The 288,358-nt window shown below is 43.4% G+C and overlaps 1 protein-coding gene and 2 long non-coding RNA genes across 4 annotated transcripts; 2 read left to right on the plus strand and 1 right to left on the minus strand.

The window, feature by feature from the left end:
- Positions 1–3,656: 3,656 nt before the first annotated feature.
- EGFR (epidermal growth factor receptor) lies at positions 3,657–212,026 on the minus strand. Its single transcript, XM_069561141.1, has 28 exons — positions 211,742–212,026; positions 70,588–70,739; positions 69,137–69,320; positions 66,021–66,155; positions 61,813–61,881; positions 60,857–60,975; positions 59,499–59,640; positions 58,143–58,259; positions 54,472–54,598; positions 54,304–54,377; positions 54,010–54,100; positions 51,552–51,751; positions 50,595–50,727; positions 47,921–48,011; positions 46,354–46,511; positions 37,537–37,575; positions 35,398–35,539; positions 34,481–34,603; positions 33,756–33,854; positions 28,018–28,203; positions 14,329–14,484; positions 13,443–13,518; positions 10,308–10,454; positions 8,813–8,910; positions 7,076–7,243; positions 6,689–6,736; positions 5,858–5,960; positions 3,657–4,769 (listed from the first exon to the last, which is right to left on the minus strand). The coding sequence occupies exons 1-28, from the start codon at positions 211,827–211,829 to the stop codon at positions 4,408–4,410; spliced, it is 3,627 nt and encodes a 1,208-aa protein (XP_069417242.1). The 5' UTR covers positions 211,830–212,026; the 3' UTR covers positions 3,657–4,407.
- LOC138424723 (uncharacterized) lies at positions 79,662–81,018 on the plus strand. Its single transcript, XR_011250951.1, has 2 exons — positions 79,662–79,801; positions 80,232–81,018. It is a non-coding gene; the product is annotated as an uncharacterized lncRNA (long non-coding RNA).
- Positions 133,871–142,041, plus strand: LOC138424193 (uncharacterized). Of its 2 annotated transcripts, XR_011250677.1 has the most exons (5): positions 133,887–133,966; positions 135,609–135,893; positions 136,739–137,280; positions 140,709–140,811; positions 141,304–142,041. It is a non-coding gene; the product is annotated as an uncharacterized lncRNA (long non-coding RNA). The 2 variants fall into 2 exon arrangements; XR_011250676.1 differs by lacking the exon at positions 136,739–137,280 and having other exon boundaries at positions 133,871–133,966.
- Positions 212,027–288,358: the final 76,332 nt, after the last annotated feature.

Here is a 288,358-nt window from a genome sequence, read left to right on the forward strand (position 1 = left end):
ATTCTTCTCTTCATCAGGACAACAACCTAGCCCAGTTCTGAAATGACATTGTGCTTTTTTACGAGAGAGACATTTCTCTTGTTTCAGTTAAATCCCTTTAAACAACAATGAAAACTGTTAAATGTTACAACTGTTTAAACAACAATCTCGGTTTCAAATTTTGATTTTCTTGCAGTCTTTCTAAAGTAAACTATTTCCTTTAGCAGAAAAATGAGTTTTCCTAAAAATATACCTTACAAAGCTCAGTGCTCTAAAAAGTTACAAAAATAGACTTACATTTAAAAATCATGTTGGAATGTGTGTTTTATAGCACAAAAATGTGTGCCTCTGATATGGCTGATATGACTAGAGGCAAGAGATTCTATTCAGTAAGGTTTTATAGCCCCAGCAAGGAAAACAAAGGAAAAAAAAAATAATGTGCCTGTCACCAAGTAATAAATGCGGAGCAGACACTAAGGGCAACTTCAAGAACTGTCACTGAGGTGAGCAGCTCATTCCCTGTAGCAGGAGATGGGTGTTTTAAACCAACTTCTTAGAAAAGAAACTGTCTAGGGCTTTCTCAAGGCTCAGATTTGGGGTATCTGCCACTTTTGGCACGAGTTAGCTGCTGGGGGCAAGGAATTAGAGGCTTTGGAACGGCCAGCAGCAGCCGAGGCTCCAGGCACACCAGGGATGGCAGTCATTCTGGCACTGCCGTGGGAACCTCTTCCACACACATAGTCTGATTCTGCCCTAATCGGGGGCACAGTGTTGATGCATAGGCTAGTCCAAGGGAAGGTGAGCTGAGAGATGAGGGTTCCCACTCTGGTTGTCCATTAGAGCCACACAGGGAGCCCCTGCAATTATGATTAAACTGCTCCTTTTGAGCTTACAGTCAGTCCTGATGGGCAGTGCAGGTGAGCACGGTGAGTCACCACGGCCCGACAGCCTGTCCTGCACGAGTGCAGCCCCAGGCCTCGCCTAGCGTGCCACGAGTGGGAGGCTGTCAGCCCAGGCCTGAGTCTCCCTGAAGGACATTTTCTTTACATAGCTGTTGCCCAAATTTGGTGCCCATCAGAATCACCAGGGGAGCTCTGAGAAGCACCTGGCCCAGGCTGCAGCTGAGACAAATTCAGAGTCTTTTTGGTTGGGACCCAGGAGACACCCAAGGGCAGTCAGCCTGAGAACTGCTGCCTGTCTGCCTCTGCACTTCATGGTTCATGCATGTCTGCAGTTTTGACAGGGGAAGTCTGAAGCTCAAAATTAAGAACTTTCAACAAACCTCTAAGCCTTGCCATCAACTGGAATGTAATCTGCACCCTCCACTGTGCTCCTAGTTGTAAATCAGTGACAACCTGAACTCTGGGCAAATTTAGAGTTTGGAAGATTCATCTCTATCTTGAGGTAACAGAACTATTTTTCATAGTGTGAGACAACAGGGCCTCCTTAAAGATTCTGTGATAAGATGTATGTATGGCGCACTGGACAGCTGACTCTAGAACAGCCCAGGTTGGGGCCCTGACCCTCTGAGCAGTGGACTCGCCTGTAACTGTACACAGTTGGCTCTCCAGAGCTTTTGGTTCTTTAATCATGAATTCGGCTGACTGGTGCTCACGTGGCCTGTTGTGTCCTCTATTGAAGAAATCCATGTCTAAGTGGACCCACACCGTTCAAACTCATGAGGTTCAAGGGTCAGCTATAAACAGCCTCTCACTCTTACTTTCCCTGAGCTGTTTCTGAAGGACTGGCTTGACTGGGCTGTGGGGAAATGCTCCAGGGACTGGCTGGGGAGAAAAACAGCAGACAGGCTCTCTGTGGGGCCTCAGGGCTTTGTGTCAATGAGCAGAAACCAAAGGGGTGAGGGTTAAGCTTTGAGTGGCCCCTCAGATCCCTGAGGTGTGAGAGCCCCTCTCCTGACTGTCCACGGGGCCCCCAGACCTGGATTCAGGCTCTGCTCTCTTAGGCTCTCAAGAGTCTACGGGCCCCCTGAACCTCCCTGGACAGACACAGTGAGAAAACTGGTGGAAATACAATGTCTAAGAAAATTTAGCGAGTAGATTTTATGCCAGGAAATTGAAATACAAAAAAAAAAAAAAAAATCTTGAATCTCTCTACTATGTTACAGTAAAATATTTCAAATTACAAAAATACTAAGCTCTTCCTGCTACAGTTGGACCAGGATGTTGTGGTGCTCCCTCCTCAACTGTCTCCTGACAAACTAGTGATAGCAGAATGTGGGTCATTCTAACTCTCAGTGCTGGATACATATCTGGCTAAAGCACTTATGTTCTGAGGTGAATAAATAATGAGAGTGGTTTGCTGACAAGGACATAAAATTTCAGACCCTTAGAGACATTGTTTAATCTTTTCATGAATCATTTTTGACCCCCAGTGGGGATGGACCGGAAGGGCACTTGGGAAACGTGCCAAGCCTAACCCCAGGCTTGAAGGGGCAGCGGAGGCTGTGGAGCTGCTTCAGGAGCGGCTTCTCTGGAGGACACTCTGGTGCACCTTCCAATTCTTGCTGGCTGATGTCCTAGGGGTCCTCTGACCCGACTCCACGGCCCCTCCATACCAGGCGCCCATCACCCTGTGCCCTGTGCTGTCACCGAGCTGGGCTGACAAGTCTTGCCTGGCATCGCCATGTCATTTTCAGGTCGTCGCTAAATTGTGAATTTTGTGGAATCAGGTATTCTGATTTATTTTTTTATCTTTAATACCTATGCCAGGCTGGTTAAGTTGTTAAAGTGTGGAACATGATGAAACTGAATATAGTTCATATTTCTATTGAGACAAAGTTAAATACTTTGATAACAAAACTGTGGGGCCCTGATCCACCTGAGTCACTAAATAACTTAAAAGCTAAAGGAAAATTGTGTGTGTGTGTGGGGGGAAGTGGGGAGCTGAATAAAACCATAGGCTGAAAATACTGTCTGAAACACTTCTTGCTGGCTGAGATGGATCTTGACTAAGAGTGTTTACAACACTGTCTACAAAGAACTATGTAACATTCAGGGTTTGGGGACACAGATGAGAAAAAGCTTGTGTCGTAAGTAGCGGGTCCTCCAATTACAGGGAGTTATTTTAAGGGGGGATTGTTTTCTTCTTCCCATGTACCTGGAGATGTTATGAAGGCATTATCATCAACTTCAAAGTCAAACTTCGTTATTTACCTGAATTTCATATGACACATAATGCTGTCTCTATTTCACCTGTGAAAAGCGCCATAATGGTGAGGCCCTCCTGCACAGCTTCCCGCGTGCCTGGACCCTGAAACTCACCAAGGGCAAGGAGGGATCTGGGCAGCTTCCCAGTGAGGAGCAAAGTGCCCTTTGAGTAAAAATCCCTTGAAGTTAAATAATTAATTATCTTCTAGGAGTAGCCTAAACAAATTGTTTCGGGTGTGTGTCGGGGAGAGCACTGGGGGAGCTCAAAGAGTTTCAAGAGCAGCATCACATATGCAGTCTTCAGACAGACACCTGTCCCCTGACCTCCAAAGACTTAATATATTTCCTCTAAGACTCAGATTTGGGGGATTTGTTCCTTTTTTGCACTATCATTCCATCTCAATTAAAGGCAATGGTCCGAATGTCCATGAATCACATATAAGCTGACCGTGGTTACTGTTTGGCTGTACAGGGAAAGCATACTGGGTTTCAAAACTATGGAATGGAAAATAAACAAGTCTAATACTTTTAATTAGAAAACACTGGTCACCCAAAGGAGAGAAAGTACCGTGGAGACATCTATATAAAAGTAAGTCTGAGGAAGAATTCTACTCCCTCTGTTTCTTCCTTGCTTAGGAAGAGTTCAAAGTGGCTTATTGTCTTGTACCTGCGTTGATCTGATATAGTACCAATGTGGCTTGCTGAGGACTCAGAGGACTGGCTGGTTATTCAACTGTCTTGCAATAGAGAAGTCTCCAAGCAGAGCCAGTGGAATCACGTGTTACCTGGAAGGCTGGTTCATGCGTCTCAGTCACAGCTGCGCCTGGGTCAACTCAGTACCACAGGTACTATGAGCAAGCTTTTTCCTTCTTAGAAAAGCTCATTAGAAGTAAAATCAGTGTCAATGAAAAAAAACCCAGATGTTCCTAAGCAATAAAACTCCTTGAACATATTTAGTATTTTTCAAATATACCTCACTGAAAGGTGAACTTCTTCCCAAATGGACAACATTCTTTCTGGATGCCTTTTGTGGAAGCCTCACAGTTTGAACACAAAGGAATGTCCCTGCAACTTTGCAAAGTGCATCTGAGTCAGGGGCACTTCTTGGTTGAAAGGTGGGTTGATCAGGGCAAATATGGACAAACCAGTCTGTGGGTCCAAGAGATAATGTCAGCATGGCGGTCAGGACTCAACAGCTGCCATGGCTTGGTCCTGGGGGCGGAAGGGGCTAGAAGTTTATGGCTGAGGTGGTCCTCCATGGTCAGGCCCCAGTAAAGTCACTGCCTGCTGGTGCTGCCCGCAGGTATTCTGCATTTTCAGCTGCAGGTCCCTTAAAGATGCCATTCGACTTGGCTTCCTTGGGAAAAAAGGCCTGCTGGTAGTCAGGGTTGTCTAGGCTAATTTGGTGACTGCCCTTCTGAGCCCAGAGGGCAGGGCCGTCGAGTACACCATTGATACAGGCAGGATGGGTGGTGTTGAGATACTCAGGGTTGTCCACGGCGTTGCTGCGTGAATTTTGGTACTGAGGGTCTCTGCCAGGAGCTGGATATAGAGGCTGATTGTGATAGACAGGGTTCTGGACAGAGCCTGCGGGTCTTTTGGGAACAGATTGGTTTACATATTCTGAAATTGAAAAGAAATCAAGTGTAATCAGCAAAGCATCATCCTCAACAGGATTTCACAGCTCTTTCTAAACCCTGTGACTATTCTTCAAAGAGGCGCTGGATGACAGAGGCAGGGAAACCTAGGGAGAAGACTCTCTTGCTAAAATGAATTGTGTTCTTTTCGTACTGCTCAAAGAAATGTGCATGCTTTTCTTTTGAAAGTTTAAAGTTTTCAGAGGACTGCTTCCCTTGAGACGTGTGTTTGTGCAGGTTGGCTGTCTGGGGACAGAGCTTAGATTAAGCAAATACAAGTTTCACAGGCCAGAAATGGAGCCAGGAGAGAGAACAGGGAACTAATCTGTCTCTCTCTCTCTCACACACACTCTCTCACACACGCTCTCTGTCACCCACTCTCTCTCTCCCACACACACACTCTCACACACTCTCTCTCACACACACTCTCTTTCTCACACACTCTCTCTCTCACACACACACTCTCTCACACACTCACACACTCTCGTTCTCTCACACACTCTTTCTCTCACACACTTTCTCACACACACACTCTCTCACACACTCTCTCACTCACACTCTCACACACACACTCTCACACACTCTCTCACACACACTCACACACTCTCTCACACACACTCTCTCACACACTCTCTCTCACACACTCTCACACACTCTCTTTCTCTCACACACTTTCTCACACACACTCTCTCACACACTCTCACACACACTTTTTCACACTCTCACACACACACTCTCTCTCTCTCTCTCACACACTCTCTCTGTCTCACATACACACACCACACACTCTCTCTCTCAAGCACTCACACATGTAAATCTTTACTTTTGGCTTCAAATTCTAGAAAATCTGCAGAGTCCTTCTAAAGACAACCTGGACATGCCTGGACCCATGTGCATACTTGGTCGTTGTCTATTGACTGCCCTCCTTCTCCTTTCGTTTGGTCTGCACTCTTACTGTGGGCTCTTACCGCCGAACCAGCTTGAAGGAAGCAGCTGGCCCGGGCCAGGGCCCGAGGCCATGGAACAGAACCCACACACCCCTCCGCCACCCCAACCCCAGCGAGCGGTACTCACCGGGTACTGGGAGGAAAGCGTCGTCCATGCTGTCCTCGGTGAGGGCACCAGTGGGGTCTGAACTGTAGCGCTGCAGGAAGCTTTCTTCCTTGAGAGGGTAGCTCTGTCAGGAGGAGATGAGGCAAGGTTAACTCCAGCCAGTGCTGCTCACTGCAGCGGGGATAAAGGTCACCTGAGAGCTTGCTATAATGCAGATTCTGATGCAGGAGATCTGGGAGAGGACCAGAGATGCTGCACTTCTAACCACTTTGCCCACAGGTGGTACCTCACTCCTGGCCCAGATGACAGGGCAAGTGGATGGCCCAGACCAGGGCTGTCCAGCAGGGCTTTTGGCAATGACAGATGTGCCCTGTAACGTGCGCTCTTCCATACGGTAGCTCCTTACCACATGTGTGAGGAACGGAATTTTACATTTTATTTAACTTTAATTAATTAACATTTAAATTTAAGTAGCCACACATGGCTAGTGCATTGGTAAGTGTGGGTCTAATCAGGGCTTCACACATCGAGCATCAGCACCGCCTGGAAGGCGAGCTCACAGATGGCCAGCGGATCCTGCGGCAGTAGGTCTGGGGTGGGGACCTGACAGTCTGCATTTCTAACAAACTGCCAGGTCCAGGAACTGCACGATGCTACTGGTCCATGAATCACATCTTCAATAGCACTTTGAGAAATAATAGCTAATTGCTGGCCACAGAGTAGGGATCAAGGGAGGAAGCAATACAGGAAGGAAATCACAATTATTCAAGTTAAGGTGGGTACTTCTTATGTCTAATAGAGCTGGGGTACAGAGATGTTAGTTAATTCTGGTTTGCAGATGTTGATACCTACCCCACTTCTATCAACGCAAGTCACAGTGGGAGTGTTGCTGGAGGCGCTCTGAAAAAGAATCACAGTGTTTATGATGCAGGCGGACACTCAACCATCTCCACTGAGAGCAGGAAGGGGCCTCAGGGAGAAGGGAGAAGGGCCTGATTTCATCTTGACGTATTAGCATAAGAAAACTAGGTTTAGTTCTGATTTAACTCTGTTCCTTAATGGACCAGAAAGATTATGATCCAGTTGTTGCAATGCAATAAACTAACTGGTACACTGAATTGATTACTTCTGATTTTAGCTTCACCACCTGGTTAAGTTTCACAAGATGGGTATTATTTTCCCTAAAACTCAATCTGTTCAAACCAAGAGGCAGAGCTTAAGAGTGAGTGACTTTGGTACCAGGGAGCTGAGGAGGGGTGTCCGAGAGGTGGCGGGGCTGTGGAAGAAGCCCTGCTGGGGGACGAGGTACTCATCAGCATCCACAACGTCCTCCATGTCCTCCTCATCCATCAGGGCGCGGTAAAAGTTGGAGTCCGTAGGGCTTGGCAAATGCATTCTCTCGTCCCCCTGGCACAGAGATTGTGAGACCATCAGAAAGGCCAGAGAGCTGCTGTCCCACTCCCTTGCTATCGAGGTGTGGTCTGTGGTCCGCAGGTGCCTGTATATTTGCCAGTTTAGCTCTAATAACCTGCCCCCTTCCCCTGCCAGTTCTCCAAAATACAGTTCCTCCTTCCTTCCCCCATTCCCCACCCCTTGCCTGAAATGAAAACACTGAAAATTCCCCGATGTCCTAAAGTCCTCAAAGGAAATGCAGACAGCTCAGGAGTAAAAGAGGTGCCGGAGGCACAGCCTTCACTGCCTGCTGTGCTGTGTGCAGTAAAAAACGCACTTTTGCTCTTCATCCCTGCTCCTGGCACAGAACTCCTCAAAGTGAATGTCACTCAATCATGTTTGACTCTTTGTGACCCCATGGACTGTAGCCTGGCAGGCTCCTCTGTCCACGGTATTCTCCAGGCAAGGATACTGGAGTGGGTAGTTGTTCACTTCTCCAGGGGATCTTCCCAACCCAGGGATGGAACCCAGGTCTTCCGCACTGCAGAGCTCCTAAACCCTTGGAATTTCCTCAGTGTCTCTTACGTTAATGAGGAGATTTTGGGGAGCACTGAAAGGTGGGGGCTGGTGACCAGTAGAGCCACATGATTAGAATCCCATGTGAGGGTTAGAACTTTCAGTCTAAGGGCAGAGGGCCTGGGGGTCAATGATTTAATCATGCCTATGTAATGAAGTCTCCATAAAAACCCCAAAGGATGAGATTCAGAGTCTTTCCGGGGTGGTGAGCACATGGAGATTTGGGGGAGAGCAGTGCACCAGAGAGCATGGAAACCATGCCCTTTCCCTATACCTCCCCTCTGTGTTTCTTCCATCTAGCCGCTCCTGCATTATATCCATTTATATCAACAAGTGGTCTAGTGAGTAGAATGTTTCCTTGAGTTCTGGGAGCTGCTCTAGCAAATAAATGGAACCCAAGCAGAGAGGGAGTGAGAACCTCCAGTCTTTAGCTGGCAGGTCAGAAGCATCTGGACTCGGGACTGGCATCTGACGTGGAGGAGTATGGCCTCTGATGCTGTCTCAGGTGGACAGTGTCAGACTGAGCTGAACTGCAGGACACCAGCTGGTGCTGGGGAAGTGCTTGCCCGGGGGTGTGGGGACCCTCCTCCTAAAACACACACCTTCCTGGAACTGCTTCAGGTGCTTTGCAATGCATTCTGCACTGATTATTTCACTGAATCTTTAAAACAGTTCCATGAGCTTGGTTTTGTTAAAGTGGAGAATCAAGAATCTGTAGCCAGATTTGCCCCACACCAAAGCCCTGGTTCCCCAGAGACAGATATGAAGCTTTGGCTAAACGAACCATGAAGATGAGGGGGTGCCAAGTGCGCAGGGCTCACACAGTGGCGGACAGTTGGGGGCCCCATGGTGAGCTTGACTTAGTCCACCTTGGCCTGTGCTTGCTCTAATGCCTGAGGGTTTCTGGTGCAGCCTGGGAGGCAGGAAGCTGCATCGCCGCGGTATTACAGGGATGTGTGACCTCACTAGCAGGGTCCTCCTGGGGAGGAGAGGGGGAGCGGACTGTACCTGGATGACAAGGTAGCGCTGTGGGTCTCGGGCCATCTTGGAGAATTCAAGGATCAACTCACGGAACTTTGGGCGACTGTCTGCATCTATCATCCAGCCTGGGGAAGGAAGGAGGGAAGTCAGTTCAGTTAGAACCCTCAAAGAACTGATAAGCATCCCTGAAAGCATTTATGGGGGGACTCTTTAAGACAAATAAATGAGGATGAGACCTAATCTTTGTGACAGCTTTTTCAGTCTTGGCAAGCAGGCACTGATTACCGTTCAAAGACCATGATGACATCACATATTTGAGTCAGAATGGCAATAACATGCTCTAATTTCCTGTGCCTCCCCTTCCAAGGGTCATTATGGTGTCATCATCTTAAGTGACCTGGCAGCTGTATGACAGGTTTCACTTTCTGTGAACTGCTCTGACTATAGGGAGCCCTGGGTTTCAACTCTCCGTCAAGTCCTCACTTGACATTCAGCCTCATCCACATTCACTCAGCAGTCTAGTAAGTTGGAAACCAGATTTAGGGAAATGTAGGAACTTTCTTAAGAACCTCAGGGCTTGGGAATGCCATTCCCTGGCATTTCATTGTATCACACTCAGCAATCACACATGCACGTGACGGGATGCTCAGTGCCTTCGTGTGGAGGATGCTCCTGTTGACCACACCACTGCATCTGATGACACAATGATCCAGGTCTAGATCAAACGTGCTGGAGGAACAGCCATTGACTGGAAATCCTCATGACCCTGAGAGCTCATATTTATTTTCTATCAGCAGGATGTCAAGCTATTTTAGGCTAGGCTGCTATGTGACCTCAGACAAATCATGTGACCTCTCTGGATATCAGCTTCTTCAGCCTAAAGCAAGGAAGTCACAACTGATTATCTCTGCGGTCTAAAGTTCAGAAGGACTCAGTACTGACATGGATTTGGCTCTCTCACATTCCCTGGGCTGCTTTCTGCGTAAATTCTCATCATGTGCGTCATACTACCCCCAGAGCCTACTGAACTTGGGATTCTGACAGCGTAGGACTATCACAATCAAGCCATCCACTCTTACTTGGATTACAATGTTTGCCTGCTACGCTGCAGAAGGCCTCACATGAATCCACTATCTGAAAGGTTTAAGTCGAAGTGGAAGTGTTGATTCTACTAATCTCATGTGGCTATTCACTGTTAGGCAGTTAAAAACAGTCTCTCTGGTAACAGGCTTCAAAATGTGGGGCAGGTGTTTCATTGAGCAACTCAGAGAGAAGAGTATTTGGTATAACAGCTTCTGGGGGATCCTGACTCTACTTGTTTGCTTGAAAACATCAGTTCACAATGCTCAGTGTGACATTAGGTCACAGTGCTCAGTGCAGCAGGTAAGTGCTTCTGGTCAAGTGCCCTGAGAAGGGGCTGACGAATGTGCCTGCCTATAGGCTGGGATACAGTGTCTTAGGGAGTCTAAGACCTGGGGTGTGGCTCAGGGCAGCCCGGTGACAGGTCCCACTGGCCACTCACACTTGACCATGATCATGTAGACGTCGATGGTGCAGATGGGTGGCTGTGGGAGGCGCTCTCCTTTCTCCAGGACAGTCGAGATCTCACTCGCAGGGATTCCGTCATAAGGCTTGGATCCAAAGGTCATCAACTCCCAAACAGTGACTCCTACGAGGAAGAAGGGGTTGCTTTATGAGTCAATAATAATCACAGCATCTTGTCTTTAGTCATCATTGTTGACATACTGTTCCAATGTTTAAAAACCCCTGTTTCTGTGCCCTTGGGCAATTTGCTCAGTGCTGGAAGCCTCAGTTCAGCGTCTGTCTCATAGGATGGTTGTGAGATCAAACAAGATAACACAACTTCAAAGTTCAGACAATGCCAGGCAAATAGTAAGTAGCCAATAAATAGCAAACTTTAGTATTAACAGCAAAAGACACCACCTCTCTGAGACGTGCCTGGTCTATGGAGCAGGAGTTACACAGTCAGATGTGTGCCCCAAGAGACTTAACTAACTATAAATTGTTTTTAAAGAATAAAAAAAATAGAGATAAAAACCTCTGTGTTTCTTTTGATAAATATAAAACTCCATATTTTAAATTTCAACATCAATCAATCACCATGATTAAAAAAATTAAAGAAAGAGTACTATTAGAATTGGTGTTTTTTCAGACTGTTCAGAAGTTTTGATGGTCTTTCTACCTAAATGCCTCCCTTGATGGAATTCTCTGCTCCAGAAACACACAAATGTGATGAGCAGTATATCCCTTACCTGGACAGCACGATGCCCTGGGTGCCTCTAAGTGATGAGCAGAGTGGGCCTGAGTCTTGAGTCCCCAGACCACACAGGGAGGGGCCAGACACAGGAACCCAGTGTGGGGGGTGGTTCCTAATCTCCACCTCGTCTAACGACCCCTTTTCTTTAGAATTGACCTCTAAATGCATATCCCCATGGATCTGCATGGTGGATTTTCTAAAGGCCATTCCAAAACTGAATGACCTGAATTAACATGCAGAATGCAAGCTGGAATAATGAAGAAAAGCAGTGGTCCAGGAACAAGAAAATATGAATAATCCTTTTGTCCTTCCCACCACAGTCATTATGGACTTGATCAAAAAAAGAAAATCTCATGTCCAGGTCTATAGTCAGTTAATTCTGACTAGGTTTAAACACTGCATTTAATACACACACACAATGACTTCCTAAAGGAAAGCAAGCTTTTCAGGTTTTTGGACAAATGGTGAAAGAGGGCCGTGTGTATGCCTGGCTGCGGGGTAAGAGTAGAGTTGGAAGTTGGTATGAATTCTCTGTCTTTTCAACTGGTAAGTGGAACATACAGGTTCCTGACTAAAATATTTTGCCTTGACTAGAGTCTAGAGAGTAGAGTAACAGGATATGTTTTTTAAACTAGAAATTCAGGTTCATATTGTAACAATTCTGATGTACTGCCAGAACAGCAGATCGTAATCACTGACAACACAATTTCCACTGAGATGAAACACACAGCCCCTGTGCTGACGCTGACTTTATGATGCTGGTTATAATCACTCAAAGGGATTAAGTCACTGAGTTTGAGAATTTCATTTTACTGGGCAGACGTGGCCCTGCAGTCTGCAAGCGGGCACATGGGGCAAGGGGAGAACACGGCTGGGCAGCTGGGAAAGGCAGGGGCCCAGACCACTCTTGACCACAGTCAGGGTTTCAGGTTTTCTCTGGAACATATTTGGAAAATCAAAGAAGGAGGTTAAGCAGAGAAGTAAAAGTCTAATGTAGTTTAAAATATTTTTGCCAGCTGTCTGGAGAATAGGTGAGCGAGTACAAAACAAGCCCAGAGAAGACCCAGGAGGAGCCCCTGCGTAGTGTCGCTGGAAGGGGGTGTGTGTCACCACACTGGGCTGTGTGGCGACAATGACAGTGACGGGTCTGGGCAGAACCACAAACAGGAAAAGCAGCACTTCTCCCTGTCCCTCCAGGGGAGCAGACACTTCTTGAACACAGCTGAAAATAACAAGGTATCAGGATAGCTTTGTTTCCTTATCTAGTTCATCAATTGTAAGCAGCTCAGCGTCACAGGTATAAATGAAAATTCATATAGTCATTCACAAAGATTTCTGTCTTCATAAAGCTTATATTATAGCAGGAGAGACAGACAAAGACCCATGAAATTTTAAAAAATTTAATAGCAGGAGAGATAGAAAAAAACCCATGAAATTCTTCAAAATTTAATGAATATTAGGAAGTCAGTAATGTTGTAAAAGAAATGCTAAATAGGAGATATCCTGAATGATTCTGTTTTTGTGACAATAACAGCATTCCTCTTGGAAACTCCTTATAATATTCTATGGGTGGGTGATTCACCTCTATTGCTTTGATAGCTGGGATAGATTGATGTTTACCATTCAATGCAGATTAGCTGTTTTGCAGCCTTTGGGCTGATTTGGCAGTAACAGGGGGTAGTACCCCCTACAGCAACCAGTGGGAACACTTTCCTGAAAGGTGAGGCCCTTGAAGGCTCTGGAGCCCCTCTGACAGAGAACAAGACGAGAGCATGGAAGGTGTGTCTGAGGAGAGGGAAGCTGGGCAGAGGACAGAGCAGAGGCTGCGTGGGATTTGGAGGAAGAAAGAAGCGGGTCCTGGTGAGACGGCCTTCATGAGAGCTGGAAGCAGCAGCTACTTCCCTTTCCTCATATTTCCCCAAAGACACACTCTCACAGTGCGTTTTGTCGAGCCATTCTCTCTGATGCAGAAAGAGAACCATTCAGTACCCAGAACCGCAGCCAGTGAGTTAGTCCGCTGTAGAACCACACTCTCTACCGGAAACACTTCCCATGAGACCTGATTTGCCATCTCCCTTTGGTTCACTTCAAATTCACAGCAAGAGGTTGTACCTGCTTGACTTTGGGATACAGGCATCTCCCAGGTTCACATTCTTTCCTTCTGTTACTCTCTCTCCTGACAAGCTCACTGTTACCTCCAGTGACGCTTAGGATGGTAGTTAGACTCAATTTCCTTTTTCATGTTTTCTATTGTAACAGCCTGACAACAACGATAACGTGACTGTTAGTGTCTCCCATGGCAGAGTGTACAGTGCGCAGCAACAGCGCAAGCCAGCACAGCCTCGGCCTTGATTCACTGGCCTCAGGGTTCTGACTCACCATAGCTCCAGACATCACTCTGATGGGTATAAATTCGGTGTAAAATTGATTCCAAAGCCATCCATTTGATAGGGACCTTGGAATGATGAGAGATAAAAGTAATAAGACAAGTATTAGCTTCCTTCTATTGAAAAACAAAATGACAAGGAGAAATCGAAAATCACAAAGGTGAGAAAACCAGGCCACCCACCCCCTGACCCCCCAGGCCCAGGGCTCCTTCCCAGCAGGAGGAGAGGTTTGTCTGGCAGAGGACAGGGTCTCTGTCAGACCCCAGGACTGAGGAGGGCCTTTGGTCTGTCTGTGGGCTCCTCTGCTGAGCTGGGTGCATGGGCTGGTAGCTGGGGACCCTGGTCGTGCCCTGTGTTTGTGGGTGCTTGCAGGGCCAGGGGCTTGGAGTCGTGTAAGCCAGTGTGAAACTGAAGAGATGTACAGCTGATCTAGAGTGTTCTGAAGGGTATATCTGGATACCTGCATCCTTCACTGCTGGGAAAGCCCCCTGGAGAAGCCCCAGGCCTGTCTAGAGGAAGAAGCCAAGTCCATCGTGGCCAGCACCCCTCGGGAGGTCCTGGAACAATCACAGGAAACTTTCCTTGCTGCCAAATCAGCTATGACATTTCAAGATGTTCTTCTGAAGGGTCTTTACCCTGGAGCAGGAGGTGGAAACCTAACTTTGGCTAATAGTCCCCTAGAGGTGAAGCTGAATTCACATTTACTGCCTTTGTCTTCTGGGTGTGTCAGAAACATCTCTATTTACCTTCCCAGGAAATGCTTCTCCCCAGGCAGCTCTGGAGCCTGGCCAGACACAGTGCTGGTGGCACTGTGACCTCACCTAGAAGGTCCTGAGAATGGCCCTGAGTTGGTCAGTCTGCTTCAGGAGAGTGCATACCTTGCCTCCTTCTGCATGATACTCCTTCTCCTCGGCACCCAGCAGCTTGGCCAGCCCGAAGTCTGTGATCTTCACGTGCTGCGGCGTCTTCACCAGCACGTTCCTGGCTGCCAGGTCCCTATGCACCAAGCGCCGGTCTTCCAGGTAATTCATGCCCTGAAACACAGGGCCACATGGGAGAGGTGGGCATCTCAGTGCAGCGTTCAGTGTCACACAGCAGTATCTGACCTGAAGTCTACCCATGGGCGAACTGTCCTCCGCAGACACAGTGACTTGGACCTGGCAACATCCGCTCCAAGGATGGAGAGGCTAACTGATCTCCATCCAGTTATCAAGTTTCAAGCTCAAATGAACAAGTAGAAGAGGCCAGTGACAGAGAAGGAGCCCCACTGTAGGGCCCAGACTTGGCTGCACACTACTCAGAATGGCTGCTGCCTCTTGCCTGGCCTTGCCACCCTGGGCCACTTCATATGGGGCACTTCCTCCCCAGGGCCCAGGGCTCTCATCACACTGTCCTGGACTATCTTACATGATTCACTACCAGTGAAGGTTTTTGTCCAGTTTTATTTTTCTTTTTAAATTGAAATCACATGGCTATTAAATTTGCTTTAACAAAGTACCAATCCCTACCCTCTCCCTGGCTGCCTCCATAAGCGTGCTAATCAGAATCAAGGCTGTAAGGATGCAAAAGACTTGTAAGCAGAAAACTGTAAGAGACTGATGAGTGAAATCAAAGAAGAAACAAACAGATGGAGAGAAATACCATGTTCTTAAATGGGAAGAACGAATATTATGAAAATGACTATATTACCCAAAGCAATCTACAGATTCAATGCAATCCCTACTAAGTCACCAGTGGCATTTTTCACAGAATTAAAACAAAAATTTTACGATTTGTATGAAAACATAAAAGACTCTGAATAACCAAAGGAATCTTGAGAAAGAAAAATGGAGTTGGAGGAATCAGGCTCCCTGACTTCAGACTATACTAGAAAGCTACAGTCATCAAGACAGTATGGTACTGGCACAAAAACAGAAATATAGCTCAATGGTATAGGACAGAAAGCTCAGAGATAAACCCATGTACCTATGGTCACCAAATCTATGATAAAGGAGGAAAGACTATACCATGAAGAAAAGACGCCTCTTCAATAAGTGGTGCCAGGAAAACTGGACAGCTACATGTAAAAGAATGATATTAGAACACTCCTAATACCATACACAAAAATGAACTCAAAATGGGTTAAAGACCTAAATGTAAGGCTCGCTGCTATAAAACCCTTAGAGGAAAACACAGGCAGAATGCTCTTTGACATAAAGCATAGGAAGATCTTTTTTGATCTACCTCCTAATGAAGATAAAAACAAAAATAAACAAATGGGATATAATTAAACAAAAAACTTTGGCATAGCAAAGGAAATTATAAGCAAAACCAAAAGACAGTCCTTAGAATGGGAGAAAATATTTGCAAATGAAGCAACTGACAAAGGTTTAATCTCCAAAATATACAAGCAGCTGATTCAGCTCAATATCAAAAAAACAAACAACCCCATAAAAAATTGTGGGGGAGAGAGCTAAATAGACATTTCTCTGAAGAAGACATGCAGGTGGCCATGAAGCATATGAAAAGATTCTCAACATTACTCATTATTAGAAAAATAAAATTGAAAACTATAGTGAAGTATCACTTCACACCAGTCAGAATGGCCATTATCAAAAAATCTATAATAATGTTGGAGAGGGTGTGGAGAAAAGGGAACCCTCTGACTCTGTTGGTGGGAATGTAAATTGGCGCAGCTACTATGGAGAACAGTATGGAGGTTTCTTTAAAAACTAAAAATAGAGGTACCATATAACCCAGCAATTTCAGTTCTGGGCATAAATCCAGAGAAAACTATGATCTGAAAGGATGAATGCATCTCAAAATTCATTGCATCACTATTTATAATAGCCAGGACACGGAAAGAACCTAAATGTCCATCAACAGAGGAATGGAAAAGGAAGACGTGGTACATACACACTGTGGAATATTACTCAGCCCATAAAAGGAATGGAATGCCATCTGTAGAGACATGAACGGACCTAGAGACTGTTATACAGGGTGAAGCAAGTCAGAAAGGGAAAAACAAACATTGTATAACAGAGTAGACTCTAGAAAATGATACAGATGCACGTATTTGCAAAGCAGAAACAGAGTGACCTGTAGTGAACAAATGCATGGAAACTAAGAGGGAAGAGGGGATGAACTGGGAGACTGGGATTGACAAAAATACGCTCCTGTATATGAAACAGATAACTAATGAGAACCTCCTGTGCAGCACAGGAAACTACTCAATGATCTGTGGTGGCCTAGATGGGAAGGAATCTAAGAGTGGATATATGTATACACGTAACTGACTCACTTTGCTGTATAGCAGAAACTATCACAACACTGTAAAGCAATTATGCTCCAATTAAAAAAAAATTGCTTTTCTCAAGTTGCTTCTGTACTTATGAGAGCCTCAGCAGTTTATCTGGAGAAATCTTAGGTATTATTCATTACTCATAATATTGGAATTCTTTTCCCATTAATACCATCAGTGTTTGAGTAATACGCCAATATGCACAGAAATCTAGAAAAATTCTGATTATTTAATGTTTAATGTATGTGTTATTGATATTACAAACACTTGTTTACTGCCAGGCTTTGATGTTAAGAGATGACTTTGGTATTTACCCCACCCTGCTCTCTGACCACCTACTAGGCCAAAGAGGATATTACACTCTACATACACTTACCTGGGTTCAGGATTTATATACATCATATTCCTTTCATAGAAATGTAGTCTGCCCTATAAATTGCCACAAGGCCTTCAGAATGAACAAATCTGAGGAGCTAATCTGTGCTGAAAATTGTCCTCTATTTGGACACAATCCATCACCTATAGTTCTCGTTTGGTTGTTCCAGTTGTGAGAGCTCATATAATCTTTCATTCTATCTTCCTGGAATAAAATGAGTTAATTGGCCTGTGTTCCAGTTTTGTTTAACGAACTATGTTAAGAGAGAGTTTCTGTTCTCACTAACTGTATGGAGACCTGCTTTCTCATAACATCTCAAACTGAGAAAAATCTCAAAGATATTATCAAAATAGACACAAAATTGTCTTTTATGCTCTGTAATTTGATTTTTTTAAAAACTAATAAATGGATTGTAATATTTTAGAAAAAGAAGGCTGTAACAGAAAGAATATTTGAGAAGCACCCAGCGCAGTGCCTGACATTTAGTGAATTCTCAGATGGACATCCCTTGGTACCCATGAAATTGGTTCCAGGAACCCCTCCCACTGCCACCTCCCAACCAAGATCCATAAATATTCAAGCCCCTTATAAAAAACTGGCACAGTATTTGTATGTAACATACACACATCCTCTTGCATACTTTAAATTCTCTCTAGATCTACTTATAGCACCTCATACAAAGTAACTAGTTGTAAATACAATGTAAATGCTATGTAAACAGTTGCCTGCGCCCAGAAAATTCAAGTTTTGGTGTTTCTTTTTTTAGCTTTCTGGAATTTTCTTCCCAAGTATTTTTGATTCATGGTTGGCTGATTCTGCAGATGCAGAACTATGGATATGAAGGGCTGACTGTGACCCTGACCTCTGACTGTGGATCCTTGTCCACAGCCTCCTTGGTGTCTTTGTTACCTGCCCTTCCTCCCCTGACAGGTGGGGTCACTTCCTGCCCCTACTTCTGGCTTGATGAGCTAAACTCACCTGCCCAGGTGAGCTAAACTCCTTTGACCCTCCCAAGCTCTAACCTGTTGTCACAAGCTTGGCAGCCTTCGCTCCCGAGCCAGGCCTGGCAGGCAGGAGAAGCCTGTGTTGTCGGGACCACATTCGCTCCCACTTAGTCACAGAAGTACCTCCTTCCAGTCAGGGAAGTGGACCACACTTCTAGCCTCCTTTACAGCTGACACTCATGACCTCTCCAGCGAAGGGCAGGCACCATGGAAATGCTTATTGAAGGACAAAAAATGGAAATGAATGGGTTCAACCAACTCTTCATTACTCTTGAGCTTTAAGTGCAGGGAACACCTCTAGATAAGAGTAGATCCCAAATTTTCTGGCAAATTCTTTACTTCCTTTTGATACATATTAGGTAAGAACTAAAAATCAACTTGTCATATCAAAGCAAAATGAAAAATTAGGAAGATGAGTGAGTGAGTGAATGAAAGTCACTTGTTTCGTCCGATACTTTGTGACCCCGCACCAGGCTCCTCTGTCCATGGATTTCTTCAGGGGATCTTCCCAACCCAGGGATCGAACCCAGGTCTCTTGTAGACATATACTTTACTGTCTGAGCCACCAGGTAAGTCCTCATAAGAAGATAGGGTCTTATAAAGACATTACTAGGAATTAGTCTTGGAGGGCTATTTTTGAGGACTTTTGTGTTTTTCTTTCTTTCTTCTACTCCTCTTCCAAACAGAGGAGGCCTTCTACTCCTTGGCTCCTCTCCACCTTCATGGGGTTTCTAGCATCAGCCTTGTCCCCTGAGGGGTTCACTAAGCCCACAGGGAGGACAGCAGGGGGCATTTTCAGCTACAGTTAACTATCATTGTGAACTTCCATTCTGCCTCTTTATGTACCCGACAGAGAATGTGGTACACTGGAAACATTTTTTATAGCAGCTCGTTGAAGAAGAATGAGTATGAATGAGTGATATGGCAGCTGACAGCTGCAAGCCAGGCATGGCAAACTCACCTGCAAAGAAACCTCTCCTGGTACTGGCAGGCCCAGCACCCACACAACTGCCCTGAGAGCTGACCCAGGTCCCAAGGCTGAGCTGGTGCTACACAAACCAAGTGCTCTGAGGCCACCACTGGGACTGTGTCCATAATTTCATGCTGGGGTCTCTAAGTGAAACTTGGCTGCTGCCACAGAGACTGCCAAATGCCAGATGCCCAGATGCCAAAAAATACCCCAACACCCCAGCATTTGGTTCAGTTCACTCTCTCAGTTGTGTCCAAATCTTGGCGACCCCATGTATTGCATGCAGCACGCCAGGCTTCTCTGTCCATCAACTCCCTTAGCTTGCTCAAACTCATGTCCATCGAGTTGGTGATGCCATCCAACCATCTCATCCTCTATCATCCCCTTCTCCTCCTGCCTTAAATCTTTCCTAGCATCAAGGTCTTTTTAATGAGTCAATTGGTCCTATCAGGTGGCCAAAGTAGTGGAGTTTCAGCTTCAGCATCGGTCCTTCCGATGAATATTCAGGACTGCTTTCCTTTAAGATGGACTAGTTGGATCTCCTCGCAGTCCAAAGGACTCTCAAGTCTTCTCCAACACCACCATTAAAAAGCACCAATTCTTCGGCACTCTGCTTTCTTTACAGTCCAACTCTTACATCAATACATGACTACTGGAAAAACCATGGACTTGACTAAATGGACCTTTGCTGGCAAAGTAATGTGTCTGCTTTTTAATATGCTGTCCAGACTGGTCAGAGCTTTTCTTCCAAGGAGCAAGCGACTTTTAATTTCATGGCTGCAGTCACCATCTGCAGTGATTTTGGGGCCCCCCAAAATAAAGGTTTTCACTGTTTCCATTGTTTCCCCATCTATCTGCCATGAAGTGATGGGACTGGATGCCATGATCTAAGTCTTCTGAATGCTGAGTTTGAAGCCAGCTTTTTTGCTCTTCTCTTTCACTTTCATCAAGAGGCTCTTTAGTTTTTCTTTGCTTTCTGCCATAAGGGTGGTGTCATCTGTGTATCTGTGGTTTTTGATATTTCCCCTGGAAATCTTGATTCCAGCTTGTACTTCATCCAGCCTGGAATTTCTCATGATATACTTTGCATATTAGTTAAATAAGCAGAGTGACAATACACAGCCTTGACGTATTCCTTTCCCGATTTGGAACTAGTCTATTGTTCCAGACTGGTTCTAACTGTTGTTTCCTGACCTGCATACAGATTTCTCAAGAGGTAGGTGAGGCTGTCTGGTATTCCCATCTCTTAAAGAATTTTCCACAGTTTGCTGTATTTTCCATAGCAAACTGTATGGATCCAACAAAAGTTTTGGCACAGTCAATAAAGCAGAAGTAGATATTTTTCTGGGATTCACTTGCTTTTTCAATAACCCAACAGATGCTGGCAATTTGATCTCTGGTTCTTCGGCCTTTTCTAAACCCAGATTGAACATCTTGAACATTTTGAACTTCCATCTGGAAGTTCATGTACTGTTGAAGCCTGGCTTGGAGAATTTTGAGCATTACTTTACTAGCGTGTGAGATGAGTGCAATTGTGCAGTAGTTAGAACATTCTTTGGCATTGCCTTTTTTTGGGATTGGGATGAAAACTGACCTTTGCCAGTCCTGTGGCCACTGCTGAGTTTTCCAGATTTGCTGGCATATTGAGTGCAGCACTTTCACAGCATCATCTTTTAGGATTTGAAATAGATGAGCTGAAATTCCATCACCTCCACTAGCTTTGTTCATAGTGATGCTTCCTAAGGCCCACTGACTTTGCATTCCAGGATGTCTGGCTCTAGGTGCATGATCACACTGTTATGGTTATCTGGGTCATGAAGATCTTTTTTGTATAGTTCTTATGTGTATTGTTGCCCTCTTCTTAATATCTTCTGCTTCTGTTAGGTCCACACCATTTCTGTCCTTTATTGTGGCCATATTTGCATGAAATGTTTCCTCGGTATCACTAATTTTCTTGAGGAGATCTCTAGTCTTTCCCCTTCTATTGTTTTCCTCAATTTCTTTGCATTGATCACTGAAGGAGGCTTTCTTACGTCTCCTTGCTATTCTTTGGAACTCTGCCTTCAATTGTGTATATCTTTCCTTTTCTCCTTTGCCTTTTGCGTCTCTTCTTTTCTAAGCTATTTTTAAGGCCTCTTCAGACAACCATTTGCCTTGTTGCATTTCTTTTTCCTGGGGGGGTGGTCTTGATCACTGCCTCCTGTACAATGTCACAAACCTCTGTCCATAGTTCTTCAGGCACTCTATCACATCTAATCCCTGGAATGTATTTGTCCCTTCCACTGTATAATTGTAAGGGATTTGATTTAGGTCATACCTGGTTTTCCCTCCTTTCTTCAATTTAAGTCTGAATTTGGCAATAAGGAGTTCATGATCTGAGCCACAGTCAGCTCCTGGTCTTGTTTTTGCTGACTGTATGGAGCTTCTCCATCTTTGGCTGTAAAGAATATAATCAATCTGATTTCGGTATAACCATCTGGTGATGTCCATGTGTAGAGTCTTCTCTTGTGTTGTTGGAAGAAAGTGTTTGCTATGACCAGTGCATTCTCTTGGCAAAACTCTGTTAGCCTTTGATCTGCTTCATTTTGTACTCTAAGGCCAAATTTGCCTGTTACTCCAGGTATCTCTTGACTTCCTGCTTTTGCATTCCAGTTCCGTGTAATGAAGAGGATATCTTCTTGGGGTGTTAGTTCTAGAAGTTCTTGTAGGTCTTCACAGAGTCATTCAACTTCAGCTTCTTCAGCATTATTCGTTGGGCCATGGACTTGGATTACTGTGATACTGAACGGTTTGCCTTGGAAATGAACAGAGATCATTCTGTCATTTTTGAGATTACACCCAAGTACTGCATTTTGGACTCTTTGCTGACTGGGAGGGCTACTCCATTTCTTCTAAGGGATTCTTACCTGCAGTAGTAGATATAAAGGTCATCTGAGTTAAATTCACTCATTCCAGTCCATTTTACTTCACTGATTCCTAAAATGTCGACGTTCGCTCTTGCCATCTCCTATTTGACCATTTCCAATTTGCCTTGATTCATGGACCTGACACTCCAGGTTCCTAGGCAATATTTTCTTTACAGCATCGGACTTTTCTTCTATCCCCAGTTACACCATCCGCAGCTGGGCATTGTCTTTGCTCTGGCTCTGTCTCTTCATTCTTCCCGGTGTTATTTCTCCACTCTTCTCCAGTAGCATATTGGGCACCTACCGATCTGGGGAGTTCTTTCAGTGTCATATCTTTTTGCCTTTCCATACTGTTCATGGGGTTCTCAAGGCAAGACTACTGACGTGGTTTGCCATTTCCTTCTCCAGTGGACCATGTTTTGTCATAACTCTCCACCATGACCTGTCCATCTTGGGTGGCCCTACAAGGCATGGCTCATAGTTTCACTGAGTTAGACAAGGCTGTGGTCCATGTGATGAGATTGGTTAGTTTTCTGAGATTGTGGTTTTCATTCTGTCTGCCCTCTGATGGAGGAGGATAAGTGGCTTATGGAAGCTTCCTGTTGGGAGAGACTGACTGTGGAGGAAACTGGGTCTTGTTCTGATGGGCGGGGCCATGCTTAGTAAATCTTTAATCCAATTTTCTGTTGATGGGCGGGGCTGTGTTCCCTCCCTGTTGTTTGACCTGAGACCAAACTATGGTGGAGGTAATGAAGATAACGCGACCTCCTTCAAAAGGTTCTGTGCATGCACTGCAGCACTCAGAGTCCCTGACCCTGCAGCAGGCCACGGCCAACCCATGCCTCTACCAGAGACTCCTGGACACTCACGGGCAAGTCTGGGTCAGTCTTTTGCAGGGTCACTGCTCCTATCTGCTGCTGTGTAAATAAAACAATGGAAGGTACCTCCACCCTATCCCTCCTCCTACTCCTGAGATCTTTAAAGGACCAGAGTAATGTTTTCTCAGAGAAGGCTTGGGAAAGGGGAGAAGAAAGCAGTTTATGTGTTCTGGAGCAGACAGCCAATCAGCCAGAGGGATTTAAAAGTCAGAGATAATTACAGGATAAGATTAGCCTCCTTTGAACTTACGTGAAACTCTATTCCTTGGTTTCTGTCCCACATAACACAGAGGGCTTGAAAGGCCATCTCAGGGCCTCACACAGTTAAGATTTTAACCAGCACCAAAGATAAGAGCCCTGACACTGCTCGAGAACTCTCAGAATCCAAACAGAACCGCAGGAAGCAACATCAGTGTTTAAGCCTCGTGGGGCTTCATGGAAAAGTATTTCCCTGGTTCTTCTCTGAGATCCTCACTTCAGTTTAACGGAATATATTTATTTTGTCAATTAACACAGGACAGCGAAGATGGATGTTGCAAAAATGAGGTTAAAAGGGGATCTGAAGTGCCGCCTTCACGCTGGGACCTGTGGACACCCCATGAGGGATGTGAAGATGTTCCTGGCACAACGCTCACAGAAGAAGGCCCGGGCTGGGTCTGACATTCACAGACTGCTTTCCCAGGCACTGCAGCACCCTGGAGCTCTCAGTAGAAGCCCAGAGGGAGAGGCAGACCTGAGCTGCATTTCTAATAGACTTTTTAACCAAGAGGGGGGATGAGGGGGGATGTGACCTGATGACTATGGAGATGGCGTAAGTAGGAAGCAGAAGGCAGACAGAAGGCTCTGGCAGAGTTCACTGAAGCACAGCCTCCACACCACTGAGCCCTGCCCTCAGGAGAGGCAGGCAAGTATCAGAATATCCTGTTCCAGACACCAAGCTTCTGCTGGGTAGGGACAGGAGGCCTGCTAGGCTCACTGGTCTGGGGGCTGCACTCTGATTGTGACATCAAGGGCTGGGGAAAAGCACAGAAGTGGGAGCAAGGATGCCTGGGATCAAATCTTGGTTTTGCTGCTTATGTGCTTGAGAACTTGGCATGTTACTTAAATACCCTTATCTCACTCTCTCCACATGTAAGACAGGCTACTCAGAGGATTAAACGAGTTAATCCCTCTGGAGCACTTAGGACAGCACCCAGTAGAATGCTGCATCACTGCTGTGATTGTCATCATTTCCTCCTGGATGCCAAATCCATCCTCTCTACTCCACCCTTTTGGACATGGCCTTGAATTAGGCCGCTGCCGTGTCCTGCTACACTTTCCCCAAAAGTAAGATCATGAATAAATACCTGCCTGGTGCCCTTGGCTTTCATGATGAAGTTGGGCTTGCAGGTCCCTGGGGGGTATCCCCTTCCCCTCCTGCCCCACCCCTCATTCCTCAGCAGCCCTCAGCGTCTCTCCGTCACCGCCCACTGCTCCCTCAGACAACTCCCAGGACAGGACCTGGCTCTCACTCCCGTCCACAGAACCAAGCCACGTCCAGGACTCCAGAGGGTGTGGGGTGCCTGCCTCACCACTGCCGCCCCCATACCTGGCGCTTGACTGGCAGGCTGAGCCCACTTTGCTGGTCCCCATGTGGCTTGTACAGCAGCCTCTGGGAGTCTGGTCCCCACCTCTCCCGATCTCACCCCCTCATTTCCTCCTGCATTGTTAGCTCTCTATGGATCTGTTTTCCTTACCTGTTCATAAGTTTAGGGAGATAAGAAAATTTGTCTAATTATATATATATATTTCACATGATACTGGACACTGACAGATAAATGCTCAAGAAATAACTAAATGAAATGTCTAAGAGCTGAGGAATATGCTTTAATCGTACAGCTACTTTTGGCTTTGTAAGGACATAATGTAAAGTGATCATTTAGGTTAAGTTCAACTGTAATCTTTTATGGAACAATGTAAGAATGAAAAAAAAATCCAAATAACTGAAAACACCTGGTGACTGGATCTGCTGTTTGTCTCTGTCCTGTCTGCGGTCTTGGTGCCTCGGGGTGCTATGCAGGTGTGTGCTTTGCAGGTGAATCAGCTCTGGGAGGAGTCTTCTCTGGCCCCGTGGATGGAGGCTGAATCACCACCCTTAAGCTGCACAGTCCGTCAGCGGGGCTGGGGCTGCTTGGAACCTCACCTTTAGGAGTCCTGATCTGGAGAACAGGAAACCTGGGTGGTGCGGGGAAGGGGAGCAGACCTAGGCGCAAAGGCCAGAGCCCCCTGGGCCGAGACAGGAGGCTGTGCACGTGAGCTGCACGGGATGGTCAGCATCTCCCCCACAAAGGCCGAGTGAGGGTGACGGATGACAGCTCCTTTGCCAGCACGATTTTCATTCTCTCCTGTTAGAGGCAGGACCACCTTCCTCCCCTAACCTGGATGGGTCTTCTCTTTGCTGTTCACACGACCTGAGAACTCCTATAAATGTGTGAACTGTGAAAACACCTGGGGCATTTTCAAATGAACTGAGACCAAACTAAGTGTCCTGTGTGCTTAAGAAATGAATCCCTTGAATGGAATCCCTTTTGAAGTTCATCCTTATCAAGTCACATCTTATAGAATGCACTAGGTGTAGTCTGGTGCTTACAAAGTTGTGGTCAGTTTCTTTCTGACAGTTTCTCCCCCGGATCCCCCTTCCCCAACAGCTGCCTTCAAATCTCACTGGGGCCTGGTCAAGATCTGAAACTTATCTCTCTGAAAACTAACTTCTGTGAGATCTTAATCCAGGTTAGGTGAAAGAAAGCTCTGCTGTCCCAAAGCTGGAGAAAATGTTAAATGAAAGCCTGGGGAGCTGATTTACTCAGGATTCGCAGTATGCGTCTGTAGTGCTCCAGGATTCGCAGTATGCGTCTGTAGTGCTCCAGGATTCGCAGTATGCGTCTGTGGTGCTCCAAGGAACAGCCTGGCACAGCAGCAGTGTTCTCTCAGTTGAAGTCCAGCACATCTTTTGGATTCTAAGATTTTATGACATTATCATCCCATCTAGTTATTTTGGAATTTACTAGCTAGTTTAAGTAGCCAGAAAGAATGGACGCACTTTCTGAAGCACCTAAGTTACTCCCCGTGAGTGAGAGCTCTGTGTACCTTCAAGAGCTGGGAGCTTAGGACGGGGGGATCACAGAGCGGGTAATGGGACCACAGCCTCCTGAGACCTGAGTCTAGACTCCACTCTAGCCCTGAATGGAAGGGTGCCTCTGGTCTCCAAACCCCTACAGGAATCTCCCCCAGGCCACCTCTGCTTCTTTTCTTTTTCCTTGTGCCTGGGTGATATAGTGTTACTTGTCTTCCTCCAGTTTAGTGAGGACAATAAACCTGTGTAATACTTCCCAAGAGAGCCTGTGCCTTTGTGAATCAGTGAGGACATTTGTAAGTCAGTAAATTCCACTTTGAAAATGCCAGCAAGTTTACTTTCTGGTCAGCCACCAACTGTTTCTGGGTAGTTTCATTTCTAAGTTTTACAAAGAAAACTGTTTAATACTTAAGGTAAATAGTAACTAACCCAACAGCAAATTTCTCTCCTTACAACTGAGGAGACCATTACTTTCCTATCCTGGCAGGATAGATGCTGCATCGATACAGCTGGGCCAGCACAATAGTGAGGTTTCTCTGCTGAATCAGAAAGCAGTACCTTGAAAGCAGACCCCTTGATTCTGGACTTCCAACCTCCAGAACTGTGAGAGAATAAGTTTCCACTGTGGAAAGCTACCGAGTCTGTCACGATCTTTGGTGGCAGCCCTAGGAAACTAACGCAGTCAGACAAACAGAAATAAGCACATCTTCACGAGACCGCAGCACTAAGGTGCACAGGCTCATCAGGACCATTGGTTAGCATGGCCACGTGATTCCCTCTGTTCTGAAACCAGGGTTGTGGCCGTGCCAATGACAGGAGCACTGGGTGATGGGCGGGGGTCTGAGAAGGCGCTCTCCCGCTCCTAGGGTGCTGGAGCCTCTGGGGCCGTGGCTGAGACAGTAAGCCCAGCGGCCGCAGAAAAACAGTGTCATGCTGCTGTCTGTTTTCCCAGGAGGCAGCCTGCTGCCTGACAGCCTGGTGGAGCCCCTCAGTTCTGGGAGAACTGTAACTCCACAGGACCGAGCAGCACTGCTGCCCTGGGTGAGAGGAGCAACCAGGACTTGACAGGGCTGGGAGACGAGAGGCTCCCTGCCTCCCTGGTCTCCTCCAGCTAATAACCACTCTCCAGGGCTGAGGGGGTTGGGGTGGGACTCATCCACAGATTCCATTCATTCAACTGAGTGAAAGGTATACCCACTGTTAGAAGAAACAGAATTAGCAAGTTGGGTTGCAAATAACTGATGCAGTGCTGTGATCAAGAAAGAGAGATCTGAGATGAAAGAAAGTCTTTGTGAGCCCATACGAGCAGCTAAATACCTGGCGCTCAGCTCCTGGCTTCAGCTCACAGGTGTAGCCCCCTGTCACCGTCTGCCCACCGCCCCTACCAGCTCCTTCCTCACTCTAGCCTGTTGACAGCGGAATGTGTGAGGAGCCTCAAGAAGCAGAAGCAGCATCTGTTTACCTCCTGCCACCACACATCAGAGACAGCACCTGCCTGTCCACCCAGCCCTCTGTCACCTGACAGCCTCATGTGGGCTGGTTTGCTGGTTTTGTTACCAGTTCTGCCTGCGTGAAAGCCATACCTCATCCTCTGCTACAAATTACCATAGTATTCAACAAAAAGAATGCCAGGGAAATAAGACACTAACATCAACCATTCTGAGAGCACCCAACTGTGCAAATGTAGCTGAATAATTAGATTTTCAATGTGGAGTGGGAGAGGCACTAATCTGACGCCAAAGACAATCAATTCAACTTAATCCAAAATAAAGTCTACGCTGTGCCTATGCACACGTGCACACACACACACACACACACACACACACACCCCTCCTGACAAACTCTCTGCTTTCCTAGGACGGAGAATGCAATTGTTGACTTCCTGGTGGTTGTTTTTTGCCCCTTGCTGCTGTTCTTTGGGGCTCCCTCTAACGATCACATCAGCCCAGGAGGTGAGGGCACAGCAAGCAGCAGAGGTAGCTGCTGGCCCTGCTTTGTGGCCCTGCCTGTCGGCACTCAGTGCTGGCTGCCTGCGAGTTACCTTTGCGATCTGCACACACCAGTTGAGCAGGTACTGGGAGCCGATGTTGTCTTTGTGCTCACGGACGTAGTCCAGCAGGCAGCCGAAGGGCATGAGCTGTGTGATGAGCTGCACTGTGGAGGTCAGGCAGATGCCCAGGAGGCGGCACACATGTGGGTTGTCCACACTGGCCATCACGTAGGCCTCCTGTGGGAGAGGAGGAGAAGGCATGTCAGCGCGGTTCCCTGCCATGGCTACAGGAACAAGCAGGCAGACCCTTCCTAGATTAAAAACCCAACTGGAGTTTCAGTGTGAAATGGACGCATGTCCATTTCTAGAGCAGTGGATGTTCACACAGGATCCCTGGCACGTGAGGCCAGGCAGTGACCGGACATCTGGTGGGCGGAGGCACCCTCTGCCTGCAGGTGGCATTCGGCACCACAGAGAGACCCCGGCATTGCTCGCCACTAGCAAAGTGCTGGGTGAAAGCAAGACCTGATGTCCGCAAGTTTGGGTGATGCTGAGTCATTACGAGGACCTCCGCCTCAGAGCCAAAGATGCCTCAGTTTAAAACGCTGTTGGAGCGGGTGGCAACCCACATCCTGATGATGACCTGGCCACTGACTAAGGAACCCTCACCACGGGCACCGAGGTGATGGCGAGAGCTCTGGGAGGTCAGTCTTCACTTCTCCTCTGTGGCGGGCAGAGGAGGACCCCCCCCCTCCCCGCCCCGATCCACCACCCCGCCCTCAACACTGCTGGGACCACAGGCACTTCCACCACACACAGCGGAGAAAGAAGGCCTTTCTGTGTACATGTGCCGGCTCTGAAACGGAGACAGGACATTACACCTGCAGTGATCGCAGACTCTGTGGGCGACCCAGGATTCATCTCTTAAGAGGTGGTCTGTGTTGCCGGCCGCAGTTTTGGGAAAGGAAAACCACTTCCCCCAACCCTAACCCTGCTGACTCAGAGGCGGCCAGGGCAGAGGCCTGACACAGACTCACAACTACGGATTTCATTTTAACTCTTCTGCTATCCTTGGCTGGAGGAAGCTGACTTCATTTAAATCAAGCACATAGCTGGGCCTCGTTTTTGTCTAAGAATTAGGGCATCTTAAATTTCTACCAATAAACTCAATCTCTTTCCCTTTAGAGTACAAGGATGCTGACCTTTTATACAGACACAAAAGGGACCGCCTCATCTCCAAGAGAAAGTTCAGAGGTGCCTTTCCCGCTCTGCCCACTGATGTGGCCGGGGCTGGGCTCCCTGTGCAGGAGCCAACGCCGCCTGGGAGGCGAAGGCACCTGAGGGGGCTGCTGGGAGCTGTGCCTCAGGAGCGGACAGTGGGGACAGAGCAGATGGGTGGAGGGACCGGGGCGAATGCAGAGTCCGAAACACAAATGTCCTCAATGTCCTAAACACCAGCGTCTGCAGTAATTTTCCCCGGGCCTCACCGTTCCGGGGAGGCCCCCACGCCTCTCCGGGCCTCTCCTCCCACAGGCCCTGCTGCTCCACCCGCTCACTGCTCTCCCATACTCGGCCCTAGCAGGGGCTTTGTCCGGAATGCCCCTCCACCTCCGCTTTCCCTGGCTGCCCCTCCTCTGAAGGCCTCCCTGGCTCCCATCTAAGCTAACCTTTCCTGGCTTCCTGCAGTTGTTCCCTCAGGGCAGCAGGCTCAGTGCTGCTGGCCAAACTGCCAGAAATGCTGATTTTTGGACCCATCCCAGCGGGTTTGCTGTGTGAGCTGCAGGGAGGGGGAGCTTGTTAGGTGTCTCCCTCTCCCCAACACCTGTTCCCCTGTGGTGCTTCTGTGCTGCCTGACACACCTCTAGAAATACCTCAGAAACACCACAGCTGAACTACATTGAAATCACACAAATCAGAGACCCTGTCACTTCCGCTAACACGAGAGACTGCAGCTCTGCTACTTGCTTTAGAACAAGCACCCTGAGTAGGCGATACCCCACCTTCATGGGCAGGCGGCCCTTCTCCTCTGGTGGTAAATACAGCACCACCATGTTAAAGAGCAGAGTAAATATTTAACACAATGGACATTCAGACAGCTCTTCATTTTTCAGAGGGCTATTGATAAAAAGCTACTGATGCTTTCGAATTATGGTGCTGGAGAAGACTCTTGAGAGTCCTTTGGACTGCAAGGAGATCAACCAGTCAATCCTAAAGGAAATCAACCCTGCATATTCATTGGAAGGACTGATGTTGAAGTTCCAATACTTTGGCTACCTGATGCGTAGAGTTGACTCATAGAAAGATTGACGGCAAGAGGAGAAGGGGACAACAGAGACTGACATGGTTGGATGGCTTCACTGACACAGTGGACCTGAGTATGAGCCAACTTGGGGAGATGGTGAAGGACAGGGAAGCCTGCTGTGCTGCTGTCCATGGGGTCATAAACAGTCAGACACAACTTAGCAACTAAACAACAACAACTGATAAAAAGTTAGGGCTGGAGAAGGCAGGCAAGTGGTTCCTCCTGAAGCTATTATTCGTCTGAAGAGGAAATTGAGACCCAGTGAACCACGCCCAAGATCACACTTCTTGTCAGGACTGGGCCCACTAGAGTCTTCCCACCCCAGGCTGTTGGCCTCCAGGGCCCCTCAGCCGTCCTTCCTGCTGCAAACTAACCCCACAGACCGGGGAAGACTTGCTGAGAAAGAAAGCCCTAGACCTTGTAACACAGAGCACATATGTGAATCTCTTCTGCATGCTGTTTCTGTGCCCACTCAAATTTAAACTAGAAAGTCTACGAAAAGATTAATAGGCCATGCAATTGCCAGAAAAGCAGAAATCACGTCTCTCTCCCGAGTCTGGGAAACTGTACAACCATAACACCAAAGTAATCCTCTGGCTGTTTCTATTTTCTCAAGATCTGGTTGAGATTTGGAAACATGTACTCGCTTCAGAGAGGAGAAAAATCTGCAGAGCAGAGCAGTCTGAGCAGCCCATCTGCTGTGGGCCGTGAGGGGCTGACCCAGGGCTCAGGGAGTGGAGCACGGGTGTGGGTGTCGGGCCACACAGAGCCTGGAGCGCTGCCAGGCCCTAGCTCCTATTAACATCTGGTGCAGCACCAGAGCTGGGGTGTCCCTTCTGCACGGCTCAGCCTGAGCTCAGTGGGGATGCTGTCCAGTCACGTGTCCTATTCAGTGTGTGCAGAAGTTAACGTGAGCTTTGTTCTTAGCTGTTTATCTTGGAATCTCAAAGGTGCTCTGTGACCTACAGCAAGAATGCTTGGTATTCCTCACCATCTCTGATCAGTCTGCAGACTGGCAGGCAGAACCCACGCTCAGAGGCTCCCAAGGCTGAGGTCAGAGTCACGTGACAGCAGAGCTTCTGAGGCTTGGCGACCTTGAAAATCTATTATTTTATCCAGTTGTCGAAATGATTGTTTGGGCCTTCTTTCTTGCACGTCTCCCTCATCTGTGAACTAGTTTATGTTAAGGCCTGGGGAAAAGGGATTTCACTAAACATTAAACTCCTTCAGGAGAGGCATATGCCCAGCTTTAAGAATACTTTTGAAGCTTCCCAGTACCTAAGCCACCACTGATGGCACCGTACACGAGGGGTAGAGGGCATGTGTGCTGGAACTTAGTGCTGGCCTGGGTAGGGGAATAAAAGCATGGGAAGCTGGAGCCGTTTACAAGTGCGTGTGAGCCAAGCCCACACTCAGCCCCCTGGGCAGCCTGCTCACAGGATTAACTTGCCCTTTAACTGACTGTTGAAACTGCCTTAGCTTTAGTTTTCCCTTTCCTTAGGGGCTCCCCATGGCAGCACCCACCCTATCAGAGTGGCTTCGTGTTTGTGGGGCAGACGGAGCTTCAGGACAGGCAGACCAAGGCCTCAGGCTGCTGTCCTCTCCCAGAACAGCCACAGGGTAGAAAGAAGAAAGCAGGAGTGGGCCAGAGGGAGAGAAGGAGAGGAGCCCAGAGAAAGAGCAAGAGGCAAACAGGGCTTTAAACACTTTTTCTAAGTCTTTACTTTCTCTATTTTCTACCCTACCCCTGCCCCATGAAAGCAGATTTCCTCCAGTTTTAGGGGTTCTGGAGGGTCCTTTTCAGCGAAACTACTTCTTTTCCAAAGTATTGCTACTATCTTCAAAATTGCCCTTAACTCTGCACAGAGAATATTGTCAAAATTCACATTTTGTGAAAGTTATTAGAATGTCTTGAATGAGTAAAAAGTGAGTTAAGGAAGCAAATTCTGCTAAAATATTTTCTTTTTAACGGTGTAGGAAAAGGAGCTAGAGGTTGTAAGTGAAGAGACTTCACAAATGGCTTGCTTATTACACTTTTCATGGTTATGTAAATAGGACCTGACATTATATTAACAGACTCCACATTAATTTGTAAACTGCTAAAATGAAAGGTAACTTGGCTTGATAAGCATATCATCAGTGTGTAAGATTTCCTGCTGCACTGGGTTAATAATTATTCCTTCACAAAGAAAATACTGCAGTGAGACCTTCCTGCTGCAAAATGAAAAGAGGAAAGGCTGCCTGGAGAAATGAGGATGGAGAAGATTTCCTCTTGGGAAGCTCAGCGTCTGAACACATTTTTAAAAAGGCCTGTTTGCTTTGCTCACCATATTATTCTGTCGGTTAGATATGAGCGGGGAACTATTACATTTGACCTTTGTCTTTCTTGGCTGCAAGATGAACTAGATTTCTGAGTCAGTAAAGGCAGTCACTTTCCTTTTTCATTGACTGTTCTCCTAACTCACTGCTGAGCCCCTCCACCTCTTCTTTTATTGGCTCTGCTTTGGGAAAAGAGCAAGAAAAACCCACATCCACCCACAGCGAGTGGCGGCAGTGCTGTTAGCCGGGGCCCACAGGGGTGCATCCCCCAGAACTTCCTGAGCTTTCTCCTGCAGTAGGTTCTGCCCAATGTCAGGCTGGCTCCTCCTTCTTCCAGCCTCTTTCTAAGACCATGCAGAGGCCTCACTGGCTAGTGAGGGTCCAAAGGAAGATGGGAAAAGTTCAACAGAATCTAAAGTAAAAGCATGTAACAATAATAACCTTATGGAGTATTTCAAAGACTCCATAAAATGGCACTCACTGGAAATAACATTTAAGTTATTTTGAGAAAAAGTACAGAAGGTGAGCAACAGATTATAGAGTTTATGGAGCATGAAATTGTTAATCCTAGGTAGCTTTAAAAAAAAGAGGGGGGTTCATGTTTGGGAACGCATGTAAGAATTAAAGATTTTAAAATTTAAAAAATTAAAATAAATAAATAAATAAATAATAAAAAAATAAAGTCATTTTAATTAAAAAAAAAAGCCATTTCAAAGTGAGATATTTGGTGGAAGAAAATGAACACACATTTCAGAATCAAAAGTAACCAGGTGCTGGAAACCTACCCAGCTTCGTGACCCTGAGCAGGCTGCCTCATGCTTCTGTTTCTTTCCCAAGGCATGCTGAACACAACAACTACAGTACCACAGGTCAGCCAGAGGCATCACTGAGATGGCAAGGGGAAGCCACCAGCCCTTGGTGGATGCCCAGGGACCACAGGTTCCCATCCTTTTGGGGTGTTAAGAGAACAGAAGAGTTGGTCATCTCTATGAGAGAGAATTATACCAACTGCGTAGCCAGAAGGAAAAAATACAGCAAAAGTGAAAAGTGACCATTTAGAACGTGGTGATGAGAAGTCCAGAACACGGAAATGTGCTGCCGACCACGAGAAAAGGTAGCTTCTGATGTCCAGGCCTGCAGACAGCTAGAGAACAAAGCAGAAACTCACATCAAGAATCTCCTTGTTGGCTTTGGGAGACGTGGCTTCTCTTAATTCCTTGATAGCTACAGGAATTTTAACCTTCTCGCCTTCTGGGATCCAGAGTCCCTATAACAAAGAGAGGAGAAGTCACTGGCTGGTAGTGGTCACACATGTAAGATGTGGCTCCTGGCCTGGCTGGGGGTCATTGGTGGCCATACCCCAAAGGGTGAGGAAGCACAGCTCTGCACCCAAGGCCACCCAGGCTGGGAGTCATGACCGCTCAGCAGCTCTTTAGCTGCTGTGTCCCAGGAATCAGAGTAGTTAGATAAAACCCTTCAGCTCGTGTAAGTTACAGAGGCAGTGTGAGTCATTTTGTACAGAATTCTGAGATACCGGGTCTAGGCCTAACTGAGATCAGATTAAGCAAAGAGGGCGTAGAAAAAATGAATGAAGAGGAAGCTGTTTTGAGCTGGGCTTCATTCGGATGCTGCCCTTTGGGGACAGGCCACACTCTTTCAGACTGACTTGTGCCACCCATCCTCTAAAAACTCACTGTGTCCTCCATGAAATCATCTGTGCCCAAGTGGACCACTTCCTTGTCACTCTGATTATAAAAGATTTTGTCGAGACAACCTAAGAAAAATACTGGAATTTCCTAAACCCTCACTGACACAAAGAGCACCCCACTGTGATAAGGACCACAGCAGAGGACGGGGGACCCCAAGATCCAAGACTAGGAGCGTCAGGCTCACCTTGTACACGGTGCCGAATGCTCCTGAGCCCAACACCTTGACTTTTTTGAATTCCGTTTCCTTTAAGATCCTCAAAAGAGCTTGGTTAGGAGCTTCTCCGCTGGGCGTCAGAGGCTCCACGAGCTGTGAGAGACAAGGGGAAGAGCTGATGCCTGCCTGTCTGGCCCAGGGATGGGGTGGCAGCTCCTGACACCATGTGGCAGGAGGTGCGCTCATGCTCTGGCCCAGAGAACTTGCCCCACTCACTCCCCAGACGGGGATACCTGTTCTAGGGAACTTGGTGACAGACACTGAAAGAACGGGTGCTGACATCTCCCACATCCTCCAAAGCAGGTGACCTTGAACAGAACAGCTCCTGGGCAATAAGTGCAATTTCTGTTTCTGTGATCAGGCTAGGAAAGCTTGGGGGGAGGGCAAGCTTGTGTGGTGGTCATTTTGGTAGTCCATCTGAGCCCTGCACAGCCATGCTGCTGAAGTTGCCATGGGTCCCTCCTCCTGGGGGCTCTGGCTTTGACACACATATGGACACAGATACCACCTGAAGCCCTTTTCCTGAAATCATGGTGTCACAGACAATACTAGTCACAGTCATGGCTCAAAAAAGAGTCACTGGTGGGAACGGTGGCATTTTACAAAGTGACACCTCCTGTGCTTACAGCAACTCACGGGCCTCCGTGCGCCAGCTTCCCCCTCGCCGACCACAGAGCAGAACCAGCTGGGCGGTGGGCACCATAGCTAGGTAACCGGCAGCAGGACTTACCCTGGAAACAGCTGCATGTCACTAAATACAAGTACCAAAGTGTATACGGCCTGGCTTATAACTGGACATTCAGAGATTCTCCTGGCTTTTTCATTTATTAGTAAAGCAGTCATGCAATCTCATCTGTAAGTCACCGCCTGGTGGTTGCCCAGCTCACCTCACGCTCCTGCAGCAGCCGGCGCAGTGTGCGCTTGCGCACGATGTGGCGCCTGCGCATGAAGAGGCCGACGCTCAGGGCGAGCACCAACACCAGCAGCAGGCCGCCCACGATGCCCGTGGCAATGGACGGGATCTTGGGCCTGGAACAAGGCGGACACACGAGGGGGGTTGGTTGGTCATGTTGGCATTTCCTGTATTTCCCATGTGTGTGGATGACATGACATCATTTAGAACTGTCTCAGTGCAAGAGTGCACAGCTTGTCAAGGAAGGCAGATTAATATTCCCAGGGCAGGTTTTCAACTTTCTTCAGTATAATAGCCTCCTCACCCCACCTTTTTGGATTTTTAAACTGGGTATCATTTGGACTTCTCGCTATGAAGAGTATGTTGTCGTCTGTTGATTAAGGGAACATAACTCGAAAAATAGCTCGGAGTCAGTCATGCTTTCTGCACGAATTTGTGTGTCTCCCCTGGGTGTCTCCGCTCGTTAGAAGCACACCCTCCTCATGTGATGTCTGCTGGCCAGGCTGGACGGAGGGACCCTTTCAAAACTGTGGAGACTGCTTGAGGGATTCTGGACTTATAACATGGGGTGAGAACCGTGTGAAGTGCTGTATGAATATGCGGAGGGGTAAGGCGGGGACAGGATTTCCACACAGAGTGGAGCTGTCATAGATAAGTGAGGTCATGCTCCAGTTCCCCTCCCCCACCCCCTTTCCCCAGCAGGGGAGAGCAAAAACCCAAAACTCACTGGGGAAAGAGCTGTCTGAATGAGTAGATTGTGAATTTAGAATCTTTATAAAGCTATTGTTTTTCAAGCACCTGTGCCATCTGAGCTTCTGGCAATAAATAAATTTAAAAAAATCTATATATACAAATTTCGTATTTTCAGGCAGTTAATGAATATCAAAGAATAATTAGTAGCACAATTTACACACAAAAAATGTGCCAGCATTCTTACAGATTTCTCCTAAGAGTCAAATGTACTTTATGTAAATAGTACTTAGAACACATTCTTCTTAGCACATACAAAAGTCATGTCTTGAGTTATACTATTCTAGTTAATGTAGTTTGAATTAATAGGTTTTTACTATTTTGAAGGGGACATTGAAAGGTAAAAGGAATAATCTGTACAGAGTATATGTTCCATGGATAGTGAGGGTGGGTGAAAAGAGAGCAAATGGAAAGAATGAATATAACAAAGGGCATTGACTGGTTTCGGGGTGGGGATACGATGGAAAACCTCACTGCTAAGATACTGACTGCAGCATGGAGAGAGGATGAAGCTTGCTGGTGTCCTCATGGCTCAAGTGAAGAGGGGCATAAAAGGCAACCTTTGTCTTTGAGAAGCTTCCTTATTTGTCTTTAATGTTTCACTTGATAGTAAAAGGGATCGGTTATCTTGGCTAATTCTTGGGCAAGAGACTGAGCTGACTGATGCTGAGGAAAGTTGTTGAGGGGAGGAGTTTTGTCAACATTAGTAGAGATGGCAGAGGTGCCTGGATATTTGGCTAGTGTTTGGGGGTATCTGGTGGGTGTCTTGTGTATAATTCTGATTCCATGACAGATATTATTAATTGATAATATCATTCTTTCCTGATGAGACTGAATAGAAAGTCTCAATTCTGCTTTTCTCTGTGTAGCATTTCAGGCAATGATAGCAAACAGATTACAACTGAAATACTGAAGGAAGTCATGTGTTTAGAAAAGGAAGTAAGGGGAGAAATCCCCACAGTTGGAGCTCTGTCATCAAACAGAAAGGTCATTCAAACACAAGTTGAGGGTCAACTGGGTTAGCGAGGAAAGAGAAGAGAAGCTGGAAGACAAGAAGCATCCAATAATACTGTGAGCCATGGAGCAATGACGGGTTGTATAGAAAGAGGAGCACCAGGTGGTGAGGCTGGCTCTATATGTGGAAGAGGCCTGGCACTGATGCCCTGTGTTGCTCTCCCATCGCTGGGACACAGCCAGGAATGCAGGCAGGGTAGGTTCTGCTAGGAATGCCCAGTTTGGCCTGGGGAGAAGTGAGAACCTGCCAGGGCAGAGGGGAGTTGGAAAAGTGAGAGAGCATTACCCTTGCCCACAGAACTATTGGTTGTTTCTGGTCAGGTCATCACACACAAAGCATCACACTTACCCATTTGCTGCACAGCCTTCGAGACCTGGCCCTATACAGCTGTAGGAATTGAAAGGTAAAGACACATTTCAATCATTTTATTTATCATTTTTTCTTGGGGAGTTTTTATTAAATCATAAGGTGACATGTGTCAAATTACTTTTAAATCATTAGACTCACAATGTGTCTCAATATTGCTTAATCATTTATTTATCATGCATTTATTCATTTGTTCATTCACTAAGCAAGTAGTTTTGAGGGTCCAGTTTGTGATAGGGATTGAACAGAGTAGGCAGCTTCTGGTCTTTGTTATTGAAATGTTTTCATGTCTTACTTTTAACAGAGGTTCAGATGCCTTATAGCTGGCTCTAGAACATCCATGTGGGCAGGAGGTGGAGGGAGCTGAGATCAGAACCATTTCCTGGACCACACTGATTAAGGTGGGGACAGACAAGTAACAATGTGCATCTCAGGGCAGGGAACTGGGGATGATGTCAGACCCAGAAAGTCAGAAACTGGCTTCACCCACTTCCACACAACTAAGATGTCATACACGAAGCATAGATAGCATTTGTCTTAACGTGTCCCCTCAGCACCTGGGTTCCCGTTCTGAGGGGTTACTACCATCTGCTATTCTGATTACAGGATGACGGACAAAAAGGCAGAAAAAGTTGGTTTTGAAGTACAGCAATATTTGTCAATGCAAGACTGAATATTCAATAGCAAGACTGAATATTCCAGTTCAATGGAGAAGACTAACATTCTTGGCTGGAGGAAAGATGAAGAAGCCCCGTTCAGGTTATGTGAAGAGGATTTGTGCTTGTTTGATGTACACTGCCGTATGGGTCTAGTCATTTTCTATGTCATTCAAGGGCTCTCATCTCTGCACTGTACTCCTCTTGGTGTTGAGGGTCTAAGACCCCTTTTCCATGGAGTCAGACAATGTAGTCTTGGCCCTAAAAGCTTACGGAATTTCCTCCCTACACCAGACACAGGCTTCTCCTTTTCTCATAATCTGTTATCTCCTAGGAAAACCATAATCATCAAAGACAAAAAAATATCTGCTAATGGATGAACAGTATGAAAAGGCAAAAAGATATGACACTGAAGGATGAATACCCCAGGTCAGTAGGTGCCCATTATGCTATTGGAGAAGAATGGAGAAATAACACCAGAAAGAAAGAAGAGATGGAGCCAAAGCAAAACAAAACAGAAACACCCAGTTGTGGTTGTGACTGATGATGGAAGTCAAGTCCGAAGCTGTAAAGAGCAATATTGCATAGGAACCTGGAATGTTAGGTCCATGACTCAAGGTAAATTGGAAGTGGTCAAACAGGAGATAGCAAGAGTGAACATCAACATTTTAGGAATTAGTGAACTAAAATGGACTGGAATGGGTGAATTTAACTCAGATGACCTTTATATCTACCACTGTGGGAAAGAATCCCTTAGAAGAAATGGAATAACCCTCCCAGCCCTCCTCAACTCTTTTGCTGAAAAGAGTCCAAAATGCAGTACTTGGATGCAGCCTCAAAAATGACAGAATGATCTCTGTTCGTTTCCAAGGCAAACCATTCAATATCATGGTAATCCAAGTCTATACATTCAGCATTATACAGTAATGCTGAAGAAGCTGAAGCTAAATGGCTCTATGAAGACCTATAAGACCTTCCAGAACTAACACCCAAAAAAAGATGTCCTCTTCATTATAGGGGACTGGAATGCAAATGTAGGAAGTCAAGAGATACCTGGAGTAACAGGCAAGTTTGCTCTTGGAGTAAAAACTGAAGCAGGGAAAAGGCTAACAGTTTTGCGAGAGAGTGCACTGGTCATAGCAAGCACTCTCCCAGGAACACATGAGACTAGACTTTATACATGGATATCACCAGAAGGTCAATACCAAAATCACACTGATTATATTCTTTGCAGCCAAAGATGGAGAAGCTCTATACAGTCAGCAGAAACAAGACTGGGAGCTGACTGTGGCTCAGATCATGAACTCCTGATTGCTAAATTCAGACTTAAATTGAAGAAAGTAGGGAAAACCACTAGACCATTCAGGTATGACCTAAATCAAATCGCTAACAATCATACAGTAGAAGTGACAAATAGATTTAAGGGATTAGATCTGATAGACAAGAGTACTTAAGGATAGAGGTTCGTGACATTGCACAGGAGGCAGTGATCAAGGCCATCCCCAAGAAAAAGAAATGCAACAAGGCAAACTGGTTACCTGAGGAGGCCTTAGAGAATAGTTAGAAAAGAAGAGAAGTGAAAAGCAAAGGAGTAAAGTAAAGATATATCCATTTGAATGCAGAGTTCTAAAGAAGAGCAGGGAGAGATAAAAGCCTTCCTCAGCGATCAATGCAAAGAGGTAGAGGAAAACAATAGAGGGAAAAACTAGAGATCTCTTCAAGAAAATTAGAGATACCAAGGGAACATTTCATGCAAAGATGGGCACAATAAAGGACAGAAATGGTATGGACCTAACAGAAGGAGAAAATATTACAAAGAGGTGGCAAGAATACACAGAACTATACAAAAAAGATCTTCATGACCCAGATAACTTTGATGGTGTAATAACTCACCTAGACATCCTGGAATGCAAAGTCAAGTGGGCCTTAGGAAGGATCATTACGAACAAAGCTAGTGGAAGTGATGGAATTCCAGCTGAGCTATTTCAAATCCTAAAAGATGATGCTGTGAAAGTGCTGCACTCAATATGCCAGGAAATCTGGAAAACTCACAGTGGCCACAGGACTGGAAAAGGTCAGTTTTCATTCCAATCCCAAAGAAAGCCAATGGCAAAGGATGTTCTAAGTATTGCACAATTGCACTTATCTCATCCACTAGCAAAGTAATGCTCAAAATTCTCCAAGCCAGGCTTCAACATTAGGTGAACTGTGAAATTCCAGATGTTCAAGCTGGATTTAGAAAAGGCAGAGGAACAGGAGATCAAATTGCCAACATCCACTGGATCATCGAAAAAGCAAGAGAGTTCCAGAAAAAACATCTACTTCTGCTTTATTGAATATGCCAAAGCCTTTGACTGTGTGGATCAATCACAGATCAACAAACTGGAAAATTCTTAAACAGATGGGAATACCAGACCACCTTACCTGACTCCTGAGAGATCTGTATGCAGGTTAAGAAATAATAGTTAGAACTGGACATAGAACAACAGACAGACTGGTTCCAAATGGCGAAAGGAGTACGTCAAGGCTGTATAGTGTCACCCTGCTTATTTAACTTATATGCAGAGTACATCATGCCAAATGCCAGGTTGGATGAAGCACAAGCTGGAATCAAGATTTCTAGGAGAAATATCAAAAACCTCAGATACACAGATGACACCACCCTATGGCAGAATGTGAAGAAGAACTAAAAAGCCTCTTGATGAAAGTAAAAGATGAGAGAGAAGTTGGCTTAAAGCTCAACAATCAGAAAACGAAGATCATGGCACCCAGTTGCATATTCATGGCAGATTGATGGGGAAACAATGGAAACAGTGAAAGACTTTATTTTCTGGGCTCTAAAATCACTGCAATGGTGACTTCAGCCATGAAATTAAAAGACACTTGCTCCTTGGAAGAAAAGCTGTGACCAACCTAGACAGCATATTAAAAAGCAGAGACATTACCTTGCCAACAAAGGTCCATCTAGTCAAGGATATGGTTTTTCCAGTGGTCATGTATGGATGTGAGAGTTGGACTGTGAAGAAAGCTGAGTGCCGAAGAATTGATGCTTCTGAACTGTGATGTTGGAGGAGACTCTTGAGAGTCCCTTGGACTGCAAGGAGATCAAACCAGTCCAGCCTAAAGGAAATCAGTCCTGGATATTCATTTGAAGGACTGATGCTGAAGCTGAGACTCTACTACTTTGGCAATCTGATGTGAAGAACTGACTCATTTGATAAGGCCCTGATGCTGGGAAAGATTGAAGGCAGGAGGAGAAGGGGATGACAGAGGATGAGATGGTTCAGCGGCATCACCGACTCAATGAACATGAGTTTGAGAAAGTGTCAGGAGTTGGTGATGGACAGGGAAGCCTGGTATGCTGCAGTCCATGGGGTTGCAAAGAGCTGGACACAACTGAGCGACTGAACTGAACTGAATGGATGACCACTGGTAAAGTTAAACCCTACTGAATATATCCCTCCTCGCTAGTGTTTTTATATTTTCCCATTATGCCTGTCAGTCTCCAGAAAGTAACAAAATGGGAACTCTATGCAAAGTGGTACAAACTGGAACTGCAAATTTTGGACAAGAAGCAGGTTTCATGCAGCTTCTGAAAGTGCTGCTGGGAAACCTATTGGCTTTCTAGCAAGAAGTTATTGAGAAGAGATACTCACAGTCAGAGCTCAGCCAGTTTACATTGGAAGAGATGGTGGATGAGGGCAATGACAGGGCAGGTGTGGTAAGAGGGGGATGATCTGAGTATCAGAGGATTAAGAGGTCCATGAGAAAGCTGAGGGTGCCCTGCATAAGTCTATAGAAATGATTGTCGAATATCAGGCAAGAGAGGCTGCATCATGCTATCGTTTAATTTAGTCAGAAAAATTACTGCTTGTCTGTGTCCCATTTATTATTTTTTGTTACATGTAATTAAAATTGGCAGAATGTTATATTATTTAGTTTCTCGGCATAAAATTTCAAAGAAACCTTTCTCTGATACATTATAAAATATGGGTCCATTCAACAGTGGATGGGCTGTAAGTTTCCTGACCCATTCCCTGGGTTAACCAGACCTGCCCTGTGGGAAGACGATGGCTTCTTGAAGCAGGTATGCTCCCATACCTGGGCTCTGTGACTCCACAGCCTAAGTGTTGCTTTACAATACAAATGGAAAAGCAGTGAGCTTGCTCTGAGACATCAATCAGACTATCTGTTTGATGATGCTGTATTCATCATAGATACACAATAAAAGATATGGTTTCTTATTTCCCCTTATCCTATCAATATTTCTCCATGTTTAAAAAATTAAACCCATTTTTTTAATCAAGTAATGCTTTTGGATGAAGATACAGATAGTAATAACAAGATTGCATAAAATTACATGCTTTTCTATCAGTGATACATCTTCACAGACACATACATAAATACAGTTATTTCCAAAAGACAGAAAAAAATAGGAAAAATATATTTTAGTGGGTAATATAATTCTATTTAAGAGAATCTGTTCCAAAATTCCTTATTATGGAGAAATATGAAAAATATAGATTGAGTGAGAAGCTAGCAAACTATCATTTATATCATGCTTTGTAGAGTTTGCAAATTACTCAATATAACAGCATGTTGATATACCCAAAGGGAAAAATATGAAAAATCTTAAAATTGCTGCCAAGGAGGGGTCTGGTAAAATTCAAAATTCATTCTGGATTAACAAAAATAGTTCAGAAGTAGGAATAACTGTAGATAACTGTTTCTTGAACAAGATAGTAACTCGCAGTAACAGCAAATAATGTTCTTAATGGTGATTTATTATAGCCATTCCCACAATCATCAGATAGAAAACTCGGATATCCACTACTATTGTATCTGACATTATTCTAGAAATTCTGGCCTTTGTAATATGATTTGAAACTTTTGGAAAAGAGATGAAAATACCATTACTGGAGACAATATGATTGTTTTCCTGGAAACTTCAATAACGTGAACTAAAACATTAATTTCAAAGGAAGTTCAATAAAGACCATCAATATGAGATGACTATACACCTCTACCAAATCAATCAAAAGCTATCTTATTTATTAGGAATAATAAATTAGAAGATATACTCTAAGTAAGGACCATTTCATAATAGCAAATGTAATACAAACAGAACAGGAAAGAACAAAACTGGAAAACTTAACTGAAATATAAAAAGGAATATCTGAATTCATGAAGAAATGATCATTTCCTGACTGGAAATACAAAATATTATAAAATGTTAGCCCTAGTCAAATTAATTTACTGGTTTTAGTGGGGATTTTGGATGTTAAGCTTGGTAAAGAACTCCAGGTCACTTGGAACACACCAGTAGGCTAGACTAACATTAGAAGGGGAAGACAATCTATGTAAACCACACAGGAGATGCCTAGACTTCCTACTTGTTCCTGGGATTACTCTTCAGTCACCCAGGACTGAAACTCCTGGACCACAGGGTCATGGAGAGATGGTGCCCTTCCATTTACCCCTGTAACAGCTGAAACTGAAGAAGGTTAAATGATGGAAATTGGCCAGGGTGCAAGTCATTTCCAAATCACTTGTCTCCAGGCCCAGACTCCTCCATATTTGCTCTTGTTCAGTTGCTTAGTTGCCTCTGACTGTTTGTAACTCTATGGACTGCAGCATACCAGGCTTCTGTGTCCTTCACTATCTCTTGAGTTAGGAATGCCATCCAACCATCTCATCCTCTGTCACCCCCTTCTCCTCCTGCCCTCAATCTTCCCCAGCATCAGGGTCTTTTCCAATGGGTTGGCTCTTTGCAACTGGTGGCCAAAGTATAGGAGGTTCAGCTTCAGCAGCAGTCCTTTCAATAAATTTTCAGGATTAATTTCCCTTAGGATTAACTGGTTTGATCTCCTTGCTGTCCAAGGGACTTTCAAGAGTCTTCTCCAACACCACCATTCAAAAGCATCAGTTCTTCAGCACTCAGCCTTCTTTATGGTTCAATTCTCACATCTGTACATGACTACTGGAAAAACAATAGCTTTGACTATATGGACCTTTCAGCAAAGTGATCTCTGCTTTTTCATACACTGTCTAGGTTGGTCATAGCTTTTATTCCAAGGAGCAAGCATCTTTTAATTTCAGGGCTGCAGTCACCGTCTACAGTGATTTTGGAGCCCAAGAAAATAAAATTTGTTACTCTTTTCATTTTTTCCCTATCTATTTGCCATGAAATGATGGGGCCAGATGCCGTGATCTTCATTTTCTGAATGTTGAGTTTTAAGCCAACTTTTTCACTCTCCTGTTTCACTTTCATCAAGAGGCTCTTTAGTTCCTCTTCCCTTTCTGCCATTAGGGTGATGTTATCTGCAAATCTGAGGTTATTGACATTTCTCCTGGCAATCTTGATTCCAGTGTGAGCTTCATCCAGCCTGGCATTTCACATGATATAGTCTGCATGCAAGTTAAATAAGCAGAGTGACAATATATAACCTTGATATGCTCCTTTTCCAATTTTGAACCAGTTCATTGTTCCATGTCCAGTTCTAATTGTTGCTTCTTGACCTGCATACAGGTTTCTCAGAAAGTAGGTAAGGTGGTCTGGTGTTCCCATCTCGTTCAGAGTTTTCCAGTTTGCTGTGATGCACATAGTCAAAGGCTTTAGTGTAGTCAATGAAGCAGAAGTAGATGTTTTTCTGGAATTCTCTTGCTTTTTCTATGATCCAGCCGATGTTGGCAATTTGATCTCTGGTTCATTTGCTTTTTAGCTTGTACATCTGGGAGTTCTTGGTTCACATACTTTTGAAGCCTTGCTGGAAAGATTTTGAGCATTACCTTGCTAGCATGTGAAATGAGTGCAATTGTGCAGTGGTTTGAACATTCTTGGGCATTGTTTTTCTTTGGGAAAACGACTGGAAAACTGACTTTTTCCAGTCCTGTGGCCACTGCTGAGTTTTCCAGATTTGCTGGCATATTGAACCTAGCACTTTAACAGCATCATCTTTTCGGATCTGAAATTGCTTAGCTGAAATTCCATCACCTCCACTAGTTTTGTTCCTAGTGATGCTTCCTAAGGCCCACTTGACTTCACACTCCAGGATGTCTGGCTCTAGGTGAGTGATTACACCATCGTGATTATCTGGGTCATTACGACCATTTTTGTACATACAAATACAGTTAAAATATTAGGACGTATTTGGAAAATTTTCAAGACTCTTGACTTTTGGAAGTCTAATTGGAAGGTTCTGCATCCCTTTGAACACTAATCCTTATCACAATCACAATTACCACCATCACAACCACCAACACTGGCACCACCACTCCTTATGAACATCATAACCACCACCATCAGCCCCACGCCTCCTTTTGTACAATCCTTGATAGAGCACGCATGTGTTCCAGGCACCATTTAAGTACATTATGTGTATTAATCAAGATCACAGAAATCCTGTGAGCAATGCAGTAGTATTAACCTAATTTACAGATGAGAAAAGCGAGGCACAGACAGGTTAATACACTTTCAGAAGGCCACAGAGCTGGTAAGAGATAGCTCTGGAGAAGAGTAATGATTCTAAATAAGGTTGAGGACTGAGAGATAGAAGGGAATATGAAATATATATGAGAACTGATTTTCCTTCTGATTTCTAGAAGTAGTCTAGTTTCATTGCCAAATTTATTATTTTAGTAAACAAGATACAAATGTTCAGAGTGCTTCAGCTAATTGTAGTCAGAATAGTTTTAACCTACCTATTAACAATTTAGCAATCAACTAGGTAAAAGAAAAAGTTTCTTCAAGGAACATTCTAGGCAATGTTATCTTCCATTAATTGTAAAACAATAAGGATTCCCACAGGAATCCCAGTCGTCTGGAAAGATGTGTAGAAACCTTTGAGGATAGGGTAGGACCTCCGTCTTCATCCCACCTGTCCCTTACTCTTGTTTGGACTTGTTGGCACAGCAGAACAGAGCCCTGGCATGATACACGCCTGGAGACGCTGAGAGGCCTCCTGGTGAGCACTGTTACCTCCTGCGAGTGTTTCTCTGCTGTTGCCGTGGCCGTAGGGCCAGAACACCCGGAGGAACCGACTCTAACACAAACCTCTGTACTTTCCTGCCTGGACAGTTTGGAAAACGTTTTCAGTTTATGAGTCTGCATTTCCTCTCGCAGACCCAGAGCTCCCTGACTCACCCATAGGTGCAGTTGGGGTGGCACAGGTGACACACGTGACTGGCATCTGCAAACTTCCAGATCAGGGTGCCATTCTCTCCCGCGACTCCAGCAGGGCAGGTCTTGACGCAGTGAGGGCCATCAATGTAGTGGGCACACTTTACACAGTTGCCTGGTCCCTGCACCGAGGCAGAAAAACCATTTCATAAATCAAATATTTATGTATGTGTCTTTCAGAATGAAGTAACTTTTTACTTAAAATATATATCACCAAAAAAAAAAAAAAATCAAACAACGTAGAAATTCTTCAAGTGGACGAATTCTTCTCTGACTGTGTCTTGCCTGATGTGACCACTGTTAACAGGTGAGAATAAAGCCCTCCTGACTTTAAATGTGTATTGTATATGAAAACATAAAAGAAACTGAACTGTGTGTTTTACTGGATTTTACTTCATACCTTGTGGGCATTTTTCCCTGTTCAAACACTGATTGGTCTACATGTGTATTCAAGTCCTTATTGTTCAGATGGGCTTCCTTGTGAATCATGCTTGAAGCTGAGGGGCTCCTGTGGGAAGCTGTGCTTGCCAAGGCAAAGCTAAGCAAACCCACACCGGCGCTTCCCCAGTGTTGAGAAGGTAGCAAGTGTAAACACAGTGGCTGCATAATTAACTGTGCTGTGATAGATTTGCTTCTGTTTGTTAAACTTGTCAATACATTAGGGCTGCTTGGGTTGCATCCACACACTTCACAAGGGCTGAAGTAAGGTGGCTAGGGAGGGTCTGCCTGTTGGCTACGCACCCTTATGTCTCAAAGACTGAGTGTTCGCAGAGCGAGAACAATCAGATGACTAAGTCGATCAATATCACCAATTATTTTATTTCACGGATGAAAAGTTAACCCAACACTAACCTAAAAACCAGTGGTTTACTTTGTAACTGGCTATTTTGGCAGCTTGTACCTCAAAACTTATCATCATCTGTCTGATTCAGGGAACTTCTGAAAAACATTTTCCATCAGTAGATTTAGATATGACTGTTGAAGCTCAAATCCAAATAGAGCACCTCATATAAGTAATACTGAGAATTAACAACATGAACACATTGGTGTGAGAGGGATCTTCATTCTCACTTACACTCTCTAAAATATTACTGAACATGTAGATATGAAGCTGAATTTTGAAAATTTTTCTATGTGATTTAAAAAACCTCCTTCAAATAACTATAAACTAATGTTAAATAAGAATGTGGTAACATTTGATTAAGATGATAAAGCAATGGTGGCAGATGTCAGGAACAGTGAAGGCTGGTGGTCAGTGTGCCCTGTTCATAGTGCCCTGATCTGTGGTCTGAGACCAGGCATCACCGTGTGCATCTGAGGGTTGGACAGAGACGATGAATCCTCGAGCCAGGCAGGTCACATGCCGACCTCCCCTCAGTCACAGCCCCTGATGGCTGTGAGACGGGACGGGACGGGCTCAAGTGTGGGCAGTGGGCTGGATGGCGGTCTAGCAGCCACAGGGCAATGGTGGCGGGTCACCCTTGCGGGTCTGCAGCTGATGCGTGGGGGTAACATCAAACATGCTCCTTACGCGTCCGGTGCAGGTCACATTCATGGCCTGGGGCAGGCATTCTGGATGGCACTGCACACACTCGGAATTCTCCACGAACTCCCTGGGCTCTCTGACAGGAGGAAGACAGGAAACTGGTCAGCGCATCCCTACAGACCCTGCTTCCAAATGCTGTCTGGGTTCACCTGTCTGAAGGTTCAGGTGACACCGATCAGCTCTCTTAGACAAAACAATTTTATGTAAAAGTCAAATGTCTGGGAAACTAGGACTATACTTTAATATAATAAAGTGATTCTATCAGCTGAATCTTCAGTCATCTTCTCCTAGAACAAAGCATCAGCTTCATTTATAATCAAAATGGCTTCTCTACATTTTTTCTACAGGCACAGTTGCTGAGTATTAGATAAGCCAACACATGGGAGAAAAGAAGATAATAGTCCTTAAAAGGCACCCCCTATATCAGGTTCATGGATATTTAAGTTAAGCTGCAAAGACATGATAACTAGACCAATACCTGGGAAAGGGAAAGAGAGCTAATAAAGTTTCCTTAATGGTTATTACTAAAAACAGTAAGAATGGAACACAGGTATGAAATATTTTGCTTGGACTATTTTAACCATTCCTCAAAAATGGATAGATTGGGACTTCCCTGGTGGTAAAGTGGAGAGAAATCTGCCTGCCAATGAAAGGGACATGGGTTCAATCCCAGATCTGGGAAGATTCCACATGCCACCGAGCAACTAAGCCCATGAGCCACAACTATTGAGCCTGCATGCTACAACTGCTGAAGTCGGTGCACCGGAGCCTATGCTCTGCAACAAGACAAGCCACTGCAATGAGAAGCTGAGCAACATGGCTAGAAAGCAGTCCCCACTCTTTGCAACTAGAGAAAGCCTGTGCACAACAGTGAAGACCCAGTGCAATCAGAAATTAAATAAATGAATAAATAATTACTTGAGAAGCTGATATTTGCTTGAAAAGACATAGTAGATAAGCTCTGAAGACTACTGGTAGTTAACTAGGCAGTGAGCAAGAAGTGTTCACCCCCAAAGATATGTTCCACGAGTCCTCTCAGGCAGTCAGCAGCAATTAAACCAAACGAGCCACGTGACTTTCCCCTGCGCTGCTTCTTGGGTCACCACACCCGCTACAGGCGCCAGTTTTGCAAACAGAGAAGGTGCTGCTGGACACCAGGATTCTCTAATAGGAAGACCCAGGCACCACTGCCAAGGCTATTTTAATTACCTTGTTGCTTCAAAGAGAAAAATGTTGAAAGTGTTAGTCAGTTTTGTCTGACTCTTTGCGACCCCATGGACTGTAGCCTACCAGGCTCCTCTGTTCATGGGATTCTCCAGGCAAGACTACTGGAATGGGTAGCCATTCCCTTCTCCAGGGGATCTTCTTGACGCAGGGATCGAACCCGGGTCTACCACACTGCAGGCAAATTCTTTACCATCTGAGCTACTGGGGAAGCCCCTTCAAAGAGAACTGAACACTGAAAACATGAGCTCAGCATCTGTTTGCAGCTGGAAGGACTGCACCAGTATTTCTTACTTATTGAAACAATACTATTGATTATGCAGATTACTCTGTTAGGTTAATGAGCCTATCAGCTAAAGGAGTCCTGTGGAATTGAATTCATCCTGCTTCTGAGTATTTCTGAGCTGAGCTGTAGTCCAGGCCCTGATAGTGAAACAGAAAGGAAAATTTCCTAGAGCCATCTGTAACTCCTATCTTCTTCTTTATCACAAAATTTCTCTTTTTCTTTATTTTTTAAAAATTACCTCTTCCAGTTGCTATCCTTACATTTTGTTTTCCTGTTAATTTATTTTAGTCACTATTTGAGATCATCCAAAGCCTTACTCAGTATCAAAATTCCCACAGATTCAACAGACTGTACTTTTTATTGACTGCAATAAATTCAACAAATGTTATACAAACTGTTCGTTTCTTTGTCCATGGTTCTATTTAAAGTTATTTGCGCTGTTCAGTGTATCTTGAACATAAACAAAAATTAACCTGGAGCTGTGTTTTGACACAGCAGGAATGCTGTGCTTCAAGGATACAACTAATGGCCACGGTCTTGGTCATCTGAACCATGGAAGACCGTTCTGTTTGTCTTGGGAACTTTGTGCAGCTTAGAAAAATAAATTTCCAGATAAAGAGACTCTATAAATTGGGTTGGATTAAGTAATGAAAAATGTTTTTTCATTTCCTTTTGTGATTAACAATTGTCAACAGGGCTTCCCTGGTAGTCGAGTGGTTGACAGTCTGCCTTGCAACACAGGGGACACCAGTTTGACTCCTGGTCTGGAAAGATCCCACATGCTGTGAAGCAGCTCAGCCTGTGTGCCACAGTGCCTGAGACAGAGTTCTGGAGCGTGTGCTCTGCAACAACAGATGCCACCGCGAAGAGTAGCCCCAGCTTCTTGCAACTAGAGAAAGCCTGCGAGCAGCAACGGAGACCAGCACAACCAAAACCAGCTAACTAACTAAATAAAACTATACACACACACACACACACACACACACACACACACACACACACAACAATTGTCAACAAACAAAAAGGAAAAGAAAATAAAGGAAAATAATCAGACTGATTATACACCTATAAAACAATCCTAAGTCTTATTTTTAAATCAAAACAAAGCAATTAAAAAAAATTAAAAAAACAAAAAACAAAACCTCTTACCCCTCTAGAATGTTGCACTTTCCCACACACTCCTTGCCACGACTGAAGTTCTGGCAGGACATGCAGTATTTGGGTCCAGGTCCCCAGCAGCCCTCTGATGAGCACAGTGGGTGACAGATATGGCCCGTGGCCTCTGAGAATACAGGGCGAGTCCCATGGTCAGACAAGGAACAGTGGCCACAAACGTACGCCAGTGCCCCCGGGAGAAGCAGTCACACGAGGGCTTCCAGAGGCCCGCCACAAGTCCCCTTTGCTCTGCTGGGTGCCAAGCATATCTAGATGGAGCTTGTCAGAGTTGCAGGAGAAGAAAGCGTGAGGGTCCTTGTCATGCATCTATGGGGCACAGAACCAGGAAGACACCCAGAACTTCACCCATTCTCTTAATTGCACTATGGTGTGAGTATCATTATTGCCTCCATTTCATCGATGAGGAAGATAAAGCCCAAAGATTTAAGTAAACTGATGAATGTCTCAAAGCTAGGAAGGGCTCAAGCTGGGATATGAACTTGGCTCTGCTTCTGCTGGTGGCCAGGATCTCAGCACAGGTGCAGGCACCACTTCAACAGCTGACTATGGCTGTGAACTCGGATCTGGAAATGCCAGTGTGAAATGTTCACCCATTCCTATGGGTGTGTGTGTATGAATATGTTTAGTCATTGGGGATGGAATGAGTAGGGAGGAACACACAGCTAAAATGCCATAATCAATACTAAATTTTGTTCTGTAAATTACCAATAACTGATGGCCTAGACTTCAAGGCAGATTTATCCTATGAGATGAGAATTATCTAGAAAAAAGTCTGATGAATGTCACAAAAGAATATACACATTTCCCTTAATTTGCTTCTTAGGAATGTAGAAAGTAATTTAAATGTTTGGGAGTAGCCTTTCAATATTCTAAATCAAAATAAATAACCTGTTAGAACCATCTCCACCATCAACCAAAGTGATTACTCACTGCACTCTTTATCACTCCTGTTGTTTAAAATTTTGGTTTTCTGAGTTGAGGTCCCAAAAAGTTTTTTCCAGTGTATCGTATTTGCATAGCACAAGTTTCGATTTCCTGAAATTATCACATCGCCATCACTTATCTCCTTGAGGGAGCGTAATCCCAAGGATGTTATATCCAGGCCGACAACCGCAAGAGAAAACTGGCCACTAAGTTGAAGAGAAAAAAAAAAATTTGTGAAAAATTATGACAGCATATTATCAACAAAAACATCTTTCTGTACCACTTTAGATTTACTACTGCCTTCCAGCTTGTAGTCAAGTAAGTCATGTTACGGAAGGTCTGTACTGCAACTTTGGAAAATTCCAAGTGTTTTTAAAGTTCCTCCAGGGGAAAGTTAGTTCCTTGTTCATTTAATATCTCTAACTCTAGTGGCAGACTAGGGGTTGAATAATTTATTAATGTCATTATTTATTTACTGCATTTTAACTTTGCTTGGCAATTGAGAATATGTTACCTTTTCAAATATCCAAATATACTTCAAAAATCATAGATTCAGCTTTCCATCCATCCACCTACCCACCCATCCATCTATTCAACCATTTATTGAACAAATATTTGAGGTAACCACCCATCAATCTATTTAACCATTTATTGAACAAATATTTGAAGTAATATGTGACTAATTTTATTCTAATTCTAGGTTAAGTATGTGCTTCTTGCTCTCAAAAAGCCCTTTGTCTACTGATGATACAATCGTTTTTAACCCAGTACCATGGGAGTGGTGATGAGCGAACCACAGAGGCAAAGAGCAGGGGCACCTAAACAAGTCCGAGGAAGGGTCTCTGGAAGAGGTGATGCCTGATCATCAGGACCTCCGGAGCAGGAACTATGATTATTTTCTTCACTACCCAACCCTGTGCTGGTTTCCTACAAGGGGACCAGGACGTGTTCATCACATGACCAGACAGAAGTTATTCCGACTAAAGGGAAGGCAGTCTTCCACGCAGAGGAGCACGTGACGGGCACTGAGAAACACACGCTGCTGCTGGAGCAGAAAGGTGGGACGGGGGTCTGGGAAGGGAGACAGAGGCCAGAGCCTGGACCACTGCGGACACCACATGGAGGAGGCTCTTGTTTGTGATGATGGGAAACCACAGGAAGGAGATGTGCGTTGTTAGGAAGCTTGCTAAACACCAAGGTGGGAAACAGACCAGTTGAGACAGCACTGAATAGAGAGGCTGATGATGAAGGCACGAGATGACAAAATGTAAAGTGTAATCGGGAAACTCCTCTTTCTCCTTGTTTCTCTTTCTCTGCCCACTCTTTCCTCTCTGTGTCCCCCCATAGTCTGACTCCTGTGTATTCAACTGCACCCCTGCTTTTAGTTATCCCTTCCCTTAGTCATGCTCAGGGGAGCCACGCCAGTGGGGACAAAGCTGAGGTCCTCCCTGCAGGGAGGTCTGGCAGGGGACACATTCCCCAGGAGGAACTGTGTATCATTGGGCTTCTCAGCAAATGTTATAAACTAAAAAAATAAAAAAGTCAGCTTTATGTTTAAAACCCTAAAACTAAGCTGAGAGGTACATGCTAGTCACCCAAGAAAACTGACCTAAGTCTCTCATCTCTATATGAACTCTGATCAAAAGAAGTATTCCTGAGAACTCAGGGCACAGGGCCTTTCTGGGAAGTGATATTAGCTGCATGTTTAGCATCAGAGATGCAAAGCTGGAATGATTTTTGGAAAGGGATGCTTATTTTACATGCACTATATTCTGGTTTTCTTTAATACTGCACAGTATTATGTAGCCCTCTCAGGTGTCAATTATGGGAAACAGTTCTCAAAACCAGATGTTTTCCAAGGCAGGTTGAATGAGAGAGTCCCAAACTTTGCCTCACCACAAAATTCATTATTACCCTTGTTAAGTTAAAGATGCTTGTGTGTGTGTGCGCATGTGTGTGTGTGCACATGTGTGTGTGTGTGTGTGCATGTGTGCTGGAGCTGGAAAAGTGGAAATCTTGAAAGGCATGCTCAGTGCTTCTCAGGTCCCCTGAAAATGAGGTGCTGATGAGGACTGGTGGCCTTAGTGCTATTCTTGCCCAAAGTACAAAACCTCAACCAAATCAGGAGAAAACACTGGCCATCCTACAAATGCCTGACCAGGACTTTTCAAAAGCCATGAAAGATAAGGAAGACAGAGGAACTATCAGGAACAGCAGGGGACCAAGGAGACATGACTGTCCCTTGCAGTGTGGGCTGACCAGAACACGAGAAGTGTTCATGGAAAACTGGCGAGATCTGAGAAAGCCTGCAGTTCAGTTACAGCCACGCTGACGATGCAGGGTGTCACCGTCGGGGCAGCCAGGTGAGGGTGTGGGGGGACTCTCTGTAGTGTCTCTGCAGCACTTCAGTAGCTTTTACTTCAAGAGAAAAGACTCTACAAGGCTTTGGCTGGGGTCCACTTACTGTTGCTTCGTTCTGCCACGTATGATTTCCAGGTTCTCAAACGCATGGAGGTCAGTCCTGTTTTCGGGCCAGGCCTGAATCAGCAAAAACCCTACAAAGCACAAGGAAAGTTCAGACACATACCACTTATAAATTTCTATTTTGTATGAGACATTATTTGGAGAAGGAAATGGCACCCCACTCCAGTATTCTTGCCTGGAAAATCCCATGGATGGAGGACCCTGGAGGCTACAGTCCATGGGGTCACAAAGAGTCAGACACGACTGAGCAGCTAACACACTTAATGGTACACACCTGTTATTTCTTTTACAGTTTTTAGAATGTCCAGTTCTTTCGGGTCCAGAGGTGCAGTACGTGTGAAGGAGTCCCTGAAACAAGTAACAGAGCCGTCAGTAACAACCTGCCGTGAAAAGAGCAGAGTCTATTTTTCTCTGGTATACCAGTAACTTGATCTTTACTTACCCCCTAAATGCTACTGGCAGGATATGAAGATCTCCACTGATGGATGTGCAGTTTCTGAAGTGTTTAATGTTTGTAGCATTTATGGAAAGTGTGTCTTTAAACTCACCGATTCCTATTCCGTTACAAACTGTAAAGAGAGGTGTTTATTCCACTCACATGTATTGAATTAGTAATAGCTGTGGTCCCTCAGGCAGACGGGAGCAGGAAGAGAAGTGCGGCCGTGGGAACCGTCGTTCATCCACGCAGCAAACACTGGCAGGCTCGCCAGGGACCAGGGGCCATAGCAGGGTGTGAGGTTGCAGTACAGAAGGCGCTGCCTGTCCTCACTGAACTTGCCTTCTCCTCCTCAATTTTCCCCACCTGGCCAGAGTCCAGTTGCCCCGGAGGACTCCAGCTTCCTTCTACACTACAGCTGCCCCCGGGCTGTTGGTACTGCACGGCGATCACCCCCACTAAACCCTCAATGCCTTCCCTTGCCCTCATCTGGGCTGCAGCTTAGATTTCTAATGGAAAGAAACAGTATGCATAAATTTTTTAACTAAAAGAGCAAGATGCATCCACGGAAGAAAACCTTGAAAACACGGAACAAAGAGGAAAAAATGACTATAAATTCTATTGTGTAACTTTGATATTTTAGAAAATTTCCTTCTAGTTATCCTCCATGGTTATGTCATACCACATATGTAGTTTATTTTTTTTTTCACTTATTATGCTGCAAACATTGTCCTATCAGTAACATATTGTCCTATCAGTAAAACCATTCACAAGCTTGGCATCACTGATGCGATGGACATGAGTTTGAGTAGGCTCCGGGAGGTGGCGATGGAGGGGGAGGCCTGGTGAGCTGTAGTCTATGGGGTCCCAGAGAGTCGGACAAGACTGAGCGACTGAACTGCAATGAACTGAACTGATATTACATCATAAAGAATACTATAATAAGTCTTATCAGACAAACTGCTTTTCTTCCACAGGGCCTACTGAAGCCACAGGCTTTGATCTCTGTCCTACTGGGACATAAATCTCAGATGCCTTTTTCTGCACTCTGAGCTCATTTATTAATTTACATTCACTCCCTAGTTTCCATCTTAAATGTCATCTCCCTCCGAAGCCCATTTATCTGTGTGGCTCTGCTTCTAGAATTCACAGTGCAATTGTTGGTCTCTCTCTTTCAGACTTTATCTTACTTTGAAGAATCATCATGGAAGAGCTTATTGTTCAGGGTGAGGTCCTCCCCTCCCTTCCCCAGGCCTCACCAGGGAGCTGGTAGCCCTGTTACCCCATCTCCTTCTTCTCCGTTCTCTCTGGAGTTCCCACTGCTTGGGCTGCCACCTGGCCATGGGGCCTATCCCATCAGCCCCATGGAACTCCAGGCTTGCTCTGGAATGCATATACCTTGCTGTGGGTCTGGGAACGGGGTGGCGAGGCTTGCTTAGGATTCCAAGGCTCTGGCTGACAACAGAGTGAGGCAGCCTCAGCAAAACAAGCCCCGAGGCAGATCCCTGCTGAGGGGAACTTGCCTTTTAATTACAGGTTTGGAAGAGAATTCTACATGTTTGAGAGAATATTCAGTCTCTCTCTGCTTAGGCGTGATGGTGATGCTGGGGTTACCTTAATTCCTAAATATGGAGACAAACTGTAATTCACCTCTATATCTATCAGATCTGGAGTTGTGGACCATCAACACACATGTTCCCACCTTTGTTTCCCAACATCTCCCTACACAAAGGGATCTCAGTTGGCCACTACTCCAGGATTTGAACTGTGGGTGGGTAGAAAATATAGCATAATGATTATAGGTGAGTCAAAATGTTTGTTGAGCACAGAATTAACAGACCAAAATCAGAAATAATCTGCTTTTATTGATCCATTTGAGGATGCTGATAGCAACCCTCTGTCTTCAGCGGTTGAACTCACTTACTTCCTCTCCGGGTACTACCCTATGTCGCATTTTCTTCCTTGCATGTTTCCTTTGCCTGAAGATTTCCTGGAGCCAAAGGATATTCATTCCCCAGGGCGCTGACACGCCTGCCACACTGGGAGCTCATAGGTCTGACCTCAGACTGAAGCCCTGTGAGCTGTCCCAGCTTATCTCTGCCAATCCTGGCCATTGGTCCCTGGGCAAGTCATTTAGATCCTCTGTGACATAATGCCTCATCCGTAAGGGGGATTGTAATAGCACAGACCTCCTAAAGAGGCTGAGGGACTGGATGACATGGAGCATGGAGGCTCAGTTCGCCCCTGAAAGAATACATGGGTCAGTGGTCAGTGCCCGCTGAAACCACAGAAACTTCTTAGAGGCGGTGGCATCTGAAGCAGATGTTCAAGTAAGCAGCTGTTCACTGAGGCGTTTTTTTATAGCAGTAAAATAGTGGAAACAATCTGAATGACCATATAGATCATGGGACAGGGATTGTGGACAGGGTTAAGCAGAATAAGGAAGAGTCACATGATGCTATCTGGAGTGATCTCCAGGGGATGCTTAGAGTCTAGATGTGTCTTCTGTGCCCAAAGGACCTGGGCACCAGCTGGGAAGGCTCCATGGGCCACATCAGAGTGAATAATGTGAGGAGGGACTATCATAAACTGAATAAAAAAGGGTTCAGTGAGCTCACATAGGTACTAAGAAAGCTATTTTAGAAACAGAATGTCCACTAGTAAATATAAAAGAAATGACAGAAATAGGAAGTCACTCTTACAACCACCAAGGAATGCAACTTCAGGCGAACCATCGGTTCTGCCATCGAGGTGGTTTAGTCACTCAGTCATGTCCAACTCTTTGCAACCCCATGGACTGTAACCCAGGCTCCCCTGTCCATGGAATTCTCCAGGCAAGAATCCTGGAGAGGGTTACCACTTTCTTCTCCAAGGAATCTTGCTGACCCAGTGATCGAATCCAGGCCTCATGCATTGCAGGCAGATTCTTTACCCCTGAGCCAGAGAAGCCACAGAGGTAATGAGATGAGAGCTGTGCACCTCTGGTGGGACACTCTCTACCTGCAGCACTCCATCTGTGTCCTGCCCCGCAGAAAATATGACCCGGCCAGACAGGGGCGGTCAGAGCAGCTGGCCTTGACTCTTCACAGCATCAGAGAAAAGAGGGCTGAGAAATGATCTTGAATTAATGAAGAGCCTGGACTCTTGATTGAAAAGCAGCTAAAAAGGATATACTGGGATAACAGGGGAGTTGAAAGTAAACTGAAAACTAGAATCAATGTTAAACATGGGATAAGAGTGAAATTGTCTTTTGTTACTTGGGAGAATGTCCCGTTTGTACAAAAAGCCAATGCAGGGTGAAGTGTTATAATACCTGTAGTCATCACAGGACTCAGAAAACACACACAGAGACACAAACACGGAGTGAGAACAACGTGGTGATTACGGAAAACTGATGAACTCAAGTTCAGGGCATACGGGTGTTCATTACACTATTTTGCAGTGTTTCTGGGTGTTTGAAAAATGTCAAGATAAAAGATAAAGTGCAGGATAAGAAGGGATACGTTGGCACTGGAGACACCCCAGGGATAGAGCACAGCGGAAAGGAAGGAACACGTTTCTGCGCTTGGAGACTCCCTCAGATCTGGTCTGAGGATGACGCGAGGGTCTGGGGGCAGGGAGCCTAGCCGTGACTGGAAGCAGAGAGGGCCCTGTGCCCACGCCGGGCAGCTTCCCACCTTTGGCACAAGGCCCGTCGCACTTTTTGCACTTGCGGACACCATCTTCCTCTACCTCCTGGCTGTCAGAGCTGCAGGCGCGGACGCACGAGCCGTGGTCTGTCACCACGTAGTTCCCTGGGGACAATGAGAAGGCAGTGAGAGGGGCACCAGGTGTTCTGGGCATAGTGACCCTGCATGGCGGCTGACCCTCTGGTTCTGTTTGCTTTAAGGACAAGAAGGAAAAGCTGCAAACAGGGAGGAATGGGGTTCAAGGTGTTCATGGCCTCCCCATCAGGCTGCTGCTCTCTGGTTACGATGCTGAAAGCTTTGTATTTATTTTAAAAAGTGACCCGAAACAAAGGCCACTCTTCTCTCGGCCACCCTCATTCCCTCGGGTCTCCATGGGCGACGGGGTCCACACTCTGTCTCGGGCCTCACTCAGGGAGAAGTAACTTGTGTTAGTAATAAACTTTTCAGGAACTCTCTCTGTGTCTTTTGACTTCCCCAAGTGGATCCTCGAACCACTGGATGTTTCTCTGGGCGTTTACTGGATGTTTGTCACTTTCTTTCTGTAAACTGTCTGCTTATGTTCTCTGAGGCTCTGAGTGGTTTCCTGTAGCTTTCAAATTCTCTCAAAGATTATATCTGGGTCACAGTTGTGGCAAAGTTTTCTGTATCTTGCCATTTACCTAACAATGACTTTTTGTGGAGTATTTTTTGTTGTTGTTGTTGTAGTCATTCCAAACTTTTAAAATTTCATGTTCACAAGTCTGGTACTGTAAATCTCCCTGTCATAATTGTTCTTAAAAATATTTTTTTTTTTTTAGTTAATCTTCCCTCTTGAAAATCACTTCCTCTCCTATGAAATCACTCATGTTGCCGTTTCCCTAAGTACTAGAGTCTCCTGTAAAGCACAAAATAAGCAAAACCCAAGGCCCAACAATTAAACAAAGCCAATCGACAAGCAAAAAGCTCTCTTCTGTGCTCCTAGCGGCACAAACATGCCCAGGTTGTTAACCACTAAAGGAGGCCAGTCTTCTGACCTCTCTCTCATTTAGGCCTTATAAACACCTGCCGAGTACAAGAGCCAAACAGGGAAACGGCCCAACGGCCATGGGTCTGTGCCAATCAGACCATGGAATGTTCTGGGCAACCATGGCTGGGCTCAAGACACAAGAACCAACGTGGGGTCAGCCAAGGTGATAGGGTCAGCCTGATACTGAAATGATACTGAAATGATACTGAAATCACCTGCCTGATACTGAAATGAATACAGGGACCCAAGGATCCCTGAGTGGGGGATATGGGAACCTCAGCAGGAGACAGAGAGAAAACAGGTACCTGGCAATGAAGGGGCTCACAAGGGACACTCACGGGGACACTTCTTGACACAGGTGGCGCCAAAGCTGTATTTCCCCAGCGGGTTGACCTTCATTTCGTAGGTGGTAGGGTCATAGAGCATGAGCGGCGGACATGTGTCCTTGCAAGTGGCTTCATCACGGAACCTGCGGCAGACCTGCCATGGGAGGGGTGGTGTGATTGTCAGACTCCATGGCGAGTGGGGCCACAGCCCTCTGTGTCCAGGTGTTTGGTCAGAGCAGACGCCTAGAAAAGCACTCTCAACAGGGGCAGAAAGACTGTTTTCTTCAAAGCATGGTTTTTCTTAAATACACTGTTCTAGCTGTAATAGTTTTGAGGAGATTATGAGGAGCGAAAAACACATCTCTTAACTTTCAAAATAAGGCAGGAGTTCACACTCTAGAGTAGTAATTCTAGAGTGAAATTATTCAGCTTAACTTAAGTCTGATTTCCCTCCTAAACCACACTTGAGGATACATTTTTGAATTTATTACCAAACACAGAGAACTTTGACTGGGGGCTGTTGTGCAGAGAGAATCAGACCACACACAGAGGGGTCCTGACCAAGAGCCTGGTGTTGCCTCCCTCCAGCAGCCTGGCAGAATTGCCTCAGACCAGGGGGTCCAAAGCCCAGGGCCCCTCCAGCCTCTGGAACATTAGTTTCCCTGTTCCTAAAAACTATAGACTCTTCCGGGTCCCACTCAAGGTGAGTCTCCCAGTTTGGAACCCACTCAGTGCTGACTTTGGGACCCTGTCTGCCTGTCCTGGGGTCTCGGGACACACAAGGTACCCATAATCAGCCGTGTGGCACCAATGGCCCATAGTGACGCTAGAACTTGGTCAAGCTTTCTGCAGTCACAGGGACTACAGTGAGGCCTTCAGCACCCTCATGGGGTGGGGAATCAGCAGAAAGCTTCTGAGCCAAGCGGAAAGAGCAGAGGCTTTAGGGGGTCCAGCTGTCCTGCCCCTGAGGATCAGTGTGATCGCCTAACTTCACTTCAGGGGTGAATCGCCTAACTACCTTTTAGGGGTCGCTGCAGCCTCAGCTCTCTAGGTTGCAATGAGAATTGAGTGGAACAAGAAATGGCGGTGACGCTGCTACTGGCCACAACAGACATGAGGGACAAATAACACAGTTAGTATTTGGCTCATTCTATGCCCTGGTCTCGGGTGTTGATGCCACGTACATCGTGCCCTTCAGACCACGTAACGGTAGGTGAGGTTACATAATTTACCCAAGGTCACCAAGTAGGTGGTGAAGGCTAGTCACTGAAAGATGCTTTGTTACCTGGCGGCTGCAAACATCAGTCAGCACATTTCAGTCAAAGGGAGGCCCCTGAACTTTGGGCTGCAGACGCTGCGGTGTGTCTTACCAGGCAGTCGCTCTCCCGTGGCCCCGTGCAGCCAGCGGCACACTGGTTGTGGCAGCAGTCACTGGGGGACCTGCCGCGGCAGCGCCCGGAACACTGCTGGGCACAGATGATTTTGGTCACTGAAAGGAAGCAAAGGCCACTGTGAGTTGCGGGCTCAGGAAGGTGGAAGGATCACTTCCCAGGGACCCTGGGAGCACTTGCAAACGGCCATGAAAGACTGATAACAGGATGAATTTAATGCTTCTACACTTAAGTTCCCAAACATGCATGCTCTGCTAAACTCAACTATCTTGATCTTTCTTACTGTATGTTTTCTTTTTTCTACTTGTTTTTAATCACTTAGGAGAACTGACTCAGATTGACTCTGGACTTTCCGACTTGTTAAGCTAGAGACTGACAAGAATTGAGTTTTGGGGTCACAGAAAGTATGTACAAACAGCACAATGCCTGCCAGAAAGCAGCGCTCAAAAGGGCATAACAAGCACATCCAATTTGCCCTAAACACAGATCAAGCTGGCATGTCCCGAGATTTCCTGGCCATTCAGGGTCTTAGGCTAGGATTCCCACAGAAAAATCCCCTTCAAGAAGCTGCTCTTGCTTCTCTGGAGGGGGGTACCCAAAAGAGGGGCAGGAACAGAGAGGACACAGGAGGTGTCATGATGCAAGAAACAGAGACAAGCCTCCATTTCCAGGAAAACCAAACCTACTGTTCAGAAAGAATGACTGCTGGCTGGGTGGCGGGCCCGCACTGATTCATGCCAGGCTGGAGTGCCAGCAGGAGCCCATGCTGGACTAACCGCACGCGGGGAGATGTGCAAGACTGTCATTCATGTAACTGCTAACATCTGGCCTTAAAATCAACAATGCTTGGAGTCTTCAAAGGGAAAACAAATATCAGTACCATCAGCCAAGTGTGAGGGGAGAAGGTGGCCAGTGAAATTCTGTTCCTGACTCACATTTCTGGCAGTTCTCCTCCCCAGCACCCCAGCAGCTTCTGTTGAGACAGCCTGGATCACACTTCGAGCCTAAAATATAAAAGTAATAAAAAAAAAAAAGTTAAATTCGTATCACAGGGTAAGGGAACAAGAAACTGACAGCACCTGCCCAGCCTCTAAGCAGAGCTGCAGCCTAGAAACAAGAGCTTTCAAATTTCTTATTCTCTACTTGTTCAGCTGGTTGGTTTGTAAGATGATTTAAAAAGACTCTCATGAGGAAAAAAAAAAACCAAGGGACTTAAGATATGTCCCAAAGTCTCCTACAGTCAGGAGAATTCAGTCTCTGGGAGAATTTCAGTTTTAAACAGAAGAGATGATTTGCCAAGGGATTGTGGGATGAGGGCACCCCTTCAGTATGACCAGCAAGGTTTACAGTTGATCCCAGGGGTGAAAGGCACTGGTGCAATGCTGGTGCTTCTCAAAATCCTGAAAGATGGGCAGCTGAGCCCCAAACGGATGGTGTCAGTCATACACCGGGAGAAGAGACAGAGATGGAGACGAGACAGACAGAACGAGAGAAGCCTAAGAGGAAAGAGCGACAGTAAGAGGTAGCTTTGTTCAGTGTGGTTATGTCTGTACAGCGATACCACATTATTTTCCCTGTTACCCTATATGTCATCATATTTTCAAATTTCTATTATAAACACATGTTTACAAAAGAAAATATTTAAAATAAAAATGTTTAATGACATCTTTCCATAACACAGGAAATATTTGCCAATTAAAGAGTTCAAAGTCTGTTTATGATTATATTCTTAAACTTCTGTGACAAAAAAAGAATCACAGAGATTATTTAATATATGAGTAACAGAAAAAAGCGAAAAGAATTGAGGATCATCCAGAGGTAATCAATATAGGCATAAGTATATCTATATATAAGAATTAATATCACATTACATATTACATTATAACTTAATAATTAATGATACATTATGACAATTTTCCATGCCTTTAAATATCATTCTACCTAACATGAATTTTTAATGGCATGGCTATACCACAATTTATTTAACCAATCTCTTATTTTGACAAAAGTTGCTTTAGACATAAGTTGCTTTTGAAATTTATTAAACACAAGGATATAAGGAATATGCTTGAACAAAAATATTTTTCTGCATTCTTTACAATTTTCATTCCTCTCATTTTTCCCTTAATATTCCTAGACATGATGTTCATAGGCCAGAGGCATGCATACTTTGAAACTTCAATACATATTGCCAAAATTAACTTATATGCCCACAAGTAGACTATGTAAATTTGTTTCTTTGCCAATATAGGCATTGAAAAATCAAAAGGAACATATAAAAATGATGCTTCTTTATTTTATTTTAACCATTTGTAATACAATGACAAATAATATTTTACTTTACTTTTGGCTGTGTGTGTGCGTGTGTGTGTGTGATGGGGAGAGGGGAGCTGCTCATGTCCTTGACCCATTTTTGGAGAGGTAGTCACCTTTTTCTTAGGATTTAGAAGACTACGTTACATAGTCAGATAGCAAGAATGTTAACCTTTGCAAGGCAATCAGATGCTACACAGTATTTTCCTATCTGTTATTAACATTTTTTATATGGAAGTTTTCTTTTATAGTATCTAACTTTGGCTTTTATTCAACTCGATATTACATTTATTTTTATGTTTCTTTCTAGCACTTACATATACACTCAACATTTTTTATGTTTAACATGCATTTGGAATTTACAGTGGTATATGAAGTGGATTATAGATTTATTTCAATTTCCTCTTTAGTAAACCTACCCATTCTAACTTCAAATTCCAAACTGCATCAATAATAACATAATATTAAGTAACTTTTCTGTCCATAAAAGCCATGTCCATAAAACACTTAAATCACCTTATGAGATTATTTGGGTAAAGATGAAATAAAACAAGCTCTCAGAAGTCATCTGTGACCTGAAAGCACCAGTTGAGAGGAGCAAGACTGTGAGTTTGTCCCTGGTGAGGCAACCAATGAGGGAAACATAGGTAATGGGTGATGGCAGTTTTGTAATTTCCAATGCGACTAACCTAATATCCTTAGTTCCTTAAAAAAACACCTGTTAATAGTTCTGTCACTTAAATATTTTTCCTTTAGTAGTTACATTCCAGAATAATATATTAAATAATTAATTCTTTTCTCATTTGCTTACAATGTCATTTCTTTATGGACATTTGATTCAGCTGCTGCTGCTGCTAAGTCACATCAGTTGTGTCTGCCTCTATGTGACCCCATAAACAGCAGCCCACCAGGTTCCTGTCCCTGGGATTCTCCAGGCAAGAACACTGGAGTGGGCTGCCATTTTCTTCTCCAATGCATGGAAGTGAAAAGTGAAAGCGACTGTCTTATTTGTCTATGGCTTATTTTTATATGTCTACTCTTAAACCAATACCATCTGGGTTTATTTCTCGTAGCTTTGTAATATTTGAATATTATTATTGCACAAACCTGTTCACCATTTGTCTTTCCCAACACTGTCTTGCCAGGTCATTTCCGCAGCAATGGTGTGAGGAGGGCAGGTGAGCTACTTTGGGTACCTGATTTGATCTATAGCAAACCCATATTAGGCTCACACCCTTTCCATGTCAGTTTTTTTTTGTTGTTGTTATTGTTGTTGTTACAAATTTACACAATTTAACCTCCCCACTGTTCATCAGATTGCTGAGCAAAGGCTAACCTCCATCTCTGGAAAATGTAAAATTTTACACTGTAAAAGAAAGCTTTTGCTTTCTTGCAACCAAAGTAGGTCAGCTGGGTATCTGTTGGAATAATGCATTTACAAAGTCAAAGGGCTCAATGCCTATGTTCACAGCAGCATTTTGGCCACAACTGTCAAAAGGTGGAAGCAACTCAAGCACTTCAAGTGCTCATTGACAGATGAATGTATAAACAAATGAAATATTATTCAGCCATATTAAGGAAGGAAATTCTGACACATGCTCTAACTTGGATGGCTCTTGAAGACACTGTGTTCAGTGAAAGAAGTCAGCCACAAAAGTACAAGTTTGTCAAATTTGTCACAAAAGGACAAATACTATGTGATCTCACTCATATAGGGGACCTAAAGTTGTCTAATTCATAGGCTGAAAGTAAGATGATGGATGCAAGGCCTGGGGGTGGAGAGTTAGGGGTCAGGGGGGACAGTTTTAGTTTGTCAAGAGGAAAATACATGATTGGCAGCGATGGTGCACAACGGTGTGAATGTGCTTAATGCTACTGAGCTGTGCACTTAAAAATGGTTAAGATGGTAAATTTCATCTTAAAGGCATTTCATCATAATTAATCAAATCAAAGGAAAAAAAGCAAAAAACAAAGCAGCTTTAGCTGATTTTTAAGATGCATATCAGCTTCAAATTCTAAGACCAAAAACACCAAAAAAAAGAAAAAAAAGCACCCATGTATCCACTGCACAGTTGTAGGAAAACAGAGAAGCGGGAAATGGTGATGGCTTCTTATTTTAAAGGCCTGAAAGGTGAGGGAGATCAGGAAGGGCGCAGGCTACTTGGAAACTGGGGTCCTCAAAGTTTCCCATGAGGTATGTCAAGGGTGCTAACGGGGAGCCTTGACCTGCAGCGTGGTCCTGGCCAGCTGCTCCCTTGCATGGGCTGCTTTGTTGATGAATAGTGGGGACTAGGTCATGGGCACTAGTTAAATATGGACAAGCTTATCCCCATGTACTCCTTAGTTCTGCCAGGCACTCCATCCATGTGGGAGTGCCTGGGACCTCCCAGGATGAGCAGGAGGGCAGAGCTGAGCCCCAAAGCTTCCACAGGACCTGGCACCACTTTGAGCCTCAGCAGAAAATCGGAAGCTACAGAAGCCTGGTTAGTCTCCTCAAATAGGATGAGAGAAGCCCCTTGCCAGAGTTGGCACGATGGGCTTTTCTCAATGCCACGTGAGAGCTCAGCTGCGCTGGCGGGGTGTGTGTGTGTGTGTGTGAGAGAGAGAGACCTGTAAGCAAGTGAGCTGTCACCATGAAAAACAGACCTATTCCTGTCTTAAATAGGTGCTCTTCTAGTGAGCATATCATCTGTTTACTACTTATTCTCGCTGTAGATTCATGTAACTTAACATGAATTGTGCCTTCTCTGGCTCCCACCCCAACTCCACAGCTCCACCCTGCCTTATGAGCTGCAATCCAGGGGTAGGGGGAGCACTGCGGAACACTTACAGTTGCCCTGCTGGTTCTGAAAGTCCCCTGTCACGTTGCTTAGAAAATCAGTGTTGATGATGTCCCGCCACTGGATGGTCTCCATGTTGCAGAGGACAGGGTTGTTACTGAATCGCACGGCACCTTGCAAAATTTCTGCATGAGAAAGGAACCCCCATGAGCAAACTTGCCATCTCTTCTAAACTCCTGTGAAGTATGCATATGCTTCTTCACATTTTGCCTTCTGTTAAGAGATGGCAGCATGCAAATGAGACTCCCTGGAACTGCAGTGGGGCAGTGGAAAGTGAGCTCATGGATTCCTCTATGGAGGAGTTGGGATTCCCCTGCATTGGATCTTTGAACAATGAATGACCAGAATTTAGAAATCGGGGGCCATGGGAAGATAATGCTTTAGTCATGTAGCATGACTGACAGGTATACAGAAAGTTGGTGGTTCCCAGGGAGGCTGGCTGGTCCCAGCTATACTGGAGTTACCGTGTGATGACAGTGTGAAAGGGTAGATGGGACAGGAAGGGTGGGTGGAAGGGAAGATGCTGTGAGGTGCTTGGGAAAGTGGGCAAAGTGGAACAGGAAGGATCTGGATGTGTGATGAAGAGACTGGGTGGCCAAGGGAAGGCAAAGACATAAAACTGTTCAACTGCTCAAAGGAAGAGTTGGAATGCCATGAAGCACCAGGGGTGATAAGAAAACTTGAGCTGGAGCAGAGGGCAAGTATTCCCCCATGACACTTATGCAAACATTTACTGAATGGCTTCTGTGCACAAAACATGGCAGCGAGTGCTGTGAGGTATGTGGAGATGAATGATTCCTGCTGGCTCCTCTGTAAGAAATGACAAGCACGTGAGGGGCAATGCACAGTCAATAACCTCTGTTTACAGAGGGCCAAGACCCATGACGAGGCTGGCACTGTGCCAGCTGGTTTACATGCAAGCATGCTCAGTCCCTCAGTCGTGTCTGACTCTGCAACCCCATGGGCTGTAGCCTGTTAGGTTCCTCTGTGCATGGAATTTTCCAGGCAAGAACACTGGAGTGGGTTGCCATTTTCTCCTCCAGGGAATCTTCCTGACCCAGGGATCAAACCTGCATCTGCTGAATCTCTTTACTACTGTACCACCTGGCAGTCAGACATATGCATGGCCTCAGCTAATCCTCACGTGGTCCTCTGACCGTAACTCAATTCTAGATATGTAAGTAATGCCAAGCATCCCGGAGCGGGAGAGGACATGGAGAAGGAAGAGTTCTTCTGGGGAAGCTCTCTTTGGCTGTTGGAAAGAGTAACATCTCTGGGAAGAGAACACGTGGAGAAGCCCAGACGGAAGTGGGCTCCAGCTAGACAGACGGCCCCAGCAGAGGCTGTGAGGGGCCAGGTGAGCAGTTCCTTCAGCAGATGGCGGGGAGGGGCTGCAGAGTCCCAGAAGGCAGGCTGGGAGGTCGGAGAGGAGTTTCGGGTGTGAAATCAGATATGACAGCTGGACAACCAAGTGAAAAGCTTCACTTAGGAGGGAGCCAGAGTCAAGGGATAAACTCATGAGGGGCCAGAGCTGGAGACACAGAAGAGAGAGCTGGCGCTTCAGGAGCCTCAGGGACAGACCAGGAGTGGGAAGGCCAAGGGGACAGCAGCGGGATGACCAGAGGCCCGTGTTAGTGACCAATTGCCGTTGTTTAGTCATTAAGTCATACCTGACGCTTTTGCGACCCCATCAACTGTAGCCTGTCAGGCTCCTTTCTGTCCATGGGATTCTCCAGGCAAGAATACTGGAGTGGGTTGTAATTCATGTCGAATAATCCAAATTAGAGGATTATTTAATAAAATTAAATAATCTGAATTGATACAACCCCAATACTCAAAACAAATAATACCAAGCACATAAACAGCTCCCTGGGGCTTTATCTGCAGTAATTCACTTAATCTTCTCAACAACCCTGGGAAGTCTGTTACCATTGTGCCCATTTTTGAAGTCGCAGAGAGAACCCACTCCCAGGAGCCTGGCTGGTGAGCATGGAGCTGATACAGCTGGGGCTGGAAACTGACAGTCTGTGCCCCCACCTGCCTCTGCCTGGCACCACGAGACAGTGACTTTGCAAGGCATCCCGGTGGGCTGAGGGCGAGGGCAGCACAGCCCAGTGCCAGCACCGCACCCAACAGTGAGGGAGGCTGAGGGGAGCCCTGAGGCCATTTCATAAATGCAGAGCCCAGGAGCTGACCTGGACACAGGCTCCATGGGGCACGGACAGTCAGCCCGCCCTGCACCTCAGCATGGGCTCAGGCCCTGCACTGTGGACCTCCTCTGCTGGGCGTCCTCTGCTCTCTCCCCCTTTAGGGTTGGCCCCACTGTCCATCAGAGTCGCAAGGCCTGGGGGAAGGTTATGGCTCTGCAGAATGGTCTGGGTGGCCAACCCTGGCCATTTCCTCACTCCAGTAGGAATTCAAGAGGGTTACTTTGACCAATTTTTTTTTTTTTTTTGTAAAATGGCAGAGCATACCACTTGCTCTGAAAGAAGGTGAGGGGCATTAAATTAAGTTACCAATTTGACATGGCTGGCACTGTACCTGCCACAATCATCGTTATCTTCAAATTTTAAAAGTCAACTTGCCGTTTTTCCACAGTTTCCTCTCACAGCACCCTTGTAAGTGCCCTCCTCACAAGAATTCAAACTTTGCCTGTAATACCTTTATTCGATCCTTACAAACTTAAAAATGGCTTTTGTATAATAGTGTGACTCTGGAAAATGTCAGACAGTGGTGGGATTGCCACTCTTTGTCCCTTATACATGAGGTCCAGGCAGTAAGACTGGAGGACTACCTGAGCATTTCAGTCTCGTCATCTGGTCAGACTCTCGTTTTTCCAGAACCTTTACCGTGTCTTACTAACTCTCTGGATACTTTTCCATGAACAAGGCAGAACCTGTACTTGGCTTAGCTCTTCCCTTCCTGCCCCATCATCTACTGTCTTCTTAGAGCTTCCACTCACTGTATCTTGCATATGGCTGGCACGCAAAACGTCTGTGTGTCATGAATAAAAGTCTTCCTTGAATGGAATTCAGAAAAGCACCCAGTCTGCTAAGTACCGTCCAAGTTGCTCTTCATACTATAGCCTCCTGCGCCCTGCTCTCACCCTGTAAGTTTCTCAAGGGCAGCTCCCTCAGTCCGGTTTTGTTTGCTCCATAGTTGGATAAGACGGCTAAGGCATGGGTGTTTTCATAAAGCACATTTCCTCGGATGATCTGCAGGTTTTCCAATGGAATCTTCTCCACTGTGTTGAGGGCAATGAGTACATAGCCGGCAACCTCCTGGATGGTCTAAGGAAATAAAACATGAACATATTATTTCTCTTTGGAGGAACTCATGAGTGCAAGATCTAAAGTGGATCCAGACAGCCCAGGCCACCTAGCTGAAGAGGACTGGTTGACGAGTCATGCAGATGATTACCACTGGACCCCATGGGAAGTAACAAGATTTATAGTGATTCCTGCATTTTTGCCTCTTGAGCTTGACAGCGGTAATGACGGGCCATGTGCATTACTACGGAATGCTGTGACTTTCATTTTGCCTGGTGTTTAACAGACTCAGCAGAAAATGGAAACGTTTTATTAATTTATTTTGTATTTGTCTTGCAGGCTTTCCATCAAAAGCAAACAAACAAACCCAGAAGAAAACCAATCAAATCCTAAGTTTAACTACACCAAACTCAGAAGCTTTTAAGGCTGGCTCCTATTGGCTCACTGGAGTCTACTGAAAAACATATGGGAGTTTGGTGAACTAGTTTTTAAACTCTTGGTAGCCAGAAATCAACCATGATGGGAGCATTTATACCAAGAAAACAGGCAAGGGCTACAAAGCACTTCTTCTTTCTTTTTTTTCAAACACAGCCAGTTTAGCAGGATACCATGGCTGCAGTGCTGGTTAAAAGATTAGTGTCCACAATGATAGCAGAATGCCAGGCTAGTCTATTTCTCTTTGCTATTCTTTTATAGCTACAACTTGAAACTATCTGGTAAAGTGACCTTTCCATAAAACTTGCCTGTGTAATTTCCTTATGGATTGTAATTGCCATAGCAAAAGTAAATACACTGCTAATTAAATTCTGCCAAGGCCTTATTTACTTATATTTACTTCTAGTGTATTTGGGTAAGGAACATCAATACAGTTTACTAACGTATATATATGGAATTTAGAAAGATGGTAAAAACAACCCCGTATGCGAGACAGCAAAATAGACACAGATGTATAGAATAGTCTTTTGGACTCTGTGGGAGAGGGTGGGATGACTTGGGGGAATGGCATGGAAACACGTAAAATATCATATAAGAAATGAATCGCCAGTCCAGGTTTGATACAGGATCCTTGGGGCTGGTGCACTGGGATGACCGGGAGGGAAGGTATGGGGAGGGAGGTGGGAGGGGGGTTCAGGATGGGGAACACGTGTATGCCCGTGGCGAATTCATACTGATGTGTGGCAGAACCAATACAATATTGTAAAGTAATTAGCTTCCAATTAAAATAAATAAATTTAAATTAACAAAATTAAAACAGATTAAAAAAAAGGATCAAATTCATTGAACCCACCTTGAGAAAAGAAAGGTTGTAACCACTCTGCATGTAGGTAATTTCCAAATTCCCAAGGACCACCTCACAGTTGTTGAACATCCTCTGGAGGCTCAGAAAGTGGTCTTCAAAAGTGCCCAACTGGGTGAGCTTGTTACTTGTCCCTTGGCAAACTGGAAACAAAGGGAAAAAGGTATCACATGAAATAAAGTAAAGTAGAAAAGCTAAAACTAACAATCTTCACAATCTTCAACTAACTGCATGCTTCAGTGGCTTAGGATAGTAATTCTGATTGAAGGCCACTCAGGACAAATGTGATAAACAATGTTTAAAAGTTTATACAAGATGCAGTTCAAACTATGGAATTGTTCATCTCCATAATGCATGCAACTGTTTAAAAATATCAAAAATTCAAGGAGAATTTTTCAGATGAAAACCCTATGGAAATCTTTAAGACCAAATAGTCTATAAGAGTTTTAGTAAAATGCATGAAAAAACAGACAATAATTGTATATTTACAATGTTAATAAATATATAATGAACTTCTACTTTGCAAAAAGATAACATGTCACATTATTATGTGTTGAAAGACTATTTACAAACATAGTTTCCTACCACAACTTTGCACAACCTAAAATCAATGACAAGAGTGTAAATTAAAAACCATTGACTGGAGACAAAAAATATTCTAAAATGATAAAAATCATATATTTTAATATATAATCAAGAATAAAATCAAATATTACATGAAATTTAGAAAATAACATGAAAACACACTTGGTTACGAAGAAACTAGCATGTCTTTGTGTCTGCCACACTCTAAGGAGCCTGCCACCCAGGTAGAGGTGCAAGGGTTTGGCATCAATTGCTGGGATGTGGCCTCGGCACACTTAACGCCCTGATGCTTTCAGCTGTCAAACTTAATATAAGAAAACATTTTAAATTAGGGGATGAGGTCAGACTACGAAAATACATTTGTAGTCTATATTTAAAAGCAAAAGAGAGGATTATAATAAAGGCATGTTTATAAATTAGCTCTTTGAACAACATGAATAGGCAAGCATAAGAAAACAAAGAGGTTTGGAACTTTTGAAGCAGGGAGCTGGTTAGCGACTGTACTTTGAGCCAAAATTATCATAAGTGAGGCAATATGGCCTCTGGCTTTGGAGGTTTGGTTCAGACCTGACCAGGCAGAGCTGCAATCTGCAACCAGGTGGTCGAGCACAAAACCAACACCAGCGTCAATATGCGGGGACTTCCTGAGGAACTCTTCCCAACTCCGCATTTCCATTTGATAGGTTCTTTGCTCCTTCCCCCTGGTAGTTTTCTGCAGAGCATCATCTGACTGTCCGCTCTTGGATTTCGGTGCCAAGGCACTGAGCGCATGTTCAGACACCACGTAAAGAACGTGAAGCGTTTACACCACCATTAAATATGAAGCAACCCTTACTTCCTCTTTGACTCTGTGAGGATTTCCCTCTTCTCCCCTTCTGCGGTCTCTCTCAAATTTGGTGGTAGAGAGAATACTCACAAGGGAACTGCAATGGCTCACAAGACAGAGCCCCCTCCCTGCACTGGCTCCAGGGCACAGTGATTTCATCACTCTTTCAACCGTAACACAGGACAGACCCAACATCTCTGGCTGCCTTCACTTGGGAGTGTGGGCTGCTCTGATTGCAACCTCAAGTTTGGAACCACTGTACACAGTTGGCTGCGGTGCATACAGATGAGGCCAGACTGATTTCCCAATTCTAAGGTCCTTAAAGATGCCAGCATCAATGGAAGTGCAGGATTTTGACAATAAGAGGTGACCTTTCTGTTGGCACACCTTGGAAGCTGATGGACTATGGTCCCTAAATTTCAGCTTAACTGGTCAGCTCTGGTCTAGGAAGCCCCAAGTATTGGTCATGCCCTTCATGCCAGCCAGGTGACCAGTGTTGACTAGAACTGGGTGTTGGAGCACGTTTCTGAAGGGTTTCTTGTACACAGAAGGATGAACGCAATCACAAATGTTTTCATTTTAAATGCTCAAAGATATCCGTTTGTAAATTTCTCTTGGCTGAACTATTTTTATTATTGAATTATGTGAAAAGGACTTTCATCAGTTAAAAAGGAAAACATGTCAGGTAAGTTTACCCTGTTAAAGAAGAAAATAATTGCAAAAGGACTACACTTGTGTTTTTATTTATTCTTTCAAAAAGTGCTAAATGAGCACTGAAAGGACTTACTTAATGAATACCTACCATGACCCTTTACTATTTACAGTTACTATAAATTACTTTCATATTTTAAAAAAGATCTGATATTTGGAAGACAATAGTACCATTACACATTATTGATATGAACGTTAATTTGTAAAACATTTTGGAAACAACTGGACAAATTGTGCATACAAATAAATATGCTTAAAGTCTATGTCATGATGATTCCACTTTGGAAAACCTATTCTGAGGAAACAGACCGAAATTTTCATGCAAAATGTTGACATATTTTTTAATAATGGCAAAAAATTGCCCAATTGCCCAACATGTTTATTTTTAAGAAAAAGCAGCCAACACAGTATTGGACTGAGCTGAAGGCAAATCCATCTTGAGTCCTATTCCTGGCTTAATGACTAAAGTATCAACAGAAAACATGACAAGGCTGCTTATTCTGAGGCTTCTCTGCCACACACAAAAAGGGAGACAGCAGGTCTGCGGTGAGGATGCAAATGGCTTGGCCTGGGTTTCTTGACTGAACAAGGTATAATCTTGGCTCCACCTTTATACCAAATATCTCATGTTATGTAATATAGAACATTTAAATGTGAGACCATTAAATCAGTAATACTGAAAAATAAAAATCATTAACTAGCGAGGCAGACTTAAGGCAAAGCTGTGAGAGGAAAGGCTCCAAGCTCAGCCAGGAGAAAGCTTCCGGTCAGCACTTCCCCTGTATGCAGACTGAAGGACTTTCCGGAGCTCCGCAGCACAGTTTTCTCAAATACAGACTTGGTAAAATCCATTCTGGCCTCCCAGAACTGTTCTGAGAAGTCAAAGCACACAAAAGCTTCAGGTTTCTTTTGTTACAGCTAACTACTGGGAACTGTGACAGATGCCTTGACATAAGGTGTGCCCGGACAGACGCTGGGACTTTCGTGGATGCGTCCTTGTCCTGTGATACTGTGTGAACTGGCTGCATTTGGTTGGCTTACTCAAATACTGGGCATTAAATAGAGTTACTCTGTCAGAAGAATATTTATCCAATGGGAAGAAGAAAGAAAAAATAATATATTGTACTTTAAGAATTTCATTGAAATATGCATTTAGGATTAGGTTTTTAAGCAATTTATTCAGAGAGAATTCAATATTACATTAGGCTAAGCCTTTGAAAACTAGACGATTAAAAGCATTTGTGTCAAGCTCCATACAACATGATAGAGATTTGCTTTCCCTCCCACAAATCTGAAGACAAATTCTACTGAAACAAGAAGGGGGCCTTCAAAGCACTCAGCTTTTCATCTTCACAATTTATTATGATGATTCATAAATGGACAAAAACCTAAAAGAACTGTATTGTGAACATCCTTAAAGTAGCATTTTATTATGTTCACTTTAACACATACCTATTCATCTAATTTTTTCTATGCATTATAAAGTAAGGCACAGATAGCAGTACCCTTCATCCTGACATGCCACTGGTTACAGTTCAAGAGTACTGACAGTGGTTATTGAGGTAACACCACAAACTGTGAGATAATCAGTAATAAGTGTAGCACTGATGAGTTTCAACACACACATGCAGCTGTGTAACCAGAACAGAACATCACGGTCACCCTGGGAGCCCCCTCAAGGCCCTGCTCAGCCCCTGCCCCAGACACCACAAACTGCAGATGTGTTTCCAGGTAGGACAGTTCTGCCTGTCTGGGGACTTCTGCTCATGGAATCACATGGCACCCTTGGTACCAGGGTTCATGTCGTGTCCAGAGTCAGGCTGTTCTCTTTTTGAAAAACCAACCCCACCCCCCAATTTATTTGAATTGAAAATAAAACAGTCTGCCACCTTTAAGTCCTGAGACATGCCTGATTTGACAGGGAGAGCCTGGGGCTTTCCTGTGTGATTGTGGGGGTATACCTCTCTCTTTCCCACAAGCCCAGACAAATCTGTAAGGCTAAGACATAACACTAAAACAGGTTTCTCCAGATTTTCCCAAATCCACTTAGATACTTTTGGAATTGCCTAATTGTTTTAATTTGCTTTCTCTATGCTTTAAGGGCAGCCAAGGTCCCTGGGCACTTGCAAATCTCTCCCTGTGGCCTCCAAAACTGTTTTTATTATTGCCTCATTTTCCACAGAGCACCTTGTTTTAAAGCAGAAGTCTTTGCATTGCTCTGGGTTTGAACCGTCTGGGTTTCCCAGGGCAGCAGAACAGAGGATGGGCGCCTGCCCGTGCCCCTCCCACCATCTCTCTCAGGCTCCCTTCCCTGCCCTTTGGTGCAGCCGAGCCTCTCTGTTTCTTCCAGCCACCAGGTTCCTGCCCCTTTCAGGGCTCTTCCATCTGCTTGGAACAGTCTTCCCTTTCTCCCCAGGTCTTTGCATTTTTGTGTCCCTTTTGTCACTGAGATTCTCTCCCGGTGGACATGACATCCCTTCAGAAAAGTCTGTTCTGGGACCAGGTCAGCTTAAGTCTCCCTCATTGCATTCTATCATATTTTTCTGATCTCTCTCTTAGCATTCATCACTACTTAAAATTATTTGTTATGCAAATACAAAGAGTGGGGAGAGGTAGAGTACACATCTATCTCCTTGGACTGACTGCTGGGATGTGAATATACATGCTGTGTTTACGTGTTAGATGTGAAAGCAATGGGCCCAATAGTGGTCATGTGACCAGAGCCTTGGATGACTTGACATGGATCTCTCAGCCTTTCTTGGTTCCGTGTGTCTGGTGGTAGAGAAGGAGGCAGGATGTCTCAGGAGAGCATCAGTTCTCACAACTTTCTAGTTGGTTACTGTAAAATCATTCTAAGCTACTTAACATATTCAGTTCAGTTCAGTCACTCAGTCATGTCCAACTCTTTGAGACCCCATGAATCCCAGCACACCAGGCCTCCCTGTTCATCACCAACTCCCAGAGTTCACTCAAACTCCCGTCCATCGAGTCGGTGATGCCATCCAGCCATCTCATCCTCTGTCATCCCCTTCTCCTCATGGCCCCAGTTCCTCCCAGCATCAGAGTCTTTTCCAATGAGTCAACTCTTTGCATGAGGTGGCCAAAGTATTGGAGTTTCAGCTTTAGCATCATTCCTTCCAAAGAAATCCCAGGGCTAATCTCCTTCAGAATGGACTGGCTGGATCTCCTTGCAGTCCAAGGGACTCTCAAGAGTCTTCTCCAACACCACAGTTCAAAAGCATCAATTCTTCGGTGCTCAGCTTTCTTCACAATCCAACTCTCACATCCACACATGACCACTGGAAAAACCATAGCCTTGACTAGACAGACCTTTGTTGACAAAGTAATTTCTCTGCTTTTCAATATGCTATCTAGGTTGGTCATAACTTTCCTTCCAAGGAGTAAGCATCTTTTAATTTGATGGCTGCAGTCACCATCTGCAGTGATTTTGGAGTCGAAAAAAATAAAGTCTGACACTGTTTCCACTGTTTCCCTATTTCCCATGAAGTGATGGGACCATATACCATAATCTTCGTTTTCTGAATGGTGAGCTTTAAGCCAACTTTTTCACTCTTCTCTTTCACTTTCATCAAGAGGCTTTTTAGTTCCTCTTCACTTTCTGCCATAAGGGTGGTGTCATCTGCATATCTGAGGTGATTGATATTTCTCCCAGCAATCTTGATTCCAGCTTGTGCTTCTTCCAGTCCAGCGTTTCTCATGATGTACTCTGCATATAAGTTAAGTAGGCAGGGTGACAACATACAGCCTTGAATATTCCTTTTCCTATTTGGAACCAGTCTGTTGTTCCATGTCCAGTTCTAACTGTTGCTTCCTGACCTGCATATAGGTTTCTCAAGAGGCAGGTCAGGTGGTCTGCTATTCCCATCTCTTTCAGAATTTTCCACAGTTTATTGTGATCCACACAGTCAAAGGCTTTGGCATAGTCAATAAAGCAGAAATAGATGTTTTTCTGGAACTCTCGTGCTTTTTCCATGATCCAGTGGATGTTGGCAATTTGATCTCTGGTTCCTCTGCCTTTTCTAAAACCAGCTTGAACATCTACTTTAAAAACCAGAGGAAGATTTTGCCCACTTTCATCCTGAAAAGGTTTAAGGAAATCTCAAATAAGATATTTACATAATGGATTTAAAAATAAATAAAGAAAAGATATTAAGAGAGCTTGCTAGAGGTTTCATAGTATCAGGATTAATCATTACTTTTGCCTTACTCAAATTGTGTTATGGTGACAATTTCAAAATGTGTATGTTTATACATCTGAAAAAAAATGCACAGAAATGTTATTGGAAGAAAAAGTTGTTAACAATAGTCTTTTATGAATACTGGGTTTGGGGTGTTTTCCTTAGAGTTTCTGCATTTTTCAAGTTTTCTACAGTGACCATATAAGTAATATATTACTGAGGAGATAATTTACAAAAATCTATGTTGAACAAGGCCAAAAGAATGACACTTTTAATAAAATACATTTCATAAAAATGGAGAAATGTTCTTCAAAGTTTTGCATATTATTAATTGAATGGCTTTGTGGAAGTGCTTTAAAAATTAGAAGTAACCAAATGAAATACTAGATACAGAAACTGTTAGAGGGTAAGGAAGCTACAGGTTGTTCACTTCATTGGTATTCAGAACAGTTGCATATGGTAGCCCTTGGGGAAAGCCATGCATTGCACAGATTGGGTGTCTCTTCAAATAATGATGGAATTCTAAGTTCCATTTCTTCAACACATTTTTTACATTAATTTCAGGGAGTAGAGAGTAAATTTATCCCATAGAAAAATGTCATAAATTGTGATTATAGCATCAGACTAGCCTGTGAAATTTATTTAATCCATATAAGTTTGTAGGAATGTTGACCTACAGTTAAGTTATAATGAAAAAATTGGGAAAATATATAATAAAAGTAAACACAAATACGATTTTTTAAAAGTACAAAATAGTATTTAAATTTTTATTGTGGCTTTAATAAAAGGTTTTGTGGAATGGGAAAAGTTTCATTATAATTTTGAAAAGATTTTTCGTTATTTTTCAAACTTTATATTTTATCAATAGTTTCTTATTTGATCATATTGAATTTCATACCTAATACATAGTCCTCACCCTGTAGGCATCCAAAGACTGTTGTCAAACTGAATTTCAATGTACATTGCAACTTGGAAATGCACATATAACACTCAAAAAGTCCTCTTAAATATTTGGTAATTTGCAATGTGCGTTATAATACGCCTGCTGGACTAAACACGCCAAGCCTTGGCATGATCAACACATCTGCAAACTAAGCTAACAAGCTGCCGCTGTTGCTGCTAAGTCGCTTCAGTCGTGTCTGACTCTGTGCGACCCCATAGACAGCAGCCCACCAGGCTCCCCTGTCCCTGGGATTCTCCAAGCAAGAACACTGGAGTGGGTTGCCATTTCCTTCTCCAATGCATGCTAACAAGCAGAAGACTTTAAAACAACACCTATTTTGTTTTAGAGTTGGGACACAGAGTACCTGGTTGATTTCCTTCCCTGTAATTTTCCTCTTAAGCCATTAAAGTAAGCCCCAACCAAGTTTATAACTTTTTAAAAATAAACTACGATACTATCATGTAAGAACTGAATCGCCAGTCTATGTCTGACGCAGGATACAGCATGCTTGGGGCTGGTGCATGGGGATGACCCAGAGAGATGTTATGGGGAGGGAGGTGGGAGCGGGGTTCATGTTTGGGAACGCATGTAAGAATTAAAGATTTTAAAATTTTTTAAAAAAATAAATAAAACAACTTCCAAGAATTAAAAAATAAATTAAAAAAAAAAAAAACAAAAAAAACTACGAGTTAGGAGACCTGTGCATATTGTGTCCACCTTCTTGGGAGCTAACTGATGTGTATGACTCCCAGGAAGACCAGCTCTGGGAGGGATGGTGGGAGGCTCCCAGTGACAGCATCAGACATCTCCCAATCAGTGTGAAGACTGTGATGTATCATTATGGGATGATCTCCAGCCAGTTATCTCAACTCTCTGGGTCTCAACAGGACCAGCGTGATGCCCTTGACAGGGTAGTTGTGAGCAGTAATGAGATTGTGGACATAAAAGTGCTTCATAGTTCACACATTTCTCTAAATACAAATCATGTCTGACGTTGGGGCTTTGCTACAGCAGTATTCAGAGCAGGCAAACCACTGCAATCTATTTCTGCCTATGTGTCTTGAAGGATACCAGCAAACTACCCCCACCTCTTGGGGGCGGCAGGGTGGATTTCTCTTTTAAATGCAGTCAACAGAACTGCTGTATTGTGTCAAAATTGAGGCTGCTTTAAAATTCTAAAATTAAAGACATTACTGTTCACTTTTATTGGATGCTGTCCAGAGAATGGTTCTGACAATGGAAATGAAAAATTTTGAATCATGGAGCGGGTTGTCCATTCCATTTTTATAGGTAGTTGAATGGCTGGTAAATAAGAAATGAATTTTACCTATTTGGGATGATCAAAAATGAACCTGGACCAAAAAAGATTTCAGAAAGCCATACACATTAATTTTTTATTCATTCAGCCCAATAACTCTTTTTTGAGTATTTGGCAACACAATTTGTGTCTGGTCCTCTTTATTTAAATAGATGGACATATACTGAATGAAAATTCATGGACAGATGAATGACATTATCAGATTATACTCCAGAATCTATATTAGGTAGTATGGAACTAGATCACATGTGATTGGAGTGTCCTTGAGTGAATATTGAATGCTGAGCAGGGTACACTGAGGAAAGGACAGAAGATTGGAACTGGTTTAAAATCTCTCCATGTGAAAATATAAACAAGAGAGAATTTAATGTGTCTGGTCTTTACTTTCCAGAGATATCATGAGTCAGCGCCTCCTCCCGGCTGGGTTCTGTTTTTCTAATCTCCTAGCTGGGGACTACTGCTTTCTCACGCTCAGGGCTCTCTCCACACAGGCATGCCTCTCAAGCGAGTAACGCCACTGCCCTTCCAAAGGTTTGCTGGCCAAACCATCACCTGGATGCTTCACCCCCACTTCGATGTTCATGCTTCTGACCTGCTTCTTCAGAGTCCTGCTGTGTTTTCAGGTGAGTCCTTCAACCCGAGCAGTGAGGGCCAGTGCAGAGTCCACGAGGTTAGTACTTGACACTGCATAGTTGCAGGGGCAATTTTCAAAGCTCTTCCTCAAGAATGTGACTGCTGAGACCTGCCTGTCACCTAAACGAGGAAGGGCTGTCTCTCCCTCTCACCACAGAGGGCCTACTGAAATGGGATGGTCTGCCTGTCTAAACGGCAGGAGACTTGAAAGAGCAGAGCAGGATGGGGGCAGGGGGTGGGGGGCAGATGGGCATCACAGAGGTAAGCCTGGGGAGTGGGAAAGGGAATATTCCTAATGGGGTGGGTGTCAAAGACCACTACTTGAAACCAGTTCAAAACTTGACAGTTCAGAGTCTGACTTAAGACTGCCTCTGTCTCCTTGCACCTTTCACCTCTGACTCCGCTGACCCTGTTGAGTAGAGACCTGGCGAGCAGAAGGCAGCGGCTTTCTATCCTGCCCAGGCCTCTGTGACTCCCGCTAATGAGGAGGGCTGGGGAATGCTCCCCATAATGGGTGCCGTTCCTCTGGAGCTCACCCAACCACCAGCCTGGCCGAAGAGCACCCCGGCCTGGGGAGACACTGCCGTGGGTGTCGCTGGCCACTGTCCAAAGGTTCGCTCCCTCCTGCTCTGCGGTCTGCACCAGGGCCACGAGGGCTGGTTGTTCTTCTGTTCATTCGCTGCTTCAACTAAAGCATATTTAATAAAATGACTCAACAACAGTTGTCAAGAATGAATCAGAAGTGCTCACTGCCCTGAAAAGACATACCAGCCCTTTGGGGAGATGACTTTACTCACGAAATAATCACAGGACTTCCCCCAGCCATGCAACAGAGCCACTGAAGGACCCAGGCCCGCAAGAGGAGAAGTCGCCAATGTGAACACTCCTGATGTTCCTCACAGTAAAGCAAAGAAGTCACCCCATGTTCCCAGCAAACAGGAGGCTGCCTAAAAGTGCCAGGCGCTGGGCTCGGTGACTCCACCACACCCAGTCCCACAATTTGCCACACTAGGAAGATAAGACTTATTTCAGTTCTCCTTCTCGCCTGCATTGCCCTCCTCTGGGTCATCTGGAGATATACATGAGTGACCCTTCCTGGGTTCTCTATAGTTATCTCTAAGAATCACTTCTCCATGCATTCTTATTGAAAAAAAATTCTGGAAAAGATACGTAATTTGCAAGGAAATAAAAGATGTCTAAACCAGAACGGAGGATAAGGATCTTTCTTGCAAGTGTTTTTCTGTGGAAAAACTGTGTGGGCTCCATGTGGCAGTGTGTGTCTACCCCAACCCCAAGACAATCTGAATGTGCTTTTAAGTGTTTTGTCCTTTACTGGTTTTGTTTTTAAAAATAAGTCACTAATGCACAATTGTTTCAAGGCCATGTCTCTAAATAGATACCCATTTAACTTGGTTTACTCATGAGCATAAGAAACATTGATCACACAAATAGCCACCTACCCTGAAAAAAAGAACCCAGAGTAAATGACAACGAACAGCTAAACAAGGGAGTGATCACAAAGACACCAGGAGAGGCCATGACACCAAAGGTTTCTTCTGAAAACAAGGATGTTCCCAGCACCCCTCCCTGTGTTTCCCTACCGGTGCCAGCCACGGTAAGGCCAGGACTAGCTCCTCGAGTGGCCCGTGGTGTTCTGCCCAGCCTTTGCTGTGAGACATGCAGGGGGTCACAGAGGACCTGTGGCTCTCCTACAAGGGAACCTACAGGAAAAAGGAGCAGAAGAAAGGGAGCAAAGATGTTAGGAGGCAGAAGGAAGCTGGTCTACTGGGACTGCTTGGGAAAGGATGGATTTGGGGGAGGAGGGTGCAGACGTGATAAAGCTAACAGGGCTGAGATTTCTAAGCCATTTTTCAAGTCTGAGCTTGCATTATGCTGCTTCAGGCTGGAATTGTTTTCTGTGGGGGCATCATTGGATCCTTTTTGCTCCTGGGAACAAATGAGAAACAATTGTTCTCAGGAGGAGAAAAGTAATCTTCCTAAAAGTAAAAGGAGAAAAGTAATCTCCCTAAAAAGATAGGGGCTTGATTTCACCAATGAGCTGCTTGCTTCTTAAAAAGTTACCAAAACATGCCAGGTCCTCAGCACAACAATTTGAACCAATCCATCATAGTCATGTCATAAAGGATTTGAAAAGTCAGAAAGGGGGCAAGCTAACCTCCTAGCCATTCTGACTACAGAACAACAGCATCCAGCTTTTACAACGACCTGTCAATGACCAATGGCCTCAGAGCCGTAAGGACTGGCTAAGAACTCTGGTCCCAACACTGCTGGGACCACATTTCCACCACACTGAGGCTCTTTTTCTTCACCTACAAAACAGGGACTCTTGGGAAGGTTCAGGGAAATGGGAGAATCCGTGCTCAAAGCATCTGACACGTGGTAGACTCAATAAATATTACTATAACTTCAATCTGAGTTAAATCTGGACTGGGTCCCAGTAGAATGAATTGCTTCCTTCCTTCCAAACTCTCCCAGAGATTGACCCCTCTGCCTTCTGCTCTCATTGTTACGTGTGGCCTGGCGAACAGCTGTGGCTCCTGCTGCTGAGGGAGGAACAGTGCACTCTGACCAGAGCTCACCCAGAGCCCATGGCCTGAAAGGGGGCACATTTGGACCCGTATCTGGTCAGGGAAGCTGTGTTGGGCACTTCAGCCTGAAGAAGCCACACCGCTTGTGTGTCTTTTAGAAGACTTCCCTTAGAAGAGCTCCTAGCTTTGTGTTCACAACATTCTCTACTCTTGTTGGTTTTCATTTGGCAAAAAGCTTCATCTGACCCTTTGCAGTTGGGATCTGTGTGCTGTGTGTATTCACATATTTTTATTTAATGCTTATTTTCAAATGAACAATTTTTTCACTTACTCCTACTTACTTTAAACATTCCTTTTAAGTTGCATTTCAGTGAGGGAGGCATACAGCCTCTTTCCTTGGTTTACAATGTGACCCAAAGCCCATCCCAACTCCTGGGCTCAGTGACGAGGAAAGACTGACTCAGAAATCACTAACAACTTCTCAGTTGACTCCGGAGAAGCCTGAGCCAACTTTCTGCTGTGGAAGACTCTTGATTGTGCTCAGATACTACTGTTTCTAGAATGTGAAAGCTCTCCATTGAGGAGCCAGCAATTCAAGGTCATAGTTCTCCTACAGAACCATCTGCTATTAGATGGACCATGTGCCTGGAAAAAGGTGTGAATGGGTGATGCCAACCAGAGCTGCCGCTCACTGACACAGGTCTGAGTCCAGAAAATACAGTCTGAAGCACCCTGTATGCTGTTCCAGAGCAGGGACTGGAAAACTTCTGAAAAGAGCCAGAGTAAATATTTTCAGGTCTGCAGATGATATGGTCTGTGCCCTAATCCTCGATCCTGCTGTGGGCCAAAGACAGCACCAGACACAGGTAACGATGGCCAGGTGCCACCGTGTGTCAATGAAACTTTATTTCATTGACAGGCAGCAGTTGGATTTGGGCACTGGATTGTACTTCGCCAATCTCTGATTTGGGGAAAGGCCTGACAGGAGGAGGGGAAGCACACAATTAGAATTCCCTTTATCCTGGACTTTCTAGAAGATAAACCTGGTTAAAGTGGGTCATTTCACTCCTAAGGTCAAACTCCAAAAGGGTTTGTGTGTGTGCGTGCTCAGTCGGTCTCCGACTCTGCAGCCCCAAGGAATGTAGCCTGTCAGGTTCCTCCATCCATGGAATTTTCCAGGCAAGAATACTGGAGTGGGTTGTCATTTCCTACTCCAAGGAATCTTTTGACTCAGGGATCGAACCCATGTCTCCTGCATTGGCAGGTGGGTTCTTTACTGCTAGTGTCACCTGGGAAGCCCCCAAAAGGGTTTTCTTAGGGTTCAATTCTTCCTAATTTATCATCGGCTAAATAGAGGGATTGACGATAGAAGGTACTAAGAACTAACAAGGAAGTGAAGGGCTTCAAGCTGTTCTTTATATGTGTATGTGGGGGTTACAAGCTTCCCAGGTGGCACTAGTGCTAAAGAACCCACCTGCCCATGCAGGAGATGTGAGCAACGAGGGCTGATCCCGAGGTCTGGAAGACGCCCCTGGAGGAGGGGGATGGCACCCCACTCCAGTATTCTTGCCTGGCGAATCTCATGGAAGAGGAGTCTGGTGGGCTATGGTCCACAGGGTCACAAAGAGTTGGACGTGGCTTAGCAAGCACACATGGGGGTTACGGTGCTGTGTGAAGCAACATCTATTCTTAGAGCTGGACAGCCAAATCCATGTCCAGGAATCCTGGCTTTCCGTATTCATGACAAACAAAAAATCAAGTTCTGCTTATCTTTTCCAGTGACTAAGAATGTTAATCCTGCTCTGAGTCGGTAAAGCAATGCAATTCTCCATCTACAACTCTATCTCACAATTATTCCTTCTCTTCCCTGAAGCTAGACCCCTGATAATGGCCTCTGACTTAACACAGATGCAGCTCATTTCTCCTCTACCTCTGGGTGTGCAGATACCCGAAGACAATGAGAGTCTCTCACTGCTGTTTTTAGCCCCGTGCTTTCAGGATCCCTGGATCCTGCCTCCCTAGCGCTCTTGGGAATTCCACGTGTGTGGTCCCCTTTCACAGGCTGTCCTCCAGAGAGGCTCCCCCATCAGCTCCTCCTCCTGGCTCCTCAGCCCTGTGGCGGTGCACTTGCTCATCATTTTCACTTGTGGTGAAAGCATTCTGTTGTCTCACAGCACATTCTGTCTCTTTAAGGAATAACATGTCACCTGGGAACAACAGCAAACATTCTGTTTCCTTTGGCTTCCCTTTAGCTTATTACACTGAGAAATTCAGCAACCAATAAGAGATGGATAAATACTGCTGAATTACTAAAATCTCTATGTTAACATCATATGTAAGTTTTCAGCAGACTTGATTCACTTCTTTTTTAAATTTAATAATGAAAGTGCAGATGAGCAATGAAAATGGAATCTCCACTGCTTCTATTAATAGTAGGGCTGATGGTAAATTCCTCTCAGGCTTGGATGAGGAAGTATTTTTCCTTGCTTGGGTCTCTCTCAGGTTTTAGTTTCTATTACATCCTCCTGGCCTAATAGAATTGGATTTGCTACAGACTGCAGACACAAAATTCTGTTGTTGAAAGCCCGTTTTCTGATTGAATGTATTTGGGATTTAACCAGACTGATTCTTCCAAAAACATGGTCTATTAAGTAACAGACAAGAAAACTTACCCTTGCTTTCCTTGCTGCATTATTAACTATTATCCAAGAGAATACTTAAAAATAACGCAGACGGGATTCACAAGACACACATTTTATCTTCTTTTGAAAAACTTCCTACCTTTAACTTCTCTCTTATGCTTTCCTCCTGGTCACAGAAGACATTATGTAATTCTCGCCCTTGCCAAGCGTTCTTAGCCTTCCTTTAAGTGCGATGACCAAGGTGAAACTGCTCCACCATGACAATCATTCTAGGCCAAAGAATCCTGAGTGGGGTTTCCTTATCTCTTGTGTGTGCGTCAGTCGCTCAGTCGTGTCTGACTCTTTGTGTCCCCATGGAAGGTAGCCTGCCAGATTCCTCTGTCCATGGAATCCTTCAGGCAAGAATACTGGAGTGGGTAGCCATTCCCTTCTACAGGGGATCTTCCCGACCCAGCAGCTCTCCTGCATTGCAGGCAGATTCTTTACCATCTGAGCCACCAGGGAGGCCCCTTTCTTATCACTTAAAGTAAAATGAAGTCGCTCAGTCATGTCTGACTCTTTGCGACCCCATGGACTGTAGCCCACCAGGCTCCTCCATCCATGGAGTTTTCTAGGCAAGAGTACTGGAGTGGGTTACCATTTCCTTCTTCAGGGGATCTTCCTGACCCAGGGATCAAACCAGGGTCTCCCGCATTGCAGGCAGACACTTTACTATCTGAGCCACCAGGGAATCAACCTTCTTATCACTTAGTAGCAAACTATTTGAATTTCTTTCCTCTTGGGGACAATCAGAGACTCATCTCTAGGAGCAAAATATGCTGCCTTTGATCATAGTTAGTGTCTTTCAAAGGGCAGGTGCTATAAGTGAAGTTACAAGGCTTCAACACTATGCCCTCCATCTATTTGCTTGTGATCATATGTCTAAGAGACTCCTGGTAGTTAAGGGAGAGGAGTGAAGTGTTGGGGCTGGAGCCAAGTCCCTGGGTCTAAAAACCATCTCAAGGGAAAGCTGCTGATCCCCACAATATGCTGCTGCTGCTAAGTCGCTTCAGTCGTGTCCAACTCTGTGCGACTCCATAGACGGCAGCCCACCAGGCTCCCCAGTCCCTGGGATTCTCCAGGCAAAAACGCTGGAGTGGGTTGCCATTTCCTTCTCCAATGCATGCAGGTGAAAAGTGAAAGGGAAGTCGCTGCAGCCTCCCAGGCTCCTCCGTCCATGGGATTCTCCAGGCAAGAGTACAGGAGTGGGGTGCCATTGCCTTCTCTGCCCCACAATATGTCTAAGTACCAAATCCAGGCTCAACAATGCACTCCAAGAGATGGCAAACCTTTTCATTTGTTCTTAGCCAGTCTGGGATTCTCAGGCTGTGCTATTCAATCTGACAGAACATGTTGATGGAGATTAAGTCATTCGTGGCAGCTTGGGGCCTGCGGTCCCTGGAAGGCCAGTGCTGAGTGAGGACTGTGTCCAAGGGCCTTTCAAATGGCCGGAGGGCTTGGGCCTACTGCAGTGGACGTAATTAGTTGGTAATCTGTAACCTCTTTTTTTTTTTTGCTGACTATCTGGTTATTGAGGCCAGTAACCAGAGAAGTGAAAGACTGTAAGTGTGCACTTTATGTTTTAACTGAACTCCTCACGGAACTGTTTATTCTGGCACATGGTCAAAGCTGCAGGCGGGGGTGGTGGCAGCAGAGGGGGCTGCTCCTGTGGGGCTGCAGGAATGCCTCCAGTGAGCTGATTTCTACCCTGGTGAATGGCCACTCAAGCCAGACCTCTCCTTGAAGCCGAGAAAGTTTCCTACACAAACATTTCTTTGTAAGCTCAATTAACTTTCATAATAATTTGTGCTTTTAGTTTAGGAACTACAGATGTTGTGTGGGTGGTGGCAAGGGTGAGGGGGTGGGAATGAGAGGATGAAAGAGCAAGGATATAGATCCTCCTCCTCTGGAAAATGTGGTAACACTTCCTTTCATGGAAAAAACACATCAGTTTTTAGAATTACTAAAAAAATTTGAATCATTTGTAGAACAACTAGAAAAAGCCATAGCCGTTCGGTTTGGGGGAGGTCAGACTGGGCCGTTCCCCAGCTTTTCTCCCTCCTAATGAGACCCAGATCTTTGTGGCATGATTATCTGGGATTGTAATTTTATGCTGGAAATAGTCCAAAAGTTGGGCAGCAGAATCCAGCCATTCATCAAATGATAGCTCAATTGCAAAAGAAATACAAAATCAAAAATATTAAATAGTAATTGGGAGCAAGTAGTAATGTGCTAAGGGACAAGGGAACTCTTATTAACTAGACAATAAATTAATTGTCACTGGGAAAGGTTTTACCACCAGAAATACATTTGCAGTTTTTCCCCTTAAGTCTAGTCACTTCTCCTTTGATGTTGATTTGAGGTTAAATGAGGGGGTGTTACTGGATGTTTGCGGCTATTTTATAGGACAATTCCAAAGTCAATTTTATACTCCAAATCCTACAATATTGTTCATATAATGAATGTCATGTTCATTATACCCTCAACCACTTACAAATAAAATAACATTTACAAAATGTTTTATACTTCACACTTGCAAATAATCTCAATTTTCTAATTCATGTCTACCTAATGTTCTGTGGGTGTGTGCTCAGTTGCTCAGTTGTGTCCGACTCTTTGTGACCCCATGCAGCATTGCCCACCAGGCAAGAATACTGAAGTGGGTTGCCATGCCCTCCTCCAGGGGATCTTCCAGACCCAGGGATCAAACCTGTGTCTCCAGTGTCTCCTGCATTGTACGTGCATTCTTTACCACTGAGCCACCGGGGAAGCCCCTACCTAATACATAAGCTATTAAAAAGTCAACATAATAAGGAAACTATTGAGAATCAAGCCCCCTAGAATGATAGTCTTCTGTGTCTCCTGTTTCCCGGTTAATGAGGGCAGTCTCGGGACCACTTCCCTTCTGTATTCATGCAGTGGATGCTCTCACTGGACACCTGACCACCATGCGTGGGGCCCAGCACAAAGGTTGCTTGTGGTGAATATTCCTGTCCTAGCTTGAGGATTCCAACTCTGATGCCTTCCTTTGAGCCAGCTCTGCAGGGACTGGTGGTATCACCACAGGAAAAGTATTTCTTACTCAGCCTCTCTTTCCTCCTCCATAATGGGAGTAAAGGCGCCTGCCCTGTGGAATCAGTGTGAGGATTAAATTGTTAACATCTGTAAGACAGTGTCTGGCTCCCAGAGGCCATCACTGTTATTATCATCATCAGTCCATAACTGTAGCATCAGTGTGTGTCAGGCACACACGAGGTCCAGGGACACAGCTGAGAATGGACTGACACTGCTCCTGCCTCAGGAAGCCTGCAGTCCAGAGGGGGTGACAGACAGCCACCAAATCATGGAACTGCTCGCTGATGCATGCACGGTGAGTGTGGCTGGGGGAGAGTATGGAAGGCAGACCCTGATCCCATCTGAGAGGCCCTGGAAGGATCCTTTGAGTTACTGCCATTCATCTGAGCTCTTCAGGAGCCTGACCGAGTGTGGGGACAGGCTCGACAGGCTTTCCTGCCGGGGGAGCTGTGACTGTGGAAGGTCCCCTGGATGGACGTGAGTCTAGCAGAGAGCAGGGTAAGGGGAGGCAGGGGGCCGGTAAAGGGCTTGCTGCCGAGGACTCTCCATTTTAAAAGCATGAGAAGATTTCAAACAAGGAGGAACATGCTCAGGTTTGTGTTTTAAAAATACCTGCTGTGGCAATGGCAGCCCACTCCAGTACTCCTGCCTGGAGAATCCCATGGATGGAGGAGCCTGGTGGGCTGCAGTCCATGGGGTCGCTAAGAGTTGGACACGACTGAGCGACTTCACTTTGACTTTTCACTTTCATGCATTGGAGAAGGAAATGCCAACCCATTCCAGTATTCTTGCCTGGAGAATCCCAGGGACAGGGAGCCTGATGGGCTGCTGTCTATGGGGTCGCACAGAATCGGACACGACTGAAGCGACTTAGCAGCAGCAGCAGCTGCCTTTTGGAGCAGGACCTAGGTGGTGCCCTGAAGTGGACGTGTCTGTAAGAGGTTCTATGGGAGGAGATGTTCTGTTCCAACAAGATGCTCCACTGGGGAACTAGACAAAAGGTTGCACGGGGCTTCTTGGTACCATGTCTTACAACACGTGAGTCTCCACTTTTCTCAGTTTAGTTACACAACTTATTTGGAAGCACAAGCTGTGAGGCAGAGGTCTTGTAGGAACTGTTGCCCCTAGAACGTGTTACCTGTCTGAGGAGCCAGCACCCTAGGCTGAAGCCTGGAGCCGATGGTAATAAGCCTGGCTTTTGGCAGCATCCTGGTGGCAGGGGACTCTTCCCCTCTATGTGGGATGTCAGTAGCTCGTAGTTTTCAAATGCTGTGATTTTTTCTTGTAAAGAGAAAAGCCATTATTTTTGCAGCATGCGGTTTCAATGTTTTTTAAATTCAAAAACAAGAATTATATTTCTCTATGCCATGTTGCACCTTAAAATTAAATAATCTCCCTCTTCTAATTTAAACAAACAGCCTTACTGCCCCATGGAGAGGGGCCCAGAAGGTCACAAGAACAGTGTGGGGGGACCAGTCAGGCACGTGCAGAACAGTTTAGAGCCTCACATTGTGGAGTGGGGGCTGCAGACTGGCAACACTGGCCTCACCTGTGAGAGTCTGTTAGCGATAAGGAATCCTGGGCCTCATGATAGACTCACAGAATGAAAATCTCTGTCTGAACAAGATCTCTGGAGATGCCCCAGCACTGAGCTTTCCAGCCAGGCACTAACGTGGTGGCGGGGTTACAGCCAACCCTGGCAGGTGTTAGGGAGTCTGAATCCACAGAGCCGTGGACAGCTCAGTGCAGAACCACAGAAGAGCATGATGTCAGGAGCACTGACCTTCCCAAGTGAAAATCTGGACTGTGAGCTGTCACAGTAGTAAGGGAAAACTAAATGCTTAGATCCTAGAGAAAGACCTTGAGTTCAGTCAGGTCAGGGCAAGAGGGGTGGCCTGTCTTGGACTGGGCCTAGGACTGCAGATGGGAGAGGGGCACCCGGGGGCAACTCAGGTGGTGATGGCTCCTGATTGTCAGCCAAGTGCACTGCTCACAAGGGTCTGTCCTTGGAGTTAGTTACGCCAAGTCCAAACCTGTGTACGATGACAATGCAGACATCGCAAAACTCTCCAGATCCGTGGTATTCACATAGGAACCCCTGCGGCTATCCAACCAGAGGCTATAAGTAAAGGGTGTCCCGGACAACATCACAGTTGTAGAGCTTAAATTTGCAATTTTGAGATTCTGAAAATACCAACAAAGTCAAATAAGTCTCCAGAGCCTGACTCTACACCTTGTATGGGGTTCAGCCTCCATCATGAATGATTTAGTTAATTTCATGCCTAAATGTGCCTTTAGAAAAACTTGGTAGAGATTTGAAACACACAGATTTCAACAAAACAAGCTGAAACAAAGCTTTTAGATTTGCTTGAAGGAGTGTGTAGTGTCAGAGCAACATTTTGAGCCAACAGCACAGCAGGAAAATATCAAGTCTGGACATTTTAAAACCATGACTGAACTACAGCAAAGAGTTTTCCTATAACTGAATCCATAGCTTTCTTGTTCATGTCCCTATTCCTTTATTCACTCCCCCTAATTAGACTTGCACACGTACACACAGACACACACATACACACACACACACAGCTTTAATTCTGTGTTTGAGCTGGGGAAGTTCAGCTGCTCTAGTCTTTCATTACAAGTGCCCCGTATTTTAATCCCTCTCTGTCTTCTCCTATAGACTTTTCTTCTCAAAACTGCACCTTGGATTTAAACTGACATTTATACTAGATAGACTGCAGCTTTAAAGCTCCTTTCAGAAAGCCTTATGAAATGAAATACATGATAAAGGCGGGATGAAGTTCTTCATGGTGGTACATAATCTTGAACAGAAATATGCAGTATTTTTAGTTATGTTTTCTTTTCTGCATATTTATGAAAGGAATGGTTATGCTAATCACTATAAGTGCACTTTGAACGTTAATTTCTTAATTGCTAGTGCAGAAAATACTTCTTTTATTCCTTGGCTTTCACCACAACATCACCATCACTCCACAAATTCACCTGAAACTTACTAGGCCACACCAAGAAGGGTCAATAGCCGCATATCACATTTTTTCTAGACAAGACATTTAAGACACATTCTGGTAAAATTGGAGGAGCCAGGTGGATCATTTTCCATATCCCCTCTAGCAAGCCAGGGCATGAAGAACAAATCCAGGACCTAGTCTTGTGTTTATGTGCTGATCATAGGACCTCACTCTAAGGTAACCCAGTATGTGGGTTATGTTAATGTGATCTTTGCACCGGAGGTGTGCTACTGGAAACTGTTAATTAGCCAATCCATCCATCCATTTGTCACCATCTACTGAACACAAGATACTTGTATACTGGCTCCAGGCCTGAAGAGACTCAGTCCATGGGAGAGACAGAATGTGACAATCTGGAACGAAGCTGCAGCAACAGGTTAGATTGCTAATTCTCAACTGATAGAGGACAGAGGATGCCTTAAGAAACAAAACAAAATAACTTCCTCATCCTGAACCCCTCTTAACCAACACAATAATATAAAGTAATTAACCTCCAATTAAATAAATTTATATTAAAATAAATAAATACATAAAAAGACCCCCCCCCCTCAAAAAAAAACAGCTTCTTAAAGGATCTGATGCTTGAATGTATGGTGCAGAGTAGCTTTTCATTATGTAGAGAAACATGGGTTGGAGGGCGGGGGGAGAAAGATCAAAGGAACATGAGCAGAATATGAGAAGACCGGAGGGAGGCAGGCAGCAGGGAGACAGGTCCACCCACTAAGCGAACCAGCATCCTGATGCCAGCCTGGCACTGCTGAGAAGGAAAGCCTGCACAGAGGGCCGGCAGTGAGGGGAGGGCCTGCGGCTCGCAGGTGGGCCAGGCTGCTGCCGCAACATGTGCTGTCAGAGGGCAGGGAGGACGCGGCTGGGGCCACGAGGGCGGCTGTGGGCTGGGAGCGCAGGAGGTGGAGAGGGATGTGGGTGTTAGGGGCTTAGAGTGGAGCGCCCTCTTAGGTGACGGTGCGGTCTCAGAGGCTCTTGGCTGCTCGTTTCACCATGACTTCCTAAGTAAACGAGCCTTCCCAGGTGACACCAGTGGTAAAGAACCCGCTTGCCACTGCAGATGAAAGAGATGTGGGTTCAGTCACTGGGTTGGGAAGATCCCCTGGAGGAGGGCGTGGCAATCCACTCCAGTATTTTTGCCTGACAGAGGAGCCGGGTGGGCTACAGTCCATAGGGTCACAGAGACATGACTGAATCGACCTAGCATGCATGCACCTAAGTAAATTGGTATCACTTCTTTCAGAAAGTGGGCTCAGACACACTGTCTAAATATTTACTTTTTAAACACTGTATTATGGTAAGATACTTAATACGAGACCTATATTCATAACTGATTTTAAATGCACAATACCATGTGACTTGATGGAATCGGACAGCAAGGAGCCCCCTGCACAAAACAGGGGGCTGAACACAGAATTTGTATTCAACAAATACATTTCTTAGACAGCTGAATTAACTATAGCACACACTCAATTGCATCACTGAAATGCCTTTTTATTCTGGTAAAGTGGGAAGGTCTTCTAATATTAAGTTCAAATAATTGACACTATCCAGGAAAGCTTGGTAATCTAAAACAAAAGATGAAACAACCACCCATTACGCTGCAGACTGGTGTATTTCTAGTCTCTTTTTAATGGTGATTCTCTGAGTGTAATTCAGAGGGAGAAAGAAGCGGGGGTGGTGGCTGAGTCAGGGGCAGAGAGGGAGACAGAGCAGCAGCAAGCTTGGCCCAGACGGCCGAGTATGAGGATGAGGGAAGTCTCTGGAAGGGCAGGATCTTCTGTTCTTTTTGCCAAGGAAAATGCAAAGATGCCCAAGACGTTCTGCTAATGGCCAAGCCACTACCTGAGAGGGATGGCAGGAGGCCATGGAGAGGACATGCCTTACCCGCCCTGCTTGTCTGCTCTTCTCTGTGGAAACAGCTTCTGCAGCACAGAGGCAAGGGTGCAGGACTGCTCATTCTCTGGCGCTAGTGGGAGAAGCTCGCCTTTCCTTTGGTATCAGTTTCGTCCCCAAATCTACTCACAGCTGTGAACATCTAAGCACTCAGTGGTTTGGATTGCATGGACTTTGCAAAGAGGACAGCATGGTGGATTTTTGCTTTCATGTTTAATTGGGGGTCTTCCTTATCCAGAGCAGTTGAAGGCAGTTCCCTATGTTGTAACACTTGGATCTGGTTCATGGAATCTTCCCTGCTTTCAAAACAGATGACCTCTCACTAGAAGATTCACTTATCTCTTCCCCTCCAGCCCTGAAAACCAGTCCAGCAAAGTCCCAACTTGCAACAAACAGGCAGTTCAGTCGACCAGACAACATAGTTATCTAATCCCTCAAAAATGACACCTAGCAAGTTTCTAACCATAATGCCACTGGAATTGTTTCCATCAACATTTCTTCTTAAGCAATACTAATAATGCCTTTTTAAGTCTGAAGGCTCCATAACCAGTGGAAAATAAAGTATTAATAACAGGCAGCCTGACAAGCAGCCTTTGCTCCAAATGTTTGAAGATTGCCAGTGATGTTCGTAGCAGAATAAATGCGCTCATGTGCTGTTCATCACGTTTCCTGGGCCCAAATACACGCCAGGCCCTGTGCCTGTTGCTGGAGGTACAAATGGTCTTTGTACTCACAGAACTAACAGTCCGGTAAGAAAGACCAACACTAAACAGAGGTGAGTGCTCACACCACCACTGATGTGATCTACTCAGTTGTGTCCGCCTCTTTGTGACCCCCTGGACTGTAGCCTGCCAGGCTACTCTGTCCCTGGAATTCTCCAGGCAAGAGTACTGGAGTGGGTAGCCATTTGCTACTCCAGGGGATCTTCTCTAGCCAGGGACTGAACTCACATCTCTTACGCCTCCTGCACTGGTAGGCGGACTCTTCACTACCGCGCCACCTGGGCAGCCCTGCAGGGAAATGAGTAGATGCCTTTTCAGATGGGCCATATCCACACCAATGTCCTCATGGTGGTGATATGTTCTCTTTTCTACTAAAGTGAACAACTTTCCAATGAAAGAGTGGAAGCAATGATTTGTCAAAGAAAGAAAGCACTTCCTTCTGCCATTAATAAAGTTGCTCAGCACCCATGCAGTGGCTGAGAAATTCATACAGAAAAGGAAGCAGAGCCTGCTCACACACAAGCTCCAGTTTGGTTCCACAAGTGTAGACGGGTCTGGCGGGGGTGGGTCCCCAGGCTCAGAGAACAGCAACTGCAGCGCTCTGCCAGGCGCAGCTGGGGCCCCGCTTGCGGGAACGCAGACATGCAGCGAAGTCCAGAAAAACCCAGAGTGCAAGCCAGCCCCTGCCAGCTGGATGGCCTCGGGCCCCTCCAGACTCACACACAAAGATTCCCCATTCATATCTTCCCAGGTGGTGCTAGTGGTAAGGAACCCACCTGCCAATGCAGGTTAAAGGTTTCATTTCTGGGTTGGGAAGATCCCCTGGAGAAGGGCAACCCACTCCAGCATTCTTCCCTGGAGAATCTCCAGGACAGAGGAGCCTAGTGGGCTACAGTCCATAGGGTCACACAGAGTCGGACTGAGCGACTCAGCATGCACACATTCAAATCTAGCCACTCCGTGAGAGCACTGACCTCAGTAATAATCACACCAGGAACTCGTGAAACTGGTCCTCAAGCCCTGGAGGGCCTAGGAATGACCTGAGATTGTGTTAAAATACAGATTCAGAGACTCCTGGGGACCTGGAGTTCTGCATTTCTAACAAGCGCCGGGTGAAGGTAGTACAGGAGGCAGCAGGGAACTGAAAGGGCCTCTGAGCAGCCACAGGCTGCAACGCTGTCCCCCCAACAGGAGAGGCTGGCAACAGCACGAGCACAGAGATAGAGACAGACAGCTAAGACAGGGCAGTCCCCTGAGCCATGAGGCAGAAGCAGGTGCCACACGGTCCAAGGCTGTACCAGCTTCCAGCAGGAAAAAGGAAGGGCATGGGCCAGATTCCACTAGAGAGGCGGTCTCTGAATCTTTCCCAGATGAGTTTCAGTGGTGTGCTTAGAACACACAGGTTATATTCTGAGGAAATTCACACACTGCCGAGGAGGAGAAAATGCACAGTGCCAATCACTCCTCGCATTTGCTGGACTAAGACTGTCTCTGACTACACTGAAATCGGAGATTCTAGTTTCTGAGGATTAAACAGTTGTTGGAGAAATACAACTTTAGAGCCAACATCATCTTCATACATTTTCTCCAGCTTTACCCAGGCATATTTGACAAATAAAAAGTATATCTATTTAGGATGCACAATGTGATGACTTAATAATGCACCCATTATGAAATTATTACCATAATTAAGTTGATACAGCCATCATCTCCCAGTTACTCTGTGTGTGTGTGTGTGTGTGTGTTGACAACACTTAAGATCTACTCTCTCAGCAAATTTTGAGCTCACAATAAAGTATTATTAGTCACCATGCAGTTTTAAACACTCCAACTTACGTCACATTGTATCATATCAAAGAAAGGAAGAGTCTGATTTTGAATTCTGAGCCTGTATTCTCAGTGTGTTACATCTTATGGGAAGGGACATGCAGACCACGTATACTGCTCGCACAGAAGAGAGTCCTCGGTGTAGTACTAGAGAAGGCTTTCAGAAGGCGTGCATTTCAGAAGGTGTGCATTTCACAGCACTCATATTCTTTTCACATTAGACTGTATTATAAAATTAAGTGTTAATAATGATACAGTTCTCGCAATAACAAACATGGTGACACTTTAATTGTAAAATGAGCAGTGGGGAAGGGGGAAGTGGTTTCAGGCTTACTTGAACTTCCCAGACTCTTATTCTTTCTTCCTTACTTTGAAGGAAAGGTAGGATTTGTTAAAAAAAAAAAAATATATATATATATATATATATATGCATATATATGTATATTTGAAGTACATTTTGAAACTCTAGATTCCCAATAAGAATTTGTAAAGTGAAACACACAATGCACATTTTCTCTGCATTCCTGAGAGTTCCTTGAACCAAGGAGATCAAACCAGTCAATCCTAAAGGAAATCAACCCTGAATACTCATTGGAAGGACTGATGTGGAAGCTTAAGCGCCAGTATTTTGGTCATCTGACATGAACAGCTGACTCATTGAAAAAGACTCTGATGCTGGGAAAGACTGAAGGCAGGAGGAGATGGGGTCTGACAGAAGATGAGATGGTTGGATGACATCATCAACTCCATGGACATGAGTTTGAGCAAACTCCAGAAGATAGTGAAGGACAGGGAAGCCTGGCGTGCTGCAATCCATGGGGTCGGAAAGAGTCAGACATGACTTAGCAACTGAAAAACAGTCCGCCACTTCGGTGTCCAGCCACTGCTGACCCAGTGTCTGGTTCGCTGAGGGCCCAGCCCACACCCCTTACTCCTGGGCTGTGAGTGACTGACTGACTGGCCGTGTCCTGGTGGACGTGAACTTTCTGGGCGGGGGGCGGGGCAGGCACTGCATCTACTGGACTTGCGACAGCTGTGTCACTGACACCTGATGGGGGTGGGAGAGCAGCCTCCTTTGCAGCAGGCAGACCTGCTGGGCCCACCCTGCTCTAGCATTTCTGCTTAAAACCTGAAGGGGGAACTAAGTATTTTATGAAGACAAAGAATTCATTCATAAAAACTTAACTTATACTGGAGACTTTTGAAGCTGCCAACAATGTGAGAGCAGACGTTCAGTTCCCACGTGGGTTTAGAGATGTGCAGGCTGGGGCATCTGCCCAGCTCCTCTACGCCCACTGAGGGCATCCTGCAAAACGCCTGTGGACCAGCCTGACGAAGCGGCACATGGACAGCGCCCGCTGCAGAGGGTCTGGGTGACCACAGAGATCTTTCCGTCAGGACAGGGCCGTGGCCTGGAGGAGTGTCTCCCCCACTCAGATCTCTGGCTCCAGGGTCGCTCTGGCTTTCCTAGGATCAAATATTCCTCCATGCAGCAGCTACAGCCAAAAGGTCTTCCTTTTTGACAAGTTGCCTTGTTTGGGTTTTGTAGCTTAACTGTAATATGCTTTTTAATTGTGGGGGTGGGAAAGCATGGGTGTTCCCAAAAGAAATGTCCCTCCCTTCTAGAATGTTACATCTTTCTTTGGGTGTTATGATCCCGCTTCCACTCACATCTTCATTCAATAAACATTTACTGATCTATTAATAAAAAGGTGGCAAGAAAACCTTTAACCACACCCCTATCACACTTTATAAAGAAAGAGCAAATGCATTTCCTTTTATTTTTTTCCATGTGGACCATTTTTGAGGTCTTAATTGAATTGGTTAAAATATTGTGTCTATTCTACGTTTTATTTTTTTTCTTTGGCCACGAAGCATGTGGGATCTTAGTCCCCCAACCAGGGATCAAACCCATATCCTCTGCATTGGAAGGTGAGTTCTTAACCACTGAACCACCAGGGAAACCCTACATTTCATTTTCAATTTGCTGAATAGTTAAGTCATTGGTATGAGAGGTGTTGGACTTATTGCAAACAAGTTAATTATACTAACTGCATATATCAGAAGTTATTTTCATTTTGTCTTAAATATAAACGACGAATTTACTAGAGGCACCAAACATTGTGGGACCAGCATCTGATTCTAGTTCTGGAATCAGAAGGCCTGAGTTCTAGGTGCATGCAGGGCACAATGACATCAGAGAGTCATTCTACCTCCTGAGGCTTAGTTACAGGTTAGTGGAGTAAACTGTTGGGCCGGAGGATTCCCATGCACATGCTCTCTCTTTTTTGGCCACACCATGAGACAAGTAGATAATAGTTCCTCAACCAGTGAGTCAAACCGTGCTCCCTGCTGTGGAATCATGGAGTCTTTACCATTGGACCTGGAGAAGGAAATGGCAGCCCACTCCAGTATTCTTGCCTGGAGAATCCCACTGACAGAGGAGCCTAGTGGGCTACAGTTCATAGCGTCACAAAGAATCAGACTGAGTGACTTAGCAGGAGCAGCAACAACTGGACCTCCAGGCACATCCCCAAGCTCTCTTTGAAGTGTCATCTTCTATGATTTTAGGGATGTCCCTGGGAAAACTATGAAAATTCATAACATCCAGGAAGAGAACAAAGCAAAGAGACCACATGTTAGCTCGTCATCCTTCATCAGAGTTCACTGTGGCCCATGGCCCTACACAACCCTCATGCTTTGCTGAAGAATACAAGCTTTTCTGTAGTAACCGTGAATTTTTAAAAAAAAAACCTGTAGGGAGGAGGGTATAAACAACAAACTACTATTGAACATAGTGTGCTCAAGGCTCTTCTCTTTTATGGCTCTTCTCACTATATCATCTAATCTTCACTTAATCCTGTCCTTTATTCCAGTTTCATGAAAGGAGAAACTGAGGTTTAGAGGTAAGTTACTCAGCTGACACAGGCAGAAGCAACATTGAAGCCCACTTCTGCTTTATATCGTGCCCTAGGTCCCATGCTCAGAGAAGGCAATGGCACCCCACTCCAGTACTCTTGCCTGGAAAATCCCATGGACAGAGGAGCCTGGTAGGCTGCAGTCCATGGGGTCGCACAGAGTCAGACACGACTGAAGCGACTTAGCAGCAGCAGCAGCAGCAGGTCCCATGCTACCTCCTTCGCATAAAGGCTATGTTTCTATATTTATATATTTAAGAAAGTTAATTTTAGGAAGGTTAATTAATATTGACTTTCATCATTAGATTTCCAAGAGCACAGGCATCAGAATAGCTAAAATAATGAAAACAGAAACCATCATCATTGAGCAGATCCAGAGCAGCGGGAACTTTCCAACACAGCAGGTAGGGTGTAGTTTGCCAGAACCACTTCAGAAACGTTTTGGTAATATCTACTAAGTAGAGCAAACCCACACCTAAGACCCAGCAATTACTCTCCTAGGTACCCAACAGAAATGCAGATGAGCACACCAGCCAACACGTGCAATAACATTCGCTGTGTCATAACTGCAAGAAAGAGAATAACACTAATGCTCGTGAACGGTAGACGGGCAAATGCAGCAGAGGATTCTCCTTCACTGGACTATGCAGATGGGAACGAAGAAAACGCAACTCCACAGAACAACATGGACAAATCTGAACATGTGATGTTCAGTGAAATAAGCCAGACCCACAAGAGTACTTACTGGATGATTCCATTTATACAAAATTCAAGAAGAGGCAAAGCCAGTCCATGGTGTTAGCATGAAGATAGTGGTTCCCATATCCCAGAACAAGACACAGAGATCCTGGTCTGGGTATTGGTTACAAAGAGGGGTTTGGTTTGTGAAGATCATCAAATTTTTATGTACCCCTATGATCTGTGCACTTTTCTGACTCTGTGATACGGGAATTGAAATTTTACTTGCAAAAATTCTAGAACTGTTGCTCTCTATATGAAAACCTGCCTGAGTTGAACAGAATCTTCCATCAGGAAAAGGCTTTCAGAATTCTGGGAGCATGGGAGCCCTGTGAGGGCCAGGACACTGTGGTCCAGCTCAGAACCTTTCAGAGCCTCTTACTAAGGCACCAGCAAAAGAGGAGATGCTTGGTGTGGCTGGACTCCTGAGGAGCACCACCAGGGCTGAAGCTCTGAGGGCAGCGTGGGCACGGGAACGTCACTCACCCTCCCCGTGCCAGAAGAGAGAGGGCGAAAGGCTTACGATCAGGTGCCCACCACACAGAGAGGCATTTAAACCAAGAGCACACGTGGCTTCCTCAAATCCGTCAGTCCTCCTTTTTCCCAGGGCAGCCTCTCCTTTCTAGCATGATTAAGCTATATTTTCAAGTGTCAGATAAGGTTATAACAATAACCATGAACCCAAACACTCTTCCCCCTATTCCAAGTTGAGCAAATTAATAAAATACCTGAACTTTGACTTGGGAACACTTGTTTCCAACCTCAGATGCTTATCCATGCTTTGGGAAGTGCTGTGTGAGTCTTCCTCCACACAGCTGCTGTCATTTACACGTAAAATTTTACCAATATATGATTGCCCAAAGGAATATAAAGTTTACTGAGGTCATTCATCATTCTGGTTATGTAATCCAGGGGCTAACCACTCCAACCACCTGGCAAAGACACTGACTTGTCATTGTGTAAATGGAATTAGATGGGAGAGGGAGGGGCACACAGGAAGGTCCCAATGGGATTGACAAAGCTGATATAAATAAATTACCACATCTGATTAGCAGCAGCCTGAGTGCCTGAATGGAACTTGCAGGTGGGGAGTGAAACCCTGAAGAACCCGTGTCCCGCTGTCCCAGGCCAGACCTGAGGGATTCCCAACAGCCTCCACCTCCTAGATGGTTTCCAGGAAAGCCTTCATATTTACAGACCTGTGAGTCACTCTGAAATCCTGTGACTGATTACACAGTCTACTTTTAAAAGATAGAAGAGTTAAAGTCTTAGGTAATGATAAATAACCTCTTTAACGCAATAGAGGACAATACATATTTGTTAAACAATTCACAGAAATAGCAACCACGGATATTTACTCTGTGTGGGCACTGTGCATGGTGTTTCTGCAGTCATCCTGGTAGGTAAGCTCCTTCTTATCAAGTCTATCATGGCATGAGGACACAAGCCTGTCAAGTGCCTGATGCACGTCCATTGAGATTAAAAAAAAAATTTTTTTTTTTTGGCTGCCTTGGGTCTTAATTGTGTCACTCGGGATCTTTGCTGGATCTTGTAGGATCTTTCTATGGGGTTCCAGAGCACATGGGCCCATGCAGTTGCCGCACTTGGGCGTAGCTGCTCCTTGGCATGTGGGATCTTAGTTCTCTGACCAGGGATCGAACCCTTGCCCCCTGCATTGCAAGGTGGATCCTTAGCCACTAGACCACAAAGTTCCTGTACTTTTGCCTAAGTAGAGTCTTGGTAATATTTTAAGTTAGGGTATTTTTTGGAATTGTCTTAGGTTTTCATGTAAACTTAAAGAATATTAAATAAAAGGCTGCAATGTTTCATTATTTCTGTATACTTTCCTCCTCTCAAAAGCTGATATTTACATAGGTTGTAACAATATAATTCATTCCTTCTGAAATGCCAAGAAAAGAACCCCGCAAACATATATATTAGTACTTTAGATCTACTGGACACAGCTACCATAGAAGAGAATAAATTCTCCAATTACATCAAGTCCACTGGTTCCTTCTGATAAAAATCAGAAATGTACATTTAACAAAATACCATTTGTTTAAAAAATTGCTGAATGTCCAATCTTAAGAAACTCTAATAAATAAATAATTGCACATAGGTATAGAATTGAGTGCTCTAACAATGAAACATCTCTTTAAAATATTAAATGCCACAGAAAAATCTCAGGATATACTGTTAATGAGTAAAAGACACTTATACATAGTAGTCTGTTAATACTGATTGTCTCTGGATGGCAAGGTTTTTATTTACTACAATATACTTTTCTAATATTCCAGGATGGCCATGTCTTACTGTATAAATGGAAGAGAAGGTATTAAGTGTGGAGAGAAGGGGATGTGTCATTCACAGTGCTTCTGGGGGCACTTGTCCCTGGGGGCTTTCAAAGTCCCACACCCAGGGCAGGGCCCAGACCTGAGAACCAGAGTTTGGTGGGCCTGGCCCAGCAGCATTTCTTCAGTTCTCCCCAGGTGGCCCTAGGCCACCAAGTAAGGCACGTGTTATGCTTTCTAGAGGTCTGTGGGCCTTTGGGTAGCACTTGAACTCCTCTTAAACAGTTCCAGAGCCTGTCCCACTGTTCTGCATCATACCAACTCACCTTGGGGTCTTTGTCACAGATAAATTGCTTGTTTCAGAACTGAAGCTGTATGATTACACAGGGCAACAATGTTGGAAAAGAGCTGAATTCTGAGCTCTGTTTTTGGGTCAATAGTGAATGTAATGAAAGCTTTCAATGAGTCTTTATTGGAGGCCATCCATTGAAAAAAACATTAGAAATGTGGAAGAAAGTTATTTACTTGTCTACAGGGTAAAAACATAATGTTTAAACACATCACGGACTTTTCACACTTTCGGAGATAAAGGAAACGGAAAGGAGCCCCCTGCCAACACCTGGGAGAGCAAGAGCAGGGCACACGTCTCACTGTGCACTTCACCTGGGAGGTAAGCAGCTCCTGGGCGCTGAGGGCTGGACTAGGAAGTGGTTTTACGGGATGAAGACGTTTCCTGAGTGCTCGCTGTGCAGGAGGCAGCTATGCTATCTCGTTTAGTCACTGCGAGCATGACTGGGTGAGCAGTGTTATCTCACTGTGTCACTATTAGTCAGAATGTTTAGGGAATGAGCTGTTCCAATTCACTAAAATGTCTATGTAACTGAAGGCTCAGTAACAAAGCTGAGTTCTGTGGACCTTTCTATAGTGTGGGAATCGCTGCTCTGTCTGCCCGAGCGGTTCTCTTAGGGATTCACCTCCAGGGTCTGGTCTGGTATATCCCTTGTCTCACTCGCGACAGTGTGCTAGTTTGCAGGGAAAAATTATATGTATATCCTGAGTCTATGGGGCATAATTTTATCTTCCACTGATGACTGTTTCAGGGCCACCACGATAAACTGATACCTATCTTTAGAAGGGAAGCCTGGAGCCCAGGGGCTTGGACTGCAGTTCCTGTGTGACATCAGAGTGTGTGCGTGATGGAAAAACCACACAGGACTGAAAATCAGGAGACGGATCCAGGAGTGGCCCCACCACGATGTGCTAGTGACCTAGGTTGGTTACAAAAGCCCTCTGGACAGCAATTTCATTGCCTAACAAGGATTGTCACAACGTCACAGACGTCATATTTCAAACAATTACTCACATCCACTCTTTCTGTTTTTCACTCTAACAGCAAGCCGCACAGGTGACGGAGGCCCAGGTAGACTTTCTGATTTGGATCCACCGCAGAGCCTGCCAGGGAGCCCCATGGGGCTTACTCTGAGGCCATGTCACACGAGGCTGAAGTCCTTCATTGAAAGTGACAACCCCCAGCCAATCAGCCAATCATCTGTTTGTTTCGCCGGTGAATTACAGGTTTGAGCAACAGCCCCCTCCCACCAGCTTCCTGGACACCGGGCTGTTGTGTCCCCACAGCTGGCCCCAGATTCTTGGCTGCAGGATGGGGGGAGGACACTGAGCAGCAGCCATCAGCATGTCCTCAGGACTGTGCTGGTGTCACTGTGATTATCCACGAGACGCAGAAGGATGGGAAGCTCATTCTGCGCACGTTTTGCATAATACTCGAGGAGCCCACTGTGGCGCACAGGTTTAATGCTTTGTTGCTATTGCGGTGGCTTTTTCTGGCCTGAAAAGGAGGAGGTGAAGAGCAGCTGCGCTGTTGCCCACGAATCCTGTGCAGTGAGCAGCTGAGGGCTCTCATCCAGCCAGGGTGGGCCTCAGTCAGAGAGGAGTTCAGTTCTAGCTCCAGGCCTTGGGGTAAGCAGTCAAGCCCCCCCTACTGCTCCCACCAGCAGTCTAATGTGGACAAAAGCACTTGGCACAATGCCTGGCAGAGAGGAATTATTACCAGAGGTACACATTTCACTTTTTCTCCATTTTAAAAACCTTTCCTTTCATTGGCACTACCCCAAGCCCTCCTAAATGTGGCATGTCTATGGTTTCTACTGGGTGTGCTGCTAATGGGAGAGGCCAGCTGCTTCCCAGGGTAATATTCCTCCATTCCATATTATCTTTAACTGAACACATTTACTCTTTAGGTAAGGCCAGTACACAAGGAATTTACCTCTGTAGGATTTTATTCAGTCTGGAAGGTAATAATACTCTTAGTGTTTTTTTAGACCACATTTTAGGCAATTTTAAATCTAAGACATTTACTGCTGCATTTTATTCAAGAAGCTGGTAGGTCCTCCTGGGAGCCTGTCTGAATTGGTGGAAACAACAGCCTCAAGAAACTGAAATCCAAGTCTAATAAAAAAAAAAAAAAGGTGTGAGGTAAGAAAAACCAGCAAGGAAGCAGGATGAAACCTGTCTCTCTGGGCAGCTGCCTGAACCCGTTACTGTGGGTTGAAATCATACGCTGGTTGATTAAGCCCAAATCACAAAGCGCCTAAAGAATGAAGCGGAGCTCATTCTGGTCACTTCACCATCGGTCAGAGGAGCTGGAGGACCCAGCCAGCCAGCCCGGAGCACGTACTTGGTACCTAACCCATCTGGCAGGGTTCTTGGGAAGAGTGTAGTCAGCTGTCTGCTAGCATTCAGCAAGTCCAAATCCAATTTCTATGGCTTCTGAATCAGTTCCTGGGATATAAATGGAAGCAGGGGGAAAGGGACAATGATGCCTCCAAGGATAAAAGCAGTATAAGTCTGGAAACCCCCCAAAACTCCACTCACTGGAAGGAAGCTTTTCTGAAGGCACTTGAATCCCCTTCATTTCTGCATACTGCCAATGGAAAATGCAATCACTCCCTTCTTGGCTCTTAAATGCTTCTCTAGCTCCTTCACACCTGGGCCCAAGATCTGCCAGGGGCCAGCTGGTCATTGTGCAGAGTCTGGTGGCGGATGGCCAGCAAGAGGCAAAAGAAAGGAAAGTGGAGCTAAAATTGGCCCCAAATGCAGTCTGAAAAGCAATATTTGAAATTCAACTTCCGGGTGTGAACGGGAAGCAACATGGAAATCCAGTAATGACAGGACTGAGAGTAGCTTGGTCCTTGACTCTGTTCATGTAGATACATGTTAAGATTTAAGACAAAGGCCTATAAAAGATTGAGGGCAGTACTGATGCAAACCTTGGGAGATGCCCAACCTTGGCTGCCTTGCCCCTGGAGGGGTGGGAGGGCTGCCTGGAGACGGGGCTTTCCCTGCCGGGCTGGGCGGGCTTGGCTTCAGGGACACAGACACTCTGTGCTGCTTCCTCTGGGGATCAGTGTGGATAGACTCAGAGCCATCTCTCTCTACTGAGACCTCTGTCTCTTTCTGTTAATTCTCATGAGATTCATATGAAATCTTCTCTCCAACCTCTTCCTCCACCAACTCTTACAGTGATAATATCACACCTCTTGATATCTGTTTATATTATTATATCTCGATTTCTTTTATCTTTTTACTCCCCCTAACATACTTCCAAGGACTTCCCTGGTGGCTAAAACTCTGAGCTCCCAACACAGGGGGACCAGGTTTGATCCCTGGTCAGGGAACTAGATCCCACATGCTGGGATTTCCTCACAGCTCATTTGATGAAGAATCTGACTGCCATGCAGGAGGCTTGGGTTTAATTCCTGGGTCGGGAAGATCCCCTGGAGAAGGAAATGGCAACCCACTCCAGTATTCTTGCCTGGGAAATCCCATGGACAGAGGAACCTGGTGGGCTACAGTCCACAGGATTGCGAGAGTTGGACACGACTGAGCGACTACATCACCACCAACGTACTTTCCCCATTCGGTCATCCAGATGACCATTCAGTGTGGAGGGCTAGCTTGCCAGATGTGCTGCACAGCAAATCACAACCAGCTTTGAGCAGGACCTGGTTCTCCTCTTCCTTCAGAAGTTCACTGGAGACCTATTTTTTGGTACTCATTAAAAAAGAGAATGGTTTCATATATCTGTTTTGGTTTGTTGAAATATCAAATAGGCCTTTTCATCATTCAAATAAACACACCCTCACAGTCCTAGGCTCAATGGAGTAACAGAATCTGTCTTTTGAGACAAAAGTTTATACTTTAGCCAGGAGGAAGTCTCACTTTAAGGTCTCAAAATGAATTAAGCCCTTCTGCAAAGGTAATTTTCTAGCAATGACTCATATGGGAAAGAGAGGAAGGCATTGCTACAGGACCTGTCTAGTCTTGCTTTCTGCTTGGCCTCTGGTAACTGGATTGCCTGCAATCAAGCACTGCGTTTTGTGCTTTGGTTTTTTGAAGACAGTCATGAGGCCACGCCTTAAGGCAGAAATCAGCCTGAAGTTATTGTTATCTGGGAACACAGTCCAATGGTGGAAGATATTTTACTTTAGATATTCCTTATGATTCTCCTGACAAGAATGTGAGTCTCCCACAGTAACTACAGTAAATTTGATTCTTGGGAAGAATATGAGTCCTTGAGGGTACATTTTGTTTGGATTACAACAATACATCTGATGTTGAAAGAGACTTTAAATAACATTGCAGATCTCAGAATTCAATCCTCTGTGTACATTAATCTATTCCCTTTCTAACTTGCAAGGCAGTGGAATTTACTGCCTAATAAGGCACCCTATTGGAGAAGGCAATGGTAACCCACTCCAGTGTTCTTGCCTAGAAAATCCCATGGACGGAGGAGCCTGGTAGGCTGCAGTACATGGGGTCGCGAAGAGTCGGACATGATTGAGCGACTTCACTGTCACTTTCCAGCATTGGAGAAGGCAACGGCAACCCACTCCAGTGTTCCTGCCTGGAGAATCCCAGGGATGGTGCAGCCTGGTGGGCTGCTGTCTATGGGGTCGCACAGAGTCGGACACAACTGAAGTGACTTAGCAGCAGTAGCAGCAAGGCAGCCTATTCTTCATTTGGGCCTTTACTGTTTATCTTGCTAAATGCTGCCCCTCCTCTTTCTTCCCTTCCAGTCACTCTCTATTGCTGTACCCTATAAATATGAACATTGGCCAGTAACATTTCAATGAGCATTGATCATGATCATTAATTCCCTTTTCAGTAAGTTCATTTCTGCATTTTCTGTTTTCCAGACTAAAATGTAAGCTCCATGAGAGCAGACAACGTGCCAGGCCTGTCTTCCTGCTGCTAAGGCAGGGTCTGCTTGGTGCCAGTCACTCTGTGCATCCTTCCTAAGCCTAGGAAGCCATGCTTGGAGCCATCCCTGGCGCCACCCACTCCCAGTTTTGCCTCCTTCAAGTGGAGTCCACTCTACGCTCTTTGCAGATTTGAGGACGGTTGTCCTACCTGACGGAGAAGGCAGAGGCAGCCCACTCCAGTGCTCTTGCCTGGAGAGTCCCAGGGATGGTGGAGCCTGGTGGCTGCAGTCCACGGGGTCGCTAACAGTTGGACACAACTGAGCGACTTCACTTTCACTTTTCACTTTCATGCATGGGAGAAGGAAATGGCAACCTACTCCAGTGTTCTTGCCTGGAGAATCCTAGGGATGGGGGAGCCTGGTAGGCTGCAGACCATGGGGTTGCTAAGAGTCGGGCACGACTGAGCAACTTCACTTTCACTTTTCACTTTCTTGCATTGGAGAAGGCAATGGCAACCCACTCCAGTGTTCTTGCCTGGAGAGTCCCAGGGACGGGGGAGCCTGGTGGGCTGCCGTCTATGGGGTCGCACAGAGTCGGACACGACTGAAGCAACTTGGTAGTAGTAGTAGTAGTAGTAGTAGTCCTATCTGAGGCACCCTTAGATCCTCCTGTCAGGACTGAATAACTTTAGTTCTTTCAACTACTGTCCATGAAATCCAGGCAGGCTAAATCTCCTTGTTGTTCAGCTGCTTTGCAACCCTATGGACTCCACCATGCCAGGCTTCCATGTGCTTCACTGTCTCCTGGAGCTTGCCCAAACTCATGTCCATTGAGTCAGTGATGCCATCCAACCATCTCATCCTCTGTCATCCCCTTCTCCTCCTGCCTTTGATCTTTCCCAGCATCAGGGGCTTTTCCAAGGAGTCAGCTCTTTGCATCAGGTGACCAAAGCACTGGAGCTTCAGCATCAGTCCTCCCAGTGAATATGCAGGGTTGATTTCCTGCAGGATTGACTGGTTTGATCTCCTTGCAGTCCAAGGGACTCTCAAGAGTCTTCTCCAGCACCATAATTCAAAACCATCAGTTCTTTGGCAGCCAGCCTCCCTTATGGTTCAACACTCAAATCCATACATGTTGTTGTTGTTTAGTCACTCAATCATGTCTCTTTGTGACCCAATGGACTGCTGCACACCAGGCTTTCCTGTCCTTCACCATCTCCTAGAGTTTGCTCAAATTCATGTCCATTGAGTCGGTGATGCCATCCAACCATCTCATCCTCTGTCATCCCCTTCTCCTCCTGCCTTCAATCTTTCCCAGCATCAGGGTCTTTTCTAATCAGTCAGCTTGTCGCATCAGGTAGCCAAAGTAATGGAGCTTCAGCATCAGTCTCAGTCCTCCCAATGAATATTCAGGACTGATTTCCTGCAGGATTGACTGGTTTGATCTTACAGTCCAAGGGACTCTCAAGAGTTTTCTCCAACACTAGAGTTCAAAAGCATCAATCCTACAGCACTCAGCCTTCTTTACAGTCCCACTCTCACATTCATACATGATTACTGGAAAAACCATAGCTTCGACTAGACGGATCTTGTTGGCAAAGTAATGTCTCTGCTTTTTAATATGCTGTCTAGGTTGGTCATAGCTTTTCTTCCAAGGAGCAAGCGTCTTTTAATTTCATGGTTGCAGTCACCATCTGCAGTAATTTTGGAGCCCAAGAAAACAAAGTCTGTCACTGTTTCCCTTCTTTCCCCATCTGTTTGCCATGAAGTGATGGCACCAGATGCCATGATCTTTGTTTTTTGAATGTTGAGTTTAAGTCAGCTTTTTCATTCATCTCTTTCACTTTCATCAAGAGGCTCTTTAGTTCCTCTTTGTTTTCTGCCACAAGGGTGGTGCCAGCTGCATATCTGAGATTATAGATATTTCTCCCGGCAATCTTGATTCCAGCTTGTGCTTCATCCAGCCTGGCATTTTGCAAGATGTACTCTGCATATAAGTTAAGTAAGCAGCATGACAATATACAGTCTTGATGTACTCCTTTCCCAATCTGGAACTAGCCATTTGTTCCATGTCCAGCTCTAAGTGTTGCTTATTGACTCCACATGGTTATTCAGGAGGCAGGTAAGGTGGTCTGGTATTCCCATCTCTTGGAGAATGTTCCACGGTTTGTTGTGATTCACACAATCAAAGGTTTCAGTGTAATCAATGAAGCAGAAGTTTTTCTGGAATTCTCTTGTTTTATCTGTGATCCAATGAATGTTGGCAGTTTGATCTCTGGTTCCTCTGCCTTTTCTAAATCCAGCGTGAACATCTGGAAGTTCTCAGTTCACATACTGTTGAAGCCTCGCTTGAAGATTTTGAGCATTACTTTGCTAGCATGTGAAATGAGTGAAACTGTGCAGTAGTTTGAAAATTCTTTGGCATTGCCTTTCTTTGGGATTGGAATGAAAACTGACCTTTTCCAGTCCTGTGGCCGCTGCCGAGATTTCCAAATTTGCTGCTGTGTTGAGTGCAGCACTGTAACGGTATTGCCTTTTAGGGTTTGAAATTGCTCAGTTGGAATTCCATCACCTCCACTATCTTCGTTCATACTAATGCTTCCTAAGGCCCACTCTACTTTGCACTCCAGGATGTCTGACTCTAAGTGAGTGATCACACCATCAAAGTTATCTGGGTCATGAAGATCTTTTTGTGTAGTTCTTCTGTGTACTCTTGCCATCACTTCTTAACATCTTCTGCTTCTGTTAGGTCCATACCGTTTTTGTTCTTTATTGAGCCCATCTTTACATGAAATGTTCCCTTGATTTCTCTAATTTTCTTGAAGAGATCTCTCGTCTTTCCCATTCTATTGTTTTCCTCTATTTCTTTGCATTGTTCACTTAGGAAGGCTTTCTTATCTCTCCTTGCTATACTTTGGAACTCTCCACTCAGATGGGTACATCTTTCCTTTTCTCCTTTGCCTTTTGCGTCTCCTCTTTTCTCAGCTATTTGGAAGGCCTCCTCAGACAACCATTTTGCTTTGTTGCATTTCTTTTTCTTGGGGATTGTTTTGGTCTCTGCCTCCTCTATATACCTCCATCCATAGTTCTTCAGGCACTCTGTTTATCTTATCTAATCCCTTGAATCTATTTGTCACTTCCACTGTATAATCATAAGAGATTTGATTTAGGTCATACCTGAACGGTCTAGTGGTTTTCCCAACTTTCTTCAATTTAGGTCTGAATTTGGCAATAAGGAGTTCATTAACTGAGTCACAGTCATTTCCCAGTCTTGTTTTTGCTGACTGTATAGAGTTTCTCCATCCTCAGCTGCAAAGAATATAATCAATCAATTTCGGTATTGACCATTTGGTGATATTCCTTTTGTAGAGTTGTCACTGGTGTTGTTGGAAGAGGGTGTTTTCTATGACAAGTGTATTCTCTTGTCAAAATTTTGTTAGCCTTTATCCCTGCTTCATTTTTAACTCCAAGACAAAACTTGCCTGTTATTCCAGGTATCTCTTGACTTCCTACTTTTGCATTCCAATCCCGTATAATGAAAAGGACATCTCTTTTTGGTGTTAGTTCTAGAAGGTCTTGTAGGTCTTCATAGAACCATTCAACTTTAACTTCTTCAGCATTAGCGGTTGGGGCATAGACTTGGATTACTGTGATATTAAATGGTTTGACTTGGAAATGAACAGAGATCATTCTGTCATTTTTGAGATTGCACCCAAGTACTACATTTCAGACCCTTTTGTTGACTATGAGAGCTACTCCATTTCTTCTAGGAATTCTTGCCTATGGTAGTAGATATAATGGTCATCTGAATTAAATTAGCCCATTCTGGTCCATTTTAGTTCACTGATTTCTAAAATGTCAGTGTTCACTCTTGCCGTCTCCTGTTTGACTACTTCCAGTTTACCTTGATTCATGAACCTAACATTCCAGGTTCCTGTGCAATTCTGTTCTTTACAGCATTGGACTTTACTTTCAGCACCAGACACACCCACAACTGGGCATTATGTCCACTTTGGCTCAGCCTCTTCATTCCTTCTGGATCTGTTTCTTTGCTCTTTTCCAGTAGCATAATGGGCACCTGCCGACCTGGGGAGTCCATCTTTTTGCGTCATATCTTTTTGCCTTTTCATTCTGTTCCTACATGACTACTGGGAAAACCATAGCTTTGACTATACAGATTTTTGTTGGTAAAGTGATATCTCTGCTTTTTAACACACTGTCTAAGTTTGTCATAGCTTTTCTTCCAAGAAGCCTGTGTCTTTTAATTTCATGGCTGCAGTCACCATCAACAGTGGTTTTGAAGCCCAAGAAAATAAAATCTGCTACTGTTTTCACTTTTTCCCCATCTATTTGCCATGAAGTGATGGTACTGGATGCCATGGTCTTTGTTTTTGAATGCTGTGTTATAAGGCAGGTTTTTCACTTTCCTCTTTTGTACTCATCAGCAGGCTCTTCAATTCCTAGTTTTAGTTTTAAAACACTAAAAAACTAGTTTTAGTCTAGCTTATCACCTTCTTAAAATGTTCATCTAAAACTCTCACAAACCTTTGACCATGATTTCATTTCCAGAGATTATCCAACAGAAACTAAAAGTGTATGAACAAGGAGCCGACGTTTTCTAGAAATAAACCAAATATCTAACAATAGAGGGTTTGTCAGACCAATTAGGGCACATCCCAATCCTGGAATACAGGGAACCTATTAAAACATTAGACACAGAATCTGCTCAAGTTGTAGAATGAAGTTAAAAAGGAAATAAGGAACTTTCAGAACACAATTACAACCATGAGTTATGAACTCTTAATTAAAGGTTAAAACATGACCATGATTCTATTTTTGTTTAAAATTCATTATGTATGAATTCACACCTCTCCTTCTCCATATACACACATATATATGTCTCTATACACACACACACACACACACACACACACGCTATATGAAATGCAAAAATTGGGGGAAAGTTATAAACAGCTATTTCTTGGTCGTATGGGGAAATAGGTTTATGGGGATTTTCACTTAATGCCATATATTTCTATAATTTTTGAAGTGTTAAAAAAATATATATATAGGTATAGTGTTACTTTGAATATCAGAAAAGTAGTATGTTTCTCCACTAGAGGTCTGCTGAAGGAAGCAGGCCAGGACCACTTTCTCCTTTGCTCTGAACACCAGCCATCCTTCCATGAGCTCATAAGAGGTGCTCAGGGCGTCTTCTGAAATGCAGGGAGTAAGTCTGTACCAAGCGTGCAGGCAACCACAATGCCTGGTCTGTCCTTTAGGTCTGGATCACACTTCACAGAGGAGTCCACATATAGCCCTTTCCCATCACTCATGGCTTTTCTAGGCTCCTATGTGAAAAACAGACTAGCTCAGGATCAAAGAATTTTGCACTTGAAATGAATCAGCATACAGCTAGGAATCACCTTTTAGAAGTTCTTCCAACTTAAAAAAGAAAAGGGCTTTTGTTTCAACTTCATCTTTCAAGGATAATGACTGAAGAGAAAACACAGATCTTTGTAAGAAACCCAGTGGGATCCAGTAAAAAGATGCTTCATTCCAGTTATTCTTTGTTTATTGATGATTGTATTATAGTAAAACATAGTATCACTGTTTGCATGAATTTAAAATATTTTTCTTAGTTTGCAAATCATTTATTTGGATTGCCTATCAAATCATTTATTTTATTGCCTATCTTTTCAGTAGTTAGTTTCAGATAAGGGGGGTGGGAGGAGGGGGTTAGAAATCTTCTGAGTGGGCAACACCTCTCCATATGATGTACAGGCACTTGTGCCAAACCATCCTATAGTTCCATAGGCAAACACTGTTCTCCCTCCACTGTTCTACCTGTGGCCTCAAGGATTTGGAAGTAAATGTACTCCGGGTAAGTGGAATTCACTCCTGCGCTTTATGATGCTCTCTGTCCAGCAGGACATTGCTGGGACATTACAAGATGCTGAAAAACAGGAACTCTAATATTTCCCACTTGCTGCGGCATCTACTGCTCACATACTTCCTTCTACTGGGGGATTATAATGATTATATTTCACATGAAATTCATTCAACATAACCATCTGAAACAGTAATACAATTTTATATCGTTTAACTCTATAGGTGCTACTGAAAACAAAATAAAACCAAGCCTGCGGTGGGGGGGGTGGGGTGGGGTGGGAAATGGTCTATATCACTATTACCAAGACCTAATGGGTATTTTCCTTCACTGAAAAATCATATTCTTTTAGTGATTATTTGTTTGTCACATAGCTTGACAATGGAAATGGAAAAAAATATATATATATCAAGTATCAGGAACAAAAGAATGGGGAGAAAGAGGAAGTGACAGATGGGAGGAAATCATTTGTTACAACATGAATTATTTTGTGTAAACAATGAGAATGCCTGAGTTTTAGTAAATCAGATGCTGCCAAATTACACTTCCTAAAGCACACTTTTTTCTGATAAAGCAGACTTGCAGTGTTGGAAATATATATATATATATATATATATATATATATATATATATGTATTACAGGCAAATATATCATACATATATTTCACATGTTTATTATCAAAATGAATTCAGGAACATTTGAGTTATGAGAGTTGAAGGGAATTCCATGGTTAATAGGGTATTGTCTTGCCCGTTATACTTTTAACAAGATCTCTAAACACTACTTTTTAAAAACTGATTTAAAAACATGCATTTAAAATGCAGGTGTTGAGGAATAATTGATAAACTATCACATTAAGGATATAGCAGGGTTTCCCTGGTGGCTCAGCTGGTAAAGAACCCGGCTGCAATGCGGGAGACCTGGGTTTGATCCCTGGGTTGGGAAAATCCCCTGGAGAAGGGAACAGCTCTCCACTCGAGTATCCTGGCCTGGAGAATTCCATGGACTGCACAGAGTCAGACACAACTGAGCGACTTTCACTTTTACTTTCAAGGATACATATTGGTTACTGTTGTTGTTGTTTAGTTGCTAAGTCAGGTCTGACTCTTTTGTAACCCTAGGGACTGTAGCCTGCCAGGCCCCTCTGTCCATGGATTTCTCCAGGCAAGAATACTGGAGTGGGTTGCCATTTCTTTCTCCAGGGTATCTTTCCAACCCAGGGATTAAACCTGCGTCTTCTGCATTGGCAGGTGGATTCTTTACCCCTGAACCACTACAGAAGCCCTGAGATACAGAGACACAGCCGCAAATATGAAGGGGAAAGATGGGCACAGCCCACTGGTGGGATTTCTAAGTAGGATGACACTCCTGGTGAATCATGACCAGGGCCAGAAATGTTCCAGTTCATTTCTGACCTGAGAGTGGGCGTGAACAAACAGCAAGCCCCCAACCTGTGCTGGGGAGGGGCTGAGTGAGCATCTTTATTTATTTGCACTACCCAACCATGTAACAGCTGAGCCACCCCAGTCTCTGGGCTCCACATCTGAACAGTTTTCCACCTGCTCTCCAGAGTGGCTTTGGCCCTGGCTTTCTGCTGAGGTGGTTGAGCTGAATCTTCTGGGGATTCTATGTACTACCTCAAATACCTCCTTCCCAAAGCTTTGAATTTTGTTGCTTTCAAGAAAGAACTAAGAAATTCATGTGACAGACTTCTTATTTCATGCTTAACTTCTATTACTTGTTTTCACCATCCTACTTCTTTCAGAGGAAAAAAATATAAATAGGTTTAAAAAACCCACTCATCAAATACACATTTATTTTAAATTAAATCTTGTTTGTCAAATGTGTGTGTTAGTCACTCAGTCACATCCAACTCTTTTCAACCCCATGGACTGTAGCCCGCCAGGCTTCTCTGTCCCCGGGATTCTCCAAGCAAGAATACTGGAGTGGGCTGCCATCCCCTGCTCCAGGGCATCTTCCCTACTCAGGGACTGAACCCTCATCTCTTATGTCTCCTGCATTGGCAGGTGGGATCTTCCCCATTAGTGCCACCTGGGATGCCCTATTTGTCAAATTCTACCAAAACAGTGAAATTAAAAATGTATACATTTGGAATAACCTTAAATACAATGAACTTTAGAATAAAATCAGGATTCTCTTTTCTATGCACGGCTCTGTGTCCTAATGTGGGTAAACCTATGTCCTGTGATTTACCTGCATGTCGTCAACCACTCTGGAGTCAGACACGGGTGGCCAGCTCTGCGGCCAGGCTCTGAGGGCCCTCACACTGTGACTGCGCCTCATCCACTGTAAGCACCACTACGCAGGAGCTGTTTCCACGATGAAAAGGAGAGAAGCAACTCAGGTCTACATATGGGCACTGAGACTACTAGACCCAGGCTCTCTTTTTACTCAATTTTACTGAGCAATAACTGGCAAATCTAATACAACAGATTTCAAGCATATGAGTGATGCTTGATACATACACATATCCATTGACAAATAATTACCAAGATCAAGATCGTATCACATAAAGTCATTTGTCTGTGTGATGGCAAATCTCAAGAATACAGTGCTGTGTTATTAACTGCAGTCACCAAGACAGAAGTTAGATCCTCAGAACAAGCTCCTCTTAAGACTGAAAGTTTTTACCTGTATCTCCCCATCTCCCATTCCCTCCAGCCTAATTTCTCTTTGATCACAGAAGGTAGGTCTAACACTCTATTTTATAAGAAAGTTATAAATTCCTGTCTTCTAACACAGAAAACTGACTTACAAAATCCCTTAGAGTAAGACTTCTTAAAAAAGGAACAACAAATAAATTAGATTCCCCTCCAGTACCTGAAGGACTGAAGGCACAGCCTTTCTTTGGTTTCCCAAAGTACATGAAGTCACATTATAACCAAATGTCTTATTCTTGCCTAAGTTTCTGACATCAGAGGAGACAGCTAAAAGTAAGCAATAAGGGTAAAGATGCAATCACCACAAGCTCATAACAATACTTGAAAATGCTGATTATACTCCAAATCCTGAAATCAAAGGTAAATATCCACTGTACAATTTTCAAAGGGGCATCATTGTAGTGTAAATTGACCATGTTAACCAAAAAGAGTTGTTGCTGATTATTAATTCTATTTCTATAATGGAAAAGTTTACTAACCCAAATTCCTTTCCTGACCTCCACTTTTCTTCCATTTGAGTAGCTTTCTGAGAGCAGTTGATCTGTTTTCGATCAAATGAAGCTAAAGTATAAACAAAAAATGATTCTAAATCACTTTCCCTGAAAGGCTGACCACTTCCTACTTCACTGGAAAAAACAAACAAACAAAAAACACAAAAAAACAGACTCCACAGGGTCACTGACATGGGTTTTGAATAAAAAGAGTCAGTGCTTCCCTGAGTTGCTGGGCTGAGCCCTGCCTGCCCATGGGCAGGAGCTGGGAGAAGAAGGCACATGGGCCAAGGTGGCTGTGACCTGGCACACCTGGCATCTTTGCCCCAAGAATATAAATGAATGCTAACCACCGTGGACCATGTAGTATATACTGGGTGCCCAGTAGGTACTGTGCACATCCTTGGAATTCTTAAGATAACCCCCCATAATTGGCCCTAGTTTTTCCTAATTTATAGTTGAGAAAAGTGAGACTCAGGAAAATGACCTTGCCACGGGGCTTCAGATGGTAAAAGATGGAGCCTCAGATGGTAAAAGATCTGTCTGCAATGTGGGAGACCCAAGTTCAATCCCTGGGTTGGGAAGATTCTCTGGAGAAGAGAATGGCTACCTATTCCCGTGTCCTTTTCTAGAAAACTCCATGGACAGAGGAGCCTGGAGGGCTACAGTTCATGGAATCACAAAGAGTCAAACATGGCTGAGCAATTAACAATTTTCAGAAAGGTCTTAGAGCATGTAGGCAGCTGGGACGAGATTTAAACCCAGCCCATCCTAGTATTCAATGTGACTTCAAATCTCCATCTACCACAAGTTACTCATCCACAGCAGCCTTCCAGATGGGCTGGAACCAATGTGTGTGGCTTCAATCCAGCTTGACAGGTTATTGCCAGTGTAACCTTGGGATATTTATGTAGACTTTTTATGCCTCAGTTTCCTCCTGCTGAATTGCTCACAATGCTTTTTGCCATGGAGGGTTGTCAGTGAGAACCTAAAGCTCACATGCAAGTGCCTATCACAAAGTAAACATTTGTTAAACATTTCCTATTCTCTTAGCAACAGATGTTCTTTCAGCATGTCTCGGATGCTTCTAAGTAGGCATAGGCATCACAGATCCATATACTGAGTTTTGATTCAGACAGAAATTAACAGTTGTTTTTAATATGAGCATAGGCATGTCTACCCTCTGGCATGAAAACATAAAAATAAAATAATGTAATGTAAGCAATAAAATTTTAGAAACCATATAATTCAATAAAAATTAATTTTTGAGAATGAAAAGATGTGAAGGTCCTATACAGCATCCTTTGTTCTTGCAACTAGAGATGATAAAACCTGTATGAATAGTTCCCAATCAAGAGACAGTTCCAGAATATTTATGAATTTTTTACAGGACTTTATTCTGTAGAACATAGTCTGATGCCTAAATTTCCTTGACAATATTCCTTGCTCCAATTCAGACACTGCCATCCACTGGTACCTTGTACTTCCCAAAGCACTCCACCTGCACAGCTCTGTCTGTATGAACTTTCTTCCTCAGCTGAGCTTCAGATGAAATATGCCAGCTTTCAACTCCATCTCTTAATGTGACACTACAGGTTCATGAATGTCCGATTAGTTTCGCAACGGTATCTCTAAAGAATGCATTAGAAAGTATTAGGAAAGTAGAAATATTTTAAGGCACATTACAATTATGAACTGCAATGAGACCATCTAGTTAACTAAACCGTAAAATCAATTAGTAGAGACGTGGTGGCTGATAGGATTTCATGGATTCCCACAGGGTAAACAGAGCCTCTTGGCAGAGTATTGATTTCTAAGCAGTTGAGGGCAGTAGAGTTAACCACATACAACTGAGTCTTGGTCAACATCTATACCACAGCACGGTAACTAAAGTCACAGAAAGCACTATGGAACACTGGGAAGCCAAGCTGTCTGGCAGGCTTGGATCCCAGGTGTCCTCAGGAAGCTGAAATAAAGGAGTGTTGATAACAGTATTAATTTAAAAGGGACAAAAGATAAGTGCTTTACTTAGGTGTCCAAACCCCAATATACCAGGGTAGCACGCAGCAGCTGTGAGAGGGAAGGAGTCGTCGGGGGCTGCCTGGGAAGCACCGGGTCCCTTGGGCCGGTGACAAAGTGACAAAGTGTGACAAGAGCTATCATTGGTTGCAGGGAGGGGGCTGCTTAGCCTCAGGAAGAGGACGTCCAGCTGTCTTTAAACTGGGGGACTCTCAGGAAGAAAGAAGCCTCCTGTGTGGTGTCAGAGGACCAGAAGAAAGGTGAGGTGGGGACACGGATACTGTAATAATGACAATTTTTTTTTTTTTTAATAATTACTAGAGCTACGGAAAAGGTGGCACACAGGCTGTCTCTGGTGTGGTGAGGTCCTGCCATTGGCAGAGTTCAAGTGGACCCTAATCCCGTAGGCCCAGGCAGCCTGGCTGCCACGTCCTGTCAGGTGTCCCCCGAGCCCAGGACCCCACGGACGCGGTGCTCCAAGAGGGCGGAAGCCGCAGTCCCCTTCCTGGGCCTCGCTCACCACAGCTGTGAGCAGGGTCACCTCAGTGCACAGCTGCGGTGGCTCTGAGACAATTTAGAAAGCAGACAGCTGGAGTCGGGAGGTGCGCCTGTAGGCACAGCCTCTCTTGGGGGCCCACCCACCAAACCCAGAGGAGCTGGCCAGATGGAATCAACACCGCTGTTTACATGGAACATCCTGGCTCACGGGGGACGGGAGTGCATGACGCAGCTGTGATTGGAGCCCACAGTGCCCAGGAGCTGGGCCTTCTTAGACCACTTGATGCAGTTAACATTAGCAAACAGGCCGGCAGCAGCTCCATGAAGGTCTGTGATCTTCTAGCACTTTCCTTTCCTAAGGTGCTCAAGGCCCTGCTCAAGGAGCAGGCCACCCACGGAAGGCCTGGAGGTGCTGCGAGGCCACGACGAAGGCTGACCTCTTTCTGACAAACCTGGCTGGTGTGCAGGGCTCCCAGACCCAGTGTCTCTCAGAAAAATGTTCCAAGATTAAATTTACAAGATGCAGCCCACCTTGTGGAGCACAGGCAGACCCCAGAGACACTGCAGGCTCCATTCCAGACCAGGCAACGAAGTGAATATGGCAGTAAAGTCAGACACAGGCGTGTCTGCACCCCCAACGCACATTAAAGCTATGTTTACACTATATGGTAGTCGAGTGGGTATTCGGCAGCATCATGTCTAAAAAAACATACATACCTCAATTAAAAAATACTTTATTGCTAACAATGTTAACATCATCTGACAAAGCAGGGTTGCCAAAAATCTTCAACTTGTAAAGAAACGCAGTATCTCTGAAATACAATAAAGCAAAGAGCAGTAGAATGCGGGTCTGCTCATATGTGTAAACACTGGTGCATTTAATGTATTGGTTCCATCTCTGAGATTTTAAACAAGCCATTAGCCTATTTTCTTCTATCAGAAACATCCCAGTTAAACTACTAAATTGAGAATGGAGGTCCTTTGCTTTTATTTTTTTAATTCCACATCTGTTCACAGAAGTTGGCAGAAGACATGGGAGAAATTGTGAAATCTGTGCTTTCTCACGAGTCAGATGCTGGAAGGGGGCACACAGAACCATCAGCAGAAGATGTCCCCCACCCTTGCATGCCTCAGTGCAGGCACAGCCTGGTGAGCCTGTCCTCAGTGGGGGGCCACAGCTGGGGGTGGCCGGGTGCCCCTCAAGAAGGTGGCTCTGGCAGCAGCGGGCTCTGCAGCAGCTGGTCACAACTCTCAAGTTACTAAGTGCAAAGTGCTCTCTTCCCACCTTTCGCCTGAATTCTTCCTGTGCCTCTGGGACCAAGTGTCCTCCTCAGCTATTTTGAGCAATTATTTCATCTTCTCATAGAAAGGAATGTTGCCCTCACTCTCAACGCTTGTACCATCACACTGACTTCCAATTCTGAAAGCCAAATGGTGGCTTTTAATTCTTAAAAGAATGTATTGCTAAAAAAACTACCCGTTCCATGGCCCAAAACAAAAGAGTCAAATGGGGCCATTCTACCCTAGAAAGGGCATCTGTTAGAGCATCTGAAACATCTGTTTAATCGATGAGACATGGGGAACGTGGACCATGATCTTCACAGCATTCCAGGAATGGGACTGCGATCCACTGAATTCCAGAGAATAAACCAACAGACGATACAAAGAAACCACGTGTAAGCATGCGAGCATAACAGGTTAGCGAGAACACAGGACTATTTCTAAAATGATTTCCACTTTCTCTTTGAGGCCACGGGAGGAAGGAGGGAAGATGGGAGAAGAGCCTAGAGGGCCACATGCTATGCTGTGGGGGCCCTTCTCAGGCTTCTCACCTGCTCCCTCTGGAGACACAGATCCTGGAGCAGCGACTGCTGCATGGAAGTCAGAAGCTGCGAGTCAGGAATCAAATCACTTAATAATCGGTTCACAGACAATACCTTAACACCTTCTATGAGTTACTTGTTCACATATTATTTCAACACCTTGTTGAATATTTTTATCAACTGAGAAAACTGAAGCTTCAAATTACAAAGGACAACTGCTTGGAGGGCCATGTTGTTTAAAATAATTCAATTATTTCACTTTTACGTTGTTGAAGGAACATGTTCTGTGAAGCAAACAGATAAGCAAACAGGAAAAAAGATAAAACCAATGATCTTTATAGGTTTTTGTATTTTCAGAACTCTTTGTATGAATACCTGGCAGGTAGGGACTTTATTTATAAAAATGGGATTCTACTGCATGTAATTTTTCACTTGACTTTTTTTATTACTGAAATTAATAAATTGCAAAATTTGTATTTTAATATTTATATGCAGAATTCTTTTTACTGGCTGAGGAATATTTCATCAGGTAGAGAGTCAAGTTATATATTTAATGCATTCTCAACTGTTGGAAGGGCATGAATGTTTCCAGGTCTTTAGAAGCATGCTGGTGGCTGACATGCTCTCAGGAGGTGAGCAGATGTGCTCCTCCCTTGACTGCGCTGGTCCCAACCAGGCCAAAAACTGGTTATTCAGAGAAATCAGGCTCTTTAGATGTAGGGTTGGAAGAAAAATCAATGAGATTTCTGTTTCCAACAATGCTACCTACACCCTCATTTTTAAAGCAAAGGGGATTCTCCGTTTCAGCAACTACACCATCAAGGCAAAGGGCAGCTCTGGGGTCTGTCCTGGAAGGAACACCAATTTTAAATAAATGTTACAGTACTTATTACTGTGAGGCATGATTTGAGAATATTTTCCCATTACATTTTTAATTATTTTCAAACTTCCTTTAACGATTTATACTTCTAGATTAGAAAAATAATAGAATCAATTTCATTTTGAAGTTTGGGGAAAGATCAAGAGTATAGAAGGATATACAGCTAAAAACATTTTTAGAGGTGCTTGTGTGTGTGTGTGTGTGTGTGTGTGTGTGTGTGTGCATTGTAGTCACTTAGTTGTATCTGACTCTTTGTCACCCCATGGACTGTAACCCTCCAGACTCCTCTGTCCATGGAATTCTCCAGGCAAGAGTACTGCAGTGGGTTGCCATTCCCTTCTCCAGGGCATCTTTTCAACCCAGGGATTGAACCTGGGTCTCCCAAATTGCAGGCATATTCTTTACTGTCTGAGCCACCAGGGAAGGCCCTTCACAGGTGCTTAGGTGTATACAAGTGTATCACTCCTTTCTCTCACAAATGGGAATGTCCTGTGCCTGTTGTTGGACAAAGCACAGACTCCACCTTGGCTGTTGCTCACCAGGCACACTGTGATCTCCTGAAATCTCTTTACTCCTGTGCAGGATCCACCAGCGGCCCTAGAATAGGACACAGGCTTTATGGGTCCTGAGAGTTACGCATGGAGAATAAGGTACAAAGAGAAAGTGAATACTTGGAATGAAAAGTCACAAGATAATTCCTTTATGCAAATTTCATAAAATATAAAACCCTGGCAGTATGCCTTGGAAGCAGCCTTGGAAGGAGCTTCAGTTTCATTAGCTTTATAGTAAATTCCCTCCAGTGTGGGTGATTTGCTTCTCCATTTGTTCCTTGATGGATAGCTGGGCCGGTCAGTTTTATTTTGTTTTGCTGTGGGTGGGAGGTGTGAGCGGGAGCTTTGTCAGCTGAGCTCACTCTCACAGTGGCTGTGTTGCCTGCCTGCTCCTCTGGATCTGAGAGCCCTTAGGCCATCGGGCAAGGAGCAAAGAGGAGGCTGGGGTCCTGTGTTCCAGGAAAGTGGCTCGGACCCCCTCAGGAGGCTCTGGTTCTGTAGATCTGGGCAGCACACAGAAGTCTGAATTTTGACAACTGTTCTCAGGAGTTTCTTTTCATGCTAACATTTTAGAACCAGTTATTCAAGGAAGAAAGGGGACAACAGAGGACGAGATGGTTGGATGGCATCATCGACTCAATGAAAATGAGTTTGAGCAAACTCTGGGAGTTGGTGATGGACAGAGAACCCTGATGTGCTGCAGTCCATGAGGGGGTTGCAAACAAGTGGACATGACTGAGTTGATTCATGCTCCAGAAAGAACTGAACTGAACCAATTCACTCTTCAGAAAGAACACAGGCTCAGCCTCGGGAAAGTCATAGCGTCTCTTGCTTCCGTTTCCTTATCAGGCAAAGGAGGATGATACTGTGCATCTGGAGGCCTGGGGAGGAGCTGGGGTATTGAATTTACATTCCATTCATTCCATTGCACTAGCTCCATTGCACGAGCATGGTACAGGCAGTTTATTAACATCTAATCCCAGCAGAACCTCCAATAACTTCATGAAGAGAGCAGTCAAGAAACACTGCCGCCCCAGAGCCCTGCCCAGCCCCCAGCAAGGGCATGGCAGCACTCAGAGCCACCCCTGGCGGGTGGCGAAGATGTAGCCAGGCTCTACCACCAGTGCAAGGGAGACAGAGGTCTATTTCTCCAAGGGAATTGATACGTTTCTACCCAACAAGTGCAAAACTGGAAGCTGAGGAAAGAGCAGCTGGGCCTGGAACACATGATCAATCAATTTGTATCCAAGTGGGAAAATATTTTGGTTTCCTGCTCCCGGAGATCATAATGCTTCATATCTTCCTGCAAGTAAAATATTCAGAAATAAATTTGTTTTTAAATAATAGGTGATCTCTGTCATCTAATTCCCATAGCTTGGTAGAATTTTTATAAACAAGCAGAAAAACTGGGCTTAAATGGCAAAGATAGCTATTCCCATGACATGGTTTAGGCTTTTGTCCAGACTTAACTCAGAAGCATACCTCCCTGTACACATGGGTATATCTTACAAGATTCTGAATGGTTAATACAACTATATAACTGGAAAATCAATGACAAGTTTAAAGTCTACATTTTATCAAGATTCACAAAGGAAATTTTATCTAAATTAGCAGGAAAAAACAGGGCTTCATGTTGCAGGAGGAATGACAAAGATTGTGAGGATGCTTGTGCGGCTTATCAAAGCAGATGCGTCTGGTTAGCTCGACCAACCATCTCTCTACACTCGGCAGCAAGCGGCCTGGACACTTTCAACACAGCCCACAAACGTGTGTCAGAGACAGGGAGGCAGTACCCGAGAACATGAGGAGGAACTGTGGCTCCAGACAGATGACAGTTTCCAAACCAGGAATGGTAGGTATGTTTTAGTCTTTATACAGGTATACAGGGTTTAGTCTTTACTAAAACTGGATTTCCCTGGTGGCTCAGACGGTAAAGCGTCTGCCTACAATGCAGGAGACCTGGGTTCATTCCTTAAGTGGGGAAGATCTCCTGGAGAAGGCAATGGCACCCCACTCCAGTATTCTTGCCTGGAAAATCCCATGGACGGAGGAGACTGGTAGGCTGCAGTCCATGGGGTTGTGAAGTCGGACACGATTGAGCAACTTCACTTTCACTTTTCACTTTCATGCATTGGAGCAGGAAATGGTAACCCACTCCAGGATTCTTGCCTGGAAAATCCCATGGACGGAGGAGACTGGTAGGCTGCAGTCCATGGGGGTGAAAAGAGTCGGACACGACCGAGCAACTTCACTCACTTCAAAACTGCAACAGAAGGTTTCCATATGACATCGGGAAAGATGATGAAGAGAGACTGGGGATCAGAAGGAACACTAGAATTTAAGCAGTAGAGAAGAGGGGTGGCGCTCTTATGAGAGGGGGGAAGTCTTCATCATGAAACAGTGAGACAGTGCGAGGTGCTCATGCAACCCTAGCTGTTCGTTTTTTTTTCCTTCAAACCACAGAGCAGGCAGACCTCAGAGGTGTTTTGGGTTTGGTTCCAGATCATTGCAATAAAGTGAAAATCACAATAAAGCGAGTCACACAGATTTTTTGGTTTCCCAGTTATATTTACACTATATCATAATCTATTAAGGGTTCAATAACATTATATATAAAAAAGTAATGTACATACTTTAACTCAAAAATACTTTATTGCTAAGGAAACAACCCCATTTCCTATCACAATAAAAAGAATAAAATACCTGGGCATAAAAGTACAAAAGGAGGCAAAAGACCTATACTCAGAAAATTATAAAATACTGATGAAAAAAATCAGAGACGACACTGACAGATGGAGAAATATATCATATTCTTAGATGGGAAGACTCAATATTGTGAAAATGACTCTACTACCCAAAGCAATAATCTACACATTCAATGCAATCCCTATCAAATGGCATTTTTCACAGAATTAGAACAAAAAATTTTACAATTTTTATGGAAACACAAAACACCCTGAAAGGTCAAAGCAATCCTGAGAAAGAAAAATGGAGCTGGAAGAATAAGTCTTCCTAACTTCAGGCTACACTACAAAGCTAAGTAATCGAGACAGTATGGATAGGACAGAAAGTCTAGGGGTAAACCCACGCATCCACGGTCCCCTAATCTATGAAAAAGGAGGCAAGACCACACAATGAAGAAAAAACATGGTGGCGCTGGGGAAACTGGACAGTTACATGTAAAAGAGTGAAATTAGAACATTACTTAACACCAGACACAAAAATAAACTCGAAATGGATTAAAGACCTAAACGTCAGGCTATAAAACTCTTAGAGGAAAACATAGAAAAAACACTCTTTGACACAAATCACAGCAAGATATTTTTTGATCCATCTCCTAGAGTAATGAAACAAAAACAAAAATAAACAAATGGGACCTAATTAAACTTAAATGTTTCTACAAAGCAAAGGAGACCATGAACAAGACAAAGAGACAACAGTAACGGCAGGATTAAACATTTGCAAATGAAGCAGAGGACAAAGCATTAGTCTCCAAACATACGAACAGCTCGCACAGTTTAGTATCAGAAAAATGGGTGGAAGACCTAAACAGATACTTCTCTAGAGAAGCTATACAGATGGCCAAGAGGTGCTTAAAAAGATGCTCAACATCACTACCTGTTAAGAGAAATGCAAATCAAAACTACAATGAGGTATCACACACATCACACCAATCAGAATGGACATCATCAAAAAATCTATAAACAATAAATGATGGAGAGGGTGTGGAGAAAAGGGAATTATCTCGCACTGTTGGTGGGAATGTAAATTTATACAGGCACTATGGAGAACAGTGTGGTGACTTCTTAAAAAACTGAAAATAGAACTACCATATGAGCCAGCAATCCCACTACTGGGCATATATCCTGAGAAAACCATAATACGAAAAAACACACGTACCCCAGTGTTCACTGTGGCACTCTTTACAATAGCTAGAACATGTTGACAGACGAATGGATAAATAAGTTGTAGTTCATATATACAATGGAATATTATGAAGCCACAAAAAGGAACAAAATAGGGTCACTTACAGAGACATGGAAGGACCAAGAGATTGTCATACAGAGTTAAGTAAGTCATAGAGAAAAACAAATATTGTATGTTAATGCATGTATGTGGAATCTAGAAAAACTGTACAGATGAACCTAATTTCAGGGCAGGTATAGAGACACGGATGCCGAGAATGGACATGTGGGTGGACATGAGGCGGGAGAGGAGGAAGGGACGAATTGGGAGATTTGGATTGACGTACATACACTGCTATGTGCCAGATAGCTAGCCAGCGGGAAGCTGCTGCATATCCCAGGGAGCTCAGCCCAGTCCTCTGTAATGGTCTAGAGGAGTAGGGGCAGGGGGTGGGATAGAGGCTCAAGAGGGAGAGGATATATGTATCCACTTCTGGTGGATTCACTTGGTTGTACAGCAGAAGCTAACACAAGATTGTAAAGCAATTAGACTACAATTTTTTAAAAAGTACTTTATTGCTAAAAAAAATGCTAACAATCATCTGAACCTTCAGGCAGTGGTAACCTTTTCGGAATAATAGCGCTAAAGATCACTAATCACAGATCATCAAAACAAATATGATAATAAAAAAGTCTGGACTATTGCAAGCATACCAGAAGTGACACAGGGTAAGCATATGCTGTTGGAAAAATGGCATTAAAAGACTTGTTTGATGCAGGGCTGCCACAAACCTTCAATTTGTTTAAAAAAAAAAAAGGCAAAGTCTCCAAAGTGTGATAGAGCAAAGCACTGCAACAAACATTAAATTTGGGTTTCTGATATCAGGCTTTAAGATTTCTGAGGTGAAACAGCTATAATGCCGTGGGAGCAGGGAGGAAAGGTGATTTGGAATTACACACCTCTGGAGTTCTGAATGCCATTCTCAAGGGCGTTGAGTGATAAACCTTAAGGACAGGGAAGTGGGTACCTTATCATCTGGAGACAGCAGCTGAGAGCTCTGAAATACCCCTCACTCCTCTTTACACCTTGGTATCCAAAATGTTAGTTATGGCACAGCAACTGTGGAGCCCTTCAGAGGAGATCCAGAGGAAGCGGTCAGTGAACAGGCTCAAGATGTAACCTGGGCCTGGGCACGGGCACAGGGAAACGGGCTGGGGAGGGGCCGCCCGAGCAGTCGGAACAGGGAGGGCCGAGACTGCAGGAAGTTGGGGGCACAGACTAAGGGATACTTTATTTGTTACAGAACAGGTTAAGGCCCCTGCCAGCAGCATCTATTAGTATTTAAATATCATACGTGAGGAAAGTGAGCCCCAAGGATACTGTTCAGGCCAACAACAAGCAAGGGAGTGAAGAATAAGGCTGGTCATGGTATGAAGAGGGGCAGCCAGTCCTCTGAGTGCTGACCACTGGCTCTGTCCTAACTGGACTGAAACAGTGGGGGAGATGAGAGGGCAGGGCTGTGTCTGCTTCATACCTGCATGCCCAATATTCAGTTAACACTCAGCAGCCCGAGAGAAACCTGCTGAATGAATGAGCTAGTCCACAGGCCACCGTCTCCATCACTGATGATACCTCATGGTGTGCTGGCATGTTTTCTTAACCCAATGTTACTGTAAACTGTTCAGAAACAATACTATTCACAGCCAGCAGACAGCTGCAGCCAATAGGAAGAGACTTCCTGATGTGCAAATTCACCCTTCAATACTTGCTGGGGAGACAAATCCCCATCACCACCATGCTCTTCTAGAAAGAAGCCATAAGTGAATTCTGATCAACAGAGCCAGCACTGCTATGAAATAGAACCAAGAGTTGCCAAACCTTGAAGACACAGGTGGGAAACTCCCACTTACTACCAAGAAAATTAAAGGGAAAGAACTTATAGACTTTATCATTGGGTTAGATGTTCAGTAAGTCATGGTACATTCTTTAATCATCCTGGGGTGGGCACTGGTGTTTGAAAGCTCTTCAGACCATTTCAGTTGAGACCCATGGAGCTGAGGGCTCCTTGAGTGGAGGAGTGGTTTCTGGCAGGAGCACAGTTGCCTGACCTTGGACTGCCTTCCACTTGGCTCCACTGAAGAGGCTGATATGCGTGCTCCCAGCTGCTGGATGTTACGTGGGCCCAGGATCTAAACAAGGTTGCCAGGGTGAGCATATATATATATTTTAATTATGAGGATATAGGCAATAAGTTATTATTTTATTTTCATGATGCTCTGCTGTCAATCTAGCCTTTGTTGTTCTTATCACTGTTTTGTGACTTTTTCTTTCTTAACACCTTAACAGTGGTAAGGGCTTCAAACATGCAAAAAGCAATACATTCAACCCTACAGGGTGACTTCTAAGGCTCTATAAAACCTATAGAGTTTTTATTGAATCATAAGTAAAAGAAAACACAAATTTGAGTTTTAAAATACTGTTTTCCCTATTCCCTGTGAAATCTATTCAACTGAATCTCCCAGAAATTCTTCCCTTATCAGCTTAAGAGTGAATGAAGCCCCAGGATCACCCTGTGTTTACCACTGACTTTCCTGTTTAGCTGGAGGTGGCTCTAAGTTTCCAAGGTGACAGATTCCTTCTCCCAGCATTTCCAAGTAAATGCACCCTCAGGGTCTGGAGAGACCCTGCCCTCAGTCCCGCAGGCCTGGGCACCAGAAGTTACACAAAAATAACAGGATCAAGGAGTGTCCTCAGGGAAATGACCATCTTTTTCATCCACATTTGCAAGACATTCCTGGTGATTCATGGTAAAGAATCCTCCTGCAATGCAGGAGAACCGGCTTCAATCCCTGGTTCAGGAAAATCCCCTGGAGAAGGGAATGACTACCCTCTCCAGTATTCTTGCCTGGAGAATTCCGCGGACAGAGGAGGCTGGTGGGCTACAGTTCATAGGGTCACAAAAGGTTGGGCACAAGTTAGCAATTAAGCACACATACACATTGAGGAAAGAGGAGTGAAAAAACTACTGATGGAGCTCAGAGCTCCACCTCCAAGTTCCCAAAAAGCCTTCAGAGCAACTTCCCAAGTCTGGATGTCTTAATTCAAGTTAGAGTCATGAATTTGCATTACTGTGAGTCATGGTTTTGAATGATCCAGAATGCCTCTGCTAAATTTCTGGGACCTTTCTAACATTTCAAAGATAATGACTCTGAAATCTGTTGAAATCTAATATTTCAAAGATAATGACTTTGAAATCTGCTAGAAAGCAGTGTCTGTCTAGAGCCCATGAACGTGGTGCTGAGCAATGACGATCGTCAGAAGCAGTGTAAAGCACCACGTTTACTCCTTTCACCCTCTTCCAAAACTGACCTGAGCCAGCAGCATGCATGCAAAGTCTTAGAGTACCTAGCAGGAGAGATGAAGTTAGAAGGAAAACTGCTAGAATGCTCTAGAGTAGATTCCTCTTCCTATTTTCATTATGATCGCTTAGTAGAAAACCATGACCTAGATGTTAGTCTCTAACTTAAGGAGTCTTGAAGCACTGCTCTATCAACTGCCCGCAAATTAGATGCAAACTTCTCTCTGACTGGACCTCCTAATGTGGCAGGTCAGCTTGCCCTGTATGATCACCTGGACAGTAGCAGGGTCAGTTCCACGAAGCCCCTTTGCTGTGCTCAGGATGATCCTTTAGGCAAACATCCCAGAATTGGCACTGTCACAAAGCTGCAGCCTCTCCTGACTGACCACGAGAGGTCAAGTGCTCTCTCTCCCAAAGCTGGGCAGCTGGATGCTGGGTTAGGACAATTCATTCTCCTCACCAGTCAATGGAAACTCATTTCTAAGATTAACTTCCAAATGAAGAATGTTATTGCCAGATGTCTCAAAGACAAACTTTCCTTTGTCGTGGGAAAACAAACAAGCCTTTGTGATGCTCCGCATCTGTACAATAGCTTCATTTTTTAGGTGTGTGTGCCTCTCACGCTGGCTGTACTGTAAGTTCTAGGTGAATGCACTTCCTGTCCTGCGCATGGTTTTCCCATCATCTGCAATATAGCTCATGTCTTACGAGGACAACTGCTCCGTGTCTGTTGGCACCTATCTTCCTTGGCTACCTTCTGGGCCATCAGGAACAGTCACAATGTGACCAGAAGGACCAACACCGCCCCCAGGAATGGACTAGACTCAAAACATTGAGCCTTAAATGACACTGCCTAAGAGAAACTCAGGTGAGTCTTTGGATAACAGATATGAAAACTCTCCCATACTTACAAGAAAAAACTTTAAAAACAAAACCCCAATCTCTAGAGAAAGTTCCCATCAAAATTAGAATAGATTTAAATGCAGTTTCTCTCTCAAAAAATCACTTTTTCATTATTGCTTGTGTACAGATATGGGTAGAAATTACTGCTTCCAGAAGAGACAGCTGTGTGATCCCATGAGAGGCCAAGGAAGAGCAGTGCAGAGGAGCTCTACAATCAGGGTGAGACACGCTCTGTTCTGTTTATCATTAACTAGGACTAATGCCTGGAAATGAGCAGTAGGAAGAGAATATGGATTTGGTTACTATAGACATTTGTGCGGTTTATTACTCACTGTAAACTACCATTTGGGGTTATAAATTGGTCAAGCTAGAGATTCCAAAACTAAGTGGAGTAAAAAATGACCAACACCAACACAAAGGCAACTTCATTTTAAAAGCCTGGAAACATGATCTTGATAATTTCAAATACAGAAAACAGAACTAAAAGGGTAGAAGGCAGATCTGCTCTCACAGGACACGACCACCAGAAGTGACCTGAAAGGCTGCCCACTGTGAGGAGCGGACAGGCGCTCATGCTGCAGGGGACCACTGAGACCACTAGCTCATCCTCTTTTTCCTACATGCTGCTTGAGGAAGTTAAAACAACATAAATGAAATAATTTTTCAAAGTCCCATTTAAGTCTGGATTTTTAAAAAATTAAAATTAGAAAAGTGAAAATACAGGGCAAGTTAGAATGATGGAACACATATAAGCAACCAATTAAGCAAACTTTGTCCATTACAGGTTTTCACATAGATGTTCAGGCTGAATTCAGTCCTCTGACTGGCCATTTGTAGAAACCCTAGCAATAGAAACCTCCAGTCCTAACCTCTAATCCAATCTCTACACTGACAGCTCTTTTAGCAACATGATCAAGCCACATTTATTATCTGCAAACTGCTGGAGATTCACTACCAGCTCACCCTGCCCAGAGGCTGATGCCAGGGTAGGCAGCTGTATTAGCAATTAGCCTGGCACATGAATGACGTCACCTGCTCGTCACTGAACTTGGTAACATTTGCTAGGACAGTCTGTTGTGAACTGGTGAACAAGGTTTATAAACTTGATTATATTAACATATTCCACATGATATAAAATTAGAACACTTTCTTCAAAAGCAATTATACAATAATAAGTATAGGAAAAGCAGTTCTAGGGAATGAAAAACAGGATTGTTCGTGTGCTACAATTGTGGGGGTGGGTGAATTGTGAGAGTGCTGGGTTCTAGGGCTGCTTGGATTTGCAAGTACCCCTAAAGGGTAGCAAGGACTCTGGAGCTTTCATGTGGCATATTGCACTGCAGGGCTGCATGTGAGGCTGGCGCTGAAGCTACTGATGCAGAACTTACCGCAGCAATTAAGGTGACTGTTCCACGACAGGGAGCCATGTGATCTCAGCCTCGAGGGCATCCCCGACCTCCTCAAATAGATCTGCAGAACTCAGCATTTAATTGAATTGTTAGGCTGAGTGCAAAATGAAGCAAGGGACAGTTTACAATATTTTACCCACAATATTGTGTTACAGGCCATTCTGTCCCCAGCACAGCAGAAGTCACAGGCAGCTTAGTCATGAAGGGTGTGCACTGTATGTATTGTTCTGCCAAACGTCACTCGTATGTGCACACCAAGTAAGGACTGGGTCTGGCCACGTGAGTGCCGCTCTTCAGAAGGCTGAGGGGCCTTGTATGAGGCAAGCTCTGCTCTTGTTCAAGTAATCCTCGGGGACTCCTGCCCAGGGCCAGATTTAGAACATAGTAGAGACTCTTCTGACCAACAGCTTGAGCCTTTCTTGAATTTCCATTCTCCTTGGGATGACAGGAAACTTGAAGTTTTAGGGATGCATAATGAAGGATGGTGTGGTGAAGTGATATCACTTCTTGGTGTGACATGACTGGGTTCACAAAAGGATAGATGGGGAAATGATCTTGATGGTTTGGGGCTCTGCATATGCATTACAACTGTTGAGTATGATGGAAATTTTTTAAAAATTTGATCAAAAAATCCATGGAAAGGTCTTTCCTTTCCAACTCTTCTGGAAAACCCCTTCCTGTGCGCAGAGAAAATCTGAGTCAACATGTTCACTGCAGCCCACACTTTTCTGGCTGACAAATCCAAAGCCATTCAAATGCCCATCAGCAGCAGCGGGCCACCCCCGGATGAGGAACAATTACACAGCCATCCATATTATTGCAATTTGGAAAGCTCTCAGGTAAAGTGAAGCTAAAAAAAAGGAGCAAGAGGCAGAAGAGTTTGCATTATATAAACTCATTGTATAAAACTATAAACAAAAACTATTTTTATTCATGCATATTTTTGCATGTAAAATACAGAGAACAAATTCTGGGAGGCACCTCCCAAACTGGCTGGTGGAAGTGGGATTTGAGAGGTTGGTTCCCTACACTGTCTGACTTTCTGCTATCACTGAACTTTTTACAAAGATGAAGCATTTTTGTGTCAAGTAATTAAAATACTGCCAAACAAATAAATAAATGAAGACAGATAAGCACAGGGACGGAGCAGAAGAAGGATGGGGGAGTGCAGGATGTCTTCACATTCAAAGGGGCGGGAGTGAGACATACATTTCAATTTAATCAGCAGAGGCTTTTCATTCCAGAAAGAAAAGAGTGTCAGCATTAAAAAAAAAAAAGAAAAAAAAGCAAATGGGGCTGATAAGAGGGTTGCGTCCCCATTAGCAGAATAATGGAGGCTTTCATCAGGGCTGAGAGGGAGGGTGATGGCTGCTGCTAATCACAGGGGTGGGTGCCTGTGAGGGGGCCCAGGTGGCACGTGTAATTTGTATTGTAATGAACTATTACCTTAATAAAGTCATGTGCCAGGCATTTAATTTGCAGTGCAGATGCCCAGCAGTGGCAGTTGACTTTTAAATTACTTTGAAATTACCCCCGTGTAATCTGAATAACCAGAAGTGTGGCTTGGGCTCCATTCAGGGAGAGTGGAAATGCTCAGGGCAAAGTGGTTAAATATCCTTGAAGGCACCTGTGTTCTGGCTCATGAAGACATCCTAGGAACATTTCTAGCATCTGTCTTGCAGTTTTACAGAATGGATTTCTGGCTCATCCACGATGTCCTGTGTGCCAAGGGGGCCTGACAGAGCAGGGCAGGAGGGCGAGGTGAGTGCAGAGTCTGAAAACAGGTTTTCTTCTCCTGGAGGTAGCCATCCTGTTTCCGTCTTGGTACCTCAGGCTTTGTGGGGCTGTCACCCAGACGGGAGAGGAATGGGCACCGGGCAGGTGTGCCAAGGATGTGGAGAGAGGGCATTTTCCTCCCTCTATTATGCTGGGATCTAAGGAAGGAGATCACTGTTCCCATCTATCACCTCCCCCCTGGGCCCCTCTCAGGCAGCTCCGGACACACACACCCTGTGTTCCTGCCTTCCTGCCGTGGGCTCCTTCCTGTGGCCTGTGACACACAGAGGGAAGGGTGCGGGAGGGAGGGGCCGCTGCACACCAGGTACTGGAATGCTCTCCTCTCACCTGCACAGGTTCCTGTAAGCCCTGACTCAAGGCCAGGCCTGCCCGGAACCTGCAGGAGAGCTCGGCCCGCGGGGCGGGGCCCCGGCTGGGGTGCGGCTGTTCATGCACGGATGACCCTGAGAGGGCGATTCAACTCATCACCTCAGCGCGGACAGCAGCTAAGTGAAGGCTGCAGTCTTAATCTTCCCTCAAAGTCTCTTCCTGTCATTAATGCTTCTAATAAGGTTAAAATAAATAAATTTATATTAAAAGAAATAGCAAATCTTTGGTGCCAATAAAGCACATTTTGCCACACATCTGAAATATTTTACACACTTTAGGCGCAAACCATCTTTCATAAAAGCACGTGCTCTGCCTTTTTTGGGGTTCAGAAAACAAGACTTAGAATGTGAGTGTTCTGGAGGCCCACCCTCCCATAATCTCAGTTACAGGCCTAGTAATACCCATTTTTAATAAGTACCACAGCTCAGGGTGATCAACTCTCTAAGCAATGAAGGGTGAAGGGATTATGAGCACAATGTTCAGATCACAGACTGAAAAAACATTAACTGAGAAACTTCTTAAAAGAACACGAAATAGTGTTAGCCTGAAGTGTGGTGCTGGGCAGCAGGGCAGCTCCGTGGATCCGCGTCTGGAGGGAAACTCACCACGTCCAAGTGCTGCTTGCGGTCAGTGTAAATAGCACACTCATGGTGGCGGGGGAAATATTTTTCCTTGTTTCAAGTGGGCAGTGGAAGTAGTGAAAGCCTAAGTAAACTCTGGCCATTAGATAATAGGCCATTATAACTCTGGACGACTTCCTGAATGGCTCTAAAAAATGAGTTCTCATTTCCTGCCTGGAGAAAAGAGAAATATTAGGACAGCACTGTGTACACAGAATGTGAGCCTGCAGCGGGGCCATAGTGAGGAGAGGCAGAGGGGACAAAGTAGGGAGAGACAGGGGTTGATTCTCAACTTAGAAGGGGGAGCAGAAAGAAAAGAAACACTCTGTTGTTTTGTGGGCCATCAAGCCCCAGATCACAGTCTTCTGCTCAGCCTGCAGCGGCCACGGCCCAGGGGACAGGGAGCAGCGGCCCGTGTACCTCGGGGGCCAGCACTGGGGCTGCCAGCTGCACGGCCGTCCAGTGGGCCAGGCAGGTGCCTGAGGTTAACTAAGCAGAGATGAGAGAAAGAAGTGAAAGCACTGCAGAGAAAAGTCACTCTGCAGCTCATAGGAAACCAGAAAACTCTGCTATAGTTGGTTTTGTTCCAAGATGTTGCCAGGAAAGGACTGGCTCACAGAGAAGCCGCAGCTTCACTTTTTCCCATGCTCTGGTGATACGTCTTTCCAGCGCTCTTGCTTCCTCCAAGGGAGCCAAATAATTGCAGTTTTTTGGATTACCACAGTCTGTTGTTTTTTTTAATCTTAACCTGTAATTACTGATTTTAAGACATTAAGGACATTCTGGGTTGGAAGCCCCGGCTCTGTACTGACCAACTGGGTGAGCCAGAGCAAATTATTCAGTCTCTGAGCTTCACTTTCCTCACTAAAGCAGGAAAACTGTGCAGCAATACAGACATTTGTTGTTTAGTTGCTAAGTTGTGTCTGACTCTTCTCGACCCTGTGGACTATAGCCTGCCAGGCTCCTGTTCAAGGAACTTCCCAGACTAGAATACTGGAGTGGGTTGCCATTTCCTCCTCCATGGGATCTTCCCAAACCCAAGGATCGAACCTGTGTCTCCTGCATTGAAGGCAGATTCTTTACCACTGAGCCATCAGGGAAACCCATTACAGACATTAGATAATTCATAATAATTACCTAGCACAGGGCCTTGTACCTGGTGAACAGCAGCTACAGTAATACTATCAATACTGGTTTTAAGTGACTTTTGAGCCTCACAAGGAGTTATCAGTGGAAGAGGGTCGCCTCCCTGAGGGGCGGGGGGGATGTCCCCACTTAGGCCTGTAGTTGGCACAGACCAGACTCACAGAAGCACATTCAGAGGATGAAACACAGAGCCAGATGTGCATGAGCTCGGCCACTGAACCTGCACCTGCCACTGGGGCGCCTGTGACCATCAAGGATGCCCTGGGTAAGGAACGGGCCCTGTGCCAGGAGACAGGGACCCTGAGTGTCAGTTCGTCCCTCTGCCTGACACTTAGCAGATCATGTTTAGCAGAATTTCACATCACTGATATTATGGTATGGCTAAATGAACATTCTAAATGCTCAAGGATTCTTGTCCAGTTAGTTCAAAAGTAATCTTCAGAAAGTAGCAGCATTTATGAAGCACCAACTATATCATTTATTCTGTATGTTGCTCCATTAGGTTTTCAAAGACTCCTTTAGAGACAGAATCACCCCCACTTTTATGGGAAAGAAAATGGCTCAGTGAGACACAGCAGACATCTATGGGTGACTTCGGATCTGAAACCAGTGCCCACTTGACCCCACGGCCCACAGCATTCTGATCTACCAGATCATCCCGGAGAAAAGCAGATACAAGCAGAAGACTTAAAGAAGATGGAAATGATACTGAGATTTTGCAATATTAAAGGAATTTTCTGAAATGTAGTTAGAAAGGGGCAACTGAATGTCAATTCTAATACCTCAGGTAAGACACTTGAGGCAACTTTTCAAGCTGGTACATATTCTTTATATGATTAAATACAAAATAATGGTATGGATGCTTTTTATTCTAGGCAGCTGACTGTTGTCCACTTGGGCACCAGACACTTCTGAATGCTCCTGATTTTCTGGTGCCAGTTGACCCTTTGAGGGTCTAGAGAAATAAGGGGAGGAGACACTCCTTGGATTGGAGCACACCCTTCAGTAGATCAGTCCCATGGAAATGTGCCTTTGCCATGGTTCTTCCTCCATTTACTGAGTACCCACAATATGTGTGCTTGCTGCAGACTAAGACCAGGGCTGTGCTCCTCTGGGATTCAGATAAGCACTGAACTGGAGCTAGGAAAGAATGTGGCAGGCAAGTGCTGGGGCCAGAATACGTGTTTCAGGATGGCACATCATGCCTCTCTGAAGGTCAAAAGCCAAATTCCTCTTCTCAACGATAGCCCTTCAAATATTTGAAGACAGCTACTATATCCTCCCTTAGTATTTTCCCAAATAAGCATCCCCAGGCCATCTCCATCTGTCCCTGTGACTCTCCTAAGTGCCTTCTCCACCTTTTGGCCAGTTTCAGTTTGCACACCCCTCCCAAGTAGAGCCCTGGAGCAGAGCGCTTCCAATCAACACAAGCTCACCCAGCTTCATAGCCCTGCTCATTTCTTCACGCAGCTTGATCCAAATGCACGATGGGCACCATGCCTTTGCTTAGGTTTTATGTCAGAAGCCAAGGGATCTTGCAGATGTCATTAAGGTCCCAGATTAAAAGGGAGACTATCTGTGTGGGCCTGATTTGATCAGGTAACAGCTCTTAACAAATGTCCCTCCTGGCAGAGACACTTTGGCTGTGAAGAAGCAAACAGTCCTGCTGTGAATGTCAGGCAGCTGCTATGGCCAAGGGCCTCAGTTCTACAACCTCCAGGAAGTGGATTTTGCCATCAACCTGGATGAGAATGGAGGAGGGCTGGGAGCTCCAGATGAGAACCCAGCTGGATCATAGCACTGTGGGTCCCTGAGAACCTGGGCACCAAACGAGGTGACGAAGCATGTATGTTATCTGAAGCCACAGCACTGGCAGTGACTTGTTGCAACAGCCCAGTTGGGGCTCTTATTTCTTTATGGCAAGCTAAGCCTCACGTTCATGGGCGCATCTGTTAAGTCAGCTTTCCTTCATCCTGTATCTTTGCAGCTGGCTCTGCCTTGACCTTGCTGTTAATGAAGTCCCTAGGTCTGTTCCATTCATTGTGGTCCACATTTCAGGATTCTGATCTCGCCAACCTGTATATTCAAATTCCTCCTCCTTTATTGTATTTAAAAACCCTGGTTACTTACTGAACCTGGATGATCATTCCCAGCATGTCACCTACTGGACTCATGTAAGTAATATACAGACAGTGGACTTTATTCCACCAAACACTTCCAGAAGGCTTACCCAGTGGCTTGTCTGCATATACTTCACATTTTAATTTTTATTGAAATGTAGTTGATTTACAACACTTTGTTAGTTTCAGCTATAGAGAAGAGTGATTTGGTCATATATATATATGTGTGTGTGTGTGTGTGTGTGTGTGTGTGTGTGTGTGTGTGTGTGTATACCTATATTCTTTTTAAAAAAAATTAGTTTCCACTATAGTTGACTACAAGTTACTGAATATAGTTCCCTGTGCTGTGCAGTAAGTCCTTGTTGTTTATCTATTTTACATGTAGTAATGTACAATTGTTAATTCCATACTCCCAATTTATCCCTCCCCTCTCTTCCCCTTTGGTAACTATAGCTTTGTTTTCTGTGCCTGTGTTTCTGCTTTATAAGTAAGTTCATTTGTATTATTTTTAAGATTCCACATATGGGTGATATCATATGATACTTTCTTTTTATGCCTGACTTACTTCACTCAATATGACAATCTCTGGGTCTATCCATGTTGCTGCAAATGCCATTATTTCACTCCTTTTGTAGCTAATATTCCACTGTATATATGTACCATATCTTCCTTATCCATTCACCTATTTATGGACATTTAGGTTGTTCCCAAGTCTTGAATATTGTAAACAGTGCTGCTATGAACACTGGGGTGCATGTATCTTTTCCAATTAGTTTTTGTCTTTTTTGGATATTTGCCCAGGAGTAGGATTGCTGGATCATATAGTAACTCTATTTTTAGTTTTTAAGGGCACCTCCATTCTGTTTTCCAGAGGGACTGCACCAATTTATATTCCCACCAGCAGTGCAGGAGGGTTCTCTCTTCTCCACACCCTTTCCAATTTTTATTATTTGTAGATTTTTGATGATGGCATTCTGGCCAGTGTGAGGTGATACTTCACTGTGGTTTTGATTTGCATTTCTCTAGTAATTAGTGATATTGGGCATGTTTTCATGTGCCTGTTGGTTATCACTGTGAATTGTCTTCTTTGGGAAAATGGCTATTTATGTCTTTTTCCCATTTCTTGATGGGGTTGTTTGCTTTTTGTTTTTGAGTTGTATGAACTGCTTGCATAGTTTGGAAATTAAGTCCTTGCCAGTCACATCATTAGCAATTATCTTTCTCCCATTATGAAGGTCGTCTCCTTTTTGTTTATGGTTTCCTCTGCTGTGCAAAAGCTAATGAGCCTGCATTAGGTCCCATTTGTTTATGTTTGCTTTTATTTCTATTGCCTTGGGAGACCAACCTAAGAAAACGTGCTATGATTTAGTTAAGAGATTGTTTTATCTATGTTCTCTTCTAGGAGTTTCATGGTGACATGCCTTATATATTAAGTCTTTAAGCCATTTTGAGTTTTTGTGTATGGTGTGTTCTAACTTCATTGATTTATATGCAGCTGTCCAGCTTCCCGGAAACACTTGCTGAAGAGACTGTCTTTTCTCCATTGTACAGTCTTGCCTCCTTTGTCAAAAACTAATTGACCATAGGTGTGCAGGTTTATTTCTGGCTCTCGATTCTGTTCCATTGACCCATGTGTCTGTTTTTGTGCCAACAGCATGCTGTTTTGATTACTGTAGCTTTGTAGTATTGTCTGAAGCCTGAGAGATTTATGCCTCCTGCTTTGTTCATTTTCCTCAGAATTGCTTTGGCAATTCTTGGTCTTTTGTTGTTCTATGTACATTTTAGGATTATTTATTCTAGTACTGTGAAAAGTGCCATCAGTAATTGGATAGAGATCACATTAAATCTGTAGATTGCTTCAGGTAGTATGGTCATTTTAACAAAATTAATTCTTTCAATCCAAGAGTATAGAGTATCTTTTCATTTCCTAGAATCATCTTTGATTTCCTTTCTTAATGTTTTGTAGTTCTCAACATATAAGTCTTTCACCTCCTTGGTTTACTCCTAGGTATTTTTGACATAGTTTTAAACAGGTTTGCTTTTTACTTTCTCTTCCTGATATTTCATTGCTAGTGTGAAGAAATTAAACAGATTTCTGTATATTAACCTTGTATCCTACTACCTTGCTGAAATCATTTATCAGTTCTATTAATAATTGTTTTTGTGTGGCATCTTTACGGTTTTCTATATAGAGTATATAGAAAACTACGCATAATAACAATGGTGACTCTTTCTTTCTGTGGCCAGAAAGACCCTTTGGGCTGTCTCTGTATGATCAAACCAAGCTGTCTCTCCAGGTCTGTCTGCTGAAGCCAGTCACTGCGCACACCAGCAGGCATGCATCTTGGGCTGGGAAGCACAGTGATGTGGCCAGGACTGTCTGCGCTGGTCTCTCTCTGCCTTGTGGGGCCACATGCCAGCTTGCAAACTTTCCTCTCCAGCCTCTGAAGCTCCCTGTCTGTCCAGGCTGACCTCCTGGCCAGTGAGAGAGGTTCCCAGGGTGAGGTAGCCTTTCATCTATCATAGCTCCTTCCGGGCATGCAGGTCCCCTCCCCACACCTCCTCTTCTCTCTTTTCCCTTCATCCTGCCCATTACATGGAGATCTTTCTTACAGCTCTGGTTGTATAAGATCTTCTGCAAGCTTTTGTAGGTGTTCTGTGAGAACTGCTTCATATGTAGATGTATTCGATGGATATGTGGGAGGAGGTTAGCTCCACATCCCTCCACTGTACCATCTTGATCTCCTCTTCACATATTCTTTAAAACACAAGTTTGATTAATGAATTGCAACTTCTGAGGGGCAAGAATGATTCCCTTTCCTCAGTCTCTGATATCATCTGTAGACCCACCAGCGCCCTTCAGTCAGCCCTGCTGTAATTTAAAACTTGGGATATCTAAGGTGTCCCACCGCCTCACTTTATTTGTTACACTGCAGATCGGTTTTCAAGCGCCTGGGCATGACCTACTGCGGGTCATTCTCATACTGCATTCACCACAGACAGCTTTCAGCCAGGGCTCCAGACCACCAGCAAAGGTATCTGCCACAGTCCTTCTGGACTGTGGGGAGGGCTTGGTGGAGTGAGTCATTAAGAAAATCCAAAGGAAGCCCTTCACTGGAGTTCAAGGTTGACTAACCGTAAACTAAGGAAAGGAATACAGTGTTTTCCGTGCACTTCAGAGATCACGTGCTTCAGGCTGCCTGAGATACTGACCCTGCAGTGGTTATGAACACTGAGATCAAGTCTTCAAGGGGAGTAGGTGGGTGACTGTGCGCAGTGAGTCGAGTTGTTCAACAAGAGGTGTCCACGTCCTGATCTCTGGTATCTGTGATGTGACCTCATTTGGAAATGAGGTCTTTAAAGATGTAATCAAGTTAAAATCAGGTCATATCTGATTGGGGTCCTAATCTAATGACTGGTGGCAGAAAGGAGAAAATGAAATGGGGAATAATGTAATAATGTGTCTTTTATCCCTGTATGAGGTTCAAAGACTCTACTTGCTGGAGTACCAAGAATGACCCAAGTTCCTGATGCTGTAACAGTTCTAATCCAGATTTTGCCACTTTGTAATTAGCTTTAACCAAGGTGAGTTTGAGGTTAATCACATCTCCACCAATGGCCTCAGTTTCCTGTTCTGTGCATGAGAATCATGCCACAGATGCTATTTTAAACTGCGGTCTCAATTCAGAAGTGTTCTAGGAAATCATCTTAGTGGATTAAGACCACCATAACAAAGAAGAAAAAGAAAAACACATTGATAGAAAGAAAAGAAAATGGACAGTATCAGAATAACATTATAAACACAGTATTATTTCATGAAACTTTATATATAGCTATGTGTAAATGTCATAATTTTAAAAATAGATTTCTCAGTTTGGTAATGTCTTAGAGCCATTAAACTAAATATTATCTTGAAACCTTTCCTGTGCCAATTTTTTATGAGTCTGATTGGCTTCAAAATCCCTTAGAGAATAAACAAGAAAACACTAACACTATGTTCTGAAGAGAGGAAAAGAACCTGAGGGAAAAGAAAAATTCACTACTTTAAAATGATTTCTTTGCCCATTCTCTTCCCAGCAATACCAAGGAGTTGTGCAGAAACAGTCGCTGCTGTCCTAGGTTAGGGGGTAACTTGGTGACTGCCTTCTCACCAAGGGGAGGCTTGGCAGGAACCGAGCGGCTGCTGCCACCTCTGCACGGTGGCCAAGGGCAGATGCACTCAGTGCCGCAGCTCAAGTTCACCTGCACCACAGCTGGGACCTGGCCTTTGTTGGGAGTCTGCAACACACAGCAAAGAAGAAAGCAGATCCAGGGTGAACACATCTGCTTCATACCAGCGGCAGGAATGGCCAAGAGGAGGATGCACGTCCTCTGTGAGTGCGGCGTTCTCCTCCTGCTCCTTGCCATGGATGAGGAAGAGGACTGTCCACAAAGTCCAACTTCTGGGGTATATGTCCCAGTCCTAAACTACGTCAAAAGATAATGTTCCCTCTGCTGCCAAAAGTCCATAACTGATAAACCACTCTGTTAATCATTTCCCTATCTGCAAGGAGCCCTGCCAAAAGCATGTTTCAAAACATGTTCTGCTCAAATTAAATTGCTTTTGCTTTACATTAGGAAAAATTCCACCAGGAAAACTATTTGACATAAACATGGTAACCATGTACTTTGTAAGCATTTAAACTCTAGGACTGACCTTTCATGCTTTGCTGTGCACCTTTAGTGGGCATTTATCTAAGTGTCTAATGGTTGGCAGGGGGGTCTTGTCATTATCAGCACCCCAACTTCCAAATAAATGACTGATGTCACCAGGTAGCCCCGAGGTCATAGTGCCACAGGGGGGAATGTCCCATGTTGGTCTCCACCATGTCGATGTTGGTCACCTAAAGATCACACAGTATATTAAAAATGGGCCAAAGGTTTAAGTCTAAAATGCAGAACTATGAAACTTTTATAAGAGAAAACCCTCAGGATTTGGACTTTGGCATGGAATTAGACATGACATCAAAAGCACAATCCATAAAAAGAAACTGATCACCTGTACTTCATAATGAGAAAGGTTTGCTCAGCAAAGACCCTGCTAAAGCTGGAGTTAATACTGCAAACCACATATCTGACAAAGGACCCACAAACATATGAAAAGCTCTCAAAACACACAAATATTTGCTTCTGGAAACAACCTATCAGTCAGGGCAGGAAAGAGTAAAGAACCCTTTAGTGCTGATCTGATTTTCTCTTCTCCCTTTTGAAACCAAAACTGAGCATCAGGACTTGGTACCTGGAGGAGGAGGGGAGTCTGTGCCTGCATCACACTCTGTGCCACACAAGGACATGGGGCTACACACAGCAGCAGAGTTCCTGGACTGGTTCTCACCCCGCTCCTCTGTGGAGGATGCATAGGGGATGGAGTGGATGCTTTGGAACCCAGAGACCTCCTGCTGCCCAAGGGCTGCCCACACCTCTGTCCCTCTGCAGAGCCCACACCAGGGACCCATCATGGCTTCCAGGCTCTCGCCATCTCAGCCACGCTGGCGGCTACTTAATACGACAGGCTCAGCAACTGGAGCATCAGTGTGGTCTCCAAGCTGACCAGCACAGATAAACATACAGGTGGAAAGACATGTTACAGTTTGTAAGCACAGGTCTCCTCAGGGGGTTGAGACCAGACAGAAGAAGCTTATAGACTCTTTGTACACTCAGGTATTGTTTGGCTTAGTACAACCGGCATTTAGTCTAGGTCTTAGGGAAAGTGAAGCAAAAAAAAGAGCAGTGTTTCTCCACAAGCGTGGTTCCTCTGGAGACATGGGGGGCCTAAAGTATGGCTATGAGAAGGGCGCTTTCTGGCCCTATTGTGGTCTTTAGGGAAGCGATGGGTGTGTTGAGGGCAGACCCTCATCTGCCCTCCACCCCATCACAGTCCCACAGCTGTCATTCTGAACACCCCCCTCCCCCACCCCCGTCCCCCTGCCACAGGCAAGGGACACTCAGGAACTAGAAGCCCTCCACAGTTTCTAGAAAGCTGCAAGGAACACATGCAGCCTGTTCCTGACTGTTCTCCCACCCAGAGAGGACAGCCAGGACTGCAGTGTACTTTACCCGAAGGAGTCAGCTAAGGTGCCCACCCACACCCTCCACACCCTCAGCACTGCCGGCTCACCGGCAGTCGCCTTTAACTGGTGAAACACAGCAATCCTCTGAAGCTTTGTGAGCCAAACCAAACAGATCAAAGGCATCAGAGCCTGCTCTGCAGCCCCAGCCCAGGGGACAACGTCCAGCTCTCTGTCACCACCTTAGTTTAAAAGAAAAGGTGAGGGTGCACCCAGGAAAGCACCTCTCAGAGTCTTCTTCCCGTGAGTGTTTCACTAACCCAGCACCTAAGAGCCCCATGGCCTCACAGGAGGTCTCCTTTTCCAGGAGCCTGGATCCCTGCTCTGGTCTGCTTTAAGCTCTCTGCTGGACTTGGGTCGTTTAGTCTATGAGCTACCCAGCCTGGCTTCCCCTGGGCTGGCTCCACTCGGGAGGCTCCGTTTCTGTCACAATCACACATCATTAATCTAGATATTAAACTAGGAAGCGTGTGCCTGGGCACATGACACATACATGCTTTTCACTGTTAAAGAGAGAAAAGGAAGACAAGGATTTCCCTTCTGAGTAAACAGCAAGACTGAGATTAGAAAATTAAGCAATTAAATTGTATAACAGCTGATGGTGTACAAATATTTATTTACTATTTTAACCACACAGGAAAATAATTTCACAATCTTAATATGATCTTTTATGCTGAAATTCCCCAAGGTTCTATGCTAGGCACACTGATGCGTTATTAAGAATAGCACATTTAGCACAGAATATTGTCCATTTCCAGCTAGGTGTACAAAGAAGGAAGATTTGATCCAAATATCTTCTTTGGAATCTTTGAATTTAAGTAAATATAATTGATCTCACTAAGACACTGAAGGACTTATCAACTCCTCAATTACTACATAGGCATTTGTTCAAAAATTGTGCTGACATATTGGTACTAACACGGATTTCTGTACAATTTTCATTCTGCCTTTATAGGTCCTGTGATGGCAGCGAACTCAGTTTTCAAGCACCCAAGCAGAGAAGGTTCCGATCTTTGGTTGCTTGTCAACTTCTCTCATTCTCTGTTTTATTCATCATACGTTTATTGACCATTTACATGGCAATGCCAGTGCTGGGGTGGCTGGCATGACAAAGACCTAGAGGAAGTGAAGGGGTGATATTCAGGTAGGGGAGGGACAATGCATGCCCAAGTAACTTTTCTTCAAGAGTGAGCTGTATCCCTTACAAATGAAATGAAAAGGAGTAGAAACTATTTCCTTGCAAGGGAGACTTTTGGAAGAAGTAGGTATCACTGAGATGAGCTCTGTAAAATTGATACAGAAGATATAGGTGAATGTGTGTACGTGTGTGTGTGTGTGTGTGTGTGTGTGTGCATGGTTGTTTTGTCTGGTGTGTATGAAAATAGGTGAACCAAACAATAGAAATAAAAAAGAATTATTCTCTTGACATTAACTATATTCCTAAGTCCAGGCCACACAATATACTGAAAGTTTCGATCAGTATAGTATTTGACAAATTTCAAGTTGATGAAACACCACTAATAGAATGTCATAACAAAGAGCAGCAGTACCTTAAGTGAGATTTTTTAATGTCAAATGCCCCATTCATTTCCAGGTCGTAATGGGTAACTGCTGGGCTGGACAAGGACAATTGCAGTAAACACACTTGACATTTCCAGTTTATCGAGATGACCGTGCGGTGAGCGCGCCTGTCTTTGTAAAGCTCTGTGCTGCACAGCTTCACTGACACACACACACCACTGAAATCAGCCCCTCTGACTCAATGTTCTTCTTAGCTCGGCAAATTTTGATTGGAGAGTTGATTTGCACGGATTTTTGTGCAATCCTATTTACAAACCAACGGGAAAACAAAACAAAACAGTGCTCCAGTCCCGGAGTACATCGTGGAGCTTGGTGCTTGCCAGCAGTAGGCAGCTACAGCACACTTGTGATGGGCCTGAGTGCCTGCCTCACTTCCCTGCTGCCACTGGCTTGCCTCCTGGGCATCCCGGTCAGGGGAGCCCTCACTTCAGGGAGCAGGCAACTTGTAAGCAAGTTCAAGAGGACGTATTCCCCAAATTTGGCTGGGGCACAGCTATATATCAGCTGTGATGTGACCAAAACTGGGGGAAAATTCAGGTTGACAAATGCGTTCCAAAGCACACTGGGTTTCTCTTTTGTTTGTGTTATCGTCGTTGCTAAGTCCACTCCGCCATGAGCACAGTCTGAAAACTGTTTCTATTATGAAAGCCCTGAGATGAGAGCGTCTGCCATGGTGTTTATAACTCGCTTGATTAAATGACCTCCAGAAGAAGGGCTCAAGCAAAAGGAATGCTGTCACACGTACCGAGGAGCCTGAGGCCTCAGTCGTGGGCAAGGGAGGCCAGGCCATCAGAGGTGGCATTCCACCTGGTGGAGGTGACTGGTTCCTCTGAGCTTTGTCTTCCACTGTGCCAATCACAAGCCCGCAGCCGGGGGTCGCCTAACCCTGCTCTACCACTGGGGGACAGTACCGCCACCTGGACACTCACTCAGTGACCCTCACTCAGTGACTTCGAAATGTTCTATGACAGTTTTAAGAGGGTGATGAAGTGACTTCACCAGAGTGCTTTGGCTTCTTGAGGTTGTTCTTATATTGGTTTTCCATTAACATGACTGTTAGACTCTTCACCAAAGTTGTCTAAGATAGATTTCTGAAATACAACCTCATGGTTCAAATTCTGGATGGAAAGGTTTTGTTGAAATATCCTTCTTTAGAGAGCTCTTTATTTGGTAATTATAATGATAGGTTAGCTATTTAGCAAAAACAGTCTGGATTTTGACAGCTCACTAATTGATCTGCTGTTCTTGTTTAGTCACTAAGTCATGTCCCACTCTTTTGTGACTACAGCCCACCAGGCTCCCCTGTCCATGGGATTTTCTAGGCAAGAATACTGGCGTGGGTTGCCGTGCCCTCCTCCAGGGGATCTTCCTGACCCAGAGACAGAACCCACGTCTCCTGCATTGGCAGGTGGATATTTTACCACTGAGCCATGAGGGAAACCCTCACTAATTGATTACAAAATTCTTTTGACTTCAATGCATGGTTCATTTTGTAGTCGCAGTAGTTTATAACACGAAAATAAGGATCCCTAAATATAAGACATTCTTTAGTAATACTGTACATCTACTGCATCCTAGAAAGGCCACCCCGAAATATGCCTCACAGGCATATTGATTAATCTGAATTAAAGTTACTTAACAAATAGCTGAAAACAAATAGAAGAAAAGGTATAAACCCCCCATTCTGACCCTCGTCTTTCCCCTAGAAAGTGGGAAGCAATCTCCCATGTGAAGGTGTCCTCCCTGTACCAAGAGGGTAGAAGGCATCTTTACTACCAGATACATGGAATTCAAAGCTGGGAAAGCCGTACAAATGAACTCTGCCACTTAATTATTCTGCTGTCCCAAGCACAAGCCCCTCTGTTTGTTAAATCTTCACAAATAACTCCTTCTGAATCTAAAATGATATAAAAACAGTCTGCGCTGGTCAGTTTGGGGGTCCCATTTCTATGAGGCCTTTGTGCATATGAATTAAACTGTTTTTTCCCTCCTATTAATGTGTTTTGTGTCAACTTAATTACTAGACCAGCCTAAAGAATACACAGTGGCTTCCCAGGTGGCTCAGTGGTAAAGAATCCACCTGCCAATGCAAGCGCTACCATGCTAAGTTGCTTTAGTCGTGTCCGACTCTTTGCGACCTTGTGGATTGAAGCCTTCCAGGCTCCTCTGTCCATGGGATTCTCCAGGCAAGAATACTGGAGTCGCCATGCCCTTCTCCGGGGATCTTCCTGACCCAGGGATCTAATACACATCTCTTATGTCTCCTGCACTGGCAGGTGGGTTATTTACCACTAGCTCCACCTGGGAAGCCCACCAATGCAGAAGACATGAGTTCAATCTCTGGGCTGGAAAGATTCCCCTGGAGAAGGAAATGGCAGCCTACTCCAGTATTCTTACCTGGGAAATCCCATGGACAGAGGAGTCTGGAGGACTACAGTCCGTGGGTCACAAAGAGTCAGGCACGACTGAGTGACTAAAGAACAACAGCAAAGAACGCAAGAGTGGCAGAGAGAAATTATTCCCTCCCTGAAACATCCTAGGTAAGAACATCATGTGTTCAGGGAACAGGTAGGATGTTTAAAATAATTAGGTATTAAAAAAAAAAAATCTCTGTTAGTCTCAAAACAAGTGGTCTTTCACATTGAGTAAAAGAACACATCACTACTTACACTTTGTTTCTATTTTATAAACACAAACCAGGGGGAACCAGCTGAAAACTGGTGCTCTAGTTTGATGACATGCTCATAACTTTCAGTTCTGAGAGAGCCAGGATGTAAATGCAGCAAGGTATTAAAGTTATGAAGTAACTGGCCAGCCAGGAGGAGACTCAAAATGGAATCTCATAGTGACCATGTGGTCCTTTTCCCAAGTGTTTTTGAGGATCTGCATGGGAGTCATGGTCAAAACAGATACTGTGAAACATTTTCAGCATGACTCAGAGCAAGTGGGAAGGGCGGGGAGCCAGCCCCTTTGTTTTCTCTTGGGGTTAATAGTGAGCACCTTAGACTGAGCCAGAAGCCGGCAGGAGCAGAGCTGCTGCCCCTGGAAGGCTGGGCAGTGGACCAGAGGCCAAGCAGGGACCGCTGGCCACACCCAGGACGAATGGAGCCCTGCTCACATTCAGTGGCTCAGCCCCCACCGCCCCCGCATCCAAGTGAAGGGTGTAGCTTACACTCTTGCTCAGAAAGGGCTAGTTTAACTCAATCTAAGACATGATTATTTCAGCTTTAAAGGGGAAAAGGTGCAGGCAGTATTTTAACTATAATTTGCCTAAAAGTTTTTTCTTATGGAAGATATACATCCCAGTAGACAGAGTCTTCAAAGAAAAATATATTATAACTGCTTAACTGACAGAGTAGACAATATATTTGCCTTTTTTTTTTTTTTTTTTTGCCACCATGTGTGTGCTTGTGGGATTTTAGTTCCCCAACCAGGAATTGAACCTGGGTCCTTGAAAGTAAGACTGCATGAGTCCTAACCACGGGACCAATAGGGAATTCCCCACCAGGGGGAAAAATATTTCTTTTTAATGAAGCTGATGACATCTTAAGAGGTGGGGAAAATGAAATCTGATGTAGGTGTGGCTGTCTCTATAATTAACAGGGTGGCAAAGGAACAGAAATGTGGTTCAGACGATTCTAGAAAGTACTCTAATTTCTGCTCCTTGATTTCCTCATGGGGAAAATGGCACAGAGTGGATATAAATGCTCTTAACTGTAGTTAAGAGCCCATCATGTTATGTAAATTCAAGACTGAGTTCACACTTGAACATTATGGAATAACACACATTTCACATCCCCAAGGTCACATACAAAGTGTGAGCTGCACTCAAGTGGCATTCAGGGAGAGACATGTGTGCATGTCACAGGGCGTCCACACTGCACATCCCTTCATCCAGCAACTGCAGACGCATTTCTGGCACATGCTTTATCCACACACTGTGCTAAAGTTTTCCAGTGAGTATTTGATTTTATTCTCACACACACACACACAAATCTAGGAGCAAGGCACTATATTCACAGTTTTTCACAGATGAGGAAGCAGACTCGGGGGAGCCCTGGGCAGCTGATATGGATGGTCAGCACTGTCCTTCACCAATCTGGACTGAGAGAAGTCCTTCAGTTTGGGGAACAGTCATGGATAATTAAGTGGTTAAATGACAGAAAGAAGACTGACAGGTAGCATACTGGCCTTATTTCAAGGGAGGAAAAGAATAACAAGGTGCTATGAAAGTGATGGTACAGAGCAAAGCCTGAGTGCTTATGCACAAGCAGTGAGATGCTAACATGAGAAAATTTAGTTTAGTTGTTAGGAAACTTTCCAGATGGTGAGTTAAACTGACTGTAGCCATGTACCTTAAGAAAAAAAAAAAAAGTCGTAGGCATATGACATTTTAGAAACTGGCAGATTCACAAGGAAAGGAAACAGGTTCACTTGGAGACGTCAGGTGTCTTGACACCTTTTCACCTGTCCCGTCATCTTTCCAGGATCTCTCTAAGCAGACAAAACAGCCCACTGTTAAAACCTATCGTCAGTATTTACCTAAACACATCTGAGCAATTTGACTGCAGTGCAGCCAGCAGTCATACAAAGACTAAACGACCATTTCTGGCCCCACTAGAGGAAACAATTAATGGGCAAATGTGCTGGTAAGAAGTTGTCCTTATGTAGCTGGTGCCTTTGCATACGGAATCACTTCCTTAAACAGAGAACCCGGCACCAGCAGCACTCATGACAGCAGGTAACACAGCACGTGCCAGGCACAGCCCCGCTTCACGCCTTCCAGAGCCCTGGGAAGGGGTCCTCCCCAAGGACACACGGGTGCAGGTTCCTCGCGGAGCTGACCAGACCCCATGGTCGGTGCTGGGGGCGGAGAGCTGCGGTTTACACTTGTTGGTCTGCCTCCAGAGTGTGCCTGCTCTTCCCGCAGTGACTCGACACAATGAATAAAGCTCTATATCACTTGAGCAAGCAGCATGTGCTGAAGTTTGTGCAAAGTTCCCTGAATAAGTCACTCCCAAATTACTCTGCTAGTAACAGCAGTGACACCTGGACTGATGTTCTGGAAAGCAATAATTTAGTTGGCACTGGAACTTTATAAAGCATACCCACTTCACCTTCTAGGAGGTCACAATCAATACGAGAGCTGCTCGCAGAGTCATGATCAAGGAGGTGCTGGCACCCGTGTGTCCCTTGCGGAACTCCTACCAGGGGCAGAGCTGGTCCCAGCACTGACAACAAGAGGTCTTCAGGTTTTCCTACACTGTTTTCTCTGTGCTACTTTCTGACCCAATCTAAGAGAAAGATGTGCTGCAGTACTGGCTCTACTCTGATTATGCTGCTAAATTACTGATTATTTTGCCTTGCCTTGCCCAGAAAACCATGTCAACTGTCTTCCAAGAGATAAGTTACATTCTGGAACATACAGAGTTACATGCGACCTAAATGTGCCATGAGTATATTTGTAAAATAAATTTTGGTTTTGCTTGCACTTTGCAATACAATTTAGAAAGATGGTAACGATAACCCTGTATGCGAGACAGCAAAAGAGACACAGATGTATAGAACAGTCTTTTGGACTCTGTAGGAGAGGGGGAGGGTGGGATGATTTGGGAGAATGGCACTGAAACATGTATAATATCGTATATGAAATGAATCGCCAGTCCAGGTTCAATGCATGATACTGGAGGCTTGGGGCTGGTGCACTAAGACGACCCAGAGGGATGGTACCGGGAGGGAGGAGGGAGGGAGGTTCAGGATGGGGAACACGTGTGTACCTGTGGTGGATTCATGTTGATGTGTGGCAAAACCAATACAATATTGTAAAGCAATTAACCTCCAATTAAAATAAATAAATTTATACTTTTTAAAAAAGAAATACAATTTGGAGGGAATTATGTGATTCTATACTGATTTGAAACGTAAACTGCAAACATATTAGTATTTAAGCAAAAGTGTATCTCTTTAGAGTTCTTGTAAGCTACACATGTGCACACATAGAGGCACACACAGGCACATGGGTACGAGTGTTTAGGAGGGAAGGACGGTCACAGTCTAAGAGAGAACAAGACACCCAAGAAGCCACCGAGTTGCCAGGACTCTGCCAACATGCCTGGGCAGCTTGCGAGGAGACAGCCACCGAGCCCTGGTTTAACAGACACCCTCAGGCTCTCAGGTTTCAATTCTTTTCAACTAAAACATTAAGAGAGAAATTTTCATCTGTTTCTTGAAGATTCTGAATTTTTAAAAATAGGCAAAACACAATAATAAGGGAGAGAAGCAAATGGAGGTATATATTCAAAACTTTCTTTCCTCTTGCCGTAACCCCCAAACACACGAAGTCAGTTTTGGAAACTGTATCCTCTATGAGTTTTCTACTGCCACACACAGCTAGTGGACAGGGGCTGACAGGGCCTCTTCATTCCCGCAGCGCCTCTTGCTTGTGAGCAGGACATGAGACTCCTGCGGGCAGTGCTGTGAGCTGCCGTGTTGCTCGGCCTCGGTGGTCAGCGTCAGGGGACCCTTCTGGATCTCACAGCAGAGGCCGAGGCACAGAGGGCGTGACAGGGGCTGGCATCTACCTCTGGGGCTCATCTCCACTTGCCTCCTGTTTGAACTTGGCACAGACCTCACCTGCTCCAAGTGACTGAAACATCCAGCGGGATGTGTACATCCTCGTTGCCATGGAATAAAGAAAAACTTTACAAAGCTAGGATTAAGTAGGATTCTTCTGGGAAGAAAGCCCATCGGCTTTGTTCATTTCTTTTTCTTTTCTCCACCTCCTTTCCCTTCTGTGGGACTGATGTGGGGTGCAGGGCGGGGTGGGGGGCGTTATGAGGAAGGCAACACTGATCAATGAACCTAGCGAGATAGGAGGAAACCCAAGCCACGGTCTGTGTGAGTTCTTCCTGCACATGCTTTGCTTCTGAAATCAGTGCTGATTTTAGACGAGAGGATCATTTGTCAATGGCCATCTCCATAGGCCTCCTCTTTCATCTATAAAACGGGAGATTGACCTGGAGAACACACGTCCTGTTCTAACTCCAGCATCTCATCATTTTTAAAAATGCTGTTCCCAGTGTCTTCTATGTGAGTATGTGTGTACATATGTATTTAAATCTTAGAACTCTAAATGGAAATTAGATAAAAAATTCAACACTCTGGCTCTCTTCCCACTCCAATTACGGCAGTCCTCTCCAAAATGGGTAAGCTAGCCATATTTCAGGCAGTGGAGGTTTTGCTGAGGCAGGAAAGTTGGTGATTCTTACAATCACCTAGATGGGGAATAAGTCAGGCAGTGATATTAGGGGGCTCAGAAGAGCACAGGTTCTGGGATCAAAACCTATGCTTGTCTGACCAGAAATAAAAGAAGGTGCTATGCAATTAAAATATCGGAAAACAGGAGCTTCTTTACTCAAAAAAGACACAATGTATCCCTGTCATTTTTCTCATGCAGCCTGGGATGGGAGAAATGTAACATTCAGAGAAAGATAAGATAAGGCATGCAACTCTTATTCTCCTTTTAAAATAATGTGAAACCTAGTTTTCTAACTATATTTGTGTCCTGCCTATGCATTTCAAGTGTGATATTTGTGATGTCTGAAAAATAATGCAGCCTGCATTGCTCTCTCTTAGAACAACAACAACAAAATAGCTCACGTAATATCTTAGTTTAGTACATTGTGTTTCTGGAAACTATTCTGAAAGTACACTATCTGAAAGTTAAGCAACAAGATTCTGTGTATGGGTAGGGCTGTGCAGAGAGGGGAAGAAAGAGAGAGAGAGAATGCATGTTTGTGTGTATAACAGAACCTCTGTGATTAGTGGGGAAATCAGTTTGGGGGAGGCACTGTAAAGATTTTCTCCTCCAATACTAGGGAAGTCTATTTAAGCATCCTCTGGGGTCACTGCATCTATCCGACTCCACTGTTGGTGGCCTAATATTTAAACTCAAGTTGGCAACGTCACAGGAAGGTGGGTACTCACCACGGTGTTGTGACCTAGAAGGTCTCCAGTTCTTGAGAGGATGACAAAGTGAGTAGGGAGCCTGCTCCTGATAGGCAGAGTACCTGATGGGCTATGGGGCACCCAGAACTGAGCAAGATGGGAACTGATGAGCCTGCTGAGTTGGGCCTATGGGGACCTGTGAGGGAATCAGGATGGATGGAGCAAGGGGTTCTTCTAGACCTGGAATTGCAGGCCCTGGCAAACACTCGCTGTCTCTTTTTCTGGGGTTGTTTATTATTCATTCAACAAATACTTATTGGACACATATGTGTAGCACAGCCATCACTAGGGCTAAAATCGCCATTGCTGGGTGGTTATAAGTGACTTCATTCTGCAGCTGAGCATACGGAACTCCATAAGTATCAGTGTAAATACTTCTTTTCACATGCTCAGCAGTGCCAGGAGGATCACTTGTCTTAATTATTTGGATTTTAGAGGAAAAATTAACTGTAGAACTCTCACCTGGTTTCTTTACCTTTCTTGAAATGAGAACTCCATTAAAAAATACAGTAAAGGGTGTTTGGGGGAGAATGGATATATGTATGGCTGAGTCCCTTTGCTGTCCACCTGAAACTATCACCACAATGTTAATCAGTTACACACCAATACAAAATAAAAAGTTTAATAAAAAATACAGTAAGAATAAGCCTCATATTCAACTCTGTAGTCAGTCTGGAACTGAGAGTCTCAAAGCTATATTTTATAAGAGATGTTAGAGGGAGCCCAGCCTGTTGCTCTGTGGTGGGACTGGAGGGAGGAGGCAGGCTCGAGAGGAGGGATGTCCATGTGGGATATATCTATAATTATGACTGGTTTGTGCGCTGTATGGCAGAAATCAACACAACACTGTAGGGCAATTATGCTCCAACTTAAAAAAAAAGAGAGAGAGAGATGTTAGTCTCCTGACCTTTCTCTAAAGAAAAAGGAAAATCAGGAAAAAGAAGTGGCTACTGTCCCCCCTTGGAGAAGGAAATGGCAACCCACTCCAGTGTTCTTGCCTGGAGAATCCCAGGGACAAGGGAGCCTGGTGGGCTGCCGTCTCTGGGGTCGCACAGAGTCAGACACAACTGAAGCCACTTAGCAGTAGCAATGTCCCTTAAGGGTCCTGGAAGTTCAGTAACAAAGCCAGACCTCTCTACCTGGAACACACGTCCTAACACTCTTCCCCTGCTGCCCACCCCAGCCTGCTCCTCCACTCGGCTCCATACATTTCCAACACAAGTGTGGAGGTGAGCCCCTCTCTCCTTTCAACTCTTCCCAAGTATGCTCTTAGATATTGACAGAATACTGCCTCTAGGCTGATGGCGCTGGCATGCTGACTACCACAATACCATTTTATGGAAAACCCCAAATGAACTTTTTGGCCAACCTAATAAATTGCAGCAATATTTTCTTAGATTAGTTTCATAAGGCGAAAGAAATAAAAACAAAAATAAACAAATGGGATCGAATTAAACTTGAAAGTGTTAAAAACAAAGGAAATCATCAACAAAACAAAAAGACAACCTATAGAATGGGAGAAAACATTTGCATACAATGTGAAAAGGGATTGGCATCCAAAATTATTCAAACAACTCATATAACTCAATATAAAAATCTAATTAAAAATAAGTAGAAGACATAAGCACACATTTTTCAAAGAAGATATACTGATGGCCAACAGGCACATGAAAAGATGCTCAACATCACTAATTATTAAAGAAATGCAACTCAAAACTACAATGAGGTTTCACCTCACACTGGTCAGAATGGCCATCTTCAAATGGTCTACAAATAATAAATGCTGGAGAGGATGTGGAGAAAAAGGAACCCTCCTATACTGGTGGGAAAGCAAATTGGTGAAACCCTCATGGAAAATAGTATGAAGGTTCCTTAAAACACTGAAAATAGAATTACCATATGATACAGCAATCCTGCTCCTGGGCATATACCCAGAAAGGACACATGCACTCCAGAGTTCATGGTAGCGCTATTTAAAACAGCCATTGCATGAAAGCTACCCACGTTCCTGTGGACAGATGGCTGACGCAAGAAAGTGTCCCCCACCCACACACAAACACATGAGAATATTACTCGGCCATAACAAATGATGAAGTACTGCCATTTGCAGCAACATGGGTGGACCTAGAGAATATTATACTTAGTGAAACAAGGGAAACAGAGAAAGATGAATACTCTATGATATCACTTATGCATGCTTCTGCTCAGCTGCTCAGTCATGTCTGACTCTGCAACCCCATGGACTGAATCCTACCAGGCCCCTCTGTCCATGGAACTGTCTAGGCAAGAAGACTGGAGTGGGTTGCCATTTCCTACTACAGGAGATCTTCTTGACTCAGGGATCAAACCCACATGTCCTGCGTCTCCTGCACCAGCAGGCGGATTCTTTACCACTGTGCCATCTGGGAATCCCAATATAACATATATATATGAAATCTTAAAAAACAATACAGATGAATATATTTATGAAACAGAAACAGAATAACAGATATAGAGAAAAAGGGAGGGATGGGAATTAGGAGTATGGAATTAACAGATATGAACTTTCATAAATAAAATAGATAAGCAATAGGGATATACTCTATAGCACAGGAAATTATACCCATTGTCTTGTAAAAACCTATAATGGAGTAAAATCTGAAAAAAAAGATAACTGGATCACTATGCTGTATATCTGAAACTAACACAATATTGTAAATCAACCTTACTTCAATAAATTTTTTTTTTTCAAAAATGAGAGACAGCCAAGATATCATCCAAGACACAGTCTGTGTCTCTCCATGCAAAAGATACTCACCAAAACCTGGTGGAGGACCTCCAACAGCTAGGCTGATGGTAGGAACCCAGGGGGCAACCAGGAATAAGAGATCAGGCCTGAGTCCCTGTGGTGAGAGTGCTGAGTCAGAACTGCCAGAGTAACAGGGAACATCAGGCCCCAGGTAACAGCACCAGTGAGGTATCTCAGAGGTCCACACTGGAACACCAAGATCTGGCTCTACCCAGCTGCATGCAAACTCCACTGCTGAAAGCCTCAGGCCCAATAACTAGGAAGGTAGGAACACAGTCCCATCCATCAAAAAAAAAGAAATGACAAAAAATATATGTTACAGATGAAGAAGCAAGGTAAAAAGTTACAAGACCAAATAAATGAAGAGGAACTAGGTAACCTATCTGAAAAAGAATTTGGAATAGTAAAGAAGTTTCAGAAATTAAAAACAGAGTGGAGAAAATGCAAGAAACATTTAACACACGTAACAAAGACCTAGAAGAAATAAAGAATAAACAAACAGCTATGAACAACACAATGAATGAAATTAAAAACACCCTAGAAAAATCAACAGCACAATAACTGAGGCAAAAGAATGGATAAGTAAGCTGGAAGATAGAATGATAGAAATAATTGCTAAAGAGCAGAGAAAAAAGAATGAAAAGACTTGAAGACAGTCTCAGAGACCTCTGAGACAATGTTAAATGGACCAACATTCAAATTACAGGGTCTGAGAAGAGAAAAAGAAAGGGTATGAGAAAATATTTGAGGAGATTACAGTAAAAAACTTCCCTAACATGGGAAAGGAAAGTCACCCAAGTTCAGGAAGCCCAGAGAGTACCATAGACGATGAACCCAAAGAGAAACATGCCAAGACATATATTAATCAAACCCATAAAAATCAAACACAAAGAAAAAAAACCAGCAAGGGAAAAGCAAAAAATAACATACACGGGAAACCACATAAGGCTAACAGCTGATTTTTCAGTAGAAATTCTGCAGCCCAGAAGGCAGTGGCAGGATATAGTTAAAGTGATGCAAGAGAAAAAGCTATAACCAAGACTACTCTACCCAGCAAGGGTCTCACAGCACACTTGGTGGCGAAATCAAAAGCTTTCCAGACAAGCAAAAACTAAAGAGGATTCAGCACCACCAAACCAGCCGAACACAGATACTAAAGCAATTTCTATAGGCATGAAACACAGGAGAAGAAAAAGACCCACAAAGACAAACCCAAAACAATTGAGAAAATGGCAACAGGAATATAAATATCAACAAATACCTTAGATCTAAATGGACTAAATGCCTCAACCATAAGACACAGACTGACTAAATGGATACAGAAATAAGATCCGTCTATATGCTGCTTGTAAGAGATCTATTTCACATCTAAGGATACATACAGACTGAAAGTCAGGGGATGGAAAAAGATATTCCATGCAAATGGGAATCAAAATAAAGCTGGAGTAGAAATACTTATATCAAAAAAATGGAATTTAAAATAAAAACTGTTACATGAGATAAGGACACTACATAATGATCAAAGAATTAGTCCAAGAAGATGTAACAATTATAAATATCTATGTACCCAAAATAGGAATACCTATAAGACAAATGCTAACAACCATAAATAGATAAATCAACATTAACATAATAATAGTAGGGGATTTTAACACTCCACTTATTCCAATGGACAGATCATCTACAGAGAAAATAAGGAAACACGAGCCTTAAATAACACTTTAGATCAGAAGGACCTAACAAATATCTTTAGGACATTCCACCCAAAAACAGCAGAATACATTTTCCCCCGCAAGGGCACATTCTGGAACATTCTTCAGGATAGATCACATGTTGTGTCACAAATCAAGCCTCAGTAAATTTAAGAAAATTGAAATTGTATCATGCATCTTTCCTGACCAAAACACAATCAGATTAGATATCAAGTAACAGGAAAAAATTCTAAAAATCAGAAACACAAATAGACTAAATAACACACTTCTAAATAACCAAGGAATAAAAAAGGAAATAAAAAAGCACACAGAAACAAATGACAACAAAAACACTATGACCCAAAACCATGGTATGCAGCAAAAGCAGTTCCAGGAGGAAGTTTAAAAAAGAAGCTCTAAGAGGGAAGGAGGAGAGTAAAAAAGTTGGCTTAAAACTCAACATTCAGAAAACTAAGATCATGGCATCTCGTCCCATCACTTCATAGCAAATAGATGGGGAAACAATGGAAACAGTGAGAGACTTTATTTTGGGGGTCTCCAAAATCACTGAAGATGGTGACTGCAGCCATGAAATTAAAAGACGCTTGGTCCTTGGAAGAGAAGTTATGACTAACCTAGACAGCATATTAAAAAGCAGAGATAATACTTTGCCAACAAAGTATCCGTCTAGTCAAAGCTATGGTTTTTCCAGTAGTCATGTATGGATGTGAGAGCTGGACTGTGAAGAAAGCTGACCACCGAAGAATTGATGCTTTTGAACTGTGGTGTTGGAGAAGACTCTTGAGAGTCCCTTGGACAGCAAGGAGATCCAACCAGTCCATTCTAAAGGACATCAGTCCTGAGTGTTCATTGGAAGGACTGATGCTCAAGCTGAAATTCTAATACTTTGGCCACTTGATGTGAAGAACTGACTCACTGGAAAAGACCCTGTTGCTGGGAAAGATTGACGGCAGGAGGAGAAGGGGATGGCAGAGGATGAGATGGTTGATGACATCACTGATTCTATGGACATGAGTTTGAGTAAACTCCAGGAGTTGGTGATGGACAGAGAAGCCTGGTGTGCTGCAGTCCAAAGGGTCACAGAGTCGGACACCACTGAGCAACTGAAGTGAACTGAACTGAAGAGGGAAGTTTAGAGCAATACAAGCCTACCTCAAGAAAGGAGAAAAACATCAAATGGACAACCTAACCTTACACTTAAAGCAACTAGAAAAAGAAGAAGAATGCCCCCCCCCCCACCCCACTGCCTCCAAAGTTAATAGAAGTAAAGAAATAAAAAAGAACGCAGCAGGAATAAATGAAAAAGAAATGAAGGAAAAAATACCAAAGATCAATAAAACTAAAAGCTGGTTATTTGAGAAGATAAACAACATTGATAAACCATAAGACAGATTCATTAATGTAAAAAGAGGAGGAGACTGAAATCAATAAAATTAGAAATGAAAATGATGTTACAACAGACAACACAGAAATACAGAGGATTGTAGCAGACTACTACGAGGAACTATTGCCAATAAAATGGACAATCTCAAAGAAACAGACAAATTCTTAGAAAAGTGAAAGTAAAGAGTGTCAGTTGCTCACTCATGTCCAACTCTTTGTGATCCAAAACCTTCCAAAACTGAACCAGGAACAAACAGAAATCATGAACTGACCAATCACAAACACTGAAGTTGAAAATGTGATCAAAATTCTTCCAACAATCAAAAACCCAGGGCCAGATGGCATCACATGTGAATTCTATCAAATATTTAACAAAAAATTAACACCTATGCTTCTCAACCTCAAAAACTGCAGGAGGAACACCCCAAACTCATTCTATGAGGCCACAATCACCCTGATACCAAAGCCAGACAAAGATACCACAAAAAGAAGAAAGAAAAAAAAGAAATTTACAGGCCAACATCACTGATGAACATAGATGTAAAAATACTCAACAAAATACTCCAAAGCAGAATCCAACAACACATTAAAAGGATCATACACCATGATCAAGTGGGGTTTATCGCAGAGACGCAGAGATTCTTCAACATTCACAAATCAATCAATGTGGTACACCCTATAAACAAATTGAAAAATTAAAAAAAATGACAATCTCAATAGACACAGAAAAAACTTCTGACAAAATCTAATACCAATAATAAAAACTCCAGAAAATGGGTACAGAAGAAACATACCTCAATATATAAAAGGCTACATATGACATACCCACAGCAAACTGAAAGCATTTCCTTTAAGATGAGGAAGAAGACAAGGGTGCTCACTCTTGCCATTATTCAACATAGTTTTGGAACTCCTTACCATGGCAATCAGAGAAGAAAAAGAAATCAGGAATTCAGATTGGAAAAGAAAAAGAAGCAAAAGTCTGTTTTCAGATTACATGATACTAATCATAGAAAACCTTAAAGACACCACCAGAAAATTACTAGAACTAATTGATGAATTTAGTAAGCTCATAGGATATAAAATTAATCACAGAGAAATCCCTTGCATTCCTATACACCAACAATGAAAAATCAGAAAGAGAAATTAAGGAAACAATCCTATTCATCACTGCAACAACGAAAATAGAATACTTAGGAATAAACCTACTCAAGGGGCCTCCCAGGTTGTGCTAGTGCTAAAGAACCTACCTGCCAATGCAAGAGATGTAAGAGAAGCAAGTTCAGTCCTTGCATCAGGAAGATCCCCTAGGGGAAGGCATGGCAGTTTATTTCAGGATTCTTGCTTGGACAATCCCAAGGACAGAGAAGTCTGGTGGGCTATGGTCCAAAGGGTCATTTTCAGTCATGTCTGAAGTGACTTGGCATGCACATAAACCTACCTGTCACTGCTTCCACTGTTTCCCCATCTGTTTGCCATGAAGTGATGGGACCGGATGCCATGATCTTAGTTTTCTGAATGTTGAGTTTTAAGCCAACTTTTTCACTCTCCTCTTTCACTTTCATCAAGAGGCTCTTTAGTTCTTCTTTGCTTTCTGCCATAAGGGTGGTGTCATCTGCATATCTGAGGTTATTGATATTTTTCCTGGCAATCTTGATTCCAGATTATGCTTCATCCAGTCCAGCATTACTCATGATGTACTCTGCATATAATTTATATAACCAGGTGAAAATATACAGCCTTGACCTACTCCTTTCCCTATTTGAAACCAGCCTATTGTTCCATGTCTAGTTCTAACTGTTGCTTCCTGACCTGCATACAGGTTTCTCAAGAGGCAGGTCAGGTGGCCTGGTATTCCCATCTCCTTCAGAATTTCCCACAGTTTATTGTGATCCACACAATCAAAGGCTTTGGCATAGTCAATAAAGCAGGAATATATGTTTTTCTGGAACTCTCTTGCTTTTTCAATGATCCAGCAGATGCTGGCAATTTGATCTCTGGTTCCTCTGCCTTTTCTAAAACCAGCTTGAACATCTGGAAGTTCATGGTTCAGAAAACTAAGATCATGGCATCCGGTCCCATCACTTCATGGCAAATAGATGGGGAAACAGAGGAAACAGTGGCTGACTTTATTTTTCTGGGCTCCAAAATCACTGCAGATGGTGATTGTAGCCATGAAATTAAAAGACACTTACTCTTTGGAAAGAAAGCTATGACCAACCTAGACAGCATATTAAAAAGCAGAGACATTACTTTGTCAGCAAAAGTCTGTCTAGTCAAGGCTATGGTTTTTCCAGCAGTCATGTATGGATGTGAGAGTTGGACTATAAAGAAAGCTGAGTGCAGAAGAATTGATGCTTTTGAACTGTGGTGTTGGAGAAGACTCTTGAGAGTTCCTTGGACTGCAAGGAGATCCAACCAGTCCATCCTAAGGGAGATCAGTCCTGGGTGTTCATTGGAAGGACTGATGTTGAAGCTCGAACTCCAATACTTTCCCACCTGATGCGAAGAGCTGACTCATTTGAAAAGACCCTGATGCTGGGAAAGATTGAGGGCAGGAAGAGAAGGGGATGACAGAGGATGAGATGTTTGGATGGCATCACTGACACAATGTACATGGGTTTGGATGAATTCCAGGAGTTGGTGGTGGACAGGGAGGCCTGGCGTGCTGCGGCTCATGGGATCACAAGGAGTCAGAAATGACTGAGGACTGAATTGAACTGAATTGAACCCAAAGCAATCTACAGAGTCAGTGAAATCCCTATCAAATTAACAATAGCATTTTTCACAGAAGTAGAATAAAAACTTTCTGGGTTTGTATGGACAAAAGACACAAAAGACTCCAAATAACCAAAAAGAAAGAATGGAGCTAGAGGAATCAACCTTACTGACTTTGGACTATACTCCAAAGCTACAGTAATCAAGACAGTATGGTACTGGCACAAAAATAGAAACACAGACCAATGTAACAAGAAAAGAAGCCCAGAGATAAACGCACGCACCTATGAGCAGCTTATCTTTGACAAAGGAGGCAAGAATACCTAATGGAAAAAAAGACAGTCTCTTCAATAAGTGGTGCTGGGAAAACTGGACAGCTGCATGTAAAAGAATGAAATTAGAACACTTCCTAACACCACACACAAAAATAAACCGAAAATGGATTAAAGATCTAAATGTAAGGCCAGAAACTATAACACTCTTACAGGAAAACAGGCAAAACACAGCAATATCCTCTTTGATCCACCTCCTAGAGTAATGGAAATAGAAACAAAAATAAACAAGTGGGACCTAATTAAACTTCAAAGCTTTTTCACAGCAAAGGGAACTATAAGCAAGATGAAAAGACAGCCCTCAATATGGGAGAAAATAATTGCAAATGAAACAACTGACAAAGGATTAACTTCCAAAATATATAAGCAGCTCATGCAACTCAATACCAGAAAAACAAACAACCCAATCAAAAAGTGGGTGGAATACCGAAACAGACATTTCTCCAAAGAATGAAGAATGCTTCATTCTTCATACATGAAAAGATGCTCAACATCACATATTGGGTATCACCTCACACTGGTCAGAATGGCCATCATCAAAAATCTAAAACAATAAACACTGGAGAGGGTGTGGAGACAGGCGCATCCTCTTGCTCTGTTGGTAGGAATGTAAATTGATACAGCTACTATGGAGAACAGTAAGGAAATTCCTTAAAAACTAGGAATAAAACTACCATACGACCCAGCAACCCCACTACTGGATATATACCCTGAGAAAACCATAATTGAAAAAGACACATTTACTCAGTGTTCAAAGCACTATTTACGATAGCTAGGACATGGAAGCAACCTAGATGCCCATCTACAGATGAATGGATAAAGAAATTGTGGTACACACACACAATGGAATATTAGTCACAAACAGAACACATTTGGGTCAGTTCAAGTGAGGTGGATGAACCTAAAGTCAGAAAGAGAATAGCAAATATTATATATTAACATACATATATGGAATCCTGAAAAGTGGTATTGATGAACCTATATGTAGGGCAAGGGTAGCTATGTAGACATAGAGAATAAGCTGGACATGGTCTGGACACGGGAACGGAGAGGACAGGACAAATTGAGACCGTGGCATTGAGACATACACACAGATGTACGTGAAACAGACAGCTGCTGCATAACACAGAGAACTCAGCGCAACACTCTGTGGCCACCTAGGGGGTGGGGTGCGTGGGTGGGCAGTGGTGGGGGGTTCAAGAGGGAGGGGACCTATGTATACTGGCTGAGTCACACTGTTGTATGGCAGAAGCCAACACAATATTGTAAAGCAACTCTCCTCTATAATAAAATAATAATAAAACATTAAAAAGAATATATGAGACAGAATAATGGTGCTGATTGAAGGTATCTGTCTATAGAAAATTATCATTGTTCTGACATTTCAAACCAAGAAGCACTTTCCAGCTTGAGCTCTTTAAATTCTGACCTTTCTCATTTACTGACACCACAGAATTGTAGTTGGCTGATGCATTCCCTGTGCCAGGCACTGAGTAGGTGTTGAGTACCCTCACCTCATAGCATCCTGCAGCAGAGGAACCCTGAGGGGTGCAGAGCCAGCCTAAGACCCTGTGGTCAGCTGGTGGGGGAGCTGAGCCCACGTGCCGTCATCCTGCAGGCAGCGTGAGGCTCGCCATCCTGCTTCTGGACCTGCCAGCTCAATCTCTAATTCTGTCATTTCAACTCTATCTGAATGTGTTTATTTCCAAGTTTCAGAAGGTCTATGTGAGAGTAAAGATAATCTCTTTAACAAGTGGTGCTGGGAAAACTGGTCAAACACTTGTAAAAGAATGAAACTAGATCACTTTCTAACACTGTACACAAAAATAAACTCAAAATGGATTAAAGATCTAAATGTAAGATCAGAAACTATAAAACTCCTAGAGGAGAACATAGGCAAAACACTCGCAGACATAAATCACAGCAGGATCCTCTATGATCCACCTCCCAGAATTCTGGAAATAAAAGCAAAAATAAACAAATGGGATCTAATTAAAATTAAAAGCTTCTGCACAACAAAGGAAAATATAAGCAAGGTGAAAAGACAGCCTTCTGAATGGGAGAAAATAATAGCAAATGAAGCAACTGACAAACAACTAATCTCAAAAATATACAAGCAACTTCTGCAGCTCAATTCCAGAAAAATAAACGACCCAATCAAAAAATGGGCCAAAGAACTAAATAGACATTTCTCCAAAGAAGACATACGGATGGCTAACAAACACATAAAAAGATGCTCAACATCACTCATTATTAGAGAAATGCAAATCAAAACCACAATGAGGTACCACTTCACACCAGTCAGAATGGCTGCAATCCAAAAATCTGCAAGCAATAAATGCTGGAGAGGGTGTGGAGAAAAGGGAACCCTCCTACACTGTTGGTGGGAATGCAAACTAGTACAGCCACTATGGAGAACAGTGTGGAGATTCCTTAAAAAATTGCAAATAGAACTACCTTATGACCCAGCAATCCCACTGCTGGGCATACACACCGAGGAAACCAGAATTGAAAGAGACACATGTACCCCAATGTTCATCGCAGCACTGTTTATAATAGCCAGGACATGGAAACAACCTAGATGTCCATCAGCAGATGAATGGATAAGAAAGCTGTGGTACATATACACAATGGAGTATTACTCAGCCGTTAAAAAGAATTCATTTGAATCAGTTCTGATGAGATGGATGAAACTGGAGCCGATTATACAGAGTGAAGTAAGCCAGAAAGAAAAACACCAATACAGTATACTAACACATATATATGGAATTTAGGAAGATGGCAATGATGACCCTGTATGCAAGACAGGGAAAGAGACACAGATGTGTATAACGGACTTTTGGACTCAGAGGGAGAGGGAGAGGGTGGGATGATTTGGGAGAATGACATTCTAACATGTATACTATCATGTGAATTGAATCGCCAGTCTGTGTCTGACGCGGGATGCAGCATGCTTGGGGCTGGTGCATGGGGATGACCCAGAAAGATGTTATGGGGAGGGAGGTGGGAGGGGGGTTCATGTTTGGGAATGCATGTAAGAATTAAAGATTTTAAAATTTAAAAAATAAAAAACTAAAATTAAAAAAATAAAAAATAAAAAATAAAACAACCCCCCCCCAAAAAAAAAAGAAGGTCTATGTGAGTGTGAAATGATGTACTTCTTCCTTGCTGTATCATTTTCCAAGCTTAGGAATGATAAACATCATTAGTCTTTGTTGAGGTTCATTCCAAAGAAGAGGAGTGTGCCATGGACCTCAGGAACAGCCAGAACAACCTGCCAGGCACAGCTTATCTTCCCATCTTTCCTTCCTAATACTGATCTAAAATCAAACCTTTTCACCTGCCCTTTTTTGTGACTCAGAAAACCAAACTTGATGGTGAAAAGAGATGCCTTTGTGTGGTCCTTAAGACTGTGTGCTACCATGCATTCTGACTTCATCTCCTTGCAGGATCTGGGTTCTCTTCGCCTACATGTTGGCCTTGCTATTGCTGTGACCAAGCACTGCTGGGCATCCCCTGCCCTTGCCGCCTATTACCCACCATGCTCAGGCCCCTCCACCACAATAGTCCTATGTTGAAAAAGAGCTATGAAAGTCTGAAAATAATAGAAGCAGGGTGAGAATTCATTTTCTATCAAATCCCACAATATTATAACCACAGTGTTAATTCTTCAGGTATCCATTCTGTGATTTTTTAAAACTTAGGCTGTAATTCTCCAAATTCAAATCAGATTAGTTATTTTATATTTTGGAAGGTAAGAACACCACCAAGTGAAAGGTGAAGGACTCTCTCCAAATGGAAGGAACAGGTTAACTTGCAAAAATTGAACAGACCCCCACAGGGCAGGTCTCCACGGGCTCGCAGAGACATGTCAGCATTCAGATGCCCTATCTGCACTGAAGTTCAATCATGCAGCCACAGCTAGGAACACATAGGCTAGAAACAACCTCTAGCCTTTTGGAAATCTTTTTCATAATCTATGACAGCAAGAGACTTCCGGAACCCTCTCCAGAGGTACAGAGGAATGCGGCAGCAGAGAGGTTTGGGAATGACAGTGCTATATGACTCAACTTGATTTGGCAGAAAAATTACTTCACTTACTCTGTTGTCCCCTGCCAGGGGGACAACATGTCTTCAACCCTGCCAGGTACTTCAAAACCTGTTAGTAGAGAGAAGTAGGGAAACCTGGTCCACACGCCCTACACCCAAGCACCTCCTGCTGATGCTTCATGTTATCTCTGGTTTTATTTGCAGACCTCTCTCCAGCTGGAGTTAACATGTTTACAACATGATCCATGCTGCCACAATCCCAAGCAATTTCTTGCTCCTTCTGCAACAGGAATCTTTTAATGAGTACTTTCAAAATTGGGAAACTGCCAGTTTTTAACGACTTTCCAGCTCTTGCTTTGTACTTTTAATCTTAAAATAAAATTGATCTTTTAAAGGCTACAAATGTGTTAGTATCACCCGTACACTTCTGGTGAGTAAATTGCTCTTCCGGAATAATAAATTAGAGGCTTCTGAAAGTGCATTAACTCTTTAGACTCACCCAATACACTTCACTTGTATGGGGAATTTCCACACAGCACATGAGTCATCAGCAAAGGTTACTCCTCATCCACTCCTTTCCTCCCTTGGGAGTTAGTTACTTAGCATATCTAAGTGTTTATACATGAAAAGCCTGGAATGCAGCAAGATCTCCAGAAAGCTAAGGAATTCTAAAGTTACATTTCTGAGACAGCAGAGGGGTTTGAAATCCTCATCTGGCCCCTCATTTATTAAGAATCAGGCAATCTCCTATAAAGAAAGCTGAGCGCCAAAGAATTGATGTTTTTGAACTGTGGTGTTGGAGAAGACTCTTGAGAGTCCCTTGGACTGCAAGGAGATCCAACCAGTCCATCCTAAGGGAGATCAGTCCTGAGTATTCACTGGAAGGACTGATATTGAAGCTGAAACTCCAATACTTTGGCCACGTGATGCAAAGAGCTGACTCGTTTGTAAAGACCCTGATATTGGGAAAGATTGAGGGCAGGAGAAGGGGACGACAGGGGATAAGATGGTTGGATGGCATCACCGACTCAATGGACATGAGTTTGGGTGGACTCCAGGAGTTGGTGATGGACGGGAGGCCAGGCGTGCTGTGGTCCATGGGGCTGCAAACAGTTGGGCACGACTGAACGACTGAACAGAACTGAACTGAAAGCAATCTCCAAAAACTGTTGTCACCTTCCAGATAACTCAGATTGACTTCTGTAAGCCTTGAGAATACTTATTTTAATGGTTTTGGATAAATGTTTGTAAAACATTTGCTGTAAGCCTTCCGATGTCACCATATTAGGTATGTGGCACCGTGTATAGGTGACTGCTCTGTAGATGATGCTGGGACACCACCCTCCTGGGCCTCGGCCGGTGGGGGTTGTTTGATGTCTCATGGAAGACGTGCCCCTTAGGCTTATAACTTCTTTTTGTGTCCTTCATCCCCTGACTTTTTCTTTGTTCTGGAGGCTGTTATGAGAACTTCTAAATTCAGAGGTCGGTCTTAAGATCAATGAGAAATTCTATCTTTGTGTTGTTAGCAGTCTTTACCTGCTATAGTAATTGCTACACTTTTTTTTTTTCTTGTTGTCAAGCTTTTAAAATCCTTTGTGGACATATAAGAATTTCTGGTTTCTAATTAGGTTTAAACTGTATCTAAAATAAGAGCAAATGGCCACTGAGTGAGAATATGAAGGACTGAATGAGGGGGAAACAGTGCATAAACATCAGTGGGGTCACTCTAAGATCTCTGTTTGGTTTGCATCTATTTGTGTGTTTTTGTCTGTACACTGGGCCCTTGAATAACCCAGGTTTGAACTGCACAGGTCCAGTTACACACAGGTTTTTTGCAATGGTAAAAACTTCAGCACCACGTGATCTGTCTGCTGTTGGTTGAAGTCATGGATACCGAGGGCTGACTGTAAAGTTATACTCACATTTTCCTCTGTGCGGGAGCTCAGTGCCCCTTTAGGGCACTTCAGTTTACTCTTTAGTTTACTCTGTGTTGTTGAAAAAAAGGAAAATGGAGTCTGAAAAGGTGAGGGGATCTTTCTGGAAGTCTGGATTCTAATATGTTCTCCTAACAAAGCAATACAGGCTGCTCCATGACAAATATCCAGTTCTGGGTTTTTGAAATTATAACTGATACTATGTTAAAATGATTTTCCACATGTGAATGGCAAAGCTTCCATAATTTGCTTACTGGTAGAGAAGAACATGACACAATTATTACGAATTGAAATTACCTTTACTTGACAGTCAAACAGGCCTGTGAATAACACACACAATCTACCATTAAACATTCATTCTATATTGATAGGTTTATACATAAGCGTGCACATATTTTTAAAGTCTAAATAAAAGATATAGTTTAAAGAAACACATTGTTATAGATCAAAATCTAATGTTTTCTTGCACTTGGATGCTTTCTTTTAGTCTAGGGAAGATCATTCTTTTAAAAGAAAAATCTATTTTGTTCAGGAAATAAACCCAAGATATCTGATACAGTATTTGCTGCTTCTTGTGCGTCACACACCATGAGGCACTGCTGAAACAAGAAGGTTGATGGGACCTGCCTTTCTATCAGCACTGAAGGACAGTGGTGTTCAAACGACAAACATGTACTAAAACCTCTATTTTCCACGTTAGGTTTATCACTCCCTGAGGGCAGCATGTGGAGGTGAAAAGCAAGGAAAACACGTAAAATGTGCAGCACAAACCAAATAAGCCTAAAAACTCCTGCACTGATTCAGCTTCATTTCTTAGCTTAAGACGAGAGTTGTTGGAATTTACTTCCCAGGACAAGTTAAGCAGTGCCTTTAGTCCCAGAGGACACCCCTCTCTGTCCCCTTCAGGAGAGCATGTCATCACGAAACATTCCACCAGTGCTCTCCTTCCCTTGCTGCACAGACCCAGCCCGGCAAGGAGTGCCCACTTCTGGGCTCACGATGTACTTTTGCTGGCCTGGCTGATGCCGTGTGCAGGCTGGCTAGCCCCAAGACGGCCCATCTCTGAGTAACCTCTGTGTGTGCAGATGGTAAAATACTTTGGGTGGATCTCATGGGAAGAGAGCTTTTTCCATAAGTGTAGGTTTAGTATTTACATTTTTAAAAAAATCTATTTTTTGTTCTATTTCCTCACCCACACCTGGGCTTCTAATCTGAAACACACACTGGACCTGTCCACAATTCTACTGCTGTCCAGAGAATTCCACACTGTTCCAACTGCATCAGCCCACCTGAGTCCATCTAAATAATGAAAGACAGTGAAACAAAGCCTGGACTTTAATGACTTCACCAGAGAAGATCAAAGAGGAAACGTGGGGGAGAGAAAGTCTGCCAAAGGCAAAAAGGTTGGAAATGAGAGAAGCGACTGGACCAATTTGATGAGGCCAGTTGGTTTGGCTTCCTGGCATAGATTTCCCAATTTCTCTTAAGTTTGAAATTTGACTCCATCTGTTCTTCCCATCCGACCCTGAGAGATGAGAATGGACAGGCAGTGTGGTGTGGAGAAGCGGAGCAACTTTGGCAGCACACAGCTCAGGGCCTGGGCTTGGCTCTGTGGGTTTGGAGTGGTCATTCCACCTCTCTGGTCCTCTGTGTCCTCACCAGAAAAGGAACTATGATGTGTCTCTTGCAGGCTGAGATTAAGCACAATGCCTGGCGTGGGACAAGCCTCCACAACATGGTAAGTAAGATTCATCTCATGTGAGCAGTTACGGGCTCCGTTAACATGGTATTAAAAGCACATCTCTCAAGTTCAGAGCACAGCATCATATTAAACAGGTTTTCAATGATGCCACAAGTCAGCTTCTGATTATTAGTATTTGCAAAGAACTAGGAAGGATAAAAAGCTACTGGGAAATAATACTGAATAATAATACTGTATAATACTGTGACTAATACTGAATAATACTGTTTTCCTGCCTATCAAATAGGATCTAAATGGCACTGTTACAGTGGAGAGGAACACCATAAAATTAAACACAGAAACCAATGTACATTTTTTCCATGCAAATGAATAGTGATGAAAGAGAAACAAATCCATTCAAGTGATAGGTGTAAATGATCAATGGGCAATTATTTGTAACTTATTCCTAGGGTTATTTCTATGATCTTAAATAAAGGGTTCAGAAAGGGTGTAGAGTCCATTTCTCGGCTGTTTCACCCTTTCATGGCCATGTATTACTTACATTTTAATTCAGATGCTTTGGAAGCCAGAACTCCTGCCACTTACTCATGTATTGAAGCACAAATCCCCCACATGTCTTTAAAGAGTAATTTTATTTAAAAAATGAAGTATCCTTCTTTACCAAGTGTTGGGAGCTGCTGAGGCTGGGACCCTGCCCCATCATTCCATTCTAGCTTCTAGCCTCGGGTTCTCTAGTTCCTAAAGGCTAGATTTCTTACCTTTCACTACCCTCAGCATCAGTTCCCCTCCTGGTTCACAGGGGTTTTTTAGCTCCTCGCCAGGGGCCCTAGATTCCCCTGAAGCTGAAATTGGAGACCCACGTGTGTGTGCTCAGTCACTTCAGTCTTGTTCAATCCTACTGACCCTATGGACTTGAGCCCCCCAGGCTCCTCTGTCCATGGGATTCTCCAGCCAAGAATACTGCAGTGGGTTGCTGTGACCTCCTCCAGGGGATCCTCCGTGATCTTCCTGACCCAATGATCAAACCCTTGTCTCTTACCTCTCCTGCATAGGTAGGAGAGCTCTTTACCACCAGAGTCCCATATCTCTGGGCAATTAGATCCCCAGCCACCGATCCACCGAGAATGACAGGGTGCACCATGCACTTGAGCCTGTGAGGACCAGTCAGTCCAAGCTTTGTAGCTCCAGAAATGGTACCCACATAGAGATGGTTCTGTCTATGAGGCTTAAACAGATTCCCTTCTGAGGTGCTACACAAATTGTATCCATCAAAGTACAAACTGCCTTGTTGGTTAAGGAGATTAGATCATAGCTGGCCTACCTTTTACAGTCTCTTGGCTAAGTTCATTTTGTCTTGGTTCCAAAAATCCACATATGGACAATGGCGTTCCACACAGAGAGATATGTATGTTTATACAGTGATTGTTATATACGACATCCTCTGAGCCCCACTGAGGGAGAAGCGTGCCTCTCGTGGCAGATCTGGGATAGGAAGCATTTGTCTAATCAGAGCAAAGAAATCTGTGCAGCGCAAGCACTGCAGTGCAGGGAGGGCAGAGCTCCGTTACAGAAAACACTCACTGTTGTTTCCTCTTCCTCTGTGGTTCAGAATTTGCATGGACATGGGAGAATTGTACTGATAGAGACACAAGCCAGGTTAAGTATACTGGGGCTAATTGGAAGCAGCTGAGAAGAGTGGGAGGCGAGCCCTCCACATTTGGGCGCGGCTCTGCTTAGTGTGGGTGGGGAGCTGTGTCCCAGGGCTGGGACCTGAAAGCTACACAGCAACACATTCCTACGTGGAAGCAGAACACTATCCACACGAGAGACCCTTAAGTCCAGGACTGGGGGCCTACTAAACACGACCACGAAATCCTCTGGATTCACGTTAAGTGATTCAGAGTGGGGCGTGTTGTTTTTCAACTCAAATATTGCTGGTGAAAACACGGTAAGGAGTGGCCTACATAGGTGCTTGGGCTGTAGTTTATGTCTTGTTTACAGAGCAAGGAGCGTCTCCCAATGTTTTGTTCAACTTCTTTTGGGTCATTTTAGAAGTCTGACGTGACAGAAGTTAAAGTATCGCAGATCTGGCTATGTCTGTGTAATGTCATCAAGGATAACAATAATTTGCTGGGCTCCCACTCTGTGCTTATCATCCCTAAGGCTCTCACAGTTCTGCGGTTGGTGATGGGCAGTACTGAACCAAGACCAGACTCTCCAGCTCCAAAGCCAGGCTCCTTCTCCAAGCCACGCAGCACCCAGTGTCCCCAAACCTGCTCACCCACTATTCAGAGGAAACTGCATTGTTATACTCGGAACAAGCCAAACAGCCTTCTGAACTGTGGTGTCTATCACAGTCTTCCATGGCTCTCAAAACACAAGACGAAAAGTTCTACAGTGTTTTCCTGAACTGGAGACAGGGTAAGGGCCACCGTGCTCATGAGGGGATGGTATTAGATCTTGGGTTCTAGAAACAGTCTGATATTCTCCTATAAAAATGGACAGAGACGATACTAAGGAAAGGTTTATTTTAAATAAAAAATTTGTGCATTGTTAGAATTTTTATAGAGTGTGGGACTTTGAAAAATTAGCATCACTGTGAAATTCAAAAATTTACCATGAGACTGTAGTAACTTCACTTTCTGAATTATACCCCAAGGAAATAATCCAAGAGAAAAAATAATTTTGTATAAAACTGAGGCACTATTGCAAAAATAAATATCAAGAAACCACATAAACTGGTCCAATTAAAGAATGGTTGAACAAACTAGAATACCTAAATTTAACAATAACAAATTATATGGTAATTCTGTGATTAACAGTAATAAAACTGGTCACTGGGAAAGGGAAGAAAACTCGGAGTGAAAGAAATAAATTAAAATTAGGCTGTTCTTCTGTGGGGGTGAAGGAGTCCCCTCCTGTCCCCCTCAGGACCCCATATGGTGGGGGACCCAACTCAGCCTGAACCCCTGTGCTTCCATCTCAAATACAAACTGGACGTTCTCTGGGTCACAAACATGCCCAGTGTCCCCTTAGCACATCTCTGTGAAAACATTGTTTTCTCATAATGATGATGTAATGGATAAGAAATCTTGTAAAACTCTGATTAATCATGCAAATATTTATTCAACAAATATTTATCGAGTACTACTATAGGTTACATAGTTTCACACTGACAGAATGTGGTCAGCGTAGAGTAACACAAAGTGAAGGCGCAAATACGTTTAACTTGGCTGTTAGCACCACAAGTCTGTCCATCACGCTGAATGCCCCTCGGGCCCTCAACTACGCTTGCATGGATTCTGACTCTCCTCTTGACTCCACTCCACTCCACAAACTCCCACTTGCCACGTTCCCTATAAGGTGTGCCCTGGCTCAGCCCACAGAGTCCACTCTCTGCTGCCCAGCACCTGGCGATGGGCCATCGCCTCCTGAGGTCAGGACCCTGAACTTCCACCAGCACACCGGCATGTCCACACCACTCCATTGTTGGCTCTCACCTAACCCGAGCCAGTGTAAACACCCCATCTTCTTCACACTTACGTAACTGGTGTTTTTTCATCCTGTCAGCCATTCAACAAATAGTGCCTTCAAGAAAACTATGTGCACACCAAAAGTGGACAATTTTCCGTAAGATGGTCAGACAACAAACAGACTAGGGAAACACAAGGACTTTTGATCTCCAAGTGAACCCGAAATTAAAATTTTCCATGTTAAAAGTTAACTATATTATTATCAGGAGTTGTTAGAGGCAAAGCAGGCAGGTAGAGTCCCAGGGACACGCGGAGTGAAGTTCTATCACATCCCACAAGCACGCTCAGACACATGCGTCTGAGGGGCAGAGTATATCTCTGAGATAAGAGTCAGATCTGTAATCAGTTTGAAAATAAGTAAAAAGGACATCTTTCAGTTTAAAATGTTATTCTTAGAAGTTACTTCTAAGAAGGGAATAGCTGCTTTACTGACTATGGCACATCAGATGAGCTCCTTAGTTTCCCAGGTATTATCCTACACACAAATACAGGATAGCCATCTATTTTACTCAGTGAAAGCACTCATGAATTTCCCTTAAACTCTAAAGCTACAAATGGCACTTACAAAGGTCTTTATTCATTCTTTCATGTTCTATGAACATTTTTTAGGAGCAAAAGGTCTAACTCACCTTTCGTACTCCCTTTATAATCAACAAACTGTCACCGCATCATGTAACTATTAAGAGCAAACTCAAGGTCAGAACTGGAGAAACCCAAAGCGTTAGTACACTGAGGCTCCCTGATGCGCCCTGTTCATTCAGCTCTGACCCAGATGTGTTCAGTTCTGTGTTAATAAGCACTGTGAACACACAAAGCTCAAGAAACTGACCTCAGATAGGTGGAAATCCACTTTAAGAGAAACAGCACACAGAAGAGTTAAGTCACTCAAACTCAGAAAAGTTCATGGTGTGGTTCACTGCAGATGACACTGATCCTGGTGCGTGTGTGAGCGTGTGTGTGTCTGGAGGTGGGCAGGGATTGCTAGCGGAAGAGGAGGGAAGGGGAGAGAGGAAGCTAGATGTGGTCACTTCCAGGACGGCCCCAAATGTCATGAACTTATGAGGAAAACAGCCGTGTGTCATATGCAACTATGGTAACCAGTTCCTAAATAACGTCTGTGGGCTGGATGAGTTAATGCGCAAGTGTAAATGTGTACACTGAGTCCAGATATGTTCAATTTTGGACCTACCTAACAGAGTTAAGGAGCTTACGACCTGATGAGATTTGACTGCAGGGAGGGCTTTGCACTGTGTCAGCAGGGGCCTTTCGCTGTGAGCATGGAGAAAAGGATGAGGACCAGGAGGGACGCAGATACAGGAGGCCCCAAGGACCCACCACCATGGCAGAGGTGTGAGCACAGAGGTGCGGGCTTCCTACTGTGTCCAAACTTTCCCAAGCAGATTTCACACAACCAGGCTTGCTGTCAAGCCGTGATTCAGATGAAGTGTCCCAATTTTGAGAGCAAGGGACACAGATGCACGTAACAGCCTTGATGACCCAACTCGAGTGTGGCTGTAGAGGGAGGAGGGTTTCTGCAGGAGAGCCTGTCAGGGCTCCAGGCCTGGTCAAGGCAGCCCTGCCCACCAGACTCTGGCCTCCCTGTCTGGGCAAACACAGCTCTTCCTGCCAGATGGTCTCATCCTCCAGTGCTGCCTTCCACACAACAGTGTCACCTAGTCCTGAACACACCAATGGGAGGATGACCTGGAAGGAAAAGTTGCTCAAGGTCAATGAAGGCTGAGATGGGTGGAGCTGGATGGCCAGATCCTGGCTGCAGCTGGCGCTGGGCCCTGGGAGCCACCTGAACTGGGCCATGCGGTTAGAAGGAGGGAAGCATGGAGTGCCAGCCTTCAACCTTCCAGAAAGGGTGGGTGCAGGTTTGGGCAGAGAATGGACAGGAACAGGCAGCCAGGTGGGCAGGCTCTCCTCTTCTATGGTTGACAAGGCCCCACACGGCCACCCACGGCAGCTGCTGACAGCTGGAAATTGTCCACGGAGGGGAAGGGAGGGCACCTGCCTTTTTCACAAATTGGGAGAAATGAAAACTCTTTTTAAGAGATGGGAGAAATCATCAGTATCCCTTGGGACCTGGGTTTGTCTGCTTCCAACAAAACCATCTCATTGTAAAGCAGATCAGCTAAGAGCTCAAACAAACAAACAAAAAAAAGCAGCATGAGCTCATGTGAATCACCTGGAAGAAGGACCAGGGATCAGGTGTCAGAGGAGATGGCTCCCCCACCCCCTTCTTCCTGGGACACAGGGGCCGCTGGGTTGGGACAGGAGCCGGCAGGCGCTCCCAGTAAGGGGGTCAGAATTCTCGGATTTGCTGTCCTTTGCATTTTAATTGTAACATTTGCTTTTTGGCCTTGGGCAGCTAGCCAACAACATTATGACGAGCATTTCTCCCAGGCCGGGAGGCTTTCTGCTGCCCTGGAAAGCAGAAGCTGAGCTTCCATTGACACGGGCAGCACTCTGGGATCACGTGCAAACTCCAGAGTGGAAAGCACGCCTGGGAGCGAGGCAGCTCCAGCAACCACAGGCTGGAGGTTACGCGGCCGCCGGGACACAGAGTATCGGGACAGGGCGCACACTCACATCCTTGCATCACCTCGGAACCAGGACCATGTGACGTCGGGCTCATTTCCAGAGCTGTGGCCCTGCTTCCTAGGGTCAGGGGTCTCTCAGCCCCCAGGCCAAGGACTGAGTTCTTACAGGAGCTGGGTCCGTGAAGTTTTATTTACTCAGACACGAAGTTATGACAGTGAAACATGTCGGGGAACCACAGGGATTTTCCTTAAATAAGCAGAACCCATATTAAACTGGTAATAATTAGAAGAGTCTGCTCTGAGGAATGTGCAGTGGGCTAGATTCTCTCCCTGACCTAGGAAAGCTAAAATAACACATTTTCCCTCAAGCTGTGTCCCTGAAAGGCTTGCAGGGCACTGTTTTCAGAGGTGGAAGGGGCTCTCCTCGTGCTGGAAACCCACACTTTCTCTTTTTGGCTCTTCTCTCACCCTCCATGTGTCCCTGTCCTCAGGGTCACCCAGAACTGAGCAGTCCGGGTGCAGTGGGCCCCAGCGGTCAGAGGCCAGTACCCTCCCCCTCTGCAGTGGACCCTTCCTCCGGATGGCCCCAAGCCAGCCTCAGTCACATTGCAGCCACTGCATCCCTACCAGGAACCTGGAGACTCACCCCTTTCTACTCAGCCCGCCTGGCCAGCCCTAGTAAGCAAGAGGCTGGCTGCATGCCCCACCCCCACCCCAGTGTCCACTGCCGGGGCCACCTCTCTATCTGGTGGCATCTCCCCTTGATCCGTTACAGAGTCACATCCCTGGCTGGAGCAGTCTCTCAGGGTCTCTGGGGAGAGCAGCATTTAGACTGCTTTCAGCGGAGCCAGGATCATTACTGCTATTATTATTAATGATTGATTGCTACTTAAAATACTGAAAGAAAAGTCTGATTTTTGAAGAACATCAAGGCTTAACATGTGAGTGTCCAGTCACACGAGGCCAAGGTGCATGATCAGTGTTGTGGACACCACACTGCTCCCAGAACCCCTTTCTCCACATACATCTAGTTAATAAACTGTGCCTGAGAAGGGACCGTGTGTAAGCCTCTTTTGCGAGGCTCAGAGCTATTTCTCATCAGTGTGCAGGCACTGGCTCAGTGTCCATTCATGTAATCCCCCAATAAACCCCAGAAAAGGAATATTCATCATACTACAGCAGAGAAAACTAAGGTCCAGGGAGGATATGGGTTTGAAAAAACTCACTCCACTCAAGCAGGCACCGCAGAGCTGAGATTCAGGGTTTTTTTTTACATCACTCTCAACCCAGCGCATTTTTTGTCAATCACTGTACGGTGGTGCTGGCCTCTCTGAGTCTACAGCTGGAGGAAACAGGTGAGAACTCCGCCCTTGTGGTCAGAGACGTTTAAAGAGCACCTTGCTCTGCAAGGTGAGAAGGAGGCTACAATGGAAGCTCTGGGATAGGCTTTCTAGACAGAGGGAACAGCTTGTACTTCAGCGGGAGAAGTTAAACAGTGATCTGTGTGACTGGAGCCGAGTGAGCCAGGGGGACAATGGGTTAAGATGATGCTGGGGAATGGGTGGGGCCAGCCTGAGTGCATGAGTGCGGCTCTTTACACTTTTGAACAAGCAGACTTAAGAGGGTCATGACCCTAACTTGACCAAAGAGGGCTGAGCCCCATCTTTGTGTAGAGACTTCCTAGGACTGTGGCAGCCACACAGGTCACTCTCTGGGGACTAGAATCACTCAAGCACAGAGCTGTGACCTGGGCAGCACCAGCAGTCTGCAAAGGAATGACTTTGCAGGGCTCTCCTGAAGGTCAGGAGCTGTCACACTGCTCAAGGGACCTTTCCAGTATGTTAGGCACTTAGGGAAGAACAGGATTTCCAAACTAAACCAGATGTCGTGCTCTGCTCTAGAGCTCAGATGCTGCAGGTAACACAGACACACAGAGACAAACACAGCAGGAAGGGATGGAGCAGGCATGTGCTAAACCCTAGGCAGAGGCCAGGACATCTGAGCTCTTTGGGTTTTGGATTTTTTTTTTGAAAGAAGAAACAAGGTTTGAGCAGGTAGAGATTTGAGCCACATTCTAGAGGGAGGGCAGAGTAGGGACACAGGCAGATGGCTATGGAGATTCAAGGCTCAGCCACAGTGATGGGCCAGATGACCCAGGGCTGGCAGGAGAAAGCCAAGGACACCCTGGCCTTGACCCTGCTGGGCAGACTTTAAGCTGGGGAGTGACTTCATCAGATTTGGGCTTTAGAAAAGGACAGCGGTCACCCATTTCATAGCAGCATTAGTCACAACAGCCAAAAGGTAGAAGCAACTCAAATGTCAATTGAGGAATGAATGTATTAGTAAAATGTGGTAAATATGTACAATAAAATATTATCTTTAAAAAGGAAGAAAATTCTTCTAAGCAGGGGGTTTGCACTCCTCTGAGATTGTGGATACAATCTTGATTTTCTTTATCACTCATACATGACAGAGCCCTGCTCCCTGTGGGCTGGTTTCTGAGGAAGGCCTCACCCGACTCTATCCGTGGTTCTATGCTGCCCAGAGCCTCTCACCTGCAGCCCTGGGAAGGGTGAGGATTGCCCAGGGGCTGTGGCTAGGCTGCCAGGGGAAGATCTGTAGGAGGATGGTAGAGGCCTGGAACAGCTAGTCTCCAACTGTTCAATGTGACCTGTGCATCAGATTTCCTTCCCCAGAGCCCATCTAAGGGCTGACAGGTCTGCCGGACCAGCGGGAGCCCACGGTGCATCCTGTGAAATAGTGAGGAGGGGCTGAGCACTCACGAGTCCGTGGCCAGGACGGTGCCATGGCTCCGGGTTTTCCCTAATAAAACCGATGTTAAAATTCTACTTTCTTCATGCCTCCTAGGTTGTGAAGCTGGGGTAGACCTTTCTATGCACATATCAATGAATCATTAGCCCTATGTGCAATCGGTAAAAATCATATTATAATTTATAATGTGGATGGAAATCACACTTTGCTAATTTGGATATAAAAAGTCATGTACTGTATCAACAATATCAAAATACTTCATGTGGCTAAAGCATACATACTAATACTTCCACTTTGAAAATACTATTTTAATATAGGACTTTGAGTTTCTAGTTCTGTCTTCAATGTACTGGAGGACATTTGCGCTCCCAAGTATTAACTCATAGCCACTCCAGGCCTCCGTGCCACTTCAATGTCTTCTTTGTGAGAATTAAGGTAGCTGGTTTCTGTTTTCTGTTATCCTTCTAGCCTGACTTTCTTCTTTCAGGTGTTAGAGAAGCAACTGAAGTCGAAAGATCTGGGTATGGCTCCAGTGTTCCATTACGTGCTCACGTGATGCTCCAGCCCTGTTACCTGCAGACATGCTGCCTCAGAGAGCACCCTGTTCTATGCATGCACCGAAAACTTGAGTGGTTCTGGCTACACACCTCCACTGATCATTCACAGGGAATGAAAACATTGACACAGAACTTTTTTCTAATACAAGGACTTCAAACTACTTCTCAGACTTACTATTCTTGTCAAATGGCAAGTGTGTGTATAGATAATACTTGGGACTTTCTGAATCTCATATTACAACCATGCTTGCTTACTTTTAAAACCATGGGGGGTGGCAGTGAGGTGAATTAGTCTTAGACACAACACACACTCACAATACCACTGTTTTCTTTTAAAAAAATCTATATTAAATATAGATTAACTTTTCTAGAAAGGTATGCTAGTTAAACATAGTAAACATTTGGAAAGGGGTAATTCAACTCCTGCAAAATTTAATCTCAGAGAACAATTTTAAGCACTGGATCAATTACAGCAAAGACAAGATGAGACCCTTGACTGTGACATCATTCAGAGAATCAGGGGCTTCCAAAGACGATGATAACAAAAACTTTTGGGGAGTTGATTTTTCAATACAGCGTCACCCTTTGTATGTTCCACAGACACTGTATCAGCAGGCAGGCTACAACTAGCATCAGCAAAACACTTGCGGAAAAGATATACATGTAGTGTCACCAACTTCCGGCAACAAAAGTCTGATGATTTCATTTCCACTTTATAGTATAATCCAAACACTCGGCCCATAAAACCAGTGATTCTCCTCCTGTTGTGGATCCTGACAAAGTATTCAGAAAGCAGGGCAGATAACCAGGGTTACTTGGTGTCTACACCAAAAATCAGAGTGGAAAGTATGGGAAATACTAACAGAAAAAGGAGAGGCTTGCCTGGCCGTGGCTTGCTGTGTATACATGGCTTGTTCACACCATTTGTACCAGTAGTTTGGATGCCCTTTAAGTGAGAGACAGTTTGTATTTGATGTATACAACTCCTTTCTGGGAGTCACACAGCATCCTGTGCTGTTTTCATTCTTAGAGACATTCAAAAGAAGGAAATCCCTGTGTGAATTCTGGATCGGCTGTCCTGCAGTTCACCTAACGGTGCCCTGGGCCAGCAGGGACCTGTCACTGTGAGCACTACGCTGCTCATCCTGCAGTGTCCCGTGTGCTGACCAAGGTGGAAGCTCCACCCAAAGTCCCAAACGAAGACTCGGCGCTGGATCACGCCCTTGGTCCCATCAGTTTGAGCCCAGTCTGTCTATAAAGAGTTGACTTTAACCACTGTCTTCTATTGGCTCCATGAAAGTCTGGTAACCGAAAAACAAACAGACAAAACCACTGTAAAAGCAACATGGAAGGTCCTATCAGGCCAGAAAAGACGCACATGCATGTCTCCAAAGGTAAATTACAGTGATGTCCAAGGTTCCCCAGAGGCCATCGGGCAGCTGTGTTTATGTAAACTTCACCAACTCCATTCGCACTTGTGACTCAGATTCCATGCAAGGCCCTGGAGCCAGCTTACACAGCTTGACAACGCATATGCTGTTACCTAGACCCTACATATCAGCCCAGAGAAGCCATGTGTCATTACAAAAAAAATTATTTTAAATATCCCTCATTACTGATGGAAAACCAGCGGACGAAGCTAGAACAGGAAGGCCTAAACGGTTTGGATCATCATCCTTGTTGACAAAATATATATTGAGAATACTCCTGTAATAAGTGATCATCTGATTATAGTGCACATAGACAGTGGTATAATATATGTTATGCATTAAGAAAAGAAAATCATGAGATAAAAATTAAAGTCTTTGCTCCTCAATAGAATATTTTCCCTAGGGAAAATATGAATCTTTGATTATTTTCTAGCCCTGTCACAAAATACATAATATGCATATTCCGATAATTTCTTCTTTTAACCCTTCTTTCACCTCACAGTTGCCTTTTTGTGTGTGTGTAGTGGAGAAGGCAATGGCACCCCACTCCAGTACTCTTGCCTGGAGAATCCCAGGGACGGGAGAGCCTGGTGGGCTGCCGTCTATGGGGTCGCACAGAGTCGGACACGACTGAAGCAACTTAGCAGCAGCAGCAGCAGCAGTGAGGTTTAAGATTCACTCTCTTAGCAGTACATTTCTAGTAGACAACACAGTGCAATTAACTATAGTCACCATACGGTACATCAGATCCTCAGAACTTATTCATCTTACAGTTTATGCCCTTTCACCAGCATCCCCTCACTCCCCCACCCCCCTCTCCCCTAGGCAGCCCTTGGCAGCTACCATTCTATTCTCTGTTCCTACAAGCTCAGTGTCTGTTCATTTGGTTGTTTAGGTCCCACACATAGTGATGATATGCACTATTTGTCTTTCTTTGTCTGGCTTATTTCTCTTAGGAGAAATACTCCAAGCTTATCCATGCTGTTGCAAATAGCAGGCTTTCCTCCTTTTTTAAAAAATTGCATCACATTTTCTTCATCCATTCATTCATTAATGGACGTTTAGGTTGTTTCCATACCTTGGCTCTTGTGAACAATGCTGCTGTGAACACAAGGGTGCAGATATTTCTTTGCGATACTGATTTAGTTTCCAGGAGTGGGGTTGCAGGGTCATATGGTAGTTCTACTTTTAGGTTTCTGAAGACCCTCCATACTGTTTTCCACAGTGGTTGCACCAATTCACTTTGTCACCAGCAGTGCACAAGGGTTCCCTTTCCTCCACTTTCTCACCAATACTTGTTACATCTTATCTTTTTGATAATAGCCATTCTGACAGGTATGAAAAGATATTCATGGTTTCAATCTGCATTTCCATGTATCTGTCAGCCATGTATTATGTCTTCTTTGGAAAAATATCCATTTGGGTCCTTTGCTCACTTTTTAAGTGGATTACTTGTGTTTCTTTTGCTATTGACTTGCTATTGATGCTGGAAGTTAACCCCTTATCAGACATATGGTTGTACACAGTCTTCTTTCATCCCAATTTTAATCTTTCAATCAGCAGGCCAAATCAAATACACAAATACATTTTTCATTAAAAAAATTGGATTGAGTGTATTAGATTTCTTTCTTTTCAGATTTTTTATAAATAAGTTTTTCTGAATAACAATACTAAAGTAATGCATAATCCTCTAAATTGAAATCTGGAGTAACTGGATGTTGGAGGAGATCTCCTCAGAGCCGGCCATGCTGCTATGACTTAGGCAGCAATCAACCCAGGCTTGTGGTTGGGACCACGAAACTGCAAAGGCTCCCTGAAACCAGGAGGCTCCGAGCTGGTGCTCATGCCCAGCTGCGTGACTCCCACCAGCCTGCCACCTCCGGCAGGGCCACCTCCTCACTGTGTGGCCGCCTTCTTGTTACTTTACAGTTTTGCTGGAGTGGTCCTGTCAGATTTGCTTCTCTCATTAGATGTCTCAGTTGATGTCAGAAAAGAGACTGATAATAAAGAAATATAAATTTAAGGCAAACCCTTTGTAGCTTTTTCTTGTTTTATTGATCTAAACAGGGCATTCTTTCATTATTGTTTGAGAAAACAAACAAAGAAGAGAACGGTACTCATAAGAGGTTGACACGCTAGTAAAAGAGCAATTACTGTTTTCCCCTCACTCTTTCTAGAAAAGCACAGTTATCGGTGATTTCCTCCAGCAAAGGCAATCAACAAAAAGCAGGCTCACATTTCCAGGGCAACGTTTCAGCCTGCCTTCCCTGAAAACATTGTTCATGTGAACAGGCCCTTTTCATTAAGAGAATGTTTTTGTAACTGTCTCAGGCGGGCAGTGGGGTGTGTCTTACAGGTGCTCTTTGAAAAGGATTCTGTGGTCAAATAAACTTGAGTGACCATGGGCGGTGACAACGTCAGACAGGCCTCTTCACTGCAGAGTCCTTCACTTCCCAGAGTCCTTAATATAAAATGCACAGGAAGTAGCTTTGTGCATGCAGGGCCTTCCACTGAGAACTTTTTTTTCAAGAACAACTTTAACATTAACATGTGTCTAAGGAACAAAGCCAGGAACCACAAACTGAAGAAGCACCAAGCCATGTGCTGCCCTTGAAAGGAGAGCCATGGCAAGGCCAGTGACACTCTCTCAGTGGACCCTCTGAGAAGCAAGGAACTGGATCTCCCTTCAGTTACTGGGGCAGATTTATGCTTAAATAGGACCTCCCCTTGGCCAGAGATGAACAGTAAGAGAGCAAATTAAATTCCTATTGCTTAGATGCTTATTCTTTTCAATCTATTTGGGCCAACCCTTCAGAGATAAAGCCTAAAAAAAGCTAAAGATTCAGGCCCATGATGTGAGGACTGGAACTGGAGTAGACCAGGAGATGTGGTCAGATTGTAACAAAATCTGAAGCATATTTCAGGGACCCTGGCTGCCCACAGCAGCACCAAGTAAGGTCATGTGAACCACATATGTCATTTAAAATTTTCTAGCGAAAAAGTGAAAGAGTTAGTTGCTTAGTCATGTCCAATTCTTTGTGACCCCAGGCTCCTCCATCCATGGAATTTTCCCAGGTAAGAATACTGGAATGGGTTGCCATTTCCTTCTCCAAGTCACATTAATAAAAAAGTAAAAAGAAATAGCTGAAATACATTTTAACAACATACTTCATGCAATATATCCCAGATCTTTTTATTTCAATGTGTAATTAATTTTAAAAAGTGTTACGATTTAGTATAAGAGAAAGTATATGAGAAATCTTACTTTAGACTCATAGCACAGCTTAGTTTGGACAAGCCTCAAGTACTCAAAAGCCACTGAATGTGATTCATGGTTACCTTACTGGTAAAAGTCTAGAAACCACAACATCAATAATCAAAGCAGCAGCAGCAGCAGTAAAATAGTTAACGTTTGCTGAGCACTTTCTACCTGCCAGGCACTTTTCGTCCATCACCTCCCTGAACCCTCATTATGTCCCTAAGCCCTGCTGCCACTGCGCTGGCATCGGCAGGTGAGGGAACTAAGGTACAGAGAAGTGACTCATCGTTACAAAGTGGTGGTGCTGACTCTGAGGCTGCAAGACCCCATGTGGACTTGGACCAGGGACCTCCTGTTAGAAAATTTTCCTTAAACTCAGTAAAGGTACCTTTTATCATGAGGTTTAACCCCTTTTTTACAGATTGGAAAATGGGATCAATTACTGGGAAAATCATACAATATAGAAATTCAAATTGAGTTCAGTCAGTTATGTAGCTGGCTACAGTCACACTAAACGTAATTTAAACGTGTCTACTTTATTAAAAAAAATTATCAATTTGGCTCTCTAACTTGTACTGCATTTATACAGAGAGAGCAAGAATTAATATATATAATAAAGAACTAATATATATAATATATATAAATAATAATTTAAAAAAATCTTGCTTAATGGAGTTAGACATTTGAAAATATCTATTTCATTGTTTTAAAACTAATAGTTATGTTGAGGTCTTCAGCCTCATTCTGTCTATTCTTTGATTTTTTTCTCAGCTGGGGGGACGCAGACTTGGGGAAGCTGCAGCCTAAGCAAACCAGGAGGGTCTTTGTAAGGAAGCGGGAGCGGGAGAGGGAGGGGGCCCAAGCCGCACCGTCCGCTGAATGACTGTTTCCCTGGGGTCCAGTGAGCACACCGACCATAGGGCCCTGCAGCCCACGAGCCATGAAAGCAAACTTTTCATCTGGCAACCGTGGGATGTCTATGGGCCTCACGTTTCTTTCTCTGTTAAATGAGAACTGGAGCAAGAGCCCATAGAGTTCTGAACCCATTCATTCACTCAACAGATGCTGAGCCTTTGTTGTATGTCAGGCACTATTACAGGGACGACTTCAAAGTTCAAGAAACTATTGTGTTTTATGAGACACATGAATTATTGGGGTGGGGGGGCTGTCAATGAACTCAAGCTCATAGTCCAACAGGACCCTGGGTCACCAGCCCTGCCCAAATGCCCAAGGAATACCCCACAGGTGTGTGGCCCCATTCCAGGACTCCAGTAACTCCCCTCAGGCATGGCCTAGAGCACGGTGACTTAGCCCTTTCAGGGGTCTCTGGCAGCTGGTGGTCAGCACCCCAGCACTGACATGGTGACCCTTGCCTGGAAGAAGCTTTGTCCCCCTCTGCTAGGCTATGAGGTATAGTGATATAAACCCCCAACACACAGTCTCACTTTCAAGTACCATAACGCAGAAACAGGCATGCATTTACTGTTCATTGTGTAATTCAAACTGTTAAATGCATTTTACCCTTGGGTGAACTGCTATCAGAGAAAGGCTATTTCAGAATGGAGCAGCTGCCTTCTCTCCATGACAAAGCTGGGCTAGAACAAGCTGGGTTTTCTTCTGGTTCTGGGGAGTGGCAGGGAGAGATTTCTTCACCTAGTGGCACTTTTGAATTGCCAGGATGGAGACAAAAGAAGGGAAAAGAAAAGCATGTGTTTTATGTGAAATTTATGTTGTTTCTACAACAGTGAGAGAGCCAGTTTCTAACTCCAGGACTTCACAGATCCCTTTCTAAGCAAGTTTATGGGTGGGTATAATTAAGGCGTCTTCACAAGACTCTTGCTTTCACTTGGTAAGCTTTCAGGTTGGACAGGCTGGTGCAGGTGGAGGTGGAATGCTGGCCTGAGAGCAAGCCATCAGGAATGCCAAGCTCCAAGCCTCTGTTGCACTGCCAAGCACACAGAAAACCCAGAAGAAGGAGTAATTAACTCCACAGCAAGAAGAATAAAGCCCACGAGTGTATTCTAGTGTAATATGAAAGAAGATGGATGAGTATGAGCCTAATTTAGTGGTTTTGGCCTAGCCCAGGCTTTTCCTACCTCAGCACCACTAACATTTGGGGTTGGGGATCATTCTTTGTGGTGGGGGCTGTCCCTGGCCTCTCCCCACTAGACGCCTGTAACACAGCCGGTGTGAAAACCAGAAACTGCTTCAGACATTGCCGAATGCTCCCTGGAGGAGCTGTGAAGTGAAAGGCGCTCAGTCGTGTCTGACTCTTTGTGACCCCATGGACTATACAGTCCATGGAATTCTCCAGGCCAGAATACTGGAGTGGGAGCTGTTCCCTTCCCCAGGATACCTTCCCAACCCAGGGATCAAACCCAGGTCTCCCACAATGCAGAAGGATTCCTAACCAGCTGAGCCACCAGGGAAAGAATACCTGGTGTGTCACAGTGTAACACACCCTGTGTGAAAACCAGGAACTGCTTCAGACATCGCCAAATGTTCCCTGGAGGAGTTAGGGGGAGGCAGAATTGTTCCCAGTTAAGAACTGTTGGTCTAGATCGCCATATTCCTAAACTCTGTTAAGCTGATTTGCAGCTCGAGTCCTAACTTTGAGGGTAAACGGCTTGTGCACAGTAGTCAGTCATTACTGGCAGTTTGAAGGAGCGAGAATATTTGATTTGAAATAAAATAAGTATTTCTAAAGGATACCAGCTTATCACAATATTAGACATTTAAATGTGGTAGTCTGTTTTAAAAACAACAAAAGGAAACTCACAGACAGCTGCTACATCCCAGTAAAGTCACTATCACCTACAATGCTAATTTCCATTTCCAGAGGTAAATGAGAAAGAAGAAAGAACTATTAGTTAAATGCCTCTGAACAAAGTCAAGACCAGGGCTCCTCCTCAGACTCATGTGTGGCAGCAAAATTTGACATCATCATTATTTTCTTGAGATTTTTTTTTTTATTCCCTCTGTTCTTTTGGTTTGAAGATTCAAAGTTTATCTGGTTGATGGTTCAAAATTTTATAGCTTCCTCACACACTTATATAGAGTAAATTACATGAATCACCTTTGTAAAGGAGACTCAGCCACACCCATGCTACATGGAAATATAAAATGAAACAGAGGAATCCTGCACAGAGTACAAAAAAGGATAAAATACTTGGGCTATGAATCACAGAATTAAGTGACCTTTGCTTTCCCTGTCCTTGACATTCAATTTTACTTCATTGAAAAGCCCTCATTTACTGCCTGGACTAAGTTGTTTCAGTCATCTCCGACTCTTTATGACCCTACAGACTGTAGCCTACCAGGCTCCTTGGTCCCTGGGATTCTCCAGGCAAGAATACTGAAGTGCATTGCCATGCCCTCCTCCAGGGGATTTTCCTGACTCAGGGATCAAACCTGTGTCTCTTAGGTCTCCTACACTGGCGGGCAGGATTTTTACCACCAGTGCCACCTGGAACTGTGGCCTTCTCAGCAATGTGCCAACCCTGTGCAGATCCAAACACATGGACACACAGGACATGACTTCAGTAACAAATAACAAATATCCACCAACCACCTGACTTTCACAACACTCTGGCATGAAGCAAACTCACTGTTCATGATGTTTCTTGAGGTTACAGTTAATACCTATTTCCAAAATAAGTGAAAGTGAAACTTATTCTTCTTGGTCATAATATTTAAGAGTTGTCATAGTTATGACCTTTCAATATGCACTTAAAGTCACCTTACTGAATTCCACACAAAAATAATTGGTTTTCTTTTAATTACTAAGGACACTTGAAGATCAGATATTACTCTGAACTGCCTGCCAATTTCCACTAATTTAAATTTTTAAAAAAAGAAAGAAATCTATACTCCTGAGTTCTTTGGATGATGGTGAATACGGCAGATAAAGCTCAGACCCTTCTATTCAAAGATGTCTAATCATAAATGCATGAAGTTAAGATACGCTTTTCCTTGATAACTCAATTCTAATCCAACTGTTAATTCCTTAAAAATACACTGAAATCAATATAATATTCACTTTAGAGACAAATTCTCTGAAAAGTAAAATAATAAAACACTTGGTATTCTCCTTTAGACATGCTTGTTTTTCTACATACTCCAAAATCACTTTGCCAACAAAGGTCCATCTAGTCAAGGCTATGGTTTTTCCAGTGGTCATGTATGGATGTGAGAGTTGGACTGTAAAGAAAGCTGAGCACTGAAGAATTGATGCTTTTAAACTGTGGTGTTGGAGAAGACTCTTGAGAGTCCCTTGGACTGCAAGGAGATCCAACCAGTCCATCCTAAAGGAGATCAGTCCTGGGTGTTCATTGGAAGGACTGATGTTGAGGCTGAAACTCCAATACTTTGGCCACCTGGTGCGAAGAGCTAACTCATTTGAAAAGACTCTGATGCTGGGAAAGATTGGGGGCAGGAGGAGAAGGGGACAACAGAGGATGAGATGGTTGGATCGCATCACCGACTCTATGAACATAGGTTTGGGTGAACTCCGGGAGTTAGTGATGGACAGGGAGGCCTGGCGTGCTGCAGTTCATGGGGTCACAAAGAGTCAGACATGACTGAGTGACTGAACTGAACTAAATAAGAAAATTCCTGAATTAAGATGATCATAATCTAATCTTTTGTTGGTTTAAAAAGTTCCCCCACCACTGCCTTTAAAAAATAATTCATGCTTCCTGGTGAATAAAGATGTGTTTGGATTTTAGAAGTTTATTTGAAACCCAATCATACCCTAGACATGTTCAGTGTGTGCAGCCAGCATTTATTTAGTGCCTACTGTGTACCTGGGATGGGGCTGAACGTTGTGGGATGAATGAATCAAATCGCTGCTTTTCACAGAAGTTTACAATCTAGTGAGAAATTTGTACCGGAACAGAAACAATGAGAATGCAATTTAGAACATCATAAAAGGAGTACAGAGCACTTCAGGCTCACTCTGTGGCTTTACATGTAACTTCTTCCACAATCAATGACTGATTGCACGTGGGGAGTTACAATGCTTCCCATCATAGACACTCAGACTGATTCGCTAAGGCATCCAGCAAGGTGGCCGGTGCAGAAAGCCCATGTGAACTCCGGAAGAATCTGACATTGCTGGGACTTCTGTCACTGAATGTAGATTTCCAAACAGAACCTCACTCTTTTTCACATAGCTGATTTTATTCCTGGATGAATCGCAAATATCTTTTGATGCAACAGACTTGACCTGACAATTTTAGAAGTTTATAGTGGAATTCTAAATGTTCCAATGACCTCTTACCTAGTTAATAGCGTAAGTATATACAAAGGTTACCAAATTTCTCATGCTCCCATAAACAAAATCAGATAAACATCCAGTGCCTATTTAATCTTAACCTGAGATTTTCTGGGAAAAGGCATGCTATCTCTGAAACACGGTAGTTCAAAGACATGGTTTATAAGAAGACAGCGAAAAACAAAAGCAAAAACATTTCCCTCCAGTAATCCGGTGATCTGATGGGGAAATGCAGAGCAAAGGAGAGTCGGGAAAGCACCTTAAATATTACTCTGTAATAGTTCAAATCAGCCTTGAAATAAAAACAGCAATGCGTAAAAGGTATTGAAAAGGTCTGATTCACCCACTTTGCACTTACCAAAGCTTTTCCCTGATGTCATTACAGTAAATAGAGAATGCATGTAACTACACAGATCTTCCAAGCTCATCTTTTTCTTAAGCGTCTCGATCCTACCTGACTTTAAGATTAATATTTCTTTGAATATATGTATATAGCAGTTCTGCAGAAATCTTACAGGCAATATAGCTATGGAGGTATAATCCACTTCTTATGCTTCCCTAGGTGGAACCGTTCCTCTGAGCTCACATGGCCAGATTCCAAGCTTGATGGTGGAGAGGCACCTCCACAATAAAAGCTTGATAAGCAGTTTTTGTTGTAACAAGGGCCAGTGGAGACAAGGCTGGATCTACCCCATGTATTACCACACTTGTTTAAAAACACCTGCTTACACACTGTGACCCTCACGGAGCTCTGAATCTTTGCTTCACTATCAGTATATGAGTTAAGAGGACAGTCATATGTTGGAGATTAGTTAGTCTAGGAAAGAGATGATAGCAGCCAGGTGCCTGGGGGGCACCCATCTCCTTCCTTCATCCTCAGTAGCTCAGGGATGGCTCCCTGCTCCCAGGGCTGCTGGGCGCATGTCAGGCCGTGCTTTCTCTGGAGCCCCGGTGACAGCATGAGAGAGTGTGAGCAAGCATGGAGGCATGGAAATCCTTCCTTAAATGTCTACACACTCAAGTGTTCTTAGACACTGTCTATATGAAGACCTCAGCACTAACCCTGCATGATGCTCGGTCTCCAACCACCCCCAGGACAGAGGGGCTCTGCCCCAGCCAGGCCATTCCACTCTGGACTCAGAGTTGATGCCTTGAACCTCTAGGAGCCTCTGCTGCCCTTCCTCATCCCTGCATACTCACCTCCCTGCAGAGTCTGGTGTGGCCCCTGAGAGTTCCTCTCCTTCCCATTAGGTGTCCTTAGTTCTCATCACTGGCCCTCAGCTTCCACTCTCTCCCACCATCGCTCCCACCCTCTACACCTGTCCTCCAGGTTCCTCACACAGCGGGGAGTGTAGAACAGAATTTCCAATCCCAGGTTTATTCTGCTACTTGACGTCAATGGAGCATCTGATGATCAGGCCCCTGCTGTGGTGTGCTGAAAAAGAACCTAACTGTTTGCTTGTTCCTTGGAGCTTCATTCATTTATAGTGAGGTTGCTCACATTTAATTCTGCATGGGCTTTTTTTTTTTTTAAACAGAGAGACAATTTCCCTTGGACCTCAGTTGGAGAAACTGAAATGATAAAAAGTCCATCCACACATCTCTGCTTCTGTTCACTCCTGAGTTACTGGTACTAGACTAATCCTCCTGCTATCAACAACCAAAAACCTGAGTGAAATAGTTGAGGCAACTCTTTTCAGGCAACAGCCACGGTCAGTGCCAGCCTAAACAAAAGAAGAGAAGGGAAACACACAGTAAACACATGGCTCAGTGGACAGCTTTCTTTTCTCCTCCTAATTCCGTTAATACGCAGGTGACTGCTGAGACATCACTGGAGGGCAAGGTTCACCTGCACACACCATCGCGTGGTGATCTATTGCTACAAAATGGTTCAGTCTGCACAGCACAGAAGTTCAAAAGAATTTAGATTATCCTCAAAATGAATAAACAGGATTTTAAATCTCATGAAATCCACAGGCTCTTCCCCAAGGGGTACATCTATGACCCCCAAGTTTGAGAGCAACTTTACAGCAGCTTCAGAATTGCTACCACTACTGAAGGAGCTCACGGTGGGAGTGGATTTGCTCCCAGCAGCCAGCCCAGGTGGGGACACGTGTGGGCTCAGAGTTGTGTAGGAAGTGCACCTGCATGCTGATGGGTTTGTTCAGCACTTTTCCTGCGAACCTCTGGGTTCTTCCCAGCCCCCTCCCTCTGGAGGCAGACCCACTGTTCAGGAAAAGACCAGTGCTGCAGGCTAGATGCTTCTTCCAGCTTCCTGAATGCCACTTTCACACTCGTGCCTGCTCTGTCTCATACCCACTGTGGCAGCCCCTGTGGTACTGAGACTCTTCGTGGTCTACTTCTCCTGTGTGTACTCTTTCCTAGTGTCCATCACCTGAACCCGTGTTCTCCTTTCACAACCACCCTCCTGGTCAGTCTCAGGCCCCACGAAGGTGCCAGGGTGCATGGCACTGGACTCAGCCATGGAATATTGTAGATAGCCTGGTGGACTCCCTCCCAGCAGCAAGTCCACGGTATTTCCTTGCCCCAACTTCCCATCCAGTGTCAAAATAACCGTCTCACAATGGGCATTCAGAACTGCGACAGACCTTCTGAGGCAAGTATTAACAAGTATTTTGCCCAGAAAAAAAGAAGTCAGTGTCCTTCTGGCAGCTTTACCAAAGGATTGAGATTTTCTCTCTTACAACTATTAAGCTTATGATAAATGATTTTAGATGTTGACTTAGAAATGTGGAAGGGGTTCATATTTTCTGAACCACTTCAGTTATTTTGTGAACACAGAAGCTTGGGGTTTGTTGTCTGTGATAAAGACATCAAAAATGCAAATGGGGCTATTCTTACATGATTATTAAGACAAAATGAAGTGTGTCAGAGGCTCTGAGAAAGCTGCAAGGGACTCTGGAGCTACACCATGCTCCACATCCATATGCCAGCACCTCCTGGACCCGTTCAGCTTTTGCGTGACTGTCACTTTGGTTCTGAAGAACTCACAAACCACCGCAGACTAAATTCTCACTTTCGGAAATGCAAGGGAAAGAACAGGCTTCTGGACTGAAGGCTCCCTATGGGCAGAGACTATATTTTCTGACTATGGAAGCCAGTCCCCAGCAGCTTTTTGGTACAGAGTATATGCAGGAAATATTGAATGCATGTCTACTGAGTTGAACTGAATAATGAAAATGAAACATGACATAAGATTCAGCAAAATTATATCAATCTAGTAAGATCCAGTGCCCCTGTGGCGCTGTGAGCACAGTGTGATGGGGTAAGAGCCAGGGCTCACTGTGCCTGGAGGTCCGGGAGTCTCTGGAGAGCCCCACGGGAGGATCTGTGGGATGGGAAGACTCATGCCATGTGCGCGGGCAGTTTCTTGACCGTGGGATTGGCTGTCCCTTTGCTTTCCCTGTGTGTGTCTAAATACAGCTCCGCAAGAGCCTGGCACTGGCAGGTAACAGGCAGGGAGGGAAGATGTGGGTATGTCTGAATGACACCGTCTTTCTGCAAGAATTTTCCAGTTGGTTAATACCTGTTAAAGAGGCTCTCTTTGTGGGGATTTTTATATATACGTAAGAAGGAGGAGAATGCCACTCGAACGCTATCCTTTTTTAATGCTATATTTAAAATACCTGTAATTCAGTTCAATTCAGTCATGTCTGACTCATTGATATCCCATGCACTGCAGCACGCCAGGCCTCCCCGTCCATCACCAACTCTCGGAGTTTACACAAACTCATGTCCGTTGAGTCAGTGACACCATCCAACCATCTCATCCTCTGTCATCCCCTTCTCCTCCTGCCTTCAATCTTTCCCAGCATCAGGGTCTTTTCAAATGAGTCAGCTCTTCACATCAGATGGCCAAAATATTGGAGTTTCAGCCTCAACATCAGTCCCTCCAATTGAATTACCTTTAGGATGGACTGGTTTGATCTCCTTGCAGTCCAAGGGACTCTCAAGAGTCTTCTCCAACACCACAGTTCAAAAGCATCAATTCTTCATCACTCAGCTTTCTTTACAGTCCAACTCTCACATCCATACATAACTACTGGAAAAACCATAGCCTTGACTAGATAGACCTTTGATGGCAAAGTAATATCTCTGCTTTTAAATATGCTATCTAGGTTGGTCGTAACTTTCCTTTCAAAGAGTAAGTGTCTTTTAATTTCATGGCTGCAATCACCATCTACAGTGATTTTGGAGCCCCCAAAAATGAAGTCTGACACTGTTTCCACTGTTTCCCTATCTATTTGCCATGAAGTGATGGGACCAGATGCCTTGATCTTCATTTTCTGAATGTTGAGCTTTAAGCCAACTTTTTTACTCTCCTCTTGACTTTTATCAAGAGGCTCTTTAGTTCTTTTTCATTTTCTTCCATAAGGGTGGTATCATCTGCATATCTGAGGTTATTGATATTTCTTCCAGAAGTCTTGATTCCAGCTTATGCTTCTTCCAGCCCAGCATTTCTCATGATGTACTCTGCATAGAAGTTAAATAAGTAGGGTAACAATATACAGACTTTACTTACTCGTTTTCCTATTTGGAACCAGTCTGTTGTTCCATGTCCAGTTCTAACTGTTGCTTCGTGACCTGCATTTACAGATTTCTCAAGAGGCAGGTGAAGTGTTCTGGTATTCCCATCTCTTTCAGAATTTTTCAGTTTGTTGTGATCCACACAGTCAAAGGCTTTGGCAGAGTCAATAAGTAGAAGTAGATGTTTTTCTGGAACTCTCTTGCTTTTTCGATGATCCAGCGGATGTTGGCAATTTGATCTCTGGTTCCTCTGCCTTTTCTAAAATCAGCTTGAACATCTGGTAGTTAATGGTTCACGTACTGTTGAAGCCTGGCTGGGAGAATTTTGAGCATTACTTTACTAGCGTGTGAGATGATTGCAATTGTGCAGTAGTTTGAGCATTCTTTGGCATTGCCTTTCTTTGGGATTGGAATGAAAACTGACCTTTTCCAGTACTGTGGCCACTGCTGAGGTTTCCAAATTTGCTGGCATATTGAGTGCAGCACTTTCACAGCATCATCTTTCAGGATTTGAAATAGCTCAACTGGAATTCCATCACCTCCACTGGCTTTGTTCTTCGTGATGCTTCCTAAAGCCCACTTGACTTCACACTTCAGGACGTCTGGCTCTAGGTGAGTGATCACACCGTTGTGATTATCTGGGTTGTATAGATCTTTTTCATACAGTTCTTCTGTGTATTCCTGCCACCTCTTCTTAATATCTTCTGCTTCTGTTAGTCCATACCATTTCTGTCCTATGTTGAGCCCATCTTTGCATGAAATGTTCCCTTGGTATCTCTAGTCTTTCCCATTCTATTGTTTTCCTCTGTTTCTTTGCACTGATCACTGAGGAAGGCTTTCTTATCTCTCCTTGCTATTCTTTGGAACTCTGCATTAAATGGGTATATCTTTCCTTTTCTCCTTTGCTTTTCACTTCTCTTCTCTTCACAGCTATTTGTAAGGCTTCCCCAGACAGTCTTTTTGCTTTTTTGCATTTCTTTTTCTTGGGGATGATCTTGATCCCCGTCTCCTGTACAATGTCATGAACCTCTGTCCATAGTTCATCAGGCACTCTATCAGATCTAGTCCCTTATATCCATTTCTCACTTCCACTGTATAATCATCAGGGGTTTGAGTTAGGTCATATCTGAATGGTCTAGTGGTTTTCCCTATTTTCTTAAATTTAAGTCTGAATTTGGCAGTAAGGATTTCATGATTTGAGCCACAGTCAGCTCCCGGTCTTGTTTTTGCTGACTGTATAGAGCTTCTCCATCTTTGGCTTAGACTAAATTGAAGTAACAGTAAGAACAGCCTCACTTTGAATTGGAGAGATCTTTTTGCTATTTATACCAAGAGAAAGAACAAATGTAAAGCCTTGACTTGGAAGTCCAATACTGGCTTTGAGATCTTGATTTTTCTAATAAAACCTTGGCTTTCCCTGCGGAAGTTTTATCTTCTCTATTACATGACTGTGATTCTAGTATTTTAAAATTATTATAGCATAACATATATGTAGAAAAGTATACAAATAAAAAATGTTCAGCTCTATAAATTTTTCACTGTGTGACATATCTGGGAATCAGCATCTGAATCAAGAAACATGAGTTCACCAGCAATCCAGACCACCTTCTAGGGCACTTAAAGAAGGCAAAATAGACCAAATAGATGAAAATAAACATGGGATGAATACAATGGTATACACACAAAAACCCAACCACTCTGACTTGAAGAGAATATAAACTTGGCAAATTAACCCCAAAACTACAAGAAAATGTCTGGCTTGTCCAAATAATCAACAAAAAAAAGTAATCAATCTATCTGTCTCCATTTCTCTGTCCATCTATGTTCTTCAGTCATCCCTCATTAGCTTGCCCACCTCAGGACTCCATGGTCTCCAAATTTAAAAACCAACACATTTCATTTTAAGAAATTACCTTCTAAACAGTATTGTAAAGACTAATTTATATAATACTACCTAAAAAGCTAATTAAAACAGCGAGCATTTAGCTTATTAGATAAAGATGTCAACCTGAATAGTTACAGCTTTGCTAAGATGTTCCATTTGGGGTAGGGGGTGTTGGTGAGGGGCAGGGTGCATAGGACTTCCCTGTGCCTGTTTTGCAACTTCTGGTGAATTCGTAATTCTTTAAAAATAAAAAGCTAACAACAAAAAGCCTTCCTGTTACAACAAATCGCCATTCATATTTACATAACGTGGTCAGTGTTTTCAGTATGCTTTTCCTAAGAACTACAACAATTTAAGAAGTCTTCTGAAATTCTCTATTAAGTGGAAAAAAAAACTGAGAAAAATAAGATCCAAACGTTAAGTTCAGACAAACACCCACTCTAAAACATGGTTTGAAAGTGAAGAACTTACTCTCACTAACATTATCTAGGGAATGTAGACTGGTTAACTTCCTTAAGCCTCACCTTCCTAACCACACATTTTCTTTTCTCCCGTTCTTAAAATTAAAAAAAAGAAATGCTAACCATAAGTTAATATTCTAAGAAAATAAACGTTTGCTTGAGTGCTGACTGCTTCCCTCTGTGTCTTGCCTGTCTTCAAACAGCCCGCTCCCAGGCAAGCTATATCCCCACCCCGCACCATGTGACTCCAAAAAGCTCAAGGGTGGCAAGACCCAGAGCGAAGGTTAGAATGCCCTTCAACCCAGCTGTAAATTAAGTGTCTCATAAATCCTCTCACTGTTTATAAAGCAGCTATGCTGCTAGCAATGCCTATGAGATAAATGATCAACTTTGTACTGTTAGCTTTTCCATTTTTGGTGTTTCTTGCAGCAATTTATTTTTACTCACAGATTTAAAACAACTTTAAAAATAACTTTTATATGCTGCTGCTAGGAAATAGCAAGTCTCTAGTGTATTAATTCATGACCATCTGTTATCTTGCAAATTCAAAAACAATGATAGTAATGATAGACAGATAGACAGGAAGAATGATAGGTAACTGGTGCGTTTTCATGGCTCCACAAGAGCACCTGAAAATCTTAGTATAAACTCAATGAATAACAGGAAAGCAAAGGAAGTTATGAGGCTGGTGCCCAGGTGAAGGCAGCGGCCTCTGGGTGGAATAGGTAGTGGGTTAGAACCCATCACAAGTGCACAAAGCACTACCTGAAACACTTTAATTAGTTTCAGATCAAATAACACTTCCACTTTTTTCTTTCTTTAGAAACTTAACTGTCACTGAGAGGGGCAAGGGCTTCCAACAGGGCGTCTGCCAAGGGGACCCTGAAGTCTCAGAGGCTGGGAAATGTGTGTGGCCATCTCTGCCGTGTGTGCTGTGATGATGAAAGCAGAAAGGTGAGCAAGGAAAGCAGAGGAGAAACGGCCTTTCACCAAGGCCACGGTGACGTGCCAACGTGCAAACAGGACAGGAGTAAGTCACCAAGTTGTGCGATGAAACCAGGAGCATTTTAAAAACTGGCTCAGAATAATATAAAAAGTACATCTTCAAAATAAAAATGAATAAGTAAATAAAAACTGGCTCAGGGATCTACAGGAACAAAGCAACAACAGTGCTCTTTTGAGGGAAACTGAGGCCCACTGTGGAGCCGAAGAGTGGGTCTGCGGAGCCTTTCCTGCTGGGGCCCCACAGCCTTCCCAGGACCCAGAGCTGGTGGGTGTCTGGGGCAGAGGCATGCATCTGCTGAGGACATGGGTCCCAGGCAGGCTCCAGAGTGACCCTTCCTGGGCAGATGAGCTCAGGTAGGTGAAGGGACAGGAACCGTAACGGTTGTGGTAAGGGTTAGAGGTTAGAGTGCACGGCACAGTACTTATACAGGCATATAGTGAGCTCCTCTGGAATGGAGTCCATCTTCTAAACAATCATCTCATTTCATCCTCTTGGCAGCACCAAGAGATAAGCACTATGACTCCATTCTAAAGACGAGGAAACCAGAACTCACAGGGCTGCTCAGCTTAGCCAGCATCCAAGAGGTGAAGCCCGATCCAGACCCCACACCGCCCTGTGTGTGTTCAGGGGGTGGGGGCCTCAATAACTTTTATCCAAAAAGATACCACATAGCAGATCTAGACATTTTCTGACATAATCATCTTGTATATTTATATTTTGGTCCCATGTGCACATTTTGTTTGACTTGTTTATAAAAAATTTAACATCAAATAGATGTTAAAGAAGGTTATTATTGCCTTTTCTAGAATTAAAGGAAAAAAAGTCCCCTGTCAAATGTTAATGAGGATTGCTCCTAGAATCACTGGTCGAATGCACCCTTTAGCACAATAATATGTAGACTGGAAAAATTAATCATAAACATGATAATTCTGGACACAGAACCAGTGAGGTTCACAAACACCCACCTAATGGAAGCTTTCGTTTTGAGAGTAGTTACTTCAAGAGCCCTGAACAGTTGGCACATGTGACTTTGTTGGCCTCCAGTTTGGGAGGTCCTCTTCACCCCGCAAATGTAGTCACTTCTTGGCTAAAGAAGTGTCTTCTTTCCCTGTTTGAGTCAAGAAGCCCAGGGACATTTCCCCCATTTAATAATGACATTTTAATAAGTGACATACATATTCCACTTTATAGTCCCCAAAATACAAACAGATACAGATTCTTCAGGAGAATCAATTCTGTATCAACTAGTGGGCAGAGATCCTTGATAAGTGACCTGAGGCACCTGTGGCAAAAAGACACCAACAACAGAGACAGTCAGGATGGTCAGAGGGTAGTGGTCACACATTTCTGGAGGCGGCACACACGTGCAGACCTACAAACATGCCCCAGCCACGTGTGTCAGGATGCACACGGCTCCCACCTGTCAGGGCCAGCCAGGCCACACCAGGAGGCAGAGGTGTGTGCATGTGTGTGAAGCTCTATGAAATGTCACTGATCAAACTCTAAGGAAACCCCTTTGCAGACACTCCCTGTGAGGCACACTCAGCTTCTACCTCGCTAGCCAGAGCCGCTTCCCCAGACACAGACTTCATGATCCTACCCTCTCCTTATCCCTGAGAGACGCCACTGAGTCGGCATGCTTGATGGCTCATTTCAAAACCACGGGGTATTAATTATCATTTGTTACTTTTAAAGTGCCTGTTAAGTTCAGCCTGAGCTCCTTCTGGCTGGACAGAGCAGCTTGTGAACAGGACATGTGACAGTCACGAGATCAGGACTGCATATTGTTCTTACGTTACATGATACCTAGTGGTTCTGTGTTAATTAAAAATCAACCTTGTACATAGTGTCCAGAAGTCACCCAGCCTGTAAAACTTCTATAAACGTGCACTCGGCAGCCCTGTGTTCACCACTGGTGCATTTCACTGCGACTGTCACCTCGGTCTGCCTCTTGCTTGTCACCTAGGTGAGACGATACAAGCTTAGAAGGTGGGTAATGTCCAAACTCTCCCTAAAATGAAGTCCAAGGAGGAAAGAAAAATGTGACAGAAGCAGGCACTCCTGACAACTGTCCCCATCAAGGCATCAAAGACCCCATTCTCATTGGTTCCTAGGATGGTTCAGACCTGGAACTTTTGACTACTAATTTCCCTGGCTACAGTTTGAATGTTTTGTTTTTACAACTGGGCAATAGTATGCATAGTTAGTAGCCACTGCTCAACAATCTAAAAACCTAGCTTTTCTATTCAAGACTTTAAGACAATCACTAACTACGTCACGAGGGAACATGGACTTGAGATACCAGCACAAATCCTCCATCTACCTGGGACTTTGGCACTTAGTGCCTCCCCCAAACCAGGCACAAGGTTAACGTGCATTTAAACGAAAAACAGTACCTAGAGGCTGAAAGTGAAGTGAAAAACTGGGCAATTCATCTGATTGACTCCTTACGTGGTTCTGTTTCACCAAATTGCTTAACTTTCTGTTCTGCCTTGGCTGGGCAGACTTTGCTGACTGAAGGTGAAATGGCATAGCTTTTGCCCAAGTAACTTTCGCAAGACTTAGAGGCTCAGTTACTAAAGTGGCCCTGAAATCAACACACTAGCTGCCTGTTCTCTGTGAGGGTTTGTGCCATCTCAGGCTGCAAAGATCACGTGTTCTCTCAGTGACAGACCTACACCTGTAATACACAGGCAGCAACTGCAGACCAATTATTCTTACTTACAAAACTTTTTCCTATTTCACTTGATAATTATGAAATATAAACATGCTTTGGGGGAATTTCTGCTGGAGTACTGAAAAGTTTCCACTATGCTAGGAATAAACAATGACAAACAAAAGTCCTTTCCTTCGTAATGGAGGAGAACGAACACTGTACCCGGTATTTCTTTGAGAAAAGGTGTCTCTGCATAAATGAAGGACCCATTCACTGTCATGTTCCTCGTTCCACCAATTTAACTAACAACGCTCCTCAAAGTGGAACAGTTTCATTTTTGTAATAATTTCTCCTTAAAGTCCATGCTTCCAAGGATGATACCATCCAGAATGGATTCGTGTAAAGGGTGTGAACCATCCTGGAGTGGACACTGTTTACTGAGTGTGTATCTTTTCATAATAGCTGTTTACACACCCTAATGAACTGAACTATGTGCTTCATTTAATCACAGATATGACTCTTCACAGAACTGTGTAAGTAAATGAGCACACTTCGCCACAGGCATTGCTAACTGATCCAACTGCTCTATCAAGTTGGTTTCTCCCTTCATTTTTCTTCAAGTATTTACAAGTCTGGCAAATTTAAATAAGTTTGTGCTGTGTGTGTTCAGTCACTCAGTCCTGTTCAATTTTGCAACTCTATGGACTGCAGCCCACCAGGCTCCTCTGTCCATGGAATTTTCCAGGCAAGAATACTGGAGTGGGTTATCATTTCCTCCTCCAGGGGATCTTCCAGACCCAGGGTTTGAACCCACATCTCCTTGAGGGTTTATGACTCTTTACAATAAAGTTATACATTTAATTTCTAGAGTAAATGTTTTCAAGGCTCATAAATTCACTGCCTATATCTTATGAAATAGGCTACTCTGACACATATACAAGAAAACTAAAAAAATACTTCAAAACATAAGGAAAAGCAGGAAAGGAACAAAAACAGAACAGAACTTCTGAGAGGCATTAAATGGAAGTAAGAGAAATATAACAGAAATGTTGAAGAATACTGTTAGTTTTTTGATTCACAAATAGGACTAAAAATGATAGGAGGTATCAACAGCTAAAAACCAGTCTCAAAGGAGGAGTAAGGAGAGTTTGGGGGCACATTTGACACAGTAGTTCGAAAACAGTGTCTGTTGTGAAGCAGGAAAAGCTCTCAGCACCAAATCGACTAGTCCAGCGACCACAAGCAAAGTGCAGAATGCCCGTGAGCCTGAGTCCTGCACCTTCAAATGTGAATAATTATCTCCATCCTGTGGGGTTGTTAGGAGGCTTAGAAAGATGGATATTAAGGCATTGTGTAAACTTGGAAGTGCTGTACAAATGCAAGCTGTTATTATTATTATGACATCAATGTTTCAGCATCTAAATTATAGGGACAATACATTTATTATCAATGTGTTTAAACACATATCTTGCATGCATTTAGATTTGCTTTTAATTTCGTAGATACTTTCAGTTGGCAGGAGTCTCAGAACCATGTGGTTTAGTTATTTTATGGAAGTTGAAACTAGGAAGCCTGTTTTCTCTTCCCCCTTATAATGAACAACAGATTACTGGGAAAAAAATACACGAAGCTGTATACTGAGACAAAGTCCTTGAGCAGTGCCACTTTTCAAGGAGTGATACATGAATATGCTTATTTGTACTAAAAATAATCACAAGTATGAATGTCTTTGATACTTTCTAACTTAAAAAATTATATTCTATATTTTTACAGTCACTTATCAAAGTTTTCTATTGTGATCTTTTGTCAAAGTTTTCTTTTTTTTTTTTTTCCAAAGTTTTCTTTCTCTGCAAAGGCTTACTCATAGCAGCTTCCAAAAACAAAAGAAAGGGAGAAAGGAAGGGGGAAGGGAGGACAGGTTAAGGTAATACATTATTCTTGTAAATACGTTCCAGGCATAAGTACTAGGAAATGGTAAGAGATAAAGTAATCAGGAAGTAACTATAAGGATTCTTTATTACTGCTGTAGCAAATCAAAACCAAGAAAAAGTCTTGAAACGCATCATATTTAAAATCAGTACCTTAAACACCAACAGGCGATACATTAATGCTTCAACTACCACCTTTTGCTTTTTTGTCATTCATCTGGACTTAATCAAAAGTAGATGAAACTGGAAGTTCTGGGTTCTTTTTCCTTTGTGAAAGAGATGGTAATTTTAAAACTTTCTAGTATTACGTTATGGACAGAGGAGCCTGGTAGGCTGCGGTCAATGGGGTCGCAAAGAGTTGGACACGACTGAGTGACTTCCCTTTCACTTTTCACTTTCATGCACTGGAGAAGGAAATGACAACCCACTCCAGTGTTCTTGCCTGGAGAATCCCAGGGACGGGGGAGCCTGGTGGGCTGCCGTCTATGGGGTCACACAGAGTCGGACCCGACTGAAGTGACTTAGCAGCAGCAGCATACCTTAGTTTAAAAAAAAAAAAGGCTTGCAACTTAGTACTACAACAAACTTAAAATAGTTTAATTAATATTGTTTGGCACAGTTTGAGCCATCTACTCTGGCTTATCACACATACGAATGAACTAAGAGATACTGTGTAAATGCAAAAAAAGGAATGGCAATGAAATCTCCTGATAATTTTCATTCGGCATTTGCTGGTAAGTAAGTAAACCAGGTAAAAAAAGTTTTGAAAAACTTTCTGAAATCCCATCTACAATCACAAGAGATTTCCGGGAACACTTGCCTGTCCTAAAGGACTTGCACAGGTTCAATAAATGATTTGTTTCTATTCCAGACACTAGAGATGAATTTACAAGTGAGGGCAAAGGAAGTAAAACATGCAGAGTTTTTCACATACATTCACACGTATTCAGCCTGTCATCCTGGAGAGACTATAAGCAGTGAGTCAGTTTTCTCCAAGAAAAATAAGAAGCTTTTACCTAGAGTAAAGGAAAGGAACTTCAGCCAGTGGCCGTGATAATCTCAGGTGTAAGGCACTACAACTGCTAAGGCCATCATGACATCACCCACTCTGAGCAGGCCTGGGCGTCTGCAGTAGTAAAACCATCAGGTATCACGTCGCTGCATTTAAAATAAAGTGCTTCATAAATGCTCTAAGTAAACAGTGGTCTAGAACCACCTCCATATTTCTCTTCACATAAAGGCAGGAATGAGCACCCAAGGTGCATCAACAGCCATTAACCCCGTTACAAGTCAGCCTGCTTGTTCCCAAACGGCCTCTGCAAATAAACAGGTAAACCAGTTTTCAACAAATCAGGAAACAGATGTCTTATGATTTACAAGTGAGCAAGGCTCGATTAATTTGAGAGATTTTCTGAGTTCAGTGTGATTTAACAAGTATTTATTGTGCCCAGAATTATGCAGACTTCTGTTTTCATTCTCTCTTTGCTTTCTGCAGTAGGAGTTACTAAAGGATCAGACAAGGTCATTTTTCTTATTCACAACAAGTTTTAGGGCCAAATCATGCTACTGGGGAGAATGTTCAAACTATCAACTATTGTCCAGATTCTAGTTCAATCCTTCATATCTGGTGACTTTTTTAAAAAAATGACCAAATAGCCATTTTATTTTTTAAATGGACTTTGATACTGTAAGTTTTCTTATGATTATTAAGAAAATGAAGCAGGAAATGCTAAAAGCCTTCGCCCCTGCATGTATGACACAACCAGTCATGGTGGGCCCACGTCAGGAACATCAGCCACAATAGTGCCTCTCTCTTTTCCCTTCGCACAGAGACCAGGCAAAAACTTCATCCTTTGAGGTTCAACTAAATGTCCTCTTTTGGGGACACTGCCGCTGTCACAGAGACAGATGCAGCTCCTTTTTTGGGCCCCCATCAAACCCCTATCATGTCTGTCATGAGATGCTGTACTACACATGTCCCTGTCCCAACTCAGCTCTGCAAACTATGCGTCCAGTAAGGCCAGACACAGTTACCGTGCTCCTCCAGAGAACCCAGAACCCAGCCTGAGCTCTGCAGGCAGCATGTCAGCAGCTCTTCCACCCTGGTGTGCATCACATCGTGGGCCTGACCCCCAGCGCCTTATCCAGAGGTCTGGGTTGGGGGTTCAGGAATGGACATTCTTATTAAGATGCTCTTACTGCTGTCTTGGGACATACTTAGAAGCCACTGGACTAGACTTCTCATGTATCAACTCATGAAAAAAAACAAAGTAACTTTGAGACTCATTTCCTAATGAAATATAAACCAGTTTCTTGATCTTGAGGAAACCCATGTAATGTGTGAAAAGTGGGAGTCAGGAAACAGAGACAAAACTCTGCACAAGCTGCACACACCACTTAATGTACTCTTCACAACCACCCAGGGAGTTTTTATAGGTATCCTCAGTGCTCCATCCTCCAGAAATTTTGACTGGACTGACCTAGGGCATCCTTTTTTTCCAGAAGTTTCTTGGTGAGGAATGTTCAAAGTTCAAAGGCTACTGTTCTGTTTTGTTTTTTAAAAAAGAGTCGCTTCCCTGGTGGCTCAGAGGTTAAAGCGTCTGCCTCCAATGCGGGAGACCTGGGTTCGATCCCTGGTTCGGGAAGATCCCCTGGAAATGGAAATGGCAACCCACTCCAATATTCTTGCCTGGAGAATCCCATGGACGGAGGAGCCTGGTAGGCTACAGTCCACGGGGTTGCAAAGAGTCGGACACGACTGAGCGACTTCACCATCACCATCACCTAGTCTTTTTCGATCAGTCATTCACATATTAAAAAAAGCAATCTGATGCTTTCCTACATAAGAAATGGTGAATTCTCATCTGACGATTTGCAGCAGTATACTAACATGATTCTCAACATACTCACATGATTATTCCATAACATGATCACAAGCACATGATTCTTAACGTACTTACATGCATGATACACACGGTTGTTGACAACTGCACCTAATCTGGCTTGCTAATCACAGTGGCCTAGTCCAAAAAGCAGCTGGTGGTCTAGAACCTGGCCAGGCTCAGTATGGATGGTGACAAAGAGCATGGACCAGGCTGGGGTGAGTTGTTCTACTGCCAAAGACAATGCCTGCCAAAGACACTGAAGACACTGCCAAAGCCACTGAAATGGCTAATAAAACGCCAGCTCAAGGCCACTGCTCTCCTGGGCTGCAGACCTGTACACTCCTGGACTGTTCCATCAGAGTGCGGCAGAGCTGACTCTGCTCCTCCTGGAGCACTGGCAGCCTCTGCGAATGGATTTACGTTCGTCCAGGTTTCCAAGTCAGAAGCCTGTGTGTCATCCTGGGACTCTCTCTTTCTCATACTCATGACATATGATTAGCAATCAATTCCACCTCCAGATCTTCCTGAGTCTCTTGTTCTGCACCCTCACTGAAATACTACAGCATTTCACCTGCCTGCCTCACCCATCTCCCTATTTCTACCATTGCCCGTGTAACCCATTCCCCACAAGCCTGCCAGAGTCTTCTTTCCAGAATACCAAATACATTACACCAGTTCCTAGCTGCATGGCGCCCCTCCCTTCACACATAGCTCTCAAACAACTACAGCCTCGTCAGCTCTCCCTTCACCTCCCACCACAATGGATAACCAGTGCTCTTCAGGACTTGGCTACTCTTGACACATTTCTTGGAATGTCCTTCACATCATATTATCTGGGGAAATACACATAGTGCTCTTAAGGCTCAAATGAGTAATCCTTCCATTTGGTGCTACACCTAGCCCTCTCTCCAGGCAGAATTTAAAGCAAGGACTAAATACCAGAAGACTTCTTTATCTTGCATTAAATTCTATCACTGCTTCTGTGACATTTTCACACTGGTCATCTGTAGTTCTCTCTTCCTCCACTTGACTTCTAGACACTTATGGGCAAATACCAAGTCAGATTCATTCCCAGAGCTTAAGCTGTGGATGGAACAGCACAAATTGTCACCATGGCTTGAACATAAAGAAAAAAAAAATGCAAATAAAAGCCAAAGTTGTCATATATAATCATACTCAAAGGAAGAACAATAGTGGTTAATTCATATAATAATCATTAAATATACAAAATTAAACTAAGTCAAAGCCATGTTTACTGGCCACCTAGTAACAGGTGCAATTGTGGCTGTATCAAGAACTGTGTTGGACACTCTTGCACTGTTGGTGGGAATGTAAATTGGTACAGCCACTATGGAAGACAGTATGGAGATTCCTTAAAAAGTTAGGAATAAAACCACCATAAGACCCAGCAATACCACTCCTAGACATATGCCCTGAGGAAACCAAAATTGAAAAAGACACATGTATCCTATCGTTCACAGCCACATTATTTACAATAGCTAGAACATGAAAGCAACCTAGATGTCCATCGATAGACGAATGGATAAAGAATGGTGGTACATATACACAATGGAATGTTACTCAGCCATAAAGAGGAACACATTTGAGTTCTAACGAGGTGGATGAATCTAGAACAGAGTGAAGTAAGTCAGAAAGAGAAAGATAAATATCATATTCTAACACATATATATGGAATCTAGAAAGATGGTACTGAGGAATTTATTTGCAGGGCGGCAATGGAGAAACAAACATAAAGAATACACTTGTGGACTTGGGGAGAGGGGAGGAGAGGGTGAGATGTGTGGAAAGAGTAACACAGAAACTTATATTATCATATGTAAAATAGATAGCTGGTGGGAATTCGCTGTATGGTTCAGGAAACTCAAACATCAGCTCTGTATCAACCTAGAGGGGTGGGATGGGGAGAGAGACAGGAGGGAAGTACAAAAGGGAGGGGATGTGTGTATGCCTATAGCTGATTCATGCTGGGGTTTGGCAGAAAACAATAAAATTCTGTAGAGCAATTATCCTTCAATAAAAAAATTAATTAAAAAAAAAAACTGTGTTCGAGCCATTCTCATCCAATCATTAGTTCACTAAACTATAATTCAAGACTCTTGATAAAGGCACATTCCAGATACAGTCAGAAAAGATAACTTGGACCTTGGGTTTTTCCATGAGAACCCACCAAAATGGGGTATAATGTGGAACAAAAAAAGAAACTCTATCCCACACTCATGCTTTCACAAATGACTTTCTTAAGCAAGCTACTGAAATTTTGTAGGAGTAAAATTTATTTTAAGCACATGCAACTCACAGATACTCAGTCAACAGGGTCAGACATTTGATATTATACTTCAGTGTCTTCAGAGATTAAAATGTCAAATTCAGCGCTTAGCTTCTAATGGGGCTAAGTAAACAAGCTACCACACTCACCAGCCCCAGCCACCCCTCCTGCCCCAGCTGGCTCAGGGAACTTTCTAGACAACTGAATCGTGTCGACCTAAACCTGTTGCAAGGAAGCCAGACCTGATGACTCTGAAAAGGTGAAAATTTCAGTCAAACCGGTTATTTGGCCTAAGTCCCAAAGCCTGGATCCTTGCCTCAATTCAAGCTTACCTGCTTACGCCCATGGGCTGGATGGCAGACTATCCTTAGACATTGTGCAAAGAAAACACTGTTGGAATTTTCTCAGGAAAAAAATCTTTCAGAAGGAAGATGAAAAAGAAGGTGTGAGCAGAAGCTCTGATGCAAAGGGGAATGACATATAAGAACAAGTTAAGATGTAAATTCTGTTCCGTATGTGTTGATGGTTCAGAAATAAACAAGTAATTATTAACTGAAATAAACAATGGTTGTTATAATTTTGAATGTCCACAAATAATAGAAGAAAACACAATAGGGTTTGAGAAGCAGAATCTATTTGTTGAATTATGTCTACAAGGAAACAATGCCTAGAATTTGTTCTAGAACTTGGATCTTTTCTGAAAAACATATCCCCATTAGTAAAACCAAAATCCATTTCTACTATCAGTTCAGTTCAGTTCAGTCGCTCAGTCATGTCCGACTCTTTGCAACCCCATGAATCGCAGCACACCAGGCCTCCCTGTCCATCACCAATTCTCATAGTTCACTCAGACTCGCATCCATTGAGTCAGTGATGCCCTCGAGCCATCTCATCCTCAGTCGTCCCCTTCTCCTCCTGCTCCCAATCCCTCCCAGCATCAGAGTCTTTTCCAATGAGTCAACTCTTCGCATCAGGTGGCCAAAGTACTGGAGTTTCAGCTTTAGCATCATTCCTTCCAAAGAAATCCCAGGGTTGATCTCCTTTAGAATGGACTGGTTGGATCTCCTTGCAGTCCAAGGGACTCTCAAGAGTCTTCTCTTCTCTTTGGCCCTCAGCCTTCTTCACAGTCCAGCTCTCACATCCATACATGACTACTGGAAAAACCATAGCCTTGACTAGATGGAACTTAGTTGGCAAAGTAATGTCTCTGCTTTTGAATATGCTATCTAGGCTGCTCATAACTTTCCTTCCAAGGAGTAAGTGTCTTTTAATTTCATGGCTGCAGTCACCATCTGCAGTGATTTTGGAGCCCCCCCAAAATAAAGTCTGACACTGTTTCCCCATCTATTTCCCATGAAGTGATGGGACCAGATTCCATGATCTTTGTTTTCTGAATGTTGAGCTTTAAGCCAACTTTTTCACTCTCCTCTTTACTTTCATCAAGAGGCTTTTTAGTTCCTCTTCACTTTCTGCCATCAGGGTGGTATCATCTGCATATCTGAGGTTACTGATATTTCTCCCGGCAATCTTGATTCCAGCTTGTGTTTCTTCCAGTCCAGCGTTTCTCATGATGTACGCTGCATATAATTTAAGTAAGATACAGCCTTGACGTACTCCTTTTCCAAACCAGTCTGTTGTTACATGTCCAGTTCTAACTGTTGTTTAAATTGCAGGGCTTCCCTGGTGACTCAGAGGTCTGCCTCTGATGCGGGAAACCTGGGTTCGATCCCTGGGTGGGGAAGATCCCCTGGAGAAGGAAATGGCAACCCACTCCAGTATTCTTGCCTGGAGAATCCCATGGACAGAGAAGCCTGGTGGGCTACAGTCCACGGGGTCGCAAAGAGTCGGACATGACTGAGCGTGTCCAAATTAAAGCGTGCACACACACACAAACACAATTTTCATAGCAAGTCACATAGCAGGGGCCAGGAAAGTTCCTACGTGTCTTTTAACAAGTTGAGTATCCCCATCACAGATCCTGCCCCCATATCAGGGCTCGGGGCACCAATGTGGGCTATCTTCTCTTAAACACCATAATCATCAGTTTAATGTTAGAGCTGGCTTGCCACTCCCATGAAGAAAGTTTCAGACACTAGCTGCTGGTTCTGGAGCTTGGACCAAAGGAAAAACAAAGAATATTTTCTTTTAAACAGGGCAGAATTCTTCCTCTTTACTGACACCACCTCTAAGAACATTTTACAACATGTTAGTGCCATCACAGGGACTGAGTCTGATTATGGAGCACAATGAATGGCAATCGGCGTCTTCAAATTTCAGAATAAGTTCTTGAAAACTTATGGACCATGAAACTAAATATATGAAGCATGAAATGGCAGTCCAAAGCTGATGGGAGCTATCAGCCATTCACTGCTAGATGGAGCTACATAGTGTGGACAGATGACAGACACCCAGATGCTGGTCTCCTTTCCAAATCTGAAAAGCAAGATGCTACTTAAATCAGTGGCCTAAAGAACCACTCTGGAAACAACAATACAAACCGTTAGGATAACCACGGCCCCTTTTAACTCATAATGTCTGGCACATGCGATGCACTCAATAAACATTCATTGAATTGAGAAACAAGGTCTCAGAACCTGGAGCTGGCAAGGGACACATTCACCTTCACACAGCATGGGAATGAGGACACAGGCTCCTGGCCTTCAGGCCAGTACTGAGTGGGCATCCTCTGGTCTCCTTAAAGAAAGGGAGGCTTCACCTTGGATACGATTCAAAATCCCCAAATTTGTTCTCTTTTATACAGCCCAGATCTACTGAGCCAAGGATATCATCTGAGGAGGGGCCGGGCCGGATGGCCTAGCTGAGAATACCATCCAGGATCACTTCTGGAGCAGCACCTTCCCCTTTCTGTTTTTCAAAAGCAAGGAGCTTGCTCCACATTCCTCCATCTCCACATTCATCGCTCACTTTGTGACAGAGTTCTTCCACAAAAGGAGCCTCCTGAGCACGGGGAGAAGGAGTCCAGACCATGGGCAGGAGGCTTCCTCATCCCCAGTGTTCTTCCTCCCTCTGCCAGCATCCTACATCACACACACCGACAGAGCTCCTCTAAAACCAGAACAACAAATCAACACAGGCAGCACCCAGGGAAGGGCTCCAGGGTCAGAGGGCCAGAGTTTAAAAATTCAGGTAAACAAACAAACATCTGCCTTTTGCAAGCTGCGGGAAAGTCACTTTACTTCTTTGTACCTCGGTTTCCCCACATAGAATGACAAGAGCCAACTTGTATGTTTGATGTAAAGATTAAAAGGACATTTAAAACGGTGTCCGACAGGACCAAGTGCAGTAAGAACAAAGGACACTGTATCTTAGAACTAAAGAAGCCTCTCTAAAATGAGTAAATGTTCTAGAATAAAACTTACCAAATTTGATCAACACAGGTCTTTAACACTTGCTGTTAATAATTTGCCCCGTACATTTTGGTCTTCTGGCGTTACTTTAACATTTGTTCACCTACTCTCACTATTGTATTCAGAAGCATTCTGTTTTGAACAAACATGGGACTAACAGGCAATTTAAGTGGTATTTATATATTTCTTAGAAAAGAATCTTTAAGCATTAATAGTAGTGTTCAGAAGGGTAACAGCAAAGAGCTGGGAACATTTCTGAAATGAGAAAAGTGATGCTTCGGAGGCACTCCAAGGGTTTAAAATAAGGATGGGGTCCCCTTGCCACCTGCTTTCAGGCGGGAATCCTGTTGTCAACAGATTCAGGAGCTGGACCACAGCCTGGGACTCAGAGGAGGAGAGACTTTCATTGAAAAAACTAATTTCTTTTTTTAATAAAATCATCATTCGCTTTCCTTTGCAAGATTGTTAAAACTCCAGATGTTCCCAAAGAGCTTTTTACATTGGCAGCAATCTTGCCAGAGATTTCACCTCTGTTGCCAGAGATTTCCAAACTTGACTGCCCAGCAGAATCACCTGAAGAGCTTTTAAAAATTCATACAACCAGGTCTCAACCCAGACCAGTGAAATGACAAAGTCTGGGGGTGGGAGCCAGACATCGTTTTTCGTTTGTTCTGTTTCAAATCCCAAGTGATTCTAATTTGAAACAAAGTTTGGGAACCACTGCATTATGCCTTAGCGCTCCCGCATCAAACTCGCTCAGCACCATACCCTGTGCCAATGACCTCAACAGCAAGTACAGACCTGACTCTCGGAACCCAAGCTGCTCGATCTTGAAATTGTGCAATTAAACCTTCTGAGGCATGTTTCTCATTTCAAGTGGGTTTATGGTCGGCAGTCACGAAGCCAGACTCGCTCATGTTGGGTCTAGATATTTGGCACACGTGAATCACGGACATCAATTTTTTTTATTTAAATTAAGTTTAATATTTTGGTTGGCTTAATGTCAAATTCTTCAAAACTAGAAAACACATCCCAGACACAAAAATTTCTGGATTTTGAGGAGGAAAGCTTGCTGTGAGCCCTGTTTTGAAACCATGGAGAACCAGCCAGGATGGGTTCCCCCCTCTGGGGCGTTCGCACCAAGCCCCGGCTGTTTGGCCACGTCCTGTCCCACCGCTCCGTCCCATCCACCTCGAAGCCGGGACACGCGGCCCACGGGCTGCAGGTGGGGGCGAGTCTCGGGAGTCCCGGGAAACCACCACTCAGGAGAGTCCACCGCCGGAGGGGCGCGGACGGCGGGGGCAGCTCGGGCCGCACCCGGGTGTGGAGGCGCTGTGCGAGCCGCCCCCTGGGGCCAGCGGGTACCTCGGCCCTCGCTGACTCGCAGCACAGGTGGCCGGTGCCCGGAACGAGCTTCCGGGCCTCCAGGTCAAGGCTGCTCTGGGAGGATGGCTCCCCGGCTCGGGAGCCTGACCGGAGGCTGGGCGCGGGTGCGGGGACGGGCGCGGAGGGCCGCTCCGGTCCTGGAGGTCCGAGGGAGCGAGGTGGACTCCGTGTCCCCCCTCGGCCCCCGGGCCGGGCAGACTGTGGGCGCACGTGCTGGGACGCGCTCGCCTGGGCGTCCAGCCCGCGGAGGGCAGGAGAGCAGAGGGGAGAGCCGCGCTGCGGGCTCCGCGGCCCGCCGCGCCCCGCGCCCCGCGCCGGAGGCTGCCCCGCCGCCCGGAACCGAGACGCGCATTCCTCCGCAGCCCGGCGGAAAGCGCGGCCGCCCGGGACGGGAAGGACGGCGGCGCGGGCGTCCTTACCTTTCTTCTCCTCCAGCGCTAGACTCGCCTGGAAGTGCGCGGCCAGCAGCACCAGGAGCGCCGCGCGGCCCGCCCGCGAGAGTCGCATCGCGCCGCGCTCCGCACTCGGTCGGGACGCAGCGGCCGCCGTGCGCTGGTCTCGGCGGCGCGGGACACGGCAGCGCGGGACGGACAGGGCTCGCGTGGGGCCGCGGGCGTGCGCACCGAGCCGGGGCGGAGGCTGCGCGCTGCGCCAGCCACCGGGACTTCTGGCTCGCTGGGGCGGAGGCGGGGCGGGGGCGCGGGGAGGCCGGGCTGCAGGAGGAGGGCCCGGGAGGAGGGGCGGACGGCGCGCCTGGCCGAGGAGGAACCCGCCCGAGGAGCGCCGGCCGGCAGGACTAGGGGCGGCGGACAGCGGCTGCCCCAGGAGTCCGGTGTCCAGGAGGGGCCGTGAGGAGCCGAGCCGGGCGTCCCCCGCGGACGCGCCTGCGGTCTCCCTGATCCAGCCTTCTTCGAGCCACTTTTGTGCCGAAGTTGCCATTTCCCCCTCTTTCTCCCTCCAAGTTGCGGAGCAAACTTGTGCTAACTCCAGGCAAACTGGCTGAGCCCTAGGCCCAAGGCCAGATAAGGGTGCCTGGGGGGAAACCACCGCTTTGTTCCGGCACCCAACTCCTCTGAGCACCCTGGGATCTCAGTGGGGATCGAAAGTGGCCTAGCAGCTAAGACGTTCGTTAGCCGCGCCCTCGTGGCTGGGGTGGGTGCCTGGCCTCTGAGATGCGCTCTCCAGCCCGAGGGTCCTTCAGGTCGCGTCAAGCACCCTCGAATTCAAACGAAACAAGGACACCCAACTCCTGGCAGAGACTAGTCTTGGAAAAATGTTTGTTGAATGAATGCGTGGACACCGAAGGAGTATGCCAGGGGTCCATGAAGTAAATCGCTTCAGAAAGTCAAAGCGCTTAGAATAAAGGCTTAATATAAATACTAGCTAGATGCCCATCCGCCCAGAGACACCACGGTGTAACTCAAGCAAGAGAAAGACAGAGAAACCCACTAAGGACTGGGCAGGAAGAAATTAGGCTTTCTCAGGCTGCAGGATCTTTTTAGCTAAATTCCTTCAGCAAAGCCCACCCTAACCTACTGCTCCTCTTCCTCCAGGACAGACTCCTCCACCCTCTACAGTCAGACTCCTTTTCTTCACAAGAGCCACTGTGACATTCAGGTGGTTTAGTTCTGGACTCCCTGATATTTAAGCTGGAATCACAAACTTAAAATAAGTGGAGTTAGAGCAGGATCTTTCCTATGGGGAGGAGCAGACCTTGCATCTTTCCTTCCCAGGCAGCAAGTCCATGGAACCTGGGGCTCCTGGAAATTTAGAGTTATTTGTGTTTATTCCTTCATTTTAATGAATCAGGATGACCACTCAGCCTGTTGAACTCATCCAGCCCCTGGATGAAGAAGGCTGTGTAGATTCTGCAGGCCATGGCTTCAGTCCCCTCCAAACACTCCAAGCAAGGACTTAAAGTGGTTTGTAAAAAAACAGCCACAGGAAAGCACCGTCTGCTAGAGAAGAGCACGGGGCACATAGCAGTGGGCATGGAGTGCAGCCAGGGGTACTTCTCATAGCTGACCTGCTCACAGAAGTTCCAGGCATGTACTCCACGAGGGCCACAGATTGAGACCTAAGCCTTTGTTGAGGAAACATTTATGCGGTAGCATGGATCCATTTTCCATTAAAACACAAAGCTACCACCAATTTGGAAGACTGCACAGGAATTCTCCTATGAGTCCCCCAAAAGAGGTCAACAGCAATAACCTTCACAGTGCATCCTTCCACATGACCTGATGGTATTTCAAGATGGAAAGATTTGTGGAAACGATGACCTGAAGAGACAGTGTGGCACACGAGTCAATATGGGGTGCGTTCAGTGACTGCAGAGAAAAGGGTGGTGCACCATCCTCCTGGGACTGATGTGTGACATGTCCTGAGCCTGTGATATGAAGGGTGACATTCAGGATGATTTTATGCTCTTTGATAGGTACATGGAGGGGTGTGTATTTATAAATGTGTTACTTGTTAAGTAAAGAACTGTGTGACTGAGCTAGCAGAAATTATATCCTGAGAGAACAGAGCTTTTCCCAGACTGGGCCCTTTGTAGAGGATGCTTGGGTACTCAGCCTTGGAAGAAAGTGACCCCAGGTCACATCCCGGGCCATAGCCCAAGCAAAAGCTGCCACCACCATCACCACCACAAGAAAAGCAGGAGAAGCCCTGACTCCACTGTACTAGGTGCTGTTTAGAAATTCACTTATCTGACCACCTATGAGCAAGGTTACTTGTCTGTCTTTTATGGCAAGATGATGCTGTGGCTAGGAAATGTTAAGTAAATAACTTGCCCAAAGTCTCAAAGCATCCTTGCTAGTCATGAGGCCAGTCTCAAATCCAAACCCTGGCAATGTCCTTCATCACTGTCATACTGCCACTTTTCCAAACCTGAGACACATAGAGACTTTAGGCCTCCAAATTCTGTTTCAGAATATTTTGGAAACATTTTAGAGACAGTACCACCAAAATTTCTACTTGGCCACCAAATTCCTAGATAAAGCCTCCCTGCACACCAAGCATTTCCACATTAAATCTCCTGTTGTCTATCCATTTTCATAACAGATTTGTTCATTACCTTGCCAGCTACAAATTGGAAACTCTTTTTCTCCTCTGATGAGCAGTTCTCCTCTTTGAAGAGGTTTCTGAGTATTTTAAGTAAGAGTTCAATCCTTTCTAGAGGGCACAAGGCAGAGAATCCCCTGAAACCACACACCCTGTGGAAGGGGAGGAGAAGCCAGGATTATTTGGCAGGGTGAAGATGGGAAGGCTTCAAATATTTTAAGTTCCATTTTAGGCAAAAGGCATTTGGCCACCTGTTTTCACTGGCCTTTGAGGTCAAAGCAAGAACTGAAGAGGAAAAACACCACAATGGCAGAGTTCAGAACTTTAAAAATTATCTTTTATAAACTACTGGAGTTTTCTAGAAGTGGGATGAGTGCTTCCAAGTGGAAAGTGTGTTTGTCTATCGATAGAGATTTGGATGCAGAAGCAATACCAAGGGAAGCTGTGAATTAAGAGCTGAACTAGATCCCTTCCAATCCTAAAGTTCTATAAGAACATGTGCTTGTAAAACAGGTTTCCACTTCAATGTACGTGTGCTCAACAGCTCTTCTAAAGATATATTTTCAGAAGGTATAAGAATTGCCACTGGGGAGGACATCTCCCCAGCTGGGAAGTAGTTGAGGGTCAGGAGTTGAAGGGAGACATATTTTCAAATGTCAGTCCTTTTACATACTTAAAATTATTCACTGTGAGCAGGGATCACATGCTTCTGAAAGGTAAGAGTCTATGACCCCAGAACCCTTGCTGAGGTTCCTGGGAGGTGCTGGTGGCAGGCTTCCCTGGTTTCTTCTCCCTTTGAGTCAAGTTGTGTGCATTTGACTCTGAGTTGAGGCCTATCTCTGGTAGAGTATATGCAGCTTCTTCTTCAGGGATAATATACTGACACAGAAGTGCTGAGGCCTTCATTTATCATTAGTATTCTTGCTACTAAAAATTTTATGTTATTAGTATTCTTCATTATCTCTAGGGTTGATGGTGTGGATCACAGTAAACTGGGGGAAGTTTTTAAAAAGATGGGAATACCAGACCACCTTGCCTGTCTCCTGAGAAACCTGGATGTGGGTCAAAAAGCAACAGTTAGAACTGGACATGGAACAACAAACTGGTTCAAAATTGGGAAGGGAATATGATAAGGCTGTATATTGTCACCCTGCTTATTTAACTTATATACAGAGTACATCATGCTAATGGCGGGCTGGATGAAGCACAAGCTGGAATCAAGATTGCCATGAGAAATATCAACAACCTCAGATATGCAGATGATACCATTCTAATGGCAGAAAGTGAAAAGGAACTAAAGAGCCTCTTGATGAGTGTGAAAGAGGAGAGTAAACAAATGTTCGCTTGAAACCCAATATTAAAAAAAACTAAGATCAAGGCAACTAGTCCCATCACTTCCTAGTGAATAGAAGGGACAAAATGGGAAGCAGTGACAGATTTTATTTTCTTGGGCTCCAAAATCATTGCACATGGTGACTGCAGCCATAAAATTAAGATGCTTGCTCCTTGGAAGGAAAGCTATGACAAACCTATACAGTGTATTAAGAAGCAGAGACATCACTTTGCCAACACAGATCTGTACAGTCAAAGCTTTTCCAGTAGTCATGTACAGATGTGAGAGTTGGACCATAAGGAAGGCTGAGCACTGAAGAATTGGTGTTTTCAAATTGTGGTGCTGGAGAAGACTCTTGAGAGTTCGTTGGACTGCAAGGAGACCAATCCAATCAATTCTAAAGGAAATTAACCTTGACTGTTCATTGGAAAGACTGTTACTAAAGCTCCAGTACTTTGGCCACGTGATGCAAAGAGCCAACTCATTGGAAAAGACCCTGATGCTGGAAAAGATTGAGGGCAGGAGGAGAGGGGTGACAGAAAATGAGATGGTTAGACAGCATCACCAATTCAGTGGTAATGGATCTGAGCAAACTCTGGGAGATAGTGGAGGAGAGAGGAGCCTTGCATGCTCCTGTCCATGGAGCCACAAAGAGTCAGACACAACTTACTAACTGAACAACAACAATAATGCTCAAAAAGCAGGAGCTTGTTTTGAATGCTAGTTTCTAGCATTGTTGAAATTTTTGTTAATTAATTTGCACAGGGATCTTGTAGAAAGTTTCTGGACTTTACCCAATGCCTTGCTCATGTTAAGCGTTTAAAACTGACACTGAATATTTTATCCAAGGTGTCACTACTTGTCTAACTAGAAACACTAGCCTAGAGGTTTCAACTGGTGGCCTGCAAACCAAGTTCAGGATGCAGATGTAATTTTGTGGGGTCCATTTAATATTTCTTCCAATTAAAGTAATTTATTAATAGCAGCATTTAAAAATCAAGAGATTTCATATTCAAAATGTGGCTTTCATGTTTCTTTTGAAAAATGCAAAGTGCTGGCCAACTGGGTGGGCTTTCATGCAAGCTGGCATTTCGAAAGATGATAACTATCCCTTTCGGAAAGGACACTGGGTCTCCAACACCACCAAGCCTGATCCAACAGGTCATGGGGCCTGTGTGGCTACTCCTGGCATTAGTGTTTGCAGACTCAATCTTCCTGATTAAATAATGCTACTGCCACATTTTCAGAGAAGGCAATGACAACCCACTCCAGTACTCTTGCCTGGAAAATCCCATGGACAGAGGAGCCTGGTAGGCTGCAGTCCATGAGGTCGCTAAGAGTCGGACACGACTGAGCGACTTCACTTTCACTTTTCACTTTCATGCCTTGGAGAAGGAAATGGCAACCCACGCCAGTGTTCTTGCCTGGAGAATCCCAGGGATGGGGGAGCCTGGTGGGCTGCCGTCTCTGGGGTCACACAGAGTTGGACACGACTGAAGAGACTTAACAGCAGCAACTGCCACATTTTAGGTGTGGTTCTTATGGGTTTGCTCTACCAATTTCACTGATTTATCAATGCCACCAAAAATTAGGATTTTTTTTTTTTTTTTTACCATTCCACTGTAAAAATAATGTCAAATGTAACTAGAATTCTCAATGCCTGCATTTAAGGAAATTGCTATTTTGTCACTGGCGATTAGTAAGGTGTTCTAATGGTGCCACTTAGTTTTGTCACATGCTAAGATCATTTGGCAAGTGCCCACTGCCTTTCCTCCTTAGTAATCTCGCTTGAGACCAATTAATTGTAGCCCAATGAAGAAAAGCAGAGTGTCCATGGGGTCTCACTGCCCTCACCCCATGGAGGATGGCACCTTCTGTTCCCCCTACAGCCTTGGACTTGTATAACATGTTAATGGAGAGATCCATGTCATTTCTGGGCAAACTCTTCGGAAGCGGAGTGCACTTCCCCACATTTCCCTCCGCTTTGGTTGGTGATGATCTAGAGAGTGGATTCTTCCTCAGCCTGGGCCTGGAATAAGGATGACGGCAGGGAGCAGACCCTTCAGCTTGTCACGTCTACATGATGGACAGGAAGAGTGGGGGAGAAACTCACCTTTGCTCAGCTACCTGGATGTCCAGGTTGTTTCTTACTCTGTTATACCCTAGCATTACTTAGTTTATACAAGAAGGTCTTCAACACCTAGTTAAATATTTAAATGATGTTTCATGAATAATTTGTATTACATTATTTACTTTATGTTTGATACATAAACATTCATACATATATATGTGTGTGCATGTAATATATATTATACACAAGTACACACACATATATATGGGGCAGGGGGCATGCGTGAAGTAACCAAATGAATAGAAATTGCCATAAGAAACTGCCCTAGAAATTGCCATTAACTAAATGGACTTTGAGCATGTGTGTGTATGAGAGTTGCTTAGTTCCAGGGATGGAACTTGGCTCTCCTGCACTGCAGACATATTCTTTATTGTCTGAGCCATTGTGAGTTTGAGCATGTTTTATTTATTCAATCTTTCCAACAAAAAGCCTTAGTTTTTGTCTCCATAAATTGTCATTAATTCTTGCCACTATAGAATTATTATGACAAAATAATGTAGGCAAAGCACCTACCACATAGCAATTGACAATTGACGAAAACTACTGTGTACACGTTTTTCAGAGCTGTGGGTTGTATAAGTAACATTCTTTCATTTCCTGGAGGTTTTCTAAGCCTTCCTCATATGCAGACAGAGCAATAAGCAAACACAGTTCATTGGCTCAGCTCTGAACCCTTAGATGGAGTGGCAGCCCATTAGATTTACCCTTCAGCTAATCTTCATGGTCATATAAACAATCTGAACATAGAATTAGTCATTAAAAAAAAAAAAAAAACAACACCCTTTCAGCCTCCCCATGGAACAAGCTAGCAACAATGATTTTTTTCCCCTGAGGTTTCTAATTATGAAACTTGAAGGGCCAGTGTTGTTCCTTGCCTTCAAAAAAACCCTGCTATTTGTTGCGACAGCTGCGTGGGGAAATGAGCAGTGACGCTCCAAGTCTGTGCCCACCGTGTGCTCAGCCTGGTTTGCAGGTTCACCAAGCGCCCGCGCCACACAGTGGCTCCCCTGTCTCCCTTCCAGGGCACACTGCGTTCCCTTCCCTCTTCGCAGAGAGGCGCGGAGGAGCGCGGACTGCGGACCCTCAGGCCGGAGCTGTAGTCTGGCCTGGCCATCTGGCCGGATGGCCCGGGAGGACGCTTGGAGGTGGGGGCGCGTCCGGGGTGGGCCACCCCTAGTGGTTACTCCCAGCTTCTCCGGGCCGTGCATCTGGGCCGCCTGGGGATGTGCTGCGTGTGAGGCGCTCTTCTCTGATGTGGCTAGAGATGATGGTCTGACACTTTATTGTGATTTTGTTCATAAGGATCTCTTTGTAACTGGATGTTTTTGCTTTATTGCCCATCCCCCACTCTTCCCTGAACTTTTGTGTGCTTTTAAAAAATGTTTAGCTTTTAAATGAGCGATGAAAGCAGGACTAGCCTGAGAAATGGGGTGGGGGGGGAGGGGGGAGATTGGTGATTTCAAGAGGGCAGAGGAGAATATTGGCTGCTTTCCTTACACCTTCTTTTCTGAGATTTGGGGATATTTCTCAAGTTTGTTTTTCAAACAGCGATGTAGATCTCCTGCACTGCCTTGTGCTCAGCAGGTGTCACTGTAAAGGGCGTCCCTAAGGTCTGTGGTTTCTCAAGAGGCAGGTCAGCTGGTCTGCTATTCCCATCTCAGCATTTTCCACAGTTTATTGTGATCCACACAGTCAAAGGCTTTGGCATAGTCAATAAAGCAGAAATAGATGTTTTTCTGGAACTCTCTTGCTTTTTCCATGATCCAGCGGATGTTGGCAATTTGATCTCTGGTTCCTCTGCCTTTTCTAAAACCAGCTTGAACATCTGGAAATTCATGGTTCTCATATTGCTGAAGCCTGGCTTGGAGAATTTTGAGCATTACTTTACTAGCGTGTGAGATGAGTGCAATTGTGTGGTAGTTTGAACATTCTTTGGCATTGCCTTTCTTTGGGATTGGAATGAAAACTGACCTTTTCCAGTCCTGTGGCCACTGCTGAATTTTCCAAATTTGCTGGCATATTGAGTGCAGCACTTTCACAGCATCATCTTTCAGGATTTGAAATAGCTCCACTGGAATTCCATCACTTCCACTAGCTTTGTTCTTAGTGATGCTTTCTAAGGCCCACTCAACTTCACATTCCAGGATGTCTGGCTCTAGGTGTGCTGGGAGAAATATCAATAACCTCAGATAGGCAGAAGATAACACCCTTATGGCAGAAAGTGAAGAGGAACTAAAAAGCCTCTTGATGAAAGTGAAAGAGGAGAGTGAAAAAGTTGGCTTAAAGCTCAACATTTAGAAAATGAAGATCATGGCATCTGGTCCCATCACTTCATGGGAAATAGATGGGGAAACAGCAGAAACAGTGTCAGACTTTATTTTTTGGGGGCTCCAAAATCACTGCAGATGGTCACTGCAGCCATGAAATTGAAAGATGCTTACTCTTTGGAAGAAAAGTTGTGACCAACCTAGATAGTATATTCAAAAGCAGAGACATTACTTTGCCAACAAAGGTCTGTCTGGTCAAGGCATGATTTTTCCAGTGGTCATGTATGGATGTGAGAGTTGGACTGTGAAGAAGGCTGAGCGCCAAAGAATTGATGCTTTTGAACTGTGGTGTTGGAGAAGACTCTTGATAGTCCCTTGGACTGCAAGGAGATCCAACCAGTCCATTCTGAAGGAGATCAACCCTAGGATTTCTTTGGAAGGAATGATGCTAAAGCTGAAACTCCAGTACTTTGGCCACCTGATCCAAAGAGTTGACTCATTGGAAAAGACTCTGATGCTGGGAGGGATTGGGGGCAGGAGGAGAAAGGGATGACAGAGGATGGGATGGCTGGATGGCATCACTGACTCAATGGATGTGAGTCTAAGTGAACTCTGGGAGTTGGTGATGGACAGGGAGGCTGGCATGCTGCGATTCATGGGGTCGCAAAGAGTCGGACACGACTGAGTGACTGAACTGAACTGAACTGGTCTGTGGAAAACTCCTCTGAGGGCACCCAGAAGGAAAGGAGCTGGGCTGAGGTACAGAAGAGCCAGTGAGATGGAATCCAGTTTATCCCCCTAGAAGTGTGGTGGGAACCTTGGACATAGTCCTGTCAAGGGAAGTGCCACGTGGTTGTGTTGCATGGAAAATGGGGCTCAAGCAAAATGGTCACATTTCAGGTCTTGAGTGAGTCCCCAGGAGGGGCGCCAAATGAGGGGCCTTGACTTTGCAGAGGAAAGAGCTCAAAGCCAAAGTAAAGTGTAAACAGATTTATTTAGAGTTGTACACACTCCATGGTTTCCCAGGTGGTAAAGAATCTGCAAGTTAGTACAGGAGACGTGAAAGACGCAGGTCTGATCCCTGGGTAGGAGAGACCCCCTGGAGTAGAAAATGACAACCCTCTCTAGTATTCTTGCTGAGAAAACCCCATGTACAGAGGAGCCTGATGGGCTACAGTCCATGGGGTTGCAGAGTCGGCCCTGACTAAACACAGCACACACGTGTACACACTCCACTGAGATATTGTGGGTCCGCAGAAGGCGAAAGGTGACCCTGGGGGATCCACATGACACAGACAGAACACCGTCCATCTCAAAAGGCGAATGGCCAGAGGTGTGAGGGTGGTTAGTTTTACAGGCTGGGTAATTTTATGGGCTAACAAGAGGGAAGATTATTCCAACTCTCTTGGAGAAGGGGTGGTGATTTCCAGAAACTGGGGTACCACCCGCTCTTTGGCCTTGTATGCCATCCTTGGAACGGTCAGGGCACCTGTGGATGTGTCCCTTAGATACTCACGTGTTACAGCAAGCATGTAATGAAGCTCATGGTCCACTGAAAGCCAAATCTTCCTCAATCTTGGACATAGCTGATCCTTACTGGTTTATACAGTGTCTTAAATGGCTATGTCACTCTTCTAAAGGTTGTACCCTGCCCCCTTTCCTCCTGTCTCAGTAGGTAACCACCTTGCACAGTCCCTCTAAACCAACTTTAAACTGACTAAGGCTAGAACTACTTTGAAGAAATCCATGTCTTCTGAAGAAAACAAACACCCCTCTGCTGAACCTGGTGAGGGGAGAAGCTCTTATCTGCTACTTGTTATCTGATAAGAGGGATTTTGACACTGCAGGTCCTCCTACAGATCAGCTGACAGTGCTTTACTGGACGGGGCATCTTTATCTAGCCTTAGAATACCTGATGACTGCAAGTTCTACATAAAGAGTAATCCTAGCCCTAAATTCTGTGGCAACAGCTTTCATGGACCAATCTGGTAGGTGATATACTTTCCCCTGAACCTAAGGGGGCCTCTGAGGTATAAAATATAAAATAAAACACTCTGGAAAAAAGCAGACCTCTGCTTCATATCAAGTTCCATCTGCTTGTAGCCCCTGCAGGCATTCCTGGGTATAGATCCTCTGCTCTGAACACTGTTGGTTACCCCAGGACCAGCTTTAGAAGGCTGTACCTTCTCCAAGGCAGTTCATACACAGAATCGCTAAGCCCTTTCTCTCCAGCAGTAAGCAGAATGTGCTTCTGGTCATCTCCCAAGACAACCCATTGATTTTTCATCTCTTACACCAGCTGTGGGACATGGAGCTAGGGAGATTTGATCTTTGCCCTCACGTCCACAACTTGTTTGGGGTTAAGGAGGAGGAAAGTGGGTGGGAGATGGCCTTCAGCTAGTCCCAGTTAACTGTGAAGTTGTCTAGTTTGTGTGGTAAACTCCTTAGTTGCCATTCTTGCACGCATGCGTTTGTTGAGTGATTGCTGCGTGCTGGATCCTACTGTTTAATCTCCTGATTGTTAAGGGCAGTGCTCAGTATGCATTCTAGTGGGTGGAAGCCTGCCAATAAAGAGACGTTATGCGGAAAGTGCTGTGCCAGAATAATGATGGAAGGGAGGAGCAGGTAGATCAGTAAATTTGAAATGAGATGGGGGAGGGGTGCTCCCTCAGAAGGGAGCAGCGGAGTACAAGGAGAGGCAGTAAGAGTTGCCAGAAATTACTGAGGGATCTGGGTGTGAGGGAAAGACAAGAGCCAGGGGTGACCTCCAGGTCTCGGTAAGGAAGGGGGTGATGGTAGTCTTTACTGAGATGAGAAACAGAGCAGGGAGGAGAGTTTTAGAAGGAAAAATGAGAGTCTGATTCGGGACTTGCTATGTTTGAGATAATTTTAGACTTTAAAGGGGAGTACTGGAGAAGTTGGCTTTATGAGTTTGAGCTTCAGGAGAGAGGTCCAGGCAAGAGATAAAAATTGTAATCATCAAAATACAGATGCTACTTAGGCTAAAGATTAAATAAGATCATAAAGGGATTAGAAGAGGAGAAGTGATTAGAGTGCTGAGCCATGTGAAGAGACCTGGGAGATAAAGAGGAAGAAGCCAAGGAGACTGCAAAGGAGTAGGCTGATCTGTACTGGAGGCAAGCGGGGCTTAAAAAGCTGCAGATCCACCCATGGAATCTGGTGCTGGAATGTCAGTGGTGTCCTTGTCCAGAAGAAGTTTCACTGGAGTGGTGGAGCGAGAGTCTGGTTGGAGTGGAGGTTTGGTTGAAATTTTATTAACTTTATAGGAATATTTAAGAAGTACTGATCTCTTTAAAATACTTTCTCTACCTCCTGATGATATTAAATCTTCACATTCAGAAAAATAATGTTTTCCTATTCCCCCCACCCCGTTATTGCATAGGCAGACATCAAGTGACACTTTTGCTCTGCTGGGATCTGAAAGGTATCTGTGGAGAGAGGGCAGAGGGAGGGGTCTGGCTACTTCTTCAGGGCAACTATAAGAGGAAATGGAACTCCTGAAGGTCTAAGAGAGAACAAGTGTCAGAGGCCAGAACTAGAATGAGCCAGGAGGGGAAGGAGAAAGGAGGGGTGTGGATGAGGAGTCTGCTCATTGGCTTGACCCGGAAGGAGGTGAGATTTCCAAGGACCCTGGCTATGAAACTTAGCCATGAAGATATGTGGTGGGTTGTTTGTGTACACTTATTTTATTAAGTGAAATTAATTTAAACTTTGAGTAAATAAGTGGAATTTCTGAGTATTTTGTTTCTGTTTTAAAAAGAAAACTTTCTCTTTTTTTAAGATCTGCATTTTAAAAATTAATGTATAATTTAGATGAAATGAAATATATGTTTTATGGTTTTATATGGTTTAACTTTGCATTTCCTTATTGTCTAGTAGTACTGAGCTTTTTGCTCATGTATTTATTGGCCATTTGAGAACTGTCTTAAGTCTTTATTATCTATATGTAGAAGTGATTCACTTTGCCGTGCACCTGAAATTAATACAACAGTGTAAATCAACTATATGCTAATAAAATTTTAAAAAAGAAAAATGTATTATCAATTTGATTGAGGTATTATTTACACATAATTAACTGCATCTGTCTAAAGTGTACAATGCAAGCCTTGTGAATCACCAGCACAGTCAGAATGCACACGTATCACCTTGAACGCTCTCTCATGTTTCTTGGCAAACCCCAGCCCTCTGCCCCTTGCCCCACGTAACTAGTAATCTACCTTATGTCACTATAGCATGCATGCTAAGTTGTGTACAACTGCAACCCCACGGACTGTAGCCTGCCAGGCTCCTCTGTCCATAGGATTTTCCAGGCAAGAATACTGCAAAGGGTTACCATTTCCTTTTCCAGGGGATCTTCCCAACCTAGGGACAGAACCTGGGTCTCCTGCAGCTCCTGCATTGCAGGCAGATTCTTTACCACTGAACCACCAGAGAAGTCTATGTCCCTATGGAATAGTTTGCATTTTCTAGAATTGCTAAAGGAATATAGATTTCAAAAGGAATTAAACAGTATAAAGTACACTTGATCCTTGAACAACACTGGTTTGAAATCTGTGGGTCCACTAATACAGAATTTTAAAAACACATATATTGGAAATATTTTTGAGATTTGCAATAATTTGTAAAAATTTACAGACAAACTGTAGCCTAGACACATCATAGAAATTAAGTTAAAAGTATGACGAGTGCATAAAATATAAGTAGATCTGGTCTGTTTTATCATCTACTACAACAAAATATACAGGCTTTCCTGGTAGCTCAGACAGTAAAGAATCTGCCTATAATTTGGGAGACCTGGGTTCAGTCCCTGGGTTGGGAAGATCCTCTGGAGAAGGGCATGGCAACCCACTCCAGTATTCCTGCCTCGAGAATTCCATGGACAGAGGAGCCTGGCAGGCTACAGTCCATGGGGTCGCAAAGAGTCAGACATGACTAAGCAACTAACACTTTCACCGCAAAATATAAGCAAATCTGTTATAAAAAATTTTGTTAGAGAATGGTTGCTGTCTGTCCAGACCACCATGATCTTGTCCATCGTCTTCAGTGTTCTCTGTTCCTGTTCTTCTGCCAGCTCTTCACCCTCACCAAGGCGGGGGTGGTGGTGGTGTGGTTCTACATCACGGGGGCTTCCAGATCCTCACATCTATGCATAGCGTCCATCTACAGGGTCAGGCACCTGGAATGCACTCAACTCAGACAACGCCTATGCTTTGCCTACATCCTAGCCTGGGGGACCTTTGGCCTGACCCTCCTCTGACGTGTCATCTATATAATCTTATGGAAGCGTGAATGAGGCCCCAGGGCTGGACATCCAAGGTTCTCAGCATAGGCGGGGATGAGGGAAGCAAATCAGAAGCCAGGAAAACAAACAGAAAAAAAAGCTAGCCAAAAAACCCAAACTCAAACCAAACCAAACAGAAAGTTGTGTGGGGAGGTGGATAGTGTTGACTGAAGATGTATACAATATTAACGGTGTATAAAACCTACTTATAACACTTTTTACATATACATACTTAGTATCGTTTGCTTTACACGTTGACCATAGCCTTAAATGGTCTGATTGGGTTGAACCTTAAAGTAGCTAAGGACATCCTAAGCACATTATCAAGCTCAGGATTTTTTTTGTTGTTGTTTGTTTGTTTCTTTACTTTTGTTTGTTTTGCCCAGAAAGCAAATAAGTCCATCTCAACCCCTCCCTTGAAAATACCTCCCTTCCTCTCTACCTCACTTAGAAAACCTAAGTGTGACAGAAACTCTGAATGGCCCAAAGCCCTTTTATGTGGGTGACCCAGCCTATGACACACAGACATGCACTGTCCACGCCTCTGTGTGCAGCCTTATCTGCACTTGGATGAAAACCCCAAAATGGAGCCCTTGGAAAATCATGGCTTGTGGTTTTGGAATACTTACCCTTGACAGGGGTAGGTGGATGGGTGGGTTAGTGGGGTGTCCCAGTCACATGGCTAGGTGAGAAATCTGTGACAACAAACCTACAAAGTTGTGCTGTGTATTTACCATTCCTTATGATCACTAAGTGGTCATGTATGGATGTGAGAGAGGGACCATAAAGAAAGCTGAGCACTGAAGAACTGATGCTTTTGAACTGTGGTGTTGGAGAAGACTCTTGAGAGTACCTTGGTCTGCAAGGAGATCCAACCAGCCAATCCTTAAGGAAATCAGTCCTAAATATTCATTGGAAGAACTGATATTAAAGCTGAGACTCCAATAATTTGGCTACCTGATGCAAAGAGCTGACTCATTGGAAAAGACCCTAATGCTGGGAAAGATTGAAGGCAGGAGGAGAAGGGGATGGCAGAGGATGAGATGGTTGGATGGCATCACCGACTTGATGGACATGAGTTTGAGCAAGCTCTGGGATGGTGATGGACAGGGAAGCCTGGTGTGCTTCAGTCCATGGGGCTGCAAAGATCTGGACACGACTGAGTGACTAAACTGAATTGATGATCACCACTTATTTAAACACCTCACTGGAAATTTCATTTAACAATTTTACAACATAACTTTGAACAGAGGTCTGAATAATTCTGTGTTTGTAACCACTAGAAGGGGACGACAGAGGATGAGATGGCTGGATGGCATCACCAACTCGATGGACATGAGTTTGGGTGAACTCTGGGAGTCCGTGATGGACAGGGAGGCCTGGCATGCTGCAATTCATGGGGTTGCAAAGAGTCGGTTGCAAAGAGTCGGACACGACTGAAAGACTGAACTGAACTGAACTGAACTGAACTGCTTTTATACCCAGCTAGGCATTGGAGAAGGAAATGACCACCCACTCCAGTGTTCTTGCCTGGAGAATCCCAGGGACAGGGGGAGCCTGGTGGGCTGCCGTCTATGGGATTGCACAGAGTCGGACATGACTGAAGTGACTTAGCAGCAGCACCAGGCTGCCATTATTATTATTATAAATAACAAACCACTGCCTTTATCACTCTCACATTTTCCTTATGGTCAGAGCATCAGGACAAATTTGAGACCCCCTGGGACTTTGGGTTTCCTGGATGCAGCAGAGTCTAGACTGTCCTCTGCCTCCAAGAACTCCTCATACCGGCCACAGACTCTAGAGGTCTCTGAGGGGCCCTTCTGATCCCAAGACTCCAGATCTTGTTTTCCTCTCTTTTTTGCTTTGTGTTTTCTGATTTTATACCAACTATGTGAACTAAGATGCATTAAAATAAACATAAGTGTAACTAAAAAAAATCTTTTTGTTAAAATTTAGCAAAATGTATGCACATACTTACAAGCACCATTTGCAGTTGAGAGAAATGTAAACAAACACAAAGACACACCAGTAAATCAAAACTGCGTAAAATGAACTACAGTACATACTGTACCACTGTAATACTTCAGAGCATCTCCTGTTGCCATCTCATGGTCTCAGATGTTGGGAGAATTGCTTGAACCTCCCTGTGACTCCCATTAACTCCAGATGAGCAGTTTGCCTCTCCAGTAAATTGGGTATCTCAGTAAGAAGTGATTTCTCATGGTTCTTCTGTACTTTTCATCACATTTAGTACAGTGCTGTAAACCTTAAACAACACCAGGAGACCCATGCCAGAAGTGCTCCCACATTACAAGAAAGAGTTGAATTGCTTGATACGTACTGTAGGTTGATGTCTGCAGCTGCAGTTGCCACATTTCAAGGTCAGTGAATCCAATGCAAGGGCCATTGTAGAAATAAAGATAAATAAAAAGAGGAGAAGAAGAAGGAAATTTGTGAAGCAGTTGCTGCGGCAGGCTCAAAAATGTCGCACTTTTTGTGAAATACCATTTTCTCTTGTACTGAAAAGGTAGCTTTTCTGTGAGTATAAAACACCTATAAGAAAAGCATTCTATGTAGACTCTAATATGATTCCAGAAAAAGTGAAGTCATTATATGACTTCAAACAAAATGAGGGTGAAGGCCCTAAAGCTGGAGAATTTACTGTCATCAAAGGATGGTTTGATAATTTTAGAAATGTTTGGCTTTAAAAATGTCAAAGTAGTGGGAGGAGCAGCTTCTACACCAAGAGGCAGCAGATGAATTCCCAAGTGCTGTTAAGAAAATCACTGAGGAGAAAGGATATTTGCCTGAACAGGTTTTTAATGCAGATGAAAGTGCCATATTACGGGCAGGGGGAGATGACACAAAGGACATTCAGCGGTAAGGAAGAGAAGCCAGCACCAGAATTTAAGCCAGGAAGGGGTAGGCTAACTCTGCTCTTCTGCGCAAATGTAGTTGAGTTTATGATCTGTATGGCTATTACCTATAAATCTGCTAACCTGAGCCTTAAAGGAAAAGGTAAACACCAGTTGCCAGTCCTTTGGTTGTACAATGAGATAGCCTGGACAGTGAGAGATTTTCCTGGGCTGGTTCCATCAATGCTTTGACCCTGAAGTAACCAAGTACTGTGCCAGTAAGGGATTGCTTTTAACAGTTCTTTTAATATTGGAGAATGTCCCTGACTGCCACAAACTCTGTGAGTTCAACATCAAAGGTATTAAAGTGGTCTACTTGCCCCCAAACACAATGTCTGTAACTCAGCCTCTAGGTCAGGAGGTCATAAGGACCTTTAAGGCTCATTATACTCAGTACTCTATGGAAAGTATTGTCAAGCTATGGAAGGGAACACCAATAGAGAAAACATCATCATGAGAATTTGGAAGGATTACACCATTGAAGATGCCATCATTGTTATAGAAAAAGTCATCAAGCCTGAAACAATAAATTCCTACTGGAGAAAACCACGCCCAGATGTTGTGCCTGACTTCACAGGATTTACAACAGAGCCCATCTAGGAAATCATGAAAGAGCTTGTGGATATGGTAACAAAGGTAGGAGGCGGAGGGTTCCAAGTTATGGATCCTAGAGAAATTCAAAAGCTAATAGATGGCACATGAGAGGAACTGACAGACAATGACTTGATGGAGAAGAGCATTTCCCAACCAGGGCCAGACGATGAGGAAGAAGACATGGAAGAAACAGCACCAGGCAACAAGCTGATGCTGGACAACCCGGCAGAAGGGCTCTGATTACTCAGGACTGCTTTCAACTTCTTTTATGACCTGGATCATCCATGATATGGGCACTGAAACTAAAGTAAACAGTGAAAGAATGATTTGTACTACATAGAGATTTTTTTTTTTAGAGGAAAAAAAAAAACAGCAAAAAAAGTCAGACAGAAATTACAACTTATTTCCTTGAAGCTACACCTACCTCTCCTTCCTCCCCTTCCACCTCCACCACCTCTTCCACCTCCACCACCCCTGGTTAATTTTTAATTAATTTGGCTGTGTTGGGTTTTAGTTGCCACATACAGGATCTTCGACCCTCATTGCAGTACGTTGGATATTTAATTGCAGTATTCAGACTCTTAGTTGCAGCATGTGGGATCTAGTTCCCTGACCAGAGATTAAACCTGGGCCCCCTGCATTGGAAGTGGGAGTCTTAGTCACTGAACCACCAGGGAGGTCCCCAACAAGTAAGGTATTAAAAAAAATGCATCTGCAATTCTAATATCGAATTTATGAATATGACTATAAAACTGTATCCCATAAACATTTTATAACAACTTATTCATTAATATATAGACTAGACTACCATAAAGTAATTGCTATTGATTGCCCTAGGCAACCATAAAGCAATCATATTGATGCTGTTCATTACTTATATCTGTAAATACTTATATCTGTAAATAAGTATGAATAAATATCTGTAAATAAGTATGAATTTATTTTTAAATTTTTTTTGATGTCTAGTTTTAGTGATATATAAAACATTTACAATATTTTGTGTTACATAGACAATATTGATGTAGTTGCTGACAGATGATTCATCTTGTAAACAGGCAATGCAAACTGATGGTATCAATAAATGCAGTGCCCTGCTGTAAATGTATTTTCTCTTCCTTATGGTTCTCTTAATAAAATTTTATTTTCTTTTGCTTAATTTAAGACTATAGTATATAATACATATAACATGCATAATATATGTTAATTAACTGTTTATGTTATCAGTAAGGCCTCTGGTCAACTGAAGGTTATTAGTCATTACATTTTGGGAGAGTTAAAAGTTCCATGTGAATTTTCAACTCCTGTGTTGTTCAAGGGTCAGCTGTATTCTGGCTCTGGATTTTTTCACTCAGCTTATTGATTTTGAGATTCATCCATGCTGTTGGTTTTATCAGTAGCTCCTTTTACTCCTGAGTTACTAGTTGTTCCGTTGCGAAGTCATTTCTGACTTTTCCTGACACCATGGACTGCAGCATGCCAGGTTTCCGCACCCCTCAACATCTTCTGGAATTTGCCCATTCCAAGTTCACATCCATTGAACTGGTGATGCCATCTAACCATCTCATCCTCTGCTGCACTCTTCTGCTTCTGCCTTCAGTCTTTCCCAGAGTCAGGGTCTTCTCCAACGAGCTGGGTGTTTGCATCAGGTGGCCAAAGTATTGGAGCTTCAGCTTCAGCATCAGTCATTCCAAGGAATATTCAGGGTTGATTTCCTTTAAGATTGACTGGTTTGATCTCTTTGCAGTTTAAGGGATTCTCAACAGTTTTCTCCAACACCACAGTTGGAAGGCAACAATTCTTTGGCACTCTGTCTTTATAGTTCAGCTCTCACACCTGTACATGACTACTGGAAAGACCATAGTCTTGACTATATAGACCTTGGTAGGCAAAGTGATGTCTTTGCTTTTTAACACGCAGTCTAGGTTTGTCATAGACGTCCTGCCAAGAAGCAATCATCTTCTAATTTCATGGCTTCAGCCACCATCTACAGCGATTTTAGAGCCCAGGAAGAGGAAATCTGCCACTGCTCTACCGTTCCCCCTTCTATTTGCCATGAAGTGATGTCATGATCTTAATTTTTTTTCCTTTAATATTGACTTTTAAGCTCTTTTTCACTCTCCTTCTTCACCCTCATCAAGAGGCTAGTTCTTGTTCACTTTCTGCCCGTAGAGTGGTATCATCCGCATATCTGAGGTTGTTGATATTTCTCCCTGCAATCTTTTATTTATTTATTTATTTATTTTCACTTTACAATACTGCATTGGTTTTGCCATATATCAACCTGAATCCGCCACGGGTGTACATAAGTTCCCACTCCTGAACCCCCCTCCCACCTCCCTCCCCATCTTGATTCCAGTTGGTAACTCATCATCCTTCTCATGATGTGCGCTGTGTATAAGTTAAATAAACAGGGTGACAATAAAAAACCTTGTCATACTCCTTTCTCAATCCTGAACCAGTCAGTTGTTAATAATTGAAAATGAAAGTCACTCAGTCTGGACAAACCATGTTTTGTTTATTCACTCATCAGCTGTTGGACATCCAATTGTTTCCAATTTAGGGCTATTATCAATATCAATAAAACTGCTATGAACATTCATATTCCTCTTCTGTGAGCCATGTCTACCATAAAGCTGATGTATTTTGGTAGGGCTGCCAAGTTTACTCTTAAAGGAATTAATTCTGTAGCACCTGTCCAAATGCCACCTCCAAATGAAACAAATAGAAACCCTAGTGCGGTGCTTCTGTCTTTCAACCTTTCAGGGAGGAGGTCAGGCTGCTGTCTAGTAAGCTGGCTTTTGTGTGATATGGAGAGGGTCTTGATAGTCCTTCTGGGCCTTCCTGGTGTGGGATGAAGTCTCAGTCTTATTTCCCTGATGTTTAGAGCTTGTTCACAACTCCTTTCTGACTGTTCACAGGCTAAAGGAACTTGAACAATTCTCAAGTTCCACAGAAACTTTTACGAGTGACTTAATGAAAAAATCTGGTTTTTATTTGAAGTTAGTAAATTTACAATTGTTTGGTTATTTTTATTAATGACTTTTTTGTTTGTTTGTTTTTTGTTTTTGTATTGGTATTGAAGCAGCCCCAGATTTACTATGGCTAAGATTGAGTGTTCTTTGGAAGGACTGATGCTAAAGCTGAAACTCCAGTACTTTGCCCACCTCATGCAAAGACTTGACTAATTGGAAAAGACTCTGATGCTGGGAGGGATTGGGGGTAGGAGTAAAAGGGGATGGCAGAGGATAAGATGGCTGGATGGCATCACCGACTCGATGGACGTGAGTTTGGGTGAACTCTGGGAGGTGGTGATGGACAGGGAGGCCTGGCGTGCTGCGATTCATGGGGTCGCAAAGAGTCGGACACGACTGAGAGACTGAACTGAACTGAACTGAAGATATTATCAAAATTTTTTTTTCTCCCTTAGCAAATATGCACAGTTTCTCAAACATTATTTCTATTTGCTCTTTCAGATCTCTTAGTTTTTCGGGCTCCAAAGAGAGAAACTAAAGCCCAGGTACTAAACATGGGATAAGAAGCTTGAGACTTTTTCACTTGCAAATGGTAAGGGAAAGAAAAGTCCTCAAACATGGACTTATTTAAGGAAAAAAAAAAAAAAGGGCGGGGGGCGGGGGTGTGTGGCGGAGGAATTTACAGACTGGGTTACTGAAAAGCTGAATAAGTGTTGGCAAGTATAGCCTGTGGCCAGTTCTGGCCTATGGCCTATTGTAAAGCCAGCAAGCTAAGAACAGTTTCTAATGATTGGGGGGGAAATCAACAGTTTCTAATGATTAGGGGAAAAAATCAAAAGAGAAAAAGAAATTTATGAAATTCACATTTCAGTGTCTAAAAATAAAACTGTCTTGAAGCACAGTTCTTCATGGTTTACATATTGCCTGTGGCTACTTTTGTGCTGTGAGAGCAGCTGACTTGCCATGATAGAGTCCATAGGCCCACAAAATTCAACTCATTTGTTAGTCGGCCCTTTTCCAGAAGTTTTCAGCCTTGCACTGGGAGCACGATGGCACCAGCACTCAAATTACTCCACAGATATCATCTCACTCTCTCCCACTATTTTCTGCATGTGGCTTCATTTCCATCTTGTGAGGGCAACAGGGCAGAAACAGCATGCACTTACTTTCTATCCTCTCAGCCAAGAGAAAAAGAAGAGTTTCTTCTTCTCACTGAGTCCAATGAGCCAGAACTGAGTCCCACTGACCTGACTGTCCATCTGTGTGCCAGTCGCTTTCACCAGGGGAATGAGCTCTGACTGCCCAGACTTGGATCACTTGCCCACCCAGGGAGCTGGGGGAGGGGGTGGTCTGTTCTGCCCTGAGCACCTAGATGGGGTGGAGGTGGTATGCTAAGACAGCATATTTAGGTGCTATTATCAGGAAGAGTGTTGGATCCTGGACCAACGCAAGCTATCTAAATCTACTGGAGAAGGTTGTCAGGTCTCGAAGAAATCTCTCTTATGGGAGAAGGGAAAGTTAGAGAAAAGAATAGGAAAGACAGTCTGGAGCTGACCAAGTTATACATCTTAGATCTATACAGAACTCTTCCAGTCCTATATCTAGCACACATTTGTCAGACATTTTAACTCCACTCTTACCCACACTAAAAAACTTAAAAGTGGGAGGAGATCGAGATGGTGGAGTAGGGGGAGCTGAGCTCTCCTCTCCCCATGCACACATCAAAAACACATCTGCATGTGGAACCGTTCTCACTGAAGCAACCTGAAGTCAGCAGGAAGGCTCTGTTACAATCAAGGCTGTAAGAAATATCCACATGGACTCGGTAGGAAGGGAAGAGAAGCAATGGGGTTGGAACCTGTACCACAGGAGGGGTCACAGGAGAGGAGAGGATTATACAGATTCAGGGATCCTCCTTGGGGAGCAAGGGGTTCCAGCCACACACTGGGAACTCCATCCCTGACATCCAACACTGGGAAGGTGACCCCTCTTGGCTGGTTTGAAATCCAGTGGGGCTTACAGGAGGGCTGTAGGAAACCAAAACTCCACTTGTGAAGAGGGCACACACCTGCTCACTCCTGAAACAAGGGGCAGGAAGCAGATTGAAACTGCCTGGGGCTCTGGCCTGTTTCCCACGACCACCCGTGTGTGCTCCCTGCCTGTGCAAGCCTCTGGCCTGCCCCTCCCACTCTGGTGCAGCTCCGTGCTAGGGTGAAGCTGCTGTTGCCCTGGAGAGAGCCCAGCTGTGTGCACCCATGCCTGCATCTGGACAGAGAAAGTGCAGCCCTTGTTGGTGGAGGCATTGGATGTGGAATGGCTAGAGCTCTGACTTGCATACTGGGACCGTCCCAGTGCTCATACCCCAACCTGCACTGGGCACCCACTTTAGCCCTGCTGGGGGAGAGCACATAGAAGGAACAGAACCAGCTTGGACATGGCCCCAGGGCTTCCGCTCCAGCACCTTGGGACTTAGCTCATTCCTGATAGTGTAGTGACGGCCACTGAACATAGGAGAAGCTCTAGCTCCCTGCTCTGGCTCAGTCCTTCCATCTCAAGCCCCACCTCCCACCACGGTGACACTCTGGGGGAAAATGCGGCCTGTGCTCACTCTAGCTCCCCCATGAAAGCTACGGGGCCCATGCAGTCTGCATCAGGATGCTCCCACATAAAGGCACACCTTTGAGACCAGGATAGGTAAGTATTTCACCAAGTTTCATAAAGACAGAGAAAGTTAAACGAAATGAGAAGACAGAAGAGTTTTTTTTCTTTTCCAAATGAAAGAGCAAGGAAAAAACTCTGAATAAAACAACTAATGAAACAAATAAATAATTTACCAAATAAAGAATTGAAAGCATTAGTAATAAGAATGCTAACTGAACTTGGGAAAAGAATAGATGAACACAATAAGACTTCTAATAAGGAACTAGAAAATATGAAAAAGAACCAGTCAGAGCTGGAGAATATAATAACTAAAATGAAAGACACATTAGAAGGGATGAAGAGCTGACTAGGCAATACAGAAGAATTCATCAGTGATAGAGGATAGAATAATGCAAATGACCCAATCAGAACAACAGAAAGAAAAAAAATTATAGCTGACAACAGTTTAAAGGACCTCTGGGGAGAAGGCAATGGCACCCCACTCCAGTACTCTTGCCTGGAAAATCCCATGGGCGGAGGAGCCTGGTAGGCTGCAGTCCATGGGGTCAGGAAAAGTTGGACACGACTGAGCGACTTCACTTTCACTTTCATGCATTGGAGAAGGAAATGGCAACCCACTCCATGTTCTTGCCTGGAGAATGCCAGGGACGGGGGAGCCTGGTGGGCTGCCGTCCATGGGGTCGCACGGAGTTGGACACGACTGAAGCGACTTAGCAGCAGCAGGGGCGACTTCAAGAATACTACTATTTGCATTAGAGGGGGTCCCAGAAGGAGAAGATAAAGAGAAAGGGGTTGAAAATGTACTTGATGAAATTATAGCTGAAAACCTCCTGAATTAGAAAAAGGAAACAGATATCCTAACATGTATAAGAAGCCAAGAGTGTTCCAAGCAAGATGAACCCAGAGAGATCCACACAAAGACATAGCGTACAAAAAATGGCTGAGGTTGGAGAAAGAATTTTAAAGGCAACAAGAGAAAAACAGAGTCACATACGAGGAAACTCCAGTAAAGCTATAAGCTGATTTTTTTGCAGAAACTTTGAAGGACAGAAGGATGTATCTAAAGTGCATGGTGTGTTTAAAATGCTAAAAGGAACTACAACCTTGGACACTCTACCCAGCAAGATTATCATGCAGAATTGAAGGACAGATAAGGACAGAACTTTAACAAGCAAACACTGAGTTCCTCAGTTATAAACTGAGAAATGTTAAAAGGTTTGCTCTAAGTGGAAAGGAAAAGGCTACAGCAAAATGTAAGAATCTACAGAAAAGGAAAAATTCCACTAGAAAAAAAAAATAGAAAAATCTCAAATAAACAACCTAATTTGCAATCTAATGGAAAAAGGAAAATGATAGGAGAACAAGATGGCTGAGGAGTAGGTGGACGTGGAGTACATCTCTCTCCACAGATACATCAGGAATACACCTTCAGACACAGAAGTGCATGCAGAACACCAGCTGAGAGCAGACAGGAATACCTGACCAGTGGAAAAGAATATATAGAACCACGCAAAACTCGGTAGGATGAGGAACTAGGGGGAAAAACAGGAGTCTTAGTAGGCCTGGGTCTGACCTTGGCTGGTGTGTTAACTGAAGCAGGGGTCTGATACCCCACATTGGGGCAATTGTCTGAGTCAGAGGAGAAATATTTAAGACTGAGAGTGAAACAGCTGATCTGTGGCAGCCTAAATAGAATGAGAATCAGACAGTCCTTGCCATAGCCATACATACCCCAAACAGGGATGCAGGTCCCCTGGAAGGTGCAGCGGCTGGGAGCTGGAGTTTAGGGATTGTGGAGCAATCCCAGGGTGAGGACTGCTATTGAGTGCAGAGAGACGGATTGAGGGGATGTGAGGGAGGAGACTGTGGTGGGAAATGCCTCTGGAGGAAAGCCAGGCAGCAATGGAAGCAAGGCGATACTGCTGAGTCATGCATAGGGGGTGGAGCCATCCTCATAGCCTCTCTCCCCCGACACACCAGCATCAGCAGCTGAACAATAGAGAAGCTGGCCCATCAAAAGCCTGATGCGCTGAACTACAGAGTAGAGCCCCAGCCAGAGTGCCCCTTTAAGTGTCTGGTGCACCGATCTACAGAGTAGAGCCCCAGCCAGAGGGGTCCTCTATGTGCCTGATGCACTGAACAACAGAGAAGGACCCCAGGCAAGGGAGCCCTCTAAGTGCCTGAATGGGCAGAGCTATGGAGAAAGACTGGCTGAAGAGGCCTTTTGATTGCCAGTTACAAGAGGCTCAAAAAAAGACTCTGATAGGGCCATAACTCCTGCAGAGGAGGTAGGCTCTGTCCCTGCACACTCAGAATCACCAGGGACCCTGCAAGCCAAGTAACTGTGCCACCTTTATGCTCAATTCTCACTGGGGCAGAGCTGCCACAGACAAAAACAGTTGCGTCTATGCTTGCAGGGTCGCTTCGGTAGTATTCGACTCTTTGCGACACTGTAGACTGCCAGGCTTCCCTGTCAGGGAGGGAGGTTCTCTAGGCAAGAATACTGGAGCGTATTGCCAATACTAGTTGCCACATCCGTTTAAAGCACTGTATCTCCTGCTGTCCTAGCCACCAACTCCCCTTAGTACCTGGCGCTGCCAGAACCCGTGCAACCCAAGTAGCTTCACCACCTTGACCCAAGTCTTGCAGGGCAGACTCAGGAGCAAACCCCAGTGGATGACCCACATGCAGAGGTGGAAATAAAACCACAATTGAAACTCAGGGGCAGTGTGGCTAAGGAAGAGGACCCAAAACCTTCCTACCAGCTGTACAAGCTGCAGATCAAGCTAGGCAAACTCTGTGTCTATGGAATATATAAAAGTTCACTGAGAGCTATCACAAAAGAAAATGCACTAGTTCTGATAGCTGTGGACATTGGAGGCAAGAACACACAGGAGTAGGACCAGATTAGAATTTCAGCTACCCCCACAGTAGGTCCAGAGATTAGCACAGCATTGGAGGGCGTCCTAGGAAGGTGATGGGGACTGTGACTCCCAGCGAGGGAAAGGACTCTGACAACAGTGACTCAAGAAAAACATTTATTATTCTTATGTTTTGACTTGTTCGGTAGAATCTTTTGATTTTTTTTTTCTTTTTTTGTCCTCCCCCACCCATTTAAGTTGTTGATTTTATTGGCACTATGAAACCTAATTAAACTTTTGAGCTTTTAAAACTTTTTTCTCAGTCACATTTTTAATTATTGGTATAAACTTCTGTCTCTATGTTGGACTTTTGCAGTTCTGTGGAGTTTTCCTTTATTGTCTTTTCTCTTTTATTAATTTTAGTTTTTTAAACCTATTATTATTTTTTCTATGTTTATTCCTTTGTTTCCTTTTTCCACTGTTATTTTCCCCTTGCAGTTAGTCTTTAATGTATATAAATCTTCTTTATTTACCTCTATTTAACCTTGCATATCTATTCTTTCTTTTCTTTCCTGTCAATGTATTTGTCAGTTTCATTTTCACAGCTTTATTCCCCAGTTGACACCTTGCTTTTGTTTTGTTTTCCAGTTTGGACTTTAGTTAATTTTACCCTGGTAGATACAATTTTTGGTTTCCTTTGTTTGCCAGGTCAGTCTATTGTACATTATTTTTGTTGAACTGTTTTGATTTTGCTTATGGGTGTATGCTGCTAAGTCACTTCAGTCATGTCCAACTCTGTGCGACCCCACAGACAGCAGCCCACCAGGCTCCCCCATCCCTGGGATTCTCCAGGCAAGAACACTGGAGTAGGTTGCCATTTCCTTCAATGCATGAAAGTGAAAAGTGAAAGTGAAGTCACTCAGTCGTGTCTGACCCTTAGCGACCCCATGGACTGCAGCCCACCAGGCTCCTCCACCCATGGGATTTTCCAGGCAAGAGTACTGGAGTGGGGCGCCATTGCCTTCTATATGTGTATATTCAGTCACATTTTTATTGTTGTTTTAAACCTTTCCCTCTATGCTGTGCTTTTGGAGTTCTGTGGAGTTTGCCTTTCTTTTTTCCTTTTTCTTTCTTCCATTTCTTTCTTCTTTTCTCTTTTTTATAATTGTAATTTTTAAACCTATTTTATTTTTTCTACATGTATTCCTTTGTTTGCCTTTCCTGGTGTTCTTTTCCCATTGCAGTTAGTCTTTAATGCATATAAATCTTCTTCATTGACCTCTATCTAACTTTGCATGTCTATTCTTTCTTTCCTTTCCTCTCAACATATTTGTTACTTTGATTTTCATTGCTTTATTCCCCACTTGGTACATTGCTTTAGTTTTCTTTTCCAGTTTGTGCTTTAGTTAGTTTTGTTCTCAACTAGTAAATATAAGTTTTGATTTCCTTTGTTTGCCAGGTAAATTTACTGTACTTTATTGTTTTTGGACTGTTTTGACTTTGCACATGGGTGTATATTGCATTATTTTAACACTTATTTGCCTGATTTTGTAACAGCCATTTGTCTGGGGTTCATCTTTGGTTTCTCATTTTGGGGTATTTGTTTTAATCTCACCTATGCCATAACAAACCACTTGTAGAATATTTGTTCCTGACAAGAGATCAAGCTCTGAGACTCTGGAGTGGGAGCACTGACTCCAAGACCCTAGACTACCAGAGAACTAACCCTAGGGAGTAGAGAAAAACAATAAAATGGGAAAGACTGGAGATCTCTTCAAGAAAATTAGAGATACCAAGGGAACATTTCATGCAAAGATGGGCTCAATAAAGGACAAAAATGGTATGGACCTAACAGAACCAAAAGATATTAGGAAAAGGTGGCAAGAATACACAGAAGAACTGTACAAAAAAGATCTTCATGACCCAGATAATCACGATCGTGTGATCACTCATCTAGAGCCAGACATCCTGGAATGTGAAGTCAAGTGGGCCTTAGAAAGCATCACTACGAACAAAGCTAGTGGAGGTGATGGAATTTCAGTTGAGCTTTTGCAAATCTTAAAAGATGATGCTGTGAAAGTGCTGCACTCAATATGCCAGCAAATTTGGAAAATGCAGCAGTGGCCACAGGACTAGAAAAGGTCAGTTTTCAATCCAATCCCAAAGAAAGGCAATGCCAAACAAAGCTCAAACTACCACAAAATTGCAATCATCTCACACGCTAGTAAAGTAATGCTCAAAATTCTTCAAGCCAGGCTTCAGCAATACGTGAACTGTGAACTTCCAGATGTTCAACCTGGTTTTAGAAAAGGCAGAGGAACCAGAGATCAAATTGCCAACATCCGCTGGATCATGGAAAAAGCAAGAGAGTTTCGGAAAAATATCTATGTCTGTTTTATTGACTATGCCAAAGCCTTTAACTGTGTGGATCACAATAAACTGTGGAAAATTCTGAAAGAGATGGGAATACCAGATCACCTGACCTGCCTCTTGAGAAATCTGTATGCAGGTCAGGAAGAAACAGTTAAGAACTGGACATGAAACAACAGGCTGGTTCCAAATAGGAAAAGGAGTACATCAAGGCTGTATATTGTCACCTTGCTTATTTAACTTATATGCAGAGTACATCATGAGAAACACTGGGCTGGATGAGCAGAAGCAGGAATCAAGATTTCTGGGAGAAATATCAATAACCTCAGATATGCAGATGACACCACATTATAGCAGAAAGTGAAGAAGAACAAAAGAGCCTCTTGATGAAAGTGAAAGAGGAGAGTGCAAAAGTTGACTTAAAGCTCAACATTCAGAAAACTAAGATCAAGGCATCTAGCCCCATGACTTCATGGCAAATAGATGGGGAAACAGTGGCTGACTTTATTTTGGGGGGCTCCAAAATCACTGCAGATGGTGACTGCAGTCATGAAATTAAAAGACGCTTACTCCTTGGAAGAAAAGTTATGAGCAGCCTAGACAGCATATTAAAAAGCAGAAACATTACTTTGCCAATGAAGATCCATCTAGTCAAGGGTATGGTTTTTCCAGTGGTCATGTATGGATGTGAGAGTTGGACTATAAAGGAAGCTGAACGTCAAAGAATTGAAGCTTTTGAACTGTGGTGTTGGAAAAGACTCTTGAGAGTCCCTTGGACTGCAAGGAGATCCAACCAGTCCATTCTAAAAGAGATTAGTCCTGGGTGTTCATTGGAAGGAATAATGCTGAAGCTGAAACTCCAATACTTTTGCTACCTGATGTGATGAATTGACTCACTGGTAAAAACCCTGGTGCTGGGAAAGATTGAAGGCAGCAGGAAAAGGGGACAACAGAGGATGAGATGATTGGATGTCATCGCCAATTCAATGGACTTGAGTTTGGGTATGTTCCAGGAGTTGGTGATATGGAAGGAGGCCTGGCATGCTGTGGTCCATGGGGTTACAAAAAGTTGGATACAAATGAGTGACTGAACTGAACCTTAGAGAGTATCAGATAATGAGAACTCACACAATGGAAACTACTTGAATCCAAGAGCCAGCATCACTCAACCACCCATAGCACCATGTGCAGGACGCCTCATCTAAACTACCAACAAAGCAAAAATACAAACCCAATCCTCAGCAGACAGAATTACCTCTTCCCTTAGCCTTACCCATCAGAGTAAAAACAAACAAACAAACAAAAACACTCAGCACAAATCTACCCTATAGGAAGTTTACACAAACCACTACACCAACCTTAGGAGGGCAGATACCAAAAGGAAAAAAGAATTCAACCTTGAAATCTGGGAAAAGGAGACAGCAAATCCAATAAGTTAAAAAAAAATGAAAAAGCAGAGAAATACTACACAAATGAAGGAACAAATGAGAAACACAGAAGTCCAAATAAATGAAGAGGAAATAGGCAAACTACCTGAAAAGTAATTCAGAATAATGATAGTAAAGATGACCAAAAACCTTGAAAACAAAATAGAGAAAATGCAAGAATCAATTAACAAAAACCTAGAAGAATTAAAGAATAAATGTACAGAAACAAACAGCACAGTCACTGAAATTGAAAATACTCTAGAAGGAATCAATAGGAGAATATCTGAAGCAGAAGAACAAATCAGTGAGCTGGACGATAAAATGGTAGATATAGCTTCTAGAGGGCTGCTGCTGCTGCTGCTGCTGAGTCACTTCAGTCGTGTCCATCTCTGTGTGACCCCACAGATGGCAGCCCACCAGGCTCCCCCATCCCTAGGATTCTCAAGGCAAGAACACTGGTGTGGGTTGCCATTTCCTTCTCCAATGCATGAAAGTGAAAAGTGAAAGTGAATTCGCTCAGTCGTGTCCAACTCTTAGCGACCTCATGGACTGCAGCCTACCAGGTTCCTTTGTCCATGGGATTTTCCAGGCAAGAGTACTGGAGTGGGTTGCCATTGCCTTCTAAATAAAGTAAAAAGTATGAAAAGAACTGAGGATAGTCTCAGAGAACTCTGGAACGATATCAAATGCACCAACATTCAAATTATAGGGATCCCAGAAGAAGAGAAAAAGAAAGAGTATGAGAAACTTTTTGAAGAGATTATAGTTGAAAATTTCCCCAACATGGAAAAGAAAGTAGCCAATCAAGTCCCATACAGGATAAACACAAGGAGAAACACACCAAGACACATACTAATCAAAGTAACAAAGACTAAACACAAAGAAAGAATATTAAAAGCAGCAAGAGAAAAGCATCAAGTAACATAAAAGGGAAACCCCACATGCTTAACAGCAGATCTTTCAGCAGAAACTCTCCAGGCCAGAAGGGGATGGCACGATACATTTAAAATACTAAAAGGGAAAAATCTACAGCCAAGATTACTGTGCCTGGCAAGTATCTCATTCAAAATTGATGGAGAAATAAAATCTTTTCAGACAAGTAAAAGTTAAGAGAATTCAGTACCACAAAACCAGCTTTACAACAAATGTTAAAGGTACTTATATAGTCAAGAAATACAAGAGAGGGAAAAAGATCTATAAAATCAACCCGAACAATTAAGAAAATGACTATATATATATATATATATATATATATATATATATATAATTACTTTAAATGTAAATGGATTAAATGTTCCAACCAAAAGACAGACTGGCTGAATGGACACAAAAACAAGACCTATATATATGTTGTCTACAAGAAACCCACTTCAGATCTAAAGACACATATATACTGAAAGTGAGAGGATCAAAAAATATATTGCATGCAAATGAAAAGCAACAGAAAGCTGGAATAGCAATCCTCATATCAGAAAAAATAGGCCTTAAATAAAGATTACAAGAGATAAGGAAGGACACTACATAATGATCAAGGGATCAATCCAAGAGGAAGACATAACAATTATAAATATCTATGCACCCAACATAAGAGCACCTCAATACAAATGACAAACACTAACAGACATAAAACGAGAAATTGACAGTAACACAATAATAGTAGGAGACTTTAACACCACACTCACACCAATGGACAGGGCATCAAGACAGAAAAGTAATAAAGAAACACAAGTCTTAAGTGATATATTAGATGAGATGAATATCATTGATATCTTCAGGACATTTCATCCAAATGCAGAATACACCTTCTTCTCAAGTGCACATGGAACATTATCCAGGATAGACCACATCTTGGGTCACAAATCAAACCTCACTAAATTTAAGAAAATTGAAATTGTATCAAGCATCTTCTCTGGCTAAAGCACTATGAGACTAGATAACAATTATAAGAAAAAATGTGGAAGAAACATAAGCATATAGTGATTCAAGAACAAGTTTCTAAATAACCAAAAGCCTACTGAAGAAATCAACAGAGAAATTAAAAAAAAAATTCTAGAAACAAAAGACAATGAAACCATGACAACGCAAAACTTACAGGATGCAGCAAAAGCAGCTCCAAGAGGAAAGCTTACAGCAGCCCAATCCCACCTCAAGAAACAAGGAAAACACCGAACAGACACTGTAACTTCACACCAAAAAAGCTAGAAAAAGAAGACCAAAAACCTCCAAAATTACTAGAAGGAAAGAAGTCTCAAAGATCTGAGCAGAAAGAAATGAAAGAGAAAAGAAAAAACAATAAAGATTACTAAGACTAAAAGCTGGTTCTTTGAGAAGATAAAACTGACAAACCTTTAGTGAGACTTATCAAGGCCTCCCGTTAAAATAAATAAATTTATAATAAAATAAAATAAATGGGAAAAAAGAGAGAAGATTCAAATCAACAACATTAGAAATGAAAAAGAAGAGATTAGAACAGACAATGCAGAGATACAAAGGATTATAAGAGACTATTACGAATAACTATATGGCAATAAAATGGATAGCCTGGCAGAAACGGTCAGATTCTTAGAAAAGTTCAGTCTTCCAAGACTAAATTAGGAAGAAATAGAAATTATGAACAACCCAATTACAAGCACTGAATTTGAAGCTGTGATAACTCACGTACACCCGTGGCTGATTCATGTCAATGTATGGCAAAACCAATACAGTATTGTAAAGCAAAATAAAGTAAAAATAAAAATTAAAAAAAAAATCTCCCAGAAAACAAAAGCCCAGGACCCCAGGTGGTTCACAGGAGAATTCTATCAAACATTTAGAGAATAGCTAATGCCTATCCTTCTAAAATTCTTTCATAAAACTGCAGAGGAAGGAACACTTCCAAAGTCATTCTATGAGGCCACCTTCACCCTGATACCAAAACCAGACAAAGACAACACACAAAAGGAAAACTACAGGCCAATATCACTGATGAACATAGATGCAAAAATCCTCAACAAAATTTTAGCAAACAGAATTCAGCAACACATCTAAAAGCTCATACACCAGGATCAAGCTGGGTTTATTCCAGGAATGCAAGGATTCTTCAATATACACAAATGAATCAATGTGATACACCATATTAACAAATTGAAAGATAAAAACCATATGATAATCTCTATATATGCAGAACAAGCCTTTGGCAAAATTCAGCACCCATTTACGATTAAAACTCTTCAGAAAATGGGCATAGAAGGAACCTACCTCAACATAGTAAAGGCCCTATATGATAAGCCTACAGCAAACATTATTCTCAATGGTGAAAAACTGAAAGCATTCCCACTGAAATCAGGAACAGGACAAGGATGTTCACTTTCATCATTATTATTCAACATATTTATGGCAGTCCTAGCTACAGCAATCAGAGAAGAAAAAGAAATAAAAAGAATCCAGATCAGAAAAGAGGAGGTAAAGCTCTCACTGTTTGCAGATGACATGATACGGTACATAGAAAACCCTAAAGATAGTATCAGAAAATTACTAGAGCTAATCAGTGAATTTAGCAAAGTTGCAAGATACACAATCAATACACAGAAATCACTTGCGTTTCTATACATAAACAATGAAAAATCAGAAAGAGAAATTAAAGAATCAATCCCATTCACCATTGCAACCAAAAAAAATTAAATATCTAGGAATAAACTTACCTAAGGAGATAAAAGAACTGTACACAGAAAAGTATAAGACACTAATGAAAGAAATCAAAGATGACATAATCAGATGGAGAGATATTCTATGTTCCTGGCTAAGAAGAATCAATATTGTGAAAATGACTATATTATCAGATGTAATCTACAGATATAATGTGATCCCTATCCAATTACCAAGGGCATTTTTCACAGAATTAGAACAAAAAAAATTCATAATTCATGTGGAAACATGAAAGACCCCAAATAACCAAGGCAGTCTTGAGAAAGAAGAATGGAGCTGGAGGAATCAAGCTTCCTGCAGTCAGATTATACTACAAAGCTACGGTCATCAAGACAGTACAGTACTGGCACAAAAATATAAACCAATGGCACAAGATAGAAAGACCAGAAATAAACCCATGCACCTATGGGTACCTCATTTTTAACCAAGGAGACAAGAATATACACTGGGCCAAAGGCAGTCTCTTCAATAAATGATGCTGGGAAAACAGGAGAGCTACATGTAAAAGAATGAAATTAGAACACTTCCTAACACCATACACAAAGATAAACTCAAAATGGATTAAAGATCTAAGTGTAAGTCCAGTAACTATAAAACTCTTGGAGGAAAACATAGGCAGAACACTTGACGACATAAATCAAAGCAAGATCCTCTATGACCCACCACCTAGACTAATGCAAATAAAGGCAAAAGTAAACAAGTGGGACCTGATTAAACTTAAAAGCTTTTGCACAGCAAAGGAAGCTGTAAGCAAGGTGAAAAGACAGCCCTCAGAATGGGAGAAAATAATAGTAAACAAAACAACTGACAAAGGATTAATTTCCAAAATATATGAACAACTCATACAACTCAATACCAGAAAAACAAACAACCCAATCAAAAAGTGGGAAAAAGACCTAAACAGACATTTCTCCAAAGAAGGCATACAGATGGCTAACAAACACATGAAAAGATGCTGAACATCACTCATTACTGTGTTGTTAGTCACTCAGTCATGCCCAACTCTTTGTGACCCCATGGACTGCAGCCCACCAGGCTCCTCTGTCCATGAGATTTTCCAGGCAAGGATACTGGAGTGGGTTGCTATTTCCTTCTCCAAGGGATCTTCCCAACCCAGGGATCGAACCCAGGTCTCCTGCACTTCAGGCAGATTCTTTACTGAGTGAGCTACAAGAGAAGTCAGACTCATTATTGGAGAAATGCAAATCAAAACTACAATGAGGTATCACTTCGCACTGGTCAGCATAGCCCTCATCAAAAAGTCTACAAACAATAAATGCTGGAGAGAGTATGGAGAAAAGGAACACTCTTGCCCTGCTGGTGGGAATGTAAATTGATCCAGGGACTGTGGAAGACGGTATGGAGATTCCTTAAAAAACTAGGAATAGAACCACCATATGACCTAGTAATACCACTCCTAGGCATATACCCTGAGGGAGCCAAAATTGAAAGAGACGCATGTATCCCATTGTTCACTGCAGCACTATTTACAATAGCTAGAATATGGAAGCAACCTAGATGTCCATCGACAGATGAATGGATAAAGAAGTTGTGGTACATAAACAAGATGGACTATTACTCAACCATAAAAGGGAATGCATTTGAGTCATTCCTGATGAGGTGGATGAACCTAGAACCTATTATACAGAGTGTACAGAGTCAGAAAGAGAAAGAGAAATATCATATTCTAACACATATACATGGAATCTAGAAGAATGGTATTGAAAAAATTATTTTTATGGCAGCAGTGGAGAACCAGACATAGAGGATAGACTTATGGACATGGGGAGGGGGAGGAGAGGGGAGATGTATGGAAACAGTAACATGGAAAAGTACATTACCATATGTAAAATAGATAGCCAAAGGGAATTTGCTTTATGGCTCAGGAAACTCAAACAGGGGCTCTGGGTCAACCTAGAGGGGTGGGATGGTGAGGCAGAAGAAAAGTAGTTTTAAAAGGGAGGGGATATATGTATACCTATGGCTGATTCATGTTTAAGTTTGACAGAAAACAACAAAATTTGGTAAAGCAATTATCCTTCAATAAAAAAAATAAAAAGTAAAGAGAGAAATGATAAAGATAAAAGAGGAAATAAAATATAGACAAAAATAGAAAAGATCAATGAAACCAAGAATTAGTTTTCAGAAACATCTCATTGCTGTTTTACAAAACCACAAGGAGATATCACCTCACATCTTTCAGAGTGGCTGTTACCAGCAAGACCACAAATAACAAATGTTCGTGAGAATGTGGAGAAAATGGAACCTTCCTACACCATTGGCGGAAATGTAAATTGATGCAGCCACTATGGAAAACAGTATGTAGGTTCCTCAGGAAACTAAAAATAGAACTGCTATATGATCTAGCAATTACACTCTTGGGTATACATCTGAAGAAAATAAAAACACTGATTAGAAATGATACATGCCCCCAATGTTCATAGCAGCATTATTTATAATAGCCATGGAATTACGGGATCAACCTAAATGCCCATGAATAGTTGAGTGGACAAAAAAGATGTGGTATAGGACTTCCCTGGTGGTCCAGCGGTTGAGACATCACACTTCCATTTCAGGGGGCATGGATTTGATTCTTGGTTGGGAACTAATATCCCACAGCCCCACAGCTTGCATGGCATGGCCCCGGAAAGAAGATATGGTATAGATGAACAGTGGACTATTAATCAGTCATAAAAAAGAATGAAATTTTGCCATCTGCAACAACATGGATGAACCTGGAGGTTTTTATGATTATTGAGATAAATCAAACAATGATAAATACTGCATGTTATCACTTATATGTGGAATCTAAAAACATAAAACAATTGAATAAATATAACAAGAAAGAAACAGACTCATATATATATATATATATATATATATATATATATATATATATATATATATATATAACAAACTAGTGCTGGGGTCGCACAGAGTCGGACACACCTGAAGCGACTTAGCAGCAGTAGCAGCAGCAGCAGCAGCAGTTACTAGCGTGGAGAAGGATGGAGGAGGGGCAAGATTGGAGTAGGGGAATAGGGTACAGGTTTCCTGGTATAAAATAAATAAGCTGCAAGGATACATTGTACTGCACAGGGAATATAGCCAATATTTTTATAATAACTTTAATTAAAAAATTTTATTTTTGGTTTCACTGAGTTTTCATTGTTGCGTGCGGGCTTTCTTTAGTTGGAGTGAACAGGGGCTACTCTTCATGTTGGTGTGAGGGCTTCTCATCGAGGTGGCTTCCTTTGTAGAGCACAGTCTCTAGGCATACGGGCTTCCGCTGTTGCAGCACATGGGCTCACTAGTCGCAGTGTTCCGGCTCTAGGGTGCTTAGGCTCCTGTAGTTGTGGCACACAGGCTCGGTAGTTGGGGTTCACAGGTTCTAGAGTTTGGGCTCAGTGGTTGTGGCGCACAAACTTAGTTACTCCTTGGCATGTGGAATCTTCCTGGACCAGAGATTGAACACATATCCCCTGCATTGGCAGGTGGTTTCTTATCCACTGAGCCACCAGGTAAGGCCTATTCTTTTCTTTCTTTCTTTTTTAAATGCTTAGTCCTTTCTGACTCTTTGTGACCCCATGGACTATAGCCTACCAGGCTCCTTTGCTAGCATGTGAGATGAGTGCAATTGTGTGGTAGTTTGAGCATTTTTTGGCATTGCCTTTCTTTGAGATTGGGTTGAAAATTGACCTTTTCTAGTCCTGTGGCCACTGCTGAGTTTTCCAACTTTGCCAGCATATTGAGTGCAGCATTTTCATAGCATCATCTTTTAGGATCTGAAATAGCTCAACTGGAATTCCATCACCTCAGCTAGCTTTGTTCGTAGTGATTCTTCCTAAGGCCCACTTGACTTTGCATTCCAGGATGTCTGGCTGTAGGTGAGTGATCACACCATCATGACTATCTGGGTCATGAAGATCTTTTTTGTATAGTTCTTCTGTGTATTCTTGCCACCTCTTCTTAATATCTTCTGTTTCTGTCAGGTCCATACCATTTCTGTCTTTCATTGTTCCCATCTTTGCATTAAATCTTCCCTTGGTATCTCTAAAATGTTTCCTTAGTATCTCTAATTTTCTTGAAAAGATCTCTAGTCTTTCCCATTCTCCAAGCAAGGCTTCAGCAGTATGTGAACTGTGAGCTTCCAGATGTTCAAGCTGGTTTTAGAAAAGGCAGATGAACCAGAGATCAAATTGCCAACATCTGCTGGATCATCAAAAAAGCAAGAGAGTTCCAGAAACACTACATCTGCTTTATTGACTATGCCAAAGCCTTTGATTGTGTGGATCACAACAAACTGTGGAAAATTCTTAAAGAGATAGGAATACCAGACCACCTGACCTGCCTCTTGATAAATCTGTACGCAGGTCAAGAAGCAACATTTAGAACTGTACATGGGACAACAGACTCGTTCCAATTTGGGAAAGGAGTACGTCAAGGCTGTATGTTGTCACTCTGCTTATTTAACTTATATGTGGAGTACATCATGAGAAACGCTGGGTTGGATGAAGCACAAGCTGGAATCAAGATTTCTGGGAGAAATATCAATAACCTCAGATATGCAGATGACACCACACTATGGCAGAAAGTGAAGAAGAACAAAAGAGTCTCTTGATGAAAGTGAAAGAGGAGAGTGAAAAAGTTGGCTTACAGCTCAACCATCAGAAAACTAAGATCAAGGCATCTGTTGCCATCACTTCATGGCAAATAGATGGGGAAGCAATGGAAACAGTGAGAGACTATTTTTTTGGGCTCCAGATGTTGCAGATGGTGACTGTAGCCATGAAATTAAAAGATGCTTGCTTCTTGGAAGAAAAGTTATGACCAAGCTAGACAGCATATTAAAAAGCATAGACATTACTTTGCCAACTAAGGTCTGTCTAGAGAAAGCTATGGTTTTTCCAGTAGTCATGTATGGATGTGAGAGCTGGACTATAAAGAAAGCTGAGTGCTGAATAATTGATGCTTTTGAACTATGGTGTTGGAGAAAACTCTTGAGAGTCCCTTGGACAGCAAGGAGATCCAACTAGTCCATCCTAAAGGAGATCAGTCCTGAATATTCTTTGGAAGAACTGATGCTGAAGCTGAAACTCCAATACTTTGGCCACCTGATGCAAAGAGCTGACTCACTGGAAAAGACCCTGATGCTGGGAAAGTTTGAAGGCAGGAGGAGAAGGGGATGACACAGGATGAGATGGCTGCATGGCATCACCTACTTAATGGATATGAGTTTCAGTAAGCTCTGGGAGTTGGTGATGGATAGAGAGGCCTGTTGTGCTAAAGTCCATGGGGTCCCAAAGAGTTGGACATAACTGAGCGACTGAACTGAACTGAATCTATCACTATGTTGTACACCTGAAACTAATATAACATTATAAATCAAATATATTCTGATTAAAAGTAAATGAGTTAATCAATGAATAGATAAATAAAATAGCACCATGAAAAAGTTAAAAATTGAAAAATGTGTTGCAAGTTGCTATAATGGAAATACATCTTAAATCCAGATGAAAAGTTAATTAGGATATATGATTTCACAAAACAGTAATAGCCCAACAATAAAAATTTGTTAGGCATAATTCAACTTTGTAAAGTCAAAATAATCTAAAGCTGAAGTAAAATGTTTATTGCCTTATAAATAATTGTACACATTCTCCACTGACACCACCCAATCACCTTTACTTTAAGTCAAATACACCTGGATACCACCTACCCAATGTCTGGTGTATTTGAAATTTAGATGCCCACAGGTAATCTCAGAACTACTTCCATGCTGTCTTCCTTCCTGCATTTTACAAAGACTTGTAAATCATCTTTGTGCAAAATACTGTGCTGGCCCAGGCATTCAGAGATGAGACATCTCTATGGCCCTTGCCCCCTCAGAACCTACATTTCATTGAGAAGGAGAGACATTAATCAAAGTATACAATGTGTAGGTACCTATGAACAAGAATACTATGTATTAGGGGAACTTGATCCTGTGTGTGTGTGTGTGTGTGTGTGTGTGTGACGGGGGTCCTAAAAGTACAGGGATTCCTGAGGAAGTTGCAATAGAGTTGAGCTCTATGGGTGGCCAAATGAAGGGTGGTGCTAGGGGCAAGGCTATTCCAGGAAGAAGCAAAGACTATATCAAAGCCCTGAGGTCAGAGGGAGCATAAGGGATTCTACAAACTGAAAGTGCAACTTTGGTGGGTGGAACCCAGAAAAGAGAACTGGCATAGATTGAGATCGGCTGAGAAAGGCATGCAGAAGTCTGATTATTCAAGAACATACAGATAAGTGGAGAAGGAAACGGCAACTCACTCCAGTATTTTTGCCTAGAGAATTCTGTGGACAGAGGAGCCTGGTGGGTTGCTGTCCATGGGGTCGCACAGAGTTGGACACGACGGAAGTGACTTAGCATGCATGCATGCATTGGAGATGGAAATGGCAACCCACTCCAGTATTCTTGTCTGGAGAATCCCAGGGACAGAGGAGCCTGGTGGGCTGCCATCTATGGGGCCACGCAGATTCGGACACAACTGAAGCTACTTAGCAGCAGCAGTAGCAGCATACAGATCAAGTATAAACATGGAGTTTTACCCTGGTTAGTAACATGATATGGAGAAATTTGTATTTTGAAAAGGTGTCTCTGATGGCAACATGGAGAATGAATTGGAGAAGACTAAGAGTTTAGATAGATCAATTAGTTGTGGTTCCAGGAAAAAAACAGGATAACTAGTAGCATTTACATGTGAGGATTGAAAGACATATGGGCTCAATTATTGGGATTAAATTTGATGAGTTTGTATTGGAATTTATTACATTTGTGCTGTCTTTTAAATATTCAAACAATGTCAAGTAGGAAAAATTTGAAATCAAGTCTAAAGCTCAGAAATGTAGTATAGAATGGAAATGAAGAGTTGTCAATCTGTCGATAAAATTAAAGCCTTAAAAATTGGTAAGTTCACCCAGCGAGAAGAAAACCTGAGAGATAGAAGAGAAAGAAATCTCACCTTGATCTTGAAAAAGCCCCACATTTATTGCCAAGGTGGAGGAGGATGAAGTGGCCAATGAGACAGAGATGGAGCAGACAGATATGTAAAAAGAGGACCAGGAGAGAGTGTGCTGGGGAAGCCAAAGGTAAACAATGATTCACAAAGGAGGAAACGGTCAGAATGCCAAATGCTATGGAGAAGCCACGCAAGATAAAGAATAAATATTACCCACTGGATTTGGTGATGTCAGAGTCATTGGTGACATTAGTGAGAGCTGTTTTGGGAAAGTTTGGGGGGGTGGATGCCAGATTTAAGTGGGTTGAAGCATGACTCAGATCCTGTTTTCATAGGACTCCTGATTTTGATTCTGTCCTTTTATAATTCTTTGTCTGCCCTTTGAACCTTGTCTCCCTGTCTTGACTCTCAGACTTGACTCAGCTCCAATCTACAAGACCTTCCTTCTTTCCTAATAGTGCCTTTGAAGCCCTATTCTTGGTTCTAGTCCAGCCAGCATCCCAGACAACATATAAGCTATTTCTTAAGTGAGGATAATTGAAGCTTTACCCATCAGAGTAATGATATGTGGACCTCAGGCTTGAATCCAGACTTTACCACTAATTGCACAAAATTGGAAAGTTACTTAACTTCAGTTTCCTCATCAGTGAAGGACTAATCATACCTATTTTACTGTGTCGTTGTGAGGATTAGCATTCCTGGTACACAATCATTGTTCAATAAATGGTAAGTTACTTTCCCCCAACTTTGCTGCCCTTTCAGGAAACAACATATCTTTAATCATCTTTGTAAGGAGCATTCCTAAATTTAAAGAAACATTTCTAAAGTGACATATTGTAATGAGGGAATATAGGCACTTCCCTGGTAATCTTTCTTTATTCACCCAATGTTTATTTATCAAGACCCTTCCATGTGACAATCACAGAGCCAGCATTCGGGCAGTCAGTGATGAGTCAGGACATGGCTCAGTGCCACATGAAATTCATAATCTAGTGCAGCAGGTAGATACCATAACACAATAGTAAAGTCATACATAACATGATTGTAAATTTTGATATATACTGGGCAGGACAGATAAAAGGTGCTGAGAAACAGAATGATGGGTTAGGGCTGCTTTAAGTGGAGTCATTGGAGGAAGGTTTTTCTGAGAGCTTTGTGTGTAAGCTGCCATCTGAAGGTGTGAAGGGATGAAGGACATTCATCGTTTTAACCTTCACTGAGAGTCTGAACATAACACAGAGATCCCCAGGGAACTACTGAAATACCTTTGTACATCCGTCTCTACATGGAATCCTTATTAACTAGGTGGCTATGCCTTACTCACTTGTAGTATTTTTCTTTCTCCTTCACCATCTGTCAGCTGATTAAGTCAGTCATCTTTTAAATGTTTGCTGTTTCTCATCTATTTGTGAGCTGAGAAATTTAACAATTATGCTGCGTGCCCGCATGCTTAGTCACTTCAGTCGTGTCTGACTCTCTGTGACCCCATGGACTGTAGCCTCCCAGGCTCCTCTGTCCATGGGATTCTCCAGGCAAGAATACTGGAATGGGTTGCCAGGAAACCACCTCCTCCTCCAGGGAATCCTCCTGACCCAGGGGTCAAACTCATGTCTGTCATGTCTCCTGAACTGGCAGGCAGGTTCTTTACCACTAGCGCCACCTGGGAAGCCCAATCTGCTGCTGAGAAACACACAAAGATGAAAATGAAATTGGCTATGGATGAAACCTCTCGTGAACAGAATACCGAAACATCAGCGCCCTAACTCTGCAACAGCTCATCAAGTTTCTTGGGTTTCTGCTTCAATTTGCTTCTGGGGTCTTGGCAAAATTCTGACAAGTAAGGTTTGGAGTAGGTGACTTCTGGACAAGAAAGGCGATGCTGTACAAGTGTAAGCAATTATGACACTTATCCTTGTAAATCAGGTGATCAGTTGAATCTGCCTGGAGCCCTAGTGTGCAAATTATTACCTGTAAACCTGTGAGGGGCCTGGGCTAACAGATTAACTAGCTCCTTTCTGATTTTGTGGTTCTCTGTCCCTTCCCTGATGCCGCGTGATATGGTGTCTTCTCATTAGGACCTCTATCTTTGCATTGCTCTGAGCAGACAGCTTAGTTTAGAACTGTGTTTGGAGTGAGAAGAAAAGGGATGAGAGGAATGCCCAAGTGACTCACCTCCTAAGTCACATTCAGGGTTGCTCATGAGGGGTTGTTTTAGAAGCTCAGACTTATCTGCTATAGTAATGTTTCTCCTACAAGAGAGTTTAGTGATGGGGAGGTGAGAAAAAGGGAAGCAAGTCCTAAAATGATTTTCTTTCCTTAAAGAAAAGTGGGAATGACTGTGTTTCTTGCCCCTTTGTTACAATATCTCCCATGAAGGAGAATTTTTTCATAGTTTTAAATTGTCTTCTCTACTCCAAGAATACCAGATAACTTCAAGTCAGTGTGCATTATATATTTAACATCTGTGCAAAAACTTGCTTTTAGTAGAAAAATCTGAGGCAAAAGCAGCATTCAGTTTTGTAGTCTTTTCAGAAATATTTTAACTTAGGTGACTGATTTGAATTTCATAGGCCATGGTGGTAACAGGGAGAGAAAGTAAGAAAACTCTTCTATTTAGCAGAATTTAGGAAATATCTGCCTTTTGGAAAAGACATCCTTTACACTTAGAAAACTCAGGAGTTAAAATGATTTGCTATAATTTTGGAATTGGATAGTCCACATACTAGTTTCTTTTGTAGGCTAAGAAATTGGAAAAAGGATTCAGTTCTTTTTTAAGCAATAAAAGGGTCATTAAACCCTCATTTTGGTTTGAAATTCCTCATTTTTTTGTTATTTACATTGGTTCTTATTCAATACTTCTTTCACTGTATATTTCAAATAAAGTTAGTTTTTGTTATTCTATTTTTAGCTCTTTCCTGCCCCTGCCCTCCACCAAAATAGGAAAGTTGGATTTCATTTCAAGTTTGCAATTTCCCACTGAAAGCCCCACTGAGCTCTTGTTCCTTTGTTTTCTGGTGGGAAATATTTTTTCTCTCTTTCTGAGGGATAGTACGCTGAAAACCTTCTCTCCTTTTCCCTGAGGGATGGCTGAGATGACGCCTTTGGCAGGGGGTAGGCTCTTGGTCTCTGAGTAGTGATGGCAGCCTGCTGGCCTTCACACACCCGGTGCTTCTTACGGAAGTTCAAGAGATGTTAGCCTCCATCCTCTCAGCGCTTACTCATTGCAGGTGCAGCTGCCCATGACCTAGTATCATTTGTGCTTCTGCCTTCAGGTTACATTGGCTCCTGACAGTGGTCATTTAGCTTAAGAGATGCTCTTAATCCAAATGCTGTGATGAGAAAAACCCAGCATCTCTCATTGTTTGAAACTTGACTGTTCTCTGTGCCTCTTCAGGCACTCTCATCTCTTAAGTCATTTGCTATATCTGTGATGCCCAGAGAGCTCAGTGCTGCTCTAAAAGACAGCCTTTGATCAATCCATGCAGAGCCCCATGGTGATGGGTACCTTGATACCAACCTCTTTTGATGAGTATCATTGTTCATCCAACAACTGTTCATGGAATGTCAGTTATGTGTCAAACACTTTGCTAGGTGGTAGGGATTTCCAAAGGAATTTTAAAATTGCCTGAGCCTCTGAAGGGAATAGTATGAAAGATCTAAATTAAAAACAAAGCAAAACAAGCAATACAATTGATTAGGTACCATAGACAAACCACAGGGTTCAGAGGAAGCAAAGATTAAGTGTTCCTCCAAGATCCTCTCAGTCTTCATGGAAGAGGTGAATGTTTAACCCTTCCTTTGGAACAGAATCTGAGATCCGGCAAAAATAGCCTGCACAGAGGCAAAGAGGAATGGAACAGCCTGCAAGATTTTTGTACTGTTAGAAAGTGAGTTTCTAGGAACAAGGAAGTTGCAGGAAATAAAGATACAGAGGAAGACAAGTGTTGTGTCCTGATGGGCTTGCATATCCTTTGCTAAGGATCTTGTATGTATTCTGAGTTCTGTCACTGCAAGAAAGAAACAGAGATATTGACTCTAACTTTAAAAGGTAACCCTATAAAATAATTCCCTGGCAGTGCAGAGGGAGGGCAGGCGGAAAGAAATGTCTGATATGAGTAAAAATAGTTGGCTGTATTGAAATAGTTTGTAGCTTTGGAAGTCCTGGGGAAATCCCTGGCCAGGACTATACATTCTTTCAGAGAAGCAGGAACCTAGGACTGGCAGGACCAGTGAGATCCAGGGAGTGAGTGCCCAGAAAGATCAGTGGAGACTGCACAGACATGGAAAGATTGACATTGAGGTGACCTGTGTTTGTCTTTGAGCATGACTGAATGCCCCTTGAGGCCTCCCTGAAGCAATTAGGTACAGCAGAGTAGGGGTGTATTGGTAGCTGAGATCTCAAGTGAGATAATGAACCATTAGACTTTTAAAAAATTATTTTGTATTCTTCCTGAAGCACATGTGCATGTGTGCTAAGTCACTTCAGTCATGTCTGACTCTTTGCAACCCCCTAGACTATAGCCTGCTAGGCTTCTCTGTCCATGGGATTCTCCAGGCAAGAATACTCGAGTGGGTTGCCATGTCTTCCTTCAGGGCATCTTCCTGGCCCAAGGATGAAAACTGTGTCTCTTGAATCTCCTGCATTGTCAGGAAGGTTCTTTACCACTAGCGTTGCTTGGGAAGTCCCTTACTGAAGTATAGTTGATCTAGAATATTGTGTTAGTTTCCCATGTACAGCAAAGTGATTTGGTTATATATATATATATATACGTGTGTGTGTGTGTGCGTGTATGTACGTGTGTGTGTATATATATATATATTCTTTTCCACTGTAGTTTATTACAAGACAGTGAATGTATTGAAAATGAAACTGAAATTGGCTCAGTCAGGTCTGACTCTTTGCGACCCCATGGACTGTACAGTCCATGGAATTCTCCAGGCCAGAATCCTGGAGTAGGAAGCCTTTTCATTCTCCAGGAGATCTTCCCAACCCAGGGATTGGACCCAGGGCTCCCACATTGCAGCCTAAATGAACTATTTGGCCAACCCAATAGTTCCCTGTTCTATACAGGAAATCCCTGCTGTTTATATACTTTATATAGAGTGTTAATTTCATGCTCTGTTATGCCTACTAATTTCATACTCCAAATTTATCTCTCTCCCCTTCATTCTTTGGTAACCATGAATTTGTTCTCTATGTCTGTGAGTCTCCATTTTGCAAATAAATTCATTTATTCTATTTTTTAAGAGTCTACATATAAGTGATATCATGTAACATTTGTCTTTCTCTGTTTGACTTACTTCATTTCGTATCATCAGTAGATCTATCCATATTGCTGCAAATGAGTTCTTAGACTTTGATTTTAAATGCCATCTGGAGGGTAGTAAACATTTAGGGGACAGTTTTCTGCTTTATTGACTATGGCAAAGCCTTTGACTGTGTGGATCTCAAGAAACTGGAAAATTCTGAAAGAAATGGGAATACCAGACCACCTGACCTGCCTCTTGAGAAACCTATATGCAGGTCAGGAAGCAACCGTTAGAACTGGACATGGAAAAAAAGACTGGTTCCAAATAGGAAAAGGAGTACTCAAGACTGTATATTGTCACCCTGCTTAACTTATATGCAGAGTACATCATGAGAAACGCTGGACTGGAAGAAACACAAGCTGGAATCAAGATTGCCGGGAGAAATATCAATAACTTCAGATATGTAGATGACACCACCCTTATGGCAGAAAGTGAAGAGAAACTAAAATGCCTCTTAATGAAAGTGAAAGAGGAGAGTGAAAAAGTTGGCTTAAAGCTCAACTTTCAGAAAACTGAGATCATGGCATCTGGTCCCATCACTTCATGGGAAATAGGTGGGGAAACAGTGGAAACAGTGTCAGACTTTATTTTTGGGGGCTCCAAAATCACTGTAGATGGTGATTGCAGCCAGGAAATTAAAAGATGCTTACTCCTTGGAAGGAAAGTTATGACCAACCTAGATAGCATATTGAAAAGCAGAGACATTACTTTGCCAACAAAGGTCTGTCTAGTCAAGGCTATGGTTTTCCCAGTGGTCATGTATGGATGTGAGAGTTGGATTGTGAAGAAGGCTGAGCACTGAAGATTTGATGCTTTTGAATTGTGGTGTTGGAGCAGACTCTTGAGAGTCCCTTGGACTGCAAGGAGATCCAACCAGTCCATTCTAAAGGAGATCAGTCCTAGGTGTTCTTTGGAAGGAATGATGCTAAAGCTGAAACTCCAGTACTTTGGCCACCTCATGCAAAGAGTTGACTCATTGGAAAAGACTCTGATGCTGGGAGGGATTGGGAGCAGGAGGAGAAGGGGATGACAGAGGATGAAATGGCTGGATGGCATCACCGACAAGATTGACGTGAGTTTAAGTGACCTCCGGGAGATGGTGATGGACAGCGAGGCCTGGCATGCTGCGATTCATGGGGTTGCAAAGAGTCGAACATGACTGAGTGACTGAACTGAACTGAACTGAACTGAACTGGAATTTCATTCTGAGACCTAGACATAATGCAAGTAGTGTTTGCCACAGCAGAGTATTTAACTCTAGAGTGAAATTTTATTTCTTCCAAACAAAGAAAGTAAAGCTTAGCGAGGTCGAGAAATTTGCCTGACATCGCAGAGCAGCACACGTGTTGCTGGTCTCAGGGAAAGTCTGGTATCTTGATTTAATTTCTGATTTTCTGTCCTAATTGTGAAGTTGTTTCTGATTTTCTCCTGGGAGCACAGGAGTCACTTGTGATGATGGGATTCAAATATTTTTCCTTAATGAACAAACACAGTAAGGTTCTATAATAATATTTGTATAAAAATGTGGTTTTCATCAACCAGTCATATAGGGTAAAATAGGCCCTTGTTTCTATCTCCACCACACTTTATTTATTTTTCATAAAACCATGAAAGAAATGAAAACATATAAGTTCAAAAACACAGACACATTTATATACACAGATTAGGGGATACAACATGAGGTTTTCATAAACATTATTTGCCCACTTGATATGCATTCTGAGTTAAGTACTCCACAAACATCATCACATCTAGTCTTCAAAAGTGACGTTTCTTTTATGTGGTATGTGGACAATTTTGCAATTATATATTGCTCATATGTTATTAACTTGTGAAAGTGATTCAAACCACATTGTCATTATTATAGAAAATGGCATGAGGTGCCCACACGTGCAGTGTGTTGACCCAGAACTATAAGTCTAATACAGGCCAGTCTGCAACTTACTGAACAGTAAGTTGTGTCTGAACAGTAGTCCATTAGGCAACAGTGGAAAAGCGAAAATCATTTGAAGTAAGATTAAAGTACTTACAATAGTATAATATCCGAGGCCTGCCTGTAGATTAATGAGATAATGTCACAAACACCTTTTATTTAGATTGTGAAGCTTCATAATTGTGAAAATTGAGCACCTGGCGGGTGGTGAGTTTCCTGAAGCTGGAGGTGCTTTGGCAGGAAGTGAGTGACCATATGTCAGCATAGCTAGGCTTGTGGGCAAGATTGGTTTGATGAGTGCCCTATTCTACGACTTTATGATGGCCAATTATGTTAGTCCACATTAAACCATGTAAATAGACAGTGACATTCACAGTCAGCTGTACAAATATTAGACATAGATCCAGCAAAAGATGGAGAATCTGTCTTCTTGCTAGTACAAGAGTTCTTGGTGCTAGACCAAGACCAGATTGAAAATACACAAATTGTATGTTCAGAGATTAAAATCAAGTCACAAAGTAATACCTGCTCCTTAATTACTGGGAAAGTTCCCAACTAATTATGAAAATTAAACATCTGAATGCTTTTTTCATTTCATATATAAATGAAAAAAGTAGGTTACTAGCACATTACTAACACATTGCTGTGTTTAACTTTAATAGCATCTTTTACAATGATAAAAAGAAAATGATGGTTGAAATGGTGAAAATGAATTTTTGAAAAGTAACTTATTCAAGTGAGATCTTAATTATTAAAACTATTCATTAAGATAAATAAACAGCAACTTGGCCTCCGACTCCATGCTGTTCCACTTAGAGTTTCTCACCTTTTACAAGGTCATATCAATAAATTATCAAAACTAACGGATTTTATAGTGGAAAGTCTGACTTGAAGAAGTTTTTACCAGAGTGTGTGTTTTCCAGCCAGAACTTGTAAAATTACCAAGAAACGAAGGCTTTAAAAAACAATATTATAAAATGCTCCATCATTCCTGGGCAGTCTTCTTTACTTCTGGAGCTCAGGCAGCTTTGGTTCCATCCTTCTTTGTCTCTCTTGGAAACTTCGACTGCCCTTCTAAATCTTTTGCTTACTTGCTTGTCATCCTACATGGCTTTTAAAGTACTTTTTAGAGCTCAGGTACTACTCTTTCATTGTTCTTTAAATTTTTGTTTGATTTTTGTATGTTTAGGCTTAAAAATGGCACATATCCACAATTTAAAAATCATACAAAATTACTAAAAGAAATTTAAAAAGCCTGTTTCAAATCTCATTAATGGGAAGTAGCCATTACTGGCACTGGATGTACATTTCTCCAAGTATCACTTAATGTGTAATTGCAGATCCAAAGACAGGAAAAAAAGGACAGAAATAATTCTAGAAAAATATAATCAAATTACATATGATGTTTCAAAATAAATTTTGTTTGAACTTAAACTAAGTTGAAAGAACTGAGGTTTATTTTGGTCTACATTCTATTCTAATAGTTATAAATTATTTCTTTATAGTTTTTAAATATTGTAAGGTTTGTAAAGCACTTTAAAATACCAAAGTGATTATCTGGGTTAAATAAATGTTTCAACATTAGGTTTTAATTACTTATCCCCCCATACCTCCATTTTTTCTTATTTATATGATTATTTAAATATTGAAAACGTTTATTATGCTGCTGCTGCTGCTGCTAAGTCGCTTCAGTCGTGTCTGACTCTGTGTGACCCCATAGACGGCAGCCCTCCAAGCTTCCCCTTCCCTGGGATTCTCCAGGCAAGAACACTGGAGTGGGTTGCCATTTCCTTCTCCAATGTATGAAAGTGAAAAGTGAAAGTGAAGTTGCTCAGTCGTGTCTGACTCTTAGCGACTCCATGGACTGTAGCCCACCAGGCTCCTCCTTCCATGGGATTTTCCAGGCAAGAGTGCTGGAGTGGGGTGCCTCTGCCTTCTCTGAAAATCACAGTAAATCATTGAAAAGTTTAGAATTATGTTCTAAAATCCTCTTGTCATAAGATACAAATATTTAAGAAAGAATTTATTAAACTTAACAAATGTTAACTAAAACAAAACAAAGTAACCAAGGAATTTTTGTATACTGTTGGTGGGAATCGAAGTGGAAACAACTTTTGGAAAAGGAAACTGCCTATCAGAGGTGATAATTGCATTCCCTGCAAACCAAAAATTTAACTTCAGATGTAACTCTGACAGAAATTCATGCCCACGTCCACCTAGAGACATATACAAAGCATTTGTAGAAGCACTGTTTGTAATAGCTCCAAATTGATAACAGCCAAATTGTTCATCGAGAGTAGAATAGATAAGCAAATTGTGGTAATTCATACGAAGAAATGCTGTATATTAATTTAAATGAAAGAACTAGAGCTTCAAGGATCAATCTCACAAACATAACACTGAGTGAAAGAGACCAGGTTCAGAGGAATAAATATTGCATTGTTCCTTTGTTATACCCTTAAAACCAGGTGAAACCAATCTCTCATGTTATAAATCAGCATGGTGGGCTGGATTTTGAGTGGGTAGACAGGGTAGTGATTGGCAGAGGCCTGGGTGGAGCTTCTGAAGTGCCGGCAAAGTTTTATTTCCTGACATGTGTGAAGGTTACATGAGTGTGTTAACTTTGTGATCAGTCAGCAAATTATTCACTTTTGACTTGTGTACTTTGCTGTATGTATCATATACCTCAATGGAAAGTTGAAAATATATAAAAACAAACCTTAGGATAGAGAATTTCAGATGGGGCTTCCCTGGTGGCTTAGATGGTAAAGAATCTGCCTGCAATGCAGGAGACCCAGGTTCAATCCTTGGGTCAGGAAGATTCCCTGAAGAAGAGAATGGCAACTCACTCCAGTATTCTTGCTTGAAGAATTCCATGTATATAAGAGCCTGGCAGGCTACAGTGCATGGGGTCACAAAGAGCTGGACACTGCTGAGTGACTAATACTTTTACTTAGATAGGAGATTGCAAATGCATGGGAGAGAGCAGTGAATAATGTATCCGACAATTGTGTGCGTGTGTGTAAGTGAGTAAAATTATGTGACTTAGGAAGAGGAAATAGAGGCATAAATGACAACTCTTGAAACATAGAGACAACCCCTAAAGGAAACCAAAATAAGTACTAAATTATACTAACAATACATTAAAGTTGCTTGGAGCTGGGGCAAAAAGAGGGATATATGACCATGTTTTAAAGGTCACAATAGGATGGGAAATTTAAAGGGTGGGAAGTGAGTCTATTTTAAAAGAACTCTCATTCTTCTGTGATGAGATGGTGATGAAACAGGATTTTATGGAGAGATAGTTGATCCCTTGTCCTAAAAAAATGGCATCATGTATATCTGAGAGCATAGAGAAGGAAAATTATAACTAATGAAATGTATAGTGAAAATTCAAAACAATCATTGAAATGATATTAAAAACATTAAAAATTACAAAAACAAAAAGAAGAACACTGTAAAATGATTTACGGGATTGTATTGAGTACATCAGTCACTGCATTAAGTGTGGGCTGCAGTGATCCTTGCATCTTGGTGTTCACATATGTGATCTCCTCCTCTGAATGCAGGCTGGATCAAATGACTTCCTTTGAAGAATACAACTAGAAGGACACTTCTGAGATTAAGTTACAAAAAGACTATGGTTTCTGTCTTGCCCTGCCCTCTCTTGTTCTTCTGGTCACATTCTCTGAGCAAAGCCAGCTGCCATATGGTGAGCTGCTTATAGAGAGGGCTTTGTGTCAAGAAACTAATGTCTCCCACTGCGGAAAAAAATGAAGACCCCCACACCCTCATGTTGTTGTTGGTGTTGAGCCACTCAGTCACGTCTGACTCTTTGTGACCCCATGGACTGCAGCACTCCAGGCTTCCCTCTCCTTCACTGTCTCCTGGAGTTAGCTCAAACTCATGTCCATCGAGTTGGTGGTGCCATCCAACCATCTCATCCTCTGTCATCCTCTTCTCTTCCTGCCTTCAATCTTTCCCGGCATCAGGGTCTTTTCTAATGAGTCTGTTCTCCACATCAGGTGAAGTTTCAGCTTTAGCATCAGTCCTTCCAATGAATATTCAGGACTGATTTCCTTTAGGATTGACTGGTTGGATCTCCTTGCAGTCCAAGGGACTCTCAAGAGTCTTCTTCAACACCATAGTTCAAAAGCATCAGTTCTTTGGTGCTCAGCCTTCTTTATGGTCCAATGCTCACATCTGTACATGGCTACTGGAAAAACCCTAGATTTGACTATAGAGACCTTTGTCGGCAAAATGATGTTCTCCTTTTTAATATTTTGTCTAGGTTTGTCATAGCTTTTCTTCCCAGGAGAAAACATCTTTTAATTTCATGGCTGTCATCACTGTCTGCAGTGGTTTCTGAGCCCGAGAAAATGAAGCTTGTCACTAGTTCCATTGTTTCCCCATCTATTTGCCATGAAGTGATGGGATTGGATGTCATCATCTTAGTTTTTTGAATGTTGAATTTAAGCCAGATTTTTCACTCTCCTCTTTCACTTTCACCAAGAAGCTCTTTAATTCCTCTTTGCTTTCTGCCATTAAGGTGGTGTTATCTGCATATTTGAGGTTGTTGGTATTTCTCCTGGCAATCTTGATTCCAGCTTATGATTTATCCAGCCCAGCATTTCTCATGATGTATTCTGTGTATAAATTAAATAAGCAGGATGACAATATATGGCCTTAATATACTCCTTTCCCAATTTTGAATCAGTCCGTTCAATGTCTGGTTCTAAATGTAGCTTCTTGACCTATATACAGGTTTTTCAGGAGGCAGGTAAGGTGGTCTGGTGTTCCCATCTGTTAAAGAATTTTCCACAGTTTTTTGTGATCCACACAGTTAAAGGCTTTAGTGCTGTCAATCAAGCAGATGTTTTTCTGGAATTCTCTTGCCTTTTCTCTGATCCAACAGATGTTGGCAATTTGACCTCTAGTTCCTCTGTCTTTTCTAAATCCAGATTTTACATCTGGAAATTCTCAGTTCATATACTGTTGAAGCCTAGCTTGAAGGATTTTGAACATTACCTTGCTAGCATGTGAAATGAGTGCAATTCTGCAGTAGTTTGAATATAAGATCTGGTAAAGGCTGTGCAGAGCTGTCTGTAGCAAAGGAGTCAATCATTATCACTTACATTTTGTTAAAAATTCAAAGGCAAGCAGCGGAGTAGGAAAGCTGTATAGTGGAAGAAAGAGGTTTCAGGTGTGTCATGGCTGAAGGTTGCTGGCCTGTGGAGGCTTGAGGTGACTACTAGAAAGGACATCCTATCCGTTTGTTAGAGGGACACCTTTGGCTTCCTCTGGTTGGTCCTAAGTTAGAAATAGGGACAAAGGGAAGCTGTTGGCCATTCATCAAGTCCTGGGCATTTTGGACTGAATGTTATAGAGTTATTATTTGGCTCTCAATTGTCACTAGAGACAGCAGGCTGGTTCCTGTGGATAAGAGGCTGGCTCCTTGGGCAGTTGTGGCAGATGGGGAGGGGTGGTGGTCAAAGGTCTACTTTTATATAAAGGTCACTGTAAAATCTGTAAATTCAGTCTCCCTGTTCCCCTTTTGGTCTTTCTCTCATTTGCAAGAGGTTGTCCAAATCGGGAAGAACTAGGGATCCAGATCATGACACTAGGAGACTGTCCAGTTGTCTTTATAATCACTTATGTCACAAGATCTTCCCGATCCTTTTGTTATATCATCATGGCAATCATTTGATGAGAGAGCTGCTATGCAGAAGCCTGTAAGACTCTGGAGAGAATGCAGCAGAGTATTACCATAACTACTGTGACAAAATCAAGAATGATTACTAGTACTTGTAAAATTCTTCAAAACCAGATTCCCAATTGCCCAACCCAGGCCAAGAAAGCAAATCCCATGGGCTACAAGGATCAACCTTAGTTAGTCAAATAGCTTTCTGCTTAAAACAGGGTATGGCTTGTTCAAACTTGCTTGTTTCATTGTCTTAAGAACAATAAGAAGTATTGGCAATGTCAACAGTCAGACCTACCATGACTAAGTAGAAAGAAATGAAGAGCAATGCAATTGTTCATCACTTCCTGTGCCAATGAGTTTAGGTGGATCCCTTTAGGGCAAAGAAAGTGTCAGTATATTTAGCGGTAGGTTTCTTATAGCCTCTTCTATTTGTATGATCCCAAGGATGGGAGTGCTGCTCTAATTGCTTACATAAATAATGAGTCAGTAATTTTTCAAGTAGTGTATCTGAAATAACCAACAGTGGCCTCGCTTTTGAACTCATATCTGAATCTGAATTTCCAAACTTGTTGAGTTATAGAACTGGATTCTTCATATAAAGACAAGTCTTAATACTACTTTCTGAAGTATTCATTTGAGGCAAACACAATTAGGCATCCTGGCCACAAAGAACAGTATCCAGTAAAAACACATGGTAATCTAAGAAAAAAGGATTTGCTCACAGCACAAGGTTGAAAACAAGATCTTACAAGAGTTGGTTACATTTTTCAATTTTTATCAGTCTCTGTCAGATAGTATCTGGCCCATTGTTCTGGAAAGATTTTTGAATGCAAAGTTAGAATTATGTAGGGCCTGATCAATAGATTTCAATAATTTGTTCTTTTTCTAAGAGAAAGGGTCACTAGCAAAATAACAGACTGATTTATCTAGATTCTGTTGTACATATAGGTGCAAGTGGAAATGCCATAGGCTAGGCACGCCAGGCCTCCCTGTCCATCACCAACTCCCAGAGTTCACTCAGACTCACGTCCATCGAGTCAGTGATGCCATCCCGCCATCTCATCCTCTGTCGTCCCCTTCTCCTCCGGCCCCCAATCCCTCCTAGCATCAGAGTCTTTTCCAATGAGTCAACTCTTCGCATGAGGTGGCCAAAGTACTGGAGTTTCAGCTTTAGCATCATTCCTTCCAAAGAAATCCCAGGGCTGATCTCTTTCAGAATGGACTGGTTGGATCTCGCGTTCTGCAATTCATGGGGTCACAAAGAGTCGGACACAACTGAGCGACTGAAATGAACTGAACTGAACTGATGATTGCCTATGGTCTCATTTCATGAATGTGGAATTGCCCAGAAGTTTTGATCGTGGAAGCCTGGTAGGAGATGGATTACACAGCATTCAGTAAGAATGAAGGCCATGGCTACTGTTTGGGATCAAGTAAGGATGGTTTCAGAATGAGTGTGTTCTGATTTAACACAGTAAGGGAAGAAAAAAGCAAAAAGGTCATTATAGGTGGATGATAACAGGAGCTATAGAAAATGAGAAGAATGATTATCAGTGAGTAGATAAGCAAGCAAGCAAACAAATAGAAATTAGATGAGGTCTTAGTTTTATGTCTTAGGTGGAAACAGTCCACTATCCATTGTCATCTATTTGTTCTGAAGGTCTTAGGTCAGCTGTTTGCTTCTGAAGATTGGTTGCTTTTGGAGGATCTATGATGATCCCTAGTTTGAAATCCCTTATAGGAATAGTCTTCCAATTGTGTGGGGCTCTGAATTTCTTCTTTAGTTGTAAATTGTGAATCCAAAATTTCACATTTGTCTCAGATTTTCAATGTTGTCTTTATCAGTAACAGTTCTGACAGAGTCCCTTCCAGCAAGGTTCAAGAGCAATTTGTCTTTGATCTCTCTTCCAATAACAAAACTCCTCTTGAACAATGTAAAAAGATGTAGGAAGGTGGCCTTGACCATTGATGAGAGGACTGGATATAGTGCATGATTCGCTTGCAGCGTTTTGCCATGTCTGTATGCAGGAAGGTAGAGTCTGGTGTGCAAGTTGAAGTCATGGGTCCTCTAGTCACTAATTCATAGATAGATAACCAATGTGTCCCCCAAAGAGTGGGCTGTATGGCCGTAAGGCCTCGAGGGATATCTTTGGGCAAGGGTGCTCAAATGTTTCTGAAATTATTGGTAATTCTAATTTATGAATGTAGTTGGTGAAGGAACCCACTCTGGTATTCTTGCCTGGAAAAATCCTATGGATGCAGGAGTCTGGTGGGCCACATTCTTTGGGGTTGAAATGAGCCAGACACAACTTAGCAACTAACCATCAAAACACTGGTCCTTCAACTTTTCCAGATTGTAAGGGTTCTGTACAGTGTGGTGTTTGAGTAAGGGATACTGTTTTACAGAGTTCTTTTATATGTGCCTCAATCACTTGATGTAAGAGAAACACAAAAATCAAGCATCTTTTCAGCAACTATAAGGACGGTAGCTTTTTGGCAACTAAATGCTTCAGCCCATCCTGAAAATAGACACACAGTAACTGAAATGTATTCAAATTTCACAGAGGCTGGAAGCTGGGTAAAATCATCTGAAAGTGTTTAAAGAACTTTGAGGCTTTGGTTTTGGGCGGTGTCCAACCTTGACACTTTTTCCAAGATTATGTTGTTGACAGGTGGGTGACACATGACCTGAAAACTAACCTCAACTATCTTTTTAAAGCTTCCCCAACAATGTTGACTTAGGATACTAACCAATTTGGCTGTTCTATGATGAATGGTTTCATGGAGAAGCTTAGCTAATGACCAGTTGAAGTCATCTGGTGCTACCAAGTGGCCATCTTGAGAGTTTCAGAGATGATCAGGGTGGAGGATGTGACCAGATTTTTCCCATTCTTCCTTCCCCAAACCTGGGACTAAATGTTAATACTCTATAATGATGTTTCTGAATTCCTCCAGAGATTTATCTTTTGATAGTTTAGATAGGCTCATAACCTGGTTAAAGATGCTTGTTGGGCATAATGATCTATAGAGTATTTCCTTCAACTTCTGTTTTGTTTTTTTTTGACTTGGGCCTCAACATTTTACATAGCTGCCTCTCTAGGAAGGTAGTGCTCATGGAAGAAAAAATCATAGGTGGAAGAGAGAAGAAGGCATACATATGGAATTTAGAAAAATGGCACCAATGATCCTACATGCAGGGCAGCAAGGAGACACAGACATAAAACAAGACTTTGTGACTCAGTGGGAGAAGGCGAGGGTGGGATGATTTGAGAGAATAGCATGGAAACATATACATTACCATATGTAAAACAGGTGACCAGTGTGAGTTCTATGCATAAATCAGGACACCCAAAGCCAGTGCTCTTGGACAACCCAGAGGGACAGGGTAGGAAGGGAGAGGGAGGGGGTTCAGGATGGGGAGGAACACATGTAATACCTATGGCTGAGCCATGTTGATGCGTGGCAAAAACCATCACAATATTGTAAAGTAATTATCCTCCAACTAAAATAAATAAACAAATTTTTTAAAAAGTTAGGGAAGTAGAACAACAAACTTCCATCTACCTATCATCTAGATTAAAAAAGAAAAAAAAAAGACAGTGTACAGAGGTTTCTTTTTTTCCACACCAACACTTGTTATTTCCTGTCTTTTCAATGATAATTCTAACAGGTGTGAGGTACTATCTCACTGTGTTTTTGATTTGCATTTCCCTGATGGTTAGGGATGTTGAGCATCTTTTCATGTACCAGGTCGATGAATTCTCCAATATTTGTTCTGTATTTTTGGTAGTTATGTAACTTTTACTCTTTAAGGATTTAAAGTACTGATATTTATAAATTTAAAAAATGCTAAAGTCACTTTGTATTCCTGGCTCTTTCAATTTGAGAATGGTATGTTTATTATCTTTGTTCTATATTCTTGCCTTTGGTTGCTAATATTTTATTTATGGTTTATAACGGTTTTAATAAAGATTTATAATTTTAGTTAAGCTTTATTTCTCTATTTATAAAGAAAGATTAATGCTGAATTTTTAATTTTTATACTGTTCCTACCTGGTACTGTTATATAGTTTTTTTCAGTTTCCTGGCCTGTGTTATGAGTACTTCCTCTTTCTCTATTCTCTACAAAAATTTTCATGAGATTGAAACAGATTGCTCCCTGAAAGTTTGTAGAACCTATCAGCAGGTTGTTTGGGGCCTGTTGTTTTATTTGTTGGAATATCTTAAAATAATTTAATTTCTTTACAATAATAGGAATATTAAGATTTTCTGCTTCATCTTGGAATGGTTTCTGTTAGTTATATATTTTTGAGACCATTGCTCATTTAAGTTTTTTCAGTTGTATAAAGTTGTTCTTAGTACTTTAATTTAGACTTTGATCTATCTGCAGTTATACTTACTTTTCTTGTTCTAGTATTCTATTTGAGCCTTTTTTTCATGGTCAATTTCAGCAAAATCTTACCTCTTTTATGAGTCTTTTCTAAGATTCTACTTTTTGGCTTTGTGTATCTTCTTCATTATACATTTGTTTTCTAGTTAGGTGATTTATTCACTTACTTTTAATCTCTTCTTTTAAATTTCTTTGAATTTATTCTTTTGCATTGTAAGCATTTAGAGATATGCATTTGGGAAGTATATGCTTGGTAAAAGTTTCAGTCCTTTTAGTTTCAAATTTTTGTGCTCTTATGATTTAGGTGAGACTTCTGCAAGCAACCTAGAGATGGCTTGTTTTGCTTTTATTTGTTAAGCCATTGTATTTGTGAAGAAATTCTCAGCATTTTAGTGAAAGAGTTTAGTATTCATTATGATCACAGATTCATTTGGTGTTTTATTTTATGTTTTTGCTCTCTGTGATTATACTTTTCTTCTTTTTACTTGATTTGCATTCCATTTAAATCAAGTTTAAAATCCTATTTCTACTTTTGTGCTAAATTTTAACATGTTAGAATATATATTTAACCAAGTTAAAAGTTAATATCTTAACCCCCCAACCAAATGCTACAGGAAACTTGGAACATTCTAGCTTTGATAGACACTTCTTTACTTTACCGTTTACCAGAATATAGTTCTTTTTTACTGTTAGTTTTCAAACCAGATATTATTTCTATTATATCATAGATGTTATGTTTGTTTAGATTTATACTTGTTTACCAGTTTTCTCCCTGTCATTGTTTGTATCTCATAACATTTTTCTGAGTTTATTTTTCTACTTCCTGAGGAACGTTCTTTAAAAGTTCCTTTAATGTAGGTGTATTAACGGTAAACTTTCTAATTTCTCTTTGTCTGTGAATTAGTGCTAAGTTGCTTTAGTCGTGTCTGACTCTTTAAGACCCTATGGACCATAGGCCTGCCAGACTCCTCTGATCATAGGATTCTCCAGGCAAGAATACTAGAGTGGGTTGCCTTTCCCTCCTTCAGGGGATCTTCCCCACCCAAGGATTGAACTTGCGTCTCTCTGTCTCCTCCATCGGCAGAGGTAGTGCCACCTGGAAAGCCCCCAACATCTTTATTTTGTCCTGTCCTTTAAAATATGGCTCTGCTGGGTGCAGAGCAGATTAATAATTGTTTTCTCTCAGTCTTTTCAAGTATTATCCTGCTGTTTTCTGTGTTCATATCATTGAGAAATCTGATGTCAGTCTTACTGTCTTTACTTTTTACATGATTTTTCTTTTATCTCTGGATAATACTAAGATGTTCTGTTATCTTTGGTATTTTACAGTTACACTTTGATAGCACTGGAAATGACTTTTTATACAAGCCTTGATCTCCCCCTCCCCATGTACATCAGAGCCTGAGATGTAGATCTGGATAGGTTATTTATTTAGAAACTGATCAGAGGGAAAAGAAAAGTGGGAGTAGAAAAAATGAAACAGGGATGTAGGGAGAGCCAATGCAAGGGCACCTTATTGATCTGGTCACTGCTATAGGAAATTGGGATTTAAGCCCTCTGGGACTCTCTGAGTTAGGTTTTAAGTGACCGTGTGGGGATGCACTAGGGGAGCTTTTATCCACCAGTTCCTGTTCCTCGCTGGTCTAGGACTGTACTATGAAGTATTAAGTCTCTTGAAATATCAGGGTTGATACACAGGTGGGTCTGTCAGGTTCCCACATGCTCCCGAGAAGTGCCAGAACAGTCAGGAAAAGCTGTGAGTTATACCTGAAGAAAGATGGTTGTTGCAGTAATGGTTGACGTAAAAAGTGGCCAAGAAAATGTGAGATGGGGCACAAAAAGTGTCCCACGTATTTTCTAAAATTGTCTCTTTTCTTGGCTGCACTAGGTCTCCGCTGCTCCCGGTGGGCTTTCTCCGGGTGTGGCAAGCAGGGACTACCCTCTGGGGGCCGTGCGCGCGCTTCTCTCGCGGAGCACGGGCTCTAGGATGTGCAGGCTCAGGAGCTGCGGTGCATGGGCTCAGCTGCCCCGCGGCGCCTGGGATCTTCTCAGACCAAGGATTGAATCCATGTTCCTTGTATTGGCCGGTGAATTCTGACCGCCAGGGAAGTCCTGTCCTACGCATTTCATTTTTGTTTCTTCAGCTTTATGTATGTTATATATCCCGAATCTATGGATTTTGTGTTTTATAATTTCCAGAAAACTTTCAACTGTTCTCTTTTCAAACACAACCCTTCCTCTCTTCTCTCTCCTTTCATCTTCTTTTTCTCTGTGACTCTGATTGGGCAGGATTTAGACATTTAATTTTTTTCTCTATGTAGCTTTAATTTAAAAAATTGTTCCCGTATCTTTGCCCCTCTATGCTGTCGGACATGACTGGAGTGACTTAGCAGCAGCAGCAGCAGCAGCTGCACCCTGTGTAATCTCTTATACTCTCTCTTCCAGTCTGACTTATTATGTGTGTGTGTGTGTGTGTGTGTGTGTGTGTGTGTGTGTGGTGTTCATTTCAACAATTGTTTTTTCATTTCTTTGAGTCTTGTTACTATTCATAATCATCACAATAATTTGTTTGTGCTAATTCTTGGTGCTTAAGTCTTCTATTTGTTGTTTCTACTGTCTCTCAGTCATGGTGACTTTTTTCCCTCATATACTTGCTGATTGTGTGCTTAAGGCTTGTTTTTCCTCTGTGTAAATCCTGTGAAATTAGACTGAGGATGTGTTTATCTAGAGAGGATGTGCATCTTCTTCCGTCAGAGTCTAGGGAGTACTTCAGATTTAGGGGCAATGGTAGGCAGAATAATGGCCCCCAGATATTTCCCACATTCTAATCCCTGGAACTTGAGTGTATGAAGCTTACATGGTATAAAGAACTTTGAAGATTTGAATTAACTTATGAATGCTCAGATGATGAGATTCTGTGAATTATCCAGATGGGCCCAGTGTAATCACGATATCCTTAAAAGTTTACAAAGTGGACAGAAGGGTAGAATGATGGCAGCATGAGAAGAACCTGGCCTGATGCTGCTGACTCTGAAGGTGGAAGAAGGAGGCCACCAGCCAAGGAATGAAGGCAGCATCTAGAGGCTGGAAAATGAGGAGGGAAATTCTCTCATGGAGCTTCTACAAGGGTCATAGCCCTGCCAGCTGAGACAGACCCATTTTGGATTGCTGATCTCCAGAACTTATATTTGTATTGTTTTCAGCTTACATGGAAAAATTGTTATTCAAACTAGTAAGCATCAAATGAAATATCTGTGTTTAAGTATAGAAAGTTTACCTAGTAGGAAATGTTTTAAATGTGAAAACAGCAAACTGGAGTCTACACAATTATTTATGAATGAATTTTTATTTTAAAGACTGCTGAGTTGTCTTTTGTGCCTAGCGGCATGACAAAATAACTGATGTGTTAGAGATGAAGGTGGTACATTCACCCATAATATGTCTGATGTAAATTAATGCAATGCTTATTGCCATTAATTTAGCAGCATCTTTTATGAGAAAAATAACAAATGAAAAGGTATACACAGTGACAAGTAAAAGACACCTTTTGATCAGAATCCTACTTCTGGGGATTTAAAGACTGTATCCAAAAGCAAAAAGGAGATTACTGTAGTATTTATTCACAATAGATGTCAATATAAAATATTGGCATCAAACATAATATTCCACAAAAAACTAAAATGGAAGTGAATTAAAGGATGTAAAACTTCAAATAATAATTAGAGAGTTTATGCTATATGCGGAGAAGGCAATGGCACCCCACTCCAGTACTCTTGCCTGGGAAATCCCATGGGCAGAGGAGCCTGGTAGGCTACAGTCCATGGGGTTGCGAAAATACTTGACAGAAAAGAAAAATATAAACTCATTTCTACCTTTCTCTGCAACAGAAAAAGGAAAATAGATTGGCATAATGGGATAGCAGCATTAATTTAACAACAATTAAGCAAAGATCAATTTTTGAAATGAATTGTTACTACACATGGGGTATGTAATATCAAAATATATTTTAATTCCTTATGACTGGTATTGGTGGTATTAAGAGGCTTTGTGAATGTCAGTCCCTGTCTCTCCCAACCCCAGGCTGGCACCTGTGCCCTCAGTCTTTCTGGGTCTACAATATATACACGTGAGTGTTTGGGAGCTGAGCCTTGAGTGGAAAATGCAGGTTGCAACTAGTTTTCTGCCAAATGCCTGGGCATAGGGCTGACAGAGTCTATAGGACACTTGGTCAACTCTGTTTCTCCCCACCATCAGGTATGGTCAGCTACATGACTGACCTGCCATGTACTAGGTCTCTTGTTTTATATTCCAGGTCACATTGGTGAACTTTCTTTTTTATTTGTTTGTTTTTTCAGTTCTGTAAGTTCTGCTAGATTCTTTTTGTGTCTGTAATCAAGTATAACTCCTCAGAGAGTTCAGGTGACCCTCCCTTCTCTGGATGGTGCTGCCCATCCCCTCAGATGTCAATTACTTCTGTGCACTCCTCTGCCACTTGTCATCGCATTTCTTGGCTGCCCAGTCTATCAAGGTCTAGAGTTGATGACATCTGTTGGATATATATAGGATTTTCATTGATCTAATTATGAATAGGACCAATCACTGCTCTGTCTACCATCTCTAAAAACCTTTACACTGGATAATGTGACTTCAGCTGGGTAACTTATTCATTTATTTTTTAGCCTTCAGTCTGAGTCATCCCTATTTATGATGTTTACTGCATGACCTGAGATGGGAGATGTTGATCTGAGAGTGTAAGTTTCCCCAACTCATTCAATCGATGGGACCAGGGTTTGTTTCAGCTCTTGTTTGTGAAAAGATATGTGTGCTGAGCTTTGGAGACATACCTGGAATAGTTGGCATGGGTTTGTGTCTCGGCACATTCCAAGCACACGTTCAGGTGTGCAATCACCCTGGCTGTTGCAATACATAGAAATGGGCTGTTCTGCTGGAGTTAGAATAACCTCAAACAGTACAAAGTACAAACTTCTCATGAACTTGGAGTTTTCTCTGGACTCCCCATGTAACTATTGAATGTCAACCCCTCCCCCACAGAAAACAAATGGACTAAATCCAGGTTGTAGATGAGTAATCATGAATGCGCCTTACACTGGAGCTATGTTAGATTTCACTTGGAATTCAGGTGCTTGTCTGAAACTTGGCATCTTGGAACTGAAAAGGCAAAGACTATGAAAAGAATGTTTAATTTGCTCCATGCAGAAACTTGACATCCAAATGCTAAAGAAATAGTTTGATAATCTGGAAGTGTGACATTTTGAACAGTCTTATTAATTAAAACCTTTCTGTCTTTTCTGTCATACTTTTACATCTCAAAATCAGTTCAGTAACTAAATATTTTGTTTGTTGAAAATCATTTGTGGATCTGATTCATTTGTATTTTTAATGTTATAACCATTGTACTAAGTATTGCCCAGATACTGTGCTAAACAATTTAGAAGATTTACTTCATTAAATCCTTATGACAGCCTTAGTTACAATTTCTTTCTGTTTTATACAGATTAGAGAATTGAGACTTAGAGAGGTTTGTTAACTTACCTTAGTAAGTAAAAGTCTTAGGAAGTTATAAGGCTTAGTAAATTTCACAGCTCTACTTTGAACCTCGGTAACTTAATTCCAGAATCCACTCATGTACTTAACACTGCACTTTGTGGTGTATGACCAACACAAACAAAAGTTTTTGAAAGGTCAAAACAGATGTCCTGGTATCGAAACACTGAAGGTCATACCCTTTTCTTAGTCATAGTATCTACATTCTGCTCTGTCCTCTGACCTGCCTCACATTGCCTCAGGTGGTGGTGATGCTGATAATGGGGCAGGGTGTATGTATGTGTCAGTGATTGAGTGCCATTTCTGAGCTGCTGTAACGTATTTACTCTGGACACATCTTCCCAGTCTGTTTCATGTCTGTCCTAATGGGTGTCCAGGGAATCTTATCATGAAATAGAGAATGCAGTTCATGCCTTAGAGGAGGAGATCGAACCCTTCTGAAGACATTAGCTCCGGAACAGGAAGATAACTATAGCCAGTTTAGAATTAATTGTCATTCCTCCCTTCCCATTAGAAGTATTTTAAATATAAGAAAAGACTTTAACTAAATGATTGCTAAGTCTACCTTTTCTTAAATCCAAGAAATGAATGTTTTTATCACTTAAAATCAGTAGCAGATTTTAGAATCAGCACAGTCTAGAATTCCTGCATGGGCTTTTGGAAATAAATTATGGTGATGGTTTCAGGACATTGTGAAGGCAATCAATGCCACTGAATTATACATGTAAAAATAGTTGAAATGGAAAATTTTATTATATAGATAGGTAGATATTTTGTCAAAATAAAAAGTCAGTAATAAGGGCTTCCCTGGTGGCTCAGTGGTAAAGAATCTGCCTGCCAATGCAGATGACACGATTCGATCCCTGTTCCGGGGAGATCCCATATACCTTGGAGCAACTAAGACCGTGAACCACAACTATTGAGCCACTAACTAATGGGCTTCCCCAGTGGCTCAGACAGTAAAGAATCTGCCCACCATACAGGACACCTGGGTTCAATCCTTGGGTCAGGAAGATCCCCTGGAGAAAGTGCCACTTAAATGTGGCACTCTAGTTAAAGACAAGGCCAAGGTCAATGTGAGACAGAGAATAGAGCTGCATATGCAGCAGACATGAAAGGGCACAATAGAGGCTGGTCCAAAGTTCCTGTGCACAGAGGGAACACCTCTGGGGGGACAGAAAAATGAGAGATGAGTTTGGCAAATGGAGCTAGCAGGGAGTATCAATCTGCACTTAAGGCCAGCCTTTGTCATGGAAGACACCCTGGAAGATGGAAGCCTGAACCTACACATGTGGCATCATCTTCTTCCCAACCCCAGGCTTGCACAGGCAGTACATTCGGAGGTCCAAGTGCTCTAATGGACCTGTGGTCCCAGGATACACATTTGGGTCCAGGATTCAGAGAGAAGCCTTGTCTTTTACAAGAAGACCCTGGGAAAGCACGTTTTAAAGATTCCCAAGAGATACCAATCAGACTGTCTGGGGAAATGGGTTTGTTGTTCAGAATACTTTAAGCAGCATCCTGCTGACACCAGCCAGCAGGTTGAAAGGAACTGCAACACTAAGCTGAATTCCTAATTTGATCAAGTAAAGAGAGCTTAAGAACAGAGAAAAGAGGAACTCCCCAGGTCATTAGGTGCTCAATATGCTACTGGAGATCAGTGGAGAAATAACTCCAGAAAGAATGAAGGGATGGAGCCAAAGCAAAAACAATACCCAGTTGTGGATGTGACTGGTGATAGAAGCAAGATCCAATGCTGTAATGAGCAATATTGCATAGGAACCTGGAATGTCAGGTCCATGAATCAAGGCAAATTGGAAGTGGTCAAACAAGAGATGGCAAGGGTGAACATCGACATTCTGGGAATCAGCGAACTAAAATGGACTGGAATGGGTGAATTGGCCTCGGAATGCGGAATGAAGCAGGGCAAAGGCTAATAGAGTTTTGCCAAGGAAATGAATTTAACTCAGATGACCATTGTATCTACTACTGCAGGCCGGAATCCCTCAGAAGAAATGGAGTAGCCATCATGGTCAACAAAAGAGTCCGAAATGCAGTACTTGGATGCAGTCTCAAAAATGACAAAATGATCTCTGTTTGTCTCCAAGGCAAACCATTCAATATCACAGTTATCCAAGTCTATGTCCCAACCAGTAATGCTGAAGAAGCTGAAGTTGAACGGTTTTATGAAGACCTATAAGACCTTTTAGAACTAACACCCAAAAAAGATTTCTTTTCATTATAGGGGACTGGAATGCAAAAGTAGGAAGTCAAGAAACACCTGGAGTAACAGGCAAATTTGGCCTTGGAATGCGGAATGAAGCAGGGCAAAGGCTAATAGAGTTTTGCCAAGAAAATGCACTGGTCATAGCAAACACCCTCTTCCAACAACACAAGAGAAGACTCTACACATGGACATCACCAGATGGTCAACACCAAAATCAGATTGATTATATTCTTTGCAGCCAAAGATGGAGAAGCTCTATAGTGTCAACAAACACAAGACCAGGAGCTGACTGTGGCTCAGATCATTAACTCCTTACTACCAAATTCAGACTTAAATTGAAGAAAGTAGGGCAAACCGCTAGACCATTCAGGTATGACCTAAATCAAATCCCTTATGATTATACAGTGGAAGTGAGAAATAGATTTAAGGGCCTAGATCTGATAGATAGAGTGCCTGATGAACTATGGAATGAGGTTCGTGACATTGTACAGGAGACAGGGATCAAGACCATCCCCATGGAAAAGAAATGCAAAAAAGCAAAATGGCCATCTGGGGAGGGCTTACAAATAGCTGTGAAAAGAAAGAGGTGAAAAGCAAAGGAGAAAAGGAAAGATATAAGCATCTGAATCCAGAGTTTCAAAGAAGAGCAAGAAGAGATAAGAAAGCCTTCTTCAGCCATCAATGCAAAGAAATAGAGGAAAACAACAGAATGGGAAAGACTAGAGATCTCTTCAAGAAAATTAGAGATACCAAGGAAACATTTCATGCAAAGATGGGCTCGATAAAGGACAGAAATGGTCTGGACCTAACAGAAGCAGAAGATATTAAGAAGAGGTGGCAAGAATACACAGAAAAACTGTACAAAGAAAGATTTTCATGACAGATAATCATGATGGTGTGATCATTAATCTAGAGCCAGACATCTTTGAATGTGAAGTCAAGTGGGCCTTAGAAAGCATCACTACGAACAAAGCTAGTGGAGGTGATGGAATTCCAGTCGAGCTATTTGAAATCCTGAAAGATGATGCTGTGAAAGTGCTGCACTCAATATGCCAGCAAATTTGGAAAACTCAGCAGTGGCCACAGGACTGGAAAATGTCAGTTTTCATTCCAATCCCAAAGAAAGGGAATGCAAAAGAATGCTCAAACTACTGCACAATTGCACTCATCTCACATGCTAGTAAAGTAATGCTCAAAATTCTCCAAGCCAGGCTTCAGCAATACATGAACCATGAACTTCCTGATGTTCAAGCTGGTTTTAGAAAAGGCAGAGAAACCAGAGATCAAATTGCCACTGGATCAAATCAACATCTGCTGGATCATGGAAAAAACAAGAGAGTTCCAGAAAAACATCTATTTCTGCTTTATTGACTATGCCAAAGCCTTTGACCGTGTGGTTCACAATAAACTGTGGAAAATTCTGAAAGAGATGGGAATACCAGACCACTTAACCTGCCTCTTGAGAAATCTGTATGCAGGTCAGGAAACAACAGTTAGAACTGGACATGGAACAACAGACTGGTTCCAAATAGGAAAAGGAGTACGTCAAGGCTGTATATTGTCACCCTGCTTATTTAACTTCTATGCAGAGTACATTATGAGAATCGCTGGACTGGAAGAAACACAAGCTGGAATCAAGATTGCCCGGAGAAATATCAATAACCTCAGATGTGCAGATGACACTACCCTTATGGCAGAAAGTGAAGAGGAGGTAAAAAGCCTCTTGATGAAAGTGAAAGAGGAGAGCGAAAAAGTTGGCTTAAAGCTCAACATTGCGAAAACGAAGATCATGGCACCTGGTCCCATCACTTCATGGGGAATAGATGGGGAAACTGTGGAAACAGTGTCAGACTCTATTTTGGGGGGCTCCAAAATCACTGCAGATGGTGATTGCGGCCATGAAATTAAAAGACGCTTACTCCTTGGAAGAGAAGTGATGACCAACCTAGATAGCATATTCAAAAGCAGAGACATTACTTTGCCGACTAAGGTCCCTCTAGTCAAGGCTATGGTTTTTCCGGTGGTCATGTATGGATGTGAGAGTTGGACTGTGAAGAAGGCTGAGTGCCGAAGAATTGGTGCTTTTGAACTGTGGTGTTGGAGTAGACTCTTGAGAGTCCCTTGGACTGCGAGGAGATCCAACCAGTCCATTCTGAAGGAGATCAACCCTGGGATTTCTTTGGAAGGAATGATGCTCAAGCTGAAACTCCAATACTTTGGCCACCTCATGCGAAGAGTTGACTCATTGGAAAAGACTCTGATGCTGGGAGGGATTGGGGGCAGGAGGAGAAGGAGATGACAGAGGATGAGATGGCTGGATGGCATCACGGATTCGATGGATGTGAGTCTGAGTGAACTCCGGGAGTTGGTGATGGACAGGGATGCCTGGTGTGCTGCGATTCATGGGGTCGCAAAGAGTCAGACACGACTGAGCAACTGAACTCAACTGAAGAACAGAGAGGTTCCTCCATCCACCAACGCCCTACATTTTATCTGAACGGTCCAAGTTTTCCAGCTGTTTAATGGTTTATCCTCTGACCTATACAGTAGAGAGAAATGCTCTACAAGTAGACAGAAAGAATAAAAATTACAACTCTACTGATGAGTCTTTGAATAGAAGGGTTCTAACTGAACAAAACTGATGGACGAGACAGAGGAGAACCTGGTGGCTGTATTTATGTGACTCTGTTTTTGGATTTGCTGTTCATTCCATTGGTCAATTTGCCTGTCTTCAGATAAATTCCATGTTGTCTTGATTACTACCGTTTTATTGACAATTAGCAGGGTAAGTTCTCCAGCGTTGTTTTTACTTTACAAGATTGCCTTATCTATTTCAAATAAGCTAGAAGGTAAGTAAGTAGAAAAAAACCCTGGAAAGACTTTACTTTCAGGGATCATTTGTATAATTCAGTGCTAGAGAAGTTCCCTTAAGTGCCAGGAATGTAAATTATGGCATGATAGCTGTAGACAAGGCCACTCTGATATATATGAAAGTTGAGAAAAGATTAAATCCTAAGATTTCTGATCACAAGGAAAAACAGGTTCTTTTTTTTATTTTCATTGTAACTATATGAGATGATGAATGTTAGCTAAATTTAACAATTATTTGATATTCATTTAATAATATTTGTAAGTCAAACTGTTGTGCTGTCTACCTTAGACATATACAGTGATTTGCATTAATTATATCACTGTAAAACTGGAGAGGAATAAGAAAAAGTCCAGGAAGAGGAAAAGTAAGCAAATCTAACTCCTGTGGTGTTGAATCTGACCAAGTTCTACCCTCATTTTGAAAAACTGGATTTCTCTCTTTTCTTATTGAGCTGTAGTTCTTTATACTACAGCTTAATAATATCTGTCCTTTTGTTGGAAATAAACAATACACACATCTTCCTCTCTTTGTAGCTTTCATTTCCATACCCTTTATAGTGTTTGATGAACAGATTTTCTTAAATTAAAATAGACCAGTTTATTATTTTTCTCTTTTATGCAGTTAGTATTTTTTTGTGCCTTGTTTAGACATTCCACTTTGCTTTTTTCTAAAAGACTCATTGTTTTTCCTTCCATATCAGTCTACAATACATTTGGAATTGATCTTTTTGTGCGTGTGTGATGTGAGGCAAGAGCCAAGATTAAATTTTTTCATTAGGGAATCTTCTATTGGCCCTATCTTGTGTACTATTATAAACCTGGTGGCTGTATTTATGTGACTCTGTTTCTGGATTTGCTGTTCATTCCATTGGTCAATTTGCCTGTCTTCAGATAAATTCCACATTGTCTTGATTACTACCGTTTTATTGACAATTAGCAGGGTAAGTTCTCCAGCGTTGTTTTTACTTTACAAGATTGCCTTATCTATTTCTGACCTTTCATATTTCCTAATAAGTTTTTGGAATTGGCTTGTCAACTTCAACATAACAATAAATACCTGCTGGGGAACTGAGTGGGAATCTCATGGAATCTACAGATCAGCTGAAGGAGTCGACATATCTATAACATTGTACCTTCCAGACCATGACTATAATGAATTCTTTGGTTTATTAAAGTGTTCCTTTTACAATAATAAGCTTTCAGATTTTCTATGGAGAAATATATTTTGCTAGATTCATTCCTACCATTTCTCAATGATTTTGCAAATGATATGCTTGTTAAATCTTTATCTTTTTGCTGTTATGTTGTTACACAATTTTTCAATGTAACAGCAAATTTTTCACAATTTTATTATGGAAAATGTTTAAATATATGGGAAATTTGAAAAACTACAATGAACCTTTTGAATACTTATATACTACCACACTGACTTGAATTTAACACTTTATCTTATTTGCTTTTGCATATATTTATCCATTGCTGCATCTCTCTATTCACCCACCAGTCTATCTTATTATTTGGATATATTTTGAAATAGTTGGCAGACATTAGTACTTTCTTCTTAATTACTTCACGATGCATTATCATCAACCAGAGTTTGGTATTTTCCGTGGTTCCTTTATATTCTTTTACCTCAAAATGAAAATTTTTGAGGTAAAATTTTCATACAATGAGATGACTGTCTGAAGTATATGATTTGAAGTTGACAAATGCTTATACTCATGCAGCTCATATCCCTATAATTATACAGGCAATTACCATCACCATGTTCCCTCATGCCTCATCACAGTCGATCTGTAACCCCATGCTTCTAGAGGTAACTGCTGTTCTGAATTTTTCAACACAGTTTTCACCTGTGTTAGACATTTGTGTAAATGAAATCAAGTTACACATTTGTGTATGTAACTAATCTGTTCTTTCTTATTCCTGAGTAGTAATCTATTTTGGAAATAGACCATAACTGATTCATCTGCAGATTGACATGCGGGCTGTTTCTAGTTTGGAGTTATTATAAACATTTATGCATAAGCTTTTTTTTTTTTGTGGGCATTAGTTTTCGTTTGTCTTAGATAAATACTCAGAATTGGACTTGCTGAGTCAAGGGTACTTGTAGGCTTAGTTTTATAAAAACTGCTTGGAAGTTTTCCCAAAGTGGCACCAGCCGTATCCAATAGCCTGATGAGTCAACTTCCCCTTGTGGTAGACACCTCACATGGGAAATGGAAGTGTCACGTCAAGTGATAAATAAAGGTCAGTCTCCTTTCATGTCTTCAAATACAACACTGGAAGTTGTGGGAAGGAGCATAATTTCATGCTGCTGTTTCTGAATGGTTTCTGTTCCATTCTTTGTCTTTTATGAAAAATTAATTTTACTTTAATTGGTGGCTAATTACTTTACAATATTGTAGTGGTTTTTGCCATGCATTGACATGAATCAGCCATGGGTATATATGTGTTCCCCATCCTGAACCCCCCTCTCACCTCCCTTCCCATTCCATCCCTCAGGGTCATCCCAGTGCACCAGCCCTGAGCACCCTATCTCATGCATTGAATCTGGACTGGCAATCTGTTTCACATATGGTAATATACATGTTTCAGTGCTATTCTCTCAAATCATCCCACCCTCACCTTCTCCCACAGAGTCCAAAAGACTGTTCTTTACAGCTGTGTCTCTTTTGCTGTCTCGCATATAGGGTTATCATCACCATCTTTCTAAATTCCATATTTATGCATTAGTATACTGTATTGGTGATTTTCTCTCTGGCTTACTTCACTCTGTACAGTAGGCTCCAGTTTCACCCACCTCATTAGAACTGATTCAAATGTATTCTTTTTAATGGCTGAGTAATATTCCATTGTGTATATGTACCACAGCTTTCTTATCCATTTGTCTGCTGATGGACATCTAGGTTGCTTCCATGTCCTGGCTATTATAAACAGTGCTGTGATGAACATTGGGGTACACATGTCTCTTTCAATTCTGGTTTCCTCAGTTTATATGCCCAGCAGTGGGTTTGCTGGGTCATAAGGCAGTTCTATTTCCAGTTTTTTAAGGAATCTCCACACTGTTCTCCATAGTGGCTGTGCTAGTTTGCATTCCCACTCACAGTGTAAGAGGGTTCCCCTTTCTCCACACCCTCTCCAGCATTTATTGTTTGTAGACTTTTTGATAAGCAGCCATTCTGACCCACGTGAGATGGTACCTCATTGTGGTTTTGATGTGCATTTCTCTGATAATGAGTGATGTCGAGCATCTTTTCATGTGTTTGTTAGCCATCTGTATGTTTTCTTTGGAGAAATGTCTATTTAGTTCTTTGGCCTATTTTTTGATTGGGTGGTTTATTTTTCTGGAATTGAGCTGCAGGAGTTTTTTGTATACTTTTGAGATAAATTCTTTGTCTGTTGCTTTGTTTGCTATTATTTCCTCCCATCCTGAAGGCTGTCTTTTCACCTTGCTTCTTCATTGTGCAAAAGCTTTTAAGTTTAATTAGGTCCTGTTTGTTTATTTTTGCTTTTATTTCCATTACTCTGGGAGGTGGGTCATAGAGGATCCTGCTGTAACTTATGTCAGAAAGTGTTTTGCCTATGTTTTCCTCTAGGAGTTTTATAGTTGCTGGTCTTACATTGAGATCTTTGATCCATTTTGAGTTTATTTTGTGTATGGTGTTATAAAGTGTTCTAGTTTCATTCTTTTACAAATGGTTGACCAGTTTTCCCAGCACCACTTGTTAAAGAGATTGTCTTTTCTCCATTCTATATTCTTGCCTTCTGTCAAAGATAAGGTGTCCATAGGTGCATGGATTTATCTCAGAGCTTTCTATTTTGTTCCATTGATCTATATTTCTGTTTTTGTGCCAGTACCATACTGCCTTGCTGACTGTAGCTTTGTAGTATAGTCTGAAGTCAGGCAGGTTGATTCCTCCAGTTCCATTCTTTCTCAAGATTGCTTTGGCTATTCGAGGTTTTTTGTATTTCCATACAAATTGTGAAATTATTTGTTCTAGTTCTCTGAAAAATACTGTTGGTAGCTTGATAGGGATTGCACTGAATCTATAGATTGCTTTGGGTAGTATACTCATTTTCACTATATTGATTCATCCGATCCATGAATTTCGTAAATTTCTCCATCTATTTGTGTCATCTTTGGTTACTTTCAACAGTGTTTTATAGTTTTCTATAGATAGGTCTTCTGTTTCTTTATGTAAATTTATTCCTAAGTATTTTTATTATTTTCTTTGCAATGTTTTATTTGATATCTCTGTAACCTCTGGCACTGTGGCCTCCCTCTTATTTCTTGAGAAGCGTTTTCTGTATTGGTTTCTTTGATAGTGTTCACCTCTCCTTTAGGATTTTTATTTCTCAGGTTGTTTTTCAGCACCTCCCTTCTCCTTTCTCCTTAAATGTTGGCATTCTGCAGGGTTCTCTCTATCTATTTCCTGGATGACCTCATCCAAACCTGGCGCAATGATTTCCTGACTTACTATTATCTCTTCCAGTGAACAAAACATGAGGAGGGATTGGTAGAGCTGAATGTCAGCATCTTTTCACCTCTAATGAGATAATAGAACCAGGCACTGCTGGATCTCATAGTGGCTGCTAAGATCAGAAACATGGAAGTAAGAAGACATGAGGTGCCTCATGACAGGAATATATAACATCACCTGTGCGATTAAAATTTAAACTTGAATCTGATCAGACATCTAGATTTGATTACCTGTTTGCAGGAATATAGAGGATGGTGTACAATCAGCAAAATCTAGAGTATGTAAAATTCTACGAGACAAACCATTCGCTTTTTTCAATAAATAAATTGGGAAAGAGGCAGGAGAGAAGGGAGAAAGGAAGAGAGAGAGAGAGAAAGGAAAAGAGATTAAAAAGCAAAAACTTTAAGAAAAATTCTTGCTTGAATTCTGATTTGAACAAAATTAAAAACAAACAAGCATGTATCAGTCATTGGGAGAAGTTTGTATACCAACTGGATATTATGTAATATTAAGTAATCATTGTTAATTTTTTATGTGATAAAGGTATTGGGATTATTTTTTAAAACAAAGAATCATCCTTAAACATTTATGGGTAAAAACATAGGATATTGAATATTTAGTTCAAAATAATAATAAAGTAAGCTATTGTTGGGGATATGGGTAAAACAAGATTGGTGATGAGATGAGAATTTTGGAAGCTGTCAGAAGAAGTCTTCTTGTGAAAGTGATATTTAAACACAAACTTGAACAAGCTGCTGTGGTGGCCTGTGTGCCTGTCTGAGGGAAGAAAGTTCCTGGAAAAAGCAAGCACAGAGGCCCTGAGCTGAGAGCTCTCCTGCCAAGATCAAGTTGAAGGACAGGAGGAAGGCAGGCAGTGGAGGGGAGGGGGATGAGAACCATAGTGAATGTTCTGAGAGAGGTGGCTGTGACTTCCACCTCCTGAGGCCTCATGTGCCACTGAGGAGATAAGGCTTTTCCTTTTCAAATACCTGGAAACCTTTGAAATGTTCTGGACATGGGTGTCTCATCACTGAATCACATCTGAAAGAACCACTCTGGGCTGTGGTGTGGACAATGAGGCCAACAGTGGCAGGGAGAGGTGCATTCTCTGAATAATTGACATAGGAGACAAAGGCTGGATGTAGGTGGTAGTGGTAGTGGTGGTGGTGATGAGAAAGGGTGGATACTGAATATATACTGAAGATAGAGCTGACAGGCTCTAAAACAGATAGGATGTGAGTGTGACAGAGCAGGAGCAACAGCTAGGTGGCCTGTCCGAGACCTGGCACGTGTCAGAAGCACAGGATACACTTCTTCAATGAGCAAGTGGATGTCACAATCTAATATACTCTCCACTAAATTGAAATCCCTCAAGGACTGGGACCACACCATACCTGACTTTATACCACCAACACTGTGCATAGTCCTGATTCATCCTGGAGCCCAACAGATATTTCCTCCACAGTCAGTGTTCCCATTATCCAGGTGGGCGGAGAGGAAAATTCGTTTGGAGTGGCAGCTGTGGACTGTCTGCTAATCAGAATTTCTGCTTCTAGCCCCGCAGCCCCCTATGATGGCCCCATGCTTATCAGCCCCAAGGGCACTTGGCCGGTGGGGAATGCACACACCAGCTATGAATATCACAGTTATTTATTCAGGAGCTATGAGTGCATTTCAGATGTATTTGCAGACCTGATGCTGCAGTAGGGACACAGTGTGTTCAGTGGGAAATTGAGACCACAGAGGCAGATGCCTCACTCTTTTTAGGTTGCCAAAAGTTCAATCGAGAGGAAAAGGAGCACAACCATTGTTTCTTGAGGAACAAAGATGAATCTTGCCCAAAATGAAGAATGGGCAGAGCTCTGGTTCCTAAGTGCTCATTCAAATGGCCCGTTGTGTGTGGCGGGTACAAATGAAGGGCTGAGTGGGAATGGCTAGGCTTCTAACCTGACCTACTAAGACTTGTCTGGGGTGCCAGCTGCTGGCCTTGACTAGAGTCCAAAGTGCTGGACCCAGAGAAAAGGAAATCACAGGGGCCTGGACTGGCCTTTTTAATTTTTTATTTCTGCATCCTGGTGCGGTAGAGCCCACAGTTGGCAAGACTTGCAATTTCCCGGCTGCTTATTCCTCTGCACGATGGCACACACAGCTTCCTCCAAAATCCCAGTCAACTGACTTCTCAGAGTCACCCCAGAATGCACTTTTACAAGGGGTGCCTGGTGTGGCAACATTCAAGCCTCAGGAAATAAAATAAAAAATATTTTCTTTTATCCACACAAAAATAAATCAGCAGACAGTGCAACTATTATTTGCAAAAGGGCTAAATTTGGTGGCATGAAAAGATGGGAGAAAAGCACTTTACATATTACGTGCCAACAGTGTGGTAGCATCAGGCAGACACCCAACCAAACTCAGAATATGCTTGTGGAATGAATCATTTTCTCTGTCTCACTGCCAAATATGCAATATTGACACAAGATTACATACACAACTTCTTATTGCAATATTATTTAGAATTTGAAGATAGTTTACTAAAATGAATAAACAACTGCTGCTGCTCCTGGTAAGTCACTTCAGTCATGTCCAACTCTGTGCAACCCCATAGATGGCAGCCCACCAGGCTCTGCCGTCCCTGGGATTCTCCAGGCAAGAACACTGGAGTGGGTTGCCATTTTCTTCTCCAATGCATGAAAGTGAAAAGTGAAAGTGAAGTCGCTCAGTCGTGTCCGACTCTTCATGACCCCATGGACTGCAGCCTACCAGGCTCCTCCATCCATGGGATTTTCCAGGCAAGAGTACTGGAGTGGGTTGCCATTGCCTTCTCCCAAATAAACAACTAAGACTATTTAATAGAAAGAGGAAACTAATTCAATAGGCTCAGTCAGTTCAGTTCTGTTACTCAGTCATGTCCAACCCTTTGCAACCCCATGTACGGTAGCACACAAGGCTTCCCTGTCCATCAAGAACTCCCGGAGCCTACTCAAACTCATGTCCATTGTGTCAGTGATGCTATCCAACCATCTCATCCTCTGTCATCGCCTTCTCCTCCTGCCCTCAATCTTTCCCAGCATCAGGGTATTTTTCAATGAGTCAGCTCTTCACATCAGGTGGCCAAAGTATTGGAGCTTCAGCTTCAGCATCAGTCCTTCCAATCAATATTCAGGACTGATTTCCTTTAGGATAGACTGGTTTGATCTCCCTGCAGTCCAAGGGACTCTCAAGAGTCTTCTCCAATGCCACATTTCAAAAGCCTCAATTCTTCGGCACTCAGCTTTCTTTATAGTCCAACTCTCACATCCATATATGACTACCAAAAAAAACATAGCTTTGACTAGACAGACCTTTGTTGGTAAAGCTATGTCTCTACTTTTTAATGTGCTGTCTAGTTTGGTCATAACTTTTCTTCCAAGAAGCAAGCATCTTTTAATTTCATGGCTGCAATCACCATCTGCAGTGATTTTGGAGCCCCCAAAATAAAGTCTGTCACTGTTTCCATTGTTTCCCCATCTATTTACTATGAAGTGATGGGACCAGATGCCATGAACTTAGTGTTCTGAATGTTGAGTTTTAAGCCAACCTTTTCAGTCACCTCTTGCATTTTCATCAAGAGGCTCTTTAGTTCTTCCTCACTTTGTGCCATAACCTCATCTTTGTATCTGAGGTTATTGATATTTCTCCTGGCAATCTTGATTCCAGCTTGTGCATGATGTACTCTGTGTATAAGTTAAATCAGCAGGGTGACAATATACAGCCTTGATGTACTCCTTTCCTGATTTGGAACCAGTCTGTTTTGGATAAATTTCAAGTCAATTCTAGTACCATAGCTAGCATTAGTTGCTCACTTTTGTTGGACTCTTTGTGACCCCGTGGGCTGTTCCACACCAGACTCCTCTGTCCATGGGATTCTCCAGAAGACAAGAATACTGGAGTGGGTTGCCATTTTCTCCTCTAGGAATCAAACCTGGGGAAGA

Source organism: Ovis canadensis, chromosome 19, assembly GCF_042477335.2.
Source record: "Ovis canadensis isolate MfBH-ARS-UI-01 breed Bighorn chromosome 19, ARS-UI_OviCan_v2, whole genome shotgun sequence".
NCBI classification, from domain to species: domain Eukaryota; kingdom Metazoa; phylum Chordata; class Mammalia; order Artiodactyla; family Bovidae; genus Ovis; species Ovis canadensis.

What these genes read in the sequence shown, in the direction of transcription:
- EGFR (XM_069561141.1), bottom strand. Translation starts at nt 211,829, where the DNA reads ATGCGACTCTCGCGGGCGGGCCGCGCGGCGCTCCTGGTGCTGCTGGCC. An exon ending in AACTGTAAAAGAAATAACAG is followed by an intron (nt 54,101 to 54,303) that starts GTGTGTACCATT and finishes TGTGCTTTGTAG; the next exon opens with GGTTTTTGCTGATTCAGGCC. An exon ending in GGCTGCTGCAGGAGCGTGAG is followed by an intron (nt 34,604 to 35,397) that starts GTGAGCTGGGCA and finishes TGTCTCTCACAG; the next exon opens with CTCGTGGAGCCTCTGACGCC.